A 280,490-nucleotide genomic window follows, 5' to 3' on the forward strand; every position below is an offset into this window, starting at 1 on the left:
CTCGTTTGACATACACGCACACGCCGGTGGTCTGTGTAACACATTTCTCCCTGGCCTCCGGTATAGCTGTGAGATCAGGCTGTTATGCATTAGCGTGTGGGCCACAAAGCAGGGCTGGGTTAGGGGGGGATCTGCCTGTGCCTTTGTGGTTGTCATAATAGCTGCCGGTGTCAACGGGTTAGGAGGAGGAACCAGAGGAGAAACCCGCCAGTGAACTAGAGATGTTTAATTTAAAGTTGCTTGAATGGGATGTTGGCTGAGCACACCAAAGGCCCGATGTAAAGCACAAATTCACCTCCTCGCTTATCCTCTTGGTACCTGGAGCCTGTGCAGAGCTGATCAGTATGAGCTGAGCTCTTGCTATTGGGGGTGTGTTTAGGGGTGATTTTTTTTTCTTTCCCCCTCCTTCTAAGAGAGGGCTGCCATAGCATGTGAGTGTTACGGGGATTGCCTTGCGGCATTGGCTGAATAGGTGCGGGCTGTCATAGGGGTGTCATGTGCACCTTCCTGCTCACGTTGCAGGGGCAGCCCTATGTTGGGGCGGGGGGGGGATCCTTCCAACTACCACCCCTCTCAACACTCCTGTCCAAACAAGAACAGGCCATCCAAACACACACACCTAATGGCCGTCTGGCAGGGAGGGTGCTGCTTAGGGCAACAAGTTGTGTGTGTGTGTGTGTTATTAGGTGTCTGCAGTTCTAATAAAGGAAAGCAGTGTGTCCTTCACTGCCTCATCAGATGGCTTTGCTCTGCTTTGTCTGCCTTTCTGATTTCTGTCTGTGTCTGTCGGTGTTGCGGTGGAGCTGGATGGCTCTTAGACTGTGGGTCATCTGGAGAAAGGCGCTTTCGGGATGGACCTCACCTGTGCTTACGGACTATCTCTATGCAATGAGTGTGTTTGAGACTGAGAAACTTTAGATGTTTTTGTGGTGTTTTTGACCTGGTGTGAAGTGGGTATACAATAAGGCAGCGTGTGTGTGTGTGTTTGTGTATGTGTGTGTGGCATTGCTGTTGCCCACGCCATTAGAAATGCTGGGGTGTCCAGCGAGATTATTTTTGGATCAGTGACAGCGTGTCAATGGCTGCAGATGCATCGCAAAGGAAGGCTCTGAGATACCAACAGACCCTGGTAGGTCTTTCCCAATCTTCCTTTACTTGCCTGCCTGTATGCTGTCCTATCTTTAACTTCCAAAGGTTTTCCCTCGTTTCTCTTGTTCTGCCATCACACCTGCTTCTCTCTCATCTTTCCATCAATTCACCTGTCACTTCCTCTCTTCAAACCCTTTTTTTTTTAACCGTTCTTCATTCTTAATGATTTTATTTTTTTTTGGTCTAGCCTTCATTACTTCTCTCCTACGCCTACTTTTTCTACCCATCATGCTTCTCTGCTCCATCATACAAAGTCCTCCTCGTGCTCTCCTACTAAATCAATAATCTTCATCTCCGCTCTCATCCTCCCCCCACCCACCCCAACTCTGTCTTTTCTTCTCGAACAAGATTTATGCAACTTCATGTCAACTTTATTTCTGCAGCTCGGATAGACACGAACAGTCTGTACAATTTCTCACCGCCCACGCCTCAACCAGCTGAGTGAAGGCGATAAATGGAAAGTCATCCCTGGGAAAATGGAAAAAACCCTCGATCGTTTACATTTCTTTTGCGACTCATGTGCATCTTCTTTCTGATGCCTTGTAAAGTCATTGCTGTTTACATGTGGCGGTGGATATAAATACCTATATACAGGAAACCGGAGCAGACAGGTTAGATGTACGTGGTGAGATGAAGTCATGTCACTTTATCCTCCAGTTCATCTGTTTAAATGCTTATCCAGAATGATAGTCATTCCTCCCAGGAGCATCTCAAGATGTCTGGTGACATTTAGCCACTATTGACTCTTTTTTTTTAGCATTTTTATTCTCTTCTCTGCTGTGGTCATAGATTACTAACAGCTTCAGCATGCTCTTTTCTGCAGAGCTGATTGTGAGTTTGAGACAAGACAATGAGCAATTGAGGCTGGAGCAGCTGGGCTGTGTATATTCATGTAACTGATCAAGTGCGGAGGAGCAACAGCAGTGTGTCAGTCCGTCCTTCTGCTCGTCTTCCTCTTCGCCTTTGAGAAGATGGACGATTGTCCAGAGCAAATCCCAAATCCCTGGTCCTCCTTCAGTCCCTTGGTGCTGCACAAGTCAGATATAAATAAGACAATTAATTAAATCACGCTGTTTACAAGCTTAATGTCTCTGTGAAGTCACACATCTCTCAGGTGTGAAAGCTGTGTCTGCGTGAGAGGAAATTCGAGCCTTGAAGGATCAGAGGATTTTATGTGCTGAGCTGTTAATAGATCGTCCTGATATAATTTGTTTATTGATCAGGAGAACTCTCCTGTGGTTAGTTTGGCTGGTTCACAGATTCACACCGGTGCCTTAAACTGAAGATGACTGTCTGTTTTTAGTGCTTGTTTTTAGGTGCAGTAAGTGTTGATGTTACGCCTGAGATTTGCTTTTAGATCACATATAACTGTTATTTCAACTTAATTCACAACAAGCCTTTCAATGATGTTCAAACAGCACTCGAGGGTCAGTTTTTGCTTTAGAGGATTGTGTGATGAATGAAGCCGTATTACAAAAAAAAGTAACTTTGCCCTCAGAAGGTTAATGTTTAGTTTTCATTCACTTACATGATTTGGTTCTTCACAAATTACACAAACTAGGTGACGAAAGATTTTAGTGGCACCAGTCGACTGATTTATACATTTTCATAACAAGCAAAAGTGTGACCTCTTTTTTTTCTTTTTTTTTTCTCATGTGACCTCATGCGCAGATTACTCTCGAGCTATGGACCAAACACTGGTTGCCCTGGAAAAATGTGTTTTCCCCAACTGGTTGGCAGTGGTTTCTGGAGGTTCCTGGCACAAAAGTGTGCGGACTGACCAGAGTTTTTAGGAATAAAAGCAATTTTAAGCTGCTTCCTTATTCGCAATGATTCGCCAATACAGTTAGCACCAAATTTTTAATTTGGCAGATTTTTACGCCAAATGCATTTCCTTAAACCAAAAGGATTTGGGACTGAACCAGGGACCCTTCTGTGAATGTGGAAACCACTAACCTATGGGTTTTCTGTTAAATTGCTTAATAATCTCAGCTAAAAAATCTTTTTTAAAAAGGCAGTGAAGAGATCATGAGGATGTCTGGAAAGAAATGCTGTCCACCCTTCAATTTGGCCTCGGGCATGTCTTTATCCACACCTCATCAGGTGTAGTCAACAGTTTAGCCCAGGCAACACCAAAAGACTTGCACTGTCAGTCCAATGAGGGTAGAGAATATGGAGAAGTTTAAAAATACCAATATAATAATTAGAAAAGTTCAACTTTAGACAAAAGCTAATAAAAGATTTGAATTAATTTAGTTTCTTTTTTGTTTATCTGGTTTTCTGTGATATTTAATGACATTTAAGTGATGGATCTTTAAATTATCCACCCACAAAAATTAATGCTCACTGGCCTTGCAGAGTAGTGTTTATTAATTTAAAATCACACAACTGTTGGTGACTCTTCACTTTCCCAAAGAGGAAGCTCCCTCTGTGGACTCTTGTCACACTGACAGACGTTTCCACAGTGACAAGAGCAAATCGCTGCTTGTGAAGATGTACACACACACACACACACACACACACACACACACACACACACACACACACACACACACACACACACACACACACACACACACAGTGTATATTTGTGCCTGCTTTTTACATCTGGTTGTGTGTAACAGTTGATGTGATGGATGAGGTTAAAAGCGAGGTTGTGTGAGGAGACGAGTCTCAATCTGTGAGAATGTCAACAGCAGTGAAATAGATCCCATAAGTCTCAAATGTTACAGGCTACTAAAAGGGATAACGTTCACCTGCCAAATGTCCCGTGGGCTGGAATGACTGCAATGTAGACGATTAAGCCATTAAATTTCATACGATAATGCGGACACGTTTTTTCAATTACAGGGGTAGTTCTAATGTAATAATTAAACAGTTGGATGTTACTTCCATAGCATAAAGGTGAAATGTCACATTGCTAAATAGTGTCAATAGCTTGTTATTGTTTTGTGTAAAGGTTAAAGCCTTCCATCTGTCTGTTCAACAAGCCTCCTGGGAGAGATGGCCCGAAAGAGAGGCAAACAGCGTCAGAGAGAGAGGCAGAGGGAGAACTGGGGAGAAGTGTGTCAGTGAACGTTGGATCACACTGCTGCTAAATTTATCGACGAGTAAGGTTTCACCTCAGGGGTGGGGGGGTTGGATGGACGTGGACAAGGGTTGGTGAACGGGAAAGTTTGAGGGTGAAGAGTGAGGCAGAAAGGTGAAAGGTCTCCAAAGAGTCCAGATGCAAGAGAGACCGCTTGGAAAAATAGACAAAAAAGTAACTTTTTGTGTTTCTGAAATTCATAAACGCAGATTTCTGATCTGTAACGGTACCTTTATGGGTGTGTGAAAGTGGAAAATCATAAAACATTGTGTTGCTTATGGAGAGTGGAGCCAAAATCACAAGAAATAGAACATTTAATACTGCTGGTGACTGAAAATATGAAAGCTTGTTGCCACCACTGGATTGTTTAAATTTCTTTTTTTTAATGTTGAAATTTTACTACAACTTTGAGTTAATTACTCTGAATTTCAAGATGCATAACTTGAGCTTTTCAGATAAACCCAAAAACAAACTTCCATAAAATGGACTCGTGGGAATTTGGTACTTAAACGCTTTCTGTCTAATAAATGAATACATTTCTATTAATATATCAGTTTTAAAAGAAACCCATTGTACTTTTTTCCAACTTTGTATTTTTAATTTCAGATTCAGGGTAGCTTTGCATAATTCAGTCACAATAAGCCTTGATTAACTCATACCGGACTTTGATGTCGCTCCAGTGTTCAACTATTGTCTGAAATAAGCTGTTTTAGCCCCTTTTACTCCTTTGTTTAAGGGATTTTATGGAAATCCACTCTACTTCATAGCCAAGAGTTGTTAGGATGCCTGGGTCGTTGACCCAGGGTATTTGAGTTTATTATATTATTTATACTTTTTAGTCTTTGGTTTCTTTGAGTTCTGTCTTATGGTTTATGTCTCTGTCTTCTTTAGTTGCTCTGTCTCCCCTATCACCTGTATCCCCTTGTCTAGTTCGCGTCTCTGTGTATCCTTAGTTCCTATATCCCCGTGTTCAGTCAGTGTTTGTGTCTGCCCTGGTCCCACGTCTCTGTTCCCTCTGTAGTGCCTGCATGTGAGTCTGTGTTATGTGTTTCCTGTTTTACTTTGAAGGTCTCTGTCTTATCTCAGTGTGTTCAGTTTACGCTTCCTTTTGTCTCGTCAGTTCTGATTTGCCCCAGCTGTGTTTCCCTCCTGTTATTCATTCCCTGATTGCTCCTTCTGTGTATTTAAGCCCTGTGTTTCTCTGTGTCCGTGTCGCGATCTACCGTTTACCAAGCTGTGTGTTCTGTCAGTCCGCCGGTGTTAGTTTATTTTGATTGTTTCCAGTTATGTTATATTTGAGTTTAACATTAAAGCGGTTTTGAGTTCACATCTGTCTCTGGAGTCTGCACCTTGGGTCCTATCCCTGTCCGCACACAGCCCTCACCTAACAAGAGTAGAAAATAACCCCTGAAACCAAGCTTTTTGAATATTTTGAACTCTGACCCTTTGGTTCACAGTGATTGCTTGGACATATGTTGATCTGACAACAGGAAACTTCAGCCATATATGAACATCTGCAAAAAAAAACTCATTACAGGTCCCCTTTAAAAATCACAAATGTAGAGTTGTTAGACTGCCCAGAAGAGAACAAATGTAAACAAATAATAAATGTTAAACAATGAATCAAACTGATATCAAAGGGGGCGGGATTAAGGATTTAAGCCACAGTCAGACTATGTCAAAGTGTCAGTCCACCACGTCTCTTCTTTCCACTAATTTCCTCTCTAATAAGGAATAAAATACCCAAAATACTGAGTGATACCTGAAATATTTACATCAGGAAAAAGAAGGCCATCCATTACACTCACAGCGGCTTAATATTTTTTCAGACTGATGTGCATTAGTTCTCTATTAAAAATCTGCTTTCATCTGTCTTTTTTTGGGACATGCTTGTGCAAAGAAGAGTGGTTGGATTCTGTCTTCTACTACACATATGAAGTGAAATATTTCTTACAAACAGGTAAAATAATAACTACTAATAAAAGTGCAGGGCTAACTGTAGTTGCTGGTGATGATAGGGGATCCTATACTACCACAGTTCAAGTTAAATACAACCCGACAGCCCTCCAAACTGACTGACGTTTCTTGTTTTTGCCAGATCTCAAGAACATTACAAACTGCTTCCTGCTGGGATCATAAATCATCAGCTCCCCAAAATAGAAGCCGACTGATATCCACGGCTTATCGCGGCTATACTGGCATCACAGTTCATATCTGTGCAATATGTGTACAAAAACGCGTATGCTTCTCCAAACAGAAGAGAAAAGAAAACCATAACTTGGGGTAATTTAGTGTGTTTCCAAAGGCATTGTTTACGATACTATCAGCACCTTCTACAGCACATGTGGCAGAACATGCAGCACATATGCAACAAAGTCAAGAGGTGTCTTCACAGTAAGCTATTAACTAATCTGTGAAGTGCATTGCTGGAGTAAACACATAAACACAAACTAATCCAGAATAACAATTATAGAGTTTATAAATCCATAAAATCGCCACGTCAAACTCAACATTCCCAAATCAGACTGCCTCTTCCCCAAATGGCACATAAACCACGTGAGAATTGCTGGGTCAGAACAGAACACCAGACTGACCCATTTTAAGTACCACAGTTGGGAAAACAGAAGCTGAGGTCATCAACTTAAACCAAAGAAATCGCTTTGAGTTTGTAATGAACATTTTATAGAAGATTAAACTGTTTTATAGGCTGTATTTTATAATTAAAGGAAGCTAATTTGTGCTTTTACAGTAAGGTTTACTGTGTGTAAAGTCTCACATCATGTTTTTATGTAACTTAAGCATTAATTAATGGCACCAAAAAAGGCTTCTGTGTACAGAAACAGAGGAATAAAAACATGATATGGCACATTGTACCGGGGCTCAGCCAGGCTTTAGTGAAGCATGCCATTCATGCTGAAGGCACTTGAAGAGCAGTGCAGCATTATCCATACACAATGTTAATATATTTATGGTCCTCTCTCAGTCAGCAGGTATTATTTTCATGCCTTGAGCTTGCATCCTGCCTGCTGGGTATCATTTATGATCTTGCTGCTGGAATCTGCCAGATTGGCTGCATGACTGGGAATCTACCCTGCTGAATTAAGAGCTGCTGACAATTTATTGTCAAGCTTCAAGTGTCTGTATTAACCTCTGCTGCTTTCCCTTTTTAGTGTGTGTGTGTGTGCGCGCACACTCACCTAAGAGTCACTACACTCTTTCACTGTATGGAAGCAGGTAGCAGGTACGTGTCCCTCACACTGGCAAAGACAGGGAAGGACAGTTGTAAGACAGATATTCAGAGAAGGCATTACTGAGTGTTGGACACATGCAAGACAGTGAGCAGGAGGAAGAGCTGAGAAGATGAGGGAGCGCATCAATACTTTTCAGACAGGTCTGAATATCGATCAGTTTCTGGTAAGGCTCACTATTTCCTCCCTAAATAGTGAACTGCTTTTGCAAGATGAAATGCATGCATGCAAAAGTAATTGAATTCTAGCTTCCGTTTTCTTTTCGCCGACTTTAAATTTCATGTTGTGCCTTTATTTATTGAACATGAACCAGGTTTAGATAGGATTTAATGGCCTCACTGGTTTGATTTTTCTGAATTTCTTGGTGGTAACATGAAGTGTGGTCTCGCATGTAAGACACAGTTTGTTTTTTTGTTTTTTGGCTGCCTCGATTTGCCTTAATTAGAAAATGACAGCTTGAACAGTGTTTGGATGAGGCATGGAATTGTTATTGTGCTGGCTAATTAGTGTATGCATATGGAGACACTCGTGGAAGTGTGTGTGATAGCTGGGATGTGTGTGTGTGTGTGTGTGTGTGTGTGTGTGTGTGTGTGTGTGTGTGTGTGTGTGTGTGTGTGTGTGTGTGTGTGTGTGTGTGTGTGTGTGTGTAAGGGGGGTAATCTGCTGATCTGTCCATCAGTGAGCAGGTCAGGTTTTATCATTAACCTTGTGCTACAGGACAGGGCTATATTGTTGTAAGGCCTCACCACACACACACACACACACACACACACACACACACACACACACACACACACACACACACACACACACACACACACACACACACACACACACTTAACAAACACACGTAATGTTCATTTAAGACACAAACACAGACTCTGTGCGCTGAGAAACCTGCACAAACACACACAGATATTTATGAATATGCAGTGCTCCCTCACAAGGGACACAGGAATATGCTTGTATTTTTTAATTAACTCTCAATGTCACACTGCCCTTCAACCTCTGCATCTATCAGCAGCTCTCACTGTGACTGAACCTCTCTCTCTCCATGTCTCTCTCTCTCTCTTTCTCTCTGCAAACCTGTTTGTTTTGTTTACACTTGAAGCTTCTTTTATTTTACAATATTTAATATCTTGTTCGAGCCAACTCGTACAGAACAGATCCATGAACAAATTAAAAGCTCGCGACTGCTCACCGGCGTAATTTGAATACAGGCTTTTAGTCTTAACAAACCCGAGGGAGTGATGTTTTACATTTTTCCGATTTCCTTCATCCCGTGAGACTTGCAGTAAGAACAACAGTAGAAGCTCGGGTTCTTGCGAGAAATTAATAACGAGATGTGTCAGGACCGTACAGTAACGCCTGGCTACGTCCGTGTGTCCGCGGAGATTAACGAGAAAAAAGCAAGGAGAGCTACGCAGGAATCTCATGGAGAGTAAACAAGTGTGGGAAAAGGAGGAAGAGGAGTTTGGAGAGGCAGGGATATGTCCTTGTGTTCTTGACTTGGAGTGGGAAGGTCATTCCACATTTGGGAGCCAAACAATGGCAACAGAAAATGTGCAAAAAGTATGTGAAAGTTGGACAAACTGTGGTTACTGATGATGATTGATTGTGAGATTCGGTGTGTAATGAACATGCAAGGTTATGCGAAACAGTGTAAACATAAGGCTGAGGGATGAAAACAGCAAAGTCACCTGACATTAATAAATCGCGGCTTTCAGTGTCTTTCTCACGCTGTCAGTCGGCATTGTTGTCTTGCTGAGACGTGCTTGCTCTCACCTTTTATTTGTCTTTATGTCTCACCATTTCACAGTCAGGTGACTTTCTGACAATGCAGGAGCTGCGGCTCAGTTTGTGACAGAAATATTAAAAGCCCAAAGTGACATCGTGAATTTCTCTTTATTAATAGTCCAAAAATGCCCAAATATGACATTTTTGAATAAACTTTTCACACTTGTTGAATTTGTTTTTGATTGTGACATGAAGACAAATGCAAAAACCCCAAACTAACATAAAACACAAAGATAAAGAGATTGAAACAACAAAGATTTTAGACTTTTTGAGATTTTGAGCAAGCAAACAAATAAAACTCAGCAGAAGAAGGAGGTGCATCCACTGCACTATGTAGATGATATAAAACTTAATTAATTAATTAAATAATTAATAGCAGCAATCACTGATTTATCCCTTTGATCGATCTGTTGATCTTGAATGAGAGGTCAGAGGTCAAATGTGGCATGGTATTTTAAATCCTTACACAGTACTTTCTATATGTTGACAATAAACACCACACTTTTAAGAATTTTGACCAATAAATCCTCAAGTTGACCTTGAAGACTTTGGTGAATGTAAGCCAAATGTTAATGGATCCCCTCTGCACCCCTACAAAGTTTTATCAGAATTCATTAAACTCTTTTCGAGCTCTCGTGTTTACAGGCAGAATGACACACACACACATACAAACGTTGCCAGAAACACAACCTCTTTAGTGAAAGTGATAAGACCAGTAAAATTATACTTAAGTGGGATTTGGCTGAGTAATAATTCCAGTTAATTAAAAATAATTACTTTAAAACAAGAGGAATATGTTAAGATATTTACTTTTAAAGATTATATTTACACAACATGAGATTTGTAATTCGTTTGAGGTTCACAGTGTGGTAGTGAAAAAAAAATCTTATCAGACATCTGAAGGTCACTCGGCTCATTTTGAGGCTCCATCAGCAGCTTCAAGGCAACCTGGATCTCATTTGAACTGAGGGAAAGTGTAGAATAAAAAATGTCTAACTATGTTAAATGGGTCCCAGGCTCAATCTGGGAGTGGGTTGGGTATTATCTTTTAAACAATGGTCATGATCTGTCAGCCGTGTTCATACGCAACACACCTATTCAACAAGGATAGACACTAGGAAGAAGAAGCTTGAAAGACATCATCAACTGTGCTGCAGTTATTTTTCTCTTTTCCTTGAGGCAGGGCATGAGAGGTCACATTTTTTCCTCTCTCTCTATGAACAGTGCACAGGTTCCTGTTGTTTCTGTCCCTGGTTTTGATGCTGTCTGGTGCCAGCGGCTGTTTGATGATGTTGATGGATTAGGGCTTTGGTGCTAATGTGTAGTGCAGTGGTGAATTTGCGTGCAGTGCAGGACACGGAGACAGAACAGAGACAGAGCTGCTGCAGCATCATGCAACAGACAGGTGATGAGAACCAGGTAAAGACATGAGGACCGAAGGCTGTAGCTCGTCAGAGGTTGATTCTTTTTTTCTGTTTTCTCTGCCATGACTTAATTACACAGCCCTCTGCTGTCTTTCTCTAATCTTCAAAATTCACTTTGGATCATATGCATGCACTGAATTTGAATCTCTATTTCTTTTCGTAGCTCTCTTTTCCAACATTTTACCGATTGATCATTTTACTGATTTGTGTACTTTGACATATAAAATCAAGAAACCTGTATTGTAAAACCATATTGTTAAATATTTGCTGTTTTTTTAATAAACGTATGAAAATACGGCTTGTTTACCTGCCCTGTTCTTCCATACAGCGGAAGATGACAGAGGTCACTGTTATTTGTGTGATACATTTGCAGGCGGTGAAATTAGAAAGTAATCAGCAGTGACCTCTGTGATCTTTTGCTAGACTGAAGAACTGTAAAAGTATGTGAGTTCTTGTTGCCTTTAAAGCAGCAAAATGTGAAGGTAAACTGGTTTGCCCCGAAATAAAAACATGTTTTTTCACATTAGAACATTTTTATTCGTTTGTAGTGCAGACAATAAACAATCACAAACAGCTCACTGACGGATTCATTCCTCATTTTTAAGGTTGTAGACAAAGAAAGGAAAATAAGATATGTCAGTGTCATGAGTGGAGACCGTTTTATCTTTACTTGCAGCAGAAAATTCTTCAGTACGATATCTTTTTAGCACAGCTCTATTTTCTTGTCATATGTTTTATTTCTTTTACTTAATCCCCTTACCTAGGTTGTTTCCATCGTCAGAACAACAGAACAAAACTCTAACAACAAACATGGAGGTTTTTTTTCTTTGTTAATTATTTATTCAGTAAATTTGAACAAATTTATAAACAATAATCTAACATTTCATAATATATTATCTTAGTGCCTAACCATCTGAGTCCTCTTCAGTCCTGCATTTCTCCCACACTTTCATGTAAAAAGGTGCCTCCTTTAGATTTCAGCGACAAAATCATCCTCTCTGTTATAAAGATCTCCCTCACTATGTTCTTCCATTGTTCACAACTTGGACAGACATTTGTGTGAAATTAAATTAAATTCTGTATTTAAAAAAGTGATAGGAAAAGATCCTCCTATGTGCTTATAGACTCGCTGGCCACTTCATTAGATACACGTTGCTATTACTGGTTGGACACCTTTTTGAAGCCGTTTCACCTCTCATCCAAGAAGCTTCTTCAGTTCTAAGGTCAAATGGTGGAGAGTCCCAGATTTAAACCTAGCGGGAGTTTCCCCCCACAGAGGGACAAAAGGACCCCCTGATGATCCTCTAATTGCCTGAGCCAAGGTGTGAAATTGGGTTTGGGTCCCAATCAGCCAGAACTGAAGAAGCTTCTCAGATGAGAGGTGAAACGTCTTCAAGCAACTTAAAGAAGTCCAGACGCTTTTCTTTGAAAGCTCCTTTGACTACGATGACCTGGATGACTGAGAACCTTCACAGACTTTAAAATTTACATTCTCCCAGTTGGTACTGTCATAACGAATCATAATATATCCTACCACTCTTATGCAGATGATATACAGTTGTACCTATCAGTTTCCTCTGAAGATCTGACCTCTGTTTATTAGCTAATGAGCTGCATTAATGACATCAACTGCTGGTTGTCTCGAAACTTTTTAGAACTGAACAGAGACAAGACAGAAATATTGTTGTTGGTCCAAAAAGTCAGAGACTGACAGTCTGTTTGATCTTAGATGGTAATCTCACATGTTCACAAAGCTCCTCCGCACACTCCACCTCTCTGTTTTGCTTCTTTAGCTGAGAGTGCTTTCAGTTCCTGTAGCCCTGTTCCAAGCTTTCTGCTGACCTGAGATCAGTAACATCTGTGCCAACATTCAAAAAACAGACTCAAGACTCTTTTGTTCACACAGGTCTACACCTGCGTTTTTTAATGTTTTATTTCGCTGTTTTCATTGTCTTGAGGCACTGTAAACCTAAATGGAGTTTTGTATTTTTATCTTTTGTGCTACTCAGTTTACATATAATGAATTAAATGTATTATATAAATAAAATCCCCATTGCCTGTGCCACTGAACAGGTGTGTCTAATAAAGTGTCCAGTGGGTGTATGCAGATAGAAACAAGACGGTACCTTCAGTTGCTGTCAAAAAACATAACCTTTGGAAGAAATAATCGCAGCAGAACTCAGGAGAAGTTTTCCGTTGCAAAAACTTTCATCAGTTTCCATCTTCACATCACACAGAAAAACTTGTATGTAACTTACTTTAAATATACGTTTTCCCGCGTGATGCAAACTCTTGCAACCCGTTTTGAGGAGGTAATATTCAACCAGCTCTTTGCATATTAACAAATAACTGACAATACTTTGTTTCTCCTGCTGTTAGCTCAGGTTTTACGGGGCTGAAGGACAGGAGTATTAAGCTGTTAGTGGTGCAGCATTGTTCTGAATAACAGTTTGTGGTTTGTGGTGTTTAGTGAGATTTAAAATAACCTCCTCGACGATTTAGAGGCATCAAAGGTTTTCAAAAGCCTCCAGCAGTAACTGCTTGGCCACCTGCTATGTGGTATATTCATGTATTAATTATAAACTTCTATATCAGTCACGTTGTCATGTGGTTGTAGTGAGTCATGTATTGCAGTGGACTGGTTATGTGAGGCTGTTTTTTGTGTGCACTTGAACTGGAGAAAAATGAACTTGCGCTCTGTAGACGTAAAGACTTTTAGAGAAGATGTGGATTTTTGTCTCACCTTTCTTTCATTTCACCAGCACATATTATGTGCAGTTAGCCGAGCTTTTGTCCTAGTTGGGCCTCATGGTTGGATGTGGCCGCTCTCCTTTCCTGTGTGAACATGAGACAGAAATGTGTGGCAGCCAGCTCTCTGTATGATTCAGTTTCTTGCTTTGCTGTGTGGTGGGATGCATGTGATCTGTAGGTTTCAGTTGCACACACCATAGCTGCATCCGGATCTGCAGTATTTTACAGCTTCTACAGTTTTAACGAGTCCGGTGCAAGCTGACCGAATGTATGTGTGTGTGTTTGACAGCATGTGTGTAGGTGTCTGTGTAGTCATAGGTGTAAAATGCACACGCAGTCGGAAGTGGAACGTGTGGAATGTCCTCTCTTTCCGAATATCTTCCTCTGGCTTTTTTCCAGACCGTTCCTTTGCTCAGGGCGGGGATTTTCCAATCTCTATGCCCATTTTGTCTATTTCTGTCTGTCAGGCTATTCAGGTTGGTGTGTATCCCTTACATACACGCCACACATTCCCCATCTCTTTCTCGTTATCTCAAGACTCTTCACACTAGATCCAGTTTTATCCTTCTTCCAAGTCTCAGTTGTCAGAGGTATTTCGCCTGTTTTTCGTTCTCTCCCTCCTCTCCATTCTAGCGTGTTGTTTCTCTTCTGTGCAGCCCAAGAAACACATGATTTCTCGACTGGGTGCTTTTCGTTTCATAGTGATTGCCAGTGTGTCCCCTTGGTTACAGCTCTACGGAGAGTACAGGGAGCAGCTGGGAAACTTCGCCCGACGGGAGGCTGCCCGTTTACTGACAGAGAGACAATGGAGAAGGCAGGCAGGGGACAATACCGCAGCCACAGGCCGCAAAGGCCACGGCCGGCGGCATCATCATCAGCACCCTGTGACCCTGGAGTCGCATCACAGCCATGCCTCCTCCACCAAGAAGCCTCGTCCCTACTCCAAATGCCAAGGTGACCAGCATGTGGTTATGAAAATGTATATGGAAACATTTGGCTGCTTTGCCACTTCCACACACTTTGTTGTTTTATTACATGACTTTTCAAAGAGTGAAGCTTTGCATTTGTCTAATGGTTTCAATTTCTGGTTACTTTGCACATTATGATTTTACATGCAACATGATGAGCTCATAAAATATGAGGCAGCACGGTAGTTTAATCAGGCTACACGAGGCACTTAGACTTAATACCACTTGAACTTAAGGGCTACTGCGATGGGGTATCTAAATGTAACCTACCCAGAGTTATAAAAAGAAAATCTCTAAAGGTGCAAGACTCAAAACATTTACCCAAATCTTAAGGTATAGAAGGTATTTTGTAGCTATATTTTGGAGGCTATAAATGCAGATGATTATGACATAAGAGGGACTTTAGAGTAAGCACTTGAAGGAGTTGTGCTCAGTATTGTGAACATGTGCACAGAGTTGAACTGTTGGTGTGTATTTATGTTGACATGGTGTCAGGGAGGTTGAGTCTCCTCTCTGACCTTCTTGCTGCTGTTTTAGGTTTTGCTGTAATGTCTATTTTGACTTTAATACATTTTGAGTGACTGCAGCTTTGTCTGAGTTTTTTTAAACTGACCTAGAGGGCCCCTCAAATCAGGATCCTCATCGTCATTGTTTCAGCCAATTCCAATGATTTTGAGAAGGAAAATAAATATGCAGTTTGTATCAAGTGGGAGTTAGTGCAGGGAATATTGAGATTCTTATATTATAGGAGTGTCACCTCTATCTGTGTAAATAATTACACTGCTTTGACTTTGTGATCTTTCATGTTGCATTTGTTGACTATTTGACTGAGTTAATCTGTACTTATCAGTCTACATTTACTTTATTTACTGCATCTGTTTCATCCATGATCTCACTAAGTGACTCCCTGACTCTTTGATTTTATCTCTCTGTTCCAGATTGTTTGGCTCGTGTGCGGTGCTACATAGTGACAAAAATGGGAGAGGACTGGATTTTCCTGGTTCTTCTGGGACTGACTATGGCTCTAGTTAGCTGGAGTATGGACTATGCTAGTGCCAAGAGCCTGCAAGGTAGAGCTGTCATGGAGATTATTGCCATTTCAAATCTCCAGTTTTTCTCTGCACTGCTCCTTTGTGTAATGTGCTTTTTTTCCTGTTCTTGTTTTTTTCTGTTTCTACTGTTATTCTGTCTTGCAGCCTATAAATGGGTGCATGGGGAGCTTAAGGGCAATGTACTGCTCCAGTACCTCGCCTGGGTTACGTATCCCATGATCCTTGTCATGTTCGCCTCGCTCTTCTGTCACCTGGTTTCCCCGCAGGCCATCGGTAAGCCCTCCATCACCTGTCAGCCTCTATTATCCTCTCTCATTATATTTCCTCCTGTATTTGCTTCTTTTTTCTCATTTTGTCTATTGTAAAGTACTGACATGATAACTTCTCTCTCTGTTTTTTAAATACAGGTTCTGGTATCCCTGAGCTGAAAACCATCCTGAGAGGTGTAGTCTTAAAAGAATATCTGACCCTTAAAGCCTTCATAGCTAAAGTCATCGGCCTAACCGCTGGCCTGGGCAGTGGGATGCCTGTGGGCAAAGAGGTAAACCCCCGTGTTAGGCAACATTACTTTAAAAACTATCGTGTTACATTACAAGATCAGTTGTGTTACAGTGTTTCCGACTGAGGAAACTCTTTAGAGTAGATCAGCCTCTACCGCTCTACTTCTGACTATGTTAACTTTACCTCATTTCAAAGCAAGTTGGTACTGGCAGCATTTCCTCCACCATAAAACAGGAACAAGCTTATTCATTTCCCTCAGAGTGACAGGTTTAGCACCAGCATCATTCATCTGCTCAGTTTGCTTCACTACCAGTGTTTTAGCTTACAGATGTTTTTTAAAAATATGACATAGAGCTCCTTGGCAGCTCAAATACACTCAATGATAATAATTCAAATACCTCAGCAATGTAACATCCACCCTGTCTGTCGTCACAAAAGCTGATCTTAATATTTGCACTCACCATAGGTTCTGCTGGATAATAGTGTGTAAGGCATAAACCTGATTTATCTACTAATAGGCGTCATGGGTGTTTACTGAGGTTAAGGAGCAAAAAGGGCCGTTTATCACAGACTTTTATACAACAGGGAACTTTTAAGAAACTTGTGCACTGGCTTCATCTTGCAGACCCAGAAGCTGCATCAGTCTACAGCACTAACACAACTGTAGGATTAGATACATTCCACTATGCATGCCAAGGATTCACAGGGATGTAGAAAAATATTATTCTTTCCTCACTGCAAAAGAGAAGGAAAATGTGGTAATATGTTAATAATAACACATATTTAAAAAACAGCTTAATAAGCGATTGTTTGCAAAGCTAACAGGTTGTATTACTACAGACTCTAGCCCATTGCTTTGCATTGCATTAAATCCAGCACTGAAGCAAACACATATTTTCACCTCCTTACTACTTGTGTGCTTCTGTGTCTATCCCCACTCATTCAGCATCTTGTTCCACATCTTCAGTCCTTTTTCTGTCTCACTCTCCAACTGGGAGGGGGTAATAAATCATCTTCTGTCATGTTGTTCCTCTCGCCCTCTTCTCACGGGACTGAGGCAAATTACTCCAGTCCTCAGCAAAGAACCACATTCGTTTTCCTTATTACAGTAGCATGGAAAGTGTCACATCCAGTAATTACACAGTGATTTATCAGTTCTGATAAAATATGTCCCAGTTTAGACTCTCTGTTTTTACAGACAGCACTCTGTGTCTCTGTAGATAACATTACACGTCACTCATATCTGTGTCAGTAATGTCCTCCCATCACCCCCAGGGTCCCTTTGTCCACATTGCCAGCATCTGCGCCGCAGTGTTGAGTCGATTCATGTCCATCTTCTCTGGAGTCTATGAGGTAAGCTGAGCCCCTGACCAAAGCCGACTACATTACCCACAACCCCCCCATCTCTTTACTGACCACAGTCAACATGCTGATTTAAATGAAGAATGCAGTGTTTTTGTAATAACTTATGGTGTTGCTGACATCTTTGTTGTAATTACAGGGTTCCCACTATTTTTCTCATTATTTTTTAAAATCTGAAAAACAGAAAAAGTTCAGGTATTTCTAGATATGTACAATTATCTCATTTTAAATTTAGTGCCATTTATCTCAACATCCCTGAGAACCTTGCTTTGTTTCTTAAATGTTATCATAGCACCATGATAGACGATGATTGGGAGAGCAGAACGCTGTAACTGTAATATCAACAGGTCAGTGTTGAGCATTCATATCAGGGTCCTTGAACTTGAACCCTTAATTATAGAATTTTAAATGAAGCTACTTTTGAGTCCCTGAAATTTTTGAAAGAACTTTAACACTAATGAAAAAGTGGGAACCCCGTGGCTGTGTTTTGTCTCTGTCATCCAGCTCACGCCAGCCCCTCCCCGTTTCTCCCGTGTCTTTGTTTTGGTTCGCCCCCTCACGCCTCGTCTGTGTTTGTCTCACTGTATTAATAGTGTGACCGTTATGTCTGGCATGTGTATTAACAGTGACCTCCCTGTCTCCCTCTTTCCCTCCCCCCCCTTCCCTCCCCTTGGCTTTCTCATTCATCTCATTCACCCTTGACCTTTAACCCAGAATGGCTCCCATAACCAGGACCTGCTGGTGTGTGCGTGTGCTGTAGGAGTAGCCACTTGTTTCGGTGCCCCGATCGGAGGCAAGTCCCGCTCTGCTCGCTCGGCCTCAGGTCTACGGTCGGCTTTGACCTCATCAAGAAACATCAGTTACAATTAATTTGGAGGTTAAAACTGGCCTCACATCAGTGTGCTGCACTACTTGAAAGTGAACCAAACCACTATTCAAACATTTATATTTAGAATCAGTATCAATGCTACACCTGCAATGGATATTTTAAAGGTGCTGGCTCTTCATTTGCATACATTTTGTGCTACTGAAACATAGTGTGTTTTCACAAGGTTATAGTCTGACACAATCCACATTTAAACTCTAGGAAATATGAAAGCAAAATCACGGAAGAGCTGCTTTTCTTTTCTTTCTGACTGGACGTGATGCAAAGGTCAGGATAAGAAATACAAATTAGCAGTCAGGGCCGAGGATGTAGAATAAAACAAATATGGAGCGCAGATCCACTTTGTTTTTGCTGACAACTGTGCAGATAATCAAATTGCCCTGTATGGATGTTTTGTATGGATGCCTCCTTAAATCACGAGGTGGCTTTTAAAGGGGGCACTTACTGTTCTGTCTTGTCTGTCATGAAAATATGACAGTATGATGTTCCTCAAACCTTTTGTTTGTACATGGTAGCAAATCAGAAAAATAGCTGCTTTAAAGGGAGGGGGATTGGAGCTAATGAGGCTTGTTTAGGAGCTGAGGGGCCAGCTAAATAAGATAAATAAGGATTAGTTTGCTCTCTCAGTCATGAAGATCTGCTCTAGTAGACTTCATTCATCCATCCATTTTTTTCCCCACTTATCCAATTAAGGGTTGCAGGGAAGCTGGAGCCCATCCCAGTTGTTGCTGGTTGCAGCTGCTTCGAACCCGTAGTCTTTCTGTTTGCTGTGAGGTGACAGTGCTACAAAACTGTGGCACCCCTCTGGCAGAGTACAATAATAAAAATATGGAGCGATAATAGGCTCCATTAAACACCACAAAAGTGACCAATGTCAGGTGAATATTGGATTTTGTAAATGTAGTTGGGATAACTGAATTTGAATCCCCGATGTTGATGTTGTTACGCATTTATCTGTGTATTATTGGAGAATCTTTACCTCATAATATAAAGTGCCCTGAGACCCCATTTGTTGTGATTTGGCGCTAAATAAATAAAACCGAATTGAATTGAATTACTGCACAATAGCCCACAGTCAGTCGTTTATATGGTTCAGACAAATTTAATGAGAACTTGTGAATTAGCTGTATTTGCTAGAAGGTACATTAAGACTGAATTAGGCTAATTCAACTGCCTGCTGGCTTAAGCTTTATGTTTAGCATACATATATAAATATGGCATAAATTTTTCCATCTACAGTGCTGCGAAAAAGTATTTATCTTTCTTTTATATTTTTGTCATGCATAGACGTTTCAGATCATGCAAATGAAACAAACTTGAATATGAAGATAACTTGAGTACATACAAAATGCAGTTTTTAAATGATGATATCATTCTGAACTCAGCTTTTAAAACATAAATGTGGGTAATCACAGTTAATTCATTATTTAACCAAGGGGACAATTGCTAGGCGTGCTTGGATAGCTTTTTTCCCCTTGAAATATGAAATCATCATTTAAAAACAGGATTTTTTATTTACCTGGATTATCTTTGTATAATATTAAAATTAGTTTGATGAGCTAAAACACATAAGGGTGACAAATGGGCAAAAAAAAAGGTAAGAAATCAGGAAGGGGGCTAATACTTTTCACTGCACGTTAACTCTCAGCAGAAAGACAAGAATTGCAGATTATTCCTTTAAAACTATCCTAAAAAGTTAAACAGCAGCTCATCATTCAAGGTCATGAATAATCAGTGGAAGTATTTCATGTGTGCTACCTTCAATTTTCAGTCTGCAATCAGTTGCAGGGATCTGTCTCCAAGGACAATGTGACCACTTGGTTTGCTTCCTGATTGCTTAATTGCTTCCTCAAAGTCTGTATACTCACACTGGCATGCGCCTCCTCTGCTTCATATCCTCGTGGTGTAATTTCCCCTCCTTTATAACTTTTCTAATCACACTCTAGTGAACATTATTTATTCACTTTATTCCAATTTTCTTTTCTGTCATTTCTCCCTCTGTGTCCCCCTCTTGTCCTCACCACCTTGATCTTTTTTTCTCTCCCCCTCTTTCCGACTCACTCTGCTGTCTTTCTGTCAACACTCATGTTTCTTATTATTGTCCCCCCCCCCCCCCCAACACCACCACCACCCCTCATCATCTCTTGCCTTTCATCCCTCACTCTGTGACTCCCCCCCCCCCCCCCTCTCTGTTTTCTGTGTCAGTAGAACCCTTATGGTTACACAGATATACTGACTGTTGGCTGTGCCGTGGGGGTGGGATGCTGTTTTGGCACTCCACTAGGAGGTACTGTACATCTTCCACACTGCCTCTCAGCCACAACCTCTGCACCAACCGTCCTCCTGTACTGGATCAGATTCTTAGACCTGTTTGTTTCCCAAAGGGGACACATTATGCTTGTCTTTATTTCTTTACATATATAATATGTCTGATTTGTGAATTATTGAACGTGAGCATTACTATTACAGTTACTGAAGACCAGTGACAAATATGCACTTAGTTGCCATTTTAAGAGATACACATGTGAGCAATCAAATAGCTCAAACAGGTCAGCCACACCTTCAGTGGAAGCAATATGTACTCTTACAAGGTACTCTCCTCCAAACCAGTGACTGTGACCACAATGATAAACGTTCTGCATAATTTCATGGTAATACTTCCCCATCTCACATTGTAAATACACTTTTTAGGCCAAATTATGGAGTGGATTGATCTTGCCTAGCAAGACTAAACTTAGTACTTAGTGCTTCAATTTACTTACAGTAAAATTATCTCTGTTTCCTGTAAAAACCTGACTTTTTACCCCCTTATTGCAGTGTACATGCCCTTAAGTATTTGTAGTATTACACTGTAAATTCAAATAAAATATATTGAATTTCCATTTTTTATAAAGTGTTACTTGAAAGTTATAAAGAGTGTGAGTAATTCAAAGACTCAATACTGGTTCGTATTAAAAATCAATAAATCCCCCTCAGTAACAGAGGTTAAACAGTTCAACGGTCCAATCAGCTGAAGTTAGTAAGCCAATAATTAAAATCTTCTAATCAAAAGCTTTGTAAAGATCCCAGTTTTTTGATAGATCATTTATTGAATAGGTTAATAATCTGTTTATTAATTATCAGTGCGAACAATCATGAGCTGAAGTACCAACCAAAGTACAAAAGTCAACAAAACATCGAATGCTGTGCAAACGTTTTAGGCATTAAAAAAAAATAATGGAAAGTTTGAAAGATAATGCCGTGAATAGTATTTAGTTAACTTTGACCACTTCTCAGCTTTTCAAGGTGCTTGTTGGGTAATTAGTCTGTCTCAGTGTCTCTTGTCTCTTCCTGTAATGCTGAGCTGAGGGGATTAAGGACAGACCGTCTTCTGCAAGGCTCGCTCTTACTGTCGAATGTGGCTCTTTTAATGACAGCGGCTTATTGTTTGGCCCTGTTGTCACGCTGCAGAATAATTTTGGGACGATTAAACTCTCCCCGAGGGCGGATGGGTGTGTGACAGATAAGAATCTAAACTTCTGAAATGCCTACAATTTTTGCACAGCACTATACTTAAGTCACTAGATGTATACAAAACAAACTAGAATGTATTTACTGCTGACATAATGTTGGTCCCAAAATATGTTTTTTAAATCTTTTTTTAGAAGCTTCACACAGCTTTGATTATTGTTTTATAGCTTCACATGCTGATTATGTCTCTGTTTGTGTGTCAGAGAGCGAGACTACATGTAAGTGTGTGTTTAGCTGCGTTTGAATGTGTGTTAACTCCCCGTGGTTCTCCTGGTGTGCATAATTACACCCTCAGCTTCAAGTGTTTTTGAATACATTTTGTTGCTTTAACTCATAATACCGTCCTCTCTCTCTCTCGCTCCCTTCTCTTCCTCTCCTCTTCCTCCCCCTCATTTTCTCTCACTGCCCATCCTCATTGCTCTTCCTCTCTGTAATCCCTCCTCTCCCTCTGTCCTTCCTCCCCTTTTTTTCTGTCGATCCACCGTCACCAGGGGTGCTGTTTAGTATTGAGGTCACGTCTACCTACTTTGCGGTGAGGAATTACTGGCGGGGATACTTTGCCGCCACATTCAGTGCCTTCATATTCCGGGTGCTGTCTGTTTGGAACAAGGATGCTGGTGAGAAGCAGAGAAAATGCATATTCAACAGATACACACAAACTACTGAAAAAAAGACAGCTGAGCTTGCTGTTTATTAAAAGTAGCTGAATATGACAGCTGAGTAATACTTGCTTCTTTACATAAACCTGAAATATTTCAATACATCATCGCAGTCTTAAAGCAGCCCAGCAGCCCTGTAGCCTAAAATCCCTACAAGCTGCATTCAGGTGACCCTGTCTCTTTATTACAATACTAGATATTTTCACATTTCCAGTGTAATTTTATAAATAATATATAACTCAGAAAGTATTTAAGTATCTGTAAGCTCTGTTTTCATTGTTTTGGTTTTCAGGCCTGCAACTTTACTGTTTACTGCTCTTTTAATATACAACTAATGGACATTTTATTAGGCACACCTTGGTAGGGTTGGGCTGTTTTTACCTTCAGAAAGTATTCATTCATTTTTTTTCATTTTTCATGGCATAGATTCACCAATTTTGGCCTGTATTATTATGATAGCGTCACACAGCTGCTGCAGATTCATGATGTGAATCTCCCGTTCCACCAAATACCAAAAGTGCTGGATTGGTTTGAGTAATGTTGACTGTGGAGGCATATTCGAGAAACAAGTTTGAGAGGATCTGAGCTTTGTAACATAGCACATTACTTACCTGGAAGCTGCCATTAGAAGATGGGTACAGTGTGGTCATGAATGGATAGACATGGCATGTAACAATACTCACGTAAGTTGCGGTGATTAAATGATGCTCAGTTGTTACTCTTGTGCCAAGAAAATATCCCCCACACATTAAAACACCAGCACCATTAGCCTAAACGATGATACAAGGCAGGACTGATCCATGCAATCGTGTTGGTTGCACTAAATTCTGACCCTAATGTTTGAATGTTATTGTGCCAGACAAGGTTTTTTCAATCTTCCATTGTTCAATGTTGGTGAGGCCTCAGGTCCCTGTTTTTATTTGACAGGAGTGAAACGCAGTGTGGCCTTGTACTGCTGTAGCCCATCTACATAAAGTGCATTCAGAGATTCTCTTCTGCTCAAATAATCACTGGTTATTTGAGTTCCTGCTGCCTTCTAATCAGCTCAAAGCAGTGTGATCTTTCTCCTCTGATCTCTGGTATCAAGCAGCCAATCTCTGCAAACCCTGCAGGTGGTTGGATGGGAAAATTCCAGATCTCAGGCCAGCTTGTACAGCACCAACAACCATACCATGTTCAAATTACTTAAATCACTTTTCTTCCTCATTCTTACGCTCAGTTTGAACTTCAGTAGACTGTCTTGTCCGTGTCTATATGCCCAAATGCACTGAGTTGCTGCCACGTGATTGGATGAGCCAATATTTGCATTAACAAGCAGTTGAACAGGTGTACCTAATAAACTGTCAGAGAGAGAGAGTTGTTTTTAAAAGTTAGGGAACCCATTGCATATTACATAGCAGCACATTGTGGACTGAAACGAGCCACATAAAGAATCATTTGTTTCCTTCAGGAGTTGATGGAGACATAAAAACAGCTAAGGGAGCTTAAATATGGGCTCAGACTCATCAGGTGGACTGGAGTATTTGTTTTTTATTGTTATACTTTGTTTAATTTATCTTGTTGTCCCTGTTGTCAAAGTATTAGCATAGGAATGACAGACTGAGACCACATGTTCACTTGGTGGGAAACAGTTATTTCTCTCTTCCTCTCAGTCACAATCACAGCCCTCTTCAAAACAAACTTTCGGATGGATTTTCCCTTTGACCTTCAAGAGCTGCCTGCATTTGCAATAATAGGGTGAGGAGACTTTGTGAGCACTTGCATGCCTGCATGTGTTTGTGTTGAAATAATATGAGTCAGCAAGGTTCCTTTAATCTGAGATAGTCACGTAAAAGCTGCATCCTTGCTCCTTAACCCAGCTTTCTTTCGTCTTTCAGGATCTCGTGCGGCTTTTTGGGAGCGTTCTTCGTTTACCTGAACAGACAGGTGGTTCTCTTCATGAGAAGGCCTACGGCTCTTACACGCTTTCTAACCAAACAGTAAGATCCCCATACAGACGCAGAAACATAACAGAGACCTCCCCGCTGCTGTGGATTAATGTGGCGCTCAGCCCTTAAACTGCTGTGACTCTGGTAGCAGAAACTGTTTCTTGGAACTGAAACCATTTGTGCATTTAAATCCAATTCCTCTTAATGTTTCTCAGCTCCACTCTCCAAACTCATCAGTCTCACAACACTGGTCAGGACAGCAGCAAAGCCTTAACAACCTTTCAGCCAGTTATTCACTCAATGGGGAGATTCACTTACCCTCTGAGACTCAACAGTCAGGGAACATTAGTCTTCACCATTAGAGAAAAGAGAGTAGCAGCATCAAGAGAGCTCTACAATCAGCGCTGGTTCACACACACTGGTTATTTCTATGACAAGACAACTGTAGTCCTCTGGGGATACACTGCTGCTTTTAATGAACTCGTGTGTGTCTCCGTCTGTGTGTTGTCCCAGTCGTTTGATCTATCCAGGTGCAGTGACATTGATCATCGCCACCATCACGTTTCCTCCTGGATTTGGACAGTTTATGGCTGGAGAGGTCAGAATTCATCAATCTTGTTAATTCTCTGACTTTTTTCATGTTCATTTCTGGTGGTATTTTTTAAAACCTGATATGAATCAGGTGACTTTTCACTAAGTCCGCAAACACTAAAACCTTACCTGTGAAAGTGTGGCTGTCTGTCGCATGATTGTAAATTAATAGGATTGTTCTTTTAATGTAAATGGCCTGGAACATATATAATTTCTATTCTTCCTGAATATTTTTTATACTACATGTCACATTTTAGGTTTTTTTATTATGAACATGTAGCGTCATCAGGATGTGATGATTTTGTGTTTATGTAAACCTTGTTTAGGACAATTTTTTTCTGTGTGTTTGTGTTTCCTCTTGCAGCTGATGCCTAGAGAGTGTATCAACTCACTCTTTGATAATTTCACCTGGACCAAAATCTCAGAATACCCTGCTCCCCCCGGCCTGGGTCGCTCTGCCGCGTGGCTTCATCCTCGTGTCAGTGTCTTTATCATCCTTCTCCTCTTCTTCATCATGAAGGTATCTCTTCCTTCTTGCCTCCTCCTCACATTGTGTATGGAGTGGGTTTTGCCTTGAAAAGCACTGTGTGCGATAGCGTGAAAAACCTCTGGGATCGGTCTCGATCCTACTTTGATCCTGTTTTTGTGTTGCAGTTCTGGATGTCAGCAGTTTCCACCACTATGCCCATCCCCTCAGGTGCCTTTATGCCGGTGTTCATATTAGGTAAGAGGATTTTGTAATGCGAGTCTCCTGCTGATCTTCAGTTCAATTTGTCTTTACCAGAGTGCCTTATCTCTCTCCTCAAGGAGCTGCTTTCGGTCGCCTTGTCGGGGAGATCATGGCCACTCTGTTCCCAAATGGAATCCTGTTTGATGGGATAGTCTACCGCATCCTGCCAGGAGGTTACGCTGTCATTGGTCAGTCTGTTAACCTTCCCCCAGGTCCCCAAAGGCTATTTGAAGAGTTGTAGATTTAAGAAAAGTTTAAGAAAAGTTCTTTCCTTTTTTGGTGTTTTATATTCTCTTGTTCAAGCTGCAGATTTAGCAGCAGAAATCACCCCCAACATGCCAAATGATCAGTTTGTGTGCTAAAATAAACAAATTATAATTTAAAAAGTCATTACAAAATATTACATTTGATAACAACTGAGTGTTTTTTAAAACTAGATGTACTTTATCTGCCTCTCAAGACCGCTAAACTCTTGACGCTCCTAAAGGTTTCTGATTTACTGTGTCATAAATAGTATAATGCTTTCAAAGCTAATTGATGGTTTGTTTTATTTAGCTGAAATAGGTGTAGTGATTTACTAAAACATTCAACCACACTGAAATACACAGAAAACAGAGTTTGTACAATTCTAACGAGCTTAAAAGTAAAAGTTTCAACAGTCTGAACTCTTTCAAGCTTTCTTATAATTTCTTTAAGTAATCTTCAGGATGGTTCCCCTGCCTTTTGTCCCATTCTCTGTTAAGATGATCTCACACTGGTTCAATAATGATGAGGTCCAGGCTCTTCTATTTTCTATCCAGATATGCTGTTACTGCATTGGTGGTGCATTTGGGATCACTTTCATGCTGAAAAATGAAGTTAGTGCCAATCAGACACTTTCCAGATGGTGTTACATGGTGGATCAAAATCTCACTGTACTTTTCACTGTAAAATCCCCAACACCAGTGACTGAAACACAGCCCTGAACTATGACAGAGCCTTGTCAGTGTTTTACAGACGGCTGTAGACACTCGCTGTTGTACCTCTCTCCTGACCTTTTCTGTATATACAGTCAAGCCCATAATTATTCATACCCCTGGTAAATTTTGAGTTAAAGTTACTTTTATTCAACAGGCAAGTTTTTGGTTTTTTTGACCAGAAATGACACAGGCGTCTCCCAAAAGATGATAAGACGATGAAGAGGCATCGTTCTGGGAAAAAAATAAAATAAAAAAACAAAATAAAAAACTTGCTGGTTGAATAAAAGTACATTTAAGTTGACTGTACAGATGATGATTTGACCCAAAAATTTCAATTTGGATTCATCAGTTTCATATATCTCAGCCTTTTCTACCCGTTTCCCTTCCTTAATAATGGCTTCTTGATAGCCATCCTTCCTCTGTGTCCATTTTTGCTTCGGTGAACAGAAGATGATCAGCTGAAGGGCATGAAGGACATTTATCAGGTCCTGTGTCAGATCGTTACTGAATATTTTTCTCTTTATTAAAGGCATGACTTTGAGATAGACTTCATGCCTGCATTTTTTTGCAGATTGAACTCAAGGTTGCTAGTAACAAAGTGTCTAAAGATACAATTCAAAATGGACTCTTTGCTAAGTTGTAGATAGAAACAGGTTTATTTGGTGTCTTTTTTATGCTTGACTCATGGGTCAGTTTTAAGTGGACTAACAAACAAAACCATTCCTCTGAAAATGACGATGTACAATAATCAGGAGGAATTATATCACACCCCCATCACAGGTGCAGCAGCGATGACGGGGGCCGTCACACATACAGTTTCCACAGCAGTAATTTGCTTTGAGCTCACTGGTCAAATCTCCCACATCCTACCCATGATGGTGGCCGTCATCTTAGCTAATATGGTGGCGCAGGGTCTACAGCCGTCTCTCTACGACTCCATCATCCAGGTGAAGAAGCTACCCTACCTGCCTGAGCTGGCCCTTGGGCACATAAGGTAAAGTTAAAATACCTAAAAGTCCTTATTTTGTTTTCATATCGCTGTCATGAAAGACAACCTGTGCTTATTGTTGTATCCCGTCATTCCCAGCAAGTATAACATCTTTGTGGAGGACATTATGGTGCGCAAAGTGAGATTTCTGTCTTCTCAAGCCACCTTTCGGGAATTAAACCATCTGCTTGACACCACGACCCTGAAAACCATCCCCATCGTCGACTCCAAAGGTAGGATGACCAACATCTTTGCCGTCTCTGTGAGCCATAATTGTCACGGCTGCGGGGGCAGACGTGTGATGAGTGTGAGACAGGATCCAGACGCAGGCACTGGCTTGGAAGCGAGCGAGCTTTATTTAACACAGGTGGCACAAACAGAGCGAGTAAAGCAAAACCTCAAGGTGACTTAAACTGGGAATGACTAACAAAACGAACCTGAATGGACGACTGGGAGAAACACGAAGGGGAGAAACCGAGACGGACTAGCAACTAACATGAGTGAACACGCACACTATAAATACACAGAAGGGAACGAGGAAACGACACACAGGAGGGAGGCACAGCTGATTATGATCAACAAGACGAGACAGGGGAAACACAAACGAACACACTGGCATAAGACACAGACTTTCACAATAAAACAGGAAACTCAAAACACGCGCGAAGGCACAGACTCAGAGACGCGGGCTTTACACAGAGACTACACTAGAGGGAATACACAGGTAGGGATGACACAGAACAGAGGGAGCACGGAATTAACACTGGGAGGTCAAAGAACGAAACCTAAAAATCAGAACCACAAAACTAGGGAGCTAGAAACACTAGGATAGAAACCCAAAACACAAACAGTCACAAACCATGATGAAATCAAAAGTAAAAGTACAAAAACCAAAAACACTGGGTCACCGACCCAGGACCATAACAATAATACTTTATTTTGCTTTTAAAAGGCTTAGTACTAATGGGATAGACCAGGTCTATAAGTAGCTTTCCATGATTAACAGTTCAAAATAATTCCTCTTAGCCTTGGTGCAGATCTTCAGTTGACTATCCGTCTGAAACAAGCTTCTGATTGGCCGCCCTCGTAAACAGAAGGGTTTAATCACATGTGGGTGGAGCTTCTGTGCGCAGAGGCAAAGCTGTGTCCATGAGATGATCATATTGGGGAGATATCAGCTCCTAATGATATCATATGGAGCCAAGAGTAGAGAAATTTTTAAGAAAACAGCTTTTACTGTCTGAAGCCTGAGCTTTTGTCTAACAGGGATTACTCTCACCTCTTTTTTGGAACCTTGGCCACTGTCAACATTATCCATTGTAACAATATATATATATATATTTATGACAGAAAATAAGGACCATTAAATTCGTTTTTTACCTTAAACTTATTTTTTCTGACTTGGTGCTAAGCTGATCTCATGTAAGTATCAACAGTTTCCCCCTGAATGCCAAACTTTTTCTCTGTGAAACTTCCTTTTTTGCAGAATCTATGATTCTGCTAGGTTCAATTGAGAGGACAGAGCTTCAAGCCCTCTTGGACTGGTGGCTTTCACCTCAAAGACGAGTCTTTGAAAGAGGTCAAAGTTCACCGGGTCAAGCCTCCAAAATCAGCTGGGAGTCATTCACCTTTGTAGATGAGGAGGGAGGCGAGGAAAGCCCCGACAAGGTGGAAAAATGTGACCTATTCCTGACCATCAGGTGTTGTTTGTTTGTGTCTGCAACCCCCTTACTGACAGCGTTGTGTCCATCAGACCACCACTCCTGTGCAGGAAGAATGTAATGGACCCGTTCCTGCCCCCAAACCTCAGGAGCCCTCCGCCAACCACACAGACTCAGGTAACACGTTATTTCCACTACATACAAGGACAGGTTCGCTCATCCATGTCACTTGTCTCTACTCTGACATGCGTTGCCATACCACATCCCCAGACAAGCGCAAGCTGCCATCTGTCAGGAGGACCCTTCAAAGACTCTTCTCCTCCACGTCTTTGTCAGGCCAGACAGATACTCAGGTACTGGGATCAACCTTATGTATCCATTGCTTTGAGGCTAAACACTCAAAGAAGCAGTGCATCAGTGATCTGCTACTGAGTTGGCAGTGACAGCTAAGACAGGGATATCAGTCCAGCATGGCAGTCTAAGCCAGCCTCAATAATGTGATGAGGGGGGTGGGGGCATAACCTGAAGCTGACCTAGTGATAACTTTTGCAGTAGGTAATACTTTAAAACCAGCAGGGGGCATCTATCTTTCTTTTCATCATTTGGTCTATCATCTCTTTCTTCCTCCACCTTTCTCAGGAGACCACAACCCCTCAGCTGACTGACACCATGTCTCCAGAGGAGGTACTTTACACTATTGATTGCGCAGCCTCATACTCAACGATGGACCAACAAACCACTCTAATTGATAATTACAACCGAGTTTGCGCCTTCGTCTCTCTGCTTTGTGATTGGCTGCAGATCAAAGCCTGGGAAGAGGCAGAGCTGAACAAACCAATTGATATGGAGCAGATACGCATAGACCCCTCTCCATTTCAGCTGGTGGAAAGAACGTCTCTGCATAAGGTGATCATCAAAACTCATATACACATACTGGTTCTGTACACTTACAACTATGACTTATTTTCATGTCATGATCTCTGCTCACAGACTGGAAACGGGGGGAAAAAACTCTTCATAACTAAACTATACTGAAACTATATCCAAGTTCATCTTCTGCCTGAAACAAACTGTTTAGCCTCTCTCCCATAAATGCTATGCTCCCTTTGAACCAGCTTTGTTGTGTGTGACTTTGTGAGTTTTTGATTCATCTGTCCCAGCTTCAGTTTTCAGTTTTTTAAGTGTATACCAAGTCCACCTGTCTGCCAACTGTAGCTCTAAAGGAGCTTTCTGAAAGCTGTGATGAAACATTAGACTCATTTCAGCTTGGCCTAAGAGTCTGAACAAACAGAACGCCCTGTTTGTTCTTTGTCCATATGATAAAACTTTGAAACTTGAATTTTTTTTATTATGCATCTATTTAGCAAAGCCATGCATTTCCTCTTTTGTTGCAGAAAAATTGCTTATGAGAAACAGTGCAGTCATGCAAGCAGAACACTGTCACAGTACAGCACATCTAACACTGACTGGATCGTGTCCTCTCTCTCCTCTCTCATTACTCAGACCCACACTCTGTTCTCCTTGCTGGGTCTCAGTCACGCCTATGTCACCAGCATTGGTAAGCTGGTGGGTGTTGTGGCACTGAAAGAGGTAAAGTCACTTTTTGCTTTTCATTTTGTTTTAATTTATCGGCTTGTTTTTTGTCACCTCTCTGGATTTGATCCGGTAATGTGGCATGACGAGCTGTGAGCTGTTCTGTCACCGCGTGCATCATTCTTTACGCTCTGATTCATGCAGTTATTCCACTAACCGCCCTCACAACTCATCTCGCTGGATGTTCACTTTAATGATCTTATGTTGTTGCTCTGCTTCGTGGTATGTTTGGGTTTTGTTTTTTTTGCTTCTGTGGATGTTTAAACCTCGTTCACTCTTGTAACAGTTGCAGAAAGCCATAGAGGGCTCAACTCGGAGCGGGGTGAGGCTTCGTCCTCCTCTGGCCAGTTTCAGAGACACCAGTAGGAAAGCCAAGAAGCACCAGCCTCCCTCATCCACCACTTCCTCGCCAACACAGGACAGAGACCTGTGGGGGGAGGGTAGCAGAAGGGAAGGGGAGCTGGTGAGGAGGGAGTCCAAAGACGATTCCCGAGGGAAGCCTTCAAGAGGAGCTCCTGGGTGTGACGTTGCTTCCTCTTCCCCCAGCACCATGGAGAGCAATAGTAGCTCCACCTCCACAAGAGGGGCCGAAGGCCCTGCTCAGGAGGCAGCATCCCCCTCCACCTCCTCCTCTACCTCGCCGTCAGCCCCTGCCTCTCCCATGTCAGCCACAAGCCCTGTCCTCACACTGTCCTCCCTGCAGGAGGAGAGGGAGAGCGAGGACTCTGATGAGCCCATTTAGGAGAAGTGGCTTTCAAGAAGAAAAACTTTTACCTTCTTTTAATGTCACTCCTTTTCCGAAAAGACAAAGCTGCAGTTTAGATGGAGGAGTCAAAGCCACCTGCGGCTGTCACAGACATTCAGCTCTCGGTGGGCAGGAGGAACTGGTGCACACAAAGCTCAAGAAACTTTTAGTACAGGATATTTTTTTCTATTCTGATGATAGTTTCACTTTTCCACTCTTTAAAATCTCAGGTGCTTTCCCGTGTCTTCTGAACTGCTGACAACCGTTTCACTGAAGTTCAATCTTCCAAGCGTATCTCTGAAATGCCGAAAACAGCTGATTTTCACATGTATTAAGATCTGTTAATGTCATTAAAGGTATAATATGCAGCAATGGTCAGTTATTGTAAACTTGGCCTTGAGAATGAGGATGGAGGGAACAGCTTTAGCAAGAAAAAAGCAATGAAGCATAATTTTCTAATTGTTTTACAATGATTGAGTTCTGAAGCAGAAATCACACAAGTCAGCAGGGAAGGTGCTGCATTTCTTAATTTAGTGTGAATTAGGTGTGGCTCTAGGCTATAAACTGGTGTTGACAATGACTATAACACGTATGATAACATTACCAGATAACATTGCATTAATACTTTCTGTAGTTTTTAAGTAGCTACTGCCCAGTGTGTGACACTGGAAACCATAAAAACATGAGTGCCAGTCAGTAGTAGTTATTCCAGTCTAATTATTAAAATTTCTTTCTTATTTTGGATATTGGTGTAATGAAAACATGCAATGAAAACTAACATCACAACAGCTCTTTTATAATATTTATGAGGAAAGAAATAGAGGCAGTGATGTAATCCCGCCCTCCTGTTGTTATTAGCTGGGGGCTACACAATCATTGCCCAATGCTTGCAACCCAGGAATGTACAGAAAACAGGAAAAACAGAATATATTAAATCAGTCTGTGCAGATAAATACAACAGTAAAGGAAAACTGAGAGATTTTACTGTTTTAGGAAAATCCTGCATATTATACCTTTAAGTACCTGTAGGGTAGCTGACAGTAAAGAATTGTATTATAATGAAATAATATAGTGATTAAGACTTAATTAATTTGACTGATGGGTCAAAGAGATCACACATTTAAAGTTTACTGATTGAGGTTAATTTAAAATTATAACTTGTTATAACATGTTTATTATGTATTTTCTGTATTGTGAATCTAAATCATTATTACTGGTTTGTAATTTTTAAAAAAATAATAAATACTATATTTGTCCACTAACTTATTTGAGTTCTTTACTGCTGTTAAATATCTTTCTCAGTGAGGCTGGATGCAGCAGTGCTTCCAGCTAAATGCTAAAATAAATATATTTTCATTTGTTTCTGGATTGAGACGCAATGCTGAAAATGTGGGTTTTGTCACTGAAGAAATATTTAACACATTAAAAAGGAAATGTTTTTATAGAAGGTTGAGATTAGCAGATGGAAAACAAAAGTTTGGAGAATGATTGATTTGACTTTATGGTCTGAAACAGCAATTTTGCAGCACCCCCAGTTTACTTAATCCTGTATCAGCGTTACCCAGGAGAAGATAAAACAACTAATAAAACAAATAAAACTTTATCCAGCTAACTGCAAATCCATTTTTAATTATAAAGAGAAATCTTCTATATTTATCAGGTTTATTTGAAGACACTGTACTCAGATGGTTTTAGTAACATTATCACCTTCAAGTTTAGCCTGAGCTGGCTTTAGTTTAGTCTGTTAGCATGCAAACATTAGGAAAATGTCAGCAGCAGAGAGCAACAGTGTGCTGTTACTGAAGTAGTGTTCTTTAGCACGGTTGTACTCACCTTTAGTACTCTATTTCTATATTATGTCATAGCACTGATCTGTTGTTTGACACAGTTATTGTAAAGCAATGCAATTTTTTTGTCACAAAAAAGCCAAAGAGGGATAGTATTAATAATTATCATAATTATAAGGTAAATAGACAGAAACTTCAGAGCTGGAGTGGACAAATTTAGTGTGCGTGGGGGAGCATTTCTCTCTAACCTGCTGCTGAACCCACTATTTTTTTTAAACGCACAATTTTATCACCACTGACATTTTTCTAAAATTTGACAGACTTTTTAATCTGCAGGATCTGAGAAAAGGTTGGCCATCTTATTGACATTTTGGCAATTTTTGGAAAAAATCTGTAACTTGCTGCTGCATATCTTGGCCAGGTCTCCCTTGAAAAAGAGGTTTTTAATCTCAGTGGGATTTTCCTGGTTAAATAAAGGTTAAATTTAAATTAAAAACTGTCTTGTTGTATGTCACTCCCATGACTTCATGTTTAGCATTGGTAACATTAGCACCTGCAAAGCAACTTCTTAAGGCGCTCACAGTTTTTAGTGTTGAGCTTTGGTTTGGAGTTTCTGGGTTCCATAATGTAGTTATCAACTTAATAATTACTGCAAGGTGTATAGATCACAGATTAAACAACCCAAAGTATAATAAGTTGTTGAAAATTACAACATGTATCAATAGAGTATATACTACATCTATACATGATATAAGCGTACTTCATATTTTTTAAAATACTCCACATTCAGTAAAAGTAAAGCTTAAGTGGAACACAATTATTTATCCACTGAGGAGCATTAATGTTTGTACAAATTAGTTTTGTAATTGTTGGGATATACTACGTCAAGAAAAGGAGGGTAATAAAAAAAAAGTCTAAAAAGAGAACATCTGCATGCATATAAAGACTTCTGTGCTGTGAAGGTCAGCAGTGTGTTCCAGCCTCTGATTCCTATGTGAGCTTGAACAAATCAGCAGTTAGTCCCTATGGAGGAGGCCTGGCTGTGTTAATATTCTCCTGGCATAAAAGTCCCTGATAAGGACTGGAGAGGGATGTTTTTGGAAAAGCATGACAGGCTGGATTACTCTGCTGCCAGCTCCTTGTGACTGCTGTTTTTGCCTGTCAAGCACATGGTCGCAGACACCCACTGTCAGTCCAAAAAAGAAAAAGACCCCCCCCCCCCCTCCCCCAAAAGCATATCACTAAGCTCTTGAGAGAAAGGAGGTGAACATGTGAGAATCTAATTATTTCCAACCTGTGAAAACATGAAAACATAACCACACGTGTGCACAAGAAATGCCGTTTGTTGGTTTTGTTTATTTGCTCTTTCTCCACCGGAGGAAAAGGAGAGGAGGCAGGTAAAAGGAGCCGGAGGGTCAATAGGAGGTCGTGCAGGAAAAAGAGGGGAAAGGAAGAGAAACGGGAAGAAACAGAGAGTTGACAGAAGAGAGAGAGAGGGGGGAGCACGGAAGAACCATCCTGTGACAGCCATCCAACAAGCATGCATAGGTGGGAGTGTTATAAGTGTTCACTGGTATCACCAGTCACACTGCCTCATTTCAAACAAATCCAATTTTATGCAGACTTTTACAGAAGCCATCCAATTTTATACAGCGTTTTATACAGCAGTTACTTTTTTTGCCAGACACTTCCAGATTATAATTATCAAATTCCCTATGACTGATGTGAAAACGTCAAGTTATTTTTCTGTTTTTTTTTCTCTCTTTTGTTGGCAGTGATTTTTCCAACAAGACAGTGGACATCTTACTGTACACAGACAGACATACAGACAGACACAAATATACAGAGCAGATACAAAGAGATAGACGGAAAGGAAGAGAAGGAGCAAGGCAGAGGACCAGAAGCAGGTTTTGAGCATCATGCCTGCAGACAAGTTGTAACTGTAACTGGAAGATGGCAGTAGAAATACAAAAACAGTGACTCAACTGCAAACCAGTAGGTTAACAAAGATGTGATCAGTAAACCTTAACATCCACAGAAATATTTTTGGCTTCTTATTATTTGTTTATTCATTCATTGAGATTTAATTAAAAAAGAAAAAAAAGAAAGAAAGCAACAACACAAAATAAATAAAAAGATAAATAAATAAATAAAAATAACCCAAAGCGAAGCAGTGTCTATAATGGAGTTCATGCATGTTTCCTTGTGATGTAGCTTATTAGCAAACAGTCAAGCCCAAATAAGCTGTGATGGTCAAAGAAATATATATAAAGCATTGGTCTTTCCACCACATTACGTCATCTGACTCATTAAAAAAAAAAGATACTGCTCCCAGAAGGGTTGGTACCCGCGTGAAATTATACTCTGTACAAGATGTCTTATTTTTCCTCCCCACCAAGTAATTTTTCAATAAATAAATTAATATTTGCCATTGCGTAAAGACATTCTGTTTGCAGTTTTGAGCAGTCTTCAAGTTGTTTTTGTCACCTGGCACTACTGAAATTCTTGAAGTTTTTAAAAACAGTGAGCTGCCAAACTGCTCCATCTCTTCTTGGTTTAAAGTGCTCAAAACCAGACAAAACGAGAGTGCTTTACAGCCGTGACACCTACTCTAACTCAGAATTCAGCAGGTCAGTAGAAAAATAAACATTGTCCCCAACATTGCATAAAGAAGCAATCAATAAATAAATTCATTCAAGTCAATAAACCATATATCTTATCATCTTAAAAGTTTCTCACACAATCATCAAAGTGAGAGAAGGTGCTCCTCCAACAGAGATAACAGTGGTTTTGTAGTGTCGTAAAGTTTTGTCAGTGAGCCATGCACGGAAAGTCCACTTTGTTCACCGCCACTGTTTAACTCCACGTCTCGCTAGCAAACACCGTCCTTCCTCCAGTGAAAGAAAAACAAAAACCCACAAAAAATAAACCATGCTTGTCAAACATCCAGGCAGCTGCTTCACAGTAAGAACGATGAGCAGGAAGACACCGATCTTTTCAGCTCCAGTGTTCAGTCCTTATCGTCCGCTCTATTCCCTGATTGGCTGACTGAATGGCAACCTCCTGTCGCCGTCGCCAAACTTTTTCCACCGCCGATGGTCTCAGCGAGTTGAATGCCCCTCAGTTTGATTCGATCACCCAACTTAAAACACAACATCCCTCCCATTTCCTCCGATTTTGTCTTTGTGTTGTTGCACACAGAAGAAGAAAAAACTAAACTTTGCTAGGCTAAGCTGTGAGTTTGAGAGCAATCCCCAAAATAAGGTGGGACCCAAGAGGTGTACAAAAATAAAGAAATCATACTGTAATAGAACAGTTGTGATTGTGAGCGAGAGGCAATTTCTTTATTTACTCAGAATATTTACATATTTGTGACAGAGCTGACACTGATCTGGGAAGCCAGTGTCTCGCCTGCCTATTGCTGGTTACAATTTAGATATTCATATCTGTGTGTGCGTGTGTGTGTGTGTTGTTGTGGTCTTGGTGAGCCAGCAGTGAATCCACTTTCCAACATGGTTGAAAGACTCCCCCACTTGTTTTTGTTTCACAAAACAGAACAGCGCTCCCTTCTCTCTCTTGTGGACCACGGAGGAGGCATCAAAGCAGCACTCGTGTACTGCCGCCTGTCTTCCAGTACATTCAAAATAGTGGTTATCATCCTTTATTCATCGCGATTACGTCTATGGAAAAAAAAAAGCAGCTGAGGGTTCGCGTTGTCAAGTGGCTCGGTTTTGGTTGTCGGTGAAAGCTTTCAGAGCGGAAACTGGGTAACCTCAACAGTCCAAAGGGAACCTCTGATCTGTTGGGATTGCATCAGTGCAAAAGAGATTCACATATGCAGCTCTTTGTTTATTTCTGAGTCATGAAAGCCACCGCTCAAACCCACCGCAGGCCCACTGCAGGGCCACTGTGGCCACACCTGGGATACTATGGTTCAGTGCAAAGTCTATACAGAGCTGTATAGTACAGGTACTCCATAGTACTCTGAAGAAACATGCATACAGAGAGACAGAGTAGGAAGCACGGTATACAGTACAATCCTTATCTGTGCAGGGTTTTTGGGTGTCCAGTCAGCAGGGCGAGCCTGTCCCTGGATTGTGCCTCGGGGAAAACGGCATTTCACTGAAATGCTGAGATTTTCTGGGCCTACTTCAATCATCTGTGAAAGTGCTTGGGTTGCCAGATGTAAAGTATAGTGCATGTGTTTGATGCAATGGGGAAATAAATTTGACTAAACTCTATCTTATGTGTTGAATAACAGCTGTAAACAGAGTAGTTCTCCCACTGGAAATCTCATATCTTATCATACACTTATACATAGATTGTTGTCCTTTTTTTTGTTTCTTTTATTACAAAATTATTGTTATTTTTTTTATTACTTTAGATTTCTATTATCATTATTAGATGATGACAGGGTTGAGTTGCTTGTCTCATAAAAAGCATGCATGTTTCCATTCCCCTCTTTTTTGTCTCAGTGCAGTTTCCCGGTGGATATAATTCACTCGGTTGGTGCTTCTCTTCCGCCTTCATCTGTCTTTTCTTCAGTTACCTTTGGGATGTAAGGCTTGCAAAGAAACAGGTGTCCATTGTTGCATCAGCTCTACTGTTATTGGGAGTCCACCAAATCTATTTCTCACCATTTTGAAGAAATGACCTTGCAACCAAAAAAGTTGTGGTTTTGATACCTGAAAAGGAACAGAGTAATAGAGATATATTGTGTTATTATGCTCATTTCTTGCTGACTCCCCAGTCAGTTCTTCATTTGTCTCTTGTCTGCCACAAACTCAGTTGGCTGCCACAGAAGCAGGAGGCCCCTCTTCTGGCTCTTCCTTCTCCTCTAGTGTCTGAATGAGACCAGAAGTGACATCAGACAACTTCCGCTCTGTGATTGGCTCTGCTGGCAGCTGCCCCGGACTACTGCCACCAGAAGCATCCCCCTGTTGTGTGGGTGGAGTCAATGTGGCCGACTCTTGCTCCATGCACAGTGCCACATCTTCTTCCTGATCAGGGCAGAAAGAGTGAAACACACAAGGTCAACTAGATGACTAACTTATGTATGTGGATAGATTTTTACCTATTGTCCTCTTCAGTAGTGAAAACAAATATTTGATCCCCTGCTGAATTTGTAAGTTTGGTTACTTACAAAGAAATGAACAGTCTCAGGTTTTTATGATATTTTCATTTTAATGGAATATCACCCCAAAATCCAGGAAACACATTATATAAAAGTTATAAATTGATTTGCATAGCATTGAGTGAAGTAAGCATGATACGTATAATCATTCAACCAATCAATCAACCAGTCAACCAAGCAACCAATAACAGAGGCACTTGATCTCAATTATGTGTATAAAGCACACTTGTCCACAGAGTCAGTTTCTTTCTTTCCAGCCTCTCCGCCACTATGAAAAGACCAAGGAGTTGTCAAAAGATATCGTGGATAAGATTATAGACCTGCACAAGGCTGGGATATACTACTAGACCATCAGCAAGAAGCCTGGTGAAAAGGTGACAACTCTTGGTCCAACTATTTGCTAATGAAAGAAATATAAAATGACCATCAATTGCGCTTTTCCTGGAGCTTCACTCATAAGATCTTGCCTCATGTTTTGAGGATGATCATGAGAAAGGTGGTGGATCAGCCTAAAACTACACAGGTGGAGTTTATTACTGATCTGAAGGCAGTTGGGACTACAGTCCCCAAGAAAACCACTGATAACACACGCCATAGGGTCCCCCCTGCTCAAGAAGCAACATGTGAAGATCGGTCTTAGGTTTTCTACTGAACAGTGAACAGTGTGGTCAGATGAAACCAAAACCTTTGGTATCAACTCAACCCGCTGTTTTTGGAGAAGAGAAACAATGAGCCAAAGCCAGTTTCCAGACCTCAGTCCTGTAGAAAATCTGTGGAAGGAGCTGAAGCTTCAAGTTGCCAATGGGCAGTCAAGAAATCTGAAGGAATTAAAGTTTCTGTAAAGAGGAGTGGGCCAAAATCCATCCTCAGATTTCTCCTACTGTATCAGCTAACAGACTGATTGGCAAATATGAAGATCACCGTGACGCATCAAAGTACACTTTGTCAAAACAGTCTCAACTCAAGGCCAACTGTCAAACTGTTTTGAAGCTTGCAATACATAATCTTTCTCTGCAGACCTCAAGTCAATGCTGGTTTAAAGTCAAGGTTTCCAAAGTCCAAATAATTAATTTTTAATGGTAAATGGTCTGCACTTAGCATGCCTTTTAACTTTAGCTGTGTCTGCAGAGCTCTTTGCAGTCATTCACACAGACATTCTGAAGTGACTTGGGGTTCAGTGTTTTGCTCAAAGACTCTTAAATGTAGTCAGAAATCGAATGACCAACCTATCAGCCTCTCTGCACTATAATAAAACACTATTGGGATACATAATAGTCCGTTTTTAGTGGCTGTTACCATTTTCCCCCTTTCCCCCCATTTCTCTCAGTAAAATTGCAGTTATATTGTGACATAAACAAGTAGGAACAAGCTTACTACTCTCTAACAGGTAGAAATGTTAGCATGTTTGTTGACATGGGTGGAAAAGCCAATGAATCTTTTCCTAAAGCTTTTTGTGCTACCATGATACCACTGTAGGTTGTCAAAGTCAAAAATTATATTCAATATATCCAATTGGGATAAAAACAATTATTGTGTTATATGATTGTGTTTTATAGGGGCAGCTGTAGCTGAGGATGTAGAGCAAGATGTTGACCAATCAGAAGATCAGTCACGACGCATCCATCAGAGTTTGGCATGTCTGTGTGAATGTTAGATAAAACCGCTTAGGTGTTGATTTGTATGAATGTGTATGTGATTGGGTGAATGAGGTTCGTAGTATAAAATGCTTTGAGTGCTCAGTTAGAACAGATAAGTGCTACATAAGTACCATTCAGCATTCAGTCCATTTATATGGACCAAAATAATTGTGATTACGGTTTTTGTCATAAGGAAGAGCAGCCAATCCTATACCACTGCTTATTCAATGATGGATTGCCAACAAGAGCTCAGCTGCTAAAAAGTGTTGCCTTCTTGAGCTGCACAGCAAAATCAACCTGAAGATGAGGACTTCATGAATTAGATATATAGGTGACTGATTGTTTTGTGCATTAATAAGGTTGCTCCCTGCAATTTTCATGAAAACTTTCATAGCAGTCCCTTTTGCTTCACACCTTTTACATAATTTATCCCCAAAATAACTGAAGTTTGGAGGCCTGTCGCAACTGTGGTTTTCAACTCTCCTTCTTGTTTCCTGACATTTCTGCTATCTAATCTATTCAAATTTTTCCATCCCCAACTTTATCTTATTGAGGCCACAAATCTAATATTTTTATCATCAGTTAATGTTGTCATCAATTCAGTCAAAATAATGGAAATGTAAAAGTATATGTCTTCGGCAGGTCAAAAGTTAAAAAATCCATCCATTCAGTTTATTCCGCTTATCTAATTCAAGGGTCAGGAGGCCGGAGCCGATACCAAGGTAGGGTACAACTGCTCAGGTTGCCAATTTTGTCGCACAGCTAACACAGAGAGACAGATAAGCATTCACACCTATTTCACCAATTAACTTAATATGGACGTCTGTGCACTGTGGCCAGAGTGCCCATATAGAGCCCACACAGGTACAGGGAGAACATTCATTTCATTTCATTTCATTTATTTGTTCATTTTCAGGCACAACAAATACCTATATTGAACATAAAATGCACAAAACAAAAAACAAAAATTGCCTGAAAAAGGAGTGAGACGAAGAAAACTTATTAAATCCCACCCCTATACTCACTCATCAACAAAAAAAACAAACTTCCCGCAGCTACGCCCATCATTGCATACAGACCCATCAACAGCCCCGGGCACATACAAGCATCTAAACGGCAGCTCGCAAACAACAATTAGAGCCTTCATAACTGAATACAGAATATATAAATTATAAATTGCATTACCACAGGTAACAGGCAGTAATAACTACAAGTAACAAACACACATACATATACATACATATATATCTGCACACACATGTACATATATGTACATACATACGCACACTTTTTTTTTTTTGGAATCCATACCAGCAATGGTAAGAGAACAGACATTACAGAGCACACTAAAAGCATCATTGAGTATACTGTGACCAGACCAACTGTTTGTAGAGAAATTTAAATCTATGAATATTTTTGCATAGTTTCAATTGTAAACTCAGACTGTTCCAGATTTTCACACCACATACAGACACACAAAAGCCTTTACGGGTTGTTCGAGTTCTGGGTAATTTGAATTCTCCAAAGCCTCTCACATTATAAACCTTTTCTCGAATTTCAAATCTAGTTTGTAAATTTGCCGGTAAAAGTTTAGTAAAAGCTTTATACAAAATTATGGATGTATTGTAATTAACCAGATCCTGGAATTTAAGTAACTTTGCCTGAAGAAAGAATTTGTGAGTATGATCTAGATAACCAGCCTTGTGAATAATACGCAGTGCTCGTTTCTGTACTGTGACTAATGGATTAGTTGTATTTTTATATGTGTTTCCCCACACTTCCACACAATATGTAAGATATGGAAGAACCAGAGTACAGTACAGAGTACGAAGTGCATCTTTATCAAGGTATGGTTTCACTTTGTTCAAAACTGCGAGGCTTCTGGAAATTTTGGTTTTTATGTGTCTGACGTGGGGTTTCCATGAAATTTTGTTATCAATTACGACTCCCAAAAATTTGTTTTCACTCACATTATCAATTGGTACACCTTCAATGATAATTGGTAATTCTACATTATATTTTAAATTACCAAAAAACATTGCTTTAGTTTTATTTATATTTAATGATAATTTATTTATGTCCATCCATTTTTTTATTAATTTTAGCTCCCTGTTTACGGTCATTACAAGATCAGCATAATCATCGCTACTGAAAAATATGTTGGTGTCATCTGCGAACAGTATGAGTTTAAGTACTTGAGAAACATCAAAAATATCATTTATGTATACATTGAAAAGTTTTGGTCCCAACACTGACCCTTGGGGAACACCACATGTAATACCAAGTTTCTCTGAATGGTAATGCCCTATGCTAACATATTGTTCCCGACCCGTTAGGTAACTTTTTAACCAGTTACCAGCTTTCCCTCGAATACCATATCTTTCCAATTTATCCAATAATATTGAGTGATTGATTGTGTCAAAGGCCTTTTTGAGATCAACAAAAATACCAACTGCATATTTATTTTTATCCAGTGTATCAGTAATTTCTTCTACTGCCTCAATTATTGCCATTGAAGTGGTTCTTTGCGTTCTGAAACCATACTGACCAACATTTATTATTTGATGTTTTTCAAGGAATTTTTCTAATCTTGAATTAAAAAGTTTTTCTAGAATTTTTGAGAATTGAGGCAGTAGAGAAATAGGCCTATAATTGGTAAAACTGTGTTTGTCATTACTTTTATATAGTGGTATTACTTTCGCAATTTTCATTTTTTTTGGAAAACAACCGGACTGAAATGATAAATTACAGATATATGTTAAGGGACTAGCAATATTCAGAATAACCTGTTTAACTACAGACATATTTATGTCATGATAATCCATTGAAGACTTACTTTTACATTTTAATGTGATATTTATTACTTCTTGCTCATTTGTAGCTGAGAGGAACAGTGAAAAGGGATTTGATTTTATATTACTGATATTTTCATTTTTATGACACGGGATGTCTGCTGCTAGTTCAGGGCCAACATTTATGAAGAATTTATTGAACCCATCGACAATATTACTCATGTTGTGATTTTCACCATTTGCATCAGTAAAATATTCAGGATATGATGTTCCAGAAGATCCTTGTTTAATTAAGTTGTTTAACACATCCCAAGTTCCTTTTATATTGTTTTTATTTTCATATAATCTTCTTCTATAATAAAGTTGTTTGCTCGTTCTTATAATATCAGTCAATTTATTTCTATATGCTTTATATCTTTGTTCCACTTCTTTTGTTTTTACTTTGATGAACTGTTTATACAGATTGTTTTTCTTTTTGCAAGCATTAATAATTCCTTTTGTGAGCCAAGGACTTTTTATCTTTTTTTTCTTTGTCATGTGTTCGTTTACAGGACAATGTTTATTGTACCACATAGTAAAAATATCTAGGAAATTATCATAAGCCTTGTCCACATCTGACTCTTCATACACCGAACTCCAATCTTGTTGTGCTAAATCGAAATTGAAGGCATGAATTGCTTTTTCATTTATTGTTCGCTTTGCTATCATGATCTTGGTATCTATTTTTTTTAAATCACAGTCACACAAAGTAAAAACTGGTAAGTGGTCAGTTATATCACAGACAAGCAGGCCACTATTAATTTGGAAATCCATGACATTAGTAAAAATATTGTCAATAATAGTGGCGCTATGTGAAGTTATTCTGCTTGGCTTTGTTATTGTTGGATATAGTGATAAGCTGTACATCGTGTCAGTAAAGTCATCAATGGCTTTTAACCTTGTTGGATTTAGCAAATCAATATTAAAATCACCACAGATAAATAGTAATTTTTGGTTCACCGAAGCAAACGTTTTTTCTATCCATTCATTAAAAGTGTCAATACTTGAACTGGGTGTCCGATATATGCAACTTATTATAACATTTCTCTTTTTGTCATTCATAATCTCAATAGTCAAACATTCCAAAATTCCATCAATAGCCATAGACATAGTTGTTACAACATGAATATTCCACATGGGAAAGCCCCATCTGACCAGCAAATCCTAATCCAGGACCTTCTGGATGTGATGGTGTTAACCCTTCTAACAATCATGCACATACTCGCACCCTGATCGATGTCTCGGGGGAAAAATGGGTTCAGTATCTTAACCAAGAACACAGCTGCCCGGCTAGCGTAATAAAACTTTTAAATGTACCCAAGGAAAAGCTAGAAATCCTCACTTTCCTCTTTTTGCCATTTCCCCCAACCATCCACAGCAGATGACTGCCCGTTCCTGACCATGGTTCACTCAGAGGTTTCTTCCTGTCAAAAGGGAGTTTTTCCTTTCCAATGTTGCCAAGTGATTGCTCAAAGGGGGTCGTCTAATGGTTGGGGTTTCTTCTGTTATTGTAGGTTTTCTAGCTTATAATATAAAGTAACTTCAGGTGAATGTTGTTGTGATTTGGTGCTATGCGTACAAAGAAAACTGAACTGAATTAAAGTACTGGCAGACAATTCTTTTCAAAAATGTCAATCAGTATCCCCTCTATTGACAAATTGATCTTAGATTGCTACACGTGCATAAAATCAAACCAATCTTATGATTAAATGATTCGAGACAAAACTTTAAGTACAGTCTGCAGATTTAAAACAGAAATGACACACATGTTGCAGTAAGCAGAACTAAACCTCCAGTCTGGTGCCTCTGAGAACTCGCTTAGAAAGCTACAAAATCAAATATTAATCACTGAAGAGATAATTTTATGTAATGCAACCCCATGTTCAACTCACCTTGACCTCCTCCTCCTCCTGCTGTTCCAGTAGCGGGGAGTGTTCCGTTCCTACTATCTCTTCACCAGTGGGAACGCACAGGCTCGGCTCCACTGTCGCCGCCACACCCATGTACCCGCCGGCTTCTGCCTGATAGGTTTCCATCTGCCCCGTGTTCCACAGATCAACCAGCGGAGGGTGAATTTGATGAACCAGACTGTGGATGGTGCTGTTGGGTGTTGCTTGCAAAGAGTGGTTGGCACTGTGTAGCCTGTGCTCCAGAGACTTGAAACACACAGAAAAGACTAATCAGTAAAATGTGAGGAATGAGCAGTGCGACCTGTTTGCCAGCTTGAATGTTTCATGACATGCTCCCCATGTCAGTATGCAGTAAGCTGACTTTGTTTTCCTTAGGCAACAGAGGTGATATGCAGATCTTTTTGTACAGTATAAGAAATTCCATCCTCATGCATGGAATTCTTTTTATTTTTGTTTAAAAAATGATTTGGATGTGTCCCTTTGGAAGAATGTCATATTTTTGCAGGTTCAGCTGAGCATTTAATGAGGGATTCTTGACAAGAGTGATGACTCAACAGTGTGAGGTGTGTCAGCGTTCACATCAGATGCGGTTGAGTCATTGCTTAGGCTAAAATCTTTTCTATGAAGTAATGCAAAAACAAAAACGAATAAAAGGAGATGATTAGATAGAAAAATGTCGAGTTAAGATTATTTTGTTGAATTTCTATTTCCACAGTCAAGAGCGAATTTCAGACTGAGCATGAAACCCAGGAGGTAAGAGTTTCTGAGAACATGTTCTGAATAAAAGCCCAGCTTTTTTAGTCTATAAATGCTGTGATGTGTGGGTTTGTTCATGTGCTGTACTTGTGCCTATACAAAAGTGAACAAATAAATAAAATAATGTGTTGATAGATTTATTTTACCAGACAGTATTTTATAACAACCATCTCTGATACTCAAGCCTTACGCATTAGCAGCAACATGTAGTGTCTCATTTGGATTAAAACCCAGACGGCGGCACTCTCAATCAATCACCTGCTGTTGCTGATACTGCAGAAGCTGCTGTTGGTGGTAGTGCTGAAACTGTTGGATCTGCTGCAGCTGTTGTAGTTGACTCTGCTGGAGAGTGAACTGCTGCTGCTGTTGCTGAGACAGGAAGTGAGCTGCGGCCTGCCCATCGTAGCCCTCCGTACCCATAACGTAGGAGCCAGCAGGGGGAGACGCCACAACGGAGGGATCGTTGTTGATGGGCTCCCAAGCGTCAGAAGAGGAGAGGCAGTAGTGGCCCTGGGAGACGTATGTGTGAGGCCACACCTCCGCTGAGGAGTGGTGCAATATCTGATCTGCAGGAAATAAAAAAATGTGGCAGCTGTTAGCACTCTTCAAAATGGGGGCAGCAGATGGACGCAGGAACACTGTGTTTTATGATTTTTACAAAAATCCCACTTTTCAAATTTGCTGGAATTGGAAAAAGAATGAGCAATTTCTTAAAATCTTGAAATTACGACTTGACCAACAGTTAAAGCTAATAGCTGTTGAGATAAATGTATATCTGGCTGTTAACTACTCTGAAAAAAACTCAGCTGAAATCTTTCCACACTGGGTGAAAATGTTATGACAGAAACTCTCCAGTATGAACCGAACAGAGTTGAACACTGGCACACCTCGCACTGTTGAGTCATCATTTTGTCAAACTGTATAGTGCAGACAGAGCTTTGATTGCCTCCAGTGTTTCTTACTCAAAGTTGGAGGGCTATAAAGTGGGCTCACAGCCACATATTTTGCCAAGTGTCTGACTTAAAAACGATGGGATCAGTTAAGACGAATGCATTCAGGGTGCAGTTAAGAAAGTCTATTTTAACTCAGCAAAGCACTTACTCTAATTTTCTGCATTCAGAAGTCTGTGCTAAGGCAACATTGCAGTAAATTGCAAATATCCAAAATCACTGTTTATATCGATACAGTGTCTGGGTTTACCTTCCAAAAGTTCATGCTGGAAACTGAAATGGCCTAAAGTCTAGAGCAGAGGTGTCAAACATAAGGTCTGAGGTAGAGTTGGATGTCTCGAGACTACTTTTACGTGGTCTGGGTCTTGTCTTGGTCTCGACAGACTTTGGTCTTGGTCTTGGTCTTGTCTTGGTCCTGATCCCTCGGTCTTGTCTTGGTCTCGCTGTCTCGGTCTTGCTGTCTCAGATTGGCATAGAGGTCAGGAGATTTGGACTCAACAGTATCCATGACACACAAGGTAATGTTCGATAATGTGTCATTCGCAAAAGCATCAGCTCTAAGAGCCGTGCTTAGAGAGTTAGAGAGTGCTTTGTAGTGAATCAGAAGAGTCGACTCCCATTGAGCGAGAGCCAGCTCCTCACTTAATTTCCTTTAGCTGCTCAGGTCTCACACAGTGGCTCAGCTATGCTCCAATCCCTCCATATTGTGGCCAATCACATGCGAGGATATAGGATAATATCATTATGTGAAAAACAGAGAGGGTGAGAGACGCGACAGTCAAGTGGAGCGTGCGTCTGTCCTCTCAGTGAGTGAGTGAGACAGTAGACAGCGGTGAGGAGGGGTGTGCGAGTGCATCGCAAAGACACATAAATATGCCTGACACCCGTAAACGAAGCAGCATCTGGCTGCAGTTTAAAGACTTTTTTGTCTTGGTCTCGTCTCGACTTTGTCTTGGTCTTGACTCAGTCTGTCTTGGTCTTGGTCTTGTCTTGGTCTCGATACCCTCTGGTCTTGGTATTGTCTTGGTCTTGGTTTAGGCGGTCTTGACTACAAGTCTAGTCTGGGGTCTGTGAAGGTTCTCAGTCATCCAGGTCATCGTGGTCTAAGGAGCTTGGAAAGAAGAGCATCTGGACTTCTTTAAGTTGCTTGAAGTCGTTTCGCCTCTGATCCGAGAAGCTTCTTCAGTTCTAAGGTCAAATGGTGGAGAGTCCCAGATTTAAGCCCCGTTGGAGTGTCCCCCTAAGAGGGACAATTGACCCCCTAATGATCCTCTACCTAATCACACGAGCCAAGGTGTGAAAACGGGTGTAGGTCAGAGTTTCGGGTGAACTCACTGCGAAACCTGGCCCCGCCCTATCATGCAATTTCCTGAGGTCAGAAGGCCCAGGATGTGAGTGGGCGTTAAGGCATCTGGGAAGGGATCTCAAAACTGGATTATAGATGGTAAACAGTTGGTGTAGTAAACCACCACCTCTGTTCAAAGATGGCTATTCACAGTGGACATAGATGGCTTCTTTCACTCCTCTTTCAAACCAAATTGTCCTCTCTGTCCAAAATGTGAACACTGGCATCCTCAAAGGAGTGACCTTTGTCCTTAAGATGCAGATAGACTGCAAATGGTCCATCCCCATCTAAAGTCCAGACGCTTTTCTTTCCAAGCTCCTTAGAATAAGGTCTGGGGGCCAGAAGTGGCCTGCTTAAGTCTCCAATCTGGCCCACTGGACAGTTCTGGAAAATGGAAGATTGGCATAAATTCCAGACTTCTGTGTTTTCATAAGTTTTACAGCTTTTCCTACTGGTTTGAAATATACAAGTAAATAAGTAATAAGTAAATAGGAAAGATCCTGTTTTTACGCCATCTACTATAGAAATTTATGACTTTTACAGTGGGTTCATTATAAAAAATTAAAATAAAAAAAAAAGCCCAAGAAAACAAAAAGAGGACATTCAGTCAATTAACAAAACTTTTCTGTTTTATAATTATAGGACAGTCTGCGCAACGAGCTAACAGAACATTTTCTCTAAATTTACCAAATTATTTCTTGCAGTTTATGGCCAAAGCAGCACTTTCTTGTCATGTAAAGAAAGCAGTGCATTGTTTGTTTTATTAAACTTGCTTACGCTTACAGAAAGAGGAGTTTCACTTGTCCAGGCAACTTACGATCAGAGCGGGCTGTCTGTTGGCCACAATCTAAAGTGAGTTTGACATCTCTGGTCTAGAGAGACGAGACGCTGTAACACAATACTCTAACTACTCTGTTTAAAATTGATTTGCCACTTTCCAACCTCTTCCATTTTCTTACTCATAAATGATGTGGCTGTGTTTCACCAACAGCTGTTTCCTGGACTTTAAGCCTCAGACATATTTGTAGTCCTTTACCTCGACTGGTGATGCTCTCCTGGTTGACCTCACTGAGGTGAGCCACGCTTCCCTGGTTTGATCCTGACTGCGGAGTCTCACCATCCATTGACGACCACGCCAGGAGCGTTGCCTCTGAGATTGCAAACTGCTGCAGGATGCCTGAGGTGAGAATTCAGAGGGCAAGTCAGGATAATTGTTACTAAGACCTGCAGTACCACTCAAGTGGCTGATGACAGTTAATAGGGTGTGAAACTCTTGTCCTCATCCAACCGACCTGCTGCAAAGCGAGCCTCTTTCTCCCCATCACTGAGGTCACTGTAGGCGTCGTTCTCCAGCCGCCGCTCCTTTTCTCGCTCCTGGGTAGTGATGCGGGACTGGAGGACGCTCCCCGAACCCACCGTCGTCATGCCCCAGTTTTGCCATTCAATCATGTGAGCGACACGACCCTGGGCCATGGCTGTGGGCTTGGTCACTCTTTCCTTCATTGTGCGTGTGACACCTGTTTTAGGAGAAAGACCCAGACAAGGAAGGAGCAGAAGGAGGAGGGAGGGTGGCCAATTTAAACAAAATGGGTGGAAGTAAGAGAAATTAAAAGACCAGAGGTTTAGAGAGAGGTGATTAGCCGAGTTGAGGGAAGGAGTAGAGAATGAACCGGTAGATGGGGAACAAAATGGGGGAAAAAACAAAAGAAGAGGAAGGAAGAGACATAAGATAGATTCGTTATTATCAAGTGTGCACTGGTTTTGGGAGGAGGAGGGTATGACGCTATGATGTGATGGCTCATGGAAATATGGATATCCGGCACGGTTCGACTGATAAATTGATTAAAGCAACTGTCATATAAATAATAAACCTTTCAGTGTTGGAGTTGTTGTGTCTGAAATTGGCTTTACCTCACATGATTAACCAGAACGAGTTTAAGTATAGCATACCGTTCCCATTTTTAAGGATCATTTACAACAAAAGCGCCTGATGTATTATATATATTTGTTTTGATGTTAAACAGGACCTATTAGGCTCATTATTAACTCACATTTTAATTCTTGGACTTCACTGGAGTGGCTTTAAATGACTCGGGATCAAAATAAAACTCTCTCATCTTACACTGTGCCTTGGTTTAGCCTCTCTGTTCATCACATACAGTTTCACTTTGTCTCCCCTGAAATCCACCTTACCTGTGAGCCAGCTTTCTTTTGATTGGCTGCCCTTTGCAAACAAAAGGTTTGAACAGCAGGTGGTGGAGCTCATGTGCTCACAGCCAGAGCTGTGTCCCTGAGATAACCACATTAAGGATATCCGCATTCACTGACGTGTCTGAAGTAGTCTGAAAGTGAGCGATTAGAGCAATGTGAAGCCTGAGCTTTTGGCCTGCTGGGATTACTTTCACACACGCTGACCTCATTATTTAAAACTTTAACCATATTTAATATTAGCATCCAGAACTGTACCAGTGTATAAGCCTATTCAAGATTATTTATCTAAAGTTCAGGAGCAGGACCACACCCACAACAGTTCCTTTTCCAGCCGTATTTCTATAAGTGCCTATTTGGCCCATCATCACTTTTTCTCTGCTTGTAAGCCTCTCTCAAAGGTATCAAGGGATCCACCGCCTCAGCGAGCCTGTGGCATAGTTCGTTGCTTCGTTATTAACAAACATTTTCATTCGCATCTGGGGCTTTAGTCCTTGCTAGTGAATATCAATCTATACATTTATCTTTAGAGAAATAAACAAGGATAACCACAATAGGCCCGCCTTTAAGAAGTAAACAAAATACCCAAACGCTTCTGGGATGTTTGAGACTGCTCATTTTCTTAAAATATTGAATATCTTAAATTAATAACTGCTCGTAAGGAAAACATTATCAGCCAAATCCAACTATTCAAAAGTCTGTAGTTAAAAGAGGGTTTTCATGAGCACCCATTATAAGCTCAGAGAAATGAAAAAGGGTTGTGGAGGTGACATTCGCGTGTTTAATGAGACTGTTAACATCACATGGAGGGGAGACGGCAGGAGACGTGTCTTGTCTGACAAAGGTGCATCATGGGATGGAGCAGGTTAATTGGGGTGAGGCGGCTGTGTGGCATGAATAATGAGAGGTTGGCTTGTTGACATGATAGCTTCTTCACACCTCTGCTAAGCTGCGCCGGGTAAACAAAAAAACTCCTCTCTTTCTCTTTATTGCGCTTCGGAAAACTCAAAGCTGCTGAACATACATTTAATTTCCTGGTGCCATGCCACTACAAACTCATATCTGTTTAACAGCTCCATATTTCCACGCGACTAACATGTACTGTAAATCCCTGGCTGCCTGATTCTCTCTGATGGTAGCACATGACGATGGGATTCATGAATAAATTATAGGACAAATCCGTACCACAGCACACGGTATAGCAGCTGGACTTCATTACACTGTACTGCAGTACAATTCACTGCACTCAAATAAACTGCACTACACAAAACAGCTGGATGAAACCAAAAAAACGCTGCACTAAAAGAAAGCACTTCACTACACTAACTCTGTTCGACACGGCACTTTGCACAGTCAAAACATCCATACTAATACTTGCTCAGAACAGCACAATTTCACAACCACTTAACATAAAAAACTACACTTCCCACTCACCTTTCCTTAGAGCAACAAGCTGTGTTTGTGTGTGTGTGTGTGTGTGTGTGTATGTGTGTGTTGTTTTTGAAGCTGAATTTGTTCCGTCAATGACTCACGAGGAGTCATTGACGACTGATATCACAGCGTGGAGAGGAAGTGATACAGGGGAACCCATTTAGGGTACCATGCTGACTCCAGGGCCCGTCTGAGGACAGAGCCAGCATGGGGTCGTTTACCAGTTACAGCACAGACACACACCTGACACACCTGACAGAGAAGACTTAGCCAGAGCCCCGATGCCATAGGCGTTTGAGTTCCTCTTGAGCCGGGGCAGGATTGATGTAGTGTCTTCCATAGACAGCTAGAAGGAGAGAAGAGAGAGGAATGGAGGAGGAAAGTGTGGAGAAAAGGACAGCATGGATGGTGTGAGAGGCCACACAGAGACAGTGTGACATGACAGTGTGTGTGTCAGAGGGGTGAGTGGAGAGGACAAGTGATGGAGGTGTTGGGTTAATACAAGAGACAGAATTTGCATTTCCCAAATCTTGATTCAAGAGATATTCTACAAAATAAATATCATATAAATCTAGGGTTTCTGATTGTGCTCACACCAGTATAATAAACCGCAAGACGGACTATACGGCTCAGGAGGTGGGGGTGTCATAAATCAAAACGCGCAAAAGCAACAAATAGATAGGGAGAGAAAAGTAGTAGATGAAGGAATGATGCCACAACACTTACATTGATTCCTTCCCATGAAAATTCTGAACGTCCATGCTGAGGAAGAGAAATAGGAGGAGAGAGGGATGGGGAAAGGAGGAGCAGGAAAGAGTAAGAGAGTGACAGGACAGAGAGGACATTGACATGCATCGGGGTTGGGGGAGTGGGGGAGTGGGGGGAGGACGGAGGGGTTGATTGCACATCAAGCATGCGGAGGAAGAAATTAGGAGAAGGGAGAGGAAAATAAGAGGCAGACACACAGGATTTTCCAGGAACAAGGAAAGTGAAGAGCCAGAATGACAGGGAGAAGGGAGGGGATTAAACAGGGATCAGTTTATATTTGCTTAGTTGTGTAAAGCAAACTGAATACGCTACGGATGAATGAATTTCCTCTTCGGTTACATGTGCTGCCAGAAACATTGAAAGCCAGCAGAAAACTGTGTGTGTTTGCGAGAGCGAGATATCAATAGTGTGTTGAACTGTATCTGATCCTGCACACAGACAGGGGACTGAGGCTTTCAGGAGGAAGGGGACATTATGTGTTTATGTGTGCGTGTGGTGAAGGCAGACGCTGAGAACAAAGCAGATAAACACTCTCTCTATCAGCTGGACTGATACTAACCGCACTGGGAACACTGGTGTGCTACTGGCTGAGCTGATATTTTGTCCCCTTTACTGTTGATGTACACAAGCGGCAGACAGACAGTCAAGACTGTCAGAAAGCTCCAGGTCTACTTTCTTCTGGATAAATGCAATGCAAGCTGCACTGATGGCACAAGTCTGAAGATCCTTCACTTCAGTAAAGGCATCACTAACGTCACGTCAGTGATTACATACATCAGCTAGTTTGCATAAACCTGGGAACATGTAGCCTGGCACAAAGTCTCCCTAAAAGCACCTCTTAAACTCACTAATTAACATTTAAATGCTTAATTAGTCTTCAAATCCCTCTTTTCCTAGATTTGTGTCATTAGCTTATTTTTTCTGGTCAATCTGCAGACTCAACAGAGTGTCACCTGAGAAGAAATAGCCTGTAATTAGAAAAACAGCTGTGGCCCTTCTTTTTTTTTTTGCACATTTATGCAGATTAAACAAACAACATATGGTGCTGATAGTTGGAATTTTCATTTTTAGACTAGTTGTTTTTAGTTAACTACCTGCTGCCTGTAGCTTTGTGTTTCTTTTAAACCTCCATTTAATCAGGAATTAAAACTCTGGAAAGTCATTCCAGTCCGGCCCTTACACTGTCATGCTGTTTCAAATTCATGCGAAGGATCTGCCACATTTAGTCCTGTTCCAAACCAACTATCCTTAAGTAAAAGTAGAATAAAGACTTCCCTCAATACTGAGTCTGCACCCATGCAGGCTTACTAATTACATGAGGTAAAGGTGCCGCACCAGTTTTGTGATGTGAAAAAAAACTCCATGCACTTCCAAACATAATATGCTTGTTATTCTTTCAGTAATAAAAAAAAATTAAAGTGACTTTCATGGAAATTTAGTACATTTCTGCATGTTTTTGTAATTGCAGGTATAGGTCCCAGAGAAAACACTATACTAAATATTTAGCTTATAGTAATGTCTCCTCATTGTATTCTCAGCATCTATTTTCACATACTGCAACACATCAAATTTTTAAAAAAGTAATAATACAACGTAAAATATGCTCAACTCGAAGTAAATAAATTAGAATTAGAATTTTTAGCTACATTAAAAATAACAGTGTAATGTTAAATAATTATAGAAATGAATTAAAGTTCAATGTAAACACAGTTCTTTGTTAGTCTTACTGACTGCTCTGCTAGTCACGTTCTAGTGCTTTATTCTCTACACGTCAAGCACTTTATCGAAAAACTACAAAACTTTGTTAATTATCTTCAGTGGTCAATAGAGTAAAATGTAAAGATTATGTAATTCAATTCTAGGTTAAGATAATATAATAATGAGAGTGTGATGAGAAGGGAGTGTTTATAATCTCCTTCAGCTACATCTAGATGCTTTATGTTAATCAATGTCTGCCTCTTCCTTCCCTCATGTAATTCTATTCTTTGCTCCCACTTCCTCCATCACTCGCTCTCTGGTCGTCCCTGTCTCGCTCTCCATTCACAGGAGTGGGTGTGAGGAGAGAGCTGGGCTGCCTGGAGCAGCTTTCCCTATGTTCTTTTCCAATAGCCCTGACAACACTGATATATATGTATAGAAAGTGTTTGTGTGTGTGTGTGTGTGTGTCTTTTTTCCCCTCTCTGCAGAACCACGGGGGCATTCTGGGGCACGACACATAAATAAATGATGCAATCAGTCCACAGTGCATTTGGTGGAAAAGTGAAGGTCTCTACACTTTAGTCCAAAATGGATCCTGCTCCTGTGTCCTTTCTCAGAGGCATCAGCTTTAGAGCACGAGATCAGTAATGCAGCGGGAGAGGAGAGGAGAGGAAAATGTACAGTGATAATGATGTGTAGGAAGTTGGAGAAGGAGAGGAGTGATGCCTCTGCCGTTCTGCTTTGAACCAGCACTGAGGAGTGACTCTGTCAGACAGCTATAACAAGCTTCAGACATCCTAGCAACAGCAATAAGCCAACCAAACCAGCGATTATTCAGTCATCCAGCCACACCACCCCATCTTGGCGAGGGAAGTGTAGCGGGAGCGACTGACATTGCCATGGCGTGATCTACTTCGCTAATCTACTAGCATAAGCACTGGTGTTACAGCTCATCGTGTGGCCATGTTGGTTCCTCAGGTGGTGTGGAAAACAGTTCACTGTCAGAGGAAGTCAACAACACGGATGAGCAGGAGGAATCGCTGAAGACTTACTTGTTCCCCATCCTTTTGGACTGGCACGCCATCTGACGCTGAGAACGCGTTGAACAAGAGAGACAGAGAGGCACACAGAGAGAGGGAAGAGGGGGGAGAAGAGAAAGAAACATTAATATTTATTCTTAATTACATTCAGTGACAAAACTGCTTCCACAAAATGTTCATGAAGACATGGTTAAAAACTAATAAGGGAGATATTTTTCTCTTGTGTGCCTACATTAACAAATCATTTTTACACTTTATTTATAAAAGTAGTAGTAAGACCCACCTCCAAAAGAAAACCAATAACTCAGATGAAACCACAAGTGTCACACCTGAATTATAATAAATACATACAGCAAATATATATAAGAAAAACAGTAAACACCCATGACGTGTGTCATCATGAGGGACTCGATACAACCCATTTATCAGCATCCATTATCAGTATTCTTAGAAAGGTTGAGTGCTATTGGGAAAGGCTGTCAGTTCTGAATTATTGCCTAAAATAAATAAATGAATACGTTTACTATTTTCGGCATCACCCCAATGCCCCCAATTTAAAAAATGCATGTATACTTTATAAATCAAATAAAGGTTTTGTACCTAAAAATACACAGCAATCTTTATCCACTAAGCACTTATTGGCAAATGTGTGAACAGATTTTAATGTCACATAAAAATCTGGACATTTCCCTGAATTCCTCTCAGCCTTTTCAATCTCGATGAATCTGGATAGATTTTCCAGGAAAATCCAATCACCTTTAAGTCTCATCCTTTTCTGCTCCTCAGCACCAGCAGTGCGTAAAACTGGTGAGAATCACCTTAGAAATACAATCTGATAATGTCAACAAATAGAGGCTCACTGCACAGTGGATTCCAATACACACCACACAAAAAACAAACACACAAAATCTTGTGATTCCACTTTTACAAAGACAAACAGATGGCAATGTTTTATAACATATGTATAACACTTTTATAAAACCATTTATGTTCGTCAACCAAACGCCTCTCACAGTCACACATAACTACACGATGTTAGTGATGCAGCACTGATGAGTGGCAGTCTAAATAATCTTTAATTACACCAGTGAGGAGAGTCAATAATTTATATATAAAAAATGATATAAACAGAGGGTTTAATGGCTGTTTGTAACCAAGAAATTGAATTGACAATTGTTTTAGGAATATATTTATAAATACGTATATATTTTTTTTACATATTCTGTACTTTCTTTATGTTTGGTGATGTATTAATTAATTAAAGGACGGATATTAATAAATATCAAGGAGAATAACAGCATATCTCTGAGTCCGTGCTGCCATTTCACTTGAATCTAACAGGGCGCGCTCCACTTATGTAGGCTAACTAACCTCATTAAGGTGTTAGCCCTTAATGAAGGACGCCTTGGACATCTCTGTGCTGTGTCAGACACCATAACATTGAAATCTTGCAAAGAGATGTGACCAAGCCAGCTGTTCTCATTGGGGTGAATCACAGTTAGTAACATTTTCAATCCACATGGATATTCACGCATAAGACAAATAGTGCACTAAAAAAGGAAATATATATAGTAAATATTAGCCCCATTAATGATACGAAGAGAAACAGAAAGTTCTTGAAGGTGGCTCTTCACCTTTATTACCGGAAGTTAGTATGGCTGAGAAAAATATTGCTCAGCCACAGCATATACTTACCTCTGTGTCATTAAGGCTGTAAACACGATATCTCAAAAAGCTTTGAACTCATCCTGATTAAACTTTGTAGGGGTGTAGAGTGAGGTCATGTTAACGATCCATTAAAATTTGGTTTACATCCATTGAGGTGTTCAAGTTCAACTTAATGATTTGTTGGTCATAAATAAACAAAAAGCGTCATAACTGAGAAACCATGGTTCTTAAAAGTGTGGTGTGTGTTGCAAACATATAGAAAGTACCTTATAAAGATTTGAACTATCATAACACATTTAACCTCTGACCTCTCCTTCAAGGTCAATAGATTGCGCTGAAGGTCAAAGTGATAACAATGCTCTATAGAGTTATTTAAAAGTGTTTCTTACTGGCATGTAGTCACATCACTTGCTTTGGACCTCTGACCTCTTCTTCAAGGTCAAATAAGGTCAAACATTTTTAAAACTATGTTTAAAATTCTACCGCCTTTGTTAGTATTGACAGCATTTAGGAAGTGATACAGGTACATGTGGATTCTAAATATAACTTTATTGTTTGCGTGTAAATATCATGTCATATTTGACCTGTGACCTCACTTTTACATTTCACAGCTGCCTTTCTTTCAAGCTGACCCCAGAATGTGTTACATCTTTAAAGAGATCATCAGGAGAAAGAGCTGCCTACTTCTACTGCTATTACCCATCCACTACTCCTGCATAATGTTTGCGTTATAAAAGTAAATATCTGTCATGCAATCCTCATGTGATTTTTATTGCACTCCAAACTTCTTAAAGTATGTTTAAAAAGATAAAGAAAACAAAATTAATATATAAAAAACACGTTACAATTCCTTTAAAAGTAAATACTGCCGAGAGAGTGAGCTGCAATGGTGAAGTTTTCCAGCTGAGTGCTTCTTGTCTTACATATACAGTCGGACTACAGTAACAATGTACCTTTAGTAACTTATCAACATGACTTCAGTCGGTTCTGTTCATTGTTATGCATTATCACTGCTTTGCCTAGTATGTTAGCCCAGGCCTACATACCTAGCATTAGTGCAAGCAACAGGATGCTGACTGCAGCTCACTTAGTGGCCACAACAAGAGCTACTACACAATGACCTTAAAATGTAATTACCTTCATTCGGCATTCATGGCAACACATTCAACAAACCAACATATTCCTCCTTTTTTTAAAGCCTTTAAGTGTTCATGGTGAAGCAGACTGGAGTAAATAAAAGATTTTTCTCCCAAGTTTGACTCTTGGCTGAACCCGTTAAGCTGTCATTAAAATTTTGTTATTCTGCATTTCAGACCTGGTCAGTCTACTATGCTTCAATCAAGACCATTACCTCCTTGTTTAGCTGAGAGCTTCTATCAGCCCCCTGCAGGTTTTACTCTCAAATCACTAGAATGCAAACCAGTGCTGGAGAGCAACAGAGGAAATTTAATCAGTGATTGTATTTTGGTCAAATTCTGAAGTATACTAGAGAGGAAACAACACCACTGCATCAATCTGCAATCTTAACTTGTAGTTAACTGTACTGAAAAATGACATTTGAAAGCTGATTAATCTATTTGTGGTCATGCAGTTTCTAACATACTTTAACTGCATCTTGTTAAGTAAACTTTTGAACATTTACATAAGTAAGATTTCATATCGCAGACTTCTAATAGTCTACTTTGCTTCTATTGTGTTCCTATAAAACTGATAAATATTGACGCCTGCGTCACACTTAGCAATGTACTGCTTAAAATGGCAGATCAAATACAAAGCTGTCCACCCTGCATATTGTAGGTGTAACTTGTGTGAAATACACCCTCTCTGTTGGATAAATGAACGTTATTATCCCTCCTCGTTCCTGGTTGTCCAAATCCTAATTAAAACATTGGTTTAATTAGAGAGTCGTTGGCGGTAATGGAGTTTAAACACGGCCTCAGTCTCTAGGTGCTCCTCTGTATCAGAGGGTCTGTGCTCTGTGTGTACAACTCTCAGAGGGGCTTACTCCTGTATCAGCACACTGTGAGTCTGCGTATGTGTCTGAGTTTGCGTGTTTGTGTGTTGCTGAGCCAGTCGTGGTTCTCAACAGCTGCATTTGGCAATCATGAGCGATTCCTCGGGAGCTCTGAAAAAAAAAAAAACACAGAGAGTTGTTGGCTCTCTAGATGTCCAGTGATGTCTGTGACCCACTGACCCAGTGATTCAGAAACATCAGCTCTGGTCTGTCTCTGTTGGGCTCTCAGATATTACCCTTCCCTCTGAACTCCATCCAGTCACATCAAATCACTGCAAGGGCAGTGGACAAGGGACAGGCTTCATTCCAGAAATTGGCCCTCTTTGCTCAGCAGGAAGGGATGTGCATATTTCTTTGGACACAGGAATCACACTCATTTCAGTGGGAATTTTGGGTAAAGTATTGGCATATATCATAAGTCTGTAGGTTTTAATATATTTAAAGTGTTTCTTCCAGGAGAGACTGTTTTATCATCCTGTTTTCTTCGACCCAGTTTTCCTCAACCATCCAAAGTTTTTTTTGCTTTTGTTTCTCTTAATACCTCAGGACATCTTCACAGGAGATGTGTGACGTTACTGTATGTATAAATAGCTGCTTGGATAGTTATTACTGGATTAAATTCACCTAAGGGACATTGAAAGTGATGCCTGTAGTTTAGGTCTGAAGGTAAAATTACAAGGAGTTTGTTAACAGTTGTATCTCAGCCTGGACATGGTGATTAAATAAACATTTTTTTAAACTTAACAATGTTTAAATGAAGAGTCAAACAAATACCAATATGGCAACTCATAAGTTAGACTGCTGGCTTGATGTGTAACCAGTGGTGATCCATGCCACAATTTTGATTTCCTCCTGCCTGTCAGTGTTTACAAGTGCAGAAAAACACAGAGAATACATTTTGGAAAGTGCGATTTCTTTTTTGTTCTCCACACTGACTGTTTACCTGCATGCAAGCAAAGCGTGCTCAAACATGATTATCATGCAGCGTGTTTGCTATTGACCAAACTACAGACTCTGTAAACGCTACATGATTGTACATATGCAAATACTAAATAGGCTATTTATTTTTCTGCTGTCTTCACTGTGCGATCGTAAACATACAGTTATGGATCTGACTATAATTTTACTTTGATAATACTTTGTGTAAAATTTCAGTTTGGTCACTCGGCTCCAAAGACAGGAAGTTGAATTCTGGCATAATGACTAGAACTGATGAGCTAATATGACTTAAACTGTGGATGAATGTCAGACACAGGGATGAACCCTTTCCTAGTGACACATGTGAGCCACATAAAACATTTCCACTGATGATCACAGTATCTAAATCTTCTGATTATGTTTAAATGGAACTAACAGCATACATAATAATGCACATTTTTCTTTCAAATGACTTGTGGAATACGGCAGAAACATTATCGTAGATTAGCTGATGGTTCCGCCACAAACTGCAGAAATAAAGAGACCACTTTGTATCCAATGAGTGGACGGACTCATTAATATTCAAGTGATAAATTAACGATTAGAAATGAACTCTGTGTGACCTCGGAAGGATTAATCATGCATGTGTGATTGTTAGCACTGAGGATTGAGGTGTGATGGGGTTATTTATTGGCTGATATGAGGTAGCTGGGGAGATGTCTCATTTTCTGCCTGGGTGGGAGAGAGTGTCCCAGATTTCTTCCCCATCTGGGTTAAAAATCTGCCCAGCAAACACAAACTACATAAACATACATGCACATTCACTTGAGTCAAGCCTCCAGCAACCTAGTGTATAGTACACTGCACAGTGACTCACACCATGCCACTCCCACTCTCCCTCACTTTAGCTTTTACAGTCTCTCTCCCTTGCATCCCTCAGCCTCATTTGGCCAATTAGCAGATTAGCAGTCAGTCTCCCCACGCATGAATCACAATATGGCAAAAGAGTAGGTACAACCTACCACTGGGAAGACCTCCAGCCTTTACACAGCAATGGACCAGAAACATTACATTAATATATAGCTATAGTCGTATGCACAGTATATTTACTTTGCGATTACATCAAAGAAGATTTTGTGAAGTGAGGCATGAGAGTTTGTGTCTAAATCGTGCCATTTTTAGTCAGTTATTCGTAGTTCACAGAAAATCTCTTTATATGATGGGGTCAGTAGTCATTATCCAGCATCTCAGTAGTTTCTTTTTATCATGGCATACACTGTATCTCCGCACTCAAGTAGGTGATGCTGTTGGGCTCTCAGCAGCACAGTGAGCGAATGTGTTATTCTGCAGGACGGATCCCTCCTTGAGGAAACAGCAACAACAACAGAGCACATGACCAGAGCTCTGAGCCAGCTTTTCTTCCCCTGGCACTCACCCTCCTCCACCGCACACACAGCAGTGCAGCGCTCTGGATACCCCCAGCTTAGCTCAGCCGAGGAAAAGGAGCAAGTAGCTGTAAGGGAGGAAGGGCAGAGAGACTGAAGAGGGAGGGAATAAAAAGGGAGTAACGCGACTGTGCGTAACGAACAACTAAAGATCTGCAGCGGCCGCACTGTCAACTCCAGCTCTGGCTGTAGTGGGTTGACGGCTCCTGCTGAAGTGGGAATCGTTTGAGCGTCATCTGTCTTTTTTACCCCCAGTGCCCTGCAGCAATAACAGCGAGGATCCAGGGGGTTTGGTGCTTGTTTACCGTGACAGCTGCAGTAAGGCTGGTTGCCACCATGGGGTACCGGCTTGGATGGCAGCCCTCTTGCAGCGATATGTGCAGATGCTGGGTTATTGAGCATCAGAGTTCAGCAAGAACACAGCTGAGGACCAGAGCCCAGATGGCTGGGAGAGATGGCAGAAAACTGAGCTAACGGTGTCTCAGGACATGATCCAGTCACATGCAGACACCCTGACATACACATACTGACACTATAACACAGCACGAGACGACCATTAACCTGGTGAAATGGCATTTCTAAGGTTTGTGCCCTCTTCCTGACACGCTTCATTAATCTGTCTCTGCACGAATGTGGCTGCTATCCCGAGCAGGTCTCCATCACTGATACGGGGTGAATAACTTCCAGCAGTCACCTGTGCAGTGTGGTAACTAAAAGCCTTGGGCAGAAGTACCTGAAGCCCATCATTGTGACTCTAATAAACACCCTAATAGCCTGTTAAATATATAATGAACAATTAGACCTGAAAAGGAGGAAATGCTGTTATCCAGTTCTGTTTAGATAAATGGATGGAAACCTGTAGAAAGAGAAGAAATCATTAAAGTATGAGGCAGCTCGTGTACTTTGTATGCAGGAAATCTTTGTTTTCCTTGCTCTTTGATATTCAAAGGAGACTTCCCATCTGTGAGAACATGGCCTTTTTTATCAGCACTGAAGTGGTTAGTAGCTGCAGATAACACAGAGACAATCTGTGCCGGTCGCACACTAATGCCGAGCGCATCCACAAACGCACATATATTCATTCTTTCTCACACACAGCACACACACACTAAGAGATCAAACTGTAGGGATGAATTTTCTCCTTCACAGCATTATATTTCAATTTCATAACTCACTCTGCGGCTGAGTCACATTGTTTATAGAATCGCCTGCCATCATGTGCCCACACACAGGCCTCTTATTTCTGATCTGCCACATACACACAAGCTCACATTTGCATGCACATATACAATATACAATGTTATACCTATAATCATCCAGGTTTGTAACCTGGTATTGGTAACAAGGCAAATTATAATAGCGCACATCAGAGAAGTGACAAAGAGGCGCTCACACACACACACACACACACACACACACATACACCTTCAGGTTAAGACCCTGTGTTATATTTGTTACATTAGAATCCTTGAACATAAGAATACTCTTTGAGCACACATACCATTGCACGCACACAATGGTCATCGGGTCTCACCAGGTGTCTCTGAGTACTACATCACTGAGTCATTCACCTTGAATATGCTCCTGAGCGCAAGGCTTTTCTATCCTATTCTAGCCAATCAATCAGACTCTACCTCTGCCAGATTTGCTAGTTTACAGGCAGACTGCTAACTGGCAAATACGGGACATGGTGTCAGTTGTTGTGTGTGTGTGTGTGTGTGTGTGTGTGTGTGTGTGTGTGTGTGTGTGTGTGTGTGTGTGTGTGTGTGTGTGTGTGTGTGTGTAAAGGCATGGTGTAGCAGGGGTGTTCGGTTTTAAATTTAATGGCAGGGAATCCCTCGCTGTAACGCAGCAGAAACAGAGCAATGGAAGAAAGCGCTGAAGTAACATTGGTGCACATGGCGCTTTCACACCCACACAAAACATAAAAAATTCAGTAAGACCGCTACACCACAAGACGCAGGTAAACTGGGGCTCCATACACAAACACATGCAGTACCATGGAGGCGCAAAGACACCAAAACTTCTGAAAACTGAATGGGCTGAAATCCAACATTCTACTTTTTTAATAATATGTTACTAAATGTAAACATGATTTTCTACAATTAATTAGTTTTATTTAATAGGATGTTGATAAAAAAAATAAAATGAAAGAACAAATCATAAACAAAACATCCTCCTTTTACACATGCAATACTCTTTCTTACAAACGCATTTCAGTCACCTCAGGCCCAGAAAAGCGTTGTGAATCGATGCCCAGCCTTAAGCAAGTAAACAACCACAAACACTCACTCACACTCATACTAGAACTGGCTCTTACTGCTTATTGAATCAGCAAATAGTGTGTCAGCTAACTGGTAGTGACGAGTCTAGATAAAGGGCTGCACAAACAGGTGAAAGTCATCACAATGTCCCACATTCATATCTATAATTTCACCACAGCAGGATGAACTACAGCAGTTACAGTCACAAAGCACACAATGCCCTAAATTATAGTGATTAATGCTTCAAGGAGTTGCAGGTATAGTGCTGCCTGGTAAGTGGACACAGGAAAATTAGCTCAAGTGTAGCTTTTGCCACAGTTATTACTGATTAGATTATCTGCATTACATTGAGAAATATGATCGGCATCGTGGGGCTGTGACAGTTTTACACTGACACTGGCTTTTCTGCGGGAAGTTGCTCTTAAAGATGCAATTAAACTCTAATTTTGTCATAGAATGTAGTGCCTTTTGTCACTGACGAGGTTAAGAAGAATGCGCATCTCCCATCTGCTGCATCTCAAGGCCTTTTACCCTCTGAAGTGGTGATGGATGGATGCAGACAGTTTATCTGCTGTCTGTACGTCTGTCTTCGCTTGACTCGGTAACAATCAGTAACACAAAGCAACCACTATCATATACTGTAGCGAGCCTACTGTACTTGTATGCAATTAGGTCGATAAGGCTATAAGCCAAACCTTTGCCTGGCAAAATAACAAGCAAACAAATAAAATATTTGCACAGCCTTAAAAATTTGTAGTTCATTTTTGCCTACGTGTATCAGTTATTGAGTCTTTCGGATGAGATCTTTCCGTTTAACCTGACACCCGACACCTTTAGAGTAAAATAAGGGGCAAATAAAGCTTTTGGTTCACATTTCTAATATAAAAAATACAGAATCAATATAGAACTATTTCCTGAGGGATACTATGCAGTATACTATATCAAAGGCTGGGCACAGCCGTATCGTTTGTGAGAAGAATCGAACAATAGTACAAACTGATATCAGAGCCTGGCCACAGAGTGCACTCCCAGATATGATGGAGCTGGGAGAGATAGAAGGGAGACAGATACATCAGGGCTACTCCCGTGCAGAGACAGATCCACTCCTTTTGCCTGCTGCTCCTCCTGTTGATCTCTGTTTGGCAGCGTGCACTGCAGTTGAGCTGGTCGATCAATAGCACACACTGAAGCCATTCTCACCCAGGATAAACACAACCCCGCCTTTGGATGGGAAGCACTGCTGCTGATTCTGTTACTTACAAGGAAATCAGACCGAGTCACACAAGCTGCTTGAAAATGCCCAGGCTTCCTTCTCTTAACTACTGTTTGTTTACGCATTTGTGTTAGATTATAGTGCACACAGCTTAAGATAACACTTGCAAACTGAAGGGAAATATTCCTTTTAGTGGATCTACAATCTCTACTGCTCTGGGCTGCTGGTCTAAAAACATATTCTCCCTTATCTTTATTGCTTATCCCTGACTCGAAAACATAATTGCAATTACTAGAGCTCCCTTATTAAATTCCTAAGCTTCCATGATCGCATGTATAAAAACGAGCATCAGTATACAGGTGACTCACCATTAGATTAATGGGGCACCTTTTCAAAGCTTTCTGCCTATTTCAGTCACATTATTTCCAACATCTGGAGGCTTGTAGGGTCTTCTGTCTTGATGTGAGTGTTGAAATAGGATCCCAGTCTCTTCTCCTGCTACACACTGTGTCAAGAAAAAACAGCCAGAGCTGCTGGATTTGCTGTTTCTGCTGTATTCAGTTCACACCTGCCTTCTTAACTGTGTCATCTTGTACTCTTTTTTGCATATTCTAGATATTTTTAAGAAGAATTTACATTTAGTTTTAAAAAAAAAAGGGGGGCCTGGGAAAGGCGCAGCATGGACCCTGTTTGCAACAGGGTTCTGGTAGCCCAGTAAAGGCTGTGCTTGAGTGTTTTAGAAGAGTGAGTGACCACCGTGTCCAGACCCATGCTGTGCCATAAATATGTTTAAGAGCTGGATGTGCTAAGTGAGACATGAATATTTAACAGCAAAGAAAGTCTGTGTTTATTTTTACCTCGGCACGTGATTGATGCTACACACTAGGACGTGTAAGCGTGCACTGCAACATACCCGAATACATTTAAGCAAACAAGTGATTGTTTACCCGAGCTTTTTGTTTTTTTTCCCCAGTGCCGGCGCTGTCAACACGACAGCTACGGGTTTATCCAGGACTATCCTCACCTGAAAACTCCCATCACTGCCACACACCCTCGCCTATGCATTTGCCCCTCCCTCTCCCCCTCTCTCCCTCGCCATCCGCCCATCTCTTCTCCTCCCCGCCTGCATTCTTCCTGCTCTCTCGTTATCCCCTTCCACTCTATGCCTATTATTCATGCAAATAACAATAAACTGTGCAAATGTCCCAAACAATGGCATTATCCCTTCTCTCTTTCTCCAAGCTATGTCTCCCTATAAATAAGCACCGCGCTTCCCTCTCCCGCCTCTCTCTCTCTCTCTCTCCTCTCCATCCCTCTGCCTCCTACTCACACATATACATACTGCCAAACAGCATCATAAATCATGGGATGGGAGGAGGGAAGAAGGGGAGCAAGGAGGTGGGGGGTGCAGCCACACACACAGTAGCACATTTTAACACATATTGCTTTTGACATCTAGGCGGTATACTGTGCATACTGCCTCTGTGACCACACGTCCAGAGCTTGCCTTGAGACTGCACAGAAACAGAGGCAAGCAGCTCCCGTGCACAAACACATACAAAGACTGCTCCTAGTCTACACAAACCCTTTGCTCCTGTATGGACCCGCATCCTCCAGCATCTCCGCTGCACCCCTGCACCCCTCACCCCAACCTCCCTCTAGCCCGCAGTAAGAGAAGTGGAGCTTACTCAGTCTCCTGGAGCCGATGCACCCCATGGTGTATTCACAAAGGCCCTGGACACAAGCGTAAAAGTGTTACCCAGACACGGCGCATTCTCCTTCTCCTTCCTCCTGCGACTCTCTCTTTCTCTCAGCTCTGGCTTCTTTTCTCTCGCTTCTCCTCTGCCGTCTCTTTTTCTCTCTCCCTCCTGCGCTTGCTCGATCACTCTCTCTCCCTCACCCCCTCTCTCTCCCTCTCTCTCTCCCTGCTGCTCTCTCTCCAGTGCAGTGTCTTAGAAGAGATCCGGTTAGTAAGTCAGTATGCCTGAGGGGAAAAGATTAGGACTAAATAAAGATGTGATGCATTACTGTAATTATTTCAAAACATGTATCATATATTTTTTTATTATAGTTATCAATAATAAGGATATCAACATATTTTATTACCTGTAACATTTGATTTTTAATGTTTAATTTAAGTGGCAGGAGTTCTGACTTTTCACGCAAATAATTTAACCTAAAGAGTGTGACGATGACAAAATATCTGAATATCCACCACATGCAGTCGTTTAAAGACAGGTCAAACAACAATTGGACTGAGTATGTGTGCAGTGACGTGCCATCACTAAGATCAATAGCTGTGCTGAGAGTGTCGGTCTGCCATTGTTGTAGATATCACTGCACTGCTGTAATATTGTTGAGCTAAAATGGGGGATTCTCTCTCTGTCTCCCTCTCCCGTGTGCGTTCAGCCTAACAATGCACTGCAGCGGTTTCCTCGCTCCTCTCCTCCCCTCGCCATCTCCCTCTCAATCACCCAACACCTCCTCCCTCTTTGCACCCCCCTCTCCCCAACCTCCCCAACACTCATCGCTCAAAAAACATTCTCATACACCAACATGAAACAATCCTGAGGAGAGAGGAAAAAAGCAGCAGAGGGTTTTCCTTCACAGTCAAACTGCTGCTGAGTCTCCACCTCCTCCCTCTGTCATCCCTCACTATTGATCCGCCCACAGTCATCTCTGCGCCTATTTCTTCTGTTCACTAAGGATTACATTCCCCCTTTTTTGCCTTTTTTTTTATCCCCTTTTCACCTTGCCTGCTACACTTCTCTATTCTGGTAAAAAAAAAAAAGCAAAAACAAACACCTGTCTCCTTAATCTACAGCTCTTTCTGCGTCTCTCATTAGACCTGTGCCTCTTTCCATTAAGTCTGTGTAATTAATCACGTTTTACGTTCAGCTACAGTTTTGCTTTCTAAAGAGGGTGAAAAGAAGATAATCGAGATAAAATGGTTATTGTGACACAACCTGTTTCACAGTTTCTTCACAGCATGTGCCTTTTGGCCCTTCCCTAAAAGCCCTACATCACTCCTCCCTAAACTAAACTTAGCGCTCAAAGAAGACCTCGTTATAAACCAAAACAATTATCATTATGACTTCTGCACCCTCCGTCTACTATATCTATAACGCCATCATACCAAAACCTTTCCTCTCATCGGTTTTCTATGAAATCGTGCATTTATTTTTACTTTGATGTGTGCTGTTTCTAAGCAGTCTGGAGACAGGTTTATTTGTGGTCATTTCTTTGTTGACTTTGAACTCTCTGGGTAAAGAGCAGAGAGAGAGAGTGAGAGAGGGAAAAGAGCTGGCCAGATGGATGGAAGGAAGAACAGAAAGCAGGAAAAAAGGCGCAGATGGAGGGAGTGATGAGAAGCAAGGCAGGCAGAGAACAGTGGAGTCATGTGCGGGAGAGGTGTGGAGAGGATGCTGTGTGAAATAAAAATTAGCACTCCAGAATGGATGAAAGAAAATGACGGTCACTTGGAAATATACAGTCATGGTTGTGATGCTGCAAAAAAAAAAAAAAAAAGGGGGGGGGGGGTGCCAGACATTAGAAATCATACATAATCCAGCCAATCCCTGCACTCTGGATTTCCATGTGTATTAGCTCTGTTTGTCAACTCCCACAGGGGTTTCTGCAGGGGTCAGCTTCACTTCTATAACATGAACCTGAACCCTCTAACCCTGTTTGCAGCTGACTGGCTGACGCTGTTGTTTTAAATCTCTGTCTCAGTTCTCACTCCATCTGCCCATCACTGCATGTCAGTCAGTGGAAGTCTCTAAAATCCTCAGCTAATCTAGGCGTATCTATCCTGCTTTACCTGCATTTCCCTGTCAATAGGATTCCTGTTTTATACTCCTTTTCTCCTACAACACTTTGTACATTGTGCTTCTATAAGGGTTAATTGATTGACTATTTTGAAAATCTATTAACCGTTAAAGAGACGTAGAACCCACAATCCCAGTTCATGAGACGCCGCTTTTAAATCTCTCACATAACAAATTATTCCTGTTGTTGTTTTCAGCTGAACAAAAGAAGATATCATAACACATTTCTCACTGCTTTCTTTTTCTTTTTGTTTGTAGAGCAAAGATTAACCGAGGATAATATTTTCACATTAATCAATAATGGAAAATAATTTTAGCAGCAGCCTTTTCAGGCAGTCTGTGACAATATGGTGATCTATGATACCGCCTAGCAATGTGAGACAAGGTCAGCCATAGATGGAGGAAATTCCTGACACTAATCTCACGCATGATGCATAGGCCACTCACAAATGTGACTGCCTCTCATCGTCGTCGCCGTCTCATTACTTATTCTCTCACACGCAGAGACTACAAAAAAAAAGATACCGTGACGTAAAACGGCCTCGCAACACATGACACGGACGACTTCTATCATGTTCCTGTCACCGCATCTCTTGTTTTCTTATCTCGGGTGATGATGCTGCATTGAATTTAGATGCAGTGGCTCCTGTTTAATGTTGCCTTGGGGACTCACACCCAGATAATTTCTGTAATCAATGATTTTCATGTACCTGTCACTATCTGTCTATCAGCTCCTGGCTGCTATGTAGGTTACACCTCAAGGATAATGAATACCAGCTTCAATACTGTCTTGTTCAGACAATCTAAAGGCGTTCTGGCTGATGCACAGGAATGCCTGCTCCAGTCTTTCTAAAGGTAGTATTAAAAACTAGCTCAGACTGGTTAAACTCCTTTGAGAAAGGCCCTTTTTTCTCCACCCTCTGCCACCTTTAGTCGGTGACTGTCTACTGTTTTGTCTGGCTTTTTTGTGATGAATCAAACTGCTAGAGTGTGTCATTATATGTGTTAATTGGAACCACATGTTACACACTTGCCTTCGCTACGTTAGCCATAAGGAGAAAGGGGATGAGAGGAGGGGTGGCATCTGGCTGAAACTGGCGAAAGAGAACTGATGCGAAAGGCAAGGAGAGAAAAGAAGATGAAGGGGGAATGAAAAAAAAAAGGGAGGGAATTACTAAATTGTTTGTTTTTGAGGAGGCAAGGGGTGTAGGAGGTGGGTGGGAACAAGGGAGCAATATAAATGTTGTTATGAGAAGAGGCAGTCTCTGATAAGACATTCTCTAATGACCGAGTTTATGTCATTAGCTTTGTTTTAGCCAGTGGGAGAATAGAGTTTATGTGTATTATTAGCTGGCGCACTGAGCCACAGTTTCTAGCTTGGATTCTTCAGCACACATATTTTTGGGCTGTTTTATATTTGTGTGTGGGTGGTATAGAGTCTCTCTGTGCATGACTTGTGCGTATATGTGTTTATGCAGCCGTTACACCAGGCAAAACCTTGCGTACGAGGAGTTCCCAACTCTCCTCTATTATTTACAATTCTCTTTCCTCTTCTCCCGCAATTACCCTACATTCTCTCTCGCTCCAGCCCTCCTCGTCTAGACCACCATGCAGCATGTTCGTCCTTAGATACGTTTCTGCGTTCAGCTCGTTTCCTTCAGCTTCTCAGCATCTCTAAGAGTCACGTCTGAATTTGCGGGTTTCCACCTTACACACCTCTGTCTTTTACACATCTCTAGCTCGAGCCGATTTGCTTGCTGTCAGAGAACGTGGGGGAATCTTCTAACCTCAAGCCATTTGATTCTGGGCTGTGTGCAGCACAGTAATGAATATCAGTCTGACACCTGCTGGGGGGATTAGAACACTGCAGTCTAACCCTGGCTTTGATTGGAAGCCAGTTTGGCAGCGAAGAGACTTTTCCTCTCAGTGCTGAGTGACGAGGACATGTTTTGCCACAAATATGCAGGTTCTCATCTTGGCTGATGTGCACCTGGAATTTATGCTTTGCAGATTTATGTGCATGCCGTTTGCTTTGCATATCTATTGCAGGCTACACTTTGTGTTTATACTGGATTTTCACATGAAAGATTCTTCATCGGCTTTTTCTCACACTCCAGTCTAAATTTATTTAGCCTGCTTTCAGGCTGGCAACCTGATAAACAAAGTAAACACAACATCTGTAGAACCTTTGCTGACATTTATTTGCAGGATAATTATCTTGGTCTGTATTAGTGTTTAGCTGTCTGTTCAATAAACTGGCAACTGATTGTATAGAAGGTGAAGAATGCATGCATTACTCTAATGCTGAAGCTGATAGTGAGTATACTGGGTAACTTGTGCCTTATCTTATCTTAGTTATAACAGAACCATTCACTCTCTTCCACTTATCCAATTCAGGGTCGTGGAGGTGCTGCAGGCCATATCATAGAGACCATAGAGACGTGGGGTACAGCCTTGACAGGACGTCAGTCGCTTGCAGCAATAACACAGAAAGACAGACAACCATTCAGTTTTGCATTCACAAACACAGTCAATTTACAATCACCAGTTAACCTAACATGCATGTCTTTGGACTGTGGGAGGAACTGGAGTACCCAGAGATAACAGGAAAACATGCAAACTCCACAGAGAAAAATGCAGCCTGGATTCAAACCCAGGACCTTCTTGCTTTGAGGATACAGGGCTTACCGATTCTTAATGTGGTGCAGTAGCCATGAAAAGCAGCTGAAACCACTGTTTGCTGAATTTAAAAGTGGAAGTTAGCCTTATTTCTTACAAGTTCTTTAAAGGGGTCACTGGATAACCTGAGTTGGATTAAATGTTACCTAATTACCTTATTAATGTTAAAAAAGCAAGGGCACAAAATTAAAAAGGTAAAGATGCATTTATGTACAAGATAAGTTTTTATGGATCATTTAATTTATTCTGGATGAGCAGTTCAAAGTTAAAAACATTTCAATCGCCTTGCATACAAATGGTTTCCCACATTCTCAAGAAATTATTAAAAGAGAGAGAGGGGGGAGAGAGAGAGAGAGAGAGAGAGAGAGAGAGAGAGAGAGCGAGATGGAGCGACCATGCCTCTGTATGGACAGGAAATTATTAGGATTTTAATCATAAGCACTGAGGTATTACGTACTAAGTACTGATTCACGCACAGTATGTGGTGGACAGAGAGAAGTAAAATTTAAAAAAAGAAAGAAAGGAAAGAAAATTGCAGCGTAAGGAGGACAGCCTGAGAAATGAAGCAATTGGAGAAGAAAAGTGGTGAAAAAAATGCAGCATTATAGAGAGGGGGGTGGGGGGGGGGGATATGGCACTTTAGCGAGGGAGGGGTGGAGGAACTGTTCATTCCAAGGCTTGGCCACATTCCAGTCTGTCTGGCTCTGATTCCAACAGCCTCCTGTTTTTTGCCTTACCTTCACACTCATTGGACCCTGGAGCTGCCTTCTCACTGCCTGATCCAAACTTCAGTCACCAAGGCACCACCTGGTTTAAAAAAAAACAAAGGAGGAGAAGAGCATTAAACATGTGTCATTTAGCTTAAACCCTTCACCCGTCAAAAACAGTCACAAGAGAGTGGAGGAAATTTGGAACAACACACAAACATTTGTCATCTGCCTAAAAGCCCCCACCCTGGATGGGGTGCATATTCATTCTCTGTGGAAACCTCTGGGTGGAAATTCAACATATTTTTGTCCCACTGGAAATGTGGAGAGACTGGAAACATTCCTCGCCGGACAATAGGCTATCAAAGACCCCACAGACCACACCCTGTAGTTCACAGACATGAATCAGGCAGCAACAGGTTACACAAGCGCCGCTGCAGAGGTAACGGAACTGAGCAGAGAGCTCTGCTTACGGTTTCACAATCAGACTGAAGTGCAACTCTGTCCTGTCTCAACCTGAACATCATATGACGATCTGTGAGTTGGCAGCAGCGATGAGAATGTGCAATGAGACGATTAATATATGTGTGTACAAATAAAGATGACTCACATGGTTTTCATGTGATACACATTTGCTTTTTAAAAGGTTAATCCAACATTCAGGCTCCAACATTAATCATGCTAAAAGCACAAAATAAACATTCTGTTTGCAGCTTTCCCCCTTGTTTATATGTTGAAATACACAGGATGGGACTTTTCATTTGACTTTTAATTGTGAAGACTAATGTTTACACACTACCATGTCTTCAGAAGACTTGATCGCTCAGTTATGTTTGCCCTCTAACGTGTAAGGAAATCATTTTAAAAAATGAAACAAGTAAAATCGTGGAATTTCTGGTTTTGTATGACCAAATAAAATAAGCAAGTTGCCAGTACTAGAAGCTAAAACACGACCATCAAGTTCTTAAAATAACCAGTTGTTAATCAGTTAATCTACTTATCATTTTAGCCCTAAACAAGAACGAAGTGTGACTGCTGTGAGAACTGAGAGCATGCTCTGTTATTTTTAGTGTCTCCATCTAACTGAAATGAAACATTAAAAAAGACTTACTTAATAAAACAGAAAAATGACTACACGTGAAGAGGTGATATATGACTCACACCAGGTAGGCTGTGTGAACAATGTGAGTTGGATGTTGGTGAGAAACAAAAGAGCATTATGTCATTGACGTGGCTGAGCTACAGGATGGGAGGTGTCACTTTAACACCAGGTTGCACATCCTGATTACAGGGACAGATAAAATGCAGTTGGTATCTATAATCGAGTTTACTAATCATGCGCACAGAGACTTTCCACGTTTACGGTCTTGCTGCAAAGCAAACAATGATGTGGCAGCCCACTTGGCAACCAATACAAATAATGCCTTTACAATCTGATCTTGAGCTGTGCTAGTCTAGGCAGGTAAGAAGAGCGGCACTAAATGCAGCTTTGTATATTTTCATAAGCTTGTTTAAAAGCAGAAGCGGTCAACTTTTTACAGCCACTGTGCCTCACAGCGCTTTAAACCCGCTGACTGCTTTCAGTGCCTGCATCTAATCAAGCTTCTAGCCCCATTATCTCTCCCTCCCATTTGCTCCCTCGTTCCCCCACTCTGACCTTACAAGGAGAGGCAACAGGGTTGATGTCATTGAATGAAGAATGCTGCAAGAATCCAGAGAGAAAAGAGAGCAGGAGGAGGAGGAGGACGAAGAGGGGGTCTGACTGGACAGTTTATGAACACACACACACACACACACACACACAGAGAGAGAGAGAGAGGGAGAGAGAGAGAGAGAGAGATTTTGTTTACATAGTAATGCACAAGTCCTAAGCCAGACTCAAACGAGAAAGAACTTGTTTGGAAGGATGGTGTCATTCTTTCTCCAGGCTGAAAAGCAAAGGGGGAGGGTCTAATAGCTGGAGAGGGGAAGAGAGAAAGAGAAGTTGCCATTACTGACAACTCTTACTCAGCCCAGGAGCCAGAGAGGAGGAAGAAGAACAAAAGGAAAAGGGGGGAAGTAAAAGGGAGATCCACAGTGCAGCTGTGCTAACAGGGTAAGTAAATGTCTCTCTTGTGACTGGGATCAGGATGGAAGGAGGTGGTGGCATGCTTTAGTTACGTGAGCAAATTTTTACAGGTTACCTAATAAGGTAAAGTCCTTTTGCAGCGGCATGCTAGGGCAGATTTTCGTTACTCGGAAGGAGGTGTTGAAGGAATGTTAGCTTTGTTGGCGTGACAAGCAGTGTGGATTTGTCATAAGGTTCGGTTTTTACCGTTAAAAAAAACAATGGTGCAGAAAGACACCTCGTGGTGTGCGGGGCTTCCCTGGTGTCTCTGTCAGACTAGCAGTTTAGCGTTGAACGTGAACAAATCCACTCTCCAGCTGATGATACTGATGATAAGGCATGGCTATGCGGAAGCTCCTGCAGGAAGTCCAGCTTTTCTAAAAAAAAAAAAAAAAAAAAAAAAGGAAAAAAAAGTTGTTTAAGCTAGGCAGCTAGCCATGCAGCTGTATGCTTTTATTTATTTCACAGGGTAGCACAATTATTAGATTTGATGACAGTGCTACTGGGACAAACTGGTTTCCATATGTGGTAACGTTACAAAAAAAGGGGCAGTGGTGTTTGCGTTTCACCGGGGCGAAACCTACTGACCAAAGCATGAGTCGCCTGGGAGTGTAGGGGCGTGTGCGGAGCTAATAGTACCATTAGTGTGACTGATGCTAAGCCACGCAGGTTATCACACAGCTGACCTACGGTGCAGGTGAGTATCGGTAAAAATATGTTTTTGTTGGTTTAATTTTGGGGTTAACGTGTGTTAAAGCTAAACTGGATGGGCTAACGTTGTCATGGCGTTGTGTATGTTAATATTAACCTGATTGGGACACGTCGTTAGCTACGCTAGCAAGCTTTAGCGTAAACCCTTCATTTGTTATCCTTAATTTTGCCCTAATGAAGGGCTGGTTCAAGTACCCTAGCTGCCGCTCACCCAAGCCTGTCAGCTGTCAAAGTAATGACCAACAGATGTAAACCTAACTGAGCAGCAAACTACTGTACATAGAGTATGTTAAACCTATTGATTGTGCCAGTAGGTGGAACTTGACTTCGCTGTTATAACTCCATTGATTAGGGCTGTAAGCATGGCTGTTTCAACTCTTCAGCGCAGGGGGGGTGTCACACTTATTTTAGTTCTTGGTGCACAGCTAGCCTACTATCTGAAGTGGGCCGGACCAGTAAAACCATTACATCAGGTTTTTCCCCCCCTCCTGCAGGTGGGGCCCAGTGCTGTGCCAAATAGTGATCATCTGCTAGATAGTGACTTCGGATGTTTCTCTGTGCAGTACCTTTGGTTATATTGGTGATATAATGTAGTCAACACATTTTTCGAAGCAGTTGTGCATAAAATAAAATAAAAAATGCTTGTTTTGTAAGCATCTTTAAGACGCTGGGTTATTGTACTCACTTTTTGTTCTACGTTGTAATCAGTCCAGTCCTTTGTGGCCACTTTAAATATCTTTATAGAACTGTAATGTTAGATATTTTTTATTGTTGTTATCTGCTGTCAAAAGAGCTATGACAAAATAATAATGACCGTTTTTACCCAGATAAATAAATGTAATGTGTAAGTCACTTTGCCATAAACTGGTTAAAGCTTCTGCTTTGTGATAAAATGTTCTTCTTGGCTCAAAATGGTTTGGTATCATTAATGTTACCAAGTCATATTGAAACGACTCATTTGCAGCAGTTTAAATATAGAAAATCATTTTTGAGCAGATACCAGAAGTCACATTTTACCACAGCACCTTCTTTTTTGTTGATCTTTCTTCATAATAATTTAAGTTGGATCTCTCTCTCTCTCTCTCTCTTTTTTTTTTTTTTTTTTAATTCTAAGTGATCAAAACAAACTGAGTTGTGTGTGGCCCCCAGGCCAAATGTTTGACACCTTTATTGTTGTGTGCCATAATGAGGTGAATGAAATATTTAGAACACTTCTGACTATTCTTGTCACAACCACACCCAAAATAAAGCAGAAGACATCACCTTTCTGACACTGTCAACAAAAACTGAAAATGTCTGCACTTCATCAAAGTACGATAGAGCTGGACTGCACTAGTATCAGTTGAGCTAAGCTCAACTAAGCTGCCTATTAGAAAGGAATAAGGCTGTACACTGGTTTGTGCTTTTACAAATGCAAGTGTCCAACGGTGGTGTAAAATATCAGGAATGTGTAGGGTATATGGAGGGAAAGTATCAGTCACTAACAGGCAAATTATAACAGCAGGCAGTGGTGGAGACAAATGTACAGCTTTGCATACTAACATGCGATTAGTGCTCAGCGGATTAAAGGAAATTGGGGCTTGTATGGATATACCATTTTTAGCATAGATTTCTGCAACCCTGAGAATGTTAAATTCCTCTGACTAGGAGGACTCAAGGAGCCTTAACCCAAGGCCACAGTAACTAAGCTGTGTTTAAGAACAACTTAAAGTACGAACACTCTGGTCTGAGGTTTGTGTGGTGCAGTTGCAAAGACTGGGAATATTATGATCTCTGACGCCTCTGTAAGTTGGTGAGGCAACTAAAAGATATGAGAACAAGGACTAAATCGAGCAAAGAGCAATCCTCCTTAATTGTAGGAGCTGTGAATCAAAAGGCACGAGTTATTGTAGAGGAACACTTTGCCTCAAATCACTTTTTTCGTCTCTCACTTCCTTGTGACTCCTCTTTGGCCAACACTAGACTGTATATGCATAATGCATTAAGAAAGAGTTTTTGGTGGTGTAAGTGTCTGACGTGATAATCCAGTGGATGATGATGTGACCAGTTTTGAAATGTTTCCTGTTTCCATCACTCATCCAGCTGCGTCAGAACACAGCACTGTTGCTCAGTGCACGTCCAGTGACCTGTAAGACTGGACTCAAAAGAGTTGTTTGTCTCCCGCATTAGTGACCCGTGGCCCAGACACACTTTCCCAGAAACCGGGTGTGCTATTAACATCAGAACAATAGAGAGTTTCATGAACAACACAGTAGTCACAGATAATGTGTCTAACCAGGGAGGAAATACTGGAAGTACTGTTAGGTTTTCTTTGGGATAGCTGTTCTTTAATATTCCTAGTGTTGTTTTGGCTTAAAAAATGAGACTACAGCAGTTTTGTTTTTTTGGTTTTGTGTTGTTTTTACTCATCCCATGTGGGCATGGTGGTTATGTCACTTGTAAGAAAACAGTATCCACATACTGTGGGTGTTTTTGTTTTCTTTCAGTAGCATTAGGACATAGACTTGTTTAATGAGGCATCGTGTTTCAGTGCTTCCTTTTACAAAGCTAGAGCACAGTATATTAACTAAATTTAGTTCCTCTATAACCATAAACCAACAGGCCACTGCTAAGTTCAAAGCCATCCTCGTCAAAAGTGGAATAAAGTTTTCCTTAAAAGCCACATAGTTGCTGCTTTCAGAGACAGCTTGTTCGTGTTAAACTTTGTCCAGGACAAAAAGCAGCGATAACTGAAGGCATGCCACAAAATGCCCTGGTTTTACAGTTTTAAATATTATTTCATGCTGTGCCTAAGGTCTTTATTTTATAGTCTTGAAGAAGTATCCCAGTTTTCTAAGGCAGTGAGCCTGCAGCCAAGCTGATGAGTGCAATAACCCTACTGGTTTCTATATCCTTCAGGTAGTTAGGCTGTTTACACTTTACCTCAGTCTTTTTCTTTTTTGGTGAAAATGAGTTCCTGGTATGAAGGAATCAAAACCAACTGTGCCGGTTTTCTACTCTGTTAAAGCTGTCCAGCCATGTGGCGTTTATACAAAGTTCAAAAGCTAAAGAGCACCATATGTGATCTATGCTCGGCCTGCACGATGCCATCCTTCATCACAGCTGTAATGTAGAAATGACTAAGTGCGTCCTCAAGTGATGTCATTCAGTTCAAGTGGCTGGTAAGAAACCGCAACCGGGGTTTCTCACCCACCACTTGTACTATGATTTTCAGAAAAGACTATGAGATACAAATCTATAGCTGTGCTCCTTTACAGAAGATTAATACATACATTGGATTATGAGGGCAAGCAAAGACATCCATGTCTTGTTAAAAGAGAAAAAAACACTGCAAAGATGCATAGAAGGAAATGGTGATTAGGGGAAAGCAGAAAATGGGGGAAAGGGGAGGGGGGGTGATGTCATTGAGTTGGTGTGCCAGAAATGTTCCTCAGCTGAGGGTCTCTCTCATCTCAAGGATCAGGTTTCAAGATTTGCAGCAGGGCATCTGGACCTGAGTGTGTGGTGATCTCACCGCCTTGAATCCCCCAAGACTGCATCGAGGAACATATGAAACCTAACGCTAGCTTATCATCACTGTTTGAATAATTAAGAGGACTATTGTTGATTTAGAAACTGTAACTAAAGGGCGAACTCATAGCCTCCCATTTTAAGAAGGCACTCATTTTAGAAAGCCACATGGAGCTAAGTGTTCTGTTTAGAGTCTGTTGTGGCCACTACTTTCAACATGAAGTAGGTCTTGATAGTAGGTTAATAAGTAGCCAGCCATTTTTCCAAAAGGCTGAACACTCTTTCTTTGAGTAGTCTTATTCTCCCATTCCTGCAGCGAGTAGTGGAGCCTCTCTGATGCCACTTTCACCTCTTTACAAATGAAACAAAATGGTTTACATCACATCATGCTCAGATTCTACTTTACAGTTAAACTAATTTATTCTGTCTAGGTGACTCTAGTGTGCACTATAAGCAAAGAAGAAGCGAGAGGAAGGTAAAGGAGAAAAGGCAAACCGAGGGAAATCGGCTGTTAACACATTTCTTTCAATATAAAGTTGAGCAGAGCTGAAAGGTACAGAAGTGTTGAGCTGTTAAAACCAGAGTGACACTGTCATAATTACCTAGCACAAGTTAACATTATGAAACGCATGAGCCTTAATTTTAGGGTGCAGTATCTTGCACAAGGACTCTCCAACATACAGACGAAGGAGCCGAGAATCAAACCACTGAAGTTTTGAATAAATCTCTAAATCCTGAGTCACCATGAACAAGACTCTTTGGGAGGCACAGATGAGAACTGGGTAACCAGTGAGTAGTGTAAGGGCTTCATCCAGGAGTGTGGCTGAAGCAGATATTGTGATGTGTATGATTTGACATGAAGATGATTCAAAAAGCCAAGTTTAATTTCCCTTATCCAAAAACAGACTTTGTTGACAGCCACTTTGAAGAAAGCCACCATCTTGGCTAATGGGGTTTACCAAAGAAGTCATCATAAAAGGGTAACTATAGCAGTTTGGGTACTTGAATCCACCTACAGAGAATTTCCCTGTAATGCTAAATTTCTGCGGCACTATTAAGCTTTATCATATGTTGGGCCAGTTGGTTTTAACTGGTGGGCAGTGAGCTATCCAAGACATTCTGAGGAAATTGCATTTTCAAATGCCACAATGACATGGCTTCTTAATTTAAAAAACAAACAAACATGGGTGCAGGTACTTATTTATATGGGGATAGATGCATTTTTTATTTCTTTTGCTTTTGCAAGTTCTAATCAAACCTTTGCACACTCATGCAAACACATGCACCACTAAATTATTACGTATCTGGAAGACTGGCTGGTGTAGAATCTCATTTAGTAAACATAATTTATTGTAATGCGTATTACTGTATTGGTATTAGTTACTGTAACTTCAGCGTTACAGTACCCGTGTAATATCAGACACTCTGTTAATCTTTTACATTTATCAGGATAATACAATCATTTACAATTATGGTGACCTCTGATCTCTTGTCCCTTAACACCAGAGAGGTTGATAAAAGGTATCTGGCTATAAACAGCTTAAGAGGCTATTTATCAGTCGCGTATGTGCCAGTCTGTGTAACAGATAATGAGCAAAGAGATGTGATACAGAGTACAGGCTGTTGAGCAATGAGGGTTGAAATGTCGAGGGATCGAAACTGCAAACTCATCATAGATGTTTGTTTGTTTATTTATTTGATTTTAATGTGGTTCATGAACAGTTGTCAATTACTGGTTATTCCAATGAACGCTACAGACTGCTGTCTCAATTGTTTGTTAAAAACGACAAGTAACAGAGCGTCCATTTTACATAAATGTTTAAGGGTCATATCAATATGTAGGATGGGTGGCTATTCAGATTTTCCTTTAGAAAATACCTTTGACACATGAATCATCATCGTGTCTCGTATCAAATTTTAAGTGAAAAGGGGGCTTAAGTTACAAAAAAAAAAAAATGTAATAACCGAAATGGTAAAAGCTAGATACATCAAGCAGGATCTCTGCTGCAGCGATTATTTATCTCATGAAACTTTGTCTTGTAAAAAGGAAATCTGTTGCTCACAACTTTTTACTGGTATTCAATAATGCACGGAAAATATGCTCAAAGCATGAATCATGACTTTCACATCAATCTATGATTCAAAAAAGGATGCCTTAGACTACGTCATGACGCAGTGGAGCAGCTGACACTTGTGTGAAAGTTTTAACACCGTTGGTTTGGACATATATGGTTAGAATTGTTTACCATCAATAAATCTTGCGCTGGAGGAAGCTGACCCTGAAAGCAGAAGTACTGCCGTCTCATCAGAGAAGCTAGTAAATCATGAGCACCAGGAGGAGCTGTGAGGGTTTTCGTGTCTTGTCAGAACATGAAGCGTTGTCTGTGTCCCAACAAAAAGGAATGAGGATGAAATGCTCACTGTTATTCCTGTTTGGTTTAGTTTTTACCATCCTTTCGGCTCTGTCTACATAAAAGTTTAAAAGCCTGTATCAAACCCCATCTCTTTTTTTTTTCTTTTTTTTTTTGGAAAGCATATATGATAACTCTCGTTTTTTTTCCATAACAACAACTAATAGTCTACATTTTAACCAAAATGCAAAGTATTTTCTTGATGTTTTATGTAAAAGTTACTGCATCTTTGCCTCTAAAAGTACGTCTCTGCTTTAAGGAGTCCATTTCAGTGCTATGATAGCAAAATATTTTCGATAATATTTCCATGGCAGTCTGTCATCATCTCTATCAAAAGAACCTTGGCAACATTATTAACATACTAGGAATTTATTTCCTTTTTAAGGAAAAACCATGCACAGCAGCTCCTCTGCAGTAATAGAAATGTTGAACCAAAGAAAGCTGTATCAGTACACACTGCTTTGCTTTGTCGGATCAGTTGTAAAAACATAACTTTTGTAGGAACTGCCTTCAGTACAGCAAGCTTATAATTGATGCACATTTACTGGATTGTTATTAAACTGCAAGCGACTGAGAAAACGGTTTTGCACTCCTCTCAGTGTTTCCCCACACATAAACTTTACTTCTCTGAGCCCCACAGGCTTATTAATGACCACCCAAGAATATTTGGCAACCTCTTAGCAGTTCTTTCCTGTGTTTCCATACTGAGCATTGCTGCTGTGGCATAATTCCCCTAATTTTCTAACATAGGCTGTGTAAATGGACGTAGCCACCATGACATCACTCATCGTTAATGAAGTCCTCGTATGAAACCTTTAGATACTTTGCTATTTTGAAAGGAGAGCTTGGTGAACATGAATTGCCCAGCATACCCTCAAACCCCCCTTTCTCACTCCTACAGTGGACTGGATGACATGTTTTATTCAGTGTGACCTGAAACAAGCAGTTGAGCCCATAAACGCATAAGGAAAGTATTATTGAGGTCACAGAGCAAGACAGCTGTGCTCTGCTTGTACCCAGAGGAGTTGCCCCCTGCTGGCCTTTAAAAAGAAGACAGGTTTGAGGGACTTCCATCAGGCCTGGAAGCTTGATCAATCTTTTATATTGTTTGTGTATTTCCATGTTTGAACTCCAACTCCACCTTCTCAGATTGCAGTTGAAGACACGTGCCTGTCCACCCTCCTCAAATATAATCTAAATATTTAGGACACATTGCTTCCGTGACATTTATGAACCCAAAAAGTGCCAAGTAAGATTAAATGACACAGCAAATTACATATTGCTCGTTGCCTTCACTTTATCTAATTGTTTCCATGTGCAACTCACTCTGTCAAATGTTATGACTTCATGGCTTTAAGGCGATACCATATCTGGAGTAGTCGTCCAAGGACCGGTTGTTCAACTTTTGCCACAGTTCAGATCATTATTTTTATGTATTTTAAAGCTTCAGAATAAAACTGTTAAATAGCAACAGTGTGTGAGTTAAGACCGATCGGATGCAGGGTTGGATTTGTGTGCGTGGACGATTATGTTGGAACAACCATGCTTTTGACTAAAGGTCATGTCTGGGGCCGGTGGCCTTCAGGGAAATATTTGCAGACTTGGCGAGGAATCTCGGTGGAGACACAGGACTTACGTCAGTGTTTGTTTATCCACCAGCATATGTGAAGTAAATATTTGAGCTCAGCATTACATAAAAATGTTACGATAGCTGCCATCGCACTTTGAGCAAAGTGGCCGCACTCTGAAAAACATGCACTTGCTGCGTTTTATACCACTGTAAACAACCATGTGTTGCTTATTGTAAATTATCTCTGACATCGGGGAGTGCCACTGTGTCTGTCAGCTCTGTATGCATGGCCTCAGGACATTTTCACACACTTGGCTCTCTCGTGCTTTCTCATTCCGCTGTAGACTATTTGCCAAAGCCTTTTTGTTTAAAGAGTACTGTTGGTTTTGCAGAATGCTTATGGGTTATTTTCTTCCTTACTGCTATTTCACTAAAACCAGAAATGGTCCAAACTAGGGCTGGGCTATATCATACCGTTTACGGTAATACCGGTGTAATGTTGGGCAACGATAGGAAAATGAAATATCGCGATAGAAGATGGGTAAAATGTGCATGCGCAGTGCCTATGTTTACATACACACATGGCGGCGACGCAGAATGAGAAGAGCGAAAGTGGATCGTTAAATGAAACGGATGAACCAGAATTGGTTTGTAAAAATGCTGCAACTTCAGTGGTGTGGAACTGGTTTAGCTTTCATCCGTCAGATACACAACAAAGCACTATTTTTGGTAGAGCATGCTAGCGGGCCGTCGTTATTACCGTGTTTTTTTTTTTGGAAAATACGGCACACTTAAAATCAATCCTTTGATTTTTCTGAAAATCGACAGTGCCCCTTATAATCCCGTGTGCCTTATGTATGAATTCTGGTTGTGTTTACTGACCTCGAAACGATTTTATGTGCACGGCGCTCGAAAATCAGTCAAATGTTCCAGTACGACTTTGCTAATCTACGAACCTGCACCGCTTGATGGATTGTCGGAGCACTGTCGTAGGCAGGAGCCTCGCGGAGTGATACGTACTGTGCTTCAACATAATATTACCGTATTGTGTGTGTGTGTGTGTGTGTGTGTGTGTGTATAATCTCTTTTTAAGTTTTGTGGATATTCTACATGGTTATGTTGAGGATATGTCGGCCAATTTCCACTGGAAAAGCCTTTTGGTTAAACTCTCAGCAAGGAATTTGCATTTGCACTGTTACATTTTTTTATATAACTTTAATGCACTTAAAAAAGCTGCTGGTTTAAGTGAAAATACATTGATGTTTGTTTGTTTGCACTAATAAAGTTGAGGAGTTGTAAAGTATTTTGTCTAGTGTCAATTATATTGTCAGTTATATTGTTATTGTAAATTTTCAAATGTATATCGTGATAAATATTTTTGGGCATATCGCCCTGCTCTAGTCCAAACTAAATTTTTTGAGATGCCACAATAAAGGTCAGTTAATTTTACTTGGACTTCAGGGATAGAGATGGTACCCAGTAGATGCTCATTTTAAGACTGTGCTGATTTTTCGTTAATGCAAAATACTTGTCATGCATCCTATTTCATGTAAAAAAAAAAAAAAAAAAAAAAAAAGTGCTGTGGAAAAATGTAATCTAAATTAATTAATTTGCATATATAATTCAGGCTTTTTTACTGGCTCCCAATGGGACCCTGTGTTGAAAATATAAGTAAGCAAGATTGGTCAGCATATTGTAAAGGCAAAGAACCTTACTTAGTAGAATTCAGTGCATGTTATTGCTATTTCTGGTCATGTAATTAAAATGTGTAAAAAGTATGGTTTATCTTTGGTGTTCTAGGAAAAAAACACATTTTAAGTTATATTTAATTCCAAAATTTATAAAGGAAAACTAGTTGAAAAAAGATGAGGTTTGAAATAATGTAATACAACAATTTAAAGAATTTGGGAATTTCATTCAAAGTGTCACAGAATCTGGAGAAATCCTGTATGAAAAGGCTAACACACTGACACAACAATGTCTGTAAAAAAGGGCAAAGTTGTGGAATATTTTCACTATGTGATAACACACACTTCAATTGTGATAACCATTGTTGTTGATCTCTGCGCCTAGATGCCACCCCCGCTTGTTTTGCAACTGCCCCACCACCATCCACAACTTGTCTTAACTTGTAAAGCTCAGACCAGCTTCAGTTTTAATTGAAACACAGGTGACAACAATTAAGCATATTTTTGTAAAAAAAAATAAAATTAAAAAAATCAGTGTTGAGTAATTACAATGTCTAAAGCGGATTATAATTGGGCTTTGATTTGCAACTGTGTCTGGCCAAGCGTTTCACTGCTGTGTCATCACCACTAATGCAAAAATGCAGGACGTGCATCTGCTGCCAAGGAATGCAAGCCCTTTGAGTTCAGTCAGCTGATTAACGTTGCTTTTATCATGTGGATTGTAACAGTAGGAATTCTGAGGCTGTAGCTCTTTGATCGTCACTGCAGCTTGTTTCATGTTTCTCTGTTTAAAACAAAAAATTACATTTCCTGTACGGTACCCCCTCATTGTGTTCCCTGTTGTCATCCTCAGATAAATACAGAAAATGGAGGACTCCAACAGCAACAAGCCATTCATGGTGACATCCTCTCTGAACTTCAAAGTCACCACCCCTTCCTTCTACAACCAGCCAAAGAAGTTTGCTTCTGTGGCCCCCCCACGACCCAAAAGTCAGACACCTCCCTCTGCTCCATCACCAACACCAGTAGGCACAGGTGTTATTGGCCGAGTTGGAGACCTGCCTCCACCGCCCCCTTCACTCTGTTATGGTATTTACGTTTATTTTTGTCTGTATTAAGTTGTATCCACTGAAAAAAGCCCCCATTCCCTATCCCGTCCACTGCTGCTTCTTATGCTAGAGCATGCAGAGCTTCACAGTTGAGTACAGGATGGCTGTGGTGCTGTCTGTCTCTCCAGCACATTACATTACTGTGCTCTTAACGCCTGCCTTTTAAGGGTTCTTCTGAAATATGCAGATAGTCTGGGCGATCTTGCTTTTGTTGGGAAATTTCGTTTTTACTTATAGAGCTGTGCACAATTACACTTCTATAAATGCAAACAATCAGACAGTTCAAATTAAAGGTTGTAAGGATTTAAATGCAATGTATTTCCTACAAGGTAGGAAATGCATTTGGTTGTGTTAAGATGCCAAAAACGCATTTAAAGCCACTTTCGGCTGCATCTTTATTCACAAGAGGTCACCACACAAGTATCTCCAAATGTTTTATTTATTTATGTCGAATACCCTTCCTGACACACACCCAAAGAGTTTGTCTCCTCCTGCGATTGAACCAAGAGTCTTTTGCTAATCTAAACATGTTTCTTGTTTTATCAAAAAAACCTCCACAGGGCGCCTTTTAATGCATAAAGTACATAACAGGATACCTACCAGGCATCAGTGCAACAGCCAACCAGCAGATCTCAGTGGCCAAATATTCCAGACAGTTTTGATGCTTTGTTGTCCTGTTTTGTGTTAAATTGAATACTTGGACGTTATTTTTGTGAATGCTTTTAACCAATCATCCCTCCTCGTTTTTGTCAGACTTCCCACCCCCTCCTCCTCCACTGGATGATGATTTGCCAGCCCCTCCCCCTGAATGCTCCACCATTCCCACTGCCTCTGATGCTCCCCCTCCCGCGTTCCCCGCTCCACCTCCAGTGGCAGATGACCTGCCTCTCCCAGCTCCCCCGGAGGAGAGCCGCTGTCCACCCACCTGTCCCTCTCCCCCTCCTCCCCCTCCTCCTCCACCTCTCCCTGCCTCCAGTACCAATGCTTTCAGTTCTTCGGGGACCCCACAGGTGAGTCACAGTGGTGTCTTCATCCTCCTGCACACTGCTTCCTTCCTAACTGCATTTAAATATAATTGGATAATTATTTAGGACATTTTTGTGTGACCATATTGAGTCTGTGGACTGACTGTTGGCAGGAAATGCTGTCTTTTGAGATTTTTCCCACAAATTATATTAGCATTAGTCCGGGGTAAATCACCCACTTTCATTCGTCTAACAGGATTATTGCCAATTTACGTCACTAAAATACTTCTTAGGCATGCAGTGTGTTATGAGGTTTATTGTGGAGATGTGTATTGTAGGCTTTCATTAGTTCCAGTTTGATTGTTGGACTACAAGAGCAACATAAAGATGAATTATTTTTATTATTCTTTTTGGAAGTGCTAAAAAATGGCTGTAAAATAATATAAATATGATTTAAACCTCATGTTTGTATCAGCATTGAGTCTGTGCTAAATGATAATCAGCAAACAGCCAGATAAGTAACTGAAAATAAAATATTCTCTTTCATCTAACCAGAAATATTAACATAGCAAGCTTTTATCATCATTATAATCACCTTTTTAAGCTTGTTTGTCATCGTTCTTTCATTTTTGTGTTTTGTCACATCAGTAATTGTTCAAGCGCTGCATATTGTACCCACTTTGGTCACATTAGTTTTTTTTTAAGTATCCATATTTAATGTTTTTGCTGTGTATTTATAGTCTGTAACAAAGTAACCTCTTCAGCTACATTTCTGCTCCTCGCTCATCCATCCATCCTTTTTGCTTCATCGTGATTCCCCAAATTGTGTATATTAACTTTATTTCTGTGATCTCCATTCTTCCGCCACCAGAGATTCACGGAGAAGCAGACAAGTTTTGATAAACAGCTCAACTCTCTGACTGGCATGTTGTCTGAGATGGAGACCAAGGGACCTTTCCACCCCAAGGTATAATGCACAGGAAAATAAGGACTACAGTTTAAACATTTTGGTTTTCAAAATGCATTTAGTGGATAGCAGTGAATACAAGTGTAAACAACTGCCATGAAACTCCTTGGTCAGGTGCACTGGGACACATTTGACCATATTTCTTTTGTAGTGTAAATATAGATGTGTCCCCGACAGACGTAAGAGAAACAAGAACAATAATGGGGGACATGGTGGTGTTGTAGCTTGTCTTCACCCTTATATAGTGTGTGCTGATCTATTTTACCCTCTGAGCGAGATGTTGACATTAACAAAGTACTAACGGGTGGAAATGGCAATACGTCTTGGTTGTTTACTTGTGTTTAGATCCCTGAAATGGATTTAAAAGGCAAGTGTAAACAGAGGTTGCCTACAGAGCAAACAACCAGATGAGTAGCAAAATGACAAGACTCAGAGGAAGCCAGCTGTAGAAAAACAAACTGACTCCTGTGGAGAAGAGAAAAAGGTAATGCTACATGGGTCAGGAGAAATAGTTTGGGGACATACCAGGTCGGTTTCATTAGTCTCCCTTCGTCTGTTCAGGTGGAAAGAAGTCAATTAGTAGTGAACTGTTCGCACGGTGCACCAGACTGAAAGAGAAAACAAAAAGTGAGATAGCCGGTGATTCACACTGAGAGAAGAGACACTTGCAGAGAGGCAGAGTGATGCACGCAGAAGTGAGTGGAGAGCATGAGAGTGTGATGAAGCCAGAGTGTGCTGCCAGGGACCCAGTGAGAGGGCCATAAATGGAGAGTGTTTTTAATCCAACAGGGAGGTACTGGATCAAGGCAGAATAATGCTGGCTCAAAACCTGCAAAATAAATGTCAGAAAGACGAAGCACTTCTGATAAGCTCAAACTTTGGAGCGCCTCCAGTGTTTACTTTAATCAAAGTACCTCATTCAGTATTATGATAGTGTCTGCTTGTAGCATTTCACCATGCAGGGAATATTAACTTCCCTCAATTCAATTATAGTTCATGGTAAATCAGAAAAACTCCATTCTTACGTGAAATTAGCGTTGTTGTTGTTTTTCTTTTCTTTGCTTTTCCATCATGATAATCTTTTGTTTAATGTTATTTCACCCACAGATACCAAGCCAGTATTCATCAGCACCCAAGGTCTCAGCTCCTCCAACCGCTCCCAAACCAGCCCTTTCCTTCCTCCCACCTCCCGAGATGGGCGATCGCCCTCCTCCTGCGCCCTGGGCAGAAGAACTCAAAGCCAGAACGAACCGACAGGGCAATCACAACGCTGCGCCAAACTCTGCCGCTCAGTCTTTCGCTAAAGCGCCGGCCGTGGCTCCCAAGTCTGGATTCGGAGGAAGAACGACGACATCATCAGCTTCTCTGGCGCAAAAAATCAACCTGAACCTGAACCAGACACCCACCGCTGCCAGCAGTGCACCTAAGCCTTCCCCTCCCATAGCTACTTGCTCTTTCCCTCCACCTCCTGCGGCTCCGCCTGCACCTCCTGCTCCACCAAATAACATGGCCACTGCACTGGCTGCTAATCACGTAAAGAGTTCTCCCTTTGCCAGTCAGATGAACGCAAACCAAAACACTCCTTCTGCTGTGCCACCTCCTCAACCCAAAACGATGGCATCTCCGCCCTCCTCCTTTAACCAGCCAATGAAAACTACCCCTGCATCGACGGTATGTTCCTGCTTTTTGCTTTGCATGTACTGTGGAAAGTCACAGGAAGTACAGATAATTGATTGTCAGTAGATAGGAATGCTGGACATGCACAGTGTTTGCAAAGGTACAGTTATAAATAACAAAATCCTCTATAAGACGCGTATGAAACTATAACATGCCTTAAAAAAATTATACATCTGCACTTATGGCTTCTTCCTCTTCTGTGGCAGCCCTCACCCCCGGGCCCAGTTCCTAGTGCAGGTGGAGGTGTTCCTCTGAACATGAAAGAAGTGGAGGAGCTGGAGAGGATGACCAAGGACTTCATTAGAAACATGGACGCGAACCCACCTCTCATCACCTCCCCTCCTACAGGTGCAGACACGAAACTTCAAATCAAAAGACACTTTTATTTCACTTGTATTTTGCATCTTTCTGATTTAATTAGAAAATAATTTATTATAATTATCTCCAGAGAGTGCACTGATGTGGCTGAATTTTGAATCTCATTGTTGTTAATTACAGTCATTAAGTAGCTGCTCGTTTGGAAAAACTTGAGTTGGTGGCATGGGAGAGGCGTTAACAAAAGTAATGGTTTAACTTTTTGATTGTTGATAATCTTAGTGAAATGAATGCAGGAAAAAATATTACCAATGAAATATTAATGTCCCAAACTGCAAATATTCAGCAGACATAAGAAATTATTCACCTTTCAGTTTGCTGACTGGTTGCAAAATGCAGATTTTTATGGACATCAAAATATATTCACAGTTTATCCTTTGTGATCTACAATTTAAATGTGGTCAGTTTTTGTCTCTCCAGTGTTACATCTATGACCCTAAAAAATAAGCTGCATCTTTGGGATAACATATTGACTGTGCAGAACAGTTTACACAAACCAAACAAATGCATAAAACTACAAGTTTCCCATCTGTGTTTATTACACTGTTGTACCAGAGCTGAGTAAAGAGACGGAGAATTTGCTTGTTCATAAAGTTGTTTGTGTATCTTTCTCTTTTCTTCAGAGGTTTGTGGAAAATGTGGTGAGGCTCTCTCCCGTACTCAGCCAGCAGTGAGGGCCATGGATAAACTCTTCCACTCCACCTGCTTCTGTTGCATGACCTGTCACCGCCCCCTGCAGGGCATGCAGTTCTACGACAGGGATGGTTCACCACAGTGTGAGGACTGCTACGTGGTGAGGAGATGCAGACATTTATTCATCTTATATTCTTGCTGAATTGAGTATATAAGGTGCACGTTTAACTAGTTTCTCACCTCCATTCTCCTCACATTCATGCTGTTGCTCCTCAGAGCTCCCTGGCTGTGTGTTCTCGATGTGGGGAGAAGATCACAGACCGTGTGTTGAAGGCAGTTGGACAGTGTTTCCATGCCCACTGTTTCCGCTGCAGCACCTGCTCTTGTGTACTTGAGGGGGCACCCTTTATCACTGATGACAACAACAACCCCTACTGTGTCCAGGATTACCACAGGTCACTATGGATTTCCACATAAAAAAATAATATATTTCTGTTAATTCCTTATGAGAAGTGATCATGTGGTGCAGTTCTTCTTGCAAACATTGTCAGAACAAGGATGTGTGGTTAAAACCAACAGTTAATTTTGGATTCCAGTATTTGTACCCATCTAAATGATCAGTGAGATAGTTTATGCTAGAGGAAAGAACACTTTAAAACCTCTTTCTCATTTTGATCAGATCGCTTAAAACTTTGTTTAGAGCTCACTCAAAATGTGTTTGACAAAGCCAACTAAACTTTGCTGCAACTTGTTGCCAGGCCCAGAAGCAACACACTTTATTACATCTCAGTGGAATATCACTGATTGTTTCAGTGTTTCCTCAGCTAGGGGTGTGAATGCATAAGAGTTCAACTGAGGTAATTAACTCAAATCCACCTCCCTTCTCGTAGGCGTTTCTCCCCTATGTGTGTGAGCTGTAATGAACCCATTATTCCAGCCCCGGGCAGCGAGGAGACGGTCAGAGTGGTAGCTCTTGACAAGAACTTCCACCTCAAGTGTTACCGCTGTGAGGTAAGACCTATACATAGTTGTTTTTGTTTGGGGTTTTTTTGTTGTTGTTTTTTTGTGTGTGTCACAGGGTGTTTCAGCTTCTGATAATCAATATTTCAATTACTTTGCAGGACTGTGCTCGCCCTCTCTCCATAGAAGCAGATGAAAATGGCTGCTATCCTCTGGATGGCAAGATCCTGTGTATGAAGTGCCACACCCAACGAGCCAAGCAGGCCGCGCACTGATTGGCTAAAGCAGCATCACTCAGTGTAACAATGAACCAAAAGCACAGGATTCACCCAGCTGCAGATTTTTTGCCTTTGCGACAGGGCTTTGTTCAGTATATGTGCGCAGGTGTGTGGGTGAATGTTCAGCGTGAATACGTATGTTTGCATGCAGATAAAGTGTAGTGTTTCCTTCGTCTTTGTTCACTTTATTCAGTGCAGAGGTAATGTACTGCACCGAAATTGGTTTTATTCCACATCTCCTATTCTCCAATCGCCCATCTCGCCTTCTTTGTTACTAGAGCCTTTTTATTTTTTTTTTTTATTTTTTTTTTGTGCCAACTATATGTTTACGCTAAAAATTACCAGCAGAACTTGCACAAGAACAGTTGGGTCAAAAGAACAGTCTGATAAATATAAAGTTGCCTTTCTCTGTTTCTTGCCTAGATGTTGGTAGTAGCATCATAAACTGGTTCCACTGGCTGTATTCTTTCTCTTTGAGCATTTTAACTATGCTTTTTGTGCCTGAGACCGAGGAGTGTAAGAAACCTCCAAATTGACAGTCATGCAGATGTCACCATCCTCGTTGCCTGAGAGTGGAGTACATCTTTTAGATTTCGGTAGTTGTTACACAGCCAGGCATGATTAATGACGCTTTCCTGCCTAGAAAGTACTTCATATCAGCTAGTCTACTCCTAATAGCATTTTAAAGTCGCGTAGGGCTTTAAGGCAACAGCAAAAAGAAAAATGGTGAATATTGCTTTGATTTTTTTGTGATGTGAATTTAATGCTTTACAGGCATGCATTGAATTAACTCTTGTTGCTCTCGCTACTCGATGATATTGTATAAGGGCAAGATGAGAACAAAAATCAGCTTTTTTTTTTTTTTTTTTTTTTTTTTCTCCTACAAAATAGTTTAGAGCTGATTGAACCATGCTAAGTATTTTTAGATGCATGCTTTGTGGACGGCGAGATTTCGTACAAAGAAACGAGCACAGATTTCCCGAGCACAGACTCCATCCTGGGGATCTCACAATCAAAAACCGAGTTACTTTTAACTATCAGCTGTATGGCTGAAAACGGGACCTATCAAGTAATTTCACTGTGCAGGGGCCATTTTATTCAAAGTCATACTGAGAGCATTTTACACATGTGTAAATAAAATTGCCCCTGCACAAGGTCATTGTAAGCAAATAGAAACAAAACACCAGTGTTTGATGTGCATTTATTATTATCTCTTAGCTTATAAGCTTTGTATGATATAAATCATGGTCCTGTTTTTCCTAAGTATTAAGGTTGCATACGCAGCAGTACTACAATAACCTGTCCTGGCAGCAGGGCGATAGAAATGTAGAGGCATTCCAGTTCTAGGTAGCAATGTTTAAAAACACAGACCAAATCTTTCTGTTTAGAGCTTAAGATCAATAAAACGGTTACATGGGATTTGATGTTGTAACATTCAAGCGTGGTTTTTGTTTGTTTGTTTGACCTAAGTTTCTGGTCAGTTTCTCCCGTTGCCATGATTACCACTATTCTTGCCATTACTTAACTTTTGTACATTTAGTCTGTTCGTGTCAGTTATATACTATTTTATTCTTTTCTTGCTGTTCTGTATTTTGCTAATTAAAGCTTACATTTATTTGGTTTCATTTTAACCTGGCGCTGTGCCTTCTCCATTATTCTATCCTATTGTTCCTTCTGAATTGAGCCTGGTTTGCAGCCACAGAAATGAATTCCTCGGTAAGAAAATTGCTGCTTGCGCTTGCAATTGAGCCTGGTGCAGTAAATCACCAGAATGACTAACAAAACATGGCAATAGTGATTCAGCATTGCATGCTATCTGTGGAAGCAGTGGTGGAATTTCCTCTAGTATTATGTCCTGTGTTTCCACCGACTACTCCACCTTTGTGGCCCTGCCTTTGTCATCACCATGTGATATAAACTCTACCATAATGCCTTCATGGCTGCGTTCATCAGGCATTGCATTGTGTTACATCCTATTGTATTACATGTGGATGCCTTGTCCTTTCATATAACTTTTTATACGTTTGATATGTGTGAATGTCTTACATTATTCTAGTCCTATCCATCCTTTTTGGCTGTATCAAAAAATAAAGAGAAATGTTAAATCCATGTCCCAGTCTTTCAATTTCAGTTATGTGCTAATATAATGTATACACCCACATCGCTGGGTACACTGCACCCAACTGATACCCGTGAAGCATGTTTTCTCTCAGACCCTCAATGTGGTTCACTGCTAGAGTTTGACTGCTCTATCAGTTGTAAACAGCCATATGTTGCGCTGATAATGACGACAGCAGACCTGTGTGCGTATGCATTTAAGCGTTCTTTCCAGGAAGAACTATTCACCCCGTTCCAATCCGATGCAGCAACGAATAAGCATAAGCAAGGTACTAGACTCAACTTACCACTACCTGCCTTGTTCTAAAGCTTTTACCACTACACACAGGAGTTATTCATGGTGTCACTGTAGTTCACAAATCCCAAAACATCCTGTCTGCTTAGAAGAACCACAGCATTTGCTTGATGAGAAGAGTGAGTCGCAGCCTGCAGAGTGGTTTTTATCAGTGTCAGATGAGGAGAGAAGTGACTGATGAAAAGAGATAGCTGAGATGACAGCTATTTGACGGGGGGGGGACAGGAGGCGGTAGACATGTAAAAGAGGATGTAACACGCTGGGAAAACACAAGTCAAGAATGAGTGAAACAGAGCTTGAGGTAAGATCTCAATAACAAAGTTGGTTATGTTGTTACCAAGCTGTTTTAGGCTAATGTGTATGTTGTAACTGCTGGAAACAAGGCCGAGTCACTGTGCCTAAGAAATATAATATTTAAAGAATGTGACTTTGAAAGGGTGAAGTCTGCAGTCTCTGCAAATTAGACTTAAACTGCTCTGTGCAAAAGATTGTGCTTAAATAAATTACATGAAACTCATTAAGTTGACATACATGCCCACCTAATGAATTTCATGTCATGTGTAGCTCTTGATCACGCATTGTTACTGTTAAAAGTAGTTTTTACGTAGAAAAATAAAAATCACTTCAGCTGCGCTATTGAATGTCTACGGGTATAAGCAAGTATTTTTAAAGTTATTTTAAAACCACTTAAAATTTAGCACACATTAGCGAAAATGAGTCACTCTTCCTTGTTTTATATTTTGTTTCCAAGGGCAAAAACTTCCTTTTAATTATTTATAGTGGTCTTGAGCAATAGTTCTCCAGGCTTTCTGAAGGTCTGTCTTTGGCCATTGGCTGCTCTTTTTTTTTTTTTTTTTACTTATTTTCATTCCAGTCCTTGTACCTGTCATTTTCAGAGCAATGCTTCTTTTTCTTTTATTTAAGTCACTTAACATTGGCCGAGAAATCACTCAAGCATAAAAGAGGCAACCTAGCAAATAGCCCATTTCCTTAATAGCCTGCTGAAAAAAACAAAGTATGTTCCCATTTCTATAGTTAAAGCCACAACAAATGTCAGAATTCACAGGGATAAAGCAGTAATTTTTCTATTAACAAGATGATTGCAGGAGGGCTATTAGACAAAGACTTGATATATATTGGCATGGTGTCCAGGGTATCCTAAAAGACTTTCTAAAACTGGACAAGCAGGTTACAAAAGATCTGACACAGCACCTGAGAGATACATCTGTCTATTTAGCTGCATCCAGAACCTGGGAGGGTTCAGCCTTCCCCTCTACTGCAACTGCTCACTCATTATCCCCACCAGATCCTGCAACAACTCGAGTCTGACCGACAGCGACTGCATATGTCATACTCTAACATCGAGCACCGAGTAAAACCAGTGTGGATGAAACATCGAAAATGGCTACTTTTCCTCTTAAGCTGCATCTTACTTGCTGGCATGGTGGGACTAATCAACCATCTGGCTCACCATTTCCACACTGGTAGGAGTTCAGAAAAACACACCAATACGAGACAATGAATTCACAATTCTGCCATTTTGTCTGACTTTTGTCTCACTCTTTCCTGCAGTTACTCCGTGTCTCTCTCCTGCCTGTCAGTGGGCTTCAGCCCGTCTCTCCACATCTGCTGATCCCTTCACGCAACCCTGTGATTACTTTCTGTTCACATGTGGATCAGACAGACTTTTGCTGGACAGTGAAAGGCGACAAAGAAGTCATGGTTTTACTTTACATGCAGAAAACCAAAGAAAGTCTGTGCAGTCAAAGCAGGAAGACGGAGGACTAAGAGAGAATAAAACACTGAGCAGAAAAGCTGTGTTGCTGCAGTATCTCAAGAAGATTTTAGGTATGAGTCTGTATTCAGTGGGAATTTTTTTTAAATGTCCTCTCTTGTGTGTGACTCCTCATTTCATGCTACCTTAACAAATGATCTAAATAGTTTCCTTTTTTTCCGGATCTGTATGTCAGAAACAGACAGCGGGATGAATAGTTCAGCAGTGCAGAAGACTAAAGGATTCTACAATTCCTGTCTGGATACAAAATCTATAGAAACTGCTGGCGCAGACCCCTTCCTCTCACTCATAAAGAAAGTATGATACTCATATTCCAAACATAGCAAGCTCTTCAAATCACACTTAAGCTTACATTGGTTATCATATGTGCTCATAAGACTTAATTACTTAAATTACCATTATGAACAGTATCCCATTAAATTTTAAAAAACAAACAGAAACCATCACCAGTTTTTTAATGATGCCTGTTGGCCTACAGGAGGTGCTGTAACTACATGAATCACTGTCATAACCTTAGTTGAGGTCAAAAAGAAAAACAAACAGTTTAGCCGAATTGTCTCCTTTGTAGTTCTACAAGATCTAAAATGATTAGTCAATTTGTAATTTGACCAAATTTTGCAAAGTCCACCTTCTAAAATGACAGAGATTGCTTGTTTAACACTCAATATCTGCTGCCCAGAAGAATCAATCAGTTTAAAAACATCCCCTTTGGGTTCAGGAGACTCCAAACTGTTTGGTTACATTTTTCCCCCAATTTCATCTACTAATATTGTTTCACTGTATCTTCTCCGTACACAGCTGGGAGGCTGGGCCGTATCGGGGCAGTGGAATCAGACTGATTTCAACACCACCTTGGGATTGCTAATGAGAGACTACAATACCTTTCCATTCTTCAACATCTATGTGGGCAAAGACCCTTATGAAGCAGCACGTGGGATTAACAAAAAATACATACAGGCTAGTATGAATTAAGATGATTTAGGTTTTGCTGCTCTGAGAGCTGCCAGAGCAATGTAAGCTTTGTGTTTTTGCTTTAAATCAAGTCTCCTCTTTGCCAACAGATTGATCAACCTGATTTGTTGATCCCAATTGAATGGAACAGCAAGACAGAGAAGTCTAGAGCTAAAACTGAGGTTGAGTATCCTTGTTGATTCAGGAAATGTCTTTAAATGAATACAAAAACATTTATCCATCCAACTAAGGCCTTTCCTTTTGTCCTGTCTCTTTTATCTAGACTCTACGTCCTTTCTTGGCCTCGTGTCAGCAATACCTCAACCTGCTGGGTGCCCCGAAGAGCAGCAGCTTGATCCATGTGGGCTCTTTCGTCTCTCTGTCCTCTCAGCTTGCTGTGGCATCTTCACCCCTGGACTCTCGCCTGTCCAAAGGACAGCTCTACCAGCACATGACCATCAAAGAGCTACAGGTAAAGGATTTATGTTTCTTTGTGCTGTGCTGCTCTTCTGATAGAAGCAATGTCGGTGCATACTGCAGAGACAGAAGTTTTACCTAAATCAATTACAGATGATACCATTATACTGTACGTACTATTAGTTAGTAAAACGTACCTACAAATTAACTAGAAAAACAATGACAACTATATTTTAGCAAAAATGCAAATACATAAGTAGGACTGTACAGAAAGGATGCTATAGTGCATGTGTTTAGTGATATTTGGTCCACATTAACTTGAGTCAAGTTTTTGTATGTTCTAAACACCTTAATACCCTGCAGAGGTCACCAGTCCATCACTTAGCAAGCACATAGAGGCAGAGAATCATCATGCTCACACTTAAACTGAAATTAAACAATAAATACATTTAATTTAAAAAACAACAACAACACTTTGAGTACCTGTTGTCTGGATACATGTGATAACAGTATTTTTTATATGGAAATGTCCCTACAGAGACAAGCCCCTGCTATTGATTGGTTGGGCTGCCTCCAGGCTGCTTTCCATCCCCTGCCCCTCAGCGCAGATGACGATGTCCTTCTGCATAACTTACCCTACATCGTGCAGATGTCCAACACCATCATCAAATGGCAGAACAAGCCTGAACTGAGCAACAGGTACTGTAAAGTGACATAAAAATGACAAGCACATCCTTTCTCTTTTTTATGCTTATCTTTGTTGCTGGGTCATTTGTTTCCACTCAGCGCTCCCCTTCATACTTTTATGGTCCTCAATCTGCTGCACACCCTGATGCCTGCCATGGACTCCAGATTTTTTGAAACAGCAAAGAACTTTTCTATGGCTTTGGGTAACAGTGAAGAGGTTAGCCGAATATGCTACAGAGGAAAGAAAAACTGGATCTGTGAATTGATTGGTTACTGTAATATCTTTATATTTTGGCTTTCCACCAGGAAGCTCCTCGCTGGAAACACTGTGTGCTGGAAACTGAGAGAGGATTTGATTCAGTTCTCACACATCTTCTCAGTAAAGTGACAGCACAGAAGGAGGTGAGGAGACATCTTGAGACCTAATGAATTCAATAGAGAGAAAAGGTTCTGTCTGATAATCTGTCTTTTAACTCTCCAATAGGCAGAGAAGATTATTCAAAGTGTTTTTCACTCCTTCAAGTCCAAACTAAATGAGTTTGAGTGGACAGATCAGACATCTCGTCAGCTTGTCATGGAAAAGGTAACGAGTGAAGAATTTGTTTTCTTTTTTTAATTTCTTCAGAAACGAACGATTTTTAAGTTTGATATTTGTTAAACGATTCTGCAGGTTGATTCTGCAATTCCAAAACTATGGACTACAAAGGAGCCCTCTAGTGAAGCCAAGCTTGACCTGCTTTTTTCGGAGGTACATCAAAAACCTCTTGGTTTAATGTCTTGATGGCATTTATCTATGTGGGACTTAAACTATATCTCACTCAGTGCTGTCAGAGAGAACTCTTTAGGATCCCAATGTCCATCTAAGTTTTAATTTGATCTGTTTGGATCTCACTTCAGGTGAAAATTCGCCACTTAATTCAGTAGCCTGTATGAGAGTCGAGCCAGCCTCCCTAGTTCTATTAGTTTTTAGTTTTATTATACCACAGAGTGACAGGTGGTGTGGAAAGGGCCCTCCACTGGAAAATAATGAGCTTACGCCCCAACATCAATGCAGTCTGCACCTGTTCGGCAACATTAGGTGGAAGATTTTTGAAGGGTGATGGATTCCCTAGATTTAATAGTGTTGGCAAAAAGGGATTAAACAAATTTGTGAATCTCTGTCCAAAAATTTGGTGATTTAGGACAGCTGCAAATCATGTGGGTCAATGTGCCCACCCCAGTCGGACATTTCCAGCATTCGGGGGTCTGTATGAGGTTCGCCCTGCATAATCTGTTGGTGACCACTAAATTCGGTGTAGTAGTTTGAACTAAGTTAGTCTTGTTCTAAGTTCCCTGGACATCTTTTTAATACTCTGTAGATTCCTGATCAGTAAGCGCTACACTAAGGTCAGTTTCCCAGGCTCGTTGCAGGGTGGTGAGCCCTTTATCCATGTGTTTTACAAGCACTGAATAATATTTAGGGACCTCACAATTTCCCTCAAAGACTTTCCCAACATAGGTGAGATAGCCTATAGTTAAAGCAGGTGTGGAGGGAGATCCAAAGATCATGAGGAGTAGATGTAGACTTAGAATAGCTGCAAATATTTCAAAAACTGTCTCTGTGGCAGCTGAAACTGTGTCCCCCGTCACATAGATCTCCAAGAACAAGAATTCCTCTCTGAACCCAAGTCTCCAAAGAAATGGAGCCTTTTTAATGCTAAATTTGGGGTTAAGCCTTATAGAGGCCTCAGTGTGGAGGTGCATTTTCTTTGTTTTCTTTGTATTATTGTAAGGTATTTACCTTACAATATAAAGCGCCTTGAGGCAACTGTTGTTGTGATTTGCTGCTATATAAATAAAACTAAATTTAATTGAATGTTTATTTATCATATAGAAAATCTGTTAATGCCGCAATAATGACATTAAACTAATGGTAAAACTGTTACCACGAATCTCAACTTTTAAATACTATGTTGACATCACTGGTTTTGGAAAATAAGGATTAAAAAGTGTAGAAATAAAGCCAAACCACTGACCTTCAAATATCTATAATTTCAGATGATAGTCAGCAACCAAAACTTCTTCTCCAACTATGTCCAGCTTCTATCCCTGCGGCAGAAGAAACGCATTGAAGTCCTGATCACCGAGCCTGAGGATATTGATATGTAAGTGTCAGCTTAAAGCTGATAGCTGCCAATAATCTGGAGTGTGCATTAATCTTCTCACTTTTCTTTTAGACTGTCTGTCACACCATTTCTCTTTGGTAAAAAGCTCCTCTTTCCCTTGGGAATGTTTGTACCTCCACTTTTCCATCCAACCTATCCTAGGTAACACATACACTCACTCAATAACTATTAAATGCCTTCCATTGTATTTTTCAAATAATTCCAGCATTGGACTTCTTCTGTAAACAGAGCCATTAATTATGGTGCAGCTGGTTTCCTTGTTGCTAAAGATATCCTCCACCTGCTTCTGCCTGACAGTAAGAGAGATTCACTTTCCTCTTCTTCATTTACTACACAAAAAATACATTTTGCTTTTGTTAGTAATATTATGTATATTTATCTCTGCAGTTTCGTCTCAAAGTAAGACCGTGAATGCTGTGGGTGAATGTGTGTGGACTCACTACCTCACAGTGTCAGAAAAGGCAGGCAGAGGTGGAGGGTTTCCGCTGTCAGCAGCACAGCAACAGGAGGTGTGGGTGCAGTATACTGCACTGCAGGTAGCGCTGCAGGTGAGGATCCATTGTCAGGCTTTAGTGTCTGTTTTTAAGGATGAGATCAAGTTTACATGTCTTCGTGTTATCTGCCTTTTTTTCCTTAGGCTTATCATCAGAATCTAATGCAACAGCCTAATGACACGTCTCTCTCAGGAATCTCATATACTCGCTTGTTCTTTAGATCCTTTTCTCAGGTGATGTACTTTCATTACTGTCTTTTCTTTTTCTGCTTTCCTCCCAGCTACACTCGAGTGTAATTCCCTGTAATGTGATTTATTTGCAGATTAACTGTGAAGCTGATCCATACCGTGACTCCATGCCTTTTAAACCTTCCTTCTTGATCACAGTCATTTGTGCCAAATATAACCTGTGTCCTACAAGCCCGCAGTGCTCCATTCAAACCAAGCAGAATTCATTACAAGCATGCTGACCAGTCTCCTCTGATTTGACATAAAAGGTGTACCTACCATAAGTAGGCTACAACCCAAAGCACATTTATGTATTTGCTTTTGTTGTAATTGTTAGGTTGTGTCTGCATGTTGTATAATTGCGCAAGCGGTTTAGTTTTGTTTGTTTTCATTTTTTGAAAACTGTTGAAACCTTGTTTCCAGCTTTGCTTTCAGTGATGAAAGTTGCCAGAAAAGGGACATTGGATTGAACAACAAAGTTCTCCTACTTAAAGATGATTTTGTTCATTTAACTTTAACCATCTTGAGTGGAAAAAGTAAAAGTTAAATTCAAAAATGGCCTCTTATTTTAAAATAAAATCATCCGAGATGAGTGGGAAAATGTATCTTTGCTCAAACTTCATATAAATAACATAAACGTGAAAAAAAAATCCATGAATTCTGAAAAATATCCCCACCTGACCCGCAGCGTATCTTCTGATTTCTGTACACTAACTTTAAAATGTAAAACAGTTCTGCAAATTGAAGTACATAATTGTATACATAAGGAATCAAAGCTAGAAGATGAACCTATCAAAATGTAGTTAGTAGAAGCCATATGCACCCATCTGTCCCACATGGTAATATGACCTGAGAAAGATGACCCAAAATTTCCTCTAGTTATTATTAGAAAACACATAAAACATCAGGATAGCAATGCTTGTTTCTCTTCAGGGGTGTCAAACATAAGGCCTGGGGGCCAGAATCAGCCCAACAAAGACTCTAATCCAGCCCATTAAATGGCTTTGGAAAATGTGAGATTTTTAACTGTATTTTAGAGCTTTTCTTCTCCCATGGCAATTCACACTACACCAAAATGATTACGTTATAAATTTATGTATTTTACACCTTTATTTCTTATCATTTAGGCCCAAAGAATCATCTAGAGAGATTTCTTTCATTTACTACAGCAGCATTTCTTTATTATGTAAGTGAGGTGTACTTTTAAAATTGCACTTTTTTCTTTTTCTTATATAAAATCATTTGACATCCCTGCTCTACATCACAGACATTAAACTAGTGCAATTTCACTTTTTAAACTAGGATTTATCCCATGATGTTGATGCTCAAAGTTGCTTACACACAAACACACACACACACACACACACACACACACACACACACGCACACACACAAAATATATTGAACAAAAGTTAGACTTTGGCTTCAGAATGTTACAATTGGAAGTGGGTTTAAAATTCATTTGGCTTCATTTAGGTGAGCAAACATGTGTTTTTGAGCCCTGAAATGCAGTGACTAAAAATATCTGGTTCATAGTAACAATGTTGCTGATAATCAGTGTTTGTGTTTATTGTACTTTTCTATCCAACTGCTTATCCAAGGATAGGATGGTGGGGGTGCTGGAGGCAATTCCAACTCTTATGAGATGAGAGGCAGCATATACCCTTCACAGTCTTCCAGTCCATCATAGGGCTAATATAGTTACACTCAATTCAGAATGACTAGTTAAACTGATGTCTTTGCACTGTGGGGGGAAGCTGAGGCACCAACATTTCTGTTCCTATCATTTATTTGTCTTTATCGCCTATAGGTACATGTCATGTAATGTCTATTTTCATCAAATGCATGCACTCAAAATAAAGTAGTCAAAAAAACCTACTTATTGATACTTGAGTGGACCCATCAATTATTTTGAATAACTTCCTGACTCAGTTAAGGCTCTGGACCAGCAACTGAAGAACTGTTATTTTTCAAAATGTCACAAAATCAGCATTCCTATTTTAAACTCTGACCAATACCTGTCAGTGAAACTCAGTAGAGGAGTTTCCATCATTTCAGATTTCTTCCTTAATTATGAAATAGTGTGTAAACCTCAAAAAATGCGGAGGAAAGCCACTGTTACAAACTCCACGCAGCTGAGTGCACTGGGAAATGGTGCGAGCGAGAAGTCAGGAGAAAACACACATTTGAAGGTGATAAAACAGATAGAAAGACCTTCTAAAACTCCAGCTGGGAAAGGCCTCGGAAAAGCAGGAGCCAAACGTTTGGGCCGACTACTGAAACGAGCTATCCCTAACCAGGATGAGGCGACAGGAAAGGCGAACGCTTCTCTTCCCAGTGAGTCCCTGACGGTTCAGCTAAAGCTAAGCTAATCAGCCAACTGCTGAGGCTAGCTAAATTAATCCAAATTAAGAATTTATGTGTCTTTGATTTTAATTATTTTTAAATCTGCTTTAGATTTCAAACAATAAAAAATAATACTATGACACAGAATTTATTTCCAGGGTCTTTCCTGGTTCAAAATGGGTGGGGGGGCTATGCATTTTAGCAGCTGTTGATGAAGATGTTAAGATTTAGAGTACATAAAAGGGTCAGCTCAGTTTGGAGACAAAGTTATAGAGGCAAGGCTGAGAAGGTTTGGACATGTGCAGAGGAAGGATAGAGGATATACTGGACAAAGGATGCTGAACATTTAGCTGGTTCATAACAAAATACAACAGTGAGAATGGATGGAGACATTTGTACTATACTATAACTGGTTTGCACTGATCTGTGATTTGAATGTTATTTTCTTCATTGATTTTTCAGAGACTCCCGTCCGGCTTTTCAAGCATCAGATTCAAACAGAGGCTGGAAATGCACCCAAGACAAATTCCGCAAAGCCAACCTCGCCTCACATCTCCCAGCTCATCCTCAGTGTGGTTTCCCAGTGCAAACACAGAGGCGGCATCTCCATGGCAGAACTCAAACAGATGCTGGCAGCTGGAGGCTATGATGTGGCCAAGAACAACAGGCGAGTGAACATAGAGACCAAGAGGCTGGTTAACAACGAGACACTTGTACGAACTACAAGAAATGCATCATTCAGACTCAACCATAAGGTAATGCACCTTTAATCTTTGGTAACTGGTATTAGTTCAACTAAATGCAGCACTGCTGCGTGTAAGTTATGCATGTAGCTTATTGGCATTGTGGCTAAAAAGTGATTTTCTTGCCCGTGTGTTGCAGTATTACAGTGAGATTCTCAAAACAATTTCATGTCACATTAACTTTTACCCCCCGAAAAATAGAAGCTGACAGACATAATTCAAGTAAGGACGATCCCAGTGAAGACTCCAAAGCCAAAAGCAGAGCTGAAGCTGACTCCGAAAACAGCAACAAGCAAATCCCCCAAAGGAGCAGAGAACCAAAAGAGACGAGTATTAAAGCCAAACCAAACCAAACCAAAGAGCAAATCACACCAAACAAGGGCAACACCTCGAAAAGTTAGATCACCCAAACTAAAACCTAAGCCTCGCAGAATGGCGGTCACATCACCCAAACTAAAATGCAAGCCTCGCAGAATGGCGGTCACAGCGCACAAACTAACACGCAAAACTCGCAAAGCGGCAGCCAAATCACACAAACAAAGAAGGAAGACAACCAAAGGAAGAAAATCACCAAAACCTGCTGGCAAGAAACGCAGACCTGCAACAAACAGGGGCGCACGAGTTCGAAAGGTACCGAGGAAGGCTCAAAAGACTCGGAGACGCCGACCAAACCAAGTTCAAAATCGACATAAAAAGCAAGCAAGACGAAGGCTTCCAAAATCAAAGTTGAGATCGAGGAAAGGCACTTACTACTACCGCTAGGCTGAGTCTTCATGGTAAACAGTAATAAACAGAACCCCTTTTAGCATCCTGAAATACACGTAGTTCTATGTTGTGTTTGTGTTCCCATATCATTTTTTCTTCACTTCACTGTACAGACCATAGATCGCATAAAACATGGACAGTTTTCAGATACAAGTTCTGAAAAGTGAAGCTTCAGTGGAAACTTGTCTTTCTTTTAAATGCTACTTGAATGCGATACCTGTGGTTGCAAAAATATCATGTATTGAGGTCAGACAGACATGTGATCATTAACCATGTGATTGCCATTTTAAATGGGTGATAATGTAGGATCAAGTGAATAAGGCTTCAGTCACACGAGCCTAGAGACAGTCTGTGGCTACCTGGCAACCACCAGTTGTGATTGAAAAATGAGTATTCCCTGGCCTATTATGAGTGGTTGTTGGAGGTTGATGGCAGTCTCTGGGACATTGATTGCTAAAGTACCCGACACACAGGCCTACAGGCTGTCAGTGATCTCCCTGGCAATCACCTGTTGTTAGGGAAAAATGGTATATTTCCAGCATAAACCTCCTTGTGAATGCTTTGATCAGCAGCACATTTTTGCAGTTTGAATGGAAGTGATGAACTTATTGCCTTCAAAGTAAAACTTGCACCCTTTGAAATATATTGGCTGCAGCACTGAGGCTGAACTTTATTCTGAGGGCAAACATTCGCCATTTCGTGTTGCATTCTTTCAAGTTTTACTACTGCTAGACTAGTAGTTGGCAAATGCTGGCAGATAAACTAAAACTGCAGGCAACCATGGCAATCTGCTAGTAACCAGACCAAAGTGCTTTTAATGCAGCACCTTCTTTGCAACTGATTTTATCCTGGGAGAGCCGGCAACCTCGAGAAACCACTGTCAGCCAGTTGGAGAATACACGTCCCTAGCAACCGGTGATTGTATGACACCCAATATGGACTCTAAAAGCATTGTGCACATGACGTCACTTGAAAAACCTCACTAGGAGACAATTGCAAAACAGCTCTTAGACTTGACCTCTGAAGTCTTTAGAGGTCAAGTCTAATAAACTCTTGATGAGTTTATGGGCTGAGTCATGAGGCTTGGGTCATGTTGAATAAAATGTTATGTCATTTGTCAAACTGTGATCATTTCAGAAGGGAGTATTTTTCTGGTATCGTGGTTTCACAGTCAATTCTGTCTCTCATTACATTATCTTGATGCTTCGAAGCAGGACTTTATAATCAGTGGGTGACATCAAAGTAGCGATGTCCATCTTGTAGTTTATGGTTGTCTATGTGTGAAACTTTGCACAAATCAAGAGCAGTCGTTATTTAGTCACACATTTTAATGTAACTACAACAATCCATAATCAAAACTGCAATTGATACTGGTATAAAAATAACTGCCATGCTCCTGCATGGAAAAGGAACCAATGTGTCTTCCACATGGTGCTCACATGCCATCGAATACATATACAGGACAGTGTATAGCAGGATAGAACATTGGGCATCAGTGGACACTCAGTCCAGTATTTCTAGTGCACTGAAATAAAGTCCATATAGTCAACTGTCTCTTTCCAGTCAGCATCAGCACTTTTCTATCCGTCACAGGATGCCCCACACCTCCTCAAAGGCAGAGCACATCTTGGCACAGGTCAGTGCTGCAGACAGGGGGTAGTTACTGATGGACACTGTCTTCTCTGTGTAGTCCACGTTAACCTAATAAGGACAGAGACATCAGTAACACACAAGGAGTATTTGACATAACTGTAACAGACTAAAAGAGTCTGTAAAAGAGAATGCCTCAATATATTTCTCACCGCTCCATGTGCGAATGCTCCAATCACCACTGCAGCTGGTCCCTCTGGTACCAAAGTCCGTGGGCACACGGCCTCTCCTGAAGAGAAGGAGGTGCTGATACGAGGGCAGCCGGGAGGTAGGTGATCAGACACTGGATTTTTAATCATCCTCAGGAGCTTCTGAGGACCATCAGCAGCCCTGACACTCAGCTTGTGCAGCAGCTGAACTAAGAAAGTAGAGAGAAGAAAGAAGAATTAGGAGAACAGTAATGGAGTGAAGGCTCACTTAAAGCCAGAACACATGGGAATAAGACTTAAGTACAATGCCTACAGCATGATCAGTATGTGTATTATCCATGCAGAAAAAATAACAGTTATAGTTTACCCATAAGGCCACAGAAACGTGTGAATGTTCTTGGGATGCGGGTCTGCGGGTTGATCTCGATTAAAGCGTTTTTCTCTGTGTGGATGTAAACCTGCAACAGCCCCGCCCTGTTCAACGGACTGTCCATCAGCATGAGCAAACACTGGAAATACACAGTTCAAAGTTAAAACCATTCATACAGCCCTTCATCACAAACATGCCACTACGCTTTATATAAGAAAACACAGACATAAAGGATAAATAAGAAAAAACACTCTAGTTAAATTTCAGACTTGATGTATTGATTTTTATTTCAATTTAATTTTACAATTTAGTTTCAGATTGCCTGCAAAGTATTTTGTTTCATTTTTCAGTTTCCTTATTAAGTGTTAGGCCAAGATATAAAAAGTTCAGGTAGGTAGGTATTACAATACAAACAAAAGGCAACTGACTCACAATCATGTACATATCCCTGTCTCAATAAAATGCGCACAAAAGCGGCTCATGTCTGTTGTCCTACTTTTATTTTTGATAGTTTTTTTGGTTGTTTTGTTCCTAAAGTACTTCTTACACTACTTCATATTATTCTTACACTACTTAGTACTTTTTATTCATACTATACTGTTATATATGTGCACTATTCAGATTAGTGAAATATTACTGATGCAGTAGTATCAAAAGTCAGCTAATGAAACATGCTGGTTTTGTTTTTGTCTCTCAGTTACACTGTAATAGTTCCTAAGTAGTAGGATTTGAGCAGGTCCAGATGTTAGGGATGTTGAGTCAATGATACTGTATTTCTGTAACTATTAAAAAACCCCAATATGTCACAGATTATAAATATCACAGACTAAGACAAATTAATATGAATTAAGACCACAATACTGTGCATACAATAAGTACCAGAGTAAGGAGCACTAAAAAGTAATCATAAGGATCTATTTATTTCTAAAGGGGACTTTTGGAAAGCGTTAGATCCCAGAAACCATGCTACGCAAAAAAAAAAGAAAGAGAGAAAAAGATATGAATATGCTCTTTTAGCGCTTTGATTCATACTGGGGGAGGATTGCTCCCCAGATTACTTTTTAAATGCAGAAATAAAACTAAATGACAGGCTTGATGCTCAGTACTGTGCTATCAAACATGTACAGTATGTTTGATAGCACATAATTGCAATGACTTAAATGCAATGAAACTCCACTCTGGTTAACTGTGACAGACTGACAAACACAAGTGACGAATAAGGCTGTACATTATTATTGAGGAATGAGTGTTTACCTGATGTGTGATATCTGGTCTTATTTTTCCGGGATCTCTTCCACTTTTGATGATCATATTTTTGTGTTGGTCGCAATTTAACAGCTCAAATGTTTTCCCGACCTGAAATATGAAAAACAAGCCAAAAGCATGTATTAACTCGCCTTAAGTTAAGTTATTATTAAGCATCGTTGTTGGTGTCACTTCCACTAAAAACGGGTAGGGGTTGCATCACAACAACGCGCAAAGACAGCTCCATAGCGCCTTACCTTCACCGTCTCTAACGACGCTCCCTCCAGAATAACCACCAGCCTCCTCTCCGCCATGCGGTCGTGCAGGCTGCGGAGATGTTTGGCTGGTTTAGGTTCATATTCGTCCAAATGTTCAAGACCACGCTTCTTCCCATTACCCGCCGCCATGATGCCTTCCTCTGGACTGTCGCAGGAAGTACACGTCACTGCAGAGGTGCGCGTTCACAGGTGAGTGTATTGCACATAAAAATTTCATTTGTGGGGTTTTTATGAAGGTAACTAGATTTTGAATATGTAATTATTTGGTAAAAAATCAGTCAGTTTTATCTTAATAAAATAAAACGTGTTTCCTCAGCGCCCTCGTTCTGCGCGCGCCACCCTTTCGTCACTATTGTGCGCCGGATGTCACGCTACAACGTGTTGAAGAAATTTCACGTGTAGAAATTTTCGTCCTGCATCGCTCCACAATCACACTATAATTAGTGTCTGCGGACCTTAAAGTATCCGGTTTATTGGTGAGTATTTGAAGAATCGATGCTGCGATTCGCGCTGCAGCTAAAGAGCGGTTCAGTGGCGATAAGCTTTGAGTTGTAAGGGTATACTTTTTAAAACTGTGCGGTCAGGTAATGGCTGTGAAACTGGTCACAAGTTTTTAACGAGGCTGTTTGATAACAGTCTGATCATACATTAATATTTAAACAGTTTAATCCCCAGCAGATGAAGTGGGAGAATTTGTAATAAACGATTTATCATTTGTTATAACCAAACATATTTATTACTGTTTCAACAGTAAAGAGACCCTCTCTGTAACACTACATAATTTAATCACTGCTTATAATTATAAAGAGCATTGGTTGTGTTGGAGCTGAATTTATTGTACTGATGTTGGACGGTTTTCTTTCCCGCAGATCTCCATCCAAAACAGTTTTACTTTTTTTCTTCAATGACGCTCCTCTCTTTCAAATATACTGTATTTTTGGTTTTGTCTTAGGGTTTTAAAACACTCTTGCTGTGTTTTCTTTTTCAGACTGTCTGTGTAGAAGGAAATCATGGGTCGGAAGTTGGATCCCTCCAAGAAGTTGAAGAAAGGTCCGGGTAAAAAAACCCGGAAGCAGCAGGGAGCAGAGACAGAGTTGGCCAAGTTTATAACTGATGGTAACTATCCCTTTCCAAGTCAAAAGTTTCTGTTTTGGAGGTTTAGTAAAACACGCTGTCAACATTGTGTTATTTTTTATATTTAAACTTTGCAGAGGACACTGGATCAAAACGTCTCTCAAGTAGAGCCAGAAAAAGGTAAGAGGTGGACTGAGGATGTAACATGACATAAAGCAAATGTGTTTACAAGCTCCTAATTCATGTTAAAATGTTTCAGAGCTGCAAAGAGAATCCAGAGTTTGAAAAAGCCCAAAGATGTTGCTGAGGAAAAGCCTAAGAAAGGTAAACAATTAACTTTTGCTCAGTCTGGTCAACGCATGATTTAAATATTTGCCCAGATGCAAGCATGAGATTGTTGTTTTGATGGACCATCCTTCTCCAGTATCATTACAGCTATGTAAGCAGTTGTTTATTATTGATTATCAAGGGCAATTATGGGAATATCAGCAAGGGATAATGGTCCAAGGTGAACAGCCAGACTAAATGTGATTCATAAGCCTTCTATGGAAAAACAAGGATTGAAACATTTTACTTCACCCGGATTGAGGTTTCCGCGGCTCGTTGGCAGCATCTGCTGTTCATCCTCTTGGGTCTCGCCACCTGAAGGAGGGGCCCAAGGGGTTCAGTGCTATGTCGATCAGGAGGTGGCCTTGTTAGTCTAATACCAAGTTACTGAAACTGGTTTGTTAACCTCAGAATTTTGTTTATGAGTGAAGGGAGACAGGAGCAGGAGACTAGCAGAAGTATTGGTGCGTTAGCAGTTATGCAGCTCCTGTACTGGTTTACTGTTGTGTGAGCTTTGGGTAGTGACTGAAAGAATAAGATTGGTGATATAACCAGCAGAAATGAACTCCTTTTGAAGGCTGTCTGGACTCATCCTTAAAGTTCACCGTGAGGAGGTTGGTCATTCAGGAGGGGTTTTGAGTGGAGCCATTATTCCTGCACATGGAAAAAAGCTAGTTGAAGTGGTTAGGGCATCTCACCAGAAAGACTCTTTGGCACCTCCTAAGTGAGTTGTTTCAAGCCCGTTCCACTGGGAAGAGGTCCTGGAGCTATCCAGAGGCTTTTGAGCTTGCATCTCTCGGCTGGCTTGCTAACAGCTTGGTCCAGTCGTCAGTCCACTCACAATCCTGATAGGAAAACCGAAAGGGAATGGAGGGAGGGATGGATGGATATTGATTATTAATGCATCTTGTATGTGTCATGATTTCAGCAAGGAAATAAATGAATAAATACACATATATTTACAGTTTTGTCTTTCTTTCTTTCTCCCTAAAGGGTTCACAGATGAGAACAGCAAATGGTTGAAACCGTCAAAGAGGAAGCGCAAGATTGATGAACAAGAAAGTGAGGATGACAGTGATGAACACTGGGAAGAAGAAGATGATGATGAGGAGGAGGAAGAAAAGGTTGTAGAAAAGAAGGGAGGCAAAGACCAGCAGAAGAAGGGTGTAAAAGGAGTGAAAAAAGAGGCCGATGATGAAGACGATGACGATGGCGATGATGATGATGATGAAGACGATGATGATGGCGATGATGATGATGATGAAGGCGATGATGATGATGACGGCGATGATGATGATGATGATGATGACATGGTTGATGACTATGGTGTTCAGGATGACAGCGATGAAGCAGCAGAAGATGACAGTGATGGAGAGGATGTATGTGCTCTTTCTAACCTTTTTTACCCTTTTTAATTTTAATTTTAATTTTTTTAGTTTTATTCAGAAGCTGAAACGAAATATTCTTCCAGCCTGGAAATGTGAAGTTTGAAGCCTCATTTTATTAGAAAATTTTCACTTATGAGCTACAAAATCGGGAGAGTATTCTGTTTTCAGTGGCACTAGGCCTTATTACAGTTACATTTTTAAGAGAACATTGTAGCAGAGGCTGGTTAACTTAGAGCTGTTTTTTTTTTTTTTTTCTACCTCCAGCTTCTTCCCATTGAACGTGCAGCCAAGAAAGAAAAAAAGCAGAAAAAGTCCAAGGCTCCTGATAGTGATGAAGATGACGATGATGAAGAGGATGAGGATGATGACGAGGAGGAGGAGGAACAGGAATCTGATGCTGACATGGATGAAGAAGATGAACTAAAAACAAACATTGACGAAGAAGATAAATTCAGGCTTCCTAAACCAGAGGAGGGTGAGTTTCAGTGAAGTTTTTGTCTTTTAGAGCAGCAAATGTGCAAAAAGAAATTCTCTGATTTTCTACAAACAATCAAAACGTATTTTTTTGGTCCACATTTTCTAGGACTTCTGCCTCTAGACCTGAAGGCAATCTATCAGCGGATAAAGGACAACATTGACCTCCTGTGCAATTTCTCAACAAAAAGAGAGGAGGGGAAAGACCGAGCAGACTACATCTCACTTCTGAAAAAAGATCTCTGCACCTATTACAGCTACAACGAGTTCCTCATTGAAAAATTTATGGACCTATTCCCTCTTTCAGAGGTGTGTTTTCTTCCGTGCATGGTTTTGGTTTGTTTTTTTTGGGTTTGTTTGTATGTTTTTTCATTAAATCCTGATTTAAAAGAATTCATGGATGCATTGATTTAAACATGCAAGGTCTAGCTGAGAATATCTATTTGACTCCAAACATTATATTTTCTTTCTGCCTTACAGCTGGTTGATTTCCTCGAGGCCAATGAAATTCATAGACCTGTCACTATTCGAACCAATACACTGAAAACAAGGAGGCGGGACCTTGCACAGGTAGGTGCCTGATCTTAAGAGACATGGACAAAATTGGCATTTAGAATGTTTTAACAAGTTAAAATACATAATGTGTGTCATGACTGTTAGCTATTTGGTAGTTTATTGCTTTAAAGATTGTATCTGTTGTGATATAGAATTGTTTTTGTTGAACAAAAATTTGGCAGCCAGGATGAAGAATTCTGTACTTAGGTTAGCATTTTCAGAAGAAGATCTATAGAATATTACATATATATTATATGTATTAATGGATTTACTGTTGATTATGGAGTTAAGAAGCAAAGTCTCACAAGCCTAAAAAGCAGTCATTGACATCTGCCAATGTGATCAGGGAGAAATGTGCTGGATGTTTGCTGGATGTTGGTTGCTAGGTTAAAATCTGTTGCACAGAGGGAGCGGTGCCATAGGCCTCCTATTGAGGGCTGTGGTCACCCTTATTGTGGGAGGGGCCAACTTCTCAAACACTCACCAAGTTGTCATAAAAGGAAAAACTACTTAAATGACAGGAGGAAACTCAAGTCTTTACATATTGAATTCACTTGTTTGTGCTTTTCCTTGTTTAGGCTTTAATCAACAGAGGAGTGAACCTTGATCCACTGGGGAAATGGTCTAAAGTGGGGTTGGTTATCTATGACTCCTCAGTACCTATAGGTAGGTTTCAAAAGTTATGTAAGTGACCAACTTAAGCAATTAAGGATGCTGAGTGTGACTGCAGCTTCTTTACATGTTAACTAGGTGCAACTCCGGAGTATCTGGCCGGTCATTACATGCTCCAAGGAGCCTCCAGCTTTCTGCCAGTCATGGCGCTGTCTCCACAGGAGGGAGAGTTGGTATTAGACATGAGCTCAGCTCCAGGAGGAAAGACTACCTATATTGGTAAGCTGTATTGCCTTTATTGCAAATTATGTTGTCATTTCACCCTTAAAAATAGTGGAGTCCTTATGCAGATGTTCTCACCCTTAGCTCAGCTGATGAGAAACACGGGGGTAATAGTGGCTAATGATGCCAATGCTGAAAGACTGAAGAGTGTGGTGGGAAACATCCACCGTCTGGGGGTCACCAACACTGTGGTCTGCAACTATGACGGCAGAGAGTTCCCAAAGGTATCCTGTCTAAATGTGTAGATCACCAATATCTGTGGGGTTAAGCCTTATTACAGTTCCAATGTTTTGACCTGTTGGAATTCTGCTTTAAGGTCATGGGTGGCTTTGATAGAGTGCTGCTTGATGCACCCTGCTCAGGCACAGGCGTCATTGCTAAAGATCCAGCTGTGAAGACGAGCAAGGTAAAAACCAAGAAAGAAACTTTTTCTGTCTTTATATACACACACGTCTGTTTGCTTTAAGTAGTGTGCTAATACTTGTTTCTTTTTGCCCTTCTGTTCACTGACAGGATGAGGTGGATATCAATCGTTGTGCTCACTTGCAGAAAGAATTGATTCTGTCTGCCATCGACTCGGTCAATGCTGATTCCCCATCGGGAGGATATCTGGTCTACTGCACGTGTTCAATAACTGTATGTGGAAACTCTGAATTTCTACCAAATTTATGTACAAACATAGTAAATATCAGACGAGCTTGGTAAGTGATTGCATTTTTTTCAACTAGGTGGAGGAGAATGAATGGGTGGTGGACTACGCTTTAAAGAAAAGAAACGTCAAATTAGTTCCCACAGGACTCGACTTTGGCAAGGAAGGCTTCACCAAGTAAGTTGGATAACCAGTGTTATTATTTTAGGAGCAAGTAAGAAATTGAATAAAACATGAATATTTTCCTTCTTTTAGTTTCAAAAAGTTCAGGTTCCATCCAACTCTGCGACTCACGCGACGATTTTACTCTCACTCCCACAACATGGATGGATTCTTTGTGGCCAAGCTGAAGAAGTTCTCCAACATTATTCCAACTGCACCACCAGGGAATGGTAAGAGTTTTTGTCATAGCTTCATGCCTACGTTTATCATGATATTTTCCCTTTCATCACTAAGTAACATCTGTCTTTGTTGTTGTTGTTGTAGAAGATGAGAAGGCAGAGGCTCCTGAGACGACAGCGGCCACAGAAGCTCCTGAAGAGAAAAGGTCCAATAGCGACAAGACAAAGAAGACTGTCCTCAACAAGGCAGGCGGCCTGAAGCAAGAAAACAAAGCCAATGGAACAGCAGTCACGAAAAAAGCAATCATCAACTCACAAGGCAAAAAGGAGTTGCATACTGGACCAAAAAAGGCAAAAGTCGCCAAGATGGATGGAGAAACTGTGAAGGGCACAGAAGCCAAGAAGGCAACAGATGATGGTAAAGCATCAAAAGCTGACACAAAGGAAGGAAGCAGGTTTGAGAAAAAGCAGGCCACAAAGAGGAAAACACCCATGAAGGCCAAGAACAGAATGGGGAAGAATAAATTCAACAAGTTGAAGCACATGTTGCAAAAACAATAAACAAAAGTGACAGTGTGTTAAATGCATGTTTGGATTATATTAAAGCTTTGTTACACACCTGGATCCACCTCTGTCTGATGAAGCTGCTCTGTTTGTGCAGCAATTGTGTCAAACGTGATTGTAACATGGCTGCGTGCTGATGATTGGACTCACAAACAATGCCCCTACTAAAGCTGGAGCTTTCTTTTTTTTTATTTCTGTATACAGATTCAATGCTTTCCATAATCCTGTGAGAAATAAATCTTTTAAGAACATTTAATACTGACCTATGAATCATTCACACACAAAAGAGGCACCTAGCTCAAAGGATGAAACAGTGTTGTGTCCAAACATATCAGATTATTCTCAAAAAGCTTGTAGTTAAAAACTTCTTTTAGTGCAGTGTGTCCTTAAAAAAAATTAGAGGAAATTGGACAAATGGAGGAGTGGTGGGTATAAAAAAAAATCTACTGCAGATGAACAGTGTTTAAAAGTAATTTTCTTAAAAAACTAACAAATCCAGCAAAGACTTGACTTGGGACCTGAGAGGTCCTTCTGAATCCATCTGTTTGCTGAAGGGGCATCAGAAGTCTCAGCAGTTCTCGATGGCCACCGTTCCATTGTCTAAAGAAGGGAAATGGGGAAAAAGCTGAGGTATGCCAAATTAGACAAGAACTGGACTGAAAATCAGTGGAAACCGGTCTTACAGACTCACAAATCCAAATTTGAAATTTTTGGTTCAGATCATCACCACTTATGTTTACATGTGTTCCAGTAAATTGCTGCATCTATTTCACATTTTCAGAAAATATAAAGAAATTTCCTGTAATATGTGTTGTAATTTCACAAGGTTGTTTCATTTATTTATTTTCATTCAGTCACCTAAAGACGTTTATTTTTTTATTCTTTCGTTGAGATTAAGGCAAGGCAAGGCAAGGCAAGTTTATTTGTATAGCACAATTCAACAACAAGGTGATTCAAAGTGCTTTACAGAGACATTAGAAACAAGAACAAATAAAAAGCATGATTTAAAATTGATTAAAACAAGCAAATAAACTAACTAACTAATTAACAAACAAACAAACAAACAACAGTATATAAAATCAAAACAGATAAAATCAGAACAGTAGATAAAATCAGTAGTTAAATTTAAGTTTTGAAATTTAAGCTTAAAGTGTGGATTTGGTGCTTTATTCAAATGCAGCTGAGAACAGGTGAGTCTTCAACCTGGATTTAAATAAACTGAGTGTTTCAGCTGATCTGAGGCTTTCTGGGAGTTTGTTCCAGATATAAGGAGCATAAAAGCTGAATGCAGCTTCTCCGTGTCTGGTTCTGACTCTGGGAACTGATAAAAGACCGGATCCAGATGACCTGAGGGATCTGGATGGTTCATACTGGGTCAGGAGGTCATTGATGTATTTTGGTCCTAAACCATTCAGAGCTTTATAGGCCAGCATCAGAACTTTAAAGTCTATCCTCTGACGGACAGGCAGCCAGTGTAAGGACCTCAGAGCTGGACTGATGTGGTCCACTTTTTTGGTCTTAGTGAGGACTCGAGCAGCAGAGTTCTGAATGAGCTGTAGTTGTCTGACTGATTTTTTAGGTAGACCTGTAAAGATGCTGTTACAGTAATCAAGCCTACTAAAGATGAATGCATGGACTAGTTTTTCCAGGTCCTGTTGAGACATCAGATCTTTTATCCTTGATATATTCTTGAGGTGATAGTAAGCTGACTTTGTTATTGTCTTAATGTGTTTTTCTAAGTTTAGGTCTGCATCCATCACTACACCCAAATTTCTCGCCTGGTTTGAGGTTTTTAGATGTATAGATTGAAGTTCTCTGGTGACCTGTAATCGTTTTTCTTTGGTGCCAAAGACTATTACCTCAGTTTTGTTTTTGTTTAGCTGGAGAAAATTGTGGCACAACCAGTCATTGATTTCCTCGATGCATTTACCGAGAGCCTGTACAGGGCCTCGGTCTCCTGGTGACATTGTGATATATATTTGTGTGTCATCTGCATAGCTGTGATAGTTTATTTTGTTGTTGTTTATAATCTGTGCCAGTGGGAGCATGTAGATGTTAAACAGAAGGGGTCCCAAGATGGAACCTTGGGGAACTCCACATGTGATACTTGTCTGCTCAGATGTGAAGTTACCTATTGATACAAAGTATTTCCTGTTTTCTACGTATGTTTTGAACCAGTTTAGTACAGTTCCTGAAAGACCTGTCCAGTTCTCCAGTCGTTTGAGTAATATGTTGTGGTCAACTGTATCAAATGCTGCACTGAGATCCAGTAAAACTAGGACTGACATTTTTCCACTGTCTGTATTCAGACATATGTCATTAAACACTTTGGTCAGAGCGGTTTCAGTGCTGTGGTTCTGTCTAAAACCTGACTGGAAGGCATCGTAGCAATTATTCTGTTTTAAGAAGTAACTGAGCTGTTGAGAAACTGCTTTTTCAATGATCTTACTTAAAAACGGGAGATTTGAGATCGGCCTGTAGTTGTTCATTTGTGTCTTGTCAAGATTGTCCTTTTTCAGTATAGGTTTGATTACAGCAGTTTTTAGTGATTCTGGAAACACACCTGATAATAAAGAAAAGTTGACGATCTGTAACAGGTCTGACTCTAAAGTCTTTGAGACCTTTTTGAAAAAACTTGTTGGCAGGACATCTAAACAGCAGGAGGAGGAGTTCAGTTGACCTAAGATGTCCTCCAGGTCTTTGCTGTTAATAGGTTGAAACTGTTTCATGGTGTTTAAACAGTTTTTTGGTGGACACAGTACATATCCTGGATCTGCTGTTGATGTACCAATTGCTTGTCTAATTTTTTGGATTTTTTCAGTGAAGAATTTGGCAAAGTCATTGCAGGCCATGGTCGAATGAAGTTCAGCTGCCACTGACACAGGAGGGTTTGTTAGCCTGTCAACTGTAGAAAATAAGACCCGAGCATTATGGCTGTTTTTAGTGATGATGTCAGAGAAGTAGGACCTCCTTGCATTCCTCAGTTGTAAATTATAATTGTGAAGTTTCTCTTTATAAATGTCATAATGAACCTGGAGGTTTGTTTTTCTCCATCTGCGCTCAGCTTTCCTACACTCTCTTTTTTCATTTTTCACCAGTGTGGAGTTTCTCCATGGAGACTTTTTCCTTCCAGAGATAACCTTCACCTTAATGGGAGCAATAGTGTCCATTACATTTAACATGTTAGCATTGAAGCTATTGACGAGCTCATTGACTGACCCTCTGGGCAGGTCAGGTGTTAATGGGAAGACCTGGTTAAAAATTGCACTACTGTGTTCAGTTATACACCGTTTTGTGATCACTGTTGTTGAGATATTTGTGTGGGCTGAGATTTTACTTTCAAAGAAAACACAGTAATGATCAGACAGGCCCACATCAGACACAGTAACCTTTGAAATGCTCAGGCCTTTGGAGATCAGTAGGTCAAGAGTGTGTCCTCTATTATGTGTGGCCTCTGTTACATGCTGAGTCAGCCCAAAGTTGCCCAGAGTGTTACTCGGGTCTTTAGTCCCTTTGTCCTGAGGGTTGTCCACATGAATGTTAAAATCCCCAGCAATAATTACACAGTCAAAATCAACACAGATCACAGACAGCAGTTCACTGAGGTCATTAAAAAAGTCTGTGCAGTATTTGGGAGGCCTGTAACTATAATATAGATTAACTATAATAACCTTGATAAAAATACAAAAGACCATCTCTAAACGGAGTACATCTTGGACGCTCTTGCATACCTGTTATTGTTTATTACCTATATGATAATTTGAGTATTACACCTGTAATTGGCCGTACTTTGGATGGCAGTTGATTCTTCCTTCGGTGTTGGGTGCGCTCTGGAGATAACCAATCAGATCAGCTCTATCTCGGTCCGGAAGCTGTGTTGTTTACATTTTCCAAGATGGCGGCGGGAATGTATTTGGAGCATTATTTGGACAGTAAGTGAATTTGCATGTGTTTCTGACGCATTGAAAAACATTCTTAGTCGTTTTATAGTTTAATTTCTTTGTGTAGTGTATCTCCTGATCAGCTTCAGCGCGGAAGGGAATGTTCTAACGGTTTCCTAACGGTTAGCGGTTTAGGCTCAGTCTATTTGCTGGAATAGCGCGTCGCAAGGGAGCAAAGAAAGGCTCGCAAGCATCCTGTATTGCCACTACTGGCACAAGTTAAATGCAGTTAGCATTCATAGTCAGCTGTATTTGTGCCACTTGTTGTTTAATGGGGTGCTTGAGAATTTTAAAGCTTAACCGAAAAAGCATCACTTCAGACATTAGATTGAGCTAGCCAGTGTTGTTATTTCATTGTTTCGTGTTGATGTCTTAAAAATCTTTGTTCTCCTGCCTTCCTGCCACACCAGGCATAGAAAACCTGCCCTTCGAGTTGCAGAGGAACTTTAATTTGATGAGGGATCTAGATCAACGCACAGAGGGTAAGCTCAGTGAACACGGATCTTCATTAACCCACAAAACACGGTCCTTAAATGGAGGTAAATGGGTTACCCCCACACAGGGACCCCAACGAAAGTCCGAGGAATAATTAGATTACTAACGAAAAAAAGCCCCTAATTATTATTATTATTATTATTTGTCTTGTTCTTCTTTAACACTTGGATGTATTTTTATTTAGTGCTCTTACATTGACACAGCTCGAACCCTATCTTAATGTGTGATGAGGAGTCACATAATAACATTTTTAAGTCATCTTTATTTAAATATTATTTTTAAACCCCAAAACAAATAAATGATCAAAATAAAATAAATAAAAATAATATTAATAATAATAACAATAATAATTATACAGAGTGAAAACAATTAGGTGTGTTATTATGTATTTATATGTGCTAAGCAAAAACATTTTTAAAGGTTTGGTTGTGGTTAGTGCTGTCTACTTACAGCAAGTAGGTCCTGGGTTTAAATCCAGTTGAAGTCCTTCTGCCTGAAGTTTACATGTTCTCCTCGTACTTGTATGGGTTCTCTCCGGGTGCTTTGACGTCTTCCCACAGTTCAAAGACATGCATGGAGTTAGATTAATTGGTGATTCTAAATTTGTTGTCCGTCTGTCAGTGTTGTGCTGGGTGTATCCTGCTTTTGGCAGCTGGGATAGGCTCAAGCCACCCCAGCAACCAGAAACAGATAAGGAGAAGAAGATGAATGTATAGAACCCAAAAGTTTATTAACATTTTTGAAGCCTTAAGATCATAATTTACTGTTTTAGGTTGCTGGTTTTATGCTTGTTAAATAAGAAAACTGAATATCCAATTGTGTTATTTTCAAAAACATTTTGACTTATTTGTGTGAGGTATTAAAATTATCTTTGTAATTACAGACAGCGTTGTTTAGAAGTTCTTCTCATCTTTTTTTTTTTTTTTTTTTTTTTTTTTTTTGTTTAGATCTTAAAGGCCAGATAGACTCTCTGGCTAAAGAATACACTGCCAATGCCCGGACTCTCTCCTCTGAGCAAAAGCTGTCCATACTGAGGCAGATCCAGCAGTCATACAGTAAATGCAAGGAGTTTGGAGATGACAAGGTGCAGCTGGCCATGCAGACCTATGAAATGGTTGGTATCTTAGAAAATAAACATATTTTAGATACATGTTTATTGGGAGAAAATAACTTGAAAAATACACTGCCCTGTATTTAAGTAAGCATGGCCTGAATTTTGTGTAGGTGGATAAACACATCAGACGTCTGGACACGGATCTGGCTCGGTTTGAGGCTGACCTGAAGGAAAAGCAAATCGAGAGCACAGACTATGATTCCACCTCTAGTAAGGGGAAGAAAGGTGGGTTAACACTGTATTTGCCCACAGTTATGTGCTCAGTTAAGTAAATCCAAACTCAATATAATGCGTGTCTTGCATGCTTTTGTAATCCCAGGAGATTCCAGGCAAAAGGAGAAGAAGGCAGCTAAAACGAGGTCTAAAGTGAAGAGTTCAGATGAAGACAGCAGTCCTAAGAGTGCACAGAAGAAAGTGAAACTCCTTCAGCCGTACGTTGTGCATTGTTTTGCTTTTGATGGTCTCGTCATTGTTGTTTTTTTTTCCTTTTAAGTTAGTGTCATACTCTTTTTCTCACATACAACATTTTTTAATCATCAGAGGAGAATTCAACAGCCCTTCTTCCAACTTTGGGAACGTGCACCCATCCGATGTGCTGGATATGCCAGTGGACCCCAACGAGCCCACCTACTGCCTATGTCATCAGGTCTCCTATGGCGAGATGATCGGCTGTGACAACACTGATGTGAGTTTTGTATTAAAATGCCCTCTTACAGTCAATCAGAGGACACATGAGATTGGTATGGACATTTACATTTAATGTTGATGAATGTGTGTTGTCGTTTGTACAGTGAACCTGCTTAGAAAATTATAAAATTTGAAAGGGTACATGGTTTAGAGCACAAGTAATGATTCAGTAAAAGGACTAGATGTTATAGTCCCTGATAATGCATTTCTTTGAATGGAGAGAATCTTGAGGAAAGGCAGCCCAGGAACTTTACCAGCAACACATATCGTTGTGTGCCTCAACTTTTTTGTATTGTATTGTATCTTTATTTCAGACATATACAGAAAAAAAAAACTTTCGGTCTTTTACCCAAGCAAATCTGCAATTTTTTGGTAGATTAGAGATTTGATCTAGATTATCATATTAAGATTTGGGACACATCGTCAGTAGTGGACCTTGGATTCATCAGGTGTTTCGCCCATTATCACTAGACACCCTCGTCCAATGAGGGCCTACCAGGGTTGCTCAGGCCACGGAGTGTGTCACTAGTTTATGTTAAATTGTTATTTCTCTTCTTCTTTCTTCTGTTTAGTTTTCTACAGTTTATTTTCTCCTATCTATTCACTGCAACTGAGAAATAATACTTACCTCTTTAGCATTTATGGAGCCTCACTTCTTCAAAGGGATAGAAAAGGTGATAGAGAGAAGTAAGAGAAAAGGGACAAGATAGGAGAGAGCAGAGAGGAGAGCCGGAAGGGGGGCGCACGATCTGGCTTCCCACACCTCCCTGCCGGATCGGGCTGTACGCTCTTCCTCCCTACTGCCTCCTAGAAAAGGGAAGAAGAGCGGAATATTTTCTTTTCTCTCACAGTTAGCTGGACTGCCTTTGCTGCCCAAGTGAAGTCAGCCCTTTTTAACTGGTCCTCTCAGCAGTGTTAGCTAATTCTCTTATAGCCTGTCATTGTGCCTGTCTGATCCCAATCTCTCTAAGCAGTTTTGCTGTTGTACTGGCAACAAAGCCCCTGCACCCCAATTCCACCGGGCGCACCTTGATCTTCCAACTTCTGTCCTCTGCTTCAGCTGCCAAGTTGGCATACTGCAGCTTCTTACGCTCAAATGCTTCCTCGATTGCTTCCTCCCATGGTACCGTCAGCCCAATGACGTACGCAAGTTTTTGGGAGTTAGACCAAACGATAAGGTCTGGTCGCAGAGCACAACCAAATCAATTTTATAACCCACTTCAAGTGTCATAATATAAAGGCAAATCATACAGAGTAACAGAAACAAGAACTGGTGTTCTGAACGCTTTATATATTTTCTGGTGTTTTCTGGCTCTTTTCACTGGAGAAAAGAGCATTTCTGTGTAAACACACAAAGGAGGCTGGACCACAGAGAGTCTTGGGATGCTTTCTTTGCAGTTGCTTCATTTAGCTTGTGACAGTTGTCTTTTGGCATAAGATGAAATGTCCCTTTTTATTGTCTTTACTGAACTTGAGAGGGAGATGTCCAGTTGTTTGGGTTCAATGTGCTGTCCTTATCCACATATCCACTGATCCCATTTTGTTTGGCAATAACAAAATTAAATATATTAATGATTGCCCACTTTTATTTGAGTTTTGTTCTGCTGTTTCAATACGAACCAAATTAAAAGAGGTTTGGTTATAGTGAAATACTCACACACATCCCTCTGATGTCCTCGGAACCACCAAACACAGGGAAACAGTTTTTTTTTTTTCATTTAGTGCTTATGGTCGGTATATTTTTAACTTGGCGGCAGTTACATGTGTTTGTTTTAACCAGTTACAGTATGTCAGGGTTCGTACGGGTGCTTGAAATCCTTGAAAATGCTTGAATTTTAATGTTGTCTTTTCAAGGTTTGAAAAGTGCTTGAATTTCAGATGTGGTGCTTAAAAGTGCTTGAAAGTGTAACTGTATTTCATTCACCACAAATAACTATCTGATTGAATAGTTTTCTTATCAGATAGAGAAATAAAATGAGTCGCAAAATGTAGAGGCAAATTTTCCCCGCCTGGCTGCCTTGTGTCTGTTTCAATATGTGACCCCACCCCTCCCTCGGACAGTCGAGGATGAGTGCGCTAACATACCTGTTGGTCGTTGTTTTAATAAGTGTTTGATGGAAAACAACAATGGCGGAGTTTGCGCTCTCCAGTCGCATGATAGGTGAGTCCTAGTAAATAATTTTCCAGTACGTGTACGTTACACATGCTATTTTTAAAAAATTATGATTACTATTTTGCTAGCTATCAAACTCGCTGGAGAAATGATTGAAACGCACTGAGTGTGATGCAGTATGGCAGCGCTATTATGGAATATGCTGTGAACTTAGCTAACATTACTTAGCAGTCATATGAGTTAATTTACTCAAGTGAAAGCTTTAAACATTAGCCTGATACATAACTAGCTAACTTGGCTTTCTGGTTAACCCTCTGGGGTCGACAGACCCAGAGTCTCCATTTCAACTTGGGTCGAACGTGCGGACTTCAAACTATATACCAGTGTTTAAATTGTGTTGATAGGCCACGTAAAACCGATGTTTTTTGTTTTTAATAAAACAGTGGCGTTTACTCCAGGAAGAAACGGTAAAAACGGCCTTTTCTAAGGAGAGCGCTAGCAAACACGCTTTGATTGTGAGTGAAAAACAACAGTCATTGGTGAAAAAAGAAAAAACACTCCTTCCCTATTGGTGGAAAAATGTACCACGTCGACCAATCAAAAAAAATGATATGGCAACATGTGGCATTTGGTTGTTTGGGAAGAGAGGGAAGTTTTAGGAGTGAGCGAAAGAGAGAGAGAGACAGTTTTGATACATGAGAAATTTGTGAGGTTTACCGTGTTTGGAGTCTCATGTTAGTGTGTTGTCTTGTGTAGTTAGTGTGTAGTGTAGTCATTGTTTTGTTTTGTGTGTCAGTTCTACTAGTGAATGTGACAGTAGCTGCAAAAAAGCCACCAAAGGCAGATTGCAGTGTAAACGCTGTGTGACACACCTGCTGTCAGACCTGCAGGTTTATCCCTGTACTGTTCTCATCTGTGTTATAGTGGACACAAACTATTTTTTGGAGTTGCATAAATAATTTTTGTGCCTTCTTATTTGATGCAGAACACCTGATTGTTCTGTAAATAGTTTGAAATGGTTACATAAAAACCATCTCAGCCTTGGCTGCATTTTTAGGTAAATAGTACCATATAACTTTTTTGTTTGCAAAACCTGTGCATATTTTTAAAAATGTACAATTTCTATTTGCATTTCAAGTTATGAAAATGATTCGTTAAACATGCCTGTGGTTTTTGCAGTCAAAAATATCACTTTCTACTCATATTTTAAATTTTGTCTGAATTTAGATAAATTGTGCTGATACAGTTTGTCAAAATGAGAAAATAACAGATTGGCAAGATAAACAGTTTTTAAAGTTGAAATACAGAGGCCAAATCAAAAGTAGTCAAAAACGTCCAATTATACCCTGGACCCCAGCTTTTTGGAGTATTTGAAATAATGGTAATATGAAGGACCGATCCATATGGTCACAAAGAATAGCCACTTGTTTCTGTGCCATCAGTTCCCCGGCTTTCATTCAAAATGTGTTTATCTTCAGCACCTGCACATTAAACTACTTAAAACTCATACATGTCTTCAAGCTCACACCGAGACCTGTGGGGCACAATCAGCCACTGAGACAGTACACACATTTATATGTGTATTTGTATATGAATATTTCATACTTTAAGGCTGCCTGTTTATTTAAGGGAGATGAACAAAATACATTGGAATTGTACATAATAATATCACAGATGATAAATTCAATAGATTTTAAGTAGATGCTTGTGCATTCTTAAAGTCTTATATGTTGAATTGAACTATGTTATCTGAAAAGCTTGAAAAGGGACCTTGAAAGTGCTTAAAAAGTGCTTGAATTTGACCCTGAAAAAGACGTATGAACCCTGGTATGTGGAAAGCTTTTTTTTCCAAGATGTCTGGTCTTGTCAGTTTTTAGCTTATTCTACAGGGGAAGAATGTTCATAATCAGACACATCAAGGAAAGGAGCATAAAAAAGAGAAGAAAATGAGGCTGCATTAAAAAAATACAGCAGCTGCTTTAGTAGTTTATACCTGTTCAGCTGTTCATTAATGCAAAGAACTAATTAGCCAGCCAATGACAGCAACTCAATGCACGTAGCTAAAAGTGCTTGCTCATAGGGGGTCATATGATTGTTGGGTTTTTCTCTGTATCTATGAAGCGCCTTGAGGCGACTTATGTTTGGCGCTATATATATAGACACAAGAATTTCACTCACATGTGCTGTACCAATGTACCTGCACATGTGATGTGACAATAAAAGTGATTTGATTTGATTTGATATATAAATAAAATTGAATTGAATATGGTCAAGGACCTGCTGAAGTTCCATCTGAGCATCAGAATGTGGAAGAAAGTTGAATTAAGTGATTTGGAATGTGACATCATCACCATCGTGGAGCTTCATGGATATGCAGCTGACAAATCTGCAGCAACTGTGTGACGCTATCATGTCATTTCGGACCAAAATCTCTGAGAACGTAATCAACACCTTGTCTTTGTGCCACAAAGAACTAAGCAGCTCTGACGGCAAAAAGAGGTCTAACTTGGTACTAGCAAGGCCTACCTATTAAAGTGTCTGGTGAGTGCACATTTATGCAATAAAGGCAAAGCCAGAGGATTGTGGAAAGTGGTTTAATATGTAGTAAATCACCTTCTAGTTCTAATTTCCTGTTACTTATTTGCTTATAATGGCGTTTTAAGTGGATGGAGCCCTGCTATTATCAGATTTAAAGAGCCATCTGTACATCTTAACAAAGGAAGAGAGGTTGCATTTGGAAGTGAGTAAATGACAGTGTGTCCCTTTGTGACATTTAATAAAGCACACAAAATGTGGTACCTTCACTGGTCCCTTTAATGAAGGAATGATATTATTTATTTTAATATCAATAAATACCATCCACATATCAAAAAAGGTCACGACAGTATAATTGTATCATACAGAGCTGACTCTGCGAGCATTAAATCAGATTAATAATAAAAAATAGAAGCTGAAATGGTATTATGTGTCTGTTATACTTTATAAAGTGCATGTACAGGCTCTCTCTTACATACATTTCCAAGATGCTAACCATAAATTAAGGTGCTGCAGCCCGGTGCCTCGCTGTGTGGATAAGGTCACAGATGGCAGTGTGACTGATTTATTAGCAGAAGCCACACTGTGAATATTACATGTGATGGCTCTTTTTGAACAGATTGTTCTCCATCATGTGTTCTAGAAAAATTTGATTTTTGTCTGTCCCAACTGCTTCACTTGCACAACACTTACCAGTATTTTGTCTGTTTTTGTTTTTTTCCAGTGCTCCATTGAGTGGTTCCATTTCGCATGTGTGGGGCTGACAACCAAACCGAGAGGCAAATGGTAAACAAAACTAAAAGAAATTGAGACTGTGATCTAATTTCACAAATGTGTTCAATAAGAGTGTTGAAAGTGTGCACCCTCACCACTCTTCATTTATGCTATGCAGGTACTGTCCACGGTGCTCTCAGGACAGAAAGAGGAAGTGAGAACAAATGGTTGTCCTGGAACGAAACACGGACTCTGATCAGATGGAAAATGAGAAGAATATTTCTTCATTAGTTACTAGAACTTTTTGTTTCTCATCTTCCTTAACATTTGGTGCTTTTTAAATTTCGGTTTACGTACTTGCCTTGGTCTGATGCAGAGTGTTTGAAGGAGCCAAGTGTTACAAATGTATTTAATTTTTTTTTTTTTTTTTTTTTTTTTTTTTTTTTTAATGGTTAACACTAATTTTGAGTTTTTGTTGTTACCTTTGGTGCTCTTTTTGTGACTTTTTTTTTTTTTTACATTTTATTTTCTGAGTGATTAATAAACACTATAACTGCCCATAATGGTATGACATTTGAATTTTCCACGATACTCTATACCGTATTCACATGTACAACTACAAAATTATATTTTCTTCCAAAAAAAAAAGACCATGGATGATTTGATGCTTTGTCATATGGTTAGTTTCTTGTGCTTAGCCTTGGAACACTAGTTTAATTTTTCGATATAAGAAGAGGGCAAATTACAAAAAAAAAAATGCTGCACCTTGACAGTATTAGTCACCTGTGGTAGTGAATTGAACCATTTCATTTTAACATTTGACTGAGTGCTGCATAGGAAGTAAGAATTTTTTTTTTAAAGTATTGTCATTTCTGTAGCTGAAATATTGGTACCGGGGAGAGGGGGTGATTGTGTTTCAATCATTTGAATACAGCTACTACCTCAAAAACCTTTTCTCTGTCCTTTGTGTGTGTCTGCGTTTGTAATTGTGGTTTGTAAAGTTTCTGACTTTGTGCTGTAGTGTGCCCGAGCGTCCGGCAGGTGGCAATGTTCGGTCAAACAGCAGCATGTCAACGTGGGCGGGGGCAAGTGACGTCAGAGTGTCGCCGCTTTGGCGCGATGTTCGGACAAATTTGAAAACTTACTGGATTTAGACCGTTTAGAGACGGTGAATACTAACAGGCTACGCGTGTTTCTACAGAGGTCCAGAGTTTGGCTAACAGGAGTACATTTGTTACGGGTGAGCTTTATGTTTATAAACTATAAGAAGTTGGTAGTTTGTTGTTGAAGCCATTTCCGTTTTTCAATAATGTAACTGCGTACAAGATACTGAGCTAGCCCTGCTAATTAGCCCGCTAACTGCGTTAGCAGTAGCTGTTTTGCTTTGGTTAGCTAAACCCACAAAAATAAATGTTAGTCTTTGGTAAATAGAAGTAATTCTTCACATGGGCTGGAGTGTCTTAGAGAGTGTTATGCTGCACTTTAGCTCCTTAGGTAGGATCAAGAACGAGTTAAATTTTAAATGTGTTTAGTCGAATATTCGACTATCTCGCTTTGTAAAACAGTAGATATCAAGTAATATCAAATTCTTTCCCAACAGGAGCTAAGTTAGTTAAACATACAAATAAAGGCTGTCTTAATGATTCAGGGATGTCGTGGGACTTCTTTGTACCTGTGTGCGTGGGGGACCTTGTGAAGACTGGGGGGATCAACCAGTACGTCGTTCAGGATGTGGTCTCCGCAAAACAGCTCCCGTCCTGTCTCAACAGTAAGTTGTCAACATGTAGGCAGGTCACTGATAGTTTTTGGGGTTTTTTTGTTCTTTGGGGGGTTATTTTTTTAAACAAAATGTAGAACATCTGCACAGAAGGCATCACATTTTCTTCAAACACCTCCAACAAGTCATTACCATCCAAGAATTGTCCCGCGCTAAGAATCTTTTTACTAACTTGTGTGTAACACCAACCTGCCAGAGGGTCTGCAGATGGAAATTAGCTAAAATTAAAAAAATAATTATAGTACTGGATTGCACCCAGCTTCTTATGTGTATATCACCATCCCCTAAAACAAACAGACCCTTCAGTGATGGGTCGAGCCACTACTTAAGTCTCAGACACAATTATATAAATCTTTCCCAAGATTCCTGCTCATGTACCACACCCCCAAGTAAGGTTAATTAAAATACCTATGTACTTGCATTTTTTGTTTTGATTTTTTTACCCAAAATGACAAAATGTTGTCACTCTTCGAATACTTGGGGATGATTGTGCTAGTTTATTTGTTTATTTTTTTTAAAATTCTGTTTCACACAGAATTCAAGGCAGCATTAAGGAGTCAGGGGCCTTTGTGTATACTAGAGCACTTCGACACTGGCTACAGTGTGCTGCAGTAAGTGTTTTCATGTATTGCCCACTTTTATTTATTGTGACTATTACTGTACAAAACAACTGTCTTTGTTTCTTTAGGCACTGTAAGGCGGTAGATCTGGCTGTTAAAGAAGATACTCTGGAATTACTAGTACAAGGTTGCTTTTTTTTAAAGAAATAATATTTTCTTGATGTTTAAATTGATAACTTTGATTTGTTGATGTGCTCACATAACCTGATATATATATATATATATTTTTTTTTTTTTTTTTTTTAAATAACCCTTGCCTTTCAGTGGTTAGTGGGCTGTCTGTTTCGCTGCCGAGCATCCTTGTCTCCACCTCCCTGTCAGCTGCAGAGCGCAAGGAAAAACTTAACGCAGTTAAAATGAGCGTCTTCCTGCTTTGCAAACTCACAGAGAACCTGGAGAGTGATTCCTATAGGCAGAATATTGTCACAGCACCTGGGAAGGTATGCTCATTGCTTACTTAGCTAAAGGGTTCTTTGCATATGCCTGTTATCATAAATGTCCACTGATGAGCTTTAACTAGCTTTATGATTCAGTCAAACTAAGAGATTGAGTTTCTAGCCTGTTGTTATGTGGTTATTCTTGGTTGTGTGGTAGAGTGTTATTGCACTGCTGTAAGGGCCCACCCAGAGTGAAATTGACACTTTCTATGCTGTGCCACTTCAAGAGAAATTGGGTAGTATAAGCAGAAGCTGTCAAACAATGTGTGGATGTTTGCCATTGTGTGCATAATGATCAGCTAGCAAGAGGCTATCAGTCTCTGTATAGTTGGTTTGGCTGGTGTGAATTGTTTTCTTTGGTAATCTGAGGACATGTATTGTGATTTACTTGATCTCAATACTATATTAAAGATTTTATAGTCCAACATCTATGAAGCTTAACTGCTCTTTTTATGTTGTACAGGGTGGTAAAAAAGGCAAAGCATGTGGAGAAGGACTTGTGCAGTGGGACTCAGAAAGAGAGCAGGTGCTACAGGCACTTGTGCAGCTCTTCCAATTGGACATCCGTTCACTGTGGAGCCTCTCCTTGGTGGAGGAAGAGTTCATCAGGTACTCTGCTGTCAGGAGAGCTCTGGCAGAGAATACAGTATCACGTTTTGCTGGTTTAATTCAGTTAGTTGGTGTCATTTACAACTTATCCATATCACTTCCGAGCATTCGGAACTCTGTAGCTTAATTGGAACTCTTATGACAAAGATGTGTGACTCTTCATTAATAATCTACAATATCTAATAAGGTTAGAAGAAATTTGGACTGTGGTAAATTGCCCAATGTAATGGTTTCGTTATGCACATTTCCTCACTTTCCACTTGTTTTATGGTTCTCAGTAAGGATATTCAGTAAATTGTTTGTCAGAAGACATTTATGTGGTAGTTTAACACTCACAACACTCCTAGCAGCACTTACCTCAGCTTTTAACATGCACTGTGTGTATCTGATGCTTCTGATGAATTCAAAACCTTGTCTACTACTCATTGTGGATTTTTGGTAACTTTTCATCCAGGTATTACCATAATCTAATATATAAAAAAACACACATTTATCTCTTCTTAGCTGTGTGACCTGCTGCTGCTACAAGCTCCTTGAGAACCCAACCATCAGCCATGTCAAGAGTAAACCCACCAGAGACTGTGTAATCCACCTCCTGGGGTTGCTGATTAAGAAATATAATCACCTCCTGGGTGAGTTGGTCAGACAAATGCAGTCCTATTACCGAGGAAACAAATTAATCCTGTCACTTTTGAGAATATTGTCTGTAAATGGTGGTGGTGGGGGCCACTATAAGGTGTTCAGCTTTTCGGGAGACATAGCTGACTTGTAAGGTTTTTTTTTTTATTTGTCCTCTAAACTGTCACAGGTGCTGGTGTAAAAGTGATCCAGATGCTTCAACATTTTGAGCAGTTGTCATCAGTGTTTGCCCAGGCTGTGTCTGTGTGGAGCACAGAGTACGGAGTCAGAGCTATCATAGGAGAAGTCATACGGTCTGTACAATTTTTGTGTGTATACAGTATCCAGTATGCAGCTTGATTTCGTGAATCTGTTTGTGAAGTCTTATTTTGTGTTACAAATTCCTGTCTTTGTTTGTTTTTGTTTTTTTGTTGTTGTTTTTTTTATCTCAGGGAGATTGGTCAGAAGTCAAGTGAGGAGTTGGCCAGAGAGGGGTCGGGAGTCAAAGCCTTTGCCTCCTTCCTCTCAGAAGTCAGTGCTTTGGTGCCTGAATTGATGATTCCCAACATCAGTGTTCTCATCACACACCTGGAAGGAGAGGTATGAGCACCGAACAGTGAGTAATTGATTGCAGCTCATGAATAAGAAAATTATTGTCCTTACATAAGTAGAGGCTGCCTGCCATATTGATTGGGTATAAACAATTGCTAATTAGAGGTCTATGTGATCATGTAAAACAGCACCAATTAATATTAATGACTCATCACAGTGACAGCCTTGATGTGTGAGCAACAGGGTTGCTCATTAAAGGAACTGTCCCTGTGTGAGCCCACAAGGAGTGGGCAGTTTTAAATCATCACAAACCTCTGCTCCTTGTGCTTCTTAAGTGCTTTTTTTTTTTTAATGTCCTGTGTTGAGTTTTATGTAGTTTTGTTGGTCTAGGACAGACTGGGAAAGGATCCATTACACTTTGGTCAAGTTTGTTGCTTTTAAATGTGTTATAGAAATAAAAGTGACGTTGACATCTACAATTCTTTTACAGTTGTCAAGATCCTGTCTTAGAAGTGGGTTGTCATTGGTTTTTGAAGTAATGCAAATACAAGATTAAAAAGGAATATAACAGTGTGGGATGAGCAAGCAGCATTCACTTTATTATTCTCTGCTATAGCCAGGAGACACTGTTTCTTGTATTTGGCTGGGTAACACACCACTGGGCACAATACATTTTTTTAAGACAAGACAAGGAAGGGTCTTTACAGCTCTAGTAAAATTTTATATAGTGTTTACATTACTCAGAGTAACAGGTAATGATTGGCTCAGATATTTACACTATTTTTCTCTGTTGCAATGGTCACTGTGTCAGATTCGGCAATTACAAAGTCATGAATCTTGCCTTTTTGTGACTGAGAGCCATGACAGACTGCACATTAATTCTCTTTCAGTCATGCTTCGTGTCTTTCACAGTGTACAAGATATTGTTGGAAGGTTGCTTGCTAGGGATTTACAGGAAAAGAATCTAAATAGACCTCTGCATGATACTGGCTGTCTTCTGTCACTTCATACCTAGATACATTGGCAATGTCAGTCCTTTGTTTTTGTCATGATTTGTACCCAGCTGTGCAGTTGAAAGAAACCCACAAGGCATCGCAGGTGTAATGTCAGTTTTCATCCATTATAGTGCATTATGTGAGAGCACAGAGCATGTGTTACACCCATTTTGACCCTTGAAGACTCCCTTTTTCATTCACATTTGGTCATAATCATGTCTTTATCATATAGTCTAAATCTGCCATTGCATACTTCACGTCTGTTTTTACTGTTTCCAACTTTTCAGCAAAATACTGTTTCTCAGTTATTTCTAAGCTATCTAATGATTGTGTCCTAAAACTGCAAATTCAAGGGCATTTTTTATTTCAATCAAAGTACATTATCGTTAAAAGCAGAACAGAGTATTCTGCCCTGTGATGAGACCAAGGCGAATACGAGCTTACTGAATGAGAGCTGGGTTTCTCTTGCCTTGACTGGCAGGTAATCTTGGCAGTGCAGAGGAGGATTCCTGCTCTGCTGTAAGGGCCTGCCTACAGTGACTTGGCTCGACCCAAATTATTCCTCTGCAGTCACAGTGGAGTAATTTCTGGGTTGTCGCTGACAGCGTGTGTCTTATGTCTGTGTGTGTGTGTTAAAAAAGGCAAGAAGTTCACCCAGCTTTCTTTACTGTTCAGTGAGCCATGAGTTTTGTCTTTGGTAATCTGAGGGCAGAGTTCTTAGTGAGGTTTTTCTGTTTTTGTAGGATTTAACAGATTGTTTCACTGAAATTCTTAATTTCCAACCTTTTTCATTTCTTTTTCCCAGAGTCACACAATGCGTGTTGCTGTCTGTGAGGTGCTGGGAGAGATCCTTGTGAGGGTCCTGTGCGGTGATGGGCTAGATGAGTCCGGTAGAGCTGACCGTGACCGTTTCTTTGACACACTGCAGGAGCATCTGCATGACTCGCACTCTCATGTCAGAACACGTGTACTGCAGGTCTACACACGCATCGTCAATAGCAAAGTAGGTTTGCTCATCAGCTATTGTGTTTGTAAAAGAATGCTGTTGCTCCTGGTAACATAAGTCATCTGTGTTTAGGCGCTGCCCCTGTGTCGGTATAGTGAGGTGATGGAGCTTGCTGTTGGACGGCTGATGGACAAATCTATAAATGTGGTTAAGAGTTCCATCCAACTGCTGGCTGCCTTCATAGCACACAATCCTTATAGCTGCAAGGTAAATAACTATGTGTCAAACTCTAAATAGCAGGTGTTCTTCAGGTTTCCTGATATAATAGAATATTTATCTTGTCTTTCAGCTGAGCAGCGCAGATCTGAAGAAACCACTGGAGAAGGAGACTTCTAAACTCAGAGAATTGAAAGAGAAACTGGAGGGGACAGCACCTGGTAAACAAAACCTGAGTGATTATTCATAAGTATTGCTATGAATCTCCCCTGATGTTTTATTATTTAAGACTAATTCACATTTTGCCCTGTGATGAGACCAAGGCGAATATGAGCTTGCTGAATGAGAGCTGGGTTCCTCTTGCCTTGACTGGCAGGTAATCTTGGCAGTGCAGAGGAGGATTCCTGCTCTGCTGTAAGGGCCTGCCTATAGTGACTTGGCTCGACTCGAATTATTCCCTTAAAGTTATAGCGGAGTAACCACGAGGATGAAGCTCACAGTGTGTGTTTGTGTGTAAGGGGCAAGAAGTTCACCCAGCTCTCACTGCTGTTCAGTCAGCCATGAGCTGTTTCTTTGGTAATCTGAGGGCCAAGTTCAGAAATTCGCTTAAATTCAGCATGCCATGTATGTCATCACAAGCAAACAGAAAACAAACCATTGTTTCAGAATTTAAACATCTGTTAAGTGTGAGATCCAGTTATTAAACAAAATGTTTTTTTTTTAAAGATGTCTTTCATCTGATGTAACCATATTCATGCTGAAAACAGAAATACGTTTTGTAATTGGTTTGATGAATAGCAATACAGCATAAATGATGAACTATAATATTTATTTTTAGATAAGTTGTTTGTTTGTTTTAAACTTTTGAAGAAATCTGTTCTTGTTTGTTTAATCTGTTTTTCACAATGGGGAAAAATATTAACTAGTTTACTACATTGCCAGAAATCAGAACATTTAAATTTTTTATTAGCTTTAGAAGAATGACAAGTTTAAATATGAGGACTCTGGAGCCCACCATTCCTTACTAAATTCTTGGCCTAAACAACAATCATCTTACCATTTTGTCCTGCTGCTAAATTATTCTGTTTTTAATCTCTGTTGGCACATTGTTGTACTTTTACTTTTTTCATTTTCTTTTTTTCTCTCTTTCTCTTTGTAGGTCTAAGCTGAGTCATCACCATTGAATTTATTTTATTTTTTTCTCTTTCCCTCCCGGCAGTGGCAGTGATTAAAGCATCTGAGCTGTGGGCTGCTATGGTGCCTGAGCTCCTCGTCACTGTCAGGAAAGAACTGGAGCCCACAAGCGAAGAAGAGAAGGAGCAGCAGGAGGACGAGGAAGGCGGGGAGGTGGAGGAGGAAAAGGAGGCAGAAGACGACAGAGCAACCGCGGTGAAGATAGCTCAGTACCTCCGTGTCAACAAGTACAGGTGATGATAATCACCAGTGGAGGCCTGTGTAGTGTCACTAACTGGAGGATTTTTTTCCTCCCTTGCTGTCAGTAGCCTACAATTTTCATTTTTTATTTATTTTTTTTAATGGGGCTTTTCTTTTGTGTTGCATTCTACAGGGATGCTGTGCAGCTCAGTATAAGAGCTCACAGCTGCTTCCCAGAATCTGAGATGTTTACTTCTCTGTCCACTCTCACACCTGAGAATATGATGGACACACTGGCTCTGATTTTCAAAGGTAAAAGTTGTACTCAGTGTGTCTGAAAATTGCTCTTCCTGGTGACATTTAATAGAAGTTGTATTGAGAACATAAACATGTTTTTGTTTTGTCCCTGGGGGGTGTTTTTACAGCTGTCTCATTTGTAATGTGCACCATTCAGCCATGACATTAAAACCACTTAAGTGAATAACATCAGCTTTCTTTTTACAATGCAATATTTCGCTGGTTCCTAGCATACATTACTTTGGGAAATACTCCCACCTGTTCACACATCATTGGCTCAGAAACTGCGTAAAGAACATGAAAAAGAACCTAGCATGTACGCCATGACACCAAATGTCTTCATTTGCAGCATTCTTGTAACTCCATCTGCTGCAACTGGAAAAAAACCCAACATTTTTTATTATTATTATGTAATTAAAGGTGAGAGGGTTTGCTATTGGTGGCCCTGTGCCAGACAATACAATATGTGCCCAGACTTCACACGCCTCGTCTTGAACCCATCCAAATTATTATTATTATTTTTAAAAAGGACTTGGAAAGTGGTAGGCAGTTCGGTTTTATGTTTTAATTTGGAACGTTTTTTTTTTTATCTCATACAGTTTCATAAACAGTTGAGCTGCAGTCAAACAACGTTTTAAACTTGGTTGATTGAACGCCCATTTGATCTTAAGTGTACAATACTTGACATTTTCCTCAGGCTCTGATGATGACACTTCCGAGCTCAACCAGAATTTGCCACCGACGCCACAGAAAGAACCAGAGAAAGAGGGTGAGGATGGTGAGCTGAAGAAGCAAGAGATGTTGGTGCAGTACCTGAAAGATACAGAAACCTTCGCTTTACAAGTAGAGAGAGCAATCTCTGTGATCAACACCATGCTGTACTGGAAAACAACTTCAGGTAGACGGCTGTATCCATTACACAGTAAACCAATGTAATCTTGTAGATTTCTGTAAAGTTTTTTAATCTAACAGAATCTTCAGCTGTTTTTTTCTTTTGTTTGTTTTTTGTTTCTTTTAGTGGTCCAGGAGGCTGTGCAGTTTTGTGTGACGGTGTGCGAGTTCAGTGTCGCTAACTCTATCAGTGGAGTGAGGAAAATGTTGCCTCTGGTTTGGTCAACTGATGCTGCAATTAAAGATGCAGTCATTCACGCTTACAGGCGTCTGTATCTGAACCCCCAGGGAGACACCATCAGGTTTGTAAGACCTCACACATATTTGAGTTATGAATAAGTTACCCATTCTTTCATGTCCTAAGTGTACTGGCATTATGACGTTAAAAATAACTAAGCTAACACAAAATAAATGCTGGACGCTTCTCTAAGATGGTTAAGAATAGAAAGTATTGCTTCTAGAAAGACTTCTTCTTCCCTCCTTGAATTCTCTTTTCTTTTTTATCCAGTTCATGGTTGTGGGACTTTTCTGTTTGCATATTTATTTTAATCAAAACAAAGTACTGTTGTCCCTCTGATTATGTCATTTTCTGTAATCTTTTCATTAACAATTACAGTAGCATTAGGCTATTGCTGGTTTAATGTCACTGACTAAAGCACGACTCGTATAGCATTTAATAAATATAAATAAATAAAATGACTTGTCTGGCTTATATTGTTTGGACCATTTTTTTTAAATCAAATTTTATTACTTTTTTTAAGGCCTGGGCCAAAATTAATGGTAAATACAATATTGTGATTAAAGCAAAACCTTAAAAACAAGCATCTGTCTAATCCTTTTTTTTAGGACGAAAGCCCAGACTCTTGTTGATAGTCTCTCTGAGCTGATGGTGGATTCATCTCTGGGAACAATCCAGTGTCTTGAGGAAATTGTAAGTGACTCTGTTATTACTCTCATGGATATTTCTGTGTGTGATGCTCGGCTGTAAAAACGCATCCTCTAATCCTGAAACATTAGTGTCTCCATGTTAAGGTATTTACGAGTATATACAAGTTGTTGTTTTGTTTTGTTTTTTTACTGTAACTATTCAATCATGTCTCTATAGGTACAGGAGTTCTTCAGCAGTGGCAGCAGTCTCCAGTCCACTGTAGTTCAGGTCTTGTGGGAGAGATTTACTGGTAAACGAGAAACTTCTAGCTTATACAAGCGAGCTGCAGTCTTACTGCTGGGCATGGCTGCAAGGTGAGAGTTCCACTGCTCTACTCTAAATGAGCCCAAAGTGACTAGAGTCCCTGTAGTCCAGCAGTTATGTATATATACCACATATATAGTTTTTGTTGTTAAGCCTATAAAGTGTAGTTATCACCTGTGGAATTGTGATCAGTCCTTTTTTTAACTTACTTTTTCATTCTGTCTATCTTATAATCTGACCTTTTTTTTTGTTTAAAGTACTCTGTGCAACAGAGTACATGGGATGTCACCCAAAATGGTTATTGTGAGGTGTACAATAATTACCCATGGTGCTTTACAGCTTGTAAGAAGCTTCGGAAGCCTTACTTAATTAGACTTTACCTCATTTTTGTCTTCAAGATAATCATCTTGTGCTCCTCCAGACTGTTTACTGTGTGTTGCTTTTTATTTAGCTGTTTCCCCTTTTTCACATGTTGAATATCTTCTAGCTTGTAATATCGTAGATGGCATTTAGCTAGCATTCCATACCATATTTGGATGACAGGGTGGATTGCTAAAGCTGCCAAAGCCAAAGCTTTAGTTCTGGCAGCTCAACACTAGCGTTCTCTATCATAACACTTGTCAGTCAAAGAGGCCACACTCCTAACTAAACTATACTGGTGTTTTATCCCAAAAAGTTCATGTTGAATCTGTTCATCTGGACCTTGTGTTTTTTTTTTTTTAAAAAAGAAGAAAAAAAGAAAATCACCTTCTGTAGAGGAGTTATAAAAGAGAAGGCATGAAGGAGGCAAAATGTGTTTTGTATACCTATAAAAATGTGTGTTGGTTGTCTGCTTATAACTTGTTTAATGTAGATGAGGGAAGGGCATTTGGAATTCCGCTGGCTCTCTGTGGAGGAGCGTGGCAAATTTTGTACTGAGTCATGGTGTTCCTGCTAAGCTAGCTCTTTATAAAAAAAATTTTCACATGTGGCTGACAGCAGCTAAGCTACAATCTCATTATGTCCCCATTATATTTTGTACTGACGATAAATGTGTAAAAATACATTGCGTGTTAAGGGAACAGGACTGTTTCTGATTAAAACTGTTTGAATTACAAAACACGATACAAAGGTACTGGAATAAACATAATATTTACTATCTATAAGCTATATATGTTAAGTCACATGGAAGCAAAAAATAATATTTTATTTGTAATTACAATTACAATTAAGTTGACTAAACCGTTTAAAAGTGCGTTAAGTCTGTGCTCTTCCTCACCACACAAATGACTGCACATCACATCCTTTTACGTTTTGGTCCTGCATCAGCTACTTGACATTCAGTAAATCCTCCCATTAGTCAGAATACAAGCCCTGCCTCGGCTCCTCTTCATTGTAATCTAAGTCACGACCATATAACTGGGCCCCTTGCCAGTGCTTTATATATGTGTGTGTGTGTGTGTGTGTGTATGTATGTATGTATGTATGTATATGTATAGATAGATAGATTTATTTATTTAAAAAAAAAAAAAAAAAAAAGCAGTGACAGAGAGGAAGAGTAAAGAGTCTATCTGCAGTCCACCCACACTGCTGCCTCTCTTCATCCAGCATCACTAGCATTCATAACCTATTAAACCTTATGTGCTTCTCCTCACCCATCCTCCTACAAGTGTTATCTGGTCTGTAGCCTAGCGCTGGTAAGGCCAGCATGGAGCATTCAGGGTAATGTAGGGCAGAGATGTTCTTACTTCTCTTTGTATAATCACATGATCAGTTAGAACTATAAAATCTGTACTTAGTTCTCTCTCTCTGTGTGTGTGTGTGTGTGTGTGTGTGTGTGTGTGTGTGTGTGTGTGTGTGTGTGTGTGTGTGTGTGTGTGTGTGTGTGTGTGTGTGTGTGTGTGTGTGTGTGTGTGTACCAGGGCAGAGAGAGAGGTGGTGCTCAGTAATCTGGACACTCTTTGTTCAGTGGCCCTGGGTGAAAAAGTGACTGAAGACTTCCTTCTGGCCAGAGATGCAGTTATTACCATCTGCAACATCACTGATCATGTCAGGGTAAGATTATATAAAGCATACCTTTTAAAGGATTTCTTGATTATGGCTATATGAGTCAGGAAATTAAACTACTACCTATCTATAGATACAACTTTGTTAATTTAATATTTACAAATTACTGAATTCATAAAATGCCCAGTTTGGGGGGTCCAGCACAATATTACCATCTTGTACTGCACTGTTTCCAATAGCAGTCAAAGGGTGCTCCATTCAGACTGCCTCAGGACCATCAGCTGTTCACCTGTCTCACACAGGCCGTTGCTGAAGGTAAATTCAGAAAAATGACAATTTTTCTGTTTTTCATTCTTTTCTTTCCCTGCTCATGGTTTCTTCCTCTGACTGCCTCTGTCTGTGTTTGCTTCAGGTGTGGTGATGGAAGACCCTTACTGGCAGAGCTTCATGGAACAGGCTGTCCGTCTCATCTACTTCCTGGCTGAATCGCCTGACCAGCTGTGCTCCAGGCTGCTCCAGCGAAGTGCCCGCCTCTTACTAGATCAAATTGCAGAAGGTGGCGAAGTCAACAAGGATGCTGGCCAAATGCAAGATGGCTCTCAAGAGTCTAATGAGCAATGTGAACAAGGTGAGTCCCATCATTGCTCTTTGAGCACTTTTGTGTTCTGAAGCAGGACTAAGCCTTTGTAGATTTTGATGTCTGAAAGGACACTATGTGACACACACGGTGCTTTATACTCACACAACAACATGTCTTTCCCTCCTGCAGTGAACTGTGTGTGTCTGGCCCAGCTGTTGGCTGCGTGTGGCTGCGTGGCTTTCTGGCAGGTGTCTCACCTTGAGCGCAGCGTGAGTGCTGAGCTGCGGAGGAGGAGAGGAGAGACAGAGGAGAGAGAGGAGAAGGAAAAAGGCCCAGCCGGAAAAGCCAAGGTAATGATGATGTGCTGTATGGATGTTATAGAGTCTATAATATCCATACAGCATACATACATACAATTTTATTATACTGTCTATAATATAGACAGTATAATAAAATCCATTTGACGTTCGGCAAAATTAGATAAAACATTCAAAGATCTAACTTTATCAGACTTTTAAAAGCATTTTTGCTGCCATGTGTGGCAGTGAAGAATTTAATTTTGGCAGTTCCAAAAATAATGTGAATATCAACTATTACAGAATTGGACTTCTATAGGTTTATGCTAACTGCCATTTATTACTACTGTTGTCACTGTGCTATTTGAGCTAATTGGTGGGTTTACTGAGAAAGAAAAGATAACATATTATGTTGCCAGCCCATTCAGTGTGAGAGGGAATATTCAGTATTTTATGACATAAGCAAGATATAAGTCATGAGTACAATTACTAACAACCAATTAAGTTTAGTGGCCATCTTTTACTGTAAAGTGTAATCAGACATCTGTGCACAAATGTTTCGCTTGACAAAAGCAGACATGTTTAAATGTCAGGGTTTTTTTTTTTTTTTTATATGTACTTTCGTGTGACATAAAAATTACACATGAATCCATAACCCCCTGTGTGGGGAAAAAGCTTTTTGATAATCAGACCAAGCCTCAGCAGGATGGCTTGATGAGATTTCTTTTACCGATGGAATCAGATGAGTGATGGTTCATAATTGTTCAGCCCATCAGGGAACAGGAAGATAAATGCTTCCTCAATTAGCATTAGAAGTTTCCAATGTTTTTTTTTTTTTCTTTTCTGTTGTTTTTAGTTTTTATTTGTGTCTTTTTAGATAGCCATGGAGGGAAAATATGGCAGAGAGACACAAGGCACAATTGAGTCAAACCCAAAATGTTACTGTCACCTGTTTTAAACCTTGACAGGAATTCATGATAGTCTAGGCTATGCAGGGTGCTCATGGCTGTACTTCTGTCTCTGTGCTTACTAACACACATCGCAAATATACATTCTTAGGTGCCACATTTAGGAGTCAAAAAACACTTCTGTAATAGTGTGAGATACTGGCATATCTTATTCATTACCAGATCATAACCAGATTATCAGACATGTATTTGCAACATGCTAACGTGACCTTATTTTGTCTCTAAAGGGGTGTACAACGAAACGAGTAATAGGTGGCAGAGTTCTGTTCAGCTTCTAGTCAGAAATTTTAGTGACTTTTTTTTTTTTAACCTGGTTAGATCAACATGGTAATTTATGCTGAGTGTGCTCAGCATTAAAATAATTAGCTCAAGTTAAAATGATGATTTTAGCGTTCTGTGGTATAACCTGTTGTTAAATTGTTGGGATTTTTTCTTCTTCTTTTTTTTTAGCTACATTAATCTCGTCTTTTTCGCAACAGTGTTGCATTTTACTGTTATTTTTATGTTTATAGATTTTTTTTTACTATCATTTTTATCATAATCATCTAATAATGTGGGTAGAGATCATTTTTGTGAGAATCATATGAGGTGTGAAACACCCCATTTTATATGATCATGCACAGAACATGAAGCAGGAAAATTTGGTTCAGCAAGTTGAAAACCACAGTCATGATGCCCATGAGTTTGTCAAGCTAGCTAAGGCAAAGAAAGTCTGGTGGACTTCCTCTGTAGGACACCCCTCTGTAGTGGCTGCATTTTATATTATTCTGCATAAACCGTAATCTATTTTAAAATGTAATGATTTCCTAACAGCAAACAGCCAATGAGAGCACTATGGAGGAGGAGCTTGGGTTGATTGGTGCCTCTGCTGAAGATACCGAGGCTGAACTCATCAGAAACATCTGTGAGACAGAATTACTGGCTGGTAAAGAACCCAACCTTTTTTCTTTTGTTTTTCTGCAGTCACACTAAACAACATTAACCCCTCAATTCATACTACAGTCTTTTTATAAATACCACACAAATACCCCACCTCCCTCCCCTCTGCTCTCTAGAGGAGAACCTGCTGAGTGCATTCCTTCCCCTGCTGGTGAGAGTCTGCGGCTCCCCAGGACGTTATTCCCACCCGCAGCTCACCACTGCTGCCTGTCTGGCACTCTCTCAGTACATGATGATTAGGTAAACACATTTCACTTTTCACTACATTTATGTAGTGGTAATACTGTTTGGTGATTAATTAGGTTTTTATGCTGACGGTTGAAGAAATGCTGTAATTCTGTGTTGAGGGGAATTTTTTTTTTTTTTAAAGATTTAAAGAAAGATTTATTACTTCTTAGTGGCCCAAGCAGTTAGCAACTTTATTGCTAACTTAAACATTGAGACTTTAAATGCATTTCTTTCTTCTTTTTTTCCTGTATTTCTTAAAAAGCCCATCAGTGTGTGAAGAAAACATCCGTCTCATGTTTACTGTTCTGGAGCGCTCTACTCTCCCTGTGGTTAGGGCTAATGCCATAATAGCCCTGGGGGACCTCACTGTCCGTTTCCCAAATATTTTGGAGCCCTGGACACAAAATCTCTATGCCAGGTATGTAATTACATGTTCAGCTTGATCATCCCAGTAATGTGAAACAAATTTGTCACAGTAGCAGCTCATTCTTATCGCTCCCCCCATACTAATAAACTCTCTTCCAGTTAGGACTACATTATCATAATATCCGTAGATTTGTTTCCCACCCAAGATTATAAGTGGCAGCCTACGCTTGATGGCTCAGCTGAGTGGGAGTACTGTAAATGACGTTTCATCATTTCATGGCATACAACACCCCCCTCCACCCCTTATTTCCTTTGCTTGTAGTCTCGAGCCATCTTCATCCAGATCCCACCAACACGACATCTCGGTGTGCGGCGATTCTCAGCCACTGAAGTGTTGCCACTGTCACAATGCTCCACTGAGCCACATGATGGGAAAAGTTTACTCTTTCCATCACGACTTTTTAATGGTCGGGGGGAACAAACTTTCAGATGATCTATGTTAGCAAACTCTCATGTGTGCCTTGTATTCTGACCCTTACGGTTGCCATAGGAACCAAAAATTGCCTCGTGGCTTATATAAAACCCACCCCCACTCGTGAACTGGGATGGAACCTCGGACCACCTCTGACAACGGCCCCTTTAGACAAGGAACAGCTTAATTACTAGTATGTCATGGTTTGTGGCTGGAGCCAGTGAGTAGTGTGTTGTAATTATACAGAGTGGCTGTGTGAGCAGAAGGGAATAATTTTGAGAAAAGTCAAATGTTCTTCAACTTGTAGGTATGCTTTCATTTTAAAAAAGCATTGGCAGTCTATTTCTCCTGCACAAAGTTGCACTGTTGTTTTTTTCTGTAGCCAACTTAGAAGCTGAAGTTCCTCTGTTTGATGAAGTGGGGTTTTAATTGTAATGCCTGATAATGCTCACATTTAGGTGGTTTGGACATGTAAAACATTCTGTTCTTTTTATAATGCGTCATTGCCCTCCTAGTGTTTTGTACCTGATAAGCATTTCATAGTATTCCCTAATTGTCTGCCTCACACCAACACCTCCACTGTTCTCGAGGCTGCTGCCCTGCTGGCGCCTCCTGATAAGCGCATTAAGAATTAATTACCCTGTTCATTGCTGTTGTAAGCCTCTGCATTGGCATGTGGAAGTACCATGCACATGTTTCTGATCGTCTGCCAGGAGTGCTGCTCTCTGCCATAAATGAGAAATGGCTAATGAGTTTCTTTTGCGCTGTGGTTTTGGGTGAGAGTAAATCTAAATTGGTTTCAGAGTGGTATCAGATTGCCATGCCACAGCCTGTCCAGTCCCATTATATTAAACTTTACTGAAACCAATGTTGTTTGGTTTCAGTAAAGTTATGGCTAATTATAAGTTGGTATGACAGGAGAGATGACAAATTCAAAGGTGGCCATACATTTTCGCCTCTGTCTATGTTTCTGCAAAACAAGCAATGTGGCTACACACAGTTACTCAGTGACTTGCCATTACTTTTTCATTCACATTGTCAGAAGATGAATCCAGCCTTTTTCTCCTCTAGCACCTCCAACAGATTCTTCAGTTAACCAGTACAGTATCTCAATGCCAACTTTTTTGAAATTTGTCATTTTGTACACACATTCATTCTCCCCAGATGTTAGACAGTTTATGCTGAACAAATTGTCCATCATCATGCTGAAAATGATATTGTGTCCTATTGACATTAGCGGTGGTGGTAAAATTAATTCAGGTGTAGTGTTTTTCAACTCTGAACAATTCATGTGTCTATTCCTATACTTCGGAAGTCATTAGACCTAAAATCCTGGAATAAATGTAGTAAATTTAAACATGCCAGATTTTTTTTTTTAGGCACTCTATCATCTACTAGAGCATAGGTGTCAAACTCTGGCCCGTGGGCCAAATTTGGCCCACAGCCTAATTACATTTGGCCCGTGAAGCCATGCCAAATTACTATTAGAGCTGGCCTACTGGTATTATACAGCTAATATATATATTGTTTAGTATTAAGCTTTGCTTGTTCCATATTCAGTTTTTCAGCAAAACGTGTTTTAGTCCATAAGAAAAGATTCATTCTTATATCTGGAGGAATAAATATATTTCAATAAATATTAATGTTAGCCAGCGACTTTGTTCCAGTTTTGAATTTTGGCCCACTGTGTATTTGAGTTTGACACCCCTGTACTAGAGTGTCTAAAACCTGGTCAGAAAGTAAAATGGTTACAGCACAATAATCTGACATAGTTAGTATCAACAGGAGCACTTGCTATAGTCTTACCCTTTGACCAGTGTTTTAAGTTGTATAGTTTTCTATCGTCCATGCTTTAGTCCTTAGTTTCTTTTGTTTTACATGCAATAGTCAAAATTTGAAGCAGTAGGTAACTGTGCTTCTAATCCTGCCACAAGGTACGAGACCCAGAAACACCACTCTGGGGTCCTTAGGGATGTCACAACCTGTTGTGTCCTCTAAAATTAAAAGAACATTATCCCAGAACAGTTTGACTGATTTTTCTGTTTCTTAACCTATTGCCAGTGTTGAAACCTGAGAGTTCCCTCAGCGCTAACTGTATTGTGTTAACTGCTAGCGATCAAAGGTGGCATATTTAATTATGATGGAAAGGTATCTTGGTTTCCTTACCTGCTAAATATCAGAATGATTTTTGTTTGTGTGTACGCCAGCATGTTGTTTGTGTTTAAGAGGACAACTATGGCAAAATGCAGCTTTGAAAATAAGCTATCATGGTTTGTAGAGTGCAACTTTTTTCAAAAGGGGATTACCAAAGAGTGGGCTGTAGGAAATAATTTACAGTAAATATCCACATCAGAAAATGAAATTTAAAAGATATCATTGAATTGGGCTTTGAAAATACATTTCTCCCATTAATGGAAAATCGACGATCATTAGAAGATCAGATGATGCGTAACGAAGGAAATACTATGTATAATTATCATTTTTTTCCTTTATCTTTCAGGCTGAGTGATGAGGTTCCTTCAGTAAGGCAGACAGCTGTGACTGTTCTCACTCAGCTGGTGCTTAAGGATGTCCTCAAGGTCAAAGGTCAAGTCAGCGAAGTGGCTGTATTGCTAATTGACCCTGACTCGCACATTAACAGCCTGGCCCTGAACTTTTTCAATGAGCTTGCTACAAAGGTAGACCACATCCAGAAGGCTTGATGGAATCTGAGTGACGGGGAGTGTTTTTAACCATTTTCTTTGTGTTACCCATCAGGACAATGCGATATACAACCTGCTCCCAGACATCATCAGCCGCCTGTCCGACCCAGAGAGAGGCATGAGCTCAGAGGACTTCAACACTATTATGAAGTGAGATGCACAGCTGTGTACCATGTCGTGTTTTCGTTTTCTTACTGCATCAACTGTGAAGCAGACCACAGACTTGGGGCAAATGATGCAAATGACGCCTTGTTTAACCCCCAAGCAATCAAGCTATTTTGGCAACTGAAATGACTACTGTCATTAAGACCCCATTATCTTACACACAAGAATACTTACTACACTGTTCCTTAGTCTGGTTCCATCTATGACAAATATTCTGCAAATGTTCTAATGTAATTAATTAGGTTGTTTGTTTGTTTGTTTTTTAATATTTTTAATGACTGGATAAGAAACAAAAACACAAGTTGTGCAAACAATATTAATTTATTTAGCTAGTTTTTAAGCAAAATATTTAGTTTTCTGATATATCTGAAAAGTCAGAACAAGATGTAATACCTATATACCTTTTGGAAGAAGAGGTAGTTTAGCAAAGTCAAACACTTTTACAATATTAAAAATAAAACTTCAGTGGGACCTACAGTATAAATATACAGTATACACCACTCTCACTTGACTTTAAGAATTTTTTTTAGGAGAAATTCAACAACTGAATGTTCTTTCTTTTTTTAATAAATGTTATATTGTGTGTGTTTGTTTGCAGACAGCTGTTCTCCTACATCACTAAAGAAAGGCAGACCGAGTCTCTAGTAGAGAAACTGTGTCAGCGCTTTAGAACTGCAAAGTGAGTTCTCTTCCTCCATTTATTTCCCATCCTCACTTCTAACCTGGATCCTTTGTTTTGTTTTGTTTTGTTTTTTCTTTACCATTTCCTTTATACTTTCTCGTTTGTCCTGCTTTATTTAATCGTGTGTGAAGCGGGGGTGGATGTGTGGGTAATTAGTGGGCGTTTTCACTGAGAGCGTTTGACAATTAATGCAAATTCACAGTTCACTTCACCTGTCACCTACACCGACATCTTCTTATTCACAGATTTTGTCATGGAAACTGTCTTCCTGTATAGTTGGGGACTGTAGACAGAACAATTGGCCTGGCCATGCTTGAGCTTCTGACTCATACTCCGTCCATTATCAAAGCTCAAATGAAGGGCATTTTATATTATACGTTGGCAAAATGAATTTGGATATAAGAAGGTTCTGGGAAAATGAGATTTGGTCTAAATGTCAGGGCAATGCAATGTTCATGAGGAATGAGCTTTTTTTTTTTTTTTTTATTGAGTTTTAGAATTTCTGTGCACTTTGTTTTCTTAAGTCAGGTTTCCCCCACAATTTCTCATCTTCAGATTTTCTTTCTCTCATCAGGACAGAGCGTCAGTGGTGTGACTTGGCCGTGTCTCTGTCTCTGCTCTCCATGTGTGAGCGCGGTTTCAAGAGGCTGCAGGAATGCTGGGAGTGTTACAGTGACAAGCTGACTGAACCGGGCGTCTACCAGCCTCTGCTCTCCATCACCGCCAAGCTCCGTCGTGGGGCTAAACCACAGTTTAAGGTATATTATTCCCTGTTTAAGTCAGTTCTGCAGTGACCACGCAGTCATGTGTAGCTCAGGTGGTAGAGCAGGCCAGCTACTAACCGGAGGGTTGGTGGTTCGATCCCAGTCTGCATGCCAAATATCCTTGGGCAAGATACTAACCCCATGTTGCTCTCCGATGCATCCATCAGATGTGAATGTTAGATAGGCACTAACAGCTTAGAAAAAGTGCTTCTGTGAATAGGTGTGATTGGGTGAATGAATTAGTTGTATAAAGCGCTTTGAGTGCTCAGAGTAGAAAAGCGCTATATAAGAACCAGTCCATTTACCATTTTACCAGTCCACTGCACCTGTCTATGCACCCTTTGGACCAACTTCACAGAGCTATGACGGGAATGCTTATTAGCCATCTGTGTGATCCACACAGACGTGAGACTTAAAGTTGAACGGTGGATACTTTGTCTATTATCAAAAGCTTCTATTGTCTGTAAATGTCTGGAGAAGACTCTGGTGTGCTGAACGTTTAAGTGGTCAGTGAAAGATAAAATGCCAGTTCATTCCATCCCATGCTAATGTTAACTTTGTTTTCCAGGCTCAGGTAGATGAGTTTGAACAGCGTCTGACTGCAGTTCACACACGGGGGCTGGAGAATGTGGAAAGCCCAGAGATGGATGAGGAAAACCAGAAAGCAGGAGTGTCTGCTGAGAAGACAGTCACGCGAACACCTGCGCCCACCAGAGGCCGGCTGAAGTCAAAGGAAGGTCAGGAGTCAGCCTGCTTTGAAGAACCTTGTTGCAGAAATAGTCTGTTTCTCATTTTAGTTACACGATAAATTTTATGTTTATTTTTATTGCAGGTCAAGGAAAGCCTCCAGTTTCAAGATGTGATGACAGTTTTGTCACGCCTCGCAAATCTTGCAAGTCTAAGAAGCCTGCAATCACCTTCAGCAGTGATGAGGAGGAGGATGAAGAGGGTGAGTGAAGCCACTTCATTAAGTCACTATTACACTTAATTTGCAAACAGTTTTAATGGGTTTTGTAAGAAATTACTTTTTGCAGCGGGTCAGTTGCTTGGAATCAAAAATTATTATCCTTAAAGGGGACGTGTTGAGCTTTCCCCTCCTCTTAATTGTTTTTTTTTTTTTTTTTTTTTTCAATCATGTGTGTTGGATACTCACCTTATGTTTGCAAGGAGCAGCAAATAACAAAGTTAACTTACGCATCCTATTAAATAAGCTAAAACGCCTTATTTAAAAGGATGATGTGAGGGGCTCGGTAGAAGACCAATAAGGATAGTTTTGACCTGCGTCATGCAAAGCTACTCTCCCTCTCCAAGAATCAGAATCTGGAGCACACTCAGCCCCCTTTTAATATACATCTGCTGATTTATTTTGTCATCTAAATACATATTTTTAAGGCAATTCATTTTTTTTTCCTTATTAAATCCATTGAATTGTAACATGTCAGATAATAGCAAATAACAGTTGTCTGTTATTTAAGCAGAAACTTTGTCATCCAGTTCGCTGGATTTTAGTCAAGTGTTTAGTATGCTCTGTTTGTCACTGCAGTGTATTCAATTTGTCTCATTAGCTTGTAAAACATGATTTATAGTACTGCATTGAATCTATGCGTTTGTCCTCTGGTGTGTCTGCTCTGCTCCGAGCTGCTTCATGTTGAATTAGAAGCTAATAAACAAAGATTTAATAGCTGATTGATAAAGTTATGTACAGAGAAAAAAGCACCAGTCAGACCTATGGCAGGTGTTGTGGTTAGGTGAGGTGTGTGTTGCTACAATGTGCAGTGGGATAAGCTGCACTGTAGAGTTGACATAGTGCTATAAATCAAGTGTTACAAATCAATAACATTCTTTGGATCAATACACCAGAGTTCAGAGTGCTTAGACCACTAGACTGAGATTGTGGAGCAGCAGCTGAGACGATTTAAGACCGTTGGACCTCCTTCGGTCTAAAAAGTGAGATGTGCATTGTTGCAGCACTAATCCGAGATCTGTGGATATCTTTGAAGGATTAAATTTTTTTTTTAAATTACACGACATGAAAAACTAACCACCATTTCCAGAGAACTGTTATCATCTCCAGTTATCTTATGCTTTCCGTGATTAATTAGACAAAGTGTTTCAGGTAAGATTATTTTTTAAGCCTTTGATTAGACTTGAGTTACTGAAACACTTCTGAGTTACAAAAATATATTTTAAAATAATTAGACTTGAATCTATTCCTGAATATTTCTTGTGCGGGTTTTTCAGCTGTTCTTATAGTGCATGGCTGTTCCCAGACATCGTCATTACTCGTCCCACTTCATTATGTTTCAATTTCCTTTTTTCTTTTTTTCCACCTCCATCAGATGCTGTGATGGCAGAGAGCGAGACCCCTAAAGTGACAACGCCCATCGCACGCACGTCCCGACGAGCTCGCCTCAGAAACTAACTCTGATTGTTCTCGTTTTGTTTTTTAAATCTTATTTCTGTGTATCTTTGGAAATACTTTTATCTGTAATGATATTTTATACTTGTTGGTTTTTATTTTATTTTTATTCTTTTAATATTGGTACTTGGCACCAATCTAAACTAGGCATGATAATGTGTAAAGACACAAAATCAAGTAGGCTTTTAATAAACCTGGTTCTGTTTTTCATTAAAAAAGAGAGAAAGAAACCTCCCTGTCTCAGTTTTATTCCTCTGCTCAAATGTGTGAAGGCTTGCGAGTCCGCTGGGTTATGTCGAGTAAATTTATGGCATCATTACAAACAGCTTTGAATGTCTGCTTGTATCATGTTTGGACAGCGGTGTTTAATGGGCTGCCACAGCTTGCCCAGACAGTATTACTACCCCACATGGTTCCCTACTTCACCTTCCTCAGCTCTCTTTTCCTTTCATATGTTGTTTTCAACAATTTCAGGTTTCAGTCTTTCTCTGATGACCACATTCCTCGCCAGTAAGCGTGTTTTGTTTTTTAGTTACAATTGCATTTTATTTTTTTCTCTTGTTCTGTCTGACACATTTGCTGTTGCCTAGTTGGCCGCCTCTGTTCTCCTGTAATCAATCTCTTTTGTAGGTCTCCCTCTGCTCTCTGCCTGGTGCTTTTCTCCATCCCTTTCTCTTCCTCCTACTCTCCCCTGCCTACTTTTCTTCCAGCGCTCCTCTCTCCACTGACATCACACACAGTAGTTTAACCCCCCTCCCCTCCTCCTCCCCCCTGCCTCATCACTAATCTCTCCTTTTCGCCTACTCCCTCTCCCACACATTGTCCTCCGAAAACATGAGAGGGGTGCGTTTTTCTGTATGTGCGATTTGATACGTTATGTAAAGACACTTACCAGCCGCAGGATGATAACAATGTGATTGCAAAAGCGGCTCAGTTTTTATCAGAGGACAAATTATGGTTTAAATGTATTCAGTGGGTGCTAAGTGTGCAAATAGAAGTAAATGTTTAGTTTTTAAACTTTAGTTGGTACTGTGCACAGATGAATTTCTTGTTTGTGAAAGATTAAGACTGAAACAACTGATTTCTGATCTGATCTCTGAGGGGGTTTATTTACTTGAAATAATCACAGGCTGCTGACCTTTAAGGTCAATGCATTGGATCGCGCAGCTCCTGATGGTGTTGTAATTTGTCGGCAGGGGGTCCGACAGCAGATGGCACTGACAGACTGTAACTAACCCAACAGAGAGGGGAGGTCAGTGCATGCTGGGAAAGACCACGGAGACAAAGGAAAGAGAGGGTGGCTAATATGCACAAAGAGTGTTGTCACCACATGGGAAAGGTATAATTCAGATTAAGTCGTGACTGAAATATGCAAAGCTTTATAGCCACTGGTCACTTTTGACAAGGCATCAGCTGAATGCAGCCCTCTGACCTCAGCTTAGGCTGAGGCCAGTTGGTTAACATGGTCCAAACTACACAGTCACCTTGGCAATGACAATGACTCTACAAGGCTATGACATCACTCCAAAGAAAAAATGAGGAGGAAGATGGTGTGGGGGTGGTGGTGCTTGGGGGCGGAGGGTGTCTCTGGCTCTACAAAACCTCTGCAGCATCCCAGCTGATGCCCCAGCATTCAGCCACTGCCAAAGGGACAGACGCAAGAGGAAGAAAATCATCCCTCCAATTCCATCAGTGAGCGAAGGCGAAGAATAGGAGGAGCCAGTTGAGTGAGATAGTGATGCTCCCAGCAGGTGCCAACAAGTGAGAGGTAGCTGAGCGACCGAAGGAGATGGAGAAGAGTCTGTAATAACAGAAGACACCAAGAGCTTTGAGAAAGAACCAAACAACAGGTGAGCGCTCTTAAATTTCCTCTTTCATAGTTGTGTTAGAATTAGCATATCCTAAAGAATGTAAAATAAAATCTTGCATTACATAAAAGAAATCGCTACACAGTAACTCCAGACAGTGTTTTTTGATATCTGTAAAAATATAGAGAGAATTAACATTTTAGAAGCTCTTTATTCATAATTCTAATATTTCAATTTATTTATTTTTATTAATTTATTTTTAAAATTTAAGATGCTGCAAAAATGAAATGTTTTTCTTTCAAATAACAATTACAAATGTCAATTTTATTTTCTAAGATTCATGAATTTGAGTTCTTTTGACCTCGATTTACTACCAGTTGCCTTCAGTTAGATGCCCCGTGCATACATTATATTTGCTGTGCATATTTTCCTTGCGTCACTTGTTACTGCGCAGCAATGTTTATCTGTGAACACACAATAAAAGATGTGTTTTAGACACTAAATTGTCAAATAAACAATCTGTGGAGTATTAGTGGAGATTCAGTATTTATATCAAAATATTTACATTGAATAATGAAAATTTTTTTTCCAGGATTTCATCAGTGTTTGAATCTTCTGAGCCGGTGTGATTCCAGTTATTCCTGCTCCTCATCCTCATCTGCTGCCATGCTGTGCCCTGTGCTGCTTTGTGCCGCTCTGCTCCTCCTGACTCCCCTGGAGATCACAGAGGCTCGTGCTTTGCATCCTTCTCCTGATGCTGTGCAGGTACAGGAGGAGATTGGAGTGGATGTGGAGGGCTGGATTTAAAAAAAAAAAAAAAAATAGATTGAGGAGAATTCAGAGTGAATCAAGGAGAGTCCACAAAGGATGGGAGGCAGAACAGGAAAGAATAAGCAGAGAGAGAGTAATGAAATGTATCACTGATTGAATTATTGTCCCTTGTATACTCCCCGACAATTAAATTTCATCATCTTCTCCTTCTTTTTTTCCACTGTGCAGTTTGTGGAGCAATTTCTGGAACGCTACAATGACCTTCTGACCCTTGACGACCTGGAGAACATGCTCAACAGCCAAGCAGAGGAGCAGTCCACCCTCTCCTCCGGGTCCAAAGCTGCTGAATACCCCAAATGGGCTGATGCACAAACTCAGCCCGAGACCCCCTGGCTCCGTCTGCTGAAGGGCACCCTGGCCAACCAAAAGCGAGCAGAACCGGACCGGTCACGGAGGGGGTGGAATCGGGGATGCTTTGGCCTGAAATTGGATCGGATCGGGTCTATGAGTGGACTGGGCTGTTAGTGGAGACAGAGGAGGAAACTAAAGACTGCTTACATCCTTCTTAGATTATTAGGAAACACACATGCATAGGCATTCACCTGCAGAGAAGGATGTTTACATGCGTGTAGTATGGTGTAAACTTACAGTGCTGCTAATGTGGTTTCATCCAGTGTAGATCAGATGCTTCACAGTTTATTCCATATCTAAATGTTAACCTGAATATTAGAACATGTGTGCTGTGTTTACATCAAATGATCACCATCAATTTCTGGGCTTATTTTTCAAGTAATTTAGCATTTTCCGTACTTCTAGCTTTGTCTGCAACTCTGTAAACGTTTAGACCTTTTGTGGACAGGTGATTTTGTTTAAAAGCAGCCGTAATAGATGTGGATAGTCAAAAAATGATGGCATCAGAAATTTCTGCAATTTATTTTTGTTTACTTATGATTTGCATGAATAAATGGATTTGACATTTGTGGCGTTCTGGGGTTTTTTTTTGTTGTTTTTTTTAACTTCAACCCCGCATAAAATCCAGTTCCTTCCTTGCATTAAAAAGCCCACATGGTTCATTCTGTATTCACACACGTCATCTCAATTTGTCCTTCAAAACAGAGCATCAAATTCTCATGACAGATATAATAACTCTTCTAAATTATTTTTTCTCATGACTGTTGGAGGAAGTTCATTTCTTCCCTCGTCGTTCTGGCAAAAGCGGTCAACATTTGAAGATCGGCTGCAGCGTCCAAAACTGTTTTTTTATTCTGGCATTACAACAAAGTTCCCAGGGAAGAAAAACAAATGCTAATTTTTTTCCCTATGAGCTTAAATAGAATTTGATTTAACATGCTTACAGAATTAGATGGCGTGAATGCATAAAATAATCTGTGTAGTAACAGAGTTGTAAAAATCGACATATTTTAGGGACTAACATACAGTAAGGATGTTCATTGTTAAGTATATCAAATCTAACAGTCGACACTATGACGTAATTTGCTGGTAATGCACAAACTTGTGAGGAGCTCATGTAGTACGCATTAAAAACATGTTAGGTTTTCACTGTGTCCTAAAATTCAAGATCCTTCAAACCAGCTGCAGATTTAGAGAAACTTGAAAATGTTTTATAATGGCAAATCACTGCTTACTAACATCTGAAAATCATCAGAGCCTAAACAGCTGACTGAAAATTAATGGCCAGCATTTCTCTGGTTCCACCTGTTTTCTGTTTTTCACACATTGAGGGACTACAAATGTTTGAATCTTCAAAAGTCAATTTGAAGATGTTGATCAAGGCTCTCAAAAACTGAGAGAAATTGTTATGACCTTTTTATATTTTTTCACAATTTCCTAACATTTAAATAAATGTACATCTCTAAAAACATATTCTTCCTGCCACAGCCTTTCACTTACCCAGAAAACCTGCAAGTGATTCTAATGGGTATATTTTCTTCTTGTGGCTGCCGTTCATCTGCCTCCATCGCACCCTATCCCACAGCATCCTCCTCTCTCACACCAACCTTCTGTCATCCCTAAACCACCTCTGAGGTCTCCCTCTTTTCCTCCTGCCTGGCAGCCCCTCCTGAACATCCTTTGTCCAATACATCCACTGTCCCTCCTCTGCACATGTCCGAACCGTCTCAGCCTTGCTTCTCTAACTTTGTCTCCAAACTGCTCGACCTGAGCTGTCCCTCTGAAGCATTCATTTCTAATCCTGTTCATCTCCGTCACTCCCAACAAAAAAATCTCCATTACTATAAATGATTCTATTGATTATAATAAAGTAAAACACACCAGCTATGACTTTGGTGAATTAAGCATGAAGTGACACGGCGGTGTGGTGGTTAACACTGGGTCTGGGGCCTTTTTGTGTGGCGTTTGCATGTCCTTCTTGTGGCTGCATGGGTTCTCTGGGTACTCTGGCTTCCTCCCACAGTTTAAAAGACATGCATTTTAGGTTAACTGGTAACTCAAAATTGTGGGTGTGAATGTCTGTATCTCGTCGTTAGCCCTGAGATAGACCGAAACTCTGTGCAAGGCGTACCACCTTTTGACCTATGACAACTGGATAAGCTCCGAGCCCCATTGTTTTTAAGAAACTGGATGTATGGGTGGATGATTTTTTCATAACATGGTGTTTTGCCAAAGATTTTCATTCAGGGAGGATGCCTGGAGAAAGCTTTAGTTGACTTATACTCACGTTTGAGGCCATTGTCTTACTGGAAATTCCAATAATTAACAGGCGTTAAAATTACTCCCTGAGAGAATGTCTCTTCTTGTAACTCGCCTGATATATAAAGCCAGAGGTGGGACCAAGTCATTGTTTTGCAAGTCTCAAGTAAGTCTCAAGTCTTTATCCTCAAGTCTCAAGTCAAGTCTCAAGTAATGTCAGGAAAGTCAGAGTCGATTCTCAAGTCACTGGTGTAAAAGTCCGAGTCAAGTCACAAGTCTGAAATTTTGAATTTCAAGTCCTTTCGAGTCATTAAAAAAAACGAAAAAAAGCATGTTGCAGTTTTATGCTAAATGTAAATATTAGACCATGTAATTTTTAAATCTGTGTTTTTCTCAACACATGACAAAATAGTGAACTTAGAAAATATACACAAATTGTGAAATTGCACCTCTTTAGAATGCAGCTCAATTAAACCTAGCTCCAAGAATAATTTTCACCGACAGTTCTGAGATAAGCTGCATGTTATTCTTGGATGCGGTTGTAGGACCAGCTTTAAAATCGCATGACAAAAATATCACACACATTTAAAAAAAACTGTATCACCAACGTAGCCTGGAAAACATTTGCTAGTTAGATGAAGTCAGCTATCTCATATTTATATGCATATTTATAAGCATACGGTTCTTGGAGTGAGTGCATACACTCATGAAGTTTAGTAACTTCAGGTCACTGCAACAAGCCCAGGTACAGTTTACCGCCGGATGGGTACAGGACCTTGAAATGCACCGTGTAGAACGAAAGACCATCGTACGTATCATAAGTTTACCAGTCTCACAAATTGTCTTCATAAATACACATTCGTTAACAGTTTATTAATAGGACCTTTGAGCTCAACGGTAATTAATTAGTAGTGGAAATAATTTCTGGTACGCATCACAGAAATGTAGCAGTGACAATAATACTGTATGCTGTAATCGTACTGGGCAATTAGTGATACAAAAAACCTGTTTTAAACTGTGAATAAAAGTATATGTTTTTGTCAATGTACCACAATAACAGAAGCGAAACGCAATATTGTGTCAGGATAATTCACTATTTATGCACAATAAATAAAGGAGCATAGCGCGACCATTTCTGTTCAGCACCAGACTTGCTTGTAACCTATATCACCAATTATGTTATGAAAATGACGTATTAACTACAACAGCAGACTGACCTTTGTGCAAATGCTTGGAGCAGACTAACCTGTGAGCTGGAGTGTTCTGGGACGTTATATTTGATCTTTGAATGGCTGCGATCCAGGCCACCCGTCGCCTGTTTGTTACTTCGGAAACATGGCTCGAACAATTTCTCTTCAACGTCGTAATCCGATAACAACCGATCTCTTTACCCGTCGGCTTCCCGTGGCTGTCATGCGACCGGCTATTGCAGTTAATAATACAACAGCTTCTTGACATTTTTGTGTTTCTTTTTATCTCTGTGTAACTGATTTTAATTGAAAGCCTGCGTGCGCTAGTACTTCTTGCCACGAGTTCCCAGAATCCTTTGCGGTTCTACCTGTGAATGACGTCACATTTTCAATCTCTATATAATATGCGTGTTAAATTTTATATTTGGGGTAAAATATCAAGTCTTTTCAAGTAAACCGGTTCAAGTCCAATTCAAGTCCCAAGTCATTGGTGTAAAAGTCCAAGTCAAGTCACAAGTCTTAGAACATTTTTTCAAGTCAAGTCTAAAGTCATAAAATTAATGACTCGAGTCTGACTCGAGTCCAAGTCATGTGACTCGAGTCCACACCTCTGTATAAAGCATAAACTATGGCAGCAACACAGATTTACCACTCCCAACAGCAGCAAAGCACCCGGACAACAGGGCAGAGCCATGTCTGTGCTTGACTGTTAGGATCGTGTTGTTCTAATTATAAATGGCTTTTTTTCTACTGCAGGAATGCTCCTGATTTATGAGTACAAACTGGTCCCATAAGTCTCCTCACTTCAGAACCCTGCTAGCATACCCCAAACTCTAACCTTTGCTAAAAAAAAAGTTACATTTTTGTTGTATGTTCACTGTTCATCAGCCTTATACGTGGAATCTTACAGTCTGTATGGATACGTAAGTCTTGACTGAATCCTCTTGTAGAAATTTGGTTTCTTTTTAGGGTTTAACGAAATAATTTTAAGACTGTCCCTTTTCTTTTTCATCTGAGCTTGACCTGGTGGCTGCTTGAACCACAACACAAGATGGCAGTATGAATTTCCTCTTGTTCATCTGCTCGTTGCCACACACAGCTGCTCTTTGGACTTTGCACTGTGCTTTAAGAAGACAAATTGTACAAACGTAGCTGAAGGCCTCTCCTCCCTGCAGACGTGCCTGCATGCTGATCACTGATGTGCAGTTGATACAGTTTGTTTCCCGCTGCTGATAAAATAAACTTGAACAAAAAAAGAGCCTGTTTACAGTAGATATTCTAGTTTAAAGTTCCTGTTCAAACACATTTCTCAGTTCTAGCTGAGTAATAACTCACATTTCTCTTAAGTAAAACAGTCCTTTCCACACTTGTTTTACTCCGTGGCTGTGTGGCTGCTGCCTGTCTACAGTGGGTCGAGTTTAACTGTTGTAATATGAAAAGAACATGTGATCTGAGTGAGGCAGCATTTACAGTACAGACATGGCCCAAGTGTTGACTAGGCAGCTTGTGTCTAATCTTAGCTTGACCTTTACTTCCCCTCTTTGACCTTAAGCTGCAAAGCAGAGGCCAAGACTGGCATGCATGCACTCGGGGTGGTGGTAGTTCAGCTATGCCTGAACTGTTGGACAGAAGTCATAAAACAAACCATCACTGTCCAGCTGTGGTGCAGAACGACACGTCTGCAGGTCTGCTGCGGACCCTGTGGGCAGCTGAGTTGGAAAATAAAAGTTACTAAGTATTACAATTTTATTCAGTTAGACCTGCAAAGTGTTGCAAGTTCAAATGCTTCTCTGGTGACAAGATGCCATGCCAGGTTTGGATTCACTATCAGGAGTGCTGGCTGCTAAGGCCCAGTATAGTGGCAGGGGGTATTAGTGAGAGATTGGGACTGACTGGCCTTATGGTTTAAAGTGACACCCTCATTATTTGGATTTATTTTTAATATATCTTGACCTCCTTTCTTTTCTGTGTCGACACTGTTGCCATAAAAAGACAAAAACGTACTTAAAAAAAACAGATAACAACAGTGAAAACAGTTAAGCACCGACAAAATAACCTGCCTCCCAATGACGCGTTTCAGCGGTTACCAAATAACCTGATAAAGCCAAAATTCAGCTGAGTAAATCTACCCCTGTGCACATGCGCGCTGTGATCATGTGCTCACGTTAGGTAACCAAAGTTCAACTTTTGACTTCTGCTGAAGGGATGGAGCAGCAGCAAAAGAAGAGTAGCAACAGAGCAAAGGGTCATGGTCTTTGGACAGTAAATGTCACAGCCATGAAGGAGAGATTTGATCCCTCGTTTGCTCCCTCTGTGTGTCTGTATTTACTGAGAAGGTCAGAGAGAGACCCCTCTCTTTTTTCAGTCCACTATCTGAGGACTCTAATATGTTGGTATCTATATCTGGTGCTTTTAAAAGTGGAAACACAAAGCAGGCCTGATGGCACAGGCTGCTGGAATAATGAAAAATAAGTTAAACATTTCCCAGATTCAGGCCTTTAATGCGCAGCAGAGCTTAGATCATAAGACCAGAGCTTTTTAAAAGTAAAGTTGCAGCGGCCACTCTGCATGTCTCTGTGCATCTGACGACCTTGACATTCAGAGGGGGCGGGGCGAGGAGTGGTCACCATTGATGGGGGCGTGGCTTCACACCTCGGTCAATCATAAAACACGCAGCTTAACTTTGCTCTTACCCACTCACATCCGGAGTCCCAAGACAGGCAGAGCCCCTTCACAAACGGTAAATACCTTCAAATAATTTATTGGCTTCAGGCTGCATGACTCAACGCGCTGATTTAGATCACCTGGAAAAATCTGCACGAGCTTAATTGTGCCCAATTTTAAAGCACACGTGGTCATAAAGTCAAAAGAAACTCACTTTACATCATCATTACGTTTGAAGTTTAGCAGGACAAGAGATTTTAACATGTTTATTAAGTCATTTATGCTTTTAGTTTTGCAAAGTCTGAAGTTTTTTCCTCGATGCAGATTAGCTTTGAGTTTTACTTGGACTGTGATCACAGATAGCTTATCAGTAGAATACTTTTCACATGTTGTTCTTGAAGTTGTCTTCACTTATCTTAACCTGCAGTCCAAGCAGCTATCATCAACTTAATGCTAATAAAGTACCTCATAAATTTCGCAATTCTACCTTTTCCCCCCTCTCATTTTTCCTTCCAGAGGACTAGACCAACCCAGGCAAAATGGTGAAAGTCGGTATCAATGGGTAAGAATGATCATCCCCTTCACTTCCTCTAAATCTTTCTAATTAAACCAAATGAGCAACGCACACTGAGGTTCAGCTTTGGACTTTTCTTTGCGACTCCCACCACCACATCCCTCTCATCAGTGGGGAATTATTACCACGCCGCTGTCTTGGCTCAGGTTTCCACGCTTGTTAAAGTTTGTTTTACGAACTCCTGTATTAAAGAATGCAGGTATTATGCAAGATGCTATCCAAGTGTATGGAATAATGTGTGATTATTTAAACGAGGGCCCAGTCCAGTACACTGCAAGTCTGCAGTTCAGTGCACTTTAAGGATTAATGCATAACATTTCACATTATTCAGTATTGGGGAGCAGCTACATAAAACTTGTCTCAGGCTGGTCTTCTGTCCTGTCACTTTACTGGAGGGTCTATTTTTAAAATTAGCCTTCAAAAAGGGTTTTTTCCCTTCTACAGCCTGCTGTGTTATTTAAATGGTGACAGCCGGCTGTTCTCATGTTCTTGTTGATCTTAAATAGCCAGTGCCTTTGACCTCGGGGTCATCAGCGAGTGAAAGGCGACCTATGTAACCTAAATGTCAATGAGCGCACGTGTTCTGACGCGGATCTACGCATTTGTTTTCAATAAATTGTCATCCACCCGCCTGTCTTCCTGGTCTCTTAGGACAGAGTGTATCTATGCGCCCGGAGTCTTGGACCTGTGGTTAAAAAGTAACCCTGCTGTTGTTCAAACAGTGCACTGCGTAACCAGGATTACCACATTGGAGGTTAATTTCGACTTTAGCCTCTCAGAGAGAAAAGCACACACACCCCTCAGCCCCTCCTCTTGAACCCTGGCCTTTCTACTGTGGTGTCAGGTCTTCTGGGGAGATCTCGCCCCACACAAAAGAAAAATCTAAACTGTTACAGGGAAGCCTCTGACTAAATATCAAACTCTGCTCTGATTTATTATTATTTTTAAATCTATTTTCGTATTTATCATCTTAACAAGCGCCTTCATTTCACCGAAACTCAAAGACGTGACTGTAGTCAGTTTAATGTGGTGTGATGTCTCCACCTACTGGCCAGAATGAGAAACGCCTCTTGTTCATTTTTCAGATTCGGCCGCATCGGTCGTCTGGTGACCCGTGCTGGTTTCCACTCCAAGAAGGTGGAGATTGTCGCTATCAATGACCCCTTCATCGACCTGGAGTACATGGTCAGTCAAGGAGGAAATGAAAGGAATATAAGGCGTTAGCTCGAACTCACCACAAGCTTTGTATGACTGAATGTTAGAATAACATAATTCTAGTAAAATTATTTGTCAAATACTTGTTGGATTTTTTTTTTCCTTCCATTTCCAGTAAGTATGAATTTGATCATTTTAGCAAACTGGGTAAATTAAATATAAAATGAGGGCTTTTGGAGCCAGGAACACACACTTCATTTATTCTCCCCCCCCCCCCCCCCCCCCCCCCCCAGTTTTTGTGAAGCCTGTCTAAAAAGTTCTCCTTATCCCCTCTCTAGGTCTACATGTTCCAGTATGACTCCACCCACGGCCGCTACAAAGGCGAGGTGAAGGTTGAGGGAGACAAGCTGGTCATCGATGGACACAAAATCACAGTTTTCCACGAGTAAGTTGAGTTCGCCTGTCATATTTGTATAAGCTATTAATTTGTGTAATGGTTTCAGAGATAACCCCTATTTTCTTTCCTCAGGAGGGACCCCGCCAATATTAAATGGGGTGAGGCTGGTGCAGAGTATGTGGTGGAGTCCACTGGTGTGTTTACCACAATTGAGAAGGCCTCTGTAAGTGATAAATCATGTAAAATGTGAATGCAGAAAAAGGTAGTATGCTATATGTGATGTGCAAAAAGAAAACTGAATGTTTCCAATGCGATCCTGCAGTCTCACTTGAAGGGTGGTGCCAAGAGAGTCATCATCTCTGCACCCAGCGCTGACGCTCCCATGTTTGTCATGGGTGTCAACCACGAGAAGTATGACAAGTCCCTCAATGTTGTCAGGTAGGAATCTTTTTGGTATATTTGGAGATGAATGAGTTTTTGCTGCCAAAATCACAGATTTAGGAATATATTTTGAACACAATGAATAACAACTACACATCTGTTCTAATGAAAGCTGTGACAGTCTTTACTGATCTTGCATTTATAATTAATTTCATTCATTTAAAACATTTAATTTTAAAATTAAAACTTGACTGATGTTCTTTCTCCGTAGCAATGCTTCCTGCACAACCAACTGCCTGGCACCTCTGGCCAAGGTCATCAATGACAACTTTGGCATCATTGAGGGCCTGATGGTAGGAATTCATACACAGCACTTAAGCAGTTTTGAAGATATTATGTTTAAGCTACATTTTAAATTGTCCTCCTATTTTTATTTTTCTGTTTGTCTATTAGAGCACAGTTCACGCCATCACTGCCACCCAGAAGACTGTGGATGGTCCCTCTGGCAAGCTGTGGAGGGATGGCCGTGGCGCCAGCCAGAACATCATCCCCGCTTCTACTGGTGCTGCTAAAGCTGTCGGCAAAGTCATCCCTGAGCTCAATGGGTGAGTGCAAATAAAACACTACTCTAATGTACAATTTAAAACAATATTTTGCTTTGTAATGCTCCAGTACTCAAGTGAAACATTTTATTTATTTTTCCCCCAGCAAGCTGACTGGCATGGCCTTCCGTGTGCCCACCCCCAACGTGTCAGTGGTTGACCTGACAGTCCGTCTGGAGAAACCAGTGAGTATCACACGTGCAATTTACAAAATATTGATCTAAAAATTTCCTTTTTAAAATGGGTGGATGACTTTGATTTTAAATTCAGATTTACACATGTGGTTCACCGCTTGTGTTTTTTTTCTTTAAAAATGCAAATATAACTGCTTTGCTTTTTCAGGCCAAATACGATGACATCAAGAAGGTTGTGAAGGCTGCCGCTGATGGACCCATGAAGGGCATTCTGGGATACACAGAGCACCAGGTACGCCCTAAACTTTGTCACTTCATGGCTACATTTTGTCTGTGGATCTCGTTGCTGATGTGCCACACTCTTCTCCCCGTCCTAAAGGTCGTGTCCACAGACTTCAACGGCGACTGCCATTCATCCATCTTTGATGCCGGCGCTGGCATCGCCCTCAATGACCACTTTGTCAAGCTGGTCACATGGTACGCCTTCAACACTGGTTACTTTCAATGTCTTTCTATTTATTGCCAGTGTTTCCTGCTAACCTCTCCCCTCTTCACCAGGTATGACAATGAGTTTGGATACAGCAACCGTGTCTGCGACCTGATGGCCCACATGGCTAGCAAGGAGTAAACTTGGCTGTCGCTGAACTGTCGCATAGCCCACATTCTTCTTAGTCCTGAGTTACAAATGTACAAAAAGGCATTGTATTCTCTGTGACTCTGGTTTCATCATGTAGCCATCCCCCATAATACGCCTGAGGAAAGGTCCCACATAGAGCAAAAGATTTAAATTAGAGACCAATGCTTTTCTTTTTTTTCTTTTCTATTTTTCAAATTCCCTGTTCTGTTCTTGGGTTTGGAGTAAAGGTGTGAATGTATTTGCTTGTCTGTAGTACTGAAGTACTGCAGTGGTGGAATAAAGTCCTTCGTTTGTGAGATTCAGTCTCCTGTTCCTCCTTTATATCTGAACAGAAATGTATGAAGGCTGATCTGGAGGAGTAGATTAGTTATTTACTGAAAGGAAAATGAGCTTAAGTGCTGTTCCTGATGAATTTCTGACAAGACATTAACATTTAAGTATATAAAGGTGAATTCAGTTTCACAATAACAGAATCTTTAGTTTTAAATAATTTTTTCTTTTTTTTTTTTTTTGGTCCATTACTGAAATCAAACTCTGGAACACAGAGGAGCTGCTGCGCAGCCCTGAGAGGATATCTGATGGGTTACAAAAAAAACTGCAAAATGTTTGAAATAAAAGATGAGGCCAATGTTAGGACCGGCACTTAATGTACCTCAAATGGTGAGATCAGTGAATATGACACACAAATCAAATTCAAAATCAAATTCAAATTTTATTTGTCACGTACACAGTCATACACAGTACGATATGCAGTGAAATGCTTGGACAACTGCTCGTGACCTAAAGAAAACAAAAAAGGAAAAGGCTATGAATAAGATAGGAAATAAATATGAAAAATTAAAAAGGGTAAATTTTACTAGGAAGGAATAAAATATAAATTAAGGTTAAAAAGGAAAGAACTGTACAACACAAATTAGAATGAAGGGTAAATTTAACTGGGAAAGAATAAGATAAAATATATAAATTAAAGTTGAAAATAAAATAACTGTACAACAAAATACACAATACACAATATAGAACTATATAAGAATGTATGAAGAAATATAAATAAATATATACACAATAACAGCAGCTGTACAAGCAGGTGCAGAAGTGGAGAGGATCACCAAAAATCCTATCTAGGAGTTGAGGTGAGATCTGGTGACTGTGGAGGTCATAGTGTAACCTTATTCATTCTTTTACACTTGCTAAAGCATCTGTATTCTGAAGAGAAACATGTGCACCATCACTACTCCTTGAATTAATTTTGTTTCAGTATGACAAAATGACTTAAAAGCACTCATATGAAGTGTGGATTGATTTATTTAAATAATTAAATAGTAGTTCTGCTGGAAGTCTGGCTCCTCTGGTGCCATCCTGGAGGATGGTAAGGCCTCAGAAAGCAGCTGCTGTGATGCCTTTTGGATTCACATGGAAGTGCTGACAATCCAGGATAAATCAAGGATGTGGACGCCCAGACTCCACCTGTGCACCTCTGACATAGACCTGATCCTATTACAGTGGCATTAATAGCTCCGGATTGCCTTTTTTCAAACCTCTTGTTTGTCAGTCTTTCACAAAACTGAGGAATGTGAGGAGAACCCGAGCCAAACAATGCACAATATAGCTATACTAACACATCATTCAGCTAAGATTATGAAGCTCTTTCCTGAAATCTGTCTCAGCAGGTCGGTGACACCTTCTCCTAACCTCAAACTAAACCCATCTATGATGGGGAACAAAATTCACAATTCTCTCATTTTTAAAACCAAAGTTTGTCTACAGATCACAACTCAGTATGTCAGGAGAAATCACACTGTACTTTCTGTATGTAATAATAAAGTGTTTGATTGTGAACTGCAAATTTATTTTAATAAAAGCGATGGACAAGTGGTACGAAAATACAATGCAAAGTTAGCCCTGCCTGACCCTGTCTGCTCTCATGCACAAATATCTGAAAACCTCTGTGTTGCCCTCTGATTTGGATGACTTTAAAATTTATACTTTAAGATGTTAGAGTTACAGTGTGATACATGATGTTAAAGGATCTTTTAAGTTGTTCTGTTGCCATAAATTCTCAGTCTCACTGGTTGTCTGGAAGAAGCACCATGTAACTGATCCACCGAACTCCGGTTTCTGTTGTAAAAAAAAAAATTTAAAAAAAAAATTATTTAAAAATACAAAGCTTTTATATTTTTCCCCCTTCCCTGGTGTCTCCCCTGAAGCATAAAGCACCCCTGCATGTCAGTAAGTTTGTGTCTTTTGTCTCCTTTGCACCTCCCACCTGTCCTAAAGGGCCATCCTCCCCTCAGGGATGCCTGAGCTAATGGAACTTATTAACCCCACAGTGCTCCACTCAGGTGATTTAGCTTTATGGTCACATTGAAAGATAGTGGGTTACACAGAGGAGGTGTTTTTATTTATTTTTTGCAACTATAGTGTGATAAGTAACATAAACACCAGTAATTTTAGGCATGTAACTGGCGAATTGGATAGCAGTCTTCTTGTTTAACTCTCCATCAGATTTAATAAGAATAAACAAACATGCTGAATTACTCTAAAAAAATAAATAAATAAAAAACTGGACTAATTCTAACTTAAATTTAAATGACCGCAAAACAGTGAAAGCGTGATTTCCAGGTCTGACGTCACGGTTCAGTCCAGTTTCACTAAATCCTCTAATGTTTTTTGTTTGGAGCTGTGGCTAATGATTTCAAATGTGAACAAGAAAGCAAACAGTTAATAAAGGCTCCTCTATTCGCGTATTTACGGCAGACGGATCTTCCAATCCCGCAGCGCTCTCTCCTGCCTGCGGTCACAGCTTGTTGCCAGAACTTCAGTAACGCGGAGACGCCGGATTTCTTTCTTATTCATTCATGCTCTGCGGCTTTTTCTTCATTTATTTTACATTTATTATTGCAAAGCATCACGCTGAGGCGCACGTCCGGTGTTCTGTAGTCTTCTTCCAAATCCATCTGTCCTGATTTAGGCTGTTTTTTTTTTTCTGTGGATCGTCAGAGAGCACTGATCCATCAGCCGACGTTAAGACCTTTGGGCTTTAAGGATAAGATTCTTATTTATAAACAGTTATATAACCAAGTGAACGGGGCCATAGGCGTTTTACGCACACGCCGTTCCTGGATGTCAGATATTATCTATATTATAACAATATTCTGTTGTAGCAAGCCAGTTCCTGTCCGTGTTCATGCCAGATCTGCAGCGATTCAGTTTTCCATACCATAGCATGAATCCTTTGTTGGGGGCCAACGCGCATCTCCAACAGCATCCGCAGCAGAACCAGGCGCCCGGACACCCGGACTCTCCCTCAGGTCTCCTTCCCGACGCTGTTTTCGGTGCACCGGACGAGGCTTCCCTTCTGCTGGGTGAGCAGCCCGGCTCGGGGCCTGACTTCACCGCACCCTCGCAGTCTTCACCTTATCTCCATCACAGCAGCCACTATCAGCACCGCCCTGTGCCGCATCCCCCTGCTGCGATGGCTCTCAGAAACGACCTGGGCTCCAACATCAGCGTCCTCAAAACTCTCAACCTGCGCTTCAGATGCTTTTTGGCTAAAGTGCACGAATTAGAGCGCAGAAATAAGATTCTGGAGAAGCAGCTCCAGCAGGCGCTGGACGCCAACAAGGGCTGCAAAGGTGGATGCTGTGAGAACCAAGCGCACACCCAGGAGGTAAGCGTGCAGACGGGATTTGTCGGAACGATACAGCTTAGGCCCGGCTCCCTGCCCTTCCACAACACCAACAACTCGGCCAGGAGGCCTACGACACTGTTCACAACGCCTCTCGCGCCTGCCCTGCCACCTGCAGCCTCTGAAAACTCGAGTGCAACACAAACAAATGCCGCTTGCAACCCAGCCATCACCATCAGCCTATCCTCCCCCCTTGTGGACTCCCCGGGATCTGGCTCTAAAACGGGAACTAACAACAGCACAGGTCCGGGAGCCTCCACCAACCCTCCTCCACGGTTCCTTCCGGGCACAATCTGGTCTTACAACCACACCCGCAAGTTCGGCTCCGGTGCTGAGCGTCTGACCAGCCCAGGAGTATCCTGGGTGCACCCGGATGGAGTTGGTGTCCAGATTGACACCATCACCCCCGAGATAAGAGCCCTGTACAATGTCCTGGCTAAAGTGAAGAGGGAGAGAGATGAGTATAAACGCAGGTAAATGGACCAAACCTTTTATTGCAGTTCCTTCAGGGCTATTTAAAAAATAAATAAATCTTGTGATTGCTCTGTAGCTTTATTGAGTGTATGTAATGCTCTACTTTGGAGAAGTGAGCAGAACAGCTGCAGACCAGCTGTCTCCTGCTACACCACAGAGTCAGCACAAAAACTCTACATCGATCACTTCAAGCCTGGAACTGCATTCATCACATGACTAACCACAGAGGCAGGTGCTGCTGCTACAAATACACTAAAAAATATTAACACCTCAGGGGACAAACATGAAGTAGAATCGAGGTCAAAGCTTAGTGGTCGTCCTCTGTGCAGCCAAACATTTAGCTCAGTTTGTACACGTTTTATGGGTCAGATGCCAACATCAGTATCAGCTTTTAGAGTTACATATTAGCAAATATTATTTAAATAATACACATAAACACCCATTCTTTTATGTTTAAAGAGAAGATAATGTCTCATTGTTTATTATCTTTCCAAGAATGTGTTGTTGTAGATGTCCTTACACAAGTGCTGCAGACATTTATCTGAGTGTTTTTAAACTGTGGAGTCTGAGCTGGACAAACTGTGCGATGACACCATTTTCTAAAGAAAAAAAATGGCCCCATCTTTGTTTTTTTTGTCACATTATGTTCTGCAAGAAAATATTAGCAGGTTAGTATATTATTTGGATTTTATTAACATGTGGTCACTCATATGGAGAGCCATCATGTTTTATGCTGAAAGGCAGTAATGATTTTATCTAGAGAGAAGTTCAGAGAGGAAATGTGAAAATAGAATTCAGGATTGTATTTTTGGATATTATGTCGAGACTTATTACTTACAGCCTCATTTACCAACATTTAAGTGAACTAATTATTTATGGGAGATTTGGCTATGAGCCCCATTTCAAGTAAGAACCAATCTTTTATGTTGAACATTTACTGGTTGTAGCTTATCAACAATCAACTAAATATCTGAGGGTTTTGATGCAGAACAACAAGCATCAACTCTTATTCTGTGAAAGTGAGATGGATGAGTAGAAGAGGATTAACCGTTGCTGAGAATATGAGATCGTGTAATCCACAGTTGCTGCTGTGAGCTCATGCGACTTTATCTGATGACATCACCAGTTCAAATATGGATGCTTTGATCTCCATTTTAGAAAGACAGCTGTCTGTGTATGTGACCAATCACTTAATCGCTAATATGGAACAATGTGATTGGTCTTTTCTCCAGAAAGCTTAGCAATAACATCTAAAACTGCATAAATCCTGTTGTAAATTTGAAGTTTGTCCGACAGCTTTGGTGGATTGTGTATTATTTGTAATTATTTGTTAACTCCAAAAAGGTCCTTTGCGCATTCATCATTAAATTCCCTCAGATTATATCCAATTGAGCAGCCATGCATTCTTCACAGCGGAGATCCTGAGCACAGTATAGTGGGCTCTTTGTGTATGAAGCACATTGACGACTTTAACAATCCAGAGAGTGTGAGACAGATGAGACGCTTGCTTTCTCTGTCTGTAGAGACACTAGTGTGCGTCATTTCCCAGCCTGCTGTCCAGACATATATACATTTTATTTGTGAATTGAGGGGTTTCACACACTTTGTCCCTCTCAAAGTCTTTTCCTCCCCTAATGAGTTGTTTTGAGGGGTCTCTGCAGCCCCCTTCAGTCAGGACAAATGAGGACGTCACAAAATGTTTCTTCATGCGAAACTTATTCTCTCAGATTCAGGCTATTACATAGCTTTTAAAATATTAATACCATTTTATAATGTAATGCTTGTTATCTTATTTTTTATTATATCTGTTTACCTTTACTGCAACCTAAAGCAGCTTGTGGTGTATTTTAATTTTCAGACTTACCCTCCTCTAGCTCTCTGCACTGTTCTTTTATTTTTTTCAAGGACAACTGTCTCTCCCCCCGTTAACCTCCTTCTGTCACTGCCAAAAAACCCCTCTCTCTGCCAACCACACGCTCTAGCTCATATTTTCTTTCTCTTTTAAAACCGACACAGTCGCACCTTTTCTTCCTTTCTCACACTCTCTTCCTTCCACTGCGCACCGTCGTCCTCTCTACACTCCATACTGTATCTGCAATGCAGCATGCACTGCAAGATGTAACTGGTGGAGGGGGGCTTGGCTTGCAGAAGGAAGTGCCTCTCAGTTTTCTGTGCGCGCTCTCCTTACTGATCTAACAAGCACCTGCTATGACAACAACAACCCCTGTTTCATGACTCAGTTTATTTCAGATTTAGTATTCCCTGTAGGGATTCTTGTACTGCAGCATTCTGCATTTTAAACAGCTTTTTTATAAGAGGCTGCAGACTGCAGTGAGTGAAATTCCCCTTGTGGTATGAAATCACAGAAATTGTGATCACATACGCAGTAGTCTCTGCTCAGGCTTTTAAATGTGTTAAAGATCAGATTCACAGGCACAATGGTCTGAGATGCATCAGCGAGTTGGCCTGTGAGGGATCGGTGATTCACTCAGTCGAACACCTTTTTTATTATCTTTAATATAACTGCAGTAAACTGATTTTAGTGTGAGACTCAAACACTTATACTGAAATCTAGTTGTACTTTTTTGTGCAGATAAATGACAGCCTATCTATCACTTCTACCTCTTCTTAAAGTCAATAAAGAGTTCTTTTACTGATGGCATGAAGTTGGCTTTAATGTTAGTTGTAAGGTCTTGGGGTTGTTACAGCTTCACCTTTATCACAAACTACGCCACCGTCGAACTAAAACATAACATAAAATCCAATGAGATAGTAAGACGAGTGAATTAAAGACATAAAATGATCTATATAACATACAAACATACCTCGCTGGCTGACCCATGCTTTGAGGCAGAAATGAGCACTTTACAGATACTTTTAAGAAACAACTTTCTCTGAATTAAATTGGCTTCTCTTGCTTCAACTTGCCATGCTCACACATCAACATGGGCGTGCATCTCCCTCAGGTGCACCAGTGGAACCAAAATGCAGTACAATAGTTCCTACATGAGAATTTTCACAATAAATGACCTAATGGCATATAAAATATGCATAGTGCAAAACAAAATACATTAACTGAAAGTAAGGCAGTAAAACTATCTACTTAATTTGAGCGCTCCAAGTCTCATTCACACAGTACTTTTATCTGTGCCTAAGCATTTTTATCAAATATTTACACCCACACTAACTTGGGGTTCAGTATCTTACCCAAGGATACTTCAAGACATGGACAGGAAGAGCTGAGGATCAATTTACTGACCTTCCTGGACCATGTCCACCTTTAAGTCGGGGCGATCGTGGCTCAAGAGTTAGGAGTTCGCCTTGTAATCGGAAGGTTGCCGGTTCGAGCCCCGGCTTGGACAGTCTCGGTCGTTGTGTCCTTGGGCAAGACACTTCACCCGTTGCCTACTGGTGGTGGTCAGAGGGCCCGGTGGCGCCAGTGTCCGGCAGGGTGGCTGCAGCTACAATGTAGCATGCCATCACCAGTGTGTGAATGTGTGTGTGGATGACTGGATGTGTAAAGCGCTTTGGGGTCCTTAGGGACTAGTAAAGCGCTATATAAATACAGGCCATTTACCATTTAAAGAAAAAAAGATGTAATGTAAATTTTGATGATTTAGAAATTAAAAATTTGTTTATGGGACGGATTCCAGTGGAGATAGAAAATATTTTCAGGTTGTCTGTATCAGGACAACCATCCCATTCACTTATTATAAAATAACAATATTTCATACAGTAATTAAATTGGTGAAATTGATGAAGGGTCAAAGGTCAGCTTCACTGTAACAATGTAATACTCCGCAAAAACACTTTTCTGGCCATTAATCAACACCAAAACCAAGACGGTGACCATGTTTCACATTTAGTTTGAAACAAATTGGAGACTCCAAACAAACTGGAGATGCTAATACAGCTTTACTTACTTTTACTACATGTCTGGTCACACATATGCTAGTTATTTTAGGCATTTTGCCTGGAAACTGGGAAGACTGAGCAAAGGGCCTCAGGTCAGAGCTGAAGTCAGGCAACTGCATTTAACCCTGCAGCATGTGGTTGCCTTCTCAGCCTTTTATCTACACCAGCGCCTGTTAAAGTGTTACAGCACAGATTTAATTCCACTTTTAGGTAGGCGGTGCTCAGCAGTGAGTGCAGAGTAAATTGCTGCTGCTAAGCAACTTGTTATCCATCTCCTGTCGAAAGTGTGTTTTGTTTGGTTGATCCTTGATTGCTGAATTACTTGATGTAATGAATCATCAAGAATGTGATTGTTGCAGTTAGAGGTGCATTTTAAATGGACTTTTAGCCCCTTTAGCCTTTCAACTACCTGAATTAATTGATTCACAGGAGCATTGTCTGCTTTTATAAATGTCAAGAGCTGATGAAGACCTAATTTATGTTTTGTTCTTTGTCTCTGATCTCTGTATCCGAGAAGACATGAACTAGAAGATTATTAATGTCTTTCTTAAACTTATCTCTGTGTCTCCTAGATGGGAAGAGGAATACACTATGAGGATGGATCTGCAACAGAAGATTGCAGACTTACAGGAGGTAACATTATGTACCCTTTTTTTTGTCTGTTCTTGTATTTCTCAAGATGGGGGAACATAAATCTGTTTATATAGTCCCACTGTGGGGACTGAAAGTCTGGATATTATAAATGATTATATGTTATTATGAAGGCAGAGGTTAGATTTTGGCAAGTACCCGCAATAGTTGCTGTCAGGCAGTCCTCAGAAAACTGATGTGAGTTCTCTGAAGTGACAGAATTAACAAACATTCACACACACACACACGTCTTTAATACATATCCGTTCGCTTTAAATTTTTAATTCTATGCTGCATGACACGCTTTAGCTAAGGCTGCGCTGGCGTCTTTACAATAATGTTAAAGGTTAAATAGTTTCATGAAAGTGAGAGAAGTAGGGCGGATTAGTTTGGTTAAATATAGATTGTGCTGCAGCTGTTTGTTGATCTTGCCAAGCACATACCTCTTTCTCTGTGCTGGCAATGATTATTAGCTTCTTTAGCTGCTATCAATGAGTCATCCAATGCTAGTGCACTCTCTTTTAATTGATTAGCTTTTTTCCTGAAACCCCTTAACCATCCACTGCTAACAGTGCCAAAATGGATTTAAGGACATGAAAGTTGTATTTATATCTGCCTGTCGCCAACCATCAAATTGCAATTACTGTATTTCTTGCACTTGTGTCCTTATAAACACATTTCCCCACAATGAAACCATTCATTATGGCATAATTTAGTTTATATATAGCCAAAGTGAAATGCTGAAAAATTAAATGAATACTCAGTATGCTGTCTAACAGTTCTGGCTTGATTAGCATTAGTGTTTGATTGAAGTCTGCTTTTAGTCTACATGTAGACACATGTGATGAAGAGTAGCCGTGACATTCATCTTTTTTTGTGCAGTAACAGTTAAGAGCGAGAATATGAATACCACTGAGATGACAGATAAAGCCCCCAAAACGAATGCCTCCTACCCCCCAAATGTTGACTTCATGGCAAAGGTCTCATTCTAAGCCCAGTGGTTTCCTGTATATGTGTTTTTGAGCATGTGCCCCATTGCGAGGAATCTTTACCTGACCCAATTTGACAGGAAATACCACCGCACTTTAAGCCCACAAAAGGGTAAAAAAAATGCTTCTCGAGTATTGTAACTGCAGCACGTGTGAATAAATCAGCGGGGAGACTTTGAGGGTTACCATGATGTCAGACTCATTTAGAGCTTCCCAGAAGTGATTATGCATTTAGGATTTGAATGTGCTCTTTGCAGATAAAATCTTTTTGCACAATGTGACCCAAAAACTACAGTAAAGAGAGTTGTGGTTAAGTGCATTTGCTCATTATGACTTCTTTTGCGTGTGCAGGACCTGCAGGAGAGCGAAGGCTGCCAGGACGAGCTGGTTCGCAGGGTCCAGCATCTGAATACGGAGCTGGTTGTCTTCAAAGGGCTCCTGAGCAATGTAAGCTCATACATTCATATAATAATCACAAACAGTTTTAGCTCTTTACAGTAATCAGATGTCCCTCTGCATTCACTTGGTAGTTTGTCCTTATAAGCTGCTTTCACACTGAAGCCCTGAATTTTTTTTTAGACATCACCTGGATAAACGTGGCTGTGAGAACGCAAACATCCAACCCAACTCTTTAACCTGCCAACTCCATAGTGTAAAGTCTGCTGTCCAAATGCAACAATTTGTGCTGACGTGAGAGTACTGCAGGTTATAGTCCAGTGAATTCATAGCTAGCGAGTAGTCGTCATGGTTTCTGCATCCCGCACACTCTGCAGTACCTCCACGTAAACCAATCAGGAGATTTCCCGAGGAAGGATTCTCCAAGTCCATGTGTGAAACAGCTTGCTTTAGTTACAGCAGCGGTGCCCAACCTTGTAATTCTGTAACTTTATTAACAGCGTCCTACTGAAATGCGCCAACAACATTGAGAGTAACATCCTCTTCTCTGTCCCTTAATGCTCTCCGGTCGTTATGGTAATGCATAAATATTTCTTTCAAAATAAGACGCACAACTACAACGCGGGAAAAAGACCCAGGGAAACCGAGTTAACGATAAAACCCCCCCGAAAACCATAAATTTCACAACTGAGCCTCAACTCTCATGGTCTGGTACCAAATGACTGAGGATTGGTGACCCCTGAGTTTTCAGGGGTCTTATTTTCTATCTTTAGGGTGCTGTATAAGAAAATGGTGCTACTATTATGTCATAATCAGTCTTATTGGTACAGTTTTCCAGTGATGCTGAACAGTTCCCATATCCATCCTCTCTGTAGAATTTGTCAGATTTGGACAGCAAAATCCAGGAGAAAGCGATGAAGGTGGACATGGACATCTGCCGCAGGATCGACATCACTGCTCGCTTGTGCGATGTGGCCCAGCAGAGGAACTGTGAAGACGTCATCCAAATGTATCAGGTAAAACTGTTTAATCTCATCATCTCTGGTTCTTTTTTTATCTGCTTTTAGCAAGTGTCTACTTGTTAGTCTGATCCTCTAATCCCAAACTTTTCTGCAGGTTCCTAATAACCAACCATCGCTAAACTGCCGCCGTAAACAAACCCCTCTGTCCTTTAATGGGAGTGAGTGTGACGAGCCCGTCAGCACCTCCGAAAGTGACGGAGCAGTGGTTAAAGATGAGGAGCACTGTGGATCTGCTGCTAATCAGATCAATGAGGAGATGCAGAGGATGCTAAACCAGCTGTGAGTGGTCTGCAGATGTAATTACTGTAATCTGAGTCGTCTTTTCAGGCCATGTGCATTTGTATGTGTGCATTGATACTTTTTTAAAAAAAATTTTCAGGCGTGAATGTGAGTTTGAGGATGACTGTGACAGTCTAGCGTGGGAGGAGACTGAAGAGACGCTGCTGCTTTGGGAGGATTTCCCAGGATGCACTTTGCCTCCAGATCCCACCCACCCACCGGGAGAGGTAGGCAGCAGTCACACAAGTTTAAGACTGAGAGAACTCTCTGTGAAGATTTAAAGCTCAAAGTTGTTAGAAATATAGCTGTGGCTACCAGAGAGGAGCTAATTTATGAACATATAGAGGCTTCAAAAAAGCTGAAAAATTGAAAGATTTACCTTTAGCCATCGTTGTGGCATATTAAAAATACTAATTGCAAGGGATTATGACTGTCAGAAGTTACCCCATCATCACTGTTTTCTGCAAAACATTCACACAGCATAAACAAGCCTGTGTTTTACTGAAATCGACAGATATCTGTGGTCACCAGTTATAGACCTCACTTAGTAAGCTGACACATGCAGTCATGTGAGAAAGCACTTTTTCACAAGGCTCTATTCATTTCTGTGAAAAACTAAGTACACTGCCGCAGTGTTCCCAGAAGCTCAGAGCAAATTCACCCCAAGTGCTGACTGTGCAGTGCTCTGGCAGATTGCAACTACTTTTCAGACTCGACAGGCCACATTTAGCATATTAAATGTTCAAGTTCATGACAGTACCATTAAAAAAAAGACTCAACAAGTATGGCTTGTTTGTAAGGGTTACCAGGAGAAAGCCTATTCTCTTTAACCATTGTAGCACAGCTTGGTTTTGCAAAGTTGAATCAGAACAAACCACAAGACTTCTGGAACAGTGGGGTGGGGGGTGACATGAACTTGTTTTGCAGCTATAGGAGCTGGGCACCTTGCAGTTACTGAGTCGACCATAAGCTCCTCTGCATACCAACGTATTCTAGAGTCAAATCTGGCCATCTGTCTGACAGCTGAAGCTTGGCCCAAACTGGGTCATCCAGCAGGACATGTACAGCAGCAAATCTGTAAAATCAAAGTCTAAAGGTGGCGCAATCAAAGTCCAGACCTCAACCAGACTCAGGTCTGGGATGTTAGACACTTGTGCATAAACAAGTGCCCTCAAACCTCAATAAACTGAAGCAACACTTTGAAGAAGAGTGGGCTAAAATTCCCCCAAAGGGACATGAGAGACAGAATGTCATATAGAAAACAATTACTTAAGGTTATTTGTGCTAAAGGTGGTCATCCAGTCTGCTCATTCACACGAGGTACTTTGTTTTTCACAGGGCTGTGCAGTTCTTTCTTTTTGTTTTTCACGTGACCGTAAATGTCGATCTTTCTGAAAGACGGAACAATTTTCATTACTATATGTTGGCATCTCATCATCCTTTCAGGTTTCAGTGAAATTGAGTTTCTGAATTGTCGTGCACCTGCAAAAGGTGCAGGGAAAACAAAAAAAAACGAAACACAGATAACATCACAAGACAACCCACTCACCCCACCTGCATTTCAGTCCGCCTGTGTAGCACCCGTGTACTGCAGGTGCCGACTAATTAACACGATTGGCAGCACCTGGGCCCAGTGTGCTCTACAAACGCCCTCAGAGCTCAGCTGCCAGCGTGGCTTTCCTCTCCAGAGACACTTCTGAGATTTTGGTTGTATCTTGGTTTGTTGCATGGCACGAGACAACATTGCATATGCCGTTTCCTCACTCACGCACTCTCTCACACTGCTGGCAATACTGAATACACATCCCATGGCTAGTTTAAGTTCTTTCTTTGGTTCTTTAGTTTAAAAATAAACTGTTTCTTTAATTGGCACATGTGTGCTTCTCTATTTTTGTCATTGTCGCAAAAACAGAGAGCATGGCTAATTACTAAATTCTCTCAGCCATGTCTCAGATGTTCATCCTGAGTGAATGCAGTTATAAAGAGACATCTGACATCTATTGTTACTTTAAAAAAAACGTTTCAGAATTTCAGCTTAAACACTGTTTAAGTCACTGCATAAAGGAGTTTTATAAAGTAGAGGAAGCGCACTGTAATTTCTAAGTGCACATGGTTTGATATTATTGCTTCAGATTTCAAAGAAGCTTTTGTTTGTGTGGTTATAAGTGGACTTTATCCAGAACAGTAGGCAGAGTGGAGTCCTTCAAAGCTCAGTCTGCTGCCCTTCGGTGCTCTGCTGTGGCCGGGCCAATTCAGGCAACAAAACAACACTCGCACAAATCCAGCCTGTATTTAGCGTACATGGTGTTTGTTTCCAAGAAATGCATGTAGGTATTTGTTTTCATTTACCAGCTGTGTGCGCTTTGAAAAGTCTGCTCTTTCTCCCGTGGGAAATAAGTCAGTGAAATGTGAGCTGATGGGAGCACTGCAACAGCTGTGCTTTGATGGTTCTATGTCTGCGGTGATGTCTGATGATGCACACGTTAAACCGATTATAACTACCTTTCATCGCATGTAAATTTCCATGTCCGTGTTTGTCTTCAGCAGGAGGACTGTCTGGAAAAGGTGATTAATGACACCGAATGTCTTTTCAAATCTCGAGAGAAGGAATACCAAGAGACCATTGACCAAATTGAGGTCAGACGCTTGCTCTGTACTTTTATATGTTAAATAACTTCCTTCATCCTACATGCTGGCAGTTTGTTCTTTCATTTTTGCTGCATGCATTATGTCTCCTGCACTGTTTTTTGTGTCTTGCATTCACAAGACAATATGATGTCTAAATAATGACATTAAGTGAAATACTATTACTATGCTTTGTTTTAAAGGGGCAGTAGCCTGCCTTGCTGAATTTAATCTTTAAAGTACTTTAAAGGCCTTTCTTTACATCTTTCATACATTTTAGATGAGTTTATGTAAGCCTGAGCAGTTTGGCTGCACATAGTCAGGGGGTTGTTCAAGAAAGCAGGTTTAACAAACTCTGAGTCTAACTCTAAACTTTGACAGATAGTTTCTCAGACATTGACTAAGCCTACTTCCAGGCTAGAAAAGAAAAATTAAATGAAGGGCTTCAGTGAAAACAGGTTGTAGTCGAGGACTAACTAAGCTCTGTCCTTGTCTTATAAACCAGCCATGGGTTTGTTTACTGTGAGAGAGGAAACGCTGGTCAGAGTATGTTTAGACTGAGCTTAAATGTGACTTACTATGTAATAAAGCTGTGATCCTTCCAATTTTTTACATTTGATTATTAAATTCCAGCTATAACTTGACAGAAACCACATCCGTCAAACTTTGCCTTTTTGACTATCGCACCGAAATCAGCGACTAAACCAAACAAGCTATCCACAAGGCTCTAAACACCATCAGTAACTTTAAGGAGTTGAGTGTGTGAAAATATTTAAACATGAATTGGTGCCAGAACACATTCAGAATGTCTGCAGTCTGAGTTTAAAAACTCACTTTAAACTGCAGGCTACAACTTCAGTTCAGTTGTAGCCTGAAGATTTTCACAATAACTAGTGACTGATTTTTGAATGAGCGATTATACAAGTGCTCATGTTAAACAAAAGAAATAGCAAACGTTCACGTAACGGGAGTCTGTTTGCAAAGGCATGCACTTATTTTTTCACATTTGTTTTGATATTCTCTGCATGGGTGAGGAAGTGAGACCGAGACTCTGTTAGATTGCTGTTGATTGCATGCGTATGTATTCTTGGAGTGATTTAGTCTAACTCTCAGTTTTCTGACTGTAGCTGGAATTGGCCACAGCTAAGAGCGACATGAACCGACACCTGCACGAGTACATGGAGATGTGCTCGATGAAGAGAGGCCTGGATGTTCAGATGGAGACCTGCAGGAGACTCATCACACAGAGCGAAGACAGGTACACACGCACATAAACACACACTTGATGTTGATTTTATTGATCTATTTAGCTTCCTTTAAAAAAAAAAACTATTCGAGCAGTTTCAGTGTATACAGCATATCTAATTTATATTGTATTTAAAATAAACATTTATTAAATGGGTTATAAAACATTACAGTATAGGTGTATTCAGCTTTAATTATGTGTATCTAGTAAAGTTATTATTATAATCCACTTTTGTCAAAATGCATTATATTATTTCAACTTTCTTTATTTTGATTTGTTACCTGTTTATACACCTGATACACATGATAGACATGGTTATTACTTAGTTATGACTACACTATTTACTATATGTTTATTTAGCTTTAAATATAAATAAGCTTTATGCTTAACTGGCTGGACTTTATTACCTGAAAATCTATGCCAACTGTCTCCATTTACCTAAAAGCCGTAATATTTATCCATCTGAAAATATCGCACTTTATATCAAAACCTTTAATGAAAATTATAGCGAACCACCGAACCCACAGGTAGAGCGAGTTTAGTTTCTACTGGAAAAAATGGTGCATTTCTCTTTCTGCCCCTCTCAGTCCGTCTGCTGTGCCTCCACCCGCTGAGGAGAGTGAAGCGAGAGAAAACGACAAGCCGTCGGTATCTCCACCTTCTTCCTCGAGCAATGGGAGAACATGACACATGCTCACTCCAGCGTTAACAGCGGCTGTGGTCACACGATCTCAAGTGCATCCATGACCACACCGATACAATGGGCGCTGACTACGTGACTACGGCAACACCATGTTTACGTACTTGTTTGACGAGTCATTTCTTTTTCTGGACACTTTGGAAAGTGAGATGGAACTGACTGAGCGAGGAAGTCTGTCATTGTGCTTCATTTTGTGACGATTCAGTAGGTTGAAGGACCTAGGGTCAGCTGACTGTAAGTGTGGTTACAGGAAGACATAGCATGACTTATTCATTCTACACAAACGGACACGAGCTAAAATAAGGATAAACAAGGATAATGTAAGCGTCATAAACTCCTCTCTGATCTGCTTTTATGGTCACTGAAGCTCTAAAAGTTAAAGTCACATTTACAGGAATATTTCCAGGAAACAATGAAGCTTCAGTCTTAAAATAATATAACACAGAATTTTTGAATTTGAATCTTTATCCACACATGTAGGTTTAATAAAAAGCCGCGAGAGAGCATTTTAGTGGCTTGCAGCTGCATTAACTGTTCACCATATCTCTTGTATAAACGATAATAGAATCACAGGCAAAGCAAACCTGAGGCAATAAATGAAAAGTTAAAGATACAGAAGAAAATCAGAAAAACGCAAACATTATGTGCATTTTTACTGGAGCAACAGAGTTGAGTCTTTGACTACCAACAGGCCTCCTTCCAATAAAGTGAGGTGTTTTCTGGATAACAAGGGAAATGTATGTAAAAACCTTAAAACTTCAAGTCATTTCAAAGTGATTTGAAAAAATAACTAAAATCCTGAGAAGTTGCTCTTCAGATCTGTGGTGTTTTGTGTTCCTAAGCCTTAAATCAGATGATATAAGAGTTGCTTTCTATTCTTCTCCTGAAGCCCTTGATCAAATATAACAGGAGTTAATTGGGAAAGTTGAATGTCACTCCTCTCACTCGGATGCCTCCAGTTCAGAAAGTGTACATGTGTTCGCTTTGAGGACCACATTGTTTGTGGGCCTCAAAATGGCAGTAATATGTTGGCTATAAGTTAAACTGTGGGCCTCCTGGCAGATTTTTCATCAGGATTTTTATGACAAATTCTTAAATATTTTGAAAAAACGTAAACATTTGTAGTAGTCGTCTGACCACTGAGCTGGTCGATTTGGTGCAAGAAGACTGTTTCTATAATGATGTGGGAGAAGATATGCATTGACAAAGAACAATTATACAGAATTTAGTCAAGGATAACATGGCAAAAGCAAACAGTCCAAACAATGAAATCAAGATTTTGGCCTCCGTAACCTGCGAGCTACATCTGTGACACAGCAGAGGCTGATTTGTTCCTTGATTCGTTTGGACACATTCGTTTACCCTAAATCTGTAAATAAACGGTCGAATTAGCTTATATTTCCTGTGCAGGTGCAGAAACTTTTAACAATAATACAACATAGTCACCGTAGTAAGTCGCATGTCTATATCACCATCGTTTTGGTGTCAGCCTTAAGCAGACCAAACCACCCTGCTGTTCACAGAGAGTTCACACATTGATCATCTTGACGATGTTGGAGCTCCAATCATTTCATATGAGTCACATCTGAAATCCCACAAACACCGTAGTCTGCTTTGAACTTTGTAGTTTTCGGGAAAGGTGAGGGAGCAATGACCACAGTGTTGGGAGGTTGTTTTTTAGTTTTGAACGTAACCGTAGTCTCTGTCTGTTGCACTTCAAAGACCAACTAAAGTACTGGATGATAGAGTCACTCAAGGGTCATGTAAGTGTTGTTAATAATCTTTATTTTTTTTAGCAGTAATGCTTATTATTATAGATTAGAGTGAAGGCTGTATCTTTGAGTAAAGCTGCATGGTTGAGCAGAATCACTTTGAGGATAGTGGAAAAACAAAAAGGCTGTCATGTAATAATGTAAGTTAGTCACCGAGTGCCAAAATAATATTTAGATTGTGAATCAACAGGAAATTGCTTAAAAAAAGACTAAACATAGCTGCTGAAGCTATTTCACCAAGGTGCTTGATGTATAGAAGTGAACCTACGTTTTGCACATAGAAAAGAAGAGCAAAGCAAAACTGTACCATAAGAAACAATCAGTAGTCTAACCTGAAAAACAAAATATGCTGACCTGCTGAAAATGGATGATTTGTTCTATTTAGTTTTCCTTTCCTTATGAAAAAACATGTCGTTGGTGAACGCATCACATACCTCATTTTTACTTTAGTTATGTCTATTGGCATATTTAACCTACATGTTCCTTCGTAGGAAAACACATACAGCGCACAGCTGTCAGGTGGACGCCCCCTCCATCACAACTCTATTATCAGACACTGTTTTAAATGGTGTTGTTTCTTCTGTGTAGATGAACCAGGTGAAATAACTTGTTTCAGCAGTAGGGTGCAGTTTAGCTCATGCATGTGTTGCAGTTGTAATCAGCTGAGCGCCATTCTGAAAAGATCAGGCGTCGGGTGCATTGTTAAAGGCATAAAACACCGTCTCTCTTTGTACCGTTACACTTTAACGCACTGAGTGAATTTATGTGTATGCATGTGCCAGTGTGTATGTTTATGGGCCTTCTGTCTGACCAGCGAGTGTTTTTAAGAAGACTCTTACCGGGGTAGATGCACAACATTAAGAAGGATCAAACTGTAAAATCTCATATTGTCTCAAGCAGTTCAACGCCAACAAAATGACTTTTGTGTTTTCATGGTGACCACGTGAAAAATTCAGAATCTGATGATCATCTAGGTTTTCTTTCCCAGTTACGCTGTTTCTTTATGAGTGTATGCCAAGTAAAGTCAGTGTAAAAATATCTCAGTTCAGGAAGATGAACGGAAATGCAAATGCTTTTGTGAAATGATGGCTTTGATATTATATGCATAACAGAAATATAGCTTTGAATATATATTCGTGTTTAAAGAACAGAGCTGAATGAAGACTCCACGGTGGAAATGATGGCAGATGAGAGCAAAAGAGTTTTTGTTTTCTGTCTTCACACAACAGAAAAACTTATTTACCAAATTTTTTAAAGAAAATTATTCCACAGAGTCAGAACTATTGATCTAAAATCCAAATGTGTGACTTTGCAGCTTTAAACATCAAGAAAAAGTAACTTTGGCTGGAAAAGGCTTCACTGCAGAGCTGCTGTATGTAATATGTCGAGAGACGCTGGATGAATGAATAAAAGATGCAACTGAGCAACAAGGCGTGCAGTTTTTTCCCTGTATTAAGTTCAACAGTTTTTTTCTAACAGTTATCTGAAGGCACTTTATACCAAGATAAAGACCCTGAAGCATTACAGATAAAAAAAAAATGAAAGAGAGAATCATCCAAATCTCGTTAAGTAACCACTTCATGAAATTTTGGAGAAAGACAAACTCTCTCTCTTTACTCTTCCTATCCATCTTAACATTAAACTCAAAACCTAAAAGAAGTGTTCCTCTGTTAACACCTTTATCCTTTATACTTGATTATCCTTATTTCAAATTTTACATTTTACATGGAAAAACAGGGATTTTTTCCAGGACTTCAATTTGGAAATATAAAGCGCTTAAAACACTTTAAAACCTACAAATATTTAACATGGAAAATGTTGCCATATTAATATATAATCAACTCAACAATTGGCTTACAGCTAAATTAAACAGTAAAAGAAAAACAAATGTACTTAAATATGTTTGTGAAGGTTTCCAGACTTGATGCATAAATGTTAGTCAGTTTTAGCAGGCTGGTAGGGGTCGGAGTGTGGGAAGCAGCAATATGTAACCAGGTAAAGAAAGAATAACACAGATGTTCAGCAAGATGACAGAGAAAGATACAAAAAGACAAAAGGGTGGGGCACACTTTGAGGAAATTAGCAAAAACAACAGAAGTTGAACAACAGGAACATGATACTGAAGGAAAAGATTTCCTTTTTCCTTTTAATTTTGACATTTATTGTTTTATTGTAATAACCTTTATTTGTGATATTAACTTGGTAGTTGCGTTAGCTTTTATAGATTTTGATCCTTGGCCTTTTCGCAGTAGTGTTCACATCTGTCCACAGAATGGGATTGGTGCAATACTCTGTGGCCCTCCTGATGTTATCCACACAGTTGGTGCTCAGCTTTCCCACAGTAAGACTTTTTTTCTTTAACCCAGTCGCCTTAATTATTGCATACACTTTTATCAAATAAGAAAAATAGTTGACATGAGTGAATGTGGCATGGATGATGAGTTAATGAGGACTTTTTCATTTTAGTGATTTATATCTATCTGTGTTGACAGCCACAGAACACCTACAACGTTGGTGGGAGAGAGTGTAAATATTGTCCTGCAGGTAGGAAATGTGTGATAACTTGATGTGAGCTTCTATTAATATTTTTAAAATTCTGTTCATCAGTTTACATTTACTCAGAAATATGAATCTCGTTTAGGTACCGTGGTGTGAAGTATGGTTCTTTCTTGTCTGTGTGTTGTTTTGATTTTCTGCATTGATGAAAAATGACGCAGGCTGAGTTCGTGCAGTATGACCACATCCTTCACCGATACTCACTCCGAGTCAGCAAGTCTTTCCTCTTGTTTTTTCTGTTCTCACAGGTATGTATCAGAGTGATTGTACAACATGTGAACACTGTCCTGCTGGAAGTTACACAACTGACTTGAACTATGAAGATGAATGCCATCTCTGCTTTGGAGACTGCAACCCTAGTAAAGAAAGTTTTCATTTCCACCTTTAATGATTTCATCAGGATTTTGATATACCCGTGATCTCTGGGTTTCTATAAAAAGCTGATAAACCATTAATAGTAACTCCACATGTACTGTGATGACTACTCCATATAATAATCTCTATTTCACTCTTTCTCAGAGTTGCATCTTAAAGTGGTTCAGAACTGCACCAGTACGTCTGATATTAAATGTGACTGCGAGGATGGTTTTAGATGCATCAGGTGGGCCCATGACAAAAAGAACTGCTTGTCTTGTGAGAAGATGCCAGACCCAACCCCAACCAGTAAGTACCGAGAAGAACACTTTGAATTCTCATGTCAGATAAGCTCAAACCAACAGTGGGCAAAATGACCAGTGTCAAAGCAAACAACTTTACCGCAGCCATTAAAAAACAAAAGAAAAAAAATAGCTGACAGGATATGTAATCTTAGCTCTGGCTCCCGTTATTATCAGATCATTCTGAGAACAGGTTCCTCTCAAGTTGCCATGAATATGCAAAACTTGTCTAATATGAACAGGTTTGAAAATATTCCTGGAAATCTTTATGCTCTCTAAAAAATGCAATGCCATCAAGCTGACATGAAAGTGTCACAAAGGAAATGCTTTTCTATGTTCTAGAGTACTCTTTATAATAATCTCTATTTCACTCTTTCTCAGAGTTTCATTTTAAAGTGGTTCAGAACTACACCAGTACGTCTGATATGAAATGTGACTGCGAGGATGGTTTTAGATGCATCAGGTGGACCCAAGAGGGAAACTGAGTGTCTCGTGAGAAGATGCCAAACAACTAAAATACAAATGCTTTAGTGAAATCAGTGTATGATTCCTGCAATGTTGTAAGCATGAAAGTGTGTTTAAAGAGCTCAATGAAGTCTGTCCACAGTTACACACTAAAAAGAAAAAGCAAAAACTTTTGTTAAGCCACAGAAATCTGTTTGCTTTATTTAGCTTTTTAGGGGAAATGATGGCAGAGAAAAGGCAAAAGTGTTTTTGATTTCTGTCTTCCCACATCATGAAGCCCTACTTCAAAATATTTTTAGTTTAGAAAATTTCACCACACAATCTGATGACAATCGTGTACAACTCCAAATGTTTGACTTCACTGCTTTAAACATTAGGAAAAAGTAATTGTGGCCAAAAAGCGTCACTGCAGAGCGGCTGCATGCAATATGTCAAGAAAGCTGAATGAATAAAAGATGCAAATGAGCAAAAACAACACGCGCAGTTATTATTTGTAAAAACCAACATTTCCCTGTATTACAATCAGATGAGTTTTAAATATGGTCAAACACCAACAACAGTCATCTGGAGGCACTTTAATTCAAGATAAACACCTTACAATATTATAAATAGAAAGCCAAATACACAGTCATCCTTTTGATGATTTTAACAATATTTAGAAGAAGAAAACACCCGTGTCATGAACAGGGCACGTGGCAGGCAGAAACATTCCACTGTGTTGACACTTTTACAGATTACCCTTAATACAAATTTTAGACGACAGTGTAAAGATGCCAGGCAATTTTCTATCAGAGTGACTGATCACTGCACGACAAATGCTCTTTATCAATCAGTCTAAAACTTCATACAGATACGTTTTATTTAAATAGTTATCGTGACAATAAGCTATTGTATTTATTTCATAACCCGACACCTTTCTTACCGTCCAAAGTTTTAAATAGATGCAGACTGTCAAGTGATTTATCTGTGATGACTAATTATGAACACTCATCTAACAGGGTAATAATGCAAACTTCTGCATATTACCACACTCCTATATTTTTTTTATACTGAATGAGGAAATGAAGACGAAAGAAATGAAGAAATGAAGTTTGTTCAGTTTGTTGAAGAAAACCCATCACCCAGTAGGTTAGCTTCACACAGCTTGTTACTCCAGTGACTCATCTGAGTTTCTGTGGTTTCAGTAAACCTGCTTTTTCTTACACACTCAATAAATAACAATTTGAATGAACGTAATAAAATCATGGAAAGGATTCCCACGTGATTAGCATTACGCAATTTTGTTGGTCCAGCTTAAGGTACTTGAGCTGGACCAACTTAGTTGGTTCATCATCAATTCATCCAACTTTTGCAGTTGATTCCAACTTAAATCAATTGACTTACTGCTAATAGAAAAACATTTATTAATGTGGAAATCCGTTCCATGATTGTTTTAAGTTCATTTAAAGACTTATACTTTGGTGTGGTGAGCATTTCGCCAGTCTCACACAGCGAGACAGACAACCAGCACAGGTAATCAAGATTCACCATCATCAATTCACCTGACGCAGTGGTTCCCAAGCTTTTTTTGCTGGGCCCCCCTTGTTTTACAAGAAAAATGTTCGCGCCCTCCCCCCTTCTCGCGCGTGCACGCGCGCACGCACTAACACATCCTCCAACCACACACACCCAGCAGAGTGAAGCTGACCCCCCACCCACTTGAAACGTAAAGGCAAATAGGCGGAGCGGTTAGTGCTACGTTTTTCCGAGATATTAAACTTTATTTTATAGGTCATTCAAAGGTCACCATCCCCCCAGACTGCTCCAAAACGGGCCAAAATGGTCTACTTTTTTAGTGCTACGTTTGTGCTGATTTGTGCAGGTAAAATTAGCGTTTGTGCTGCTTCTGTTTTAAAGATATTAATGAAAATGTAAAGGTCAACCAGCCCCCCCCCACATTACCCAAATCCAACAAAAGTGGTATCAAACGTTTGTGCTACGTTTGTGCTGGTTTGTGCTGCAAAGATTTTCGTTTGTGCTGCTATCATTTTAAAGATATTAATAACAATTTCTAGAGGTCATCAGAGGTCAACCAGCCCCCCCACATTAATTAAATCAAACAAAATGGGTGTCAATCAACTGTGCTACGTTTGTGCTGGTTTGTGCTGCTAAAATTTTCGTTTGTGCTGCTTCTGTTTTAAAGATATTAATGAAAATGTAAAGGTCAAAAGGTCAACCAGCCCCCCCACATTACCCAAATCCAACAAAAGTGGTATCAAACGTTTGTGCTACGTTTGTGCTGGTTTGTGCTGCAGAAATTTTTGTTTGTGCCGTTATTATTTTAAAGATATTAACAAAAATTTCTAGAGGTCAACCAGCCCCCCCATATTAATGGAATCAAACAAAATGGATGTCAAACGTTTGTGCTGGTTTGTGCTGCAAAAATGTTTGTTTGTGCTGCTAACATTTTAAAATGTTTAATAAAATAACGTCTTGATGCGTGCTTAATCATCCAGGTAAGTAAATCCCAAAAGGTTGATTCTGTTCATCTGGACATTTTCAGTTGGAGAAACGTTTCGTCACTCATCCAAGTGGCTTCTTCAGTCTCAGCTGACTGTAGGTTTCCCCAACCTTATAAACACCCGTGAGTGAAGTTGCCCCCCCTACCTTCTTCAAATCGAACAAAATTGATGTCAAATATTTGTCCTGCAAATTATTTTGTTTGTGCAGGTTATGTTTCCCTAATTTTATAAACAGTACATGTACAGTGAGAGAGAGATGTTACATCTGTCTTCACTTGCATCCCAGTCATAGAAGCGTTGGAGGTCGTTCATAAGAGATTACAGGATCATCCCAACCTCAGCAACAGGACCACTCTCAGCACTGATCAGTTGTGTTTGCTTTTGGAACTGTCTTAATTCCACCTATTTTGCATAAGGGTCAGTACAGGCAGAAATCTAGGTGTGCCATGGGTTCCCACAGGCCCCTGGTCAAAGTCACCAAACCAGTTCGTAAGCAGGTACAGGTGTGGCCAGAAGGGTCCTCAGAGGCACTGCTTTTCCACCACAGGCCGCCACACACGACAACACCACAGACTTTCAGGAATATACAGAAACTGTCACTGCCTACATCCCAAAATGCATCGATGATGTCACAGAGACCAGGACTATCACTGTCTGGGCCAATCAGAAACCATGGCTCACAGGTCAGGTTTAAATGCTCCTAAAGTTGAAAAATGCAAGCCTTCAGAGCCGGGAATTAGGTGAGTCTAAGAACAGCAAGGGCAAACCTGTCACGTGGCATCAGCTACAGCAAAGCTTCAGCGACAGCATCGATACTTGGAGGCAGTGGCAAGGAATACAAACCATCACAGACTACAAGCCCACTCTACAGACCGTGGTGACACAATCCCCAGACAGTGTGTGGAGATCCCTCCACCATCATTACTGAACCCAAGAAGTCATCTATCTCCTGCTTTAAGGACTACCGTCCTGTCAAACTCACCTCCATCATTATTAAGTTAAGTGCTTTGAACGGTTAGTCATGCATCAAATCAAATTATTGCTTTCCCCCAACCTGGATCCATTTCAGTTCGCATACCGGTCAAAACGCTCAACCGATGATGGAATTTCAACTGCCCCTCACTCAGCCCTCACACATCTGAACACTAGAGACTCATATGTCAGAGTGCTGTTCATAGACTTCAGTTCAGCATTCAACACCATCATTCCCCAGCAACTCATTCACAAACTGGATCTGCTGGGGATCAGCACCTTGCTGTATAACGGGCTGCTAGATTTCTTGACAGGAAGACAGCAGACAGTACGGGTCAACAGCAACACCTCCAGCCCAAGAACACGGAATACGGGGGCTACCCAAGGATGTGTGTTGAGCTCCCTTCTCTTCACTCTGCTGACCCACGACGAGATCTACTACAGGGGTGAAGTTAACCATCTGCCAGAGTGGTACAGCAACAACAACCTGTCCCTGAATGTGGAGAAGACCAACAGTGACTCTACTTCCTCTGCAAACTGAGAAGCACAAGAGATTCAACCCCCATTATGAGCACCTTTTATAGAGGCACAGTTGAGAGTATCCTCACCAGCTGCATCACTGTGTGGTATGACTCCTGCATTGGGTTCTGCAGGAAAAAATGACAACGGGTAGTGAGAGCAGCCGAGAGCATTGTGGGGACCTCTCTTGCCTCCCTCCCCAGGAGATCTACTGCACCTGCCTCATCTGGAAGGTCGTCTCCATTACAGGTGACTCCACTCATCCCTTCAACAGCGTCTTCAGTTTGCTGCCATCAGGAAGGATACTGAAGAGCCTCCGGGGCAGAACCAGCAGACTGAGAGACAGCTTCGTCCATCGGGCTGTCAGGATGCTGACCATCTCTGGATCGAGAAGGGGGGCCCAAGGGTACATCTTTCGCCATCCTACAATGCTGTGATTGTAGCCATTCCCCACTTTCTGTGAATGGTACTCATGGCCATTGATCAATAGGCTTTGATTAGTTGTCATTGATCAATGGTCATAAGAATTTGCATACTAACAATCATGGAATTAACCCCCCGGCACATTGTTCATTCAGTGGCGCTAGTTTCCTTCACTATGCAAATGTACTGTTTATATGGTTGGGGAAACCTACAGTCAGCTGAGACTGAAGAAGCCACTTGGATGAGTGACGAAACGTTTCTCCAACTGAAAATGTCCAGATGAACAGAATCAACCTTTTGGGATTTACTTACCTGGATGATTAAGCACGCATCAAGACGTTATTTTATTAAACATTTTAAAATGTTAGCAGCACAAACAAACATTTTTGCAGCACAAACCAGCACAAACGTTTGACATCCATTTTGTTTGATTCCATTAATATGGGGGGGCTGGTTGACCTCTAGAAATTTTTGTTAATATCTTTAAAATAATAACGGCACAAACAAAAATTTCTGCAGCACAAACCAGCACAAATGTAGCACAAACGTTTGATACCACTTTTGTTGGATTTGGGTAATGTGGGGGGGCTGGTTGACCTTTACATTTTCATTAATATCTTTAAAACAGAAGCAGCACAAACGCTAATTTTACCTGCACAAACCAGCACAAACGTAGCACTAAAAAAGTAGACCATTTTGGCCCGTTTTGGAGCAGTCTGGGGGGATGGTGACCTTTGAATGACCTATAAAATAAAGTTTAATATCTCGGAAACCGTAGCAGCACAAACGCTAATTTTACCTGCACAAATCTGCACAAACATAGCACTAAAAAGGTAGACCATTTTGGTTTGTTTTGGAGCAGTCTGGGGGGATGGTGATGTCATCAGCAAAAAATATAACTTTTAATATCTCAGATACTGTAGCAGCACAAACGCTAATTTTACCTGCACAAATCAGCACAAACGTAGCACTAAAAAAGTAGACCATTTTGGCCCGTTTTGGAGCAGTCTGGGGGGATGGTGACCTTTGAATGACCTATAAAATAAAGTTTAATATCTCGGAAACCGTAGCAGCACAAACGCTAATTTTACCTGCACAAATCTGCACAAACGTAGCACTAACCGCTCCGCCTATTTGCCTTTACGTTTCAAGTGGGTGGGGGGTCAGCTTCACTCTGCTCACACACCCATATTTTGCTCCACTGCCGTTTATTTCACACCTCAAACATTTAGTAAACAATTAAGCAAATACAAGTAATCTGCAATAAATTACAGGTAGTAATAAAATAAACTACTAACTCTTACGCTGCGTCGCACCTACACGGGTATTTTTGAAAACGCAGCTGTTTCGTCCACACGTAAACGGCGTTTCGAATCACCGAAAACGGAGATTTTTTAAACTCCTTTTTTGCCTTTATGTGTGGACGAGGAATACAGAGTTGGTCACGCAATGTCAAAGGTATGTGCCTTTTTCACGTCACGCTGTGCACACGTTATTTTTTACATGAGATGAATTGCAGAATGGCAGATAGAGACAAAATCAGTGGCGGCTGGCCCATAGGGGGCGCTCGGGCTCCGCCCCCCCAAATGTGGAGGAGTAAAAATATATATTTTTAAAAAATTCATCAATGATAGTTTTACTATGTGTGTGCCCATATACAGCCAGGCGTATTTTAACATTTTCACCAGCTGACTCATTAAAGTTCAACCAACAAACGGTGTTTTTCTTCTTCTGGGGCGCTCGTCAAAGCGCCCTTGATATGCAGCGAAATAGCCTATCATTAAATGGTTGCCAGGGGAAAATAATAAATATTTGACCTATCAGCGTCGCTGAATTAAATGGTTTGGGGGCGCTTAAAATTGCGCCCCTGCAGAAAACGCGCGAAGATTTGCTGTTCTAGAATTTTACCTCAGTCAGTAGCCTAAGTGAGCTATAAGGTCAGAGAGAGACGATGGCAGCGGTATTGTTAACGGTTGAGGCACAGCCTCCCCCAAATTCGGTTAGATCGCTTCTAACCTACCCTTTTGCCAGAAGGACAATGGCAGAAAAACTGCAAGTTAAAGAGTTGGGACCTGACAAGCCCGAAATTCAACTAACCCAGGCAACGAAGGAGAAGTCAAAAGCATACAACAGGACTTTTTGTCGGAGTTGGTTCCAGCGCAAGTCGTGGCTGACAGGCTGTGGAACAGCTAATGCACTTTTTTGTTTCCCGTGCATACTGTTCAAAAGTGACAAGTGTGATTTGACGTGGACACAATCTGGACAAACCGACTTAAAGCACCTCTCCGAACGAATCAAGAAACATGAAAGCTCACGAGTTCATATGGACAACAGTGTAAAGCTAGCTGTGCTAGGGAAAACTAGCATAGCGGCGCAGCTAGATGATGGACATCGGATTGCTTTAAGAAGGCACAACGAAGAGGTAGATAAAAACCGTCATATTTTATCTAAAATCATCGATTGTATTAAGTTTTGTGGTGCTTTTGAGCTAGCAATGCGGGGACGCATTTAGCCCACCCCCCCAATCAGTTTACAGTTGTTGTTTTCAATAGTTATTTTTCATTCATTCAAAAAAAAAAAAAAATCTGTTCATGTTCATTTTTACAAATCTATACAAATGGCCAGAATATGGTTGTTCATTTTAAATTTAAATTAAAATTGTGTTGTTTGATGTACTCATTAAATGGGTCATTTTAGTCGATATCATAAAAATTGCCCCCCCTGAGATTTTTTTCAGGAGCCGCCACTGGACAAAATACTGTTAATCTGACTATCTTCAGGTTTTACACATCTTACATATACACACGCAGTTACTGTCCCTCCATTTAGAAAGGCAGAGGCGTCAGGGTGTGATTATTTTATGTGTAGTTTTTATTTTTTTTTCATGTGTAATAATATTCAACATTGCTATCAATACATTTTTCAAAAAATGCCTCTCTGTGCAAAATGGGTTTAAAAACATAAACAACTGTGGGATACTGTTTGTCCTGATTAACATGAGAGCCCAGCGCTGCTCCCATGAAGGGAAAACCAATTCTGCAGGGGAGACCTACCTCGGCACTTGTGCAGGTGAAACCAAAGGGAAGATATCCTTCACCATATTTTCTAGTCTTTGGCTTAGAATGAAGTTGGTTTGGAAACATATTCAGCGATGCTTCATTTCCTGCTTTGTGTTTGTGGGCGCCCCGTGCTAGCGGTTTCCAAGCATTTTGTTTGTCCAAGCATTTTGTGGGGCCCGCCCCGCCCCACACTTTGGGAAGGTCTGACCTAACGGAAGCCAAAGCCAACAAAATTGTGCAAACTCCACGCAGAAAGGTGCCGGTCGGTGGATTCAAACTCAGGACTTTCCTGTTGTGAGGCAACAGTGCTAACAACTACATCATCATACACTCCATGCTTAAAAAATAGGAATACTATGATTGCAAAGCTTCATACAGAATTTTCATTATGTTTTATATCTCTGACAGGTTAAACCACAATAAATACTAGTTGGTTTCATAACCGCAGTGATTTGCCTGTTGTTTAAAATCCCGTGTGATCTTGTGATATCGCGAGTCCAGGCAACTAACCACTCTTGCTAGCACTTATCGCTTCATCTCAACAAGAATACGTTTAACGAGTGTTAAGTTGTTGAATTTAATGGAGATTGCATATGTTTTAATTACATTCACCACAGAAACATAAAATAATTTCTGTTCAAATTACAAGTCAGACTCTTGTAAATGTGATGACTACCCAATTTCACTTTTGGAGTGCAGGGGGCAGGACTTAATAAATGAACGCTAGTGGAATAATGTGTTAAGCAGGTATTTGTTCCACGAATTTGTTTAATTTGGAACAAATCTAATTGTGTTTACTGACTCTAGCTGGAAGTGGCCACAGCTAAAGGGACATGAATCCACCCCTGAACAAGTAGTACATGGAGATGTGCTCGATGAAGAGAGGCCCGGATGTTCAGATGGAGACTCATCACGCAGAGCAGAGACAGGCGCGCACACACTGGCTTGACATTATTCTTTATTTGTTCATCTATCCACTTTTCTTTGGTAACACTGGTAGTTACATTAAATATGTAATTTATAATTTATTTAAATAAAGAAACATTTCTTAAATGGGTAATAGGACATTACAGTGTACAACAGGTGTATGCATTTTTTAATGAAGATTTATTAAAGTTATTAACTTTAAAAACATATTTTTATATAATTTTATCTTTTTTTCCCATGTATTTTCATTTATAACTTCTTTATACAGCTGATACAAATGACTAAAGTTGAAGACCCTCAACTGACTAAATGTGCTTACAGGAAAGCATTGTGTGACTCATTCATTATACACAAACCTTTTTTTACTGCCTTGCATCTGCATTTATAGTTCACCTCCTCTCTGTATTTGAAATAAATTAATTACATACAAAGCAATCTTAACTCATAACTAATTAATTTACTAAGCAAAAGATAAAAGAAAAGCAGAAAACTCCAAATATTATGTGTCAGACTAACATCATACCACCTTCTGTACAGCGGTGCTGTTCAGAGAATATATACATATATGTCAGCTTATCAGTGAGAAATATAGAAAATGGATTTCTCCATACTGTAGAAAATTTTAGAAAGGTTGGGGCACCAGTAGTGTCACCTAGAACATTTCACATGAAACACATCTGAAATACCACGAACACTGGAGTGTTTGAGGTTTGTAGTTTTGAGGACCTCCGAGAAGGTGATGAAAACGAAGGAAGTACGTTTTTTTCTTTTTTCTGTTTTAAATTTAAAGTAGATTGTGAATCAACAGGAAATCGCTTAAAAAACTAAATATAGATGCTGAAGCTATTTCACCAAGGTATAGAATTGAACCTACGTTTTGCACATGGAAAAGAAGCGCAAAGCAAAACTGTACCATAAGAAACAATCAGCAGTATAACCTATAAAACAAAATATGCTGACCTGCTCCAAATGGACTATTACATTTGTTCTATCTAGATTTCCTTTCCTTATGAAAAAAGTGTTGCCGGTGAACACATCACATACCTCATTTTTGAGCACCTTTAAACTCATGCATGTTTCTACACAGGAAGACATACAGCAGACAGCTGTCATGTGGACACCACCTCCATCACACCTCTATTATTATACAAGGCAAAAACTTTATTAATCTCGAGGGACTCATTGCAATAAGAATAGAAACATTAGCAGAAAAAGAAAAACTGTGTGGTGTCAGCAGAAATATATACAAAACACAACAAAATGAAGCTCAACCATCAAAGAGCTACGATCAGAATCTACAGATAATCCCAACAGCATAAAATATAAACATTAATGTGAATGTGCGTAGAAAGTGGCACAGTGTTAATAATAAAAGTAAAAAGGCCTGTAAAGGGAACAGTATTGTATTTTCTATATATTCATTCTGCCTGTAGGCAATTGGACATGCATAATTTGGCTTGTCATTTAATATTACACTAATATATGTTGCTGTGGAACTAGGCAGCTCATGCTCTCCTTCAAGATATAATGCATTTTGGGGTCAACTTGAAATAAAGGCAGATGTGGAATGTACATGTGAGGTCAGAGGTCAAATGTGACATGATATTTTGACGCAAACTATAATGCGATATTCGGAATTCCCGTATACCAGGACCATAGTTTACTAAATGTTGGCAATACAAAAAAAAGGTTTTGAAGGTTAAAGGCATTTTATCACAGTTTGACCTCATTTCACTTTTGAAGAAGAGGTCAGAGGTCCAAAGTAACGTTATATTTAGAATCCCCGTATATCATTCCCATTATGCCTATGTGATGTCACTAGTTGGAAATATCTCTATATAGTATTTGTATCGATTTGTAACCATATTTATCAGTTTTTAGAAAACACATCTTTTATCTTAAACCTTTTCAGTGCATCTGTCCTATTTTTTTTTTTTTTTGGGGGGGGGGGCCTCTAGCATAACTAAGCAATTTAAGAAGACTTTTACTAGTTCAGATGCACAGGAGAAGAATGAAACTCACTAACAGTCTAAAGCAGTTGCCTAAAATGACAAATGGAATGAGCTGTTTTTTGATGGAGACCACCAGTAAAATTGAGTCAGATATTTTTCCAGTAGTACTCTTTCTTTATGAGTGTGTGCTTAGAAAAGTCTATTTAAAATTTTCACTTCAGGAAGATCGACAACTGAAATGCAAATGCTTTGGTGAAATGACTGTATGATGGCTTTGATATTGCGTATGTAAATGAAATATAGTCTTGAATATATACTTTTCTTTCAAATCTAGAGATAAATCAAGATTCTCCAGTTACAACCTGGAAAGAAACTAAAAAAAGACACTGATTAAGACAAAGTGAGACATTTGCTGTATTTGGATATCCAGTGGAAATGATGTCGTAAGGACAAAAAAACAAGCAAAAAAAAACCCTGATAAAGACTTTGAGTTGATATGTGTTGAACTGTTTTGCTTGCTGAATTCCTCCAAGAATTAAGTTGGAAAAGCTTTAGAACCCTTTTAAAAAAAATTTGATTGATGAACAACAAGGACAAAAGTGTTTAGGTACATCAAGATAAATCACTTTGGGCTAAAAAGAGTCATTGCAGAAATGCTGTGTTTTCATATGTCAATATGTTACTTGGCCACCAGCCAAGTGTGTAGTAACCACGCGTTGCCCATCTGGGTATTCCCATGTTTTGACATAGGTAGGGTAGTACATTCCTGTGGAAAACTTCAGATCTTCCAACATAGACTGGTATCCTGCTGACATGGAATTCCAAACCGCCTTTGCAGTGCACTCCAAATCTACACTCCTTTGTACAGGTGCAATGGGTAAGGATGACCAGTCAGAGTGACAATAAATGGGCTTTATAGCATTCCCCACAGTGCCAAATCACAACAGCAGTCGCCTCAAGGTGCTTTATATTGTAAGGTAGACCCTACAATAATGCATACAGAGAAAAACCCAACAATCATATGACCAAAGCAAAGCAAGCACTTTGGCAACAGTGGGAAGGAAAAACTCCCTTTTAACAGGAAGAAACCTCCGGCAGAACCAGGTTTAGGGAGGGGCGGGGCCATCTGCCACGCCCAGTTGTTGTGGGAGGAGGAAGACAGGACAAAAGGCACGCTGTGGACGAGAGCCAGAGATACTAACAATAGTTTATAGAAAGCAGTTGATAGAAATTGAACGATCCAACTTATTCCTCATGTCCAAACATTTAAAGACAGCATAGAGGAAAACAAAACTCCAACTGAGGGGAATGAAAGTGAGAAAGAAAAGCATTTTCTGTCCACCTTAGTATTAAACTTAAATGTGCTTCTTTTTCTTTTTCCTCTTCTTTTTGCTTGTCCCTTTAGGGGTCACCACAGCATAGCATCCGTCTCAAACTTGCTCTGTTCTTAACTTCTTCCTTCTCTGTCACACCAACACTCTGCACGTCCTTACTCTTGATATTTTAGCAGGTTTGAATTGGCTAAGATTTTATGTCAGATGCTCTTTCTCATACAACTTAAGTGGGGACAGGACATGAAGGTAACTGGGTTTTGAAAGAAGTCCTGTTACGTTCAACTAAACTACTTAAAGACTACAAGAACCCACTTGAAAAAGGTAAGTGTCAACATATCAATAGTTAGCAAACTCATCCATTACCTGGTCTAAAGCTGAGTTTAAACAGAATAAAAGAAATAAAATGTGCTTAAATATGATAAAAAAAAGAAGGAGGCATTCAAATCTAAAATGAAAGGTAAAGCGTCACTTTCAAACAAACGATCTGCTCATCTGTTTTTTCAAATAAAGAGTTAGAATAGTTACTCTGGCTATTTATTCCTCATGAGGTGTCGCAGTTTATATGGAAAATGATTAGGCTTTAAGGCTTTGACGTGTAAATGTTAGTCAGTTTTAGCTGCCTGCTAGAGAACAGAGTGTGGGGGAAACAGGAAGACAGGAAGATATAACCAGGTAAGGAAACAATGACACAGAATCAGTAGCGTGAGTAAAACGACACACACACACACAGAGAGAGAGAGAGAGTAGAAAGAGTGAGGCACATCTTGAGGAAGTTAGCAAAACAACAGAAGTAGAACAAAAGGCACATCATACTGAAGGTAAAAATAATTGTTTTCTTTCTTTCTTTCTTTCTTTCTTTTTTTCTTTCTTTCTTTCTTTTACAATTATCGTTTTATTGTAATAGTCTTTATTTGTGATACTAACTTGGTAGTTGCGTTAGCTTTTATAGATTTTGATCCTTGTCCTTTTCGCAGTGGTGTTTGTAGACGATTGGCAGCTTTACATCTGTCCACAGAATGGGATTGGTGCAATACTCTGTGGCCCTCCTGATGTTATCCACACAGTTGGTGCTCAGCTTTCCCACAGTAAGACTTTGTAACCCATTCGCCTTAATTACTGCATACACTTTTATCAAATAAGACAAATAGTTGACATGAGTGAATGTGGCATGGATGATGAGTTAATGAGGACTTTTTCATTTTAGTGATTAATATCTATCTGTGTTGACAGCCACAGAACACCTACAACATTGGTGGGAGAGAGTGTAAATATTGTCCTGCAGGTAGGAAATGTGTGATAACTTGATGTGAGCTTCTATTAATATTTTTAAAATTCTGCTGTCTGCTTGTCAGTTTAAACTTACTCAGAATTATTATTAAAAATGAATCTCTATTTTGTACAGTGGTGTGAAGTATGTTTTTTTCTGTCTATGCATTGTTTTTTTTTCTGCATTGATGAAAAATGACGCAGACTGAGCTTGTGCAGTATGACCACATCCTTCATTAATATGCATCCTGAGTGTGCAGGCTGTCTGCTCACACTGCTTGTCGTTAAGTTGTTTGCATTGGTTTCTTTCTGTTCTTACAGGTATGTATCAGAGTGATTGTACAACATGTGAACACTGTCCTGCTGGAAGTTACACAACTGACTTGAACTATGAAGATGAATGCCATCGCTGCTTTGGAGACTGCAACCCTAGTAAAGAAACTATGAGTCATTTCTACCTTTAATGATTTCATCAGGATCATGCTATACCCGTGATCTCTGGTTTTCTATAAAGAGCTGATAAACCATTAATAGTAACTCCACATGTACTGAGATGAATAGTCTCTAAAATAATCTCTATTTCACTCTTTCTCAGAGTTTCATCTTAAAGTGGTTCAGAACTGCACCAGTACGTCTGATATGAAATGTGACTGCGAGGATGGTTTTAGATGCATCAGGTGGGCCCATGACAAAAAGAACTGCTTGTCTTGTGAGAAGATGCCAGACCCAACCCCAACCAGTAAGTACCGAGAAGAACACTTTGAATTCTCATGTCAGATAAGCTCAAACCAACAGTGGGCCTTATGGCAAACAAAACAACTTCTAAAGCTGAGAAAATGACCAGTGTCAAAGCAAACAACTTTACCGCAGCCATTAAAAAACAAAAGAAAAAAAAATAGCTGACAGGATATGTAAACTTAGCTCTGGCTCCCGTTATTATCAGATCATTCTGAGAACAGGTTCCTCTCAAGTTGCCATGAATATGCAAAACTTGTCTAATATGAACAGGTTTGAAAATATTCCTGGAAATCTTTATGCTCTCTAAAAAATGCAATGCCATCAAGCTGACATGAAAGTGTCACAAAGGACACTTTTCTATGTTCTAAGTATATTTTATGAAGAACCAGCAGAAAATAATCATTCTAATCTGCAGCACTCCAACGCTCTGCACAGATTGGTAGATCATAGTTTTGCCTGCTTCTTGATTTATTCAAATTGCTTCCATAGCCTTGTCTTCTAAAAAAACCAAACAACCCAAAACCCTAACTAGCTGTATAATACTTGATCATTCTTGCAGAGTGCCAAACAGCAGGGCTGTGTTTGGCCCCGACAAAATGCAAGCGAGTTATTAAAAATAAATAGTGACATATTTTTAAACATGTCACTGCTGACCAAGTAGTATTTCTGGCACACCCACCACTGCAGAGCACGGTGTCACACTGCACACTGTACAGAGTAAATTTGATGGTCAAAGATGCAGCACATTTTAAATCAAAATTGTAGAATTTCAGTTTTACTTCAAAGAGGTTTCAAAAATTGTGTGTGTGTGTGTGTGTGTGTGTGTGTGTGTGTGTGTGTGTGTGTTTAGAGTTTACAGCCTGTTATCCAAGTAACAGAACAATTGACAGGCTAAGTCTGCTTCGTCGTTATTTCATGACAAATGAAAACAAACATGATATCCAGTCCAGTTCACCACCAACACCAAAATGCCTGAAAGACCACAGAACACAACTGAAGTACATGATGTATTATTTCCCTGATTAAGAAAAGCCCTTCAAAACATCTAACCAAGTCAAGAACACGCTTAAGAAGGCGGGCATGTCATTGTCAGCGGCTACAATCGAGACACGCCTTACCTCAAGAACAAGAAAGTCAAATTAGACTTTGCACAGCTGTGAAAAAAATCTTTGGACCAATGAAACCAAAATGAATCCGTACTAGAATCTTGAAAAAAGAAAAGCAGCTCATGATCTGAAGCATATGACATGATCTGTCAAACACGATGAGTTCAGTGTTTGGCATGAGCGTCTATGTTTGCCGGTCAAGCTAGGGCTGGTATTTATTAATCATGTGATGAAGTATACAGTGCTATACTGTCTGCTCAGATTCAGTCAAATGCTGCAAAACTGATTGGACTTCACTGCACAGCGCAGTTTCACTTAATTGTCAGGTCAGTCACCTGATGTCAGCCTAGAAGAACCTGCTTTTCACTTATTAAACACAAAACTGAATGCAGCAAACCCACAAACAAGCAGGAGCTGAAGGAGGCTGCAGTAAAGGCTTACCCGAGCATCTTAAAGGAGGAAACACAGGATTTGGTGATGTCCATGACTTCTAGACTTAGTCATTTTTCATCCAAGTATTAAAAACAGTTCTTATATTTAATGTTAGTTCTTTAGTTTGTTCAGTTAATTTTGAAACTCTGAACAGGGGGACTGAAAATGTCTGTATTTTTTTTAAAACCCCTGTGGGAAAAAACCCTGAAAGGCTGCCCTTCAGTCACGTCATGTTTGATTTAAAATCCACTGTTGTGGTGTGCAGATGCAAAACTGCAAAAACTGTTTCACTGTCCAACAAAATATCAAACTAAGTGTGTAAAAGAGGATGGATCTGAAAAATGAAGCCAGTGTAGAAGTGGCTTAAATGTGGATTCTTTGTAACAGCCAGCAGGGGGCGACTCCCCTACAAGTAATAAACAAACGGGGTTAAACTAAAATGAATTTGTTTTCCCAGTGCACCCAGGTTATCAAGTTCTGAGGAACAGTTTTTGTTTGTCAGTGTGTGTGTGTGTGTGTGTGTGTGTGTGTGTGTTTGTGTCTGTCTGTGTCTGTCTGTGTGTGGTGTGGTGGTGTTGGTGGGGGGATTTCACGTTCTTAATGATAAAGGTAACACAATGACAGGAAATAGGGAGAGAGAAAAACTGGAACTGTATGCAACAAATCCAACCTAGGACAATACAGTTCATGACCAGCGCCTTCACCCCTGTGCCAGCAGGACAGCCCAGGGGTTGCCTTTTACCCTTGTTTAATATGAAGTGGAAAAATGTACTTATCCACATTGTAAAGTAACTCAGGCAGGTCTGTGAGACTGTGTTTGAGGTTTTTTCTTCCTCTGAAGTCTGAAACCAATCCTGTGATGGTTTATTCTCTAGAAGCAGCAGCTACAGAGATCTCAGTCAGAGATAAACACACGCCTTTCTCAGTTTCCTCCGGACATACCAGCACTTCTCCCAAACCCTGCCAATCTCCAGGGTAAGCCTCAAATTTCCTTTGATACAGTAAATACTGAATACTTCACTGAATCTCTGTGTTACATGAAGCTGTCACAGATTTTGATACAAGTATTGTAGACTACCCTCATCACATGGGGAGGGGAGGGGGGGGGGTCACATATTTGAAATACTTAACATTTTATTCCTTCACACAGGTGTCACCCAACGAAAGAGCCGAATCCCACGGGAGGTGAGACTTTATGACTGTGTATGTGGATGAAAGGGAGTGTTTGGAGAGTATTTACTGTTTTCATTTGAGCGGAAACTGAAAAGTTATGGGAGGTTATGTCAGTTAGAGCTGGTCCACCACATTATTTTAATTCATGCTCCTCCGAGGACTTTGTTGAGTACCAAAATGCCACCAGTGCCCTTTGCAGGACCTATTAGGTCCTACATAATTCAGCGAGGATGTTCATGGTGCCCTTGAGATAAACTGTATTTTTCATTATCACATTGGTTCTCCAGCTTTTTCTAATGTGCTTAGTTCACATGTTGGAAAAAGTTCATGCCATACAGAATGAACCGTAATTAAGCGTTAAGAATAAAAAGGTGAAGTTTAGTAAAATGTGTAGTAAATAAACTTGTTTTATGGTCTTTGATTGTTGAGCTGAATTCAATTCAATTCAATTTCAATTCAATTTTATTTATATAGCGCCAAATCACAACATAAGTCGCGTCAAGGCGCTTCATAGATACAGAGAAAAACCCAACAATCATATGACCCCCTATGAGCAAGCACTTTGGCAACAGTGGGAAGGAAAAACTCCCTTTTAACAGGAAGAAACCTCCGGCAGAACCAGGCTCAGGGAGGAGCGGCCATCTGCTGCGACCGGTTGGGGTGAGAGAAGGAAGACAGGATAAAGACATGCTGTGAAAGAGAGACAGAGGTTAATAACAGATATGATTCAATGCAGAGAGGTCTGTTAATACATAGTGAGTGAGAAAGGTGACTGGAAAGGAAAAACTCAATGCATCATGGGAATCCCCCGGCAGCCTATTGCAGCATAACTAAGGGAGGATTCAGGGTCACCTGGTCCAGCCCTAACTATATGCTTTAGCAAAAAGGAAAGTTTTAAGCCTAATCTTGAAAGTAGAGATAGTGTCTGTCTCCCGAATCCAAACTGGAAGCTGGTTCCACAGAAGAGGGGCCTGAAAACTGAAGGCTCTCCCTCCCATTCTACTTTTAAATACTCTAGGAACAAGTAGGCCTGCAGAGCGAGAGTGAAGTGCTCTAATAGGGTGATACGGTACTACAAGGTCATTAAGATAAGATGGGGCCTGATTATTTAAGACCTTGTATGTGAGGAGCAGGATTTTGAATTCAATTCTGGATCTAACAGGAAGCCAATGAAGGGAAGCCAAAACAGGAGAAATATGCTCTCTCTTTCTGGTCCCTGTCAGGACTCTTGCTGCAGCATTTTGGATTAGCTGAAGGCTTTTCAGTTAGTTTTTTGGACATCCTGATAATAATGAATTACAGTAGGCAGCTAAACTTCTTTTAAGGTTCTTGTAGATGTTTCAGCTCTCATCTGAGAGGTTTATTCAGACGTATAGAGGTCAAAGTCCTTCATAAACCTAAAAACAAGCCCAGTTTCCTTCAACTTCAGTGCTTAAAACATGGATGACTCAGACCCCCACATTGACGTTTATTTAAAAATATTTTCACCTGGTTGTCCATGTTCCAGCTGCAGTGTCACTGTGGCTTGTCAGCAGGGACTACCCCACAGTTTGAGAACCAACGCTCTAGTGTGATCATCAGGTGAAACTGCTACTTAGTCAAAATACCTTTATCATCAAATATCTACTGAACCGATACCATAATAAGAGCTGCAGTGTCATGAGTATTTTAGCATTTAGCTAAAGCCTGACTCTACCAAAGTGCAGCCTCACCAAACCACTAGTGACTGAAACTGTAAAAGCCACATTTGCACTGCAGGAACTTTCCCCAAGTCCAAGGACCCTTTGGAGAAACTCACATTACCAACACAGGGTCTGAAACAAAGAGGCAACAGACAAGTCTGTTTCATTAGTTGTACATTTATAAAATAAATTTTTATTGTAGAATGTGGCAGCAATAGAATAATAACACTACTGGTGTACTGTCAGTTGTCTATAAGGCTTTTTTATGCAGTTCTGTGCATCACTGGATACAAACTCTCCTGGGAAAGCTTACTCGTACAACCAAACAGAAGGATGATAGCACTCTTGTTTTCTCTGGTAGCTACTAGCAGCATATCTTTGAAACAATAGGTGTTACTCTAACAGGGAAGAGATAACTGTGTCCTATTGTCTGATAAAGGGCAAAAGGTCCGAGGGAGATTGATAGAAAGTGAAGGTTAGACGGAAACACAGGAGCGAACAACATTCACTTACTGGAGAGCTCCGGAAATCAGCTCTGAAAACAAAACAATGGGCTGTTTTAAAATGGGAAGTGGTCCAGACGAGGGTGGGGGCAGAAATGGTGTCTAAGTTGTCTATTGCCAGTTATGAACAATTCGAACTGCAGTTTTTGGCACTTTAAGTTGGGTTAATCTCGGGCCTGGAAATGCCAGAGTAAACTTGCTGAACCTAATTCTCAACAGCTCAAAAAGTGTCTCATGCTCTATTAAAGTTTGCTAGTTTTTCTTTACTCTTCAACATAAGTCAGTTTCATATTTTAATCAGGAGGCGTTTAGAACAATTTGATTTAAAAATATATTGTAGGGTGAATTCTTGACTTTTTGAATTTGGGTAAATGAACCTTATCCCCACTGTGGAGATCAGATCTGCTCCTTGACTGCCATCCTACGGGGATTCGCACTCTCTTCAATATTATTGTTATACCATACACAAAAGTGTCAGAGCGGGTAAGAAAACAGGATTGTCTCAAAGTATGCAAATTAACTTATTGTGAGTAAGCTACAGGATAACGGGACTACCCAGTGCTCCACTGAATTAACCCTTTGAGGTCCACACCAAGAAAAAAGCAATGGAAATTGTTTTTCTTTGCATTTCTTATTGATTTCGGTGAGCAATAACCACAATCATTTTTTTTTCAATAGACCCTGTAGTTTTTAAAATATTGATCTCCACCAAATGGTTGAGATGTCACTTGGTAAAAGTATGAAATGTCATGCAAATACAAGTACATTAGATAATACAGTTGAAAAAAATCAAATAAAGTGCCGAATTATAATTAAATTAATAACAAAACTATCCAGGCCATTGGATAAAGTTTATTTCTAGTAGCATGCCAGTGAACACTGCTGTTTTCATTCCATCAAAGGAAAGTATTATATCAAACAACAAAATACATAGTTTTTTAATCTGCAAATGGGAGTAATGTACTACAGCACAAAATACTCACATTCAGGCCACTTCTGATTGAATACTAGTGTGCAAAATCATTTTTGTTTTTAAAAAATAAAAACAGTGCAAATCAAGCACATCTGCTTGTGGTTTCGGTCGTTGGGTGTAGCATTGATTCTGTGGTCTGGAAGAGCTGAATCATGGTTGTCCAACTCTAGATGCTGGCTTGTTAACTTGGTTCAGACACAGCCAGGTGGAAACCTTTTGAGAGCCATCGGTTTCTGGTCCAGTAGGGCACAGTCCCTCTTGTAGACCAGGTATTCAAGTCAAGAATGTATCCGAACAGTGGACTATGCCATCACCATAACTTGTAACTTATAACTTGTCTTATACAGGTGTAATAGCATATCAGGGCGATCGTGCCTCAAGAGTTGGCAGTTCGTCTTGTAATCAGAAGGTTGCCGGTTCGAGCCCCAGCTTGGACAGTCTTGGTCGTTGTGTCCTTGGGCAAGACACTTCACCCCCTGCTGGTGTTGACCAGAGGGGCCAATGGTGCGATATGGCAGCCTCACTTCTGTCAGTCTGCCCCAGGGCAGCTGTGGCTACAACTGTAGCTGCCTCCACCAGTGAGTGAATGTGAGAGTGAATGAATAGTGGAATTGTAAAGTGCTTTGAGGGTCTCGAAAAGCGCTATATAAATCCAATCCATTATTATTATTATTATTATTATTATTATTATTATTATTATTATTATTATTATTATTATTATTATTATTATCAGAAAGCTTAATTCCTCCCATATGCTAATTATATACAGGGATGCGTGATGGGCATGGAATGGTGATCTTTGCATTGGACTCTTTGCTCCACCGATGAAAGAGGCATGAACCCACAGGCATTGTTTAGAAGGTTGACACATTTCTTGTCAAACCATTTTATTGCAATCAGACCTTCATCAGACCTGTAATAACAGGCTCCATGGCCCTTCTTCATCAGGTCTTTGTCTGCCATCAGGGGAGCTCCACCGGTCATACAGTACCAATGCACCTGACACCCAAGGAGGTGTGCAAGTTCTGGACCAAGGTGAAACTCGTGAAGAGCTGAGGCTCTTTTATGGGTTTGCATAGTGTTTTTTTTTTTTTTACAACCCTGGTCCTTAGAGGGAGCTTCTGCTCCTTTTCACTGAGGGGAGCATTGAAGAATGTAGAGCCCCTTTGATACAGCAGCAAGTTGTGGATGATGCCAGATGAACTTGCTTGGCAGAACAATTTAAAGCCCCACTCATCTGGTTTGTTGGCAATATACTGGTGGAGAGTGCCAGCCCTGTTGGCTTCTTATGAAACCATGACCTCAAACACACTGTGGTTGAAGGTGGATGGTATCACGAGTATCATGCCACAGGACCATGTGATTTTTAGCCATATAATTGTTTAGCGTCCATATAGTAGCCCAATTGTTCAACATGAAATTATAATTTTGACAACTTAGTAATATTAATTTACCAGCTACTCTAATTTGGTTAAAAGGTAATCAGTTGTGATATGTGTGATTTCCAAGTGTTATTCTTGATTTTTACAATTTTACTAATATTAACTCAGAAAGTTACAAAAATAATTTACTGAGGAAATTATTTCATCATATTCTTGCTGTGCTAACACTTACTGTGATTTATCAATAGCAATGAATAAACAAAATGGATCTAGTGGTCTGATTCTATGGCAAATAATCAATTTTAATAACATTTAGGTTATGTTATGTTAGCACCATAAAGGGTGCGAATGCTAACCGTTTGGTTGACCACTTTAAAAAAAAAAAAATTAAACATTTAATTTCACGTTTTTAATGCTGTCAAGTGACCTACATCTGTTTAGTAAGTCCTCTAACACTATCATATATCAAAAAATTATATCTTAGTTGAATCAAAAACACTCAAAATATGGTGGATGTTTTTTTGTTTCTGACCTTCTGGTTGGGAGAGGTATAAGAAGAGCCAACAGTTTCCATTCACAGTGTCTTCTGGTGGATTTTTTTGGCATTACAGATGTAAACCAATTGGTAGAAAAGACTCAACAAGGTAGGTCAATTTCAGTGAAAGTTAGATATAGGGCCCGAAAATGTGTACCAATTGGTTGAGCAGAACGCTAAAGGGTTAAGACAAAAGATGATCACTAATTTTATAAAATGCTCTAATGCACAAGTGGTCATATTGAATGCGTTCAGTTTTATAAATATCTTGGGACATCTGTTGACCCCAAACTGAACTTTGTGTGTGGAGTTTGCATGTCCACCCCCTGCCTGTGTGGGTCTTTTCTAAATTCATTGTAGGTGTGAATGTGAGTGTGAGTGGTTGTCCTCTCTCTGTGTTAGCCTTGCAAGACACTGTCAACCTGTCCAGGGTGTACGTGGTCTCTTACCCTGTGACAGCTGGGTTCACCCCCACCCTGAATCAGATAACCAGAAATAAATGGATGGATGGGATTTACTGAGTCTGTTTTGTCCTCTTGGTTACTGTCATGGTTTGGATATTTATCTGTGAAGAACAAAAACTCACTCTGATTCGTTAGCCACAAATGAACCCAGGATCCCTGTTGGCTACAAGACAGTTACTGTATAGCGATTGACAGGTTTTATTTTTTGTTTTGACGACATGCACTTTTTGTATTTTGACTTTCAGTTTCCATGTAGATAAAGGCCTCTGGTCCCAAAGTACAGAACAACAGTGCTTAAAAGCAGCTTTGTTCCAGCAGCCGTCACTCAGATGAACAAGCAGCTTTGTTATTCTACATTTATCCATCCAGCAATCGCTGTAGACCATGCCAACTACCGTAGCATGTGAGGCGGTGTACACCAAGCACAGGTTGCCAATTTGTTGCAAGGCTAATGCAGAGAGGGACAAAAAAAAAGCATTCACACTCAGATTCACACCTATAGCCAATTTAGAAACACCTCCACCCTCAGTGTGTGCATGTTTTTTGGACTGTGGGAGGAAGCCGGAGTCAACCCACAAAGACACGGAGCAAACTCTACACAGAAAGGCCCCGGCCAGACGGTGGATTCAAACCCAGAACCTTTTGTCGTGAGGCAAAAGTGCTAATCGGGAATTTATTATTATTTTTCTTGTCTATCGTCCATTTTGAAAATGTGCATGTGAGGATGGATGACTTCCCTGCTGCACACTGAATCTACTTATGGGTACAGACAAAGCACTTTGATCCTGAACTCCACGGTCGAGGAGCCCAGGTTTCAAAAAGAAAACAGGGAAAATCCCGATAATCCTGGCTGGATTTTATAAAATGAGTTTTAAATATTGAAAGAGTATGTTTTAGGAAATTAAATACAGCTTTTTGACACTGCACATAAGTGTCATGTTCATGCAGCCAACAGTGTTAATCTAATTAATCATCTATGGAAAGAACTGGACTGAACTCTCAGCTGGGAGAAAGATAAGCAATCAAAAGCAACATTTTGCTTCTGTTAAATATAGAATGAAAAACTCTCTCTAGATTTTTATGTACAAAGCTGCTAACGCTTTTATGTGTTACACTGCAAAAGAGAGATTTCAGGCACAGCACTAATCATCCTTTTATTTCTCCTATAGGTCATGCCAACCATTACCTGGCAGCTATTTTCATTCCAGTGGGTGTCCTTGCAACTTTGGCCCTTCTCACCTTGTTCTGTGTCTGTCGTCCAAGAGATGAGACATATATAAGGCAAAGTAAGATGTTTACGTCCAGGAAGTGCTCATTTTCTGTCGCCTCTGTCAAACTCTGTGATTGAATCAGTTCTGAGAAACAATAAACGTTCAACAAGATCAGTGTGGAAATTACTGTGAATTTAGGGTTATCATGCCCTTTGCTGATATGCTCTTCACTGCTTTTGCTAAGTCATGTTGAGTCACCACTCATGAAATGTGAAAACACACCAGTTTCCTATTACTCATTATTCAATCTACTGTTTTTTCAGCTATTGCAAAGCTCTGGAATGAGGTACAAGTCTAATGAACTCTCATGTGTTTACATAGATTACATCCTTTTTCCTTTGTTTGCGCCAAATTCATGGTTGTGTTCTCCTGTAGGAAGGGCGAGGTGCTTCTCACAAGTCAAGGGAGCCAACTCATCAGTTCCCCAGAGACTCATTCAGTACAAAGCAGCAGCCCTCAACACCTTCAGCAGCCAATCTTGGTACAGCTGAGTAAAATGAAGACTTCTTATGTGAAATGCTTGACTCACTCGAGAAAAAATATGCTAGAAACAAAAAGATGCAGCTGTGATACCGTTATGAGTCCGAGTTGCACTTAGCTGTCCTGTTCTGTAGATTATAGGTTAATGTATCTCTGTAGGTTGCTAAAAACATCCTTTGATGCATTCTCTGCTCTTGTTTTCTCCCTGTAGGTCCAGTCCATGTGCACAATCCAGGCACAGTCATCTTTAGCTTGCTCAGTCAATTTACGGGTCAAGTCGGGCCAACGACCGAATGTGGGAAGACGGCTGAGAGAGCGAGGAGAGAGGAAGAGGATGAGAGAAACTGTCCAGTGTTTCATCCTGCATCTTCTCCCAGCATTCATCTCTCTGAGGAGGAGAGGAGTGGAGAGAATGACACCATTTTCTTCCCTTCCCAGGAGCAGGGGAAAGACTCCCACATGTCGAAAGAGGAGATCCTATGATGCATCTCAAAAAATTCAGAAGACTTGGATACAACAAACTTTGAAACCACAGATGAGTATGGATCATATTCGTCTTTCCTCAGCAAGCTGCGGATGCACTGACTTTGTTTCTGCAGCTTCTGGAAAACACTCACCTCAGAAATGTATTAAATCTCGGAAGAACAGCTGCAAAGTGGTCTTCTTTGTAAGTTATGATTTACGAACTCTTGTATATACTTTTAATAAGCTTCTTTGGCTCAGTGCAAAGAATGCCATCCAAGGTGTAGAAAGCTTTGTTAGGTAGTTATTAGGTAGTTTTAGTCAAATTTATTAAGTTTATTTTAAATGAAAAAGAAATAGAAGAAAAAATGTACACAGAACATCCACATGTGATATTGAAAAGCTGGCTACAAAAGCAGCTAATTATGTCTGCACATATATGTAGATATACATGAAATATGTTTAACTTTATGTACTATAGTACATACTTTCCTTTCACTGCCACAATGTCCCCTCTGTCTTATCAGTTCCAAGATTTTTACCCACCACAATTTTATACACTTCAAAGTCACAGATGCCAAAATGATCATCTGTCCTCTCAGGAAACAGCAACAGTTTCAAACTTTCCACCTTCTGGCATTTCACTGATCAGCACGGCGCGGAGTGCCTTTTAGCTCCATTTAAATGTCCAAAAGCAGTGACGAATGTTTTCCATCTGGGATGTGCCACCGAGTGTCTTGTTAGGTTCTCGCTCCTCCAAATTCCAGATCTGGTCTTTAACACATAGGTTGGTCACATTTCCCGCACACTTCCTGGACGGGCTTGGACACTTCTTCATCACATGCAGGTTGTGTGGCAGGTTTTTCAGCCAAGAAGTACCCTAAGCAGCAAGAAATGACGGGATGGTTTTAATAAGAATTTAAACATTTGGGGGTATTTATAACACAAAAGTTCTAAGAAAAATATTAAGTGATTTAAAAGAAATCTACTAACCGTGAGTGAACCTAATCCAGACTAAAAATGGCTTGATTTTTGTCACAACAACCAGTGCAATTCCTGTACACAGGAGGGCAATTATCACCAGGAACCACACCGTATCTATAATAACACATGAGAGAGTTAGTTTCCATAATTTACATCAGTTCAATAATTTCACAGGCAACACAATTTGGCTACTTTACCTGCAATCGGTTTAGTGGCGAGCCTGGTGGTGGTAACATCAGGTGTCGCCACTAGAGGGAAACATAAAAAAAAGAGAACCTTATAAGTTCACTGCAGGCATTATTAGTTCGATGACAAGATGACACTATTGTGGCTTGGATTTGTCAGTGAGCTCACTCTTTTGTCCCTAATGTTTAACTTATTTCATCATGTGTTTGTGTGTGTGTGTGTGTGTTTGAATGTGTGTGTCCTTTCTCCACGGTTACTACAGAAGAGGCAAACAGTTACAAGAACATGCAAATAGCTTCCAAGCATTATTAACAGCTCATTTGTTTGGATTATTTTTAGTCATGTAACAGTTTCAGCTGAATCAGAAACATTTTAGGGATTCTGACTATGACCTGTCCACATTACTGTATGTAGGCAGGATTACAGTACAGGAAAACACATGCTACAACTAGGGCCTCTACAGTGACATTTAAAAAAAGAGACACAACAGACTGTTTTGCTCACCTGCCCTCGTACAGAGCCCAGAGTGATAATAACACAGGACACGACATTAAGACTTTGAATCAGTTAACAGATTCATGTACTACACCCCTAAATCTGCCTGTCTTCTAGAACTTGTTATCATGGATTGCTACACTGTTACTGAGTTATGTTGTAGGGGGGATGGAGGCATGAAAGGAAATTTCCTTTAAGCACTGCGCAGAGCTTTGCCAGGAGGCTGTTGAGGTAGACAAGAGAAGTGCACAATTCTCACATTCTCACCTGTGTCTGTGCTCTCCTCTGTGGTTAGGTTTAGGCAACTCAAGCACTTCACATGAAGTTAGTAAATTCCCTAACCTTTGTGAAGTGCTGATGGTGCCAAAACGTAACCATAATTAAAAAAAATCTGTTTAAGCTGTAAGTTGTAAACAACATTTCTTCATTGTGTTTCATGAAAAATGCGATCCGATAACAAATATTTTATTTTTTAATTTGTTGTTGTTTTAAACACTTTTAAACACTGATGTTATCACCTCAGAGTGCATACTTGTCCCTCGCAGACACAGTGGGTTTAAGGTGGATGACATCAGCGTTAAAGGCATCTAAACTCATTACTGGCAGACTGAAAGATGCTAAAAGGCCACATAGAGCTGACTGACCTCTGTAGGGTTGTGGGTGATGACTATCTATGATTGGGTTTCTCTAAGCAAGTCTTGACGTTAGTGCTGCTTTACAATATCCTGATGGTACTTTTGTGTTGATATCTTCTTTTCTTTGGGTTAAAATATGCACTCAAAAAATTAGTCTTTGCCCTCATAAACACAAAATGAAACTGAAGTATATCAAATCAAAGGTTTATTCATTTAATTCATTAATCGTGATTTTTTTTTAGGGAGCTCAATGTAAGTTTCATTTGGCCAGATTCCATTAATTTGAACATTTTACGTTGTACTTACGTAACTGAATTTTTTCATGTAATCAGATTACTTAAATGCCACCACTTTGGGCATGAATATTTTTTGAGTGTGAATGTTTCCTTGTTTGTAGGTACCCCACTGGATCCAGACAAACACGCTAGTAAATGCTCTTGTGCATACATGTAAATAAACAGTTTCTTTTAACAAACTTATTACTCTGAGCTACTTTCAGTCTTGTTTTCATAAAATAAGGCATTTGAACTCATGGGTTCTCAGGAGTATTTTTAAATAAAAAAGAAGTTATATTCCCAGATGTAGTTAAATGAGTAACTTCTCATGAAAAATGAGCATTTGCTGCCCTTTTGTGGTTCAGCCTGTACACTCAGACAAGTTTGACGCCTAAATCATTTTGGTGTAAAAGATGAGTATATCTGTTATGTTATTGCTTTTCATGGTAGTGTTAAATTAGTCTCCGATCTTATGTCTTTGGGCAACGCATCTACAATGTTATTTTTTGTGCTTTTACACTGATAATCTGTAGCAAATTGTTAATGAAAGAATGCAAAACGACAAAGCTCCTTAATGAGAATGTGATGCTGCACGTGGCCCTCAAGTGTGTTATGGTTGAAACTATTCAAAACAAAACACTGCAATGAATAAATGATAACCACTGTGTCAACAATTGTTTCACATTTAGTTGACTGTGCCGAGAAGGGCTCACTTACCAGTAGTAGATGGAGGGACGGTGGGTTTGATTGTGGATACACACTCTTTACAGTCTTGGTCTTTGCACTTGTAGCCAGCCTTACATGGGCACACATTGTTATGAGTCGGGTTGCAGTCTGTCTTGACCTCCACTTTTGCTGTGGAAAAACACGGTCATTGTTAAAAGTGATTTAAAGACGGATAAAGTTGAAAGTGTGTGCAAAGGATGTCTTTGTGATAAAACTGAAAATGTGAAATGACTCACAAAGCTAGGCACGACAGGTAAAGATTCTGGTTTGAAGTCATAAGACCGTTATATTATCACGTCTGGTGCTTCTTCTTTAGAGAATTTTAAACACTTTTTAAACACTGATGTTATCACCTCAGAGTGCATACTTGTCCCTCGCAGACACAGTGGGTTTAAGGTGGATGACATCAGCGTTAAGTGCATCTAAACTCATTACTGGCAGACTTTAAAAACTAGAAACAACGAGCTGAAAGATGCTAAAAGGCCACATAGAGCTGACTGACCTCTGTAGGGTTGTGGGTGATGACTATCTATGATTGGGTTTCTCTAAGCAAGTCTTGACGTTAGTGCTGCTTTACAATATCCTGATGGTACTTTTGTGTTGATATCTTCTTTTCTTTGGGTTAAAATATGCACTCAAAAAATTAGTCTTTGCCCTCATAAACACAAAATGAAACTGAAGTATATCAAATCAAAGGTTTATTCATTTAATTCATTAATTGTGATTTATTTTTTTTTGGGAGCTCAATGTAAGTTTCATTTGGCCAGATTCCATTAATTTGAACATTTTACGTTGTACTTACGTAACTGAATTTTTTCATGTAATCAGATTACTTAACGCCACCACTTTGGGCATGAATATTTTTTGAGTGTGAATGTTTCCTTGTTTGTAGGTACCCCACTGGATCCAGACAAACACGCTAGTAAATGCTCTTGTGCATACATGTAAATAAACAGTTTCTTTTAACAAACTTATTACTCTGAGCTACTTTCAGTCTTGTTTTCATAAAATAAGGCATTTGAACTCATGGGTTCTCAGGAGTATTTTTAAATAAAAAGAAGTTATATTCCCAGATGTAGTTAAATGAGTAACTTCTCATGAAAAATGAGCATTTGCTGCCCTTTTGTGGTTCAGCCTGTACACTCAGACAAGTTTGACGCCTAAATCATTTTGGTGTAAAAGATGAGTATATCTGTTATGTTATTGCTTTTCATGGTAGTGTTAAATTAGTCTCTGATCTTATGTCTTTGGGCAACGCATCTACAATGTTATTTTTTGTGCTTTTACACTGATAATCTGTAGCAAATTGTTAATGAAAGAATGCAAAACGACAAAGCTCCTTAATGAGAATGTGATGCTGCACGTGGCCCTCAAGTGTGTTATGGTTGAAACTATTCAAAACAAAACACTGCAATGAATAAATGATAACCACTGTGTCAACAATTGTTTCACATTTAGTTGACTGTGCCGAGAAGGGCTCACTTACCAGTAGTAGATGGAGGGACGGTGGGTTTGATTGTGGATACACACTCTTTACAGTCTTGGTCTTTGCACTTGTAGCCAGCCTTACATGTGCACACAGTGTTATGAGTCGCGCTGCATTCTGTCTTGACCTCCATGTTTGCTGTGGAAAAACACGGTCATTGTTAAAAGTGATTTAAAGACGGATAAAGTTGAAAGTGTGTGCAAAGGATGTCTTTGTGATAAAACTGAAAATGTGAAATGACTCACAAAACTAGGCACGACAGGTAAAGATTCTGGTTTGAAGTCATAAGACCGTTATATTATCACGTCTGGTGCTTCTTCTTTAGAGAATTTCAGTTTGATGAAACAAGGTCTTTCTTAAATGATGCTTTAGTGTGCACACCTCAATCTGATGTTACATATTAGCAATCAGCGAACTACTTATATGACTTCCAAAGAGTCACAGTCATCCCAAAACCAAACACACAAAGTGAAAATCGTAAACAGAAATCATTTTGTGGCATTTAGGGTTACAGAGGGACGTAGCACAACATGCAGAGTCTTAAAAGCTCACCAGCCAACAGCGGTCCACAAGCAGAATGAAAATATTTTCACTTTTTCCAGACAGATTACTATAAAATGAGCAGCTGAGGTCACAACACGAGGACTGTGGACATTTTAAAGCTGGCAGCGACTCTTACGTGTGTGCTCAGCACTGTTTTACTCTGCTGTCTTATAATAATGAATTAAAATGCAGTGAGAGCAGTAAGCAGCATAAACATACAGAGTAGTAAACAGAAGAGAACAGGTAACCAAGCATTTTGTTCCATGAAGCCCTCTGAGGTCCACACATCCAAACTCTTATCATCATCACCAACAAATCATTGGCACCAACAACACAGAAGCACTTTTTATATCACTGCTCTGCTATGCAAAGTTTTTGAGTGGGCTGAATTATTTCCATAGCCGTTAATTGGCATAAAGCCCCTTCTTGTGCTTTGAACACCCACCTTCCTCTGCTGAAGAAATGTAAACAGTTGTTCTAATGTGCAGGTGTATAAACAATAAGTAGATGTTTGGTCGATGTTAAATGTCTATATGTATCTGGTTTGTAATTTGGAAAAAGGTATGTGAGCCCTTTGATTATGATATGTGTAAAAAAGGCTTCTTGGTTGACACACAAAAAAGTCAAATTCAGCTAAAATGCACATGTAGCCAAAATTGAGACCGAGAAACTCAAATTTGTCTCAGTTCTGTGTTTTCTCTTGTCTGTTTTCCACAGTGACATTTAAAAAAGGCACGACATGCTGTTTTGTTCACCTGTACCAGCACAAAGCCCTGAGTAATAATAACATAGGACATGACATTTCTGCTCTTTCCACTGTTTGCTGCTTTTTTGGTATTTTGCTCTTTTTTTCCACTGACATGAAGATGGTCTGCTTTTTCAGCCTCCTCCTGTCTCGGTGGGCTGTGCCGCAGACCATGTCGAGATTACTGTGTAAACACAAACTTCTGCTGCAGAATCTCATCATATTAAACCCCAGTGCTGGCTCACAGTTGGTTTCACAGACCCCCTTCTCTTCCCCTTCTGTCTTTCATCTCCTTCTGACTGTATCCCCCCGTTGATACATGAAATGGGAAATCCCCTTGTGTAAGTTTTGTATATGCAAACTTCTCTGAAATCCTGAGTTGAGAAACAGCTAGCAGTCTGACTTTGTCAAAATTCTGTGGAGTCATTGGTCAAATGCAGTGGTCAGGTCGACAGAGAGTTAATGACTCACTCACACATCTCACATCAAGAGAGAGCATGATAGAGCTCACACACTAACACAAAATGTATAAGCAACCACATGTTTCACTATAACAAGGGGAGGGGGGGGTCCTGAGTAGTATTTTTACTGTAATGCTTTGTCATTCTTCTATCTGCTTAAAAGATAACAGGTGCGCTCTAGCGGGAATATCTGTGTACAAGAGCTCGAATCAATGTGTCTGTAGAAAAACGTGTAAGTCGTAAAACCCACTACGTCATCATTCCTGCCACTAAAGCTCTTTGTGCTGTCAGTCTAAAAATTGCCTTAAAGTTTTCACACATTTCAAATCCTCACATGTACTGTAGCGCCTCCACGCCCAAAGCTAAAGATGTGAAGTTACTCACGTTTACTGCAGCTGTCACAAAATTCACAGTTCATCGCCGTGTTGTAGCCGGCTGTGTATTTCCCAGCTTCACAGGGTTCACATTTATGGTCACAGTTTTTCTGTGAGCGTCTGGCCATAAACTCACCTGGAATATATGAAACATCAGTTTGCAGTTAAAGCACTACTGTTGACATCACAGCCATGAACTTTAATGGGATGTGAGGAAGTTACTGTACCTGCAGGGCACTTTTCACAACAAAACGTAGGTGATATATATGGCCAGCTGTACTGTGTTGGACTGCAAGTGGGCTTTACAGGGTTAGAAGATAGCAAAGGTAGGAAGCACAGTAATGGTAAAATAAAACAGAGTGGCCGCATCTGGGAAGAAACATACAAGAAAAGAAGAGGAGGAGGAGGAGGAGGAGGAGGAGGAAAAGGAGGGGAGTAAGCAGAGACAGGAGGAAAAGTATTACTATCATGATTCTGTCAAATGTATTCACATAACAATCCCAGCAGGCACTCAGTGAAACACACTAAAGATTAAAGATGATAAATATCATAACATCTTCCATTCTGAGAAAAAGAATTCGGTAGTCAGGCTGCCTAAATATGTTAGGACACACATTTTAAATTCTAAAAAAGCCTGTAACACACTGATGATAAAACACATACAAAATACAACACTAAGAGAGACCAGCTTTACATCCTAATGCAAACAGGTTACAAGGCTCTACTAAAACATTCAAAATGATAAAGTTATAGCTGAAAATACATGCTGTGAAAATCTTTACTTACTGTGGAGAAGAGGTTTTAGCAAGATGTCACTTGGGACCCTCTGAGCCTGAGACTGAGCAGGGGACGAGAAGTGTGTCAAGGGACTATTCATAAAATGTCAGAGATGACTCATCCTGAAAACCTTACATATTAACAGTCAACATCCTTGTCCCACTCTCTCTCTCTCCTGTCTTTTTGGAGACCACCTTGGCTGTGCACAGCAACATACCCCCGTCAGCCTCCACATTTTTCCATCATCCTATCTCTCTCGTTTCCTCCAAAATCTGCTTTTGCTGCGAGCACTCTGATGCTTTTTATTCTCTCGTTTTCTCTTTCACCTCTGCCACTCTCGCTCTCTCTCGCCTCTTCTTAGCACAGGATGATGAAGTCGTTTAATGTAAGGCATCGTTTACCTCATAGGTATCTTTTTACTCTTATAGAAAGGTGTTAATGAGAAAAATGTCATTCCAAGAAATTACTTTGTGATAATGAGAAGGCGTGTAATGTTATGAGGATTGAAAACATTGCAATGCCAATTGCATGCATAGGTCCCAAATTGCTCATTACAAAAAAATTTTATCATTTCAAATATAAACATTTGGCTGACAAAAAACCAAAATGTTTCTGTAGAATAACGTGCAAGTTAAGAAACAGTTATGTTATTCTTTATCAACTCATATACACATTGGAGCAATTAAAGGATAATATGCGCGATTATTGGCTGTGTGTGTGCGTGCGTGTAATCCAACTGTGTTGTCAGTTGGATTACTCAGAAGGTAAGGACTGATTAATATAAAAATGTTACCAAAAGTGGAGCATGGGTGAACCTACAATTTTAAGTTTTGGAGTCAGATTTAGAGCCAGGATGACAGGCAGACTGAGGCGAACAAAAAGCGAGCTGTTTACTGCAGACTGATGTCAAGGTTGTACAAATGTGAATCATGAGGGACAAAGGAAACTGAAAACTATAACTACTGAAACCTAAGACTTGAAAGCACACTAAGGCCTTCAAACACCAGAAACACCAGAGGTCGGGACCACTGGGAGGGAGAACAGAAACATACACAGACAATATACACAGAAGGGTAATTAGGGAAAGTGGAGATAAGACACAGGTGAACTAAATCATACAGAAAACAAGGTACAAGAAGCAAAAATAAAGGAAACGCACAAGGAATTCTAACTCTCAAAGTAAAACGGGAAATGTGATAATTAAATAGGGAAGACATACACGTGAATGAATTTAATGCACAAGACTTGACATAGCAGAAAAGGAACACAGGAAGGATTACAATTACAATTACAAGGCAACTAGGAACCAAGAATGGGGCTAAATTTACTAAGAGTAAAAAAAAACAAGAAATGATATAAAACATTAAACAAACCTAATAGAAAGTCAAAAAAAAAAAAACTTACACAATGGGCAAACTAGCTGAGTTTTTTTAAAGGCTGACATTTTGATATAGGACAAAATTGGGCATTTCACATCAAAATTGGGCTTCACACACACTTCTGAAGTGGGATAACAAAAAAAAAAGTGAGGCATCATGTTTAAGATAGACTCTCAATATAATCACAATATTAAAAAAACGATCCGGATCCAGACATTCATCTGGATCCAGCAGCTCATTTGTTCATGGTGTGGACCTCATTGATATCCTTGTATGAAGTCTTAGACTGTCTTCTGTTAGTTTCATGCACACTTCAGTTTGTTATCTGAAGGTTGAGTGTATTTTTTCTGAATTAAAACAAAAGGTATATTTTCCAGACGGGGGTAAAACCGTGCTGTAAATGATAAGAATGATATGTTTCTAGTTAATTGCTTTATTATTGGTGTAACTGGTAGCGTAGGTGTGAGAACATTAATCAGCAAAAACTGACAAAATGCCATTAGTGTGTAGATAGCTGCCAGCCAGCGATAATTACTATACTTGACCTCAGTTTTCACAGAAACCAAGCCACAGCACGTGACCTCCTTTCAACAGTGAAACGGGGACTAGGTTTAAGGAAATAGGGGCAGCCTCAAGTGACAAGTGTGACTATAGCTGAGTAGCAACACTCAAACAGAATACAGAGATGACTGGATGAGAGATGACTGTGCAACAAGACCATGGCTGATCATGAACTGGTTACAGCAAAACTGGTCATGCTTATCTTGAGGTTTCAGTATCAGTATTGATGCTTGACCGTAAGAGTTGATACGTCTAAACAGAACTTCAAAAGTTCTTGTGCCAGGAACATGTTGACTCTTTTGTTATGAAGTAAACAGATAAACAACGCCACTTTTTAGTTGACAAAATCTGCATGCTGAGTCAGAGATGAGCCAGTCAGTCCTCACAGCTGGACTAGAAGACTGTGTGGGGGAATCAACAGTCTATTTGCATGTGCATTTTTGCAAAGACCTATGTATGCCAAACGGGTTAGTGTAAGTGACACTTTATGTGTGACACAGAGGAAGACTGGGTGAGAGGGAGGAGGAAGAGTGAAGAGATGAAGATGCTTTTTTTGTTGCTACCTATAAAGGAAGGATGTGGTTTTTCTGAGGAAGCACTTGTCTTGCTCTGCTGAATGAGCTCTTTAGTATACTGTAATAGCAAAGTCGCGTGAGGTAACGCTCTGCTGGCCTCTTTAATAAAGGACTGGTCTACTACAGGATGCTTTTAAAAATTATGGTGCCTATAAATATAGTTAAGTGATACTTGCCTTACAGCCTATGCTTAATCTCTGTAGTCAATTTCACAGTATGCAAAGACGTTTTTATCAGGTCCTTTCCAGAATAACTAATGATTTCAAAGTAATGGCTTAACCACTCAGCGTCCACTCAATTGGTGATTCGTTTAGGAGTAAAATGATACAAAGGTATTAAAGGTTCATCCCTTTATAGGACATTTTCAGATCTTTGGCACATTCAAGCAGAAGAGAGCAAGACGAATGTCATAGACTGCAAGTGTGGAAAGAAAGTGAAAGACGTGCCCAGACCAGGTCCCTGACAGAAGCTGGGAAGAAGACACAACACGGGAGTAAAGGGAGAGCACGGGGATGTATTATCATTTATCGCACTGTAAATAAACGCGCCGTTAGCGTTTTGGGTCCTATTTTCCTCCACATCCCCACGGCTTGCCCTGGCAAACCGTGACAGAATCATCCCGCGTCGGTGGAGGCTGCACACTATTAAGTAGCTCCCTCCGCCGATGCTGATCCGCTGAGGGTGTGTGGCATCTTCCTCGGGCGTGGCCAGCAATCTTCAGCCTGCAGCCCGGCCTCCTGGTTACAGCCACAACCACGCACACACCTCCCTATAAATACACACGGAAAAAAATAACAGTGAACACACACACAAAATATAAAAAGGTCCACAACTGCTCAGGGACCCTGGGTCCCTCAGAACGTTTTTTAACGTTTCAACGTTGTCTTTAATTAAAGAGTAGTTAATAAGCAACCCCGTTTACAAAAAGCAGCTGGCACACCTTAATAATGTAAACAACATGGCCTGCAGAGAGGTCAGTTAAGCATCCATAGCAGATGGCAGCACCTGCCTGCAATGATGGTACTTGTGACACAAATGTGAAAGCTACATACATGATATGTAGTAATGTCCCCTCCCTTTCATCACTGTGCTGGCTTTTAAATTCCTCTTTATCCCCTGGGAGGCAATCTTTTACCTTTTCATTCATTAGATCACAGCTCAGGCCCCAAAACGCTTCTGGATCGTCTTTGGTTATGTTTTTTATCTGGGTCCGTCCTTTGGGAGGTTTACGGGCTTGCCCAGCTGTGAGCAGACGCACAGAAAGACCCAGAACCCGTTTGAGACATACATAAATACTGAGCCACCTACACCTACACGTTATTATTACAGCTGTTTGGCCACGCCATTAACTCTGCAGTTATTGAGTCAGCGGAGCGTTGGCGACTTTTCTGCACAGTGTGGCTCAGCACTCTGTAACTTCACTTGGTCTCGGCTTCATAGATAATTTCTGTGATTCCTTAATGGCGCCAAAAGATTAAGGGGTGTTGTTCAATATTTTGATATATACGATGCCCTCCCCCGCAATGACGAAGTGGAAATCGTTGCTGGAGAGAAGACTGTCTGGAATATCCTGCTTAGTCTGCTGCCACTACGATGGAGGACTGATGGATGGATGCCAGATTTTAGCACTCACACTGGTGCGTGGACGTGCAGCGGCTTGCAGTCCTTGCCACTTGTATACAGAGGTTTTCTGAATATGAAAACCTACAATGCAATGCTAGTATGAACTACTAGCCCACGCAGTCTTTCGCACCGAGGTGAACCCCTCCCTGTATTTGGGAAAGACTAAATCACCCTCTCTCCGAGATACTCTTTTTATCCGGTCAAGCTACTGGCCTATCGATGTTTAACTCTATGTTTTAGGTTGTGGATTGTTCCCTTAGATATCTGTGCATATATAGTCTAAAATTTAATTTAATATCTTTTTTTAATGTAGAAATTTCCAATTCATTTTTTTTAAAAAGCTGAAAATGATCGTAGTGTGCTTTTATTTACAGATAGCTCCACATCCCAAGTGTTTTATGATTCTTGTTATTGTCCTTATTGAACTGAAGTTGACTTGTCTGCTGGTTTAACGGCTTTCCTACAGGTTTGTTGTGTTTTTGAACCTCAGGTGCAGTTTTGCCAGTTTGCCTGTGAAACTAATTCCTGTGAAACGTGCGCGTCACAGCATTTCCCGTTTGAGACCGCCTCCCCTCTTCAGAGACTGGGCAGCAGCAGTTCTGTCGCGCTGCTTTCTCTAAAATATATATGTGTACTTCAGTAACTGAAATGCCGATTTCCACGCAAGGAGCTGAGGTTAAGAAATATTCCTCAGAGTGACGGTGGTCGTCCAGGTAAGTGACAGTTAAATATCTAAGCAGTGTGTCTGTGGGAAGGAGCGATTCATATCAGACTGTGGTGGGCGTTTGTGTGGTGGGTAGTTAAATCGAAACCAGTGACAAGAAAAAAGTTAAATGAAAAGTGCAGGTTAAGTTCTCAAACACGTCAGTGTAATCTGTAAATACGTAAAAATAAGACACGTCGAGTTTTTGTGCGCTTAAAAACACTCGAAAAAGTTTCTAATCTCAGCCTTTGACCGCGACAGGGAAGCGAAGAGGGAAGCTGCCCAAACAAGTGGCGCAGATATGCGACCTTCGTTTACTGAGCACAAAATCAGTCTCTCTGTGAATTATTTCTTTAGGGATCACACTGTCTTCACAGTAGTCACACCCAAACTCGTCCTCTTTAAGGTGTTTAAATTCATTGAATTAAGGGCTTGTTAACGGGAGAAGATGCATAATGTGCAGTATTATGTGTAGGATTGTATAAAGCACCGCTCTGCTAATAGTCAGCTTTAATAAAAAATCCAGGCGAAAACATTTGCAGCCTCAGCCCCCGCACGCGTTACATATCCGTATACCTGTGGCGTTACATTTGTGAGATAAATGAGATAAATTATTACCTGTGCAGCGGCTTGGAGAGAGTTTCGTTTAATCTTCTCACCATGCTGGGAAAACCACTTCTGATAATTCAACCTCTACCACACATACCATTTCATCTAATCTATTTAAAATTTCTGTCCAATACAAGTCTATGGACACAACGTGAACCCGGGGTTCACTTTGTTTCACTTCTGCTAATTTAAATGTAAAAAATAATTTTTAATAATGCTCCACATCTCTATGCAAACTCCTTCTATGTTATCAGGAGTTGAGCAACCAAACTTGGCAGGTCTCGGGGTTCTTATCTATCATCAGATGTTATGATGTCATTTGGTTGCCTAGCATTCACCTACCAACTGGATTAAATAGCACATTTTTAGCATTTATGCAACCATAACACCTGATAAAAGCACAGTATGTCTTAATGTTATGACACAATACTGTAGCATATGAGTAGTTCTAAAGTGCACAAGCAAACATGGTAGCGGCTGACGCGATTAGAGCTTTAAAATGCATTCTGCTCTCTGCCAAAATCCTGCTTTATGATTTTTGTACTGTGCCTATTCCTAAAATCCTTTTTGTTAATTACCATTCAGCTGACCAGAGAACAGACCGCAATCCTACACAGCAGCCAAGGGGCCAGTGCGAGGATCGGGGGCTGATGGAGTGCAGCAGCTATGCTATGCAACTACACTTCCTCAAATTAGTGGACTTTGGGTCATTTTGATTATGGAGGCCCTTCGGCACAGAGGACAGAGGAGTAAAAAAGCCTCTTTTGGCACCTTACTTTGCCTGATGGTGAGAACACCTTAAAGGTCACTGCATGAAGAAATGAGAAATTCCCTTGTTGGGAACTTCTCTTTGGATATTCATTGTAAATTCTTTGTTTTAGTGCATGTTCATCACCACTTTGGCATCGTTACCAGAGTCACAGGAAGTTAATAAGAACTGTAAACCTGACGAGTTTCACACTGAAGATGGAATATGTTGCAACAAATGCAGTCCAGGTACTGTATGAGCCACTGTATGTCATATATATCCACAGTGACAAGCAAATAATCTGAGACATCATCAAGCTAACTTTTTGTTTTTACACGTAATTTTCCTGTTTTAAGGTTTTAAGCTTCAAGAAAAATGTCATGGTCCCAAAGAGAGATCAACCTGCACACAGTGTCCGGGAGGACAGTACTTAGAATTTATGAACTACTCCCCCAACTGCCTACCTTGCAGAACCTGCAAAGGTAGAGCAACTTTATCCTTTCCTGACTCAGTCTAACATGTTAGATTTAGAAGTATATCTTCAGCTTCAGGTTTGCCTTACTTGATTTTCTTTTGTGTGTGTGTGCGTTCCTTTCTGCAGCTTTAAAGAATGAAATCCAGGTGTCGCCATGTTTAGGAAACCAGAACACTAAGTGTCGATGTAAATATGGATATTACAAGATTAGAATTGACAGCGAAACCTTTGATTGTCGCAGATGTAAAACGTGCAAAGCCGATGAAGTGGAAATGCAGAAATGTAAGCCTTAACTTATTCCAGTACCCACTAAGTCATGGCCCATAATGCATTTCTTCATGTGAGTCTAAATAGAAACAATCTTGCTGTTCACAGGTACACCAGATAATAACACTGTGTGCAGATGTAAGGACAATTACTACAAAGACAACGGCAAGTGCAAACTGTGCGAGAGGTGAGCATACGACTGTTGTATGTGAGCTTTGTGTGTGTGCGCATTGTTCCTATTTCACTGTTTGGGATTGTTTGTTTAAATGTTAACGGGGAAGTGTGTTTGTAGAATTGAAACTCTCAGCACATTTCTCAGTCTTTCCATTTGTTGGCAACAGAGAAGTTATGACACATGAAAACCTGAGATGTGAACAGTCACTGAACAAGTTCTCATTTGTTAAACACACGGTCTGTCTGTCCCACTCAGGGAGGAAGTAAATGTTTATAAGTCTTAGAAACACTCGAGTCAAGCCGATGTAGACAGATGTCTTATGTGGATGTCTTATACTTAAAAAAATAGAATTATGAATGTAAAAATCATGGCAACCCACATTTTGTGTTAGTTAATAATTTAGCATGTGGATAGGTACAGTGGTATTTATCATGGGAAAAAACCTGAGAGCCCAAGGGAACTTGCTGCCCGTACTTTCAACAATCCCGAGCTACATTCTTTCTAACAAATAAATGTAGCAATTAGTAGTGATTGTGACAGCTGAATAAGTGTTAATTCAACACTAATTACTTGCTTAGTGGTAACTTTGAAACAGTACTGAAAGTGTGAAAATGAAATTGCTTGAATTCATATGATGATGTAAAAAAGGCATCTTGGCTGTCATGTGAATCGTTTCCTCTTTAAGATGTGCTACTTCCTCGTCCGTGTTATGAAAAGTGTTCTCTCTTCTCCACAGTTGCTCTCCTCAGTGCAACCACTTGTGTTCAAAACCCACAATAGGTGAGCACCAACCAGGCCCTCTTTCTCACAAAAGAGTGAGCAAATAGAATAATCATAGATGTACTTAAGCATATTATAATATTATTAATAATTTTGTTGACTAAGACATAATGTATGTTTTTTCAATTCTCAACTCCAGTAAAACTTTACATTTTCTGTACATTTTCTTTTCTTATGTTTTAATATGGATCTATTTTTTTTTCTGTAACTCTCTAGCTACTTCAAAAGAAAATACGCCCAATGAATCGGACTCTTTTGTCAGTATAATTGCTGGAGCTGGAGCTGGAATATTAGTGTTGATGGTGTCGGTGGTTTTAATGACGTACGTGATCACGAAACGACAAACCAAAAAAAGGCTACTACGGTCCTCCCAGCGATCTGACACTTCCCAGGAATCTTGTGAGGTACGTTGATTTAACTGCCGGTCGTTACTTTTCTCAGTTCGGTCTACAATCTGCAGACAATAAATAGGATCTGCTCTTGTTTTATAGCAGGTCTTGGTGAAGAGTGAGGAACATTTGGAGACCATTGTGACAGAGGTTCCTCAGACTTCTGTGGCCCAAATGGAGACGTCCAAACTGCCTGACTGTGTCCCGCTGGAAATCAATCGTGAGTGTATAGCTCCTCATCAGAGGTCCAGTGTGCAAGCTTCAACAAAAAGTGCTCAGTTGTATCGCTTTTGCTCAATACCCCTATTCATTTCTCCCCCCAACAGTCTCTGAGCTGATCTATGCCGTCCTGGATCTGGTACCTGTGGTGCAGGTGAAGCAGCTGGTGCGTTGTCTTGGTGTGACTGATACAGAGATTGAACAAGCAGAGATGGATCACCGATCCTGCCGGGAGGCTCACTACCAGATGCTGCGGGTGTGGGCCTTACATTCAGGTGGAGGAGGACGAGGTGGAATGCTGCACAGGCCACTGTTCAATGAATTATTAGAAAAACTAAGAAATATGCACCTGGGGAAAGCAGCTGAGGAACTGGAGACAAAATATGGCATTCAGTAACTCTGTAAAACGTGCCAAGAGGAACAAAATGCTTATGAGCCCAAGTATTGCTGGCTTTAAGGACTCAATCGTGGATGCCAAACTGGCCTGGTGCTACAACAAAAGCAGCAGCTTTATTTCACAGTACACATATGAGACTGAAGACTTTGGGTCCTTCTTTGACAATCACACAGCGAGATGACGGAAAGAAACAACTAAGAACAAATGAACAAATGGCTGAAAGCGTCGCAGAAAACGTTTGCATTCAGATCATTTTCAAAGAGCTTTTTACAATGAGTAGTTTTTTACATTTTGAAAACCAGGATTATTTCTTTATTGCTGAGCAATATCTGAGAAGACTGATGCTACTCTCTTCACATTATATATAATCCTACAGCTATTTTGTACCTTTAAACCAAGCCAAGCTATACTCCCCAAAGCAAACTATATTTCCCAAAGACGCAGACATTCATTAACATGACCAGTGTTAAAGGCTAGTTGTTCCTCTGGCTCTAGAATGACAGTCCTACGCTGCACCAGTAGAGAAGTCCCAAGTTGGGCGTTGAGACAGTTTTGTGACCAAAAGTAGCCTCAGGAACAAATCTGACAACTTAAAAAACAAACAAACCCAAAATGAGCAATGTAAGTGTAGCGTGAGACAATGTGATGGTGCAATTGTAGAAATGCCAAAGCAGACAAATAGATTTTGAGGTAAAACATGCAAAAAGAAATGTTTGAGATTCCAAAAGAAGGTCTAGTTGAGTCATGCCAGGTAAATGTTGGCACGTACGATGGAAGAGTGGTGGAGAAATTGCACTCATTCGTTGTAGCGTAGGATTCAGGAGGCGTTATCACTGTGCGATCGGCATACCTCAAACTTAATATCCTGCTAAAGCTTTTTCCTGCTAAAATCTTGCAGTCTGAATGCACCTTAACCAATGTGTTATTTCTTTATTATCACTATGACAAGTCTCTTAAAATGGTTGATGCATTTTGTACCGTATGCATTTCTATGTAGTTTTATTAACTTTTAGGGGAGTCAAATGTATCTACTTTACTAGTGTGTTTAACTTAAGCTACCCATTTTTTTTTTATTGTAAATAGTTGCAATTAAAAAATAGTTACAAGTTAAACTTATTATTGCAAAACATGTATTTCTTTCTAGAGGGAAGTGGTGTATTTAATCCCGGTACCGTTGAGTTAACAGGTAATGTTTTAATAGGACAGTGGTTCACAAACATTCTGTGGCATGCTTCAACTTAAAAATCAATTTATCAACCCCCCCCCCCCCCCCCACCCCCACCCCCACCCCCACCTCCTTTCCCTTGCAAGAGCTCGTGCACGGTTTCTGTCACTCATTAACATTGATGAGGAAGGAACTTAAAAAAAGAGGGACAGAGATTCTAGTTGAATTTCAGTCATATGAAGGTCAGCACAGTAATACTGACAAGCTTTTTACCCCTTGATTGTGCATGTTCTTCCTCTGGTGCTGCACCCACACAGGGAGGCCCACCTTGCAGTTGAGGACCACTGAAATTGTATTGGAAACTTTGTGGTTCCTACTTACAGTAGGGCTGACTGCTGCCACATTCAATGATAAGCTTTCAATGAAACCCTATCATGCAAGCATTATTCATACTGCTATAGAAAAGAGGACACACCTGTTCCCAGTGTCTCTCAGCTGAGCGACTTTTATAATACAGTTGTTTCACCGTGCAGATTCACATAGCAATCAGTAACATTTGAATTGAAAAGTGTATTTTCAAATGGTTTTATACTTAAAACAAAAATATTTACCGACTGGATGATGATTGTCAATCAATGTTGCGCATCAATCAAATGTAAAACTCAAGTTTTAATAAATGTGTCATGTCTCTTTCTCTGTGTGTCTGAGTTACATGTGTGAAAAATGTAATTGTGCATATTTCACTGCAGGCACGCTGCCAGTCTGCATTCCAACGGGGCTTTAATCATTAACACGAAATGTTATCTTTCTGTGGCTTTAAATGGAAGGACGTTTTGCTTTAACCTAACCTGATAGTTTTATAAAAATTCTATTTCTTTAGCTACATTCCTTTGCCTAGACCTCTTCCCCATAACTCCCTGTGCATACAATATAAAACACTGAATCTCGTCTCTGTATCCCTTATTGGTTTCTCATATAATGAATAGCTGAACGAACACGCACACACTCTGCTGCTGTTTTTAAACTTTCCTGGTTGTTCGGGGTGATCAATAATCCTGATTGACAAGAAACAACAAAACAGATCACCTTCAAAGAAGCAAGGCACCACCTCCGCTTCACTAAGCACCTTAACTGCGACACATTAACCAACCCTCAGTGCTGATTTGTTGACTGCAGAATCCAGTCGTTCCTGTCAGGCCAGTTGCAGAAGGAAGGGGTGCAGATGAAAAGAGTAGGGAGGGAGGGACAAGCAAGCTAGAAAGAAAGGAGGTGGAGAAAGCTAACAGAAACCAAAGATGACTCTGTGAAACAAAATGGATTCAGCCAAGTCCAGGTAAACTTTATGATTTTATCTGTTAAAACAGCTGTTGGTTAAAGGGTAGACACTGCTTTGAAGGAACAGTTTGTTTTATGTGTTGACCACAGCAAGGCCCTGACACGTCAGAGCTCATGTGTAGATTCACGGACTCTGATTTGATTTGTTGGCTTGCTGAAGTTATAAAATTACCAACATGCTTGTCTTTATTGACTAATCATCATGTTTTAAAGAAGATCCAGTGCTGTAATTCCGATATAATTATAATTCACTGATCACTGAGTTACAGTAGGATATAGGCAGTGATTGTAAACAAGTATGACATGGTGATGAAAGCACTTGAGTCAGTGCGCTGATGTTTGACAGTAGAGTGACAGCAGATGCGTGCGGTGTACTGAATCTGTTTGCTCGTGTGAGAATCTTTGCTTTTACGATACTTTCTCAGACTGTCCAAATGAGAGTAGGAATCCTAGTAAAAGTGTTAATGTAAAACACACCTGAAGCTTTAATCCTGGCAGTGTAACAATGACACCGCAGGCTACAGCTGTAAATGGTGCAGTGGGGAGTGGGGGCTTAAGCTACTGCAGGAAATGTTACAAGGTAGAAATAATGACAGATAAGTCCAGGTGTGACACCCTGACCCGCACAGCTGTGTAACGACACCTGGAGTCATTAAAAACTGCTGGTGTCCTGTTTTAATCAGTGCGATCAGCAGTCTGTTCAGACGGCTCACTGCTGGTATTCGCCGTGTCACTCTGATCCTTTAAAGTCAGAATGTGGGTCAGTATTAGAGCATCGCTCACTTCAGACAGGAGCTCACGTGTATTTGACTGGTTTTGTCATCTGGTCTTTTTTTTTTGTGACTGTCCTGCTTATTTAATCTTTTTTATTGGAAGTAAATACGTTTGTCATTAAATCTGCCATGTGTCTTAATAATAATAATAATACATTTTATTTATGAGAGCCTTTCAAGTCACTCAAGGACACTTTACAATAGGATAAAACATTTAGTAAAACAATGGCAGAATAAGAACAATAAAACAAAAGCACAAGATAAAATTAACAAACAGTGGATTCACAGTGAATATGCAGATTTGAACAGATGAGTTTTGAGTTGGGGGAGAGAACCAATGTTTCTTATTTCTGGGGGCAGAGAGTTCCACAGCCTGGGAGCAGAGCAGCTGAAAGCTCTGCTTCCCATGGTGGTGAGGCGGAAGGAAGGTACAGCAAGCTGGATAGAAGAAGAAGATCGAAGTGAACGGGCAGAACAGGTAGTGGTTAACAGGTCAGAAAGGTAAGGAGGAGCGAGGTTATGAATGGCCTTGAAGGTGACCAGAAGAAGTTTGAATATTATCTGGAATTTCACAGGGAGCCAGTGAAGTTCCCGAAGAACAGGGGTGATGTGCTGGTAGGAGGGGGTTCTGGTAGTAATGCGAGCAGCAGAGTTCTGAACCAGTTGAAGCTTATGGAGGGATTTTTGGGGGAGACCATGCAAAAGAGAACTGCAGTAGTCAATACGGGAGGTAACAAGACTGTGGACAAGAATGGACGTAGACTGGATGGAAAGAGAAGGAAGCAATCTGTAAATGTTATGTAGATGGAAGTAGGCAGAACGGGTGAGATTATTGATGTGAGATTTATAGGAAAGTGAACTGTCTAGGATGACACCAAGGCTCTTAACCTGAGGAGAGGGGAAAACTGTGGAGTTATCGATGGTGAGTGAGAAATGGTTCGCCTTCAAAAGGTTGGATTTGGTGCCAATAAGGAGGATCTCAGTTTTATCCTCATTGAGCTTTAGAAAATTAGAGGCAAACCAGGATTTTAACTCGGATAGACATTCTGAAAGGGAGGAAGGTGGGAGGGAGGAATCAGGTTTGCAAGAGAGATATAACTGGGTGTCATCAGCAAAACAGTGAAACTGAAGATCAAATTTGCGGAAAATTGTACCTAGAGGGAGGATGTATATTATGAAGAGAAGAGGGCCTAAAACTGAGCCTTGTGGTACACCAGAGGGGACAAGGAATAGACGAGAGCGGAATGATCTTAGTTGAATAAACTGGGAACGGTCGAGGAGATATGATTGAAACCAGGCGAGGGGTGTGTCAGAGATGCCGAGAGAGGAAAGTCTGCTTAGAAGGACAGAGTGAGAAATGGTGTTGAAGGCTGAGCTCAGATCTAAAAGGACGAGAATGGTGAGAAGACCAGAGTCAGCTCCGATTAGAAGATCGTTAGTGACTTTAAGTAAAGCAATTTCTGTACTGTGATATGAGCGAAAACCAGATTGAAATCTCTCGTAGATGTTATTATTAACCAGGTGTAAATGAAGTTGACCTGCAACCACTTTTTCGAGTATCTTAGAAATGAAGGGTAGATTGGAAATCTGACGGAGTTTGTTAAAGTTGTTAGGATCTAAAGAAGGGTTTTTCAGTATAGGGGTGACTGGAGCAGTCTTGAATAAGGAGGGAACGATATCGGTGGTGAGAGAAGAGTGAATGATAGCAGAGATGAGTGGGAGTAAAGAAGAGAGGCAGGATTTCACAAGCCCTGTGGGCATGGGGTCAAGATGACATGTGGCAGGCTTTGATTTACATATGAACTCGGAAATATCAGATAAATCTGGAAGATGAAAAGTGGAAAATGGCTCAAAAAGGAGAAAAGGTTCTGGAGAGGGCGCAGACACAACATTTGATCTGAGTTGCTGGTGGATGTTATTGATTTTCGTAGTCCAGAACAGCATCAAGGAGTTGCAGGTTTCAGAGGAATAGAAGTGCGGTGGTAAAGCATTGGGGGGTTGAATTAGTTTGTTGAGAACTGAAAACAGAGTCCTTGCATTACCCTCATAAGAACTGATAATACCAGAGTAGAAGCTTTGTTTGGCCTTGCTGATGGAGTCTTTATACTGAAGTACGTGATATTTATAGATTTCTGAATCAACAGTTAAACCAGATTTCTTATATTTACGCTCTAGCTGCCGAGCTTTGGCCTTCAGAGCTCGGAGGTCAGAGGTAAACCAGGGAGCAGAGCGAGCGAAGGAAACAGAGTGGGTTTTTACAGGAGCCAGAGAATCAAGGACAGTGCATAGACAATTATTATAATATAACAACAAATCATCAGGAGTAGAATAGAAGTCCGGAATCTGAACATTGTCCAAACTGGTAGTGAGAATGTCCATATCAATGTTCTTGATGTTGCGGAACGAGATGAGACCAGTTGGCTTGGTAGAAGAGCAGCACAGAGTGAGGTTAAATGAAAGGAGGAAGTGGTCAGTTATGGGGATTTCAGTAGCAGAAAGATTCGAGGGAGTAAGACCAGAACAACAGACCAAGTCCAGGGTGTGTCCTTTAGAGTGAGTGGGAAAGTCGATAAATTGCTTAAATTCAGAGCCTTCGAGACAGGAGGAAAAGTCTCTGGTGAGCAGAAGGTCATTATTGTCCACGTGAACTTTGAAATCTCCCTCCAAGATCACATTTGGGGAGAGAGATGAAAAATGGGTTAGTAAATTAACAAAGTCACTGAGGAAGACAGGGTTAGGTTTGGGGGGGGGAGGTATACAGTAGCTATGATGGTGGGAATGGGTCCAGTCAGCTCACATGCAAGGACCTCTAGAGAACTAAAGGAATCAACATTAACTGACAGGACTTTCAAGTGCTGGTGAAAAAAGATCGCGAGACCACCCCCACGACCTGAGCAGCGGGGTTTGGAAAAGTAAACAAACCCCAGAGGAGTAGATTCATTTAGCTGAGAAAAGTCATCAGGTTGTTGCCAGGTTTCAGTTAAGCAGAAAAAGTCAAACTTACGGTCAGATAGGAGGTCTTGGATGAGAGGTCCCTTACTCGTCAATGAACGAATGTTTAGAAGACCGAAGTTGAGTGGAGTATTTTCTTTTTTGCTAATCGCGGTGGGCGCCTTGGGCAGGTGGGCTAGAGATTGATGGTTGACAGCCCAATCAGGGTTCCTGCGAGGGCGGCGAGCAGCAGACCAGAACGACACTTAAATAAACTTAAATTGTTTAAGTTAAATTAAATCTTTAAATAAATGAACACAATTATAAGTTCTGACATGTATTGAGTTTTCTTAATTTTACGTATTTTTTTAAGACTATTTAAAATGAAACAAGGCTCTAAATGGCGTACCTTTTGCTGTGCATTTATGTTGGACTGTTAGCTGTTCATTTGGACTGATTGCTTACACTCAAACTGTGTCACTGATGGGAATCCTGAAAAGTATTTTTAAAGTGGGATTTGCCATGAATGATCTGGAGCTTGTCACTGAGTTTAATGATAATTCAGTTTATCATTATATCTAGGTTGTGAGTCTGATGTGCATTTACTCATTGGATTTAAAAAAAAGTCCTAATAAAAGTCCTGTGAAAGGACTGTTTTCTTTTTGAAGAAGTCATCACACACTTTATAATGGCACTGAGTAACTCTGTGTGCTCCTCTTTAGCCTTATCCCAAACGCACAGCATGTAAACAACGGAGGGGGGAGTGAATCACCAATGGAAGAAACGGTGCTGCAGACTGTGGATGGAGAGAGGCAGAGGGAGACGGAAACCAGAGAGCCTGATGTCGTTGACGGGAAAGCTGCAGACCTAAACATCCACCACAAGAGGGCAGCAGACAAACACAAGTACAGCACAATCGGCTATCAGGCAAGTGGAGTGGGACAGAATTGTAAGGATGGGGCAAGCCTACTGTTCTGGCACCAGTGGGGGTTAAATTAAGTAGATTTACTTGAGTACTTTAATTAAGGTAATTTTCTTGTATATGTTTATAGGCTGAAACCCATTATTCCTTTTTTGTTTTGCAGCTTATTGACTTATTCTGGACAACTTAGTATTTAAAACCAGTTGAAGTATTTTTCATACATTATACTGATTTTTATAGAGATCAGCACTTTATGCAACTTAAATATTAAAAATATGTCATTATGAAAATTATAAATTGGCACTTGAAGCACTCTTACTTTGACTATTTAAATGTTTTATTGATAAAAATCCCTGTACTTTCACTAAGATGTCAAAAACCTTGACTTGTAAAATACTTCTTCTGTACCGAAGTACCGTGCATTAAGTTTAGATTCAGTTCTAGGTGTGTTACACTGTTTCAGTTCATTTATTTTCATTGCAAACCTCTCTTGTGCATACATGCTCACATGTCCCGCTGCATTTTTGTGCTTCCAGAGGCGAACGAAGCAAAAGGTCGCGAATGACTTTGGAACTCTGAGTAAAGGAACTTCTGCAGGAGCCAAACCCAGAACTGCACTCAAACAAGTCCTGTTCAGCCAGGGAGTGTCTGACAAAGCGTCTGAGGTATTGTGCTGTGCTCATCAAACTACATACTGGTTTTCTAAGGAACAGATACAGACTTGCTGTAAAGGCAACCGCCCACTCAAACGCCCACTCAAACGCCCAAATTCACAGCAGCAGTGCAGTTCATTCTGTTCCACTGTCATACTTTTAGATGTACCTGTGGCCAAAACTAACATCTATTTCTATTAAGGAAGGACTGATTCAGTAGAGCGTCATATTTTCCCCTCATTTCCCTGCCTGATTATTTTCTTCTTCTTTGTTATTTATTTATTCTCATGGTTTATGACAACTTCCCAGGAGCGAAGTCAACTGGATGGGTTGAAGCAAGTCCTGGAGGCCTTCTCTCTGTCAGAGGATCTCAGGTGGCGATGGAACGAGGAAAGTCAGGGAACCACGCTGGAGACGAGCTGGACAGATATAGTGCAGTCTCATTCAGTACGGGCCCTATCGTTATATATATATTTCTTTTTCTTACTGCCAACAAATCAAATTAAAAGAACAAAACAGATCAATTCATTGGCCAAGGCCTGACATCCTGTAGTTTATTCTCATGTGGTCTAAATGAAGTCCACAAATTGTTTATTTCAGTAAACCATGCCATTGTACATGCTTCTTATGCAGTGCCTTTTTAGGAAATAAAAGCACATTTTACTGGCAGGAACAATTGAGCTTGTGTCCCGTGTGAACTGTTGGCTGTGGGGGTGGCAAACAGTAATAGAGGAACTGATACTCTGTTGGCCTTATTCTGGCTGTGGGACTCGTTGATGGCAATAATCATTACACAATATGCACATTTGACATTCTTTCTGATGACCCTGACATTTCTTCTGCTTCCTCTTTTCAGACAATGTCAAAAATGCAGAGACACCAGCAGGAGGCGCTGTGGGAGTTTGTCTATACTGAACTCACATTCATCAACAAGCTGCTTATTATAAAAGACGTAAGATGTCACTCTCTAGCTGCTTACAGTCAGTTACATTAAAGTTTCAGAGCGGAGAAAGGGAGTTTCAACAGGATGTATAACAAAGTTGTGTCTGCCTCCCACAGTTGGTTATTGCGGCTCTTGTCCAATTGCACCAAAAAGGATTTCTCCAGGAGGTCAGTGTGCAAAGCATGCATTATCATTTAAATACTAAAAACACAACAGTTTGCTGCACAGTCACTTCACCTGCAGGACTTATTTTCCGCTGTTCTGCTTACCACTGACATAGATTGATTAACAACGAGAACATCCGCTTAAGATGAGGCAAAATACAACTCGAGTGCAAGTGGAACATGTAGCACAACAACACATTTCCACTGAGAAGTCGGAAAATATAGCAAAGCAGGGGAGTTAAACACATGTTTTTATTTTTGTCGCACTTCCTGTTTTAAAAGGTGACCCCCGAGCAGCTTTTCTCCAACCTCCCCTCCATCCTCGAAGAACATCAGCAGTTCTGGCAGGAGGTGGTTTATCCGATGTTACAGGAAGCGCGAAAAACAGGCAAGCCCTTTGACCCCATGAGGTTAGACCCTGGATGTCTCCAGGTAAGTCCCCCCCCCCCCCCCCTCCCCTCCAGTCTGAATGATACTGTACGTGCAGACAGTTTATATTACCGGTCAGTTATAGAGTCTCCCCCCTTCATTTGCACCTCTTACATCATGCTTCACCTCTATGTGGGTACAGGTTTTGTTTCCACGTGAGTTTGCTTTTCTGCACGTTGTTTTGGAACAAAACATCCACCAGATGTATGACATATAAGCACATTTACTCACGTACAATGAAGTAATACATAAAAGTAGTCCTGCAGGTGGAAACACTTGGGATATGTTTATATATTCTGCCATTTTTCTAGGCCTACTTGTATAAATTTATGTGCATATTGTTTTAGGACAAAGACACAGTTTTTGTGGTTTTGCCTCTGTACACCATCACAGTGGATTTTAAATGAAGCAGTTAAGATGCAATTGAAGAGCAGACTCTGAGCTTTAATTTATGGGTTTTGCAAAAACCTTGCATAAACTCTTTGGGGGCATTACAGACATTTGTATACAAAGTCCTCCATTTTTACAAACTTGTAAAAATGCACACCTGACTGATGGACAGTTTTATGGCCAGCTGATATCTGTTGGCTTGTTCTTTCATGGCAAATGAACCAGACACAATTTTTGAAGTGCTGGGTTTTTGTTTTAAAGCTTTTCAAAATAATTTTAAATATAAGGCCCAAAGTTGACAGTGCAAGTGAGGGAGGCTGTCACTGAAAACTCCACACAAACTTATCAGAGCGACAGTACAAACAGTAGACCGGAAAGACCACAGAAGAAAATGGCAAAGTGCATGATGACAGAATTATTTCCACAGTTAAGACAACAACTAACCGAGTCAAGAACATAGTATGAGGGTGGGGAGTTTGTGAAGTGGGTGGGGGGGTAAGTGAAGTGGGTGAGGGGGGATATCATTATAAAGATCTACGCCTTCTTGAACAATAAACAGGTTTATAACCAGATGCAAACCGCTGGTTATGCGCAAGAACAGGAAGGACAAATTAGACTGCTCCAGAAAGCATCGAAAGTCAAAGAGGTGTCGATGCAAGTGAGGGAGGTCATCACTGGACTGAAAAAGAAAAGAAAACCAAGACAGATAAATAAACCAATAAGTAAAGAAGGTACAGTCTTAAAAATAAAGACTATGTGAACCAGCTCAGCTCAACCAAAAGAAAGACCGAGGAAGATAACTAAAGTGCATGATGACAAGGTTATTATCTTATAATGCTCATTTTTATATTATTACTGTATATTATTATTAGTGAATTACTTCCATGATTAAGAAAAAACAACTTCACAACATCTAACCGAGTCAATAACACTTGTGGGGAGGTAGGTGTACTATTGTCACCGTCTACAATCAAGTGACGCCTTGATGAATTTAAATGCAGAGGGTTTACAGCAAGGTGCAAACCGCTGGGTATACTGAAGAACAAGGTAGCCAGATTAAACAGTACTCAGCATTCATCCATATGTTGTAAAACTGATCAGACTGCAAAAGGATGAGGACTAAAAAAAAGCAACCCGAGGGTTTCTCAAAGCAAAGAAATGGGATATTCTGAAATGGTCAAGTCAGTCACCAGGTCTCAACCTGAAACAGCAGCTTTTACAGTTACTGTAGATAAAACTAAACCAAGTATCCAAGTCTGCACTTCAATCACATGTTTATTATTTGAGTAATAATTCACTGCGGTGGTGTACAGAGGCAAAACTGCAAAGAAATGGTGTCTTTGTCCAACAAACTATGGGCGTAACTGTTCATGCAACAGGGAAATTTGAAGCTCTTCATGTGCGTCACAATGGAGCAAAGTGAAGTATCCAAGGGTTAAAAAGGCATATTTAACTAGATGGCGGCGTTAAAGCTAGCGCTAACCTCTGCATCGTTAATAATAATGATAAACATACTGATGTGACTTTATGGGGACTTATCCTTTTCTTTTTTCCCCCAGTTTCATAAACGCTTCTCTTCCTATCATGAATACTGCCTGAAGGAGGAAGACAATCTTGAATTCTCGCGCAGGCAGATGGAGAACAACCTACATTTCTCCACTTACGTCCAGGTACAGTGAAGCAGCAGTAACATCCATATACAGCCTGTGCATGCATTCTATACATCTGAAGATCAAAGAATTGCTCTCCCACACTAACCCAGTTATTATTTCAATGTAATTCATTTTAATGACTGACTAAAAGTTCAGTTGCTATTGGTTGTGTTTTGTGGTTTGTAATGTTTTCATAAGCTTGTGGGCGACTTCTTAGAGCTGCTTCCTGACGGGCACCAACGTCTTCTCCAAATGATTCAGCCTTAACAGCGGTGTGAAAGATATCTAGTTCACAAAGATTTGTGCAGAAGATTTATGGGAAAAGAGGCTGCAAGAAGAGTGTGACCTACAACACCTCTTACATATTTGGCTAACAGGCAAACGATCCTCACTTTGTCCCTGAGAGAAGAAGCGAAATCCTTGTGGGGATGGTCACGTCTGGTGTCGAAAAAATCAGAATCATCACAAACATCGCTGTGACGAGTCAGAAAGTACCTTTAGATGAACATAATCATATTTAAACTAAAACCAGTTCTATATTTGTAGATATTTCCAGCAGAATCAGCTAGTGCTACCTTGTGTTTAACAGTTAAAGCCTTCCTTTACCAAGAACTGGCGCTTACTGGGCAATGAGGGTGTGGCTGTTAAAACAAAAATAACTCATTTAAGGTTTTTTTCTTTTTCCAGTTATAGTTTCATTCAGAAGGTTTTAGAGGTGGTTCTGATATCAGTCACAGAGTCTTCTGGCAGTTCATTAATAAAATTATAGAGAAATCAGAGACTTCTGTGAATTGTCTTCACCTTCTTGTTTAATCACTGTGAAGTCGATGATTTTATCAAATATATAATTAGTGCATTCGTTAGATAAAGACAGGTTTTTTTTTTCAATTCTGTCTCTCCACATCACCACAGTGGGTTTTTAATCAAATGATCAATATGTGATTGAATTGACTTTCTTTGAATCTGCTCCTTCCATCGATTACTCGTGGTGGTACAGCAGGACTTGCTGTAATTCAAAGGGTTTAACAAAGTGTAGAAGCCATGGACATCATTAAATGCTGTTTCCCTGAGATGCTCTGCCAGGCCTTCAGTGAAGCAAAATTCAGTTGCTGCTGTTTGTGGTTTTCTTTTTTCCGCCTTCCGTTTTATCTTCAGTAACTGAAAAGCTGCTCTGTTTGATGTGACTGACTTGACCATTGCAGAACGTGTCGTGTCTTTGCCTTGAGAAACTCTTGGACTGCTTTTCCAGTTTGCTTCGGGTCACTATCCATTTGCACTGTGAAGCCCTGCCCGATCGGTTTTGTAGCATTCGGATAAGTCTGATATATGTAGCATATGTAGTTTTATGGAAAAATCTAATCTGTCCTTTCTGCTCTTGAGCGTACCCAGTGGTTTGCGCATTGTTGTAAATGTGCTATATTTGCACTCATGGAGGCGTCTGTTGATTGTAGATGTTGATAATGATGCAGCCACCTCCTTGACAATGTTTATGACCTGATTAGTTGCTGTGTTGTTGTTGGTCTTGTTTGTCTTAAACGTGGAAATAATTCTGTCACAATGTCTTGTGTGACATCTATTTCACTTTCCCTCACATCTCTTTGGGCCTCGTATTCAAAATTACTGGGAACTTTGAATCACTTGCAGATATTATGACTGCTTCATTGTGAAGAAATAACAACAGACCATGAAACTGTTTGTCACTCTGTCTAGATGCGTAAAGAAATTTTTTCTAAATTGCTGAATAATTAATTTTTTTTCTTGAACCCATTGAATTGAAGTTGAATGCCTGCTGTTTAGTCACGTAACATCCGCTGTTGTGCTGTACAAAGGCAAAACTACACAAATTCTGCATTATTACAATGAGTCTTGAACTTAACTGGATAGTTTTAAGAAACTTGGTTGTCAGGCTATCAGTTTTATTTTGAAAGCATCAAGTTGAGTTTATATTCTTGTGTTTTTTTGTCCTTTCCAGTGGGTAGAGAATCATCCTCAGGGCGATCGGATGCGTCTTGGAGACATGCAGGCCAAACCCCATCAGAGGATCACAAAGTATCCCCTGCTGCTCAAAGCTGTGCTCAAACACACTCAGGACCCTCCTGTGGAGCACACACTCAGAGGCATGGTGAGGATTAGATACCTTTAAATAAAATCCTTTTAAATTCACCACAGAATGTTTTTCCCTTTATAGATGCAATATGTGAATCATTGCATCACACTGGCCTCCTTTGTCTGTTCCCCTGTACAGTTGTTCAGTGTAAAAAAATTTTTGGAAGGTATCAATGACTACCTGCGACTAAAAGATGAGCAACACGCACTCAACATCTCTGCTCAGAGGTTGGATGGGTATGAGGTGGATGGACTAAATGAGGAAATCGACAGGGTAAAACACATCTTTGTCATCATTTTGTCACTTTTTTCTGTTCTTTGGAGTTATTTTGTAGCTTATGGATTGACCTTTCAACAAAAAATAAACAGACTTACTTCATTCTTAAGCCCAGAGGACATTCTGTGTTGAAAGTGTACTTTTGTTTTACTGCAATAAAGTCTACACAGTGCATTATACATAAAAAGTGCATTGATGTTTGTGTGGCTTGAAATCTGGAGAAGAGAAAAAGTTTAATTCAAAGATGCGAGAGCTTAGATGTCACATCTGTGTTTACCTTGTTTTGTGGATGTAAAGCACGAAGTGCTGTAATGACTAAGTTCTGTGGGCACTGAGTTTATTGTTGTGGTTTTCTAAATGGTGGGATTCACACAAGAGTGGGTTACATATTGGTGAGATGCAGCAGGTCAGTGTTGAGTTTATAATCACTAGTGCGTGTAATGTAGTGAACAGGAAACTCAAAAAGATATTACCTCTATTCTTTTGAAATGCTTTTGATATTTACATGAGGTTGATTTCATTGACAGCATGTCCGAGAAGTCTGCAAGTTTGACCTAACGTGCCCCATCAAAGGTGTAGGTTCTGAAGTTGTACGCAAGCTGCTGCGTGAGGAGAGCTTGAAGGTTCGAGGCAGGAAAGACAGTAAAGTGAGCAAAAACTGTGCACTTAATTATTATGATTTTAATTTGCGTTCCTCAAAACTACTACAAATTACTTTGTATTTATTAATTTTTTCCCCTTTTCTTGGTATGATGTAGCTGGAGTTGGTGGCTCTGCTTTTCTCAGATGTGCTTCTACTCACCAAAGTCCAGAAGAAAACAGAGCGGCTGAAGGTGGTTCGACCTCCTCTGGCTCTCGACAGGATGTACTGCATACCACTGAAAGATGGCTGTGTGTAGCACTTTCTTTTAGACTAGAGTCGAGACACTTGGATGTAGCTTAATTATTATAAAAAGAACAATCTAACTGTCTGTCTGCTTCTCTCAGATTCATTTCTCCTTGTGGAGGTAGGTGAGCTTCAGAGTGCTATGAATGTCGTCATACTTGTCGCCAGCACCTCAGAGAATTGCTCCATATGGGTGTCCACCATCGACCAAGCGAAGGTATCAGAAAATAAAATAAAATATTAGAAATTTTGAAATCTTTGTAGTCTGGCTTAAACTTTATCTGTAAGAGCACCATACCCTTTGCTATGAGAATGACAGTGTCAGGTTTTGGTTTAGACCCCACATAGTTGACAGAACTTTAAAAGCATCTTCTTATTGCAGCCATTCAGTGTTACAGTGTTGCTATTTTAACACTGATATAAATAAGACACAAGCTCAGTGACCTATTTTCAGTCATGACTCTGGATAGTCATGTTTTGGAATCTTTTTTTAAATTCCTCCAGAAAAATATTTAATTCTGCCAGATTTCCAGAAGTGAGAGCAACTCCATCCCTGGCCTTGTTAGCAGAGAAACCCATATCATTTTTGGACACTACTCAGGCAGCCAGCTGTTTAAGGAAAACTAAACATGTCACTACTGGTCCAATTGGGGAGGGGACCAGAACAGCTCAGCTGCTGTACACTGGGGATAAAAGGAAGGATGGATAAAAGTTACTTTGTCGTCACCTGTTAGAACAGAAAGCTGCAAGAATGCATGCCTACTTTTTACTGTCCTGCTTTGCATAATTTTCCATCTTCTCAGTGGAAATGTATCATTGTGCACTTGAGTTATGTTTTGTCTCAGCTTAAGCGGATGTTCTTGTTGATAGCCAGTCTATGTCAGTGGTATGTAGAGCAGTGGAAAAAGGCCGGCATGTGAAGTGACTGTGCAGCACATTGTTGTGTTTTTAATGCCTTCCAATATATTTTGAACTAAATCTGAGTTATCAGACTATCTGCAAAGTTGGCTCCAAAAATTAAAAATATGCATATATATAACAAAATTATTTTTTTTTCAGTTATGATTAGAGTCCGATCCTGAACCTCCTGAATTTGGCTTGTGTTGATGTGATATTTTCACTGATATATCCACGGATATTTTCATTTTTGTTGCACAACTTGTCATATTTGGTCTATCTAGCATTTGTTTTTTGATAAAAAAAATTCATTTTAAGTCCTGCGAAAAACTTTACAAGACTGCCTGATTTTTTTGTACTGCCCCAAACGGGGAGATTTGTCCCAAACTGCAGATCCTGGTTAAATTTTATCTTGAGAAAGTCCAGTAAAAGAAATTAAGAATTTAAAATAGGCTTTTATTTTCAAAGGTGCCTTTTCAGTACCCGCCCACAATTCAATCCAGTTTCATAAAACATCTAAAACATAGTATTGACATAGTATTGCTAGTAGAACTTGGGGTACTTCATGTAAAAATGAATGGCAGATAGAATCTGTGGGCTGCATTTGCAAGCCATTTATTAATTTCATGTCGTAGCTCCTTCGTTAGAGCGTGACGGCAGTACTTTCAACATTTTGGTGGAAATGTGTGGAACCAGTAGGTGGTAAATGGGTGTTTTTATGTGTGAACCAGTTGAGTCACTTTTTTTCTTTGGATGGTTTGTTAGGAAACACTGAGGCAGTTGAGAGAGGCAGAGCACCACAGACAGGAGACAGAGACAAACCAGCAAAATGAAAACCCTGTTAAAGAAGCAAAGACAGACGATGTGGAGACAGAAGAACAACCTGTTGCACAGCCAGGAATGGAGACCTCGATGGACGAATCCACTGATGATACTTTTATCTCTAACTTGATAAATGGGTTGGCAGAGCCAGAACCGTATCAATCTCCAGATGAGATGACCACTAATAAAAGTGAGTTACCTTTTTGGTGCACAGAGCCCAATAACACTGAGGACAAAATCGGGCGCAAGAGGCGTTCACCGGCTTTCAGGGGACATGAATGGATAGAATTGGGAGTGAGACATGATCAAAGTGGAAACCAGGGGGAGGATGAAGACAGAATTGTTGAATCTCAGATGACAGAGGAGCAGAGCATGACTTTGAGACAGTCTTTCCCTCCTCTGGATTCTCTCACAAGTGCTGCACTGCCATTAAAACACAACACCGTAAGAAAATACAGTTTTTTACCAGGTGAACTCCCAGATGTTGACTACCCAACAAATGAAGATGACACTTTACAATCTAATTATCAACCGATAATAATGAAGGGACCTGAGTTTTTAAGACAGCAGACTCAACAAGAAATATTAACAAGAAAAGACTCAGATTCCCTCTCCGTGAACCAGGACGCAGGGAGAAATTCCAGTGGCAGTCTGTTTGGAGACACTAAGACACCTCAACAGGCGTGGGTCTCCAGAAATATAAAGTCTCCTGGGATACAACGGAGGAGACCAGTCAGCACAAATCCAGCCACTTTTCGCACATCTAAGGAGTTTTTTCAGAGTTTGGAAAAAACTGGGGCTGCTTCAAACAACTACTCTTCCTCTAATTTTGGCTCAGACTACAACCCAAAGCTGAAAAGAAACTCTCTTCCTATCTACATGCCCTGCCAATCTGATCCACAGCAGACACTCAAACTGGGCACCCTGAAGTCAAACCCAGACACGTTTTGGAATGATAGAGTCTTTTCTGATCCCCAAGCCTTCTCTGAATCTGAGCTGCCTGACAGGAAGTTGGAAAACAAAAAGCCCAAAATAAAAACCCACAGAAGTTCTTCTGTTTCCAACATGAAACCAAAAGGAAAAGCCAAACTTCGCCCCAGTAGCTTACACACGCCACCCCAAACAGACGATGAACATTCCTCACGACTGGAGGGCCTTTTAGAAAGAGCGAAAGACAGAGACAGGGGGAGAGGAGGATTTAAAAAAGACAGAAATTTAAAAACAACAACTCTGAGGTCAAGATACCCTTCTCCTTCTCCCTCATTTTCTGCCACATCTTCGCCGTCACGCAGTGATGGAGACAGAGACACAGACTTGGAGGAAGTGGAAGTAGCAAGACCCAAGGCCCTCAGCGTGAGTCAAGGATGGAAGGAGCAGCTGGTAGATGGAGATGAAGATGAGCAGGGGAACAGGTCAGTATATGGCAGTGATAAGTTCCCTTTGTTTTCATTCTTATTCACATTTTATTTAAAAGGGACCTTTTATCCTCCTCCATTTTCTGTCATTTATCTAATCCCCGCAAATGAAAAGCTCAGGCTTTTGTTTCGCTCTAAATGTTCGTTTCAACCTACGAATGACGTCAAAGAGGGGCCATATCCCTAATATGGTCTTCTCAGGCACACTGCACTGACTGTAAGAGCGTGCACCCCACCCACCTGCTGTTCAGAAAACTTTTATTTTTTAGAGGCATTAATGAGAAGAAAGCTGGCTTATTTCAGCCTGAGGCTGGAACAAAGCCCATTACAAGATAAATTTTTGAACTGTGAATCATGCAAAGCTACTCTAGTAGAGTCCGAGAATAAACACAGAGCTGTAAACAAGCACTACCAGGACTACTGAACATTTAAAAACAAGTGATTACTGCCAGGCAAGTGATTTTCATCCTCTAAGAATAAAGACATAAGGAATACATGTAAAACAACAGCCCTGAACATTTACTGTCACACACAGACAACAATCAGAGAAAACATGCACCTATCATATCAACTCAAAAGATTTACATATTACATATTTTATCTTTAGATCGTTATGGGTATAAAAGCTTTCCTCAGAATAGCTAAGTTATCAAGATGAAACAGAGCAAATTGAGCCTTAAAAGCCACAGTTTTCCATAATGTTCAAAGAAGATTTGTTACATTAAAATTTCCATTGACATTTGAAGTCACTTGTGGTATTACAGTATTTGTATCTTCATAATGCTTTGCATTGCTGCTGATTTCTGCTGCATACTGCACTTACCACAGTAAAGACCACAGTGGGGTCGAGTGGGTTGCTTTCTCTCATGTGCCCCACATACTGACAGACTGAGTTGAAGCAAATAGTTTACGCTGTAGTGCAGATCAGACATTTAACTAAAAAAACTCACTGACTTAAAATAGTGGACAGAGTTAGCACGCATCACTTTTAAATATATCTTTAAGCCCATAAAGCTTCTAATCTTTAAATGAGTTTTCAGTGAGGTGTAGGCTGGTAACAAATAGACCGTTCTGTTACAGTGGAAATGTTACTGTCTCTAACCTCAATGTGCTATAAGCACGCTTAGGTTTTGATTAACATAATGAATAATAATGAAGCAAATTTCTTTCTCACAAAACACTGAGAAAAAAAAACATTTTTCTTGTTTTAAAGTTCGTTTTTTATGCCGGAGTCAGCAGCACTCCTAAAATATCTTTATTTACTTTTTTCTAAATTTAAATATTGTTCTTTTGGTTAGTAAAAAGTATGTATAATTCCTCAATTATTGTTGGAACATTCATTCTAATTTAGTGTTCTTACAATATTGAAAACTGTGGATCTTTATACATAACATTATACATAATGCTTATGCATTATACATTATAACAGGTATTATGTAACATATAATATCTATATAATATGTATTAATATATCATTCTACATGCTATAGAAAACAGAGATATAAGTACTGAAGTATAGAGTTACTTTTACTGTGTTTTTGTTTTTACTATTTTGAACTTCTTCTTCACTACGCCGTTAATTAAAATAGCCTCCTCTACATCAGTTTAGTAACATTAGTTGCAACTCTTCAGAGTCAAATTAGTAATATAAAATGTAATTTTAATCTTTTTATAGACTCAGTTAACACTTTAAGCCTGTGTTTACACAGCTTTACACTCGGAGCGATGTGCACCTTAAAGCATCAATAAATATGTTGTACTAAAAGCAACATAATGGTAAACATGGACATTCTGCATGTTTATCTTTAATGTTGTCACTGAAAGCACATTGCTTTATATATATGTGCTTATTAAAAATGCATCATCCGACTTGAGGTAGACTAAAAGCTCTTTAAGGGGTCACCTGATTGTGACCCGGTAAATGTTGAAAGAATGATGACCTTTGACCTTCTGTTTCCCCCTTTCAGTGTGTTTGCAGAAGGTGTAAATGTGGATTGGCCCGGCTGGTGCTTTGATGACGAAGAAGTTAATGATCATTTACGTCCTTCCACAAATGGTTTTCTGGAGGAAATCAACCAATCTTTGGCCTTGTGTGGTATCAGCGAACTGTCGGAGCAAGAAGATGGCGAGTGCAGCCAGGTGTAGCGTGAAAGCGGCATTGCAGCTGTAGCCACAGAGTGGTTTCAGCGCTAAACTGCCAGCCAGCTAGCTGAGGTCAGTCGCAGTGGGTTGGCTAAAAACTGTCGGAGCAAGAAGATGGATGTGGATCTTAATTTCAGAGCGATGAATTGACAAGGATGGTAGACTTTTTATAAAAAGTTGAAGCAACCTAAGGAGGGAAAGGAGATTTACAAAAGATACTTCTTTGCACAAATATTTTATTTGTAGCACATCGGTCCTCACTGTCTGAATTTTGGACCATTAATTATTCTGAAGTGAATGTAAAATAGCGATAAATGTAGTCAGTGTTTGGTTTATAGAGCTAGTGTTTGATGTAAATACTGAAACTTGTTTTCTAAGTTGCTGTGTATTTTATTTATACGAGCACCAATAGTTCTCTGCCACTGACCAACAATAATTCGACTGTGCATACGTGTAATAAACAAAAATCGATGTATTTCTGTTAAATGCTCTTTATTTGTCAAGCAGTTTGTTCTCAGTTTGTCATTTAAAAGCAAATGTAAATCGTCACACATACAACAGTTTAAAACATGCACAGCTGAAACACAGGATATAGTGCATTTCATTTTTGTTCGAATGAAACAGCATTGCTACAGTATCTGCTCTGAAAATATTTACAAAATCTGTGTAAACAAGAGTCTCTCAACATATTGCAGGCGGCAAGAGATTTTGCTTCAATTTAGTGCTCTGAAATTCTTCCAGCGAAGCCTCGAATTTTATGTGTCCTTAGATTTTCTCCCGGTTCCTTTCTCTCTCCTCCCGCTCGTTGGAGATGGTATGAACAATGGTCTCCAGGGCGGGATACTGAAAGATCCTTTTCCTCTGTGGGGAAGAGATGTACAGCGTTATTTGAGGTAATCTCTACAGATATAATCTGTGAATGCACGCTTTCATATTTATTCTATGCGATTTTTCAAAATTACAAATTTTGTTTTTTTTACCCTTTGGCGGTTCTTGTACATCTGAGCCACAATGAGGAGCAGAACAATGAGGAGAAAGCTGAGGCCGACCACTGTGGCGGTGTTATTTGATGCGCTTGAGGATTTCTGTCCGCTCAGACCACCTGCAAAAATATAAAATAAACATTTAAAAAAAGGTTTTAATGTTCTTTATAGTTAATATTTATTTTTTAGCACAGCAGAAGTAGAAAAACACCAAAAATGAGAACTTACTCATCAGATGAGTATTGTATGTCACATTCCCCAAAAGGCCATCTTGCCCATAGAAACTACATGTCCATTCGCCCCAGCTCTCCTCTGACCCGTCGGTAATGATTATATCCTTTCCCTTCTGGATGGACCCAACAACCGCGGTGCCATTTTCATCGTAGGTCACATGAGCCCACTCGTATTCGGTGACCTCGCTTGCATCGCTCAGCTGGCAGGTCAGCGTCGTTGAGTATTTTTGCTTTAAGCGGACGACTGAGAAAAGAAACAAGAGAAATGATTTTATATCAAAAATACAAGTGCATTGAATTTTCCCTCAAACTGAAAGATCAGAAACTTACTTTTAGCAACAACGAGCTGCAAAGTCCGAGTCAACCTTTGCTCTCCTACATTCCCACTACATCTGTACTTTCCCTCGTCCTCATATGTGACCTCATTAATACGGATAGACCTATCCCAGCGGAGCCGATCAGGTGAGGACGAAGCCAAAGAAAGCAGTTGGAGATCGCGGGTGGATGGAGACACAGGATTGATTTTCTCCCAGCCTGCGCTCAAAGTTCTTAAACCAGAGGAAAACACACAGGGGAGAGTGACCGGAGACCCCACAGTAGCGTAAACCTTGGCGTTATCTTTGGGTGGTTGGATGATTCCTGTGCAGGAAAGAAAGAAAGAAAATTGTTAAGAGCACAAAATACTTTATCCAACAGCTTCATAAATCAGTTGTCCAGCTTAATATTTCACCTTTCACATCCAGAGCTGCTGAAGCTTGGCCCTTTTCTCCTTTGTACGTCACGACGCAGGTCCAGGTTCCGCTCTCTTTCTCGGTGACTCTTAAAACCCTTGAAACTTTGTCGCCGTGCAAGCCGGTTTTAGCCTGAGGCAAATATGGATTGTTGTTTAACATCCACTCCACAGAGACGCCATGACGCCAAGGTTTCAAAGCACAAGACAGTTGAGTGTTGCTCCCAGAGAGGGGAGCCGGTGGAGAAAAGGACACTGTAAATGAAGAGAGTGAGATTTCTGTCAATTTACAGTAAATACTACATATTACAAATGTTTAATATTTATTTTATTGGTCACATTTTTATATCACAAATAAATATTACTTTTTTATATGGTAAAAAGCTCTGTGGTCTTTTGTAATTAGTGAGTGTAGGCGTGCTCAATTAGTGCTTCTTACCTTTAATAAGTCTGAGCATGACCTGCTTTTCAATCACTTGGTTTCTAAGGTCCACTTTACAGGAATAAAGTCCAACAACGTCCTCTGTCACGTTGTTTATCTGAATGCTGAATGTGCCACTATCAAGCTGGAGGTGGGGGCACTGCACACGTTGGGACCATCGAGAGCCGCGGTATTCCAGACCGCTCCGTTCCTTCCTCCAAATAGTGCTGTAGATGAACGGGAATCACAACAATCCAGAGTCATCAACAAATAGATACAAGTCTTTTATTAGTGAATGAGGAAGGAGTTTGTTGTTGTTTAAGGGGTTAAAGCTGATTAATCTGCAGATGAAAAGTGAAAGAGAATAGCAAAAATGTAAAAAAAAAAAAAAAAAGAGAAGTTTCATCTTACCCTTTCTCCTTATGACTCCAGACAATCGCAGGTGGACTGCTGATCAGTATTGCAGGGTATTTACAGGGTAGTACAACATCCGAGCCTTCTGCAGCAAATACTTCACTGTGTATCGCCTCACATCTGGAGCCTGTGTGAAGAAAAACATGAAATTAACTTCAATTTTTTTTTAAATTGCATTTTAGCGCAGATTTGCTTTTGAGTTGATCACACAGTTACCTGTTATAAGAATGGAAACCATCCCAAAGATAAAAAAATCCAACAAGTTTGTTTTGTTCATTTTGGTTTTGTATCCACAAACTCTTAAACTCTGCCTTTCTCTTCAAGCGCTGCCTTTTCTGGTATGTTTTTGCGATGTGGGTTGAAGAGGTTTATATATCAGCCCGTGGGAAGGTACCGAAGGCAGGGCGTCTGGTAGTTCCTCTGCTGATCATGTGACTTCAGCTACACGCCAAGCGTTCTTGCGGTCTTTCTTTGTCAGCCTGGAAACTATAAGACAGAGATGTAAACAGGGAGCCCCACTTCCTCCCACGGATTCTCTCTAATGTATTTCCTGTTTCTTTTGCGTCAATCACTCTGTAAAAGTATGTTCGATTATTGAATTTCTAAACCAACGAATACACAAGAAACATACAGTATGAAACCATGGACGGTAAGATATTCTGTATTTATACCTCTAAAAGTCACTTATGTTACACAAAGTTTGGGGACAAATAAACAATAATGTGTATATACAACATTTACTCCACAGCAAGTGTTTAGAATATCTTCAGCATCATTCACGGAAGCTCGAGTTGCTGTTTTGAAACCGAGATGGCAAAACTGCAACACCAAACTACTTGTCATGATCTCGTCACTGCCAGTTAGTTTTGTTTACAACCACTAGTTAGCTCCACTACTCACGATCATCATCATGATCATCATCATCTCCAGTTTGAGAATGAGGACATTTATGGTATCTTCTTGTGAAGGATATTCATGAAAGTGAATCATTCCCTCCATTCTCATTTTTTAGTGGCTCTCAGCTCAGTAGAAACGGGCCTACACTGCCAGACAAACACGTACCGTTTTAGCATATTCCATTCAATATCAAGATGAAATGCTCACAGGGAATACTGTCAGGTTAGAGGAAATACACCGATTACAGCTCTTCCCCTGAATCTCGTCAGAGGAGTTAGACACTTGTAGGAGATCATTAAGATAACGTAGAGGTGAGACGGTAAAGGGAATGTCTGCCTCACTGAATACTTCAGCCACCTGACAAGTGATGCTGCTAAACAGGGCTTGCATGGACAAAGTGTGGTTTATATTTTTGTTCTGTTTGATGTCGTGTGTAAATACATTTAGATGTACCACACAAAGAATTGCTGCTGCGGGTGTGGTGTCAGTAAAATGTCAGTATAATAAATATATACTATCTGTTCGTTTTACCTTTAGAACTATTTCTATGTGTTGTTTTTCACTCTGCTGTATAGTTAAATAATTACACATTTTCTGTTTAATTATTCATTATTCAGCACGTCAGTACATGACAACAGACAATACAGAATACAGGCTAGGCTCACATTAAACAAAGAAAATATCACCAGGCATCAATCCACTTGTGTGTGAAGCTACCTGAATCTCCTTTTATTAACATCAAATACACTGTATTAAAGTACAGGCTAGATAGATAGATAGATAGATAGGTAGGTAGGTAGGTAGGTAGGTAGGTAGGTAGGTAGGTAGGTAGGTAGATAGATAGATAGATAGATAGATAGATAGATAGATAGATAGATAGATAGATAGATAGATAGATAGATAGATAGATAGATAGATAGATAGATAGATAGATAGATAGATAGATAGATAGATGCGTGCATGCATAGAAAGAAAGAGAAACTAAGACAGTTACCCAGATATACCTGAGAACATGTGGGTGAAACCTCAGGGCTGTTTTTCTTCATCTTGGTAAGACATTTTCCTTGGTGAGAGCCATGTGACTTTTGTGTGACTGATATTGTAATCCTTTCATCTCATCCACACTGAACTTCCTTTGTCGGCCTTCAAATTGAAATCACTGTTTTGTTTATTTGATCTTGAGGCTTTGGTTTGAAAAACACCCTGAGAGAGCAGGGGGCACCTCTCAGCGTGTTACTCAGTGCTGTGAGGTGGTCTTTCCCTCAGCTGTCGTTTATTCATCTCCACCGTATCTGAATATGTGATGATGTTACCCTGAAGGAAAACACCCCTCATATGGAAACTACTGCTCTTTGAGCTTGAAGGGATGCAGACGAATATGCTAATAGAGATTACTTTGGAAAATAGTCAAATCAGACTCCTTCTGTACAAGTACGGCAGATGAGTAGTTTGTTCCCGTGTCAAGAACAATTATCTCTCCTCGTTGTCCATTTTCTAAACTCACAGCAGCATTTCACAACCTTTAGTAGAGAATGAATGTTTTCTGTTATTGTCGATAGTTCTGCGGTTTAATTTCAGTAACTGACTGAATTATAGCAGGGTCACATATTCTGTATTTGCTTATGCTGAAATATCTTTGCACTGGGTTTTACTGGCAGGAAGCAGAGTGCAGATAAAACATGCGGCTCTGCTGAGAAATTCTTTACATTTTCTTATGTCAGCATTTTATTTGCGCCGGCATTCAGAGCAACAGTGTAAGGGAACTTAACGCTGTACTGCGATGCAAAAACCGAGTGCGTGGCAAAATATTTTTCCAAAATTACACTTCGGGCTTGCTGAAAAATATCTGATTCGTGTTTTTTAAGCATTACCTCAACATATATACACAAAAAAAGCTGCACTTTTTGACACTTTTTTAAAAATTGTTTTTGGGTTTTGTTTTGTTTTTTTGCACATTTAATCTAAATTGAAGTCAAAGTTAAATTAAGGTTGCATGTTTACAGTAAAGCAGTAAGCCTTCTCTGCACACAGTATTGCTCTGTGGTTATGCTAAATGTGAATGGAATCTAATGTTTGATGATGTTTTGTTTGGGCTAAATTTCCACATAGTGTCTGCCGCATTACCAATAATGAAATACAGACAAAGATCAACTGTGCTGGTCTTATTTCTTTGAAAAAGACAAATTATTCCATTCAGCTCTTTGCAACAGTAAGACTGAAAGTATCAGCATCTGTCACTGATGTCATCTGAGTGCGTATGCGTGTGTGAATGAGAGAGAGAAAAAGGCAAAATAGGCAAAAACAGCCTGAATGTTTGCAGCTGCAGGCTCAGCACCAAATCTCATCAATCAATTTGTGGTTTTTGCCAGTTTTTTAGGCACACCAACCAAATACCACAAATGCAGAATTCCTGCAGTATGTTTGTTAGTTTTTAACCAGACTGTAGATTGTGTTGCTGATTACATTTGTTGTGTTATATTGGGGGTTTTTTGTTTTCATTTACATAAATGAGAAAAACTAAATGATATTGAAATTTGCAATGGGCTACTCAGCCTGCATGGATTGTCTGATTTGCAATAGCACTTATGAGGTTTGCAATAAAATGTATTCTTTTTTCCCCCAGATTTTTTTCAGTGCAAGAATTCACCTGTCTTATTTTCTGCTTTTCAGTCCCTTTTTACCGTAAAGTCCAGTGTTGTACGAACTTATAGGAGGGCGGCTGAATGTGAACATCAGGACACATATATAATTATGTTGCGCATAGACTTCACATGCAGATGTTTCATAACAAAACAGCAACAGTTTCCCAGCACAGAAGCCCCTCGGGGCTGAAAGCTAAACACACTTCTCTACTCCTTGTGCACCCACGATTTCACACCAACCCACTGCACTCAGCTTGCAGATGACACCACAGGGTTGCACGTAATTGTTATGAGGCTGTTTACAGGCATGATTTGCAAAGCGACTGATGTTGTTCCATCAATAACCTGGCGTTTAACACCTCCAAAACAAAACAGATGATCATCAGCTTCAGCAGACAGAAAGAGAATCCTGCTCCATTGAACAAAGGTGGAGACAATGTGGAAAATGTTCCAACTTTAAATTCCTCAGCACAAACAGGACTTTAAGAAAACCGTGCAGAGCTGTATCTTAAGCACAGTGAGGAGAAACAAGCTGACCAAACAGCTGCTGGTGTTATTCTACTCCACTATGGCATTTTGGTGTGAAATACCATCTTCACTGGAGATGACAAAAAGGCCGTTGACAGAAACAAAACATCAGAAAAGAAAACCACTGTCACTCAGCTAGAAGCACAGCTACAAGTCGTGCCACAAACAACAACAAGGACTCTTCTCATCCTGGCAACCACCTTTTCTTTCTGTTGCCACTTGGATGGTGCTAGAGATCAATAAAGGCCTGCATTAAACTGCACACTGCCGCCACGCACAGCATCCTTGTGCAATATCGCCAAGGACTTCACAGGTGATATTTGCGTGTGTGTTCATAAATTCATAAATGTGTATGGTGTGTGTGGATTTTAACTTATACCTGTCCTATTTTTCTAATTTCTATCCCGTTTATATATTTTTAAATTTTGTTAAAGCAAGGCTTTTTTTAGAAGTTGCTTGAAGTTTTTCTGCTTAATGTGTCTCACTTGTGCACGGCTCAGGAAGACGCTCGTTATCTGTAGAAACACAAATAAAGGCATTCAGTTTTATTCTGTTTTGTTCGAAAAGTAAATACAACAGATGTTAAACACATTTCACATAACTAAATCCTAGTGAGTGCCATTCTCTCCAACTTCTGATTTCTCCTCACCTGGCATTTAACTTTTAATTGAAAATTACTTTTAGATATATTAAAACATGTAATGCTCTGTAGACTCCTTTAAGAACAAGGCTTAGCCAGGCCTTCTATTGATGTTCTTTTGTTATTATTTGTATAACTGTTTTTTAAATTCTCTATCACTTTTAACAGTTTTAATGTTTATTGTGATTATTCCCAGTTTTCTGTATAAAGCGCTTTAAATAAACTTAACTTACCTATTTACTCGGGTATCGACAGGCCTATCTCCCCCTACTGGGTAGAATTCGTAGTAAAAAGTTGCAAAGACAATAATAAAACTCTTCCTTTGCGCTTCTCTACAGACAACACGGTACTGCCGCGTTGAATTATGGGACACAGAGTAAAGATGGAAGCCGCCACACAGAGCATGTCGAAGCGTCAATAACAAACATTCTAAAGCGTTGCATGTTCGTAAGTGATCCTTAGCTGCGATATAAACAAAGGACTCGAGTGGCATAAGATTCTGAACACGCGTGGAAACAGGTAATGGTCGAAACACTGACTTCGATGTAATGTGCTAGCTGAAGCTAAAGCTAAGGGTCACCGTAAAGATGGTTAAAGAAACTGATGCCGTGTTTAAAGAAGGAACAGTAAACTTTAAAAAATACTCTGAATTTTATGAGCGTTGACTTCAAGTTTCATCTAAATGATCTGTTAACAACTTCTGGCAGAAAACTGTGGACATGTCTCTGCTGGGAGGTCTGCTGAGAGCTGGGGCGTCCTACTGTCAGTCTGCTGGGACGCTGCTGCACACCGTCAGGACCATTTCTACAGGTGAGTTGTCTCACTGGTTCCAGTAGCAACTGGTAACCTGAACTCAGGAAGTAAAGCAAGTCGTCTATTACTCGGAAGATTTCTGGTTTGACCCCTGATTGCTTCGGCCAAAGTATCCTTGGAAATAAGACAGCATGCACTTGGCGCAGATTAAAACATGTTTGTACGAATGTCGGTGTGAATGTGACATTCTGCGTGTGCCTGCATGAATTTTCTTGATTTCAGTAACAAAAAACAAGTTAGACTCAAACTATCTTAGGGATGGGATCTCATGAAATCAAGCTTTCAAAGTTGTATAGGGATTTTAACTCTTTCCTCCTTGGACCCCTATTAGCCCTGTTTCTCTTTTCTGACCCGAGCGGTTTCTGTCATACAGTGGGGCAAAAAAGTATTTAGTCAGCCACCGATTGTGCAAGTTCCCCCACTTAAAATGATGACAGAGGTCAGTAATTTGCACCAGAGGTACACTTCAACTGTGAGAGACAGAATGTGAAAAAAAAATCCATGAATCCACATGGTAGGATTTGTAAAGAATTTATTCGTAAATTAGGGTGGAAAATAAGTATTTGGTCACCTCAAACAAGGAAAATCTCTGGCTCTCACAGACCTGTAACGTCTTCTGTACGAAGCTTTTCTGTCCCCCACTCGATACCTGTATGAATGGCACCTGTTTGAACTCATCATCTGTATAAAAGACACCTGACACAGCCTCAAACAGTCAGACTCCAAACTCTGCCATGGCCAAGACCAAAGAGCTTTCGAAGGACACCAGGAAAAGTATTGTAGACTTGCACCAGACTGGGAAGAGTGAATCTACAATAGGCAAGCAGCTTGGTGTGAAAAACTCAACTGTGGGAGCAATCATCAGAAAATGGAAGACATACAAGACCACTGATAATCTCCCTCGATCTGGGGCTCCACGCAAGATCTCATCCCGTGGGGTCAAAATGATCATGAGAACGGTGAGCAAAGATCCCAGAACCACACGGGGGGACCTGGTGAATGACCTGCAGAGAGCTGGGACCAAAGTAACAAAGGTCACCATCAGTAACACACTACAACGGCAGGGAATCAAATCCCGCAGTGCCAGACGTGTTCCGCTGCTGAAGCCAGTGCATGTCCAGGCCCGTCTGAAGTTTGCCAGAGAGCACATGGATGATACAGCAGAGGATTGGGAGAATGTCATGTGGTCAGATGAAACCAAAGTAGAACTTTTTGGTATAAACTCAACTCGTCGTGTTTGGAGGAAGAAGAATACTGAGTTGCATCCCAAGAACACCATACCTACTGTGAAGCATGGGGGTGGAAACATCATGCTATGGGGCTGTTTTTCTGCCAAGGGGACAGGACGACTGATCCGTGTTAAGGACAGAATGAATGGGGCCATGTATCGTGAGATTTTGAGCCAAAACCTCCTTCCATCAGTGAGAACTTTGAAGATGAAACGAGGCTGGGTCTTCCAACATGACAATGATCCAAAACACACCGCCCGGGCAACAAAGGAGTGGCTCCGTAAGAAGCATTTGAAAGTCCTGGAGTGGCCTAGCCAGTCTCCAGACCTCAACCCCATAGAAAATCTGTGGCGGGAGTTGAAAGTCCGTGTTGCTCGGCGACAGCCCCAAAACATCACTGCTCTCGAGAAGATCTGCATGGAGGAATGGGCCAAAATACCAGCTACTGTGTGTGCAAACCTGGTAAAGACCTATAGTAAACGTTTGACCTCTGTTATTGCCAACAAAGGTTATGTTACAAAGTGTTGAGTTGTATTTTTGTTATTGACCAAATACTTATTTTCTACCCTGATTTACGAATAAATTCTTTACAAATCCTACCATGTGGATTCATGGATTTTTTTTTTTTCACATTCTGTCTCACAGTTGAAGTGTACCTCTGGTGCAAATTACTGACCTCTGTCATCATTTTAGGTGGGGGAACTTGCACAATCGGTGGCTGACTAAATACTTTTTTGCCCCACTGTATATAGGGCTTCCTGAACAAAATGACTAGATGTCCATCAGAAGTTAGTGGGGTTAATCTCTTCCTACGTGGTATTACTAGGGCTATTCATTAGAAAAACCTGGAACACATTTTAATGGTTATTAAACGTAATCTTTTATTTTATGTGCGTATATATGGGATTCAAAACACATACAGGTGTGGGGGAAAGAGTTAAGATAGCTTGATAAATCAGAAAAAGGGGATTTTTGTCCAGTCAGTGCATAACCTCTCTAAATTTGATTTGAGTGGGAATTTCACTGTAATTTCACCCAAAAAAATGGGAGTAGGGGTTAAAAAGGGGAGGCATTTCTGTTGTTTGGGTTAAATTATGGTGACATGAATTGAACTTTTATTGTATTTATTTTTATTTTAAGGCATTTTAAGAGTTATAAGTTTGACAGATTTTTCTTTATATATTTTTCTCCAAATGCAGGGTAGTTTTAATGTAGGCTGGCCTCATTTAAGCACTGTTTTTGAGAGTAGTGCACAGACTGTGGATTTTATGTCACTCTTTACACTGTTAGTGTAATATGTGCCACTGTAAGGTAAAAAGTATGCACAGTTAGCATAAAATAAAAAAAGACCAGAAATTGTCCAATAGTCCAAAACTGCATATCTATCTATATCTATATATAAAAAAACATTTTCTCCACACCGAGTGTTTGTTGTTCAGAAATATCATCAGTGTCATTTACAGAAGCCTGAGTTGTTTCTTTGAAGCTGAGGCGGCAAAACTGCAACCCCAAGCCACCCTGTCATCACTCCGTCACTGCCAGTTAGTTGTGTTTACAACCTCTAGTTAACGACACTACCTCTCATGATCATCAACATCATCATCAGTTGTGAGAAAGAGGACATTGAAGCTATGATGCTGATGCGTGCTGTGATGGATATTCATGAATCATTCCCTCCATTCTCACTTTTTAGTCGCTCTCAGCTCAGTAGAAATGGGCCTACACTGCCCGACAAACACATGGTGTGTTAGCATATTCCATTCAATATCATGATGAAATGTTCACCGGGAACAGTTGGACACTTGTAGGATATAATTAAGATAACTTAAAGATGAGCTAGTAAAAGGAATATCTGCTCTATCTGCCTGCTTCACTGAACATTCCACATTCCAACATGTTTTTATATGAGCATTTGTCGCATCTGATATTTTGTGTAGAAACATTTATGTGGACTCCAAAAAGACGACCTGCTTACTCTTTGCACTGCCTCATTTTATTTGTTCAAATAAAGTCACGCATGTTCGAATCATTTAAATGTCGTCCACAAGTCAGACCAGCACGATATGAACACGACCTTTTTAAAGCTCTAAGCAATTACACGTTACCAAATAAACAAGACAAAAAATTAGGTTCACATAGAAATTGAAGTCGTGAGCGACCTCTGCTGTCAAGAACAACAGTTATATTTTCCTCAACAAGAAACAGAACAAACTCAAACCACCCCGGACCTGCGGTGCATGAATCACACTTTTCCCATGAGTGTGTTTAAAAAGCTTCTCTGGTATCTATTGAGTCATTAGTAAACATCTGTTCCAATATGGCTACCTGGTAAAGTTATTCTTATAATTTTCTAGTAACCTGGATGTTAAATATTTTCAAATAATTTAATTGTCTGGGAGTAGAAGAAATGTTATGTGTTTATTTGTACTGTATGTATGGAGCCATATATATGCTGATTCATTGAGTCTGTGAACAACATGGTGCATAAAGTGTACATTAGCTTTTGTATTTGATACCTTTGATTTGAATCATTTAATGTGAATGAGCACATCGAGTAATCTGCAAATTGTTTAGAGAACAAAATAGACTATTTTCCCCAAATGTGAACAAGCACTTTGTGCTACTGTGTGCTGTTTTCAGGTACATGCTGTCAGATCAGGATGCACGCCATCCCTCAGCCGAAAAAGGTGGACAGATGGACTGAGAAGAGGAGCATGTATGGAGTTTATGATAACATAGGAATCTTGGGTGAGTATCCTCAGCATCCAAGAAAATTAAGAGGATGTACTGTACAACTGTTGGATGGTTAGTTTGCTGTTTCTAAGTCATAATGAGTAACTTAACTTGTCTTAAGGGCTGACTGTGTGTGTGCGTGCGCGTGTGTGCATACAGTCTTACAGTATTCTCAACATCCGCACAGTAAATTGGCAGGAGATGGTGTGATAAGATAAGCTGGGTATGAGCGTAGGTGAACAAATCTATGATGATCCGACATTTAATCTGATATGGTGCCTTGCTTTGCTGTTCATTTGACCAGTTTTGCCTCTCCCACAGCACACTTTTTTTTTTCTTTCACATAAACTGTCTCTCTCTCTTCGTGCTCTTTCTACAGGGGACTTTAAAGCTCATCCTAAAGACCTAATTGTTGCCCCCTGCTGGCTGAAAGCTTTCAAAGGTAATGAACTGCAGCGGGCAATTAGAAAAAAGAAGATGGTGGGAGACAGAATGATGACTCAGGACAGGCACAACTTGGAAAAGAGGATACGCTTCCTCTATAGACGCTTCAACCGCACTGGCAAACATCGCTAATGCTGAACAAAGTGCAGAGCAGCCAAGAAGGACTGTGTCAGTCTGTTGGTGTGATTTCATGCTGTCACTGTGCTCTGTTTCCATTTTTCTAGGTTATTGTGTGTTTCAGACTGAATGTGCATTATTCATTTCTTATCAGTAACTGATTCAAAATAAATGCTACTAAAACCTGAAAATAAATTTTAAATGGACTGGAATTTGTGGCTTTTTATTCCTCGAGACCCAACGAACATTCAGATAAAGCTGAACTAGTCAGTCTGTAATTAAAAATGATATCATGGGATTACTTCGTGAAAATAGGCTCTAGTGCAAAAGTCAGAAAAAGCTTAGGATGAAATGACCTGTTGAAGTAACTGATAAATTCAGACGTTTAATACAAAAATCATTTGGAGGGTTTCTTGAGTTAGTTTGAGGTCTGAGAAACTTTCAGAGCTTTAACTTTTATCAAGTGAAGCGAGTAATAGTTTCACCTTGTAAAGGACCTTGAATGACTAGTCTTTGTGCTGTGTGAATACATTTGCCTCGCCTGTTGATCATCTCGTTATCGCAGTAAGCTGATGGGTAAGTTTGGGTCCTGATTGTACTATGATGTTACTTTGGCATGTGCCACCGAAGGTATTACATTGTTACAAACCAAGCTTTTAGCCAAGGTCCTCCACAATAGAAGTGTTAGTGTGCTCTGCAAACTTGCTCCCCAAACTCCCCCAAGCTAATCCAATACAGGTTTCACAGAAGCCACAGGACAGCCTCAGAGTTTCTGTGGGGTTGGTGTTTTTTTGTTTGTTCGTTTTTTAGGATCAAAATATTAGGCAGATGGTTTTAATGTTATGTCTGAAACAATGGAAATGCCTAAACATAATGCACATGATCTACCATTTCAAGGCTAATGGGACTCCATTGTCTGAGAAGAGTTTCAGTGAGACAGTGGACTCTGCATGCAGCAATTTTCTCCTACTCCAGAGCACTGCTGAGCTCGCTCATTGGTGTTCAACCATAAGAAGGCTTTTTCCCACACTCCAGTTCACTCCCAGGGTGTTTGATAGGGTGGAGGTGGAGGCTCAGTGCAGGTGAAGTTCCTCATGTGGGCACTTGTGTTAAAACAGGGAAAGCACTTCCCCAGTGTGCAAAAAAACATCTGTCTCCATAGTGTCATGGGACAAAAAGCAAATGTATTTGCAAAACAGATTACTTCTTAATTTTTCTCCATATACGTCATCAAATTTTGAATAAACTCTTCAAAGCTGTTCTTGCAGCTTAGACAAATGCAAGTTATTGTAAGGAACCTTGAAAAGGTTCCTTACAATAACAAGACCTTTTGGACATACTGCTTAACTGTAATTTTCTTTTTAACATCTGAAGAGCGTCACATTCTAGTATGTTTCACTTCATTGCTCTACTGACCTTTTTTATTTCCCGTGAGGCTTTTTCTAACTCCGCTCACTTTAATATGCATAAGATTTGATTCAAAATATAAGCATAGTAGAGGTAGGCTCAGATGTAGGACTCCATTAGTTTTCAAACGAAAGCCGTTGCAAAGGGAAATGGGATACAGGATCAGAAAGAGGAGGGAGCTGGGAGAATCCCAGGCCAAGGAGGAAACAGTCGAGTCAACACTCTGTAGGCATTCACGGTACCGCAGTGTCGTCCCGCCGCCCTATCCGACACAGAGCTGCAGTACTGCAAAGTGTGAGGGGAGAGAGAGGGAGGGAGGGGAGGGGTGCCGCACTGTCGTTACGAGTCCAAGTGGTGAAGGCAGGAGCAGAGACGCATTATTGCAGTTGCCCACAGAGCCACTTTGCACGGACAAAACTCGCGTACCTCGCATACAGCGCGCAGTGAGAGAGAGAGTGAAGGAGGCAATCAGAGACAACCGATTTCCTGTGACTGCACTTTCCCCCTTTATTGTTGTTATTATTATTATTTTATTTCAATCGCAGGTATTCTGTCAGTAGCTTTCAGAAGAGGCAACTCAACAACCAGCCAATCAATGCTGCGTCTCAGGATCTAGGAGGGGAGCATCACTTGGAGGAGCCGGATGCAGCTCTGCAAGAATACAAACATCCGTGGATTTCTTTTGCATGGATTATAATTTGGAAGTACTTCCTTCCTGAGCTGGCATCGCTCCTTTTTCATTCCCTGCCCACTAATCTGGTCACACAGTGAATTATCACCCGACCTGTATACGTGTCTCAGTATTGCAGTACTTTTGGTGACGGCTTGCAGTATAAAAGCATCGCTAGAAGATCGGCTCCACTGCGCCAAGAGCCTCCGCCTCAGTTTACTGTCAGTGCGCCACTTCAGTCTGTTTACTAATTAAGCATCTGGACTTTCCTTTGCACACGTGCCTCCGCTTTTTCGTCTCTTCTGTCTTTTTGGGGGTTTTTTCTCTCTCGCTTTGTACTTCAGACCCTCCTGCCTCACAGCCAGTCACCCCTCCTCCGCTGCCCGTGAGTCAGTTCAAACAGCTGCATAGAAGATGTGAGTATTAATGCGGCTTTTCCATTGCGCTCTTAAAAAAATGAAAAGAAAAAAAAAAACAACAAAAGCAGATATCTAATATGTGGTGGCGGAAGAACCCACATTGAAACGTGTTCATTTCTTTATTTTCTTCCACTGGCGGTCCGAAGTGAGATGATTTACTTTCAGCTTGAAGGGTTTTTGCTGACGCAAGCGAAAAATATTCCATCACTGCTTCGCTGAATTATGTATTCAGAGGTTGACTTCTGTCTCATACAAAGCCCGAGACGGGGCTGAATGAGTTGTTTTGGATGTTTTTGTGTCAGATTTAATAGAAAGCAGCGTGTTTTGTGGTGCTGGATGAGTTACAAGGTTTTTGTGGGACTTGGGGGTCATCATCTGTTTAATGCTGTAAAACGTGAATTTTTAAAGGAAACTGGGTTATCAGTAGCTTCCTTAATGCAGAATTTCTCTTAAAAATATTGTAAATTTTCATCCTGCAGGAGTTAGTTTATCATATATTAAACTGGCAGCTGCCTCTGCAGAGGTTTTTTGCTCAGGTTTAATTGTCCTTCCTCTCCCCTCCTGCTGGATTAACCGTTTCCTCAGTTCTGCCTCACCTTTTCTTTTCACTTCCAACCATCTCTCTGTAATCCATCATGAGCAACATCTGCCTTCTCTTTTTCTTCCTCCCCAAAACGTTCTCTCTCTTTACTCATCCACCGCCATCCTGTGGCCTACATAGCTTTTTTAAAAACCTCTCCCCCACTCTCTCTTATGCGCCCCTTTCTCACTGACCCATTAGTTCATCATTTCTTGCTAACATCTCTGCCTACGTTTGCGATTTGCAGGTTCCCTTCCTGCAAATTACACTCTTGACTCTTTCAAGCCTTTAGACAGGGCATTTTTCCTTCTCAGCATATTTCAAGTTTCTTTTCAGATTTTTATAAAAACCTATCCATTGTTGAATGTGAAATGTTCTGACTTCATCCAATTCTTTCTCTCACAAAACTCTCATTGTTGTGCTTGGTCAGGTCTGCCCCAGATGCTGCCCCACCAGCTGGAGCTCCTGGAGCTCCAGGTGCCCCTGGCGCAGATGGAGCCCCAGCTGGCGCACCTCCTGGCCCTCCCAATACCAGCAGCAACCGCAGGCTACAACAGACTCAGGCCCAAGTGGAAGAGGTGAGCTGTTCTGAGCTTCTGGGTCAGAATGCATTTTGTGTAGAAAGTCACTGATGTAAAATATGCATGAGCAACAAACTGCAGAAGAATTACCACTTACGAAAACGACATTCCCATCTATTTTCCTCCTTTACTACCCCCCCCCCCCCCCAAAAAAAAAAAAAAAATGCTCTCTCATCCTTGCTGGATTGGTCTAGGTGGTGGATATCATGCGGGTGAATGTGGACAAGGTTTTGGAAAGGGACCAGAAGCTTTCAGAGCTGGATGACAGAGCGGACGCTCTCCAAGCTGGAGCCTCCCAGTTTGAAAGCTGCGCAGCCAAGCTAAAAAACAAGTACTGGTGGAAGAACTGCAAGGTGGGCGCATTACTGTGGCTCCTTTACACAGATTGGTAAAACAGAGAGAAACCTATGGTATCATCTGACTTAGAATGAACAAATTCCTATTAGTATGTGTTCTGGCATGCAGAGAGAATAGAGGACAACATAGGAATTTGTTAATGAGCTGCTGTAGAGCACTGAAGTGATACCTCAGGGGAAATGGGAGAAAGGCATCTGCTATTGTGGAGTTTTCACTCTAAACACTGAGGGGATTGTATAACTAAGCCACAACAAACACAAAGAGCCTTTTAAGTGTCATAATTGTTTTGTTTTGTGGTTCAGATTGGTTTCTATTCTGTTTGAACATAGTGAAACCCTAAAAACACAGCTTCGTGTATTCTTCTGTAAAAGGATGGAGTCTAAAATTTTCATCTCTTTTTTTCAGATGATGATCATGATGGGTATCATTGGAGTTATTGTGGTTGGAATCATATTCTGTAAGTAGTTTCATTCTGACACCGATGCAAAAATTTCCACAATTAACTGATTACTTTCAAAATGTAGATAATCATCATGCGTCGACTTCCCACTCAGCATGGCTATTTCCACTTGCACACGTGAGAAATTTAGAAATCACTAATACATCAGTGTTAGAACTGATACTGATGGGGTTTTTTATTAATGTAAAAAAAACCCATCAATATTATACATATAAGACAACACTAGCATAATATTATTTCGTCTTTAACAACCCCACATTCCTGCATAAGGAGAGGTCAGTGTGTCCTCTGCCCGTTTAGTTTTAATGACGTGTTGCCAGACCCATTAAACTAATTACTTCTTTCCCTCTCTCTTTAATTCACAGTATACTTCTTCCACTGAGCTCAGCTCATCAGTACAGATGAATATGGACTTGAGGATAATATGAGAGGGGAGAGGCAAAAAAAGAAACCCAAGCGCTGCTCCTCAATTTTGTCAGTCCTCTCCTTCCTCTCTTCACACAGTCTTCCATCAAACCATCTTGCACTTAAACATTACATTAGTGTTTATAGATGTCTCTGCTCTCTTCGTCCTCTTTCCCTCCCTTTCCTTGCTGCTTTCTTCCACTGTTTTGACTTGAACTCTTGCTCACTCTCCGCTGCCTCTGCACCTCATGTATTATTGAAGGACACAGCAGGCAGAGTCAAAAGAGGAAGGAAGGAAGAAAAGGAAAGAAGGTAGAGGGAGAACACGTGGGGCTAAGCACGCTGGTGGGGGGTGTACAGAAGAGTCTTTCTACACCGAGTACGCCAAAGCTTATTCATATGACGTTTTTTTGAGAGTTCAACATTTGTAAATTGATACTGACATGCATAACTAACACACATCTTCTGTCTGCTACTTCCACAGTTGCTACTTACTAACACAAGGTCATGTTAGATTAAGATTATGCTAGTTTCTGTTGTTTGTGCTTGTGTGTATCTGTGATCCAAAGCATTGTAGCTAAAAGCTTTCTTCCACTTTTACCTGGTAGGCTTTGATTGGTATTTTTTTCCCTTTCCTGTCTAACTTTCACTCACTTAAGTCTTTTTTTTCTGCAACCTCCAGTGATAACAAGAAAAGAGAAATGCAAAATAGGGAAAGAGACTGTGTGAGAGTTTAGGAAAGGAGGAAGTGATTCAGGGAAAGGTAGTAGGAGTACTGCAACACATTTCTACTGCATAAATAGGTAAAAATTTAAATCCGGACTGAAAAAGCAGAATGTTTATACCACAGGCATAGAGGTGGCATTTTAGTAATAATATGCACAGCAATTAAGTCACACGAACAGGCACTTACAGACAATCTAACGAATACATGAACTAACTGCTTCAGTCCAGAGGAAGGCCTCTTAATTCTGATTTGCAGAGAGTCCCAGCCATAGACAGATGAATGTGTAGCGCCACATTTCAAACAGGTAGAGACATATAGTTATTTTGAGAGTTGTGCTGTCAAAGTGTTTAATTGTTGTTTAAGTTGTCCAGAAAGCAGGAAAAGAGGAAAGAGGATATGATTTTAGAAACCCTGAGCCACCTGGTCGTCCCACCGTCACTGCTGACTCACATAAAAGCACCCATCTGTCATCGACAGTATGATAACGGCCAGTGTGAAGCTTTTGTTTCTAACCTGCATGGCAAACGGTGTCCGTAGTTTTGCCTTTTTGTGTAACCTGTGTATCTGCCATTTCTGAACCTTACTGCCGACTGTACATTTTTTTTCTTAGTGGTTTAAAGGACCTATGTACAATGTCTTTCTGATCTGATAATTACTGCTTATGCAATGCAACAATGCTCAAGAGTTTGCCAACATTTTGTTAAGATCACTTGTGTTGGACAGTAAAATAATATCCAGAGACTGCAAACAAACTGCTACTGTAGTGAAAAATGAAAACTTAGTATTATTCGTGTTGTATGAGTAGAACTATAGTACACATCTGTCAGTTTACGCTCCTGAAAACAGGTTTATAAATTCTTTCAAGTTTTTTGAGGGGCTGTAGGATATGAAGTTTATTTTCCTTACTTTGGACTGATATTCAGGGTTGATAAAACGCAAAGGGCATTTATGCATAATTGTAGCGGTTAGCCAAAATTATCTAATGATACTGTGCAGTAATATTATTAGATAGTTAACATGGTTCATGAGAAGATGTTTTGTGATTTACTTGGAACTACTGGAAGAGATGCAACTGGATTTAGGAGAACAAATGCATGTTTACCACTTTTTGCTGATGCCAATAAAGAAATCATGAAGTGACTACATACTGACTTTGATTATATCCTTTGGTCATGTTATAGCATCTAAAAAACTAAAAGATTATAATGAAAAGTTTTTTCCTCAACAAAATCAAAATTTTCATAATTTAATTTCTTTATATATTTGACATTAATTGTAATATTCTAAGCCTTTATCGTTTTACTTTTGATGTTTAGGTCTCAAAAATCAGAAATCCACTTTCACAAATTATTAGAATATTTCATTTAGAGTTTGAGTAAATTATTAGTCACACAGTATACTGTAAATAATATGCATCTTTTGTTCTAGTTCAATACACACAACCACAATCATGGGGAAGATTGCTGGCGTGATTGTTGTCCAGATGATGATCATGAGCAGCCTCTATACGGAGGGCAAGCCACAAGATGTCACTGCTGAAAAGGCTGGCTGTTCACACAGTGCTGTAAAGAAGCATCTTTATAGAAAATTGACTGCAAGGGAAAATTGTGGCAAAAGCGACAGAGGTGACTCCAGGTTTGAGAGGATTGTTAAGAAAGGTTGGTTCAAAAACCTGCAAGAGCTTCACAAGGAGTGGATGGAGGTCTCTGTCACCACACAGATGTCTTTAGGAAATGAGTTCCAATGTCAAAAGTGTCTTTTTGGTCTTCTGGTAAAAAGAGAAGAAATGGACTGTTGCTCCGAAGTCCTCTTGTCAGATGAAAGTCAATTTTCCAGTTCTTTAACACTTGCCTCACAGGATCTGGGTTCGAGTCCACTGTCTGACCAGGGATCTTCTGCGTGGAGTTTGCATGTTCTCTCTCTGTTTATGAGGATTCTCCCACGTGGCTCCCACGTGGCTCCCACAGTCCAAAGACATGTAATTATTGGGGTTAGGTTAATTTGGTGAGTCTAAATTGTCCATAGGTGTGAGTGTAAATGGCTGCCTGTCTTTCCGTGCTAGCCCTGTCCAGGCTGTACCCAACAACTGTGGTAGCTGAATAGGCTCCAGCCTCCCCGGGATTCTGACAAGGATGAACAGAAGAGAATGGATGGATTTACCTTACAAGATAAAGCACCTTGAGACTTTTGTTGTAATTTGGTGCTATAGAAATAAAATGTAATTGCACTGAGGGGTTTATTATGAACAGCATGAAGCTTTTCATGATGTTGTATTTTTTTAATGACTTCAATCAATTCCACAATGTACAAAGATTGATCAGTGGAAATTCCTTAACCATTGTCACAGTATTACATAATCCTTCTATATTACAGGTACAATAAAATAAAATAAAATCATACAAAAACTGAAGGGAGGATAAAACAAATATATATATAGTACCAAAAATAAGAAGTATAACAAAAACCTTCTCAAATTCCCACTTTAAGTATAATAATCTACATTTATTGGGTCTATGTACCATCTTTCACTGACGTTACACACCAAGTCACACATTCAAACTAAGGCTTGTATGGCAGCATCACTCCATCCTCCTTAAATGTCACAGGGAGCATCAGGATCTCCACTAGAATATAAAACAAAGTTCTGCCAGGCTTCTAAATTATTGAATGCACAGTAAATTCAGCAGGTAAGTGGGATTTAAGAGGCTGTGATTGTTTAAATAGTCATACCAATTTTTCAGTAGAGTCACAGAAAAAAACAACCCTTTCCCACTTTATATTGATCAAAAAAAAAAAAGTCTAAATAAGCCCCAAATACTCAAAGCATAATTTTACATTCAAGGAAAAACAACTTTATGTTCATTTAAGGTGCTTTCAATATTGTTGCTCTTTTAAAAAAATAATTTCTGGGCCTTTGTGGGCTCCTGGGAAAAAATATAAAGTAAATAGTTTACAAAAATATTACAGAGACCATGTCTCAGGTAATAAATACTCATAGTGCAATTGCACTATTAGCTGCTTTCAAATACAAATCGTGTGGACCTTTCATGTCTGCAGAAGATGAAAATGCCTACTGCCCCTACACACCATTATTTTCTACCTGCAAACAACAGCCCCCCCCCCGACAACAACCATACTGAAAGCTGTGAAGGGAATAATTCCATGTAAGGGAGTTTGCTACTGTATAATTGCAGTGTTATCGTATATGAATAAAATTTGTACTGTTGGTGAATAACATAGTTTGGGATGTGATCTGTGGGTTTTAATGCAATTTAGCATATTGCAAGCTTCAAACTTGCATAGTGCAAAAATAGGTTGGTATTAAAAATAATAAACAAAAAATGTATCATGTATAGAAATTTCACAGCTATGTCATAAATAGATCGGTTACCATATGCATAGCTTTCACCCCCCCAAAAAGTTTTTTGTACGGAGCAAAATTTTTTCCCAAATGTTTACAAATGATATATAAATTAAACGTAAATTAAGATTTACAAATGTGCACAATGATTAAATTTTTCACTACTTGGGTGCTCGATCCACACATAAATAAACAGAACAGCTCATTACACTGGACTAGGAAACATACATAGATGCCATATAGTAACCTAGATTGTTATCCATATCAACTTAATCATATATAATCAAAATATACAAGAAATTGTCAGCACCTGTGGATTCACTTCAGAGGACGAGCCATAGAGATGTCTCTCCACCCTACATAATCCATAGTAACTAAAACAAGCACACATATGAATCCACTGGAACCCCAGATGTACCAGTTGTTTTCTCTAGCACTTGAACACAGCTTACATTTGTGGAACTATGTGAACATCACAATGTGAAGTCTCAAACCCTCACTGTGCATATCAGAGGATTCATGCATGCATATTTAAAGATCTGTATGTGAGAATATAAAGAATGTTACAGGAAACTTTCTAAAAGTACAAATTATCAAATTTATAAAGTCGAACTGTAAAATTTGTGTCCTGACTGTTTATTCAGGTTTGATATATCCATTTGTAAATTAGTTTTCCATGTGTTCCAATTCCTCTGTATTTGTGTGTGGATTAGAGCATGTGAGTCTTCAAAACTTACAAATCATTGTACACATTTATAAATTTTAGTATACACCTGTTGATCACATATTACACATTTGTAAACCTCCTGAGACTAATTTTATTCTATACTTTTGTTTTTCAGTTTCTAGAAAGCTGGAAGAGTTGAACAAACCAGTGGAATACCTAAAAAAAAATAACTTAAACACTAAAATGACACAAAGAAACTTTCTAGTCTCCAGTCACGATGATGTAAGTGAAATTTATCCCATGACCTGATAGAAGAAAAGTACAGTGATGATCAGGAAGCCCAGTATCCACCAATAGGAATCTGCGGAGACACACAAAGGTTTTCTGGATAAGGTTAACATCAGACATAAATACAATCACCCTCATAATAGAAAAAAAATGTTTACACTGTTTCTGAAATAAATTGTCATGTTGAATTCATCCACAAAGTCAACCAAAGTGTTGTGCATCAAGGGTGCTAAAAGTGATCTGTAAATTGTTACATTTGTAACACGTCAAGGCCCCAAATGCCAACTGAAAATGTGGAAAACACCTGGTTTAACTACAACTGCCAGTTTCTATATGATTGAACCAAAACTTCCACTGTAGGATTTTGTTAGCTCAGGACCGAACCAGAGTTTTTTTCTATAGAAAAATATAAAAATAGCAATGTCAGACTTGTCATCTATTTATATTCCACTCTCAGCAAGATAATGAAAACCCTTTGATAATGGTAAAAAAAAATTTTTTAAAAGTGTTAAATAGATATACATACTAGGCTCAGGAGGTTCCACCACCACACTAACAAAGAGCGGTTCTTCTAGAGCTGTGTGGGAGACCTTGCAGATGATTTTGGTTCCTGGGACGGTGGTGGGAGGCACAGCTATGTGAGAGGACAGGGTGAACGTTCCATCACCGTGCTGCCGATGACTGGACAGGGAGCCCTGATCTATAAAGAGCTGTGGCTCTGTGTCCATAGGAGAGAGGGAAAACCACTCAATCTAAAAAACAGAAAAGAGCAGAGAATTATGACCTGTCATTCAATTAAATGTAGCCTTAGGAGCTAGTGCAATTCAAAAGGACACAAATGAATAAATATGGAAGATAACTTATTATCAAAACAGCAAATAAAGACACTTTTCATTAACAAGATGAAGAGCATTGGTACGTTTAAAAATATCTACACTGTTTTGGAGGAAGGTTGGTTCAGGGTTTCAGTAGTCGTCATCATGGGCTCATCCGATTAGAATGAAAATAAGCAGTCATTAATCTTTGCAGGTTTTGTTGTTTTATTGTATAACGGATAGAGGAAAGAAAGACACACATGGACTGCTCTCTCTCAGCTGCCGCCCCATGTGGGAGTGAAGAAAGAGTGAGGGGTAGGTGAGTGCAGTCCTTATATAACGAGTGACAGGTGAGTGCGATTAAGGCCAAGCACCACACCCAATCAAAGGTGAGGAAAAGAAACAAGGTGCATCTGGTGAAGTGAATGTGCTGAAAGGTGAGCCTTTACAACAGCCGCCCCCATATTTCTACTGAGAAATATGTTCAAAGGATTAAAGATGCTCTTTTTCACGAAGCGGGGGCAGAGGAATCAGACATGCTACAGGTCTAATATAGGTTCAGAGGGTCGACCTAGAGGTCGACAATGCAGGCCAGACAGTTCAGGGGGCCGACCATGTAGCCAGCGGTTGCGGCAAAGCAGGTCCAAATGCCAACCGCGTGGGATGCAGCGGCAGGCCCAGACCTGCAGACCGTTGGGCAGTTTTGCAGGTGCTGGGGGCAATGTACGGGGCTTGGCAGAGGCAGGACCAAGTGATGCAGGAGCAGGCAGTGCCCTGACCACTGGCGGAATGGCAGCCACAGGCGGTGGAACTGGTGATAGTGGCACTGCCGGTGACGACATAGGTACTGCTGATGGTAGAGTATGAGGTGGCTGAATGAATTCAGAGCCATCAGCGGACACAAGGATGTGCTGGAGCGGTTCTCCTGAACCTGAACTGGAAGATGTGAACAAACATTGGGCATGCGTGGAACTGCTCTGGGGTTGGAAGTCTGTGATTGGACCTTGGAGTGTCCATCCTAAGCGGGTTTTGACTGCTGCAGGAGATCCAAATGGTCCATGTCTAACTGGTGCAATAGGCGTAATAAGGTGGGTATGATCAGAGCCTATGAGCAGTAGTGGAGCTGCTTTGTTAATGAAGGTTAATGGGAAACCTTGAAGATGCTTGTATCTCCGTTGAAGAGAGGATACGGGGTAGGTGTGGTCTGAAAGTGCTAAGTGACTTGTAGCGAAGGCATTATTAATTGTGTAAGTTTTCTCTGGATGTGCGATGGGAGAAATCTGGAAACTTACACAAGACCCTTGAATAGTTTCAACTTCTTGATGGACAGTTCTGAGTGATAATTTTTCAGCTTTCCCAGTTAGGTGGAGATGCTTAGCTGCAGATGTCAGAAGCATGGTACGTTGGGAGCCATCATCAAGTATTGCATATGTTTCCAGGGTTCTTTTGCCATTATGCAGGAGCACTTTCACAACCTTTAATAGTACACTAGGACGATCGCTAGGTCTATCAAAGTACAGTGTCCTCACTACAGGATTAGTTTCAGTTCTAGGTCTCTGATTCACCTCACATAGGATCTGTAGATGTCTTTCCATGCAGGTGGCACATGCTTTCCTCAGATCACACTTTGCGGCCTGATGAGTCCTAGCACAACGCCAGCACCGTTTGTTTCTCTTTATCCACTTTATTTTCTCATCCTTTGTCTTGTTAATGAACTCAGGGCACTTGCTAATGTGGTGTTCAGGTGAGCAGCAATATGCACATCTAGCCTTAGTCATTATGATGGGTTGTGCTGCCTGTACAGGATCGGATGCATTTGTCCCATGTAATATTGTTGTGAGTGGAGAGGTGTACTTATGGGCAGGTCGTGGCTGGTTAAAGGATGAAACAGGACTGTCCTTTCTTGGTTGACACTTGCACTCTATTTGCAACCAGGATGAGAACAAAGGTAAGTCATACATCATATCTCCTTGTTCCCTGTAAATGTGCCGTTTGAAGCGACTGGAATGCTCTGCGGGCAACCTTTCAAGTAGGCGATCGACATGGGAGCCACAATTTAGTTCTGTCTGGCCTTGATCACCCATAGTGCTAAGCAAGCCAACTAAAGCTTGCACACGAAGAGCAAAGTTGTCCAGAGTCCGACCATCACCTGCTCTGATAGGAGGAAGCTCCAGTATATTCCGTAGCTCTTTCAATGCTAGCTGTCTTGGTTGCCCATAACGCTCATCAAGAGCTTTGATGGCTTGAGTGTATGGGTCAGGAGCATAGGAAAAGGAAATAGCTAACCGTTTAGCTTGGTCTACTTTCAGGTGATCAAGAAGGACATGATATTTGAAATGCTCTGTCTCATGAGGGTCAAGCAGGTTAGTAAGGGCCATTCGTAACAGCCTATACTGGATTTCATCTTCTCTGGTAAGGTCTGGGAAAGAAGGACCCTCAAGTTTATACACATGTGTTCTGGTGCTAACAGGGTGACTAGAACTAGCAGTAATGGGTACCGAAGGTTTTTGTGCATGCAAACCATCAGATGTAGCTGGTTGCTGCTTTAAAGGAGGGTGCTGCCTTGGTTCTGGAATGCAAACGAGAGGTTGAGCTGGGTCTTCATCTAGAGGAACAGCAGGTTGAACACATGAAATCTGGTGGGGACCTTGCAGTGGCGTGGCCAGGAAATTAAAAGGAGTCTCATCTGGTGTAGGAAAAACTGGTCTAGGCAAACCACTTGAAGGAACTGCAGCATCTAATATTGTTGAATTAGGGAAAGGAGGGCTAGCAGCCAGAACTGCACCAGAGTGACGGCTAACCTGGGGGGGCTGAGAGGGTGATTGACTTTTTGCTGGATCAATCACTGGGAACTGCTCATGTTGCTGATGTGTTTGGGGAATGGCTTGTAAACCGCAAACAGAGGATTTGCTTTCATCAGAGACAGTGTGAATTGAAGATCTGGAGGAACTGCGAGAATGGGGAGGAGATAACTGAATCATGAGTTGCCTAATCTCCCTCATTGTCATCAGGAGTTCCCTCATCACCTCATCTTGATTGGTGGGTAAAGGAGCAGGCGATGTCTCTGGTTGTCTTTCTGACTCTCCGACAGGATCCTGCGGCCCATGTGTGTCTTTGTCACTATGCTGGCATTCAGTTTGGCTCTCTGTCTCACATGTAGCTCTTCTAGCTCCAGGATACTGAACGTCATACTGCTGCAGGTAGGCAGGAGGTCGACTATCACGACTGGATCTTCTCAAACCTTCAGTCAATGGCTGCTTTGAATCCATGACGCTAACGCTACTCCGGCTCGGAGGACCATGTTTTGGAGGAAGGTTGGTTCAGGGTTTCAGTAGTCGTCATCATGGGCTCATCCGATTAGAATGAAAATAAGCAGTCATTAATCTTTGCAGGTTTTGTTGTTTTATTGTATAACGGATAAAGGAAAGAAAGACACACATGGACTGCTCTCTCTCAGCTGCCGCCCCATGTGGGAGTGAAGAAAAAGTGAGGGGTAGGTGAGTGCAGTCCTTATATAACGAGTGACAGGTGAGTGCGATTAAGGCCAAGCACCACACCCAATCAAAGGTGAGGAAAAGAAACAAGGTGCATCTGGTGAAGTGAATGTGCTGAAAGGTGAGCCTTTACAACATACACTTTCAGGCGTCCTTAGAGAGACTTTGAGAGAGAGGCTGGTTTAAGGCCTGCAATAACTTCTCTATTAAATTCCTCTATTTCATTGTGATTGAGAAAAAAATCTCCTTTCATAAACATGATAATATATTAAAGTTACTAATAAGATTGGTGTTTAAAAGGATGGTGTTACAAAACAGTAATGGGTAACAGTTACATCTCAAAACACAGTTACTGACGTGAGAATCCAGTGGGTAGTATTTACTGCTGTGACAACTTAATTTCTGGGACGAACTTGACTTTAAAACCAACTTCTCGACTGAGAGGGAAACATCTGGAGGTTCTATGGGGGAAAAGTAAGAGAGAAGAATTAACAGAATATCAAAGAAAACAACGGCTGAGGATTAAGATCAGAGTGAAACTTACGAATAATGCGAAGTTGAACGACCTGCTGGGAGTGGAAAGGACCAAGACTGACTGTACAGATGTAGGTCCCCTCATCTCCAACCTTCAGCGTGGTCAGAGTCAAAGACGCGTTACCCTCACCAACAACCTGGGCAGCATTTATGCTTGAGCCGGCCCTCTCACCGTCCACTAAACAGACAGAATAATAATTGTTTGATGTTTCTTCAGTTCGTGCTCTTCACATCATCTCCACATGTGTGCTTTAATGGCATCTGCCTGTCTGTCAGTAATTCAGCAAGACTAAACTACAGAGCAGAATTTCATGAATACACAGAGGGGAATTGTGGGTAAAGGACGAAGATATTTAATTCCTAAATGACCTCCTTTAAAACTACAAGATAAATGTATTTTTAAAGGAGGCATGTAAAAGGCATGTAAAAACTTTATGTAATTAAAATCCAAATCTAGTTATATGTACACTGACACTGGAGCTGGTGCAGGACTGAGATCACCCACTGTCCCTGTGATTTCATATGTTTTAACAGTTCTTCTGAGGTCCTGAATTATTTATAAAATAACAAACTTGTACACCTATTTAAAATCTATTTATTCAAATACAACTACAAGCAGCAATGTGGGGTACAAAAAGGGTGAAGGTGAAATTATCTTCATTTTACAGGTGGCAATAGTAGTAAGACAGATGCATTTTGTTTTTTCAGTGGTTTTTTGTTTTGTTTTGTTTTTTGTTTGTTTGCTTGTAATCTTTAAATACATCCATAAAGTTTGGTTCCAATACCATAAAAATCTTTTCATATGACCTCACTTCCTGTTTGCTAGCTTCTCCACGGATGAATATTTTTTAAAATCTCAAATAACTTTTGAGTTAACTTTCTGATAACTTTTTGTGGCAACTTTACAGAAACATAGTAAAAATGCTAAGATGCTAAAGGTCATCTTTGGTGACAACAGGCCTGAAATAAAAGTCAAAAATTGACATTATAGTCTCCTTTCCACTTGTCTCAATAACATTATCTAAACAATTAATAAAAATCAGACATTTGGTTCAAAACTTACATACATAAAGAAACCCATGGCTAGAAACTCACTGAAAACATTCAGAAGACTGTTACTAAAATGATCCTCCTAAGATCACTAGAAACAATCATTCAAAGCCCCTTTTTTTAAACATATATTTGTAAAGTGGGATGCCACTATTGAACTATCACCATCCTGAGTAGCATCAGTCTTAAAGCCATTAAAATAAACAGTGTAGGTTCTCATTGCCAAACCCTGCATTACACATGCAGATACACCTGCTAACACCTACAATGCTCACCTATCGTGCTGCCTTCTGTATCATCCAGCGCCCTCTTCATTTCAAGCACCTTCCTGCCTTTACCTCTGTGCTGCAGACGCCACTCAATGCCCACTTCCTGTGCTAATGGCGTGTCCTGCTGCTTGAAGCCACAGTTGAGGAGAACATCACTTCTCAGAGGGGCAGACACAGACTTTATGTGGGTGAACACCACAAATATCACTGAGGGGTAGAAAACATTTGAGGATGATGTGTAATCTAAGAAAACCATATAAAGCTCCTTCGTATAAAATGTGATATTAAACTATGGATCTCACAGTCGGTAAGCAGAGTTCCTGACTGGCTGAGAGGAAGAGCCAGCTTGCTTTGCATCAGGGTTGACTTGTCTTTCTCCACCTTCAAGGTCTCCAGAATCAGCGCAGTGCTGAAGTCAACCTCATCCACACTGAGGGACACCATGAAAAAGACCCGATCTGAGTTTTCCTCGAATCCCCGAGGAGAGTAACTACTTAATTCGCACATCACTTCCTGCTCATTGCAGTCTGCATGGAGCAGCACGTTTGCATTGGGGATCTCAGGAGATGATACTGTTACAAAGAATAAGAGAAGTTCATCACAGAGTCCTGCTTACATTAGAGGAAACTTTGCACAAAGAGGTGGCAAGGGAAAAACCTTTGGCCTCAAACAGGAGGAGGTCTGGATCAGGGATGGAGGGAGGAACAAACGGAGTGAGTTCTTCGAGTGATTCGTCCGGGCCCACAGCAACATCTCGTAAAATAAGAGTGGCTGGAGTCCGAGTGAAGTGACCGCCTCCCATTCCACCAAGTCCAGCTCCCTCCTCCACCAGAGTGCAGGTGAGTACCACATCTGCAACTCCATCAGCTGAAGAAACAAGAAGAAGAACAGTTCTTAAAAATCTTAGTGCACCAGCATTTAAGATAGAACCACTGTCTGGACTAATAGAGAGAAAAGATCAGAGAGCTCAGGTGTTTCGGTATATTGAGCCCTTCTATTATTCTGCTGCCATTTTAACCTAAATACTGTTAATTAGAGGTTCAGAAAATACCCACTTTTCTCAGAGCTCTTCGGTTATCAGCAAATACTTCTGTTAAAAGCTTTAATGTCGAGCTCACAGTCACGTCTCTACAGTCAGTGCTTAATCAATGAGATTTATGCTCTTACCATAAACGCACGTCATGAGGTATCCAGTTAAAATGACTTTAATAACCATCATCATCCCCACCATAGTGCAAGTGTTCCCAGTTTTTTTGTAAATTAAAATTAGAAGGATATCAAATAACTGCTGAGTGCACCACAGCACTTTCACTTTTGATTTCAACAACTACCACCGCATTATTCAGGAGTTTACTGCCTAGAGTTGTTTATATCCGTTCTTCACTCCATCGATGGCGATCATCATACGTGCTGGACTTTAAATTTAACGCAATCTAAAAGTAAACAATAAAGGTAGTTCAAGAGTCTGTGCAGCTGTTTCTTTGTCAGGAGCATGCGCACTGTAGCAGTGGGTGGAATGAAAGTGAAAGCGAACAGGCAGGATCGCCCAATGACAGAGCAGAGGTCCGTCATCAGTCAATGCGGAAACAAGCACACACGCTCATTTTAACGTAAATCGACAACATAAATAAAATATATGGATGAATGAATTAATAATTAAATAAATAAATCTTCTTTTGTCTGTTTGGTTTTAGGGTTACCAAAGTGGATCATGGATAGGGACAGGGACTGGACATCCATGCTTTGTCCAGTCCACACAAGCATGTCTCCAAACCGTTCAACCAGAGGTGTCTCCACTGTGTCCCTCTGATGTGTCTGATTTCTTATAGACCCTAATGAAGACTTAGATTCTAAATGTATTGGTCTGTTTTGTTTGCTGAATTTCTCCAAGAATAAATTGTTACAGGATTTTATCCTGGGCTCTGTGTTGGCCCTGCGACAACATGGTGACCTGTCCAGGGTGCACCCTGCTTCTAACCTTATGGTACTGTAGCTCGGATAGGCTCCAGTGTTGCTCAAGTTCAGATAGTTATAGACACAATGTGCCCCCTATGTTTTTCTCCTAAGCAAAATGATTAAATTCCTGCATGTCTCCTGCTTCACCACTGAGAAATGCACATACTCCAGTTTGCTTGTTTGAATCTGCCTGTTATCCATGTTTACAATGCAAAAGCAAAACACCAAAGCCTGAAACAAAAGTACAGTGGGATGCAAAAGTTTGGGCAACCTTGTTAATAGTCATTATTTTCTTGTATAAATTGTTGGTTGTTACAATAAAAAAAAAATGTCAGTTAAATATATCATATAGGAGACACACACTGTGATATTTGAGAAATGAAAAGAAGTTTATTGGATTTACAGAAAGTGTGCAATAATTGTTTAAGCAAAATCATGCAGGTGCATAAATTTGGGCACTGTTGTCATTTTAGTGATTCCAAAACCTTTAGAACTAATTATTGGAACTCAGATTGGCTTGGTAAGCTCAGTGACCCCTGACCTACATACACAGGTGAATCCAATAATGAGAAAGAGTATTTAAGAGGGTCAATTGTAAGTTTCCCTCCTCTTTTAATTTTCTCTGAAGAGTAGCAACATGGGGGTCTCAAAACAACTCTCAAATGACCTGAAGACAAAGACTGTTCACCATCATGGTTTGGGGGAAGGATACAGAAAGCTGTCTCAGAGATTTAAGCTGTCTGTTTCCACAGTTAGGAACATATTGAGAAAATGAAAGACTACAGGCTCAGTTCAAGTTAAGGCTCGAAGTGGCTGACCAAGAAAAATCTCGGATAGACCGAAGCGACGAATGGTGAGAACAGTCAGAGTCAACCCACAGACCAGCACCAAAGACCTACAACATCATCTTGCAGCAGATGGAGTCACTGTGCATCGTTCAACCATTTGGCGCACTTTACACAAGGAGATGTTGTATGCAAGAGTGAAGCCTTTTCTCTGCCCACAGCACAAACAGAGCCGCTTGAGGTTTGCTAAAGCACATTTGGACAAGCCAGCTTCATTCTGGAATAAGGTGCTGTGGACTGATGAAACTAAAATTGAGTTATTTGGACATAAGAAGGGGTGTTATGCATGGAGGAAAAAGAACACAGCATTCCAAGAAAAACACCTGCTGCCTACAGTAAAATATGTGGTCATCAAGACAACGACCCAAAACACTGCTCAAAATCCACTAAGGCATTCATGCGGAGAAAAAAGTACAACGTTCTGGAACGGCCATCTCAGCCGAGACCTGAATATTATTGAAAATCTGTGGTGTGTGTTAAAGAGCGCTGTCCATGCTCGGAAGCCATCAAACCTGAATGAACTAGAGATGTTTTGTAAAGAGGAATGGTCCAAAATACCTTCAACCACAATCCAGACTCTCATTGGAACCTACAGGAAGCGTTTAGAGGCTGTAATTTCTTCAAAAGGCAGATCTACTTCATATTGATTTCATTTCTTTTTTTTGTGGTGCTCAAATTTATGCACCTGCCTGATTTTGTTTAAACAATTATTGCACACTTTCTGTAAATCCAATAAACTTCATTTCACTTCTCAAATATCACGGTGTGTGTCTCCTATATGATATATTTAACTGACATTTTTTATTGTAACAACCAACGATTTATACAGGAAAATAACGACTATTAACAAGGTTGCCCAAACTTTTGCATCCCACTGTATAACTGAGACTTATGGAAAATTCAAAACATCTACAAGTATTTCATGTTGAAGCCGAGTGAGATCTATAGCTTGGCACTCGAGTGGAGAAAAGCATAAATTGGCGAATGTGTTCACAAGAATCAGCATCTTCTGCTGGCAAGCATATGGACATAATCATAATGAATGAGGTGAATATGATCAAGTGTAGAGGTTTGATCAAGGTGATGGCATTGTTGTAGTGTGACCAGAAACATAGGGGAGACCTGGTGGGTTCTGATATTATTAGATCACATGAAAATCTGCAAATCAACACCATAAGAGGAAGGGGGGGAAGTATTCAATAAGCAAATATCAAATAACACATGCAATTGAACCTGTTAAATTTGATACAGGTTGCCCGTTACAACATAACTATTTGAAGTCATAATTAACTGGTCTTGCAACTATGCTTGCTCTCCTGGCTCCATTTATACTCATGATATACTCTTACACTTAAGGGATTTTGCTGTCTGACAACAGACTGAAGACTTAAATGTGTGATTAAATGCCTTTATGCTAACAACAGATTGTTACCTGGTATGCACTCAACCCACCAGCTGACAATCCCAGCAGCCCAGTGTCTCTGTCACCCTGGCACGAGTCCTTCCCACCTTCAGGGAGTTCAGCACAAAACATGTTATTTGTTAATTCTGGTATTTCATGTGTCTCCTTGTGGAAATACACATGCTCATTATTGAAAGACCAAAGCCCGAAACCAGCGTGAAAACAAAAATACAGCAGTGACTTCCTGTAAATCTTTTCCACAAAATTAGTGAAATTTATACATGTTGTTACTTAGGGGAGAAGAACAAATTCAAAAATTTATGAGGAAAATGTTTACTCCTTTTAGATAAATATGATACTTTTAAAAAATCTAATGTATTTATTTGCCTCTTATTTCAGTTATGTGTGTAGCACCCTCCTCTGGCAAACATATGGGCATTACACATGAGATTATGAGATCTACTTTTGCACTCTGATCAAGTCAGTACCATTGCTGTAGTCTGTACTGCTGGAGTAGTTGTACTCAGGGTGAAAATAGACTGAGCTGCTTACTGAAGAGAGCGCTGAAATGTTCTGATATCATTAAGTTACATAAAAATCTGAAACCAGTAGATACAGAGGTCCCATTGCTTTTGCAGGATGAGAGGATAAGGTTGAGAATATTGGGGAGACTGGATTTGTCCGTGCATGACAGGCTCAGTGTTGGAGAGCTGCCGGCACTCGCTCACTGAAAACCACAGACACCTGGAAAAGTGAAAAAATCAGAGCGCTGGAGCTGAGTCAGTCGTCCAAGGTTGACGCAAACAGAACAAGAGCAAATAAAGTGATGCAATCGCTGATTTTTATTTTAATTTTAACATCAACTTTCTTCTAACACCAAACTGGTTTCTTCTATATTACTAACAATTTGCTCGCCTTGTTCAATTTTAACAGCTTCATGTCTAGAACATTGGTTGTAGACGGAGCATAATGATTAAAAAAAACACCATATAACAAAAAGCTCTAAAATCTTGATAGGCTTTGTGAGCTAAATTGGAAATTCACAAAAGAAAAAGAAAAACAGCCCATGTCTGTAAAGCTCTGGCATTGATTGAACTTCCAGAAGAGATGTCTCAGACTGGAATGAACCATGACTGTCACACAGAAGATGATTAGCTATATTTAGCACTGGAATTTGAACTGGACATTTTGTGGTAAATGGTAAATGGCCTGTATTTATATAGCGCTTTACTAGTCCCTAAGGACCCCAAAGCACTTTACATATCCAGTCATCCACCCATTCACACACTGGTGATGGCAAGCTACATTGTAGCCACAGCCACCCTGGGGCGCACTGACAGAGGCGAGGCTGCCGGACACTGGCGCCACCGGGCCCTCTGACCACCACCAGTAGGCAACGGGTGAAGTGTCTTGCCCAAGGACACAATGACCAAGACTGTCCAAGCCGGGGCTCGAACCGGCAACCTTCCGATTACAAGGCGAACGCCCAACTCTTGAGCCACGATCGCCCGTCTTCAAGCTTCTTCTTTTTTTCTTTGTTTGCTTTGGTAAAAACAAGTAGAAACATGATTTGTATGGGAGAAAAAATGCCAATAATGCCTCGAACATGGTTGCACATAAAAGCCGAAAGAATTTAAGTTCGTATCAAGTACAAACCTGTAGAGAATGAGCCGAAGGAAAAGCACATGGAAAGAGAGCGGGCCTTCTTTGTTAGAGCGGGATGAAATGACTGATGATGTGTTTATCATTTTCAAAGTGGGAGGATTTGATTAATCTTTGACACAAGAAAAAAACACATGCAGATCTGCATTAACTATCTTTATTCAAACGTAGTAAAAGACAGGCGTTACAGGGATTTAAAGACTATGCACCGACTTTTAGACAGTATTTTGTGGTTGTTTCCAGAAAGCGGAAAATCAAAAACTGAGCTTTTAGTGAAATATAGATTAAAAATTCTCAAATCAAACTCCACAACAGAGAAAATTTAGTTTATTATGCAATTTTTTTTCTCATCGTGTATTTACACCGTGTTGTACTGAATTACTGTAACTTTAGTTCTCCTGCATGGTCTTCTGGATCCAGTTCAGGTAATTAGCGACTCTGGTATAGACTCCATATGTGCCCTTTCCTCCACACTCAACCCCCCAGCTGACAATCCCAGCAGCCCAGTGTCGCCCATCTTTAGTCAGAGTGAAGGGGCCCCCAACGTCACCCTGGCAAGAGTCCTTCCCACCTTCAGGGAGTCCAGCACAAAACATGTTATTTGTTAAGTCTGGTATGTTGTAACGTCTTCTCCTTGCTAAACTGACTGAATCCCTGCATGTCTGCTGGTCCACCACTGGGAGATAAACATACTTCAGTTGATTTGTTAGAATGCGACGATTATTCTCGTTTGTAACACCAAAGCCAGACACCAGCCTGAAAGAATACAAAACACATTCATTGTGGGCTCAGTAAAATTCTTACTAATCCAGAACCTTAAAGATAATAGCTTGTCAAAATAAAGTGGTTAACAAACAATGAGAGCACTTAAAAGTAACATCAAATTTTATACAGTGTAGATGACATTAAAGAGACTTCAAAATCATTATGACACAATAATAGTTTGTTTACCCCATCACACCAGTATCATATGTGGCTCCTGGTTCTGGCAAACACACTGGCATTACAGATGAGTCGAATGTGAGTGTGTCTTCCAGTTTGATCAGGGCAATGTCATTGTTGTAGTCTACATAGTTGGGGTTGTTGTACTCAGGGTGAACATGGATTGAGGCAGCAAACAGAGGAGATTTCTCGAGGGCTTTTACCTCATTAAGTCCCATGAAAATCTGCAAGTCAATATCATAAAAGGAAAGACTTACCAAGGGAATCCCAATCAGACAAAGATCATGCAAAGTAATCCTCACAGTCAACTACTTACCCGTAGAGTTTCATTTGATACCACCACTCCCCTATTTATTACATTATGAGCTGCTGTCATAATCCACCGGTCTCCAATCACCATGCCTCCTCCCCTGTTTCCACTTACACTCAGTAGCACTTGCCAGGGGATTGTATTATCTGGAGCATCCTGGCCTCCAAAGATCCTCTGATACACATTGATGTGATTTGTTGGCTGACCACAAACTGGATAAGATGAACAGAACTCAGGTGTAAGCAAAGGCTTCATGCTTTCATTTTGAAGTCCTAAATTTGTTATTAGAGTATTTTATTTTGACAGCACATCAGTACCTGCTATGCAGGTTGGGAGAGGGAGTTGCCACTGCCCATCGCTTTGACACATGGCTGAGAATGTCTTAATCTCTTGTTGTCCCTGAAAATATATGACTGTTACACACATTTTCTAATTGACAAATTCACCAAAGAAAAAACCTAAAGAAAAATGAAGAAAGATCTGCTTCTGTTGCTCAAACACAGACACATGGAGATAGCAAAAAAAACTCTATAAATATCCTGTGAGGGAAAAGAGGCTGTTAATAAAGTTCACTGATGCACACTGTAGTAAACAATGAAATGTCATATTACCATCATCAACTTGTATTCTTGGTCACAAGTGACATGGATCGAGTCTCCACTAAAGTATTCATTTAAATCAGGAGTGATCCTGCCTTTTGTCACACTCCCTGGGTGTGGACATTTCACCTCTGTAAAGAACGCAGCAACCAAACATGAATGAACAGCATGAGAAAAATAGTTTTAAACTGCTAACGTGGAAATGCCACCTCTCCTCCTCACCATGTGTGCTATATTGCAGGCTCCAGCCGTTGCTCAGACCTTCCTCCTCAGTGTGGTAGTCCAGCCTGACTGTACTTGAGTTTGTAACTATCAGACCAGGACTCTTTGTTCCACAAAATTTCATAGCTAATCTGCCTGGAATGGTCACCTATGAGGGGAGAGATAGTGGAAGGCTA

At 40.3% G+C, this 280,490-nt stretch overlaps 21 protein-coding genes, 1 long non-coding RNA gene and 2 other non-coding genes across 40 annotated transcripts in view; 17 read left to right on the forward strand and 7 right to left on the reverse strand.

Moving 5' to 3' along the window:
- The first annotated feature begins 605 nt into the window (after nt 1-605).
- clcn1b (chloride channel, voltage-sensitive 1b) lies at nt 606-31,732 on the forward strand. Its single transcript, XM_026184611.1, has 23 exons — nt 606-1,129; nt 14,189-14,411; nt 15,364-15,495; nt 15,622-15,750; nt 15,885-16,018; nt 17,254-17,331; nt 20,435-20,513; nt 22,228-22,353; nt 24,048-24,132; nt 24,273-24,374; nt 24,837-24,921; nt 25,279-25,434; nt 25,569-25,638; nt 25,722-25,832; nt 27,384-27,597; nt 27,691-27,824; nt 29,078-29,259; nt 29,345-29,429; nt 29,523-29,605; nt 29,892-29,936; nt 30,054-30,158; nt 30,756-30,842; nt 31,132-31,732. The coding sequence occupies exons 1-23, from the start codon at nt 1,079-1,081 to the stop codon at nt 31,585-31,587; spliced, it is 2,952 nt and encodes a 983-aa protein (XP_026040396.1). The 5' UTR covers nt 606-1,078; the 3' UTR covers nt 31,588-31,732.
- A 4,961-nt stretch (nt 31,733-36,693) lies between these two features.
- fam131bb (family with sequence similarity 131 member Bb) lies at nt 36,694-73,536 on the reverse strand. 6 transcript variants are annotated; one of them, XM_026185166.1, is made up of 10 exons: nt 73,478-73,536; nt 71,851-71,920; nt 55,098-55,135; nt 52,306-52,341; nt 51,823-51,925; nt 49,233-49,457; nt 48,977-49,117; nt 45,904-46,211; nt 44,872-45,135; nt 36,694-38,377 (listed from the first exon to the last, which is right to left on the reverse strand). In XM_026185166.1, exons 5-10 carry the CDS (start codon nt 51,917-51,919, stop codon nt 38,162-38,164), a joined length of 1,251 nt encoding a protein of 416 aa, XP_026040951.1. In that variant the 5' UTR covers nt 51,920-51,925; nt 52,306-52,341; nt 55,098-55,135; nt 71,851-71,920; nt 73,478-73,536; the 3' UTR covers nt 36,694-38,161. The 6 variants fall into 6 exon arrangements, with proteins under 6 accessions (XP_026040951.1, XP_026040953.1, XP_026040952.1 ...); XM_026185168.1 differs by lacking the exon at nt 52,306-52,341; XM_026185167.1 differs by lacking the exon at nt 73,478-73,536 and having other exon boundaries at nt 71,851-71,923.
- A 156-nt stretch (nt 73,537-73,692) lies between these two features.
- Nucleotides 73,693-92,890, forward strand: zyx (zyxin). 3 transcript variants are annotated; one of them, XM_026185159.1, is made up of 10 exons: nt 73,693-73,915; nt 84,671-84,906; nt 85,680-85,936; nt 86,763-86,858; nt 87,966-88,529; nt 88,742-88,883; nt 89,534-89,703; nt 89,820-89,998; nt 90,434-90,554; nt 90,665-92,890. In XM_026185159.1, the coding sequence occupies exons 2-10, from the start codon at nt 84,684-84,686 to the stop codon at nt 90,776-90,778; spliced, it is 1,866 nt and encodes a 621-aa protein (XP_026040944.1). In that variant the 5' UTR covers nt 73,693-73,915; nt 84,671-84,683; the 3' UTR covers nt 90,779-92,890. The 3 variants fall into 3 exon arrangements, with proteins under 3 accessions (XP_026040944.1, XP_026040945.1, XP_026040946.1); XM_026185160.1 differs by lacking the exon at nt 73,693-73,915 and adding an exon at nt 73,937-74,624; XM_026185161.1 differs by lacking the exon at nt 73,693-73,915 and adding an exon at nt 84,001-84,299.
- Nucleotides 92,891-92,963: 73 nt separating this feature from the next.
- On the forward strand, nt 92,964-101,808 carry kel (Kell metallo-endopeptidase (Kell blood group)). 3 transcript variants are annotated; one of them, XM_026185156.1, is made up of 18 exons: nt 92,964-93,495; nt 94,432-94,678; nt 94,767-95,042; nt 95,165-95,286; nt 95,788-95,946; nt 96,051-96,122; nt 96,224-96,412; nt 96,896-97,056; nt 97,144-97,261; nt 97,351-97,446; nt 97,529-97,627; nt 97,715-97,792; nt 99,082-99,188; nt 99,261-99,350; nt 99,438-99,505; nt 99,597-99,757; nt 99,847-99,936; nt 100,026-101,808. In XM_026185156.1, the coding sequence occupies exons 1-18, from the start codon at nt 93,475-93,477 to the stop codon at nt 100,170-100,172; spliced, it is 2,301 nt and encodes a 766-aa protein (XP_026040941.1). In that variant the 5' UTR covers nt 92,964-93,474; the 3' UTR covers nt 100,173-101,808. The 3 variants fall into 3 exon arrangements, with proteins under 3 accessions (XP_026040941.1, XP_026040942.1, XP_026040943.1); XM_026185157.1 differs by having other exon boundaries at nt 94,501-94,678; XM_026185158.1 differs by having other exon boundaries at nt 94,501-94,678; nt 99,124-99,188.
- Nucleotides 101,809-101,909: 101 nt separating this feature from the next.
- LOC113032315 (histone H1-like) lies at nt 101,910-103,839 on the forward strand. The gene is made up of 3 exons (XM_026185169.1): nt 101,910-102,267; nt 102,739-103,031; nt 103,221-103,839. The coding sequence occupies exons 1-3, from the start codon at nt 102,030-102,032 to the stop codon at nt 103,779-103,781; spliced, it is 1,092 nt and encodes a 363-aa protein (XP_026040954.1). The 5' UTR covers nt 101,910-102,029; the 3' UTR covers nt 103,782-103,839.
- A 1,255-nt stretch (nt 103,840-105,094) lies between these two features.
- emg1 (EMG1 N1-specific pseudouridine methyltransferase) lies at nt 105,095-107,682 on the reverse strand. The gene is made up of 5 exons (XM_026185171.1): nt 107,456-107,682; nt 107,208-107,309; nt 105,951-106,092; nt 105,587-105,792; nt 105,095-105,485 (listed from the first exon to the last, which is right to left on the reverse strand). The coding sequence occupies exons 1-5, from the start codon at nt 107,603-107,605 to the stop codon at nt 105,372-105,374; spliced, it is 714 nt and encodes a 237-aa protein (XP_026040956.1). The 5' UTR covers nt 107,606-107,682; the 3' UTR covers nt 105,095-105,371.
- A 161-nt stretch (nt 107,683-107,843) lies between these two features.
- nop2 (NOP2 nucleolar protein homolog (yeast)) lies at nt 107,844-113,993 on the forward strand. Its single transcript, XM_026185155.1, has 16 exons — nt 107,844-107,952; nt 108,465-108,592; nt 108,688-108,730; nt 108,810-108,874; nt 109,871-110,256; nt 110,530-110,740; nt 110,849-111,048; nt 111,220-111,309; nt 111,873-111,960; nt 112,045-112,185; nt 112,273-112,412; nt 112,505-112,594; nt 112,702-112,824; nt 112,917-113,014; nt 113,093-113,229; nt 113,324-113,993. The coding sequence occupies exons 2-16, from the start codon at nt 108,487-108,489 to the stop codon at nt 113,737-113,739; spliced, it is 2,334 nt and encodes a 777-aa protein (XP_026040940.1). The 5' UTR covers nt 107,844-107,952; nt 108,465-108,486; the 3' UTR covers nt 113,740-113,993.
- Nucleotides 113,994-117,548: 3,555 nt separating this feature from the next.
- On the forward strand, nt 117,549-125,743 carry ing4 (inhibitor of growth family, member 4). Its single transcript, XM_026185170.1, has 8 exons — nt 117,549-117,674; nt 118,094-118,165; nt 119,126-119,292; nt 119,403-119,517; nt 119,612-119,723; nt 119,833-119,977; nt 125,352-125,413; nt 125,520-125,743. The coding sequence occupies exons 1-8, from the start codon at nt 117,638-117,640 to the stop codon at nt 125,557-125,559; spliced, it is 750 nt and encodes a 249-aa protein (XP_026040955.1). The 5' UTR covers nt 117,549-117,637; the 3' UTR covers nt 125,560-125,743.
- Nucleotides 125,744-125,837: 94 nt separating this feature from the next.
- Nucleotides 125,838-148,662, forward strand: ncapd2 (non-SMC condensin I complex, subunit D2). Its single transcript, XM_026184295.1, has 32 exons — nt 125,838-126,581; nt 126,990-127,109; nt 127,654-127,729; nt 127,807-127,865; nt 128,003-128,178; nt 128,639-128,784; nt 129,289-129,416; nt 129,593-129,716; nt 129,855-130,002; nt 131,755-131,952; nt 132,028-132,162; nt 132,245-132,332; nt 133,331-133,538; nt 133,679-133,797; nt 134,480-134,680; nt 134,801-134,975; nt 135,520-135,604; nt 135,779-135,915; nt 137,767-137,899; nt 138,091-138,166; nt 138,264-138,479; nt 138,621-138,781; nt 140,509-140,620; nt 140,751-140,874; nt 141,125-141,280; nt 144,201-144,378; nt 144,458-144,552; nt 145,166-145,246; nt 145,824-146,007; nt 146,582-146,750; nt 146,846-146,962; nt 148,353-148,662. Exons 2-32 carry the CDS (start codon nt 126,992-126,994, stop codon nt 148,433-148,435), a joined length of 4,206 nt encoding a protein of 1,401 aa, XP_026040080.1. The 5' UTR covers nt 125,838-126,581; nt 126,990-126,991; the 3' UTR covers nt 148,436-148,662.
- On the forward strand, nt 131,359-131,660 carry LOC113032887 (small nucleolar RNA U85). The gene has a single exon (XR_003273959.1). It is a non-coding gene; the product is annotated as a small nucleolar RNA U85 (small nucleolar RNA).
- Nucleotides 132,416-132,701, forward strand: LOC113032886 (small nucleolar RNA U85). The gene has a single exon (XR_003273958.1). It is a non-coding gene; the product is annotated as a small nucleolar RNA U85 (small nucleolar RNA).
- A 1,504-nt stretch (nt 148,663-150,166) lies between the features above and the next one.
- On the reverse strand, nt 150,167-150,899 carry LOC113031841 (uncharacterized). Its single transcript, XR_003273810.1, has 3 exons — nt 150,806-150,899; nt 150,602-150,704; nt 150,167-150,233 (listed from the first exon to the last, which is right to left on the reverse strand). It is a non-coding gene; the product is annotated as an uncharacterized LOC113031841 (long non-coding RNA).
- nppcl (natriuretic peptide C-like) lies at nt 150,887-151,990 on the forward strand. Its single transcript, XM_026184296.1, has 2 exons — nt 150,887-151,005; nt 151,240-151,990. Exons 1-2 carry the CDS (start codon nt 150,907-150,909, stop codon nt 151,534-151,536), a joined length of 396 nt encoding a protein of 131 aa, XP_026040081.1. The 5' UTR covers nt 150,887-150,906; the 3' UTR covers nt 151,537-151,990.
- Nucleotides 151,991-157,528: 5,538 nt separating this feature from the next.
- On the forward strand, nt 157,529-161,713 carry gapdh (glyceraldehyde-3-phosphate dehydrogenase). Its single transcript, XM_026184456.1, has 12 exons — nt 157,529-157,611; nt 158,052-158,097; nt 159,195-159,294; nt 159,603-159,709; nt 159,794-159,884; nt 159,984-160,099; nt 160,314-160,395; nt 160,496-160,647; nt 160,751-160,829; nt 160,987-161,070; nt 161,158-161,255; nt 161,337-161,713. Exons 2-12 carry the CDS (start codon nt 158,075-158,077, stop codon nt 161,404-161,406), a joined length of 1,002 nt encoding a protein of 333 aa, XP_026040241.1. The 5' UTR covers nt 157,529-157,611; nt 158,052-158,074; the 3' UTR covers nt 161,407-161,713.
- Nucleotides 161,714-162,462: 749 nt separating this feature from the next.
- Nucleotides 162,463-183,300, forward strand: iffo1b (intermediate filament family orphan 1b). 5 transcript variants are annotated; one of them, XR_003273830.1, is made up of 14 exons: nt 162,463-165,573; nt 170,062-170,122; nt 171,460-171,555; nt 172,380-172,520; nt 172,621-172,805; nt 172,906-173,032; nt 175,350-175,442; nt 176,558-176,688; nt 177,264-179,139; nt 181,398-181,489; nt 181,641-181,692; nt 181,953-182,063; nt 182,224-182,367; nt 182,742-183,300. XR_003273830.1 is itself a non-coding variant. In XM_026184498.1 (9 exons), exons 1-9 carry the CDS (start codon nt 164,600-164,602, stop codon nt 177,361-177,363), a joined length of 1,908 nt encoding a protein of 635 aa, XP_026040283.1. In that variant the 5' UTR covers nt 162,463-164,599; the 3' UTR covers nt 177,364-180,572. The 5 variants fall into 5 exon arrangements, 1 of the variants encoding a protein (XP_026040283.1); XR_003273829.1 differs by having other exon boundaries at nt 181,420-181,489; XR_003273832.1 differs by having other exon boundaries at nt 175,353-175,442; nt 181,420-181,489.
- An 11,032-nt stretch (nt 183,301-194,332) lies between these two features.
- Nucleotides 194,333-207,166, forward strand: LOC113032370 (tumor necrosis factor receptor superfamily member 14). 2 transcript variants are annotated; one of them, XM_026185270.1, is made up of 11 exons: nt 194,333-195,330; nt 195,487-195,597; nt 195,743-195,794; nt 196,100-196,210; nt 196,374-196,517; nt 198,930-199,029; nt 199,205-199,239; nt 205,936-206,052; nt 206,301-206,323; nt 206,413-206,518; nt 206,729-207,166. In XM_026185270.1, the coding sequence occupies exons 2-11, from the start codon at nt 195,529-195,531 to the stop codon at nt 206,998-207,000; spliced, it is 1,029 nt and encodes a 342-aa protein (XP_026041055.1). In that variant the 5' UTR covers nt 194,333-195,330; nt 195,487-195,528; the 3' UTR covers nt 207,001-207,166. The 2 variants fall into 2 exon arrangements, with proteins under 2 accessions (XP_026041055.1, XP_026041057.1); XM_026185272.1 differs by having other exon boundaries at nt 194,333-194,833.
- A 121-nt stretch (nt 207,167-207,287) lies between these two features.
- Nucleotides 207,288-215,098, reverse strand: LOC113032371 (CD27 antigen). Its single transcript, XM_026185273.1, has 8 exons — nt 214,676-215,098; nt 214,117-214,258; nt 213,900-214,025; nt 211,767-211,904; nt 210,272-210,409; nt 208,161-208,211; nt 207,973-208,077; nt 207,288-207,859 (listed from the first exon to the last, which is right to left on the reverse strand). The coding sequence occupies exons 2-8, from the start codon at nt 214,256-214,258 to the stop codon at nt 207,756-207,758; spliced, it is 804 nt and encodes a 267-aa protein (XP_026041058.1). The 5' UTR covers nt 214,676-215,098; the 3' UTR covers nt 207,288-207,755.
- A 4,191-nt stretch (nt 215,099-219,289) lies between these two features.
- tnfrsf1a (tumor necrosis factor receptor superfamily, member 1a) lies at nt 219,290-225,425 on the forward strand. Of its 2 annotated transcripts, none has more exons than XM_026185473.1 (10): nt 219,290-219,517; nt 220,702-220,903; nt 220,998-221,112; nt 221,221-221,346; nt 221,466-221,621; nt 221,715-221,793; nt 222,518-222,561; nt 222,778-222,965; nt 223,056-223,170; nt 223,277-225,425. In XM_026185473.1, the coding sequence occupies exons 2-10, from the start codon at nt 220,835-220,837 to the stop codon at nt 223,564-223,566; spliced, it is 1,182 nt and encodes a 393-aa protein (XP_026041258.1). In that variant the 5' UTR covers nt 219,290-219,517; nt 220,702-220,834; the 3' UTR covers nt 223,567-225,425. The 2 variants fall into 2 exon arrangements, with proteins under 2 accessions (XP_026041258.1, XP_026041257.1); XM_026185472.1 differs by having other exon boundaries at nt 219,293-219,517; nt 223,053-223,170.
- Nucleotides 225,426-226,001: 576 nt separating this feature from the next.
- On the forward strand, nt 226,002-243,954 carry plekhg6 (pleckstrin homology domain containing, family G (with RhoGef domain) member 6). Its single transcript, XM_026185475.1, has 15 exons — nt 226,002-226,064; nt 230,493-230,697; nt 231,229-231,357; nt 231,655-231,792; nt 232,202-232,297; nt 232,405-232,455; nt 232,735-232,884; nt 234,831-234,941; nt 236,896-237,045; nt 237,169-237,303; nt 237,834-237,953; nt 238,065-238,197; nt 238,294-238,409; nt 239,855-241,323; nt 243,294-243,954. Exons 1-15 carry the CDS (start codon nt 226,045-226,047, stop codon nt 243,469-243,471), a joined length of 3,201 nt encoding a protein of 1,066 aa, XP_026041260.1. The 5' UTR covers nt 226,002-226,044; the 3' UTR covers nt 243,472-243,954.
- Nucleotides 243,955-243,968: 14 nt separating this feature from the next.
- Nucleotides 243,969-248,475, reverse strand: lag3 (lymphocyte activating 3). The gene is made up of 9 exons (XM_026185476.1): nt 248,151-248,475; nt 246,466-246,735; nt 246,247-246,376; nt 245,854-246,062; nt 245,415-245,669; nt 245,015-245,323; nt 244,680-244,928; nt 244,449-244,570; nt 243,969-244,329 (listed from the first exon to the last, which is right to left on the reverse strand). Exons 2-9 carry the CDS (start codon nt 246,524-246,526, stop codon nt 244,234-244,236), a joined length of 1,431 nt encoding a protein of 476 aa, XP_026041261.1. The 5' UTR covers nt 246,527-246,735; nt 248,151-248,475; the 3' UTR covers nt 243,969-244,233.
- Nucleotides 248,476-251,303: 2,828 nt separating this feature from the next.
- mrpl51 (mitochondrial ribosomal protein L51) lies at nt 251,304-256,504 on the forward strand. The gene is made up of 4 exons (XM_026184511.1): nt 251,304-251,475; nt 251,664-251,766; nt 255,639-255,746; nt 256,111-256,504. Exons 2-4 carry the CDS (start codon nt 251,676-251,678, stop codon nt 256,305-256,307), a joined length of 396 nt encoding a protein of 131 aa, XP_026040296.1. The 5' UTR covers nt 251,304-251,475; nt 251,664-251,675; the 3' UTR covers nt 256,308-256,504.
- A 1,525-nt stretch (nt 256,505-258,029) lies between these two features.
- LOC113032770 (synaptobrevin-like) lies at nt 258,030-263,043 on the forward strand. Its single transcript, XM_026185861.1, has 5 exons — nt 258,030-258,785; nt 259,799-259,946; nt 260,144-260,302; nt 260,712-260,763; nt 261,132-263,043. Coding segments are annotated over exons 1-5 (378 nt in total). The 5' UTR covers nt 258,030-258,783; the 3' UTR covers nt 261,149-263,043.
- A 1,133-nt stretch (nt 263,044-264,176) lies between these two features.
- Nucleotides 264,177-273,876, reverse strand: tapbpl (TAP binding protein like). 2 transcript variants are annotated; one of them, XM_026185657.1, is made up of 8 exons: nt 273,544-273,876; nt 273,034-273,243; nt 272,679-272,948; nt 272,383-272,583; nt 271,068-271,235; nt 270,881-270,984; nt 266,741-266,966; nt 264,177-266,287 (listed from the first exon to the last, which is right to left on the reverse strand). In XM_026185657.1, the coding sequence occupies exons 1-8, from the start codon at nt 273,605-273,607 to the stop codon at nt 266,220-266,222; spliced, it is 1,311 nt and encodes a 436-aa protein (XP_026041442.1). In that variant the 5' UTR covers nt 273,608-273,876; the 3' UTR covers nt 264,177-266,219. The 2 variants fall into 2 exon arrangements, 1 of the variants encoding a protein (XP_026041442.1); XR_003273913.1 differs by lacking the exons at nt 264,177-266,287; nt 270,881-270,984; nt 271,068-271,235; ... (2 more) ...; nt 273,034-273,243; nt 273,544-273,876 and adding an exon at nt 267,150-270,860 and having other exon boundaries at nt 266,901-266,966.
- A 4,675-nt stretch (nt 273,877-278,551) lies between these two features.
- Nucleotides 278,552-280,490, reverse strand: part of LOC113032752 (complement C1r-B subcomponent-like) — a 3,653-nt gene continuing 1,714 nt past the window's right edge. Inside the window, exons 6-11 of the mRNA XM_026185828.1 lie at nt 280,315-280,462; nt 280,105-280,223; nt 279,811-279,892; nt 279,500-279,705; nt 279,193-279,407; nt 278,552-278,997 (exon numbers count right to left, since the gene is read on the reverse strand). Coding sequence (XP_026041613.1) covers nt 278,631-278,997; nt 279,193-279,407; nt 279,500-279,705; nt 279,811-279,892; nt 280,105-280,223; nt 280,315-280,462 — 1,137 coding nt within the window. The 3' untranslated portion in view covers nt 278,552-278,630. The remainder of the gene's footprint in view (nt 278,998-279,192; nt 279,408-279,499; nt 279,706-279,810; nt 279,893-280,104; nt 280,224-280,314; nt 280,463-280,490) is intronic.

This window comes from Astatotilapia calliptera, chromosome 11, assembly GCF_900246225.1.
Source record: "Astatotilapia calliptera chromosome 11, fAstCal1.2, whole genome shotgun sequence".
In the NCBI taxonomy this organism is placed as follows: domain Eukaryota; kingdom Metazoa; phylum Chordata; class Actinopteri; order Cichliformes; family Cichlidae; genus Astatotilapia; species Astatotilapia calliptera.

Excerpts from the sequence above, each read along its gene's own strand:
- clcn1b (XM_026184611.1), top strand. The coding sequence starts at position 1,079 with ATGGCTGCAGATGCATCGCAAAGGAAGGCTCTGAGATACCAACAGACC. Across the intron at positions 15,751-15,884 it reads GGTTTCCCCGCAGGCCATCG|GTTCTGGTATCCCTGAGCTG; the intron begins GTAAGCCCTCCA and ends TTTTAAATACAG. Across the intron at positions 25,435-25,568 it reads TCCTCTTCTTCATCATGAAG|TTCTGGATGTCAGCAGTTTC; the intron begins GTATCTCTTCCT and ends TTTGTGTTGCAG.
- fam131bb (XM_026185162.1), bottom strand. The coding sequence starts at position 66,323 with ATGGGGTGCATCGGCTCCAGGAGACTGA. Across the intron at positions 51,926-52,305 it reads TTTCATGGGAAGGAATCAAT|CTGTCTATGGAAGACACTAC; the intron begins GTAAGTGTTGTG and ends CTCTCCTTCTAG. Across the intron at positions 45,136-45,903 it reads TGCAGTATCAGCAACAGCAG|TCTCTGGAGCACAGGCTACA; the intron begins GTGATTGATTGA and ends GTGTGTTTCAAG.
- zyx (XM_026185159.1), top strand. The coding sequence starts at position 84,684 with ATGGAGGACTCCAACAGCAACAAGCCATTCATGGTGACATCCTCTCTG. Across the intron at positions 89,704-89,819 it reads AGTGTGAGGACTGCTACGTG|AGCTCCCTGGCTGTGTGTTC; the intron begins GTGAGGAGATGC and ends GTTGCTCCTCAG. Across the intron at positions 90,555-90,664 it reads TCAAGTGTTACCGCTGTGAG|GACTGTGCTCGCCCTCTCTC; the intron begins GTAAGACCTATA and ends ATTACTTTGCAG.
- kel (XM_026185156.1), top strand. The coding sequence starts at position 93,475 with ATGAGTGAAACAGAGCTTGAG. Across the intron at positions 94,679-94,766 it reads GGCTCACCATTTCCACACTG|TTACTCCGTGTCTCTCTCCT; the intron begins GTAGGAGTTCAG and ends TCTTTCCTGCAG. Across the intron at positions 95,043-95,164 it reads GTATCTCAAGAAGATTTTAG|AAACAGACAGCGGGATGAAT; the intron begins GTATGAGTCTGT and ends TCTGTATGTCAG.
- LOC113032315 (XM_026185169.1), top strand. The coding sequence starts at position 102,030 with ATGCGGAGGAAAGCCACTGTTACAAACTCCACGCAGCTGAGTGCACTG. Across the intron at positions 102,268-102,738 it reads GGCGAACGCTTCTCTTCCCA|AGACTCCCGTCCGGCTTTTC; the intron begins GTGAGTCCCTGA and ends TTGATTTTTCAG. Across the intron at positions 103,032-103,220 it reads CATTCAGACTCAACCATAAG|AAGCTGACAGACATAATTCA; the intron begins GTAATGCACCTT and ends CCCGAAAAATAG.
- emg1 (XM_026185171.1), bottom strand. The coding sequence starts at position 107,605 with ATGGCGGCGGGTAATGGGAAGAAGCGTGGTCTTGAACATTTGGACGAA. Across the intron at positions 106,093-107,207 it reads GACCAGATATCACACATCAG|TGTTTGCTCATGCTGATGGA; the intron begins GTAAACACTCAT and ends GTGTATTTCCAG. Across the intron at positions 105,486-105,586 it reads GAGCATTCGCACATGGAGCG|GTTAACGTGGACTACACAGA; the intron begins GTGAGAAATATA and ends TGTCCTTATTAG.
- nop2 (XM_026185155.1), top strand. The coding sequence starts at position 108,487 with ATGGGTCGGAAGTTGGATCCCTCCAAGAAGTTGAAGAAAGGTCCGGGT. Across the intron at positions 108,593-108,687 it reads GGCCAAGTTTATAACTGATG|AGGACACTGGATCAAAACGT; the intron begins GTAACTATCCCT and ends TAAACTTTGCAG. Across the intron at positions 110,741-110,848 it reads GCTTCCTAAACCAGAGGAGG|GACTTCTGCCTCTAGACCTG; the intron begins GTGAGTTTCAGT and ends CACATTTTCTAG.
- ing4 (XM_026185170.1), top strand. The coding sequence starts at position 117,638 with ATGGCGGCGGGAATGTATTTGGAGCATTATTTGGACA. Across the intron at positions 118,166-119,125 it reads TCTAGATCAACGCACAGAGG|ATCTTAAAGGCCAGATAGAC; the intron begins GTAAGCTCAGTG and ends TTTTTTGTTTAG. Across the intron at positions 119,724-119,832 it reads AAAGTGAAACTCCTTCAGCC|AGGAGAATTCAACAGCCCTT; the intron begins GTACGTTGTGCA and ends TTTAATCATCAG.
- ncapd2 (XM_026184295.1), top strand. The coding sequence starts at position 126,992 with ATGTCGTGGGACTTCTTTGTACCTGTGTGCGTGGGGGACCTTGTGAAG. Across the intron at positions 132,333-133,330 it reads ACTGGAGGGGACAGCACCTG|TGGCAGTGATTAAAGCATCT; the intron begins GTAAACAAAACC and ends CCCTCCCGGCAG. Across the intron at positions 138,480-138,620 it reads TAATGAGCAATGTGAACAAG|TGAACTGTGTGTGTCTGGCC; the intron begins GTGAGTCCCATC and ends TCCCTCCTGCAG.
- nppcl (XM_026184296.1), top strand. The coding sequence starts at position 150,907 with ATGCTGTGCCCTGTGCTGCTTTGTGCCGCTCTGCTCCTCCTGACTCCC. Across the intron at positions 151,006-151,239 it reads CTTCTCCTGATGCTGTGCAG|TTTGTGGAGCAATTTCTGGA; the intron begins GTACAGGAGGAG and ends TCCACTGTGCAG.
- gapdh (XM_026184456.1), top strand. The coding sequence starts at position 158,075 with ATGGTGAAAGTCGGTATCAATGG. Across the intron at positions 159,295-159,602 it reads TCATCGACCTGGAGTACATG|GTCTACATGTTCCAGTATGA; the intron begins GTCAGTCAAGGA and ends TCCCCTCTCTAG. Across the intron at positions 160,100-160,313 it reads AAGTCCCTCAATGTTGTCAG|CAATGCTTCCTGCACAACCA; the intron begins GTAGGAATCTTT and ends CTTTCTCCGTAG.
- iffo1b (XM_026184498.1), top strand. The coding sequence starts at position 164,600 with ATGCCAGATCTGCAGCGATTCAGTTTTCCATACCATAGCATGAATCCT. Across the intron at positions 171,556-172,379 it reads TCAAAGGGCTCCTGAGCAAT|AATTTGTCAGATTTGGACAG; the intron begins GTAAGCTCATAC and ends TCCTCTCTGTAG. Across the intron at positions 172,521-172,620 it reads ACGTCATCCAAATGTATCAG|GTTCCTAATAACCAACCATC; the intron begins GTAAAACTGTTT and ends ACTTTTCTGCAG.
- LOC113032370 (XM_026185270.1), top strand. The coding sequence starts at position 195,529 with ATGGGATTGGTGCAATACTCTGTGGCCCTCCTGATGTTATCCACACAG. Across the intron at positions 195,795-196,099 it reads GTGTAAATATTGTCCTGCAG|GTATGTATCAGAGTGATTGT; the intron begins GTAGGAAATGTG and ends CTGTTCTTACAG. Across the intron at positions 199,030-199,204 it reads AAACCCTGCCAATCTCCAGG|GTGTCACCCAACGAAAGAGC; the intron begins GTAAGCCTCAAA and ends TCCTTCACACAG.
- LOC113032371 (XM_026185273.1), bottom strand. The coding sequence starts at position 214,258 with ATGCGGCCACTCTGTTTTATTTTACCATTACTGTGCTTCCTACCTTTG. Across the intron at positions 214,026-214,116 it reads TTGTGAAAAGTGCCCTGCAG|GTGAGTTTATGGCCAGACGC; the intron begins GTACAGTAACTT and ends CATATATTCCAG. Across the intron at positions 211,905-213,899 it reads TTGTGACAGCTGCAGTAAAC|CAAACATGGAGGTCAAGACA; the intron begins GTGAGTAACTTC and ends GTTTTTCCACAG.
- tnfrsf1a (XM_026185472.1), top strand. The coding sequence starts at position 220,835 with ATGGAGGCCCTTCGGCACAGAGGACAGAGGAGTAAAAAAGCCTCTTTT. Across the intron at positions 220,904-220,997 it reads GCACCTTACTTTGCCTGATG|TGCATGTTCATCACCACTTT; the intron begins GTGAGAACACCT and ends TCTTTGTTTTAG. Across the intron at positions 221,113-221,220 it reads TTGCAACAAATGCAGTCCAG|GTTTTAAGCTTCAAGAAAAA; the intron begins GTACTGTATGAG and ends TCCTGTTTTAAG.
- plekhg6 (XM_026185475.1), top strand. The coding sequence starts at position 226,045 with ATGGATTCAGCCAAGTCCAG. Across the intron at positions 232,456-232,734 it reads AAAAAGGATTTCTCCAGGAG|GTGACCCCCGAGCAGCTTTT; the intron begins GTCAGTGTGCAA and ends CTGTTTTAAAAG. Across the intron at positions 237,954-238,064 it reads GAGGCAGGAAAGACAGTAAA|CTGGAGTTGGTGGCTCTGCT; the intron begins GTGAGCAAAAAC and ends GGTATGATGTAG.
- lag3 (XM_026185476.1), bottom strand. The coding sequence starts at position 246,526 with ATGAACAAAACAAACTTGTTGGATTTTTTTATCTTTGGGATGGTTTCC. Across the intron at positions 244,929-245,014 it reads GCAGCTCGTTGTTGCTAAAA|TCGTCCGCTTAAAGCAAAAA; the intron begins GTAAGTTTCTGA and ends TTCTTTTCTCAG. Across the intron at positions 244,330-244,448 it reads TGTACAAGAACCGCCAAAGG|AGGAAAAGGATCTTTCAGTA; the intron begins GTAAAAAAAACA and ends TCTTCCCCACAG.
- mrpl51 (XM_026184511.1), top strand. The coding sequence starts at position 251,676 with ATGTCTCTGCTGGGAGGTCTGCTGAGAGCTGGGGCGTCCTACTGTCAG. Across the intron at positions 251,767-255,638 it reads CGTCAGGACCATTTCTACAG|GTACATGCTGTCAGATCAGG; the intron begins GTGAGTTGTCTC and ends TGCTGTTTTCAG. Across the intron at positions 255,747-256,110 it reads TGATAACATAGGAATCTTGG|GGGACTTTAAAGCTCATCCT; the intron begins GTGAGTATCCTC and ends CTCTTTCTACAG.
- LOC113032770 (XM_026185861.1), top strand. Across the intron at positions 259,947-260,143 it reads CTCAGGCCCAAGTGGAAGAG|GTGGTGGATATCATGCGGGT; the intron begins GTGAGCTGTTCT and ends GGATTGGTCTAG. Across the intron at positions 260,303-260,711 it reads ACTGGTGGAAGAACTGCAAG|ATGATGATCATGATGGGTAT; the intron begins GTGGGCGCATTA and ends TCTTTTTTTCAG.
- tapbpl (XM_026185657.1), bottom strand. The coding sequence starts at position 273,607 with ATGGTGGGGATGATGATGGTTATTAAAGTCATTTTAACTGGATACCTC. Across the intron at positions 272,584-272,678 it reads AGGAACTCTGCTTACCGACT|TGATATTTGTGGTGTTCACC; the intron begins GTGAGATCCATA and ends TCTACCCCTCAG. Across the intron at positions 266,288-266,740 it reads GGTGGAACCTCCTGAGCCTA|ATTCCTATTGGTGGATACTG; the intron begins GTATGTATATCT and ends GTGTCTCCGCAG.